Source organism: Grampus griseus (assembly GCF_964374135.1).
Source record: "Grampus griseus genome assembly, chromosome: 19".
Classification (NCBI taxonomy): Eukaryota; Metazoa; Chordata; class Mammalia; order Artiodactyla; family Delphinidae; genus Grampus; species Grampus griseus.
The window spans coordinates 58,479,390-58,682,326 of NC_139013.1; the positions used below are offsets into that span (position 1 = coordinate 58,479,390).

At 56.2% G+C, this 202,937-nt stretch overlaps 10 protein-coding genes across 20 annotated transcripts; 7 read left to right on the plus strand and 3 right to left on the minus strand.

Annotated features, from left to right (window-relative positions):
• Window positions 1–1,528: 1,528 nt before the first annotated feature.
• On the plus strand, window positions 1,529–10,179 carry CDK10 (cyclin dependent kinase 10; the record flags this gene model as incomplete). Of its 3 annotated transcripts, XM_082677116.1 has the most annotated exons (14): window positions 1,556–1,654; window positions 3,591–3,738; window positions 3,868–3,940; window positions 4,558–4,629; window positions 5,531–5,633; window positions 5,771–5,852; window positions 5,953–6,020; window positions 7,359–7,411; window positions 7,569–7,638; window positions 8,219–8,278; window positions 8,665–8,788; window positions 8,870–9,009; window positions 9,236–9,288; window positions 9,489–10,179. In XM_082677116.1, the coding sequence occupies 11 exons, from the start codon at window positions 4,611–4,613 to the stop codon at window positions 9,593–9,595; spliced, it is 879 nt and encodes a 292-aa protein (XP_082533242.1). The 3 variants fall into 3 exon arrangements, with proteins under 3 accessions (XP_082533240.1, XP_082533241.1, XP_082533242.1); XM_082677115.1 differs by lacking the exon at window positions 3,591–3,738 and having other exon boundaries at window positions 1,547–1,654; XM_082677114.1 differs by lacking the exons at window positions 3,591–3,738; window positions 9,489–10,179 and having other exon boundaries at window positions 1,529–1,654; window positions 9,236–9,470.
• A 26-nt stretch (window positions 10,180–10,205) lies between these two features.
• On the minus strand, window positions 10,206–16,553 carry SPATA2L (spermatogenesis associated 2 like). Its single transcript, XM_082677119.1, has 4 exons — window positions 16,121–16,553; window positions 14,386–15,892; window positions 13,860–14,163; window positions 10,206–12,016 (listed from the first exon to the last, which is right to left on the minus strand). The coding sequence occupies exons 2-4, from the start codon at window positions 14,883–14,885 to the stop codon at window positions 11,102–11,104; spliced, it is 1,719 nt and encodes a 572-aa protein (XP_082533245.1). The 5' UTR covers window positions 14,886–15,892; window positions 16,121–16,553; the 3' UTR covers window positions 10,206–11,101.
• Window positions 16,554–17,051: 498 nt separating this feature from the next.
• VPS9D1 (VPS9 domain containing 1) lies at window positions 17,052–28,720 on the minus strand. Of its 2 annotated transcripts, XM_082677117.1 has the most exons (15): window positions 28,611–28,720; window positions 27,255–27,330; window positions 25,769–25,861; window positions 25,153–25,315; window positions 23,732–23,843; window positions 23,595–23,657; window positions 23,163–23,215; window positions 22,972–23,059; window positions 22,777–22,862; window positions 21,856–22,364; window positions 20,651–20,780; window positions 20,254–20,462; window positions 19,899–19,983; window positions 18,538–18,642; window positions 17,052–18,251 (listed from the first exon to the last, which is right to left on the minus strand). In XM_082677117.1, exons 1-15 carry the CDS (start codon window positions 28,707–28,709, stop codon window positions 18,158–18,160), a joined length of 1,965 nt encoding a protein of 654 aa, XP_082533243.1. In that variant the 5' UTR covers window positions 28,710–28,720; the 3' UTR covers window positions 17,052–18,157. The 2 variants fall into 2 exon arrangements, 1 of the variants encoding a protein (XP_082533243.1); XR_014298189.1 differs by lacking the exon at window positions 19,899–19,983.
• Window positions 28,721–29,522: 802 nt separating this feature from the next.
• Window positions 29,523–44,429, plus strand: ZNF276 (zinc finger protein 276; the record flags this gene model as incomplete). Its single annotated transcript, XM_082677118.1, has 11 exons — window positions 29,523–29,739; window positions 34,226–34,529; window positions 34,784–34,830; window positions 34,923–35,369; window positions 36,310–36,388; window positions 37,578–37,661; window positions 42,290–42,400; window positions 42,481–42,556; window positions 42,729–42,846; window positions 44,002–44,101; window positions 44,174–44,429. 11 exons carry the CDS (start codon window positions 29,523–29,525, stop codon window positions 44,412–44,414), a joined length of 1,824 nt encoding a protein of 607 aa, XP_082533244.1. The 3' UTR covers window positions 44,415–44,429.
• A 286-nt stretch (window positions 44,430–44,715) lies between these two features.
• FANCA (FA complementation group A) lies at window positions 44,716–94,240 on the minus strand (the record flags this gene model as incomplete). Its single annotated transcript, XM_082677848.1, has 43 exons — window positions 44,716–44,854; window positions 45,040–45,132; window positions 45,258–45,411; window positions 45,550–45,625; window positions 46,012–46,114; window positions 46,411–46,473; window positions 47,383–47,521; window positions 48,222–48,334; window positions 48,997–49,101; window positions 49,233–49,289; window positions 50,170–50,275; window positions 50,737–50,900; window positions 52,161–52,245; window positions 54,448–54,576; window positions 55,918–55,991; window positions 57,077–57,253; window positions 58,154–58,250; window positions 59,539–59,726; window positions 60,117–60,213; window positions 60,555–60,625; window positions 60,962–61,098; window positions 62,755–62,868; window positions 64,408–64,484; window positions 72,368–72,417; window positions 72,508–72,568; window positions 73,183–73,271; window positions 74,054–74,113; window positions 74,207–74,302; window positions 75,050–75,160; window positions 76,414–76,547; window positions 76,858–76,999; window positions 77,266–77,342; window positions 78,099–78,211; window positions 79,576–79,642; window positions 80,085–80,118; window positions 80,443–80,525; window positions 81,817–81,929; window positions 84,871–84,944; window positions 86,224–86,319; window positions 86,410–86,552; window positions 92,662–92,755; window positions 93,114–93,223; window positions 94,078–94,240. 43 exons carry the CDS (start codon window positions 94,238–94,240, stop codon window positions 44,747–44,749), a joined length of 4,437 nt encoding a protein of 1,478 aa, XP_082533974.1. The 3' UTR covers window positions 44,716–44,746.
• Window positions 94,241–106,582: 12,342 nt separating this feature from the next.
• SPIRE2 (spire type actin nucleation factor 2) lies at window positions 106,583–132,419 on the plus strand (the record flags this gene model as incomplete). Its single annotated transcript, XM_082676596.1, has 15 exons — window positions 106,583–106,862; window positions 114,763–114,794; window positions 119,073–119,432; window positions 122,010–122,090; window positions 122,177–122,341; window positions 123,109–123,195; window positions 123,369–123,492; window positions 123,595–123,764; window positions 124,379–124,556; window positions 125,539–125,633; window positions 126,728–126,862; window positions 126,954–127,021; window positions 130,983–131,010; window positions 131,622–131,737; window positions 131,966–132,419. The coding sequence occupies 15 exons, from the start codon at window positions 106,583–106,585 to the stop codon at window positions 132,186–132,188; spliced, it is 2,142 nt and encodes a 713-aa protein (XP_082532722.1). The 3' UTR covers window positions 132,189–132,419.
• A 3,050-nt stretch (window positions 132,420–135,469) lies between these two features.
• On the plus strand, window positions 135,470–157,575 carry TCF25 (TCF25 ribosome quality control complex subunit). 2 transcript variants are annotated; one of them, XM_082676116.1, is made up of 18 exons: window positions 135,471–135,736; window positions 143,487–143,651; window positions 144,560–144,634; window positions 145,071–145,189; window positions 145,652–145,717; window positions 148,268–148,350; window positions 149,371–149,501; window positions 149,611–149,710; window positions 150,375–150,468; window positions 151,640–151,732; window positions 151,840–151,945; window positions 153,224–153,383; window positions 154,434–154,521; window positions 155,051–155,209; window positions 155,320–155,410; window positions 155,897–155,976; window positions 157,087–157,159; window positions 157,280–157,575. In XM_082676116.1, exons 1-18 carry the CDS (start codon window positions 135,545–135,547, stop codon window positions 157,433–157,435), a joined length of 2,031 nt encoding a protein of 676 aa, XP_082532242.1. In that variant the 5' UTR covers window positions 135,471–135,544; the 3' UTR covers window positions 157,436–157,575. The 2 variants fall into 2 exon arrangements, with proteins under 2 accessions (XP_082532243.1, XP_082532242.1); XM_082676117.1 differs by having other exon boundaries at window positions 135,470–135,736; window positions 157,087–157,575.
• Window positions 157,576–161,374: 3,799 nt separating this feature from the next.
• On the plus strand, window positions 161,375–162,603 carry MC1R (melanocortin 1 receptor; the record flags this gene model as incomplete). The annotated part of the gene is made up of 1 exon (XM_082677534.1): window positions 161,375–162,603. The coding sequence occupies one exon, from the start codon at window positions 161,375–161,377 to the stop codon at window positions 162,326–162,328; it is 954 nt and encodes a 317-aa protein (XP_082533660.1). The 3' UTR covers window positions 162,329–162,603.
• A 2,725-nt stretch (window positions 162,604–165,328) lies between these two features.
• Window positions 165,329–173,556, plus strand: TUBB3 (tubulin beta 3 class III; the record flags this gene model as incomplete). 6 transcript variants are annotated; one of them, XM_082677675.1, is made up of 5 exons in its annotated part: window positions 165,329–165,386; window positions 170,817–170,925; window positions 171,464–171,574; window positions 172,270–172,358; window positions 172,965–173,556. In XM_082677675.1, 5 exons carry the CDS (start codon window positions 165,330–165,332, stop codon window positions 173,343–173,345), a joined length of 747 nt encoding a protein of 248 aa, XP_082533801.1. In that variant the 3' UTR covers window positions 173,346–173,556. The 6 variants fall into 6 exon arrangements, with proteins under 6 accessions (XP_082533801.1, XP_082533796.1, XP_082533797.1 ...); XM_082677670.1 differs by having other exon boundaries at window positions 170,817–171,003; window positions 172,270–173,556; XM_082677671.1 differs by having other exon boundaries at window positions 172,270–173,556.
• A 6,334-nt stretch (window positions 173,557–179,890) lies between these two features.
• On the plus strand, window positions 179,891–197,914 carry DEF8 (differentially expressed in FDCP 8 homolog). Of its 2 annotated transcripts, XR_014298223.1 has the most exons (13): window positions 179,891–179,963; window positions 185,110–185,243; window positions 185,882–185,979; window positions 187,328–187,477; window positions 188,406–188,547; window positions 189,768–189,932; window positions 190,477–190,604; window positions 190,738–190,851; window positions 191,715–191,795; window positions 192,377–192,517; window positions 192,620–192,729; window positions 193,844–194,077; window positions 196,703–197,914. XR_014298223.1 is itself a non-coding variant. In XM_082677596.1 (12 exons), exons 2-12 carry the CDS (start codon window positions 185,120–185,122, stop codon window positions 193,944–193,946), a joined length of 1,356 nt encoding a protein of 451 aa, XP_082533722.1. In that variant the 5' UTR covers window positions 179,891–179,963; window positions 185,110–185,119; the 3' UTR covers window positions 193,947–197,914. The 2 variants fall into 2 exon arrangements, 1 of the variants encoding a protein (XP_082533722.1); XM_082677596.1 differs by having other exon boundaries at window positions 193,844–197,914.
• Window positions 197,915–202,937: the final 5,023 nt, after the last annotated feature.

Sequence of the window (202,937 nt, forward strand, 5' to 3'; positions counted from 1 at the left end):
TCAGAGTCCATTCTCCTCCGAGGTGGCTGGAGAGAGTGCCCTGCCCGTCCGAGCGCAAACGTTTAGTCTGATGACAGTGTATGTCAGCTTCCTTCGTTCCTGGAACGATCAGCAGGCCGTACACATGGTCTGTCTATTGATGAGGGTCATATTCTTTAGTAGTAAACAGTACAAGTGACTTTCAATCCATAAGTTTTGGTATAACCCAAGAAAAAAGAAATCTCATCTTGACATTGTTTACTAACATATTATCAACATCCTTATTTGTATTTATTTAGTATGTTTATTTATGTATCCTGACTGCCATGACTAAATATTTATACAGAAAAATCAAGCCCATACAAAGGTGAATTTGAACCCATTGGGTCAGCATGCCTCGCCTTCTCTATAAAGTTTCTAGTAGCTGTTGCATTTCTATTATATGACCTAGAAACTGCCCTCCTCCTACCCCTGCCCTGAGCATCTCAAACAAATAATCCCCAAACTATACTTACCATGGCATTCATTCTAATCTCATTATTAGCCGTGAGCTTAGCTTATCAGAATTCAAAAACCACCAGAATGAACTGAATGTGGTAATTAGTTTAAATACTTTTGACTCATGATTATTTAATTTCATAATTATCAAACGCCCTGAACTTACATTCGCATCATTTTAGCATTTACAGTATAGTCCCCGTGACAGGAGAAGCTGCACCCCTCCTCCTACACGGGCCACTCACTGCCCTGCCTCGTTTTTCTCCTTAGCACGCCGTCTGCTTTACTTACCTTGTTTACCGCCTCCAGTTAGAATGTAAGGTCCGCCAGGGCAGAGCCTGACAGGGCCGAGCACGTACTGGGTGCTCAACACGGATGTGTTAGGTGACCCTTTGGTCCCACAGTCCCTCCGTCGCCGCGTCCTGTCAGTTCTTTACACAGCTCTCGGACGCGCCCTCTGCTCTCGGTCCCCACTGGCCCTGCCCGAGCCTCCTCCCTCCCTGGCTCCAGGTCAGCGCTCCAGCACAGCTCCCGCGGCCCCGCGGCCGCCACGGCCCCCGCAGCCACCCCCCAGGCCACTGCAGCCCCCCGGACTTCGGCCTCCTCCTCCGGCGGCCGTTACTCAGCGCCCCAGCGCGGTCACGTGCCCGCACTTAAAACTAAAGTAGGGCCTCCCTGGTGGCGCAGTGGTTGAGAGCCCGCCTGCCGATGCAGGGGACGCGGGTTCGTGCCCCGGTCCGGGAAGATCCCACATGCTGCGGAGCGGCTGGGCCCGTGAGCCATGGCCGCTGAGCCTGCGCGTCCGGAGCCTGTGCTCCGCAACGGGAGAGGCCACAACAGTGAGAGGCCCGCGTACCGCAAAACAAACAAACAAACAAAAAACTAAAGTAAAGCTAGAAGCTTGGTAGTTCGAGTGCATCGTAGGAGTTGAGGTCCTCGTGGGTGGGGTCGGGTCTTCGGGAGGTTTCCTTGGTAACCGTTGCTGAGGAGGGGACGCCCCGGAAGTAGGCCATGCGCTTGCTCCGAGGAATACCCGTCTGCGCCTGCGCACATGGGAAGTGGGGGTGGGTGGGGTGGGGCTGAGCTCGGCATGGGGGAGCCGGAGCCGGAGCCGGAACAGATCCGTCTGAAGTGTATCCGTAAGGAAGGCTTCTTCACGGTGCCTCCAGAGCACAGGGTGCGACGACGGGCTGCTCGGGGTAGATGTGTCCTCGCCGGCGGCAGGGCGGAGCCGAAACGCACTGGGGCCCTCAGTGTCGCGCTAAAGCGCCAGGTTTCCGGCGAGAGCGGGAACGACAGTCCCAGAGCTCCTCGCGACAGGCGCGGAAGCTGGCGGCGGCCGCCCGGGACTCCGGTCCCGGCCGGTCCGCAGACCCCGGGGCGTGTGACGCCCGCGCGAGGGAAGGGCCGGCTCTCTGGCCTCCGGCCGCCTAGGCCAGAGCGCGCTGCAGCGCGGGCGTTTCTTAGCTTTGTGCCGGGGACGGGCGCCTTGTGTCTGGAGACAGTAGCCATGGGAAGAGTTGGAGGCGTGTCTCCCACCGGGCTGTGGGTGCACCGTGCGCGGGGCCCCACCTGTGACCCGGCAGCTTCGTTCGTGCCTTGCTCCGTGTGGGGCTTCTGCGTGTGTAACTGTCACTTAGTCTTTTCGGGGACCCTTTGTAGAGGTGAGGAGGGTGAAGCTTAGGGGCGTTGGGTGGTTTCTCCAAGGTAGACGGCTCGTGCAGGGGCAGGTGTGAACCCTGGCGGCGGATTGTTTTAAACACTTGCTGGTGCTCCGAGAGGCCGCCTCAGTGCCCAGTAAGGATCCTAACATACTGCCTGAGTGAGCGCAGGACCCCCCCCCCCCCTTGAGCCGTCCGCCGCCGTCGTTCATCACCGAGACACGCAGCAGCTGCTCTCAGTGGGGAGTTAAGACATACCCGGACGAGGACAGTGCACAATAGTAGGTGCTGTGAGACGAAAGTGTCGGGATTTTTCAGAGAAAGAATGCTTTCAGCTGGGGGCCAGGAAGCAGTTTTGCAGGTAGCATTTCTGCTGGGCGGGTAAGTGTGAGTGCGTTTTGGACACGCAGAGACGAGGAGGGTTCTTGCCAGACCTGGGCAGCAGCAGGAGCAAAGTCCCGCGAAGCACAGAGCGCACAAGAAGCACCAGGGGGTCACGGGAGAGAGAGGACAACTAGGTTGAGCTGAAACCGTGGAAGGGCTTCAGTACAGGCCAGGTGACTCTGACTCCGTTCCCCAGGATGGCGGGCAAGATACATAGAGGCAGGGAGTCCAAAGAAGGGCTCTTAGAACTTGAACCTTGCCGCACGTGCTTCTCCAACCCAAGGGGAGGTGCTCATTGATTCTGCTACAACTGACGGTGTATTAGGGTACAGGCTCTCTGCTAGAATATGGAGACCCCAAAATACAGTGGCGTAAGTACAGGACTTTATTTCTGGCTCCCCTAACGCCTCACAGGTGGGCCAGGCACTCAGGTTGTCTCTTTGCTTCACCTGTGCCCCACCCAAATCCCAGCCTGCCTCAAGGGGCAGGAAAGCGTGAGCAGCAAGCAGCCTCCTTTGATCAAAAAGTTGCACTTGTCCCTTCTGCCCGCATCCCATTGGCCAGGATTTAGTCACATGGTCACACCCAGCTGCAAGGGAGGCTGGGAACTGTGGCCACCAGCTGGGTGGCTATGTGCCCCTGGGCAGTTTCATAACCCAAAGGAAGAAGTAACGTGTGGATGACTGAGACAGTTTTTGCCGCAGAAGTGTTTCCACTGTGCTTGGTAGATGCTTTGAGAAGTTCTTCAAGCTTTTTCCACGTCCAGAGCTTGCTTGTTTCTTTCTTTCTTTCTTTATGGCCTCTCCCTGCAGCTTGTGGGATTTCAGTTCCCCCAGTCAGGGATTGAATCCAGGCCCTCGGCACTGAGAGTGCGCAGTTCTATCCAGTGGACTGCCGGAGAAAACCCCAGAGCATAATTTAGAGCGGTGCTGTTCAGGGGACTTTCTGTGATGGTGGAAATGTTCTGTTTTCTGAATCGTCCAGGATGGTCACCACAGCTGCGTGGGGCCATCGAGCGCTTCACATGGCTTATGCAGCTGAAGAAATGGACTTTTACTTTCATTTTAGTTAATTTTAACCAAATGTGGCTGGCGGTTCCTCCTTTTGGGCAGCACACATCTGGACCATGGAATTGAAAGGGAGTGGTTAGACCGTCTTTGATATCACATTCAAAGAGGCCAGCATCATCACCCCATTTTCTCACCTGCAAACCCAGGTGTGTGGTGACCTTTCTGTTTGGTGAGCAGGACACGAGCTGGCTTTTTGGTACCAATTGCGTGTCCATATCCATCTCTGGTGCCATTAGCTGCCGGATCCCCTCACCGCCAGCACCTCTCTCTTTCAGCTGGGACGGTGCCGGAGCGTGAAGGAGTTTGAGAAGCTGAACCGCATTGGGGAAGGCACCTACGGCATTGTGTGTGAGTGGCCACGGTGGGAGGCCTGGGCGCCCAGGGACTGTCCCAGCAGTAGCTGTGGCAGGGCTGGAAGGAGGGGACAGGTGACCTCTAATCCCTGGTGTAATTGCCATAGATTTCACACCACTCCTGAATAAACACAAGCATCAGGTTGCTAATGTGTACCCGTGAGTAGAGGTAGCTGTTATAGCCAGAGCTGCATCCACAGTAGCTGGGACGTTGGTGTGCGTCAAACTGCTGCGGGTTTGGAAGATGCACAATTTAGCACAGTGCTTTGGGGAGCCAGCTTTGACAAAATAAGAGTTCCTTTTTCAAGATAAGCTACCTTATTTGCTGTTAGAACATAGTAACCGCAGAGCACAAAGCAGTGATCTGCATACCAGCTCTAAGAAGGAAAACCTACAGGGAGCTTCTCACAACCAGGGGCCCTGTACCAGCTCAAGCCAGAGGACTCCCCAGGGAGCACATCTCGCAGGGTCGGGTGCTGCTTGCGAGGAGTGTGGACGGGCTGCCACAGGGTACCCAGCAGTCAAGGGGGAAAAGAAGGGAGCCCCTGTGGGGCAGGAGGCCACACGGTGGGGTCGGGCTTGGAGCCTATCCTGGAGGAGTTTCCATTGCAGACAGGGCCCGGGATACCCAAACGGATGAGATTGTTGCCCTGAAGAAAGTGCGGATGGACAAGGAGAAGGATGGTGAGCACGGAGGGGCCGCCGGACCACTCTGAGCTCACGTGGGAGGGGGAGGAAGGTGTGAGTTGCCTGAGGCCCGCCCCCGAGTCGCGCCTGCTTTCCCAAGGGTGTCTGCATGATGGTCAGAGGAGGCTGATCTCTGGGGGCTGCAGCCTGGCCCCTGCCACACAGTCTAGGCCTCAGCCCCCCTAAGCCCTGTGCGGTTCATCCCCTTCACCCTCCCCTTGGGTGACTGCCTCATCTTCTGTCTCAGCTCAGCGTCACCCCTCCACAGGGCTTTCCCACCCAAGACTGAGCCGGCAGCACCTGTGTGCTCCACGCCGCCCTGCCGACAGCCCCGTGGCTGCCTGTGCAGGCAGGGCTGTGCTGGGCGCACTGGGGGCCACCTGCCATGCACAGGGGTCAGTACAGAGTGCTGCTTGCATTTGATGAAGGAGGGAAGAGTTAAAGGTGCTGGTTAGGATGGCCTTGCTTCTCCCTGAAGTAGCAGGCAGAGCCCTGACAGCGGCGGGCATGGGGGTCCCTGAGAGGGGATGTAGACAGGGGTTGGGGGCTCACTGAGTAGCTGGCTGTCAGGGGTCCCTGTGTGCAGGGGAGCGTCACAGAGGCTGTCAGGGGTCCCTGTCTGCAGGACTGGGCGTCACAGAGGCTGTCAGGGGTCCCTGTCTGCGGGGGGGGGGGTCACAGAGGCTGTCAGGGGTCCCTGTCTGCAGGACTGGGCGTCACAGAGGCTGTCAGGGGTCCCTGTCTGCACGGGGGGGTCACAGAGGCTGTCAGGGGTCCCTGTCTGCAGGGGGCGGTCCCAGAGGCTGTCAGGGGTCCCTGTCTGCAGGGGGCGGTCCCAGAGGCTGTCAGGGGGTCCTGACTGCAGGGGTGGGCTCGCTGAGGCCGCGCTGGGTTGCAGGGGTCCCCATCAGCAGCCTTCGAGAGATCACGCTTCTCCTTCGCCTCCGCCATCCGAACATCGTGGAGCTGAAGGAGGTGGTTGTGGGGAACCACCTGGAGAGGTGAGTGGGCCGCTTGCTGCCCCCGCATTGGGTCCTGCCCGCCCCTCCCTCTTGCCCTTCCTGCTGCCCCAGGAGGGTCCCTTGGCCCACTTGGGAGGAGGTGGGAGGTGGCCTGCGTTTCCCCCTCTTCTTTTCAGCATCTTCCTGGTGATGGGTTACTGTGAGCAGGACCTGGCCAGCCTTCTGGAGAACATGCCAACACCCTTCTCTGAGGCGCAGGTTTGAGGCTGCGGGCTCTGGTGGCGGGCTTCCCACGTCCTTGCTCGGCGCACTGTGGCAGACGCAGGCTGCCCTGACCCTGCATCCTGGCCCTCTACAGGTCAAGTGCATCGTGCTGCAGGTGCTCCGGGGCCTCCAGTACTTGCACCGGAACTTCATCATCCACAGGTGGGCGGGGTCCACGGGCCTGGAAGGGGGCGGGGCCTCAGGAAACATTTTTCCAGAGGAGTGCTGGTTTGTGACATGGGGGAAGTGTGACTGCCAGTACTGACCCAGTGCCAGTTGACGTTGCCCAGTATCCAGGAGAGGAGCAGGCACAGCCTCGATGCAGTAGACGTTCTGTGACTGCTCCTGGCGGATGGTCCAAGAGCAGATAATACCTGTTTTCTCCTCTGGGGGGCCGATGGTGTGAGCGAGTCAGGCTCTGAGAAGTGCTGCCTTGGAGAGAGCCTTACTGGAAGGCAGGCCAGGAAGGGCAGAGACTGGAGGGGCAGAGGGGAGGGTCTTGCAGGCCTGGGCAGGACCTTGCAGGCAGCAGTTCCGTGTGCCCTCGGTGGCTCGCATGGCCTGGGTGGGGATCAGACACAGCCCTGGAAGTCAGACCTGGGCTCAAGGCCGCCTCTGCCAGTTTCTCAGAAAGTTACTGAGAGCTCTCTCTGGTGTTCCCAGCTGCCAAATCGCCTTGCACTGCCTGCCCTCCTTATTTTTAAGAAGTGCAGGGACTTCATGGCGGTCCAGTGGTTTAGACTTTGCCTTCCAATGCAGGGGGTGCGGGTTCGATCGCTGGTCGGGGAGCTAAGATCCCACATGCCTCGCGGCCAGAAAATCCAAAGCATAAAAAAGAAGCAGTAGGGCTTCCCTGGTGGCGCAGTGGTTGGGGGTCCGCCTGCCGATGCAGGGGACGTGGGTTCGTGCCCCGGTGCGGGAAGATCCCACATGCTGCGGAGCGGCTGGGCCCATGAGCCATGGCCGCTGAGCCTGCGCGTCCGGAGCCTGTGCTCCGCAATGGGAGAGGCCACAGCAGTGAAAGGCCCGCGTACCGCAAAAAAAACCCTAAAAAAACCCAGAAGCAATATTGTAACAAATTCAGTGAAGACTTTAAAAATGGTCCACATAAAAAAAATTAAAAAGTGCAAACAGGGGCTTCCTTGGTGGCGCAGTGGTTGAGAGTCCGCCTGCCGATGCAGGGGACACGGGTTCGTGCCCCGGTCCGGGAAGATCCCACATGCAGTGGAGCGGCTGGGCCCCTGAGCCATGGCCGCTGAGCCTGCGCGTCCGGAGCCTGTGCTCCGCAACGGGAGAGGCCACAACAGTGAGAGGCCCGCGTACCGGAAAAAAAAAAAAAAAAGTGCAAACAGGAGGAGACGTATGGGGAAATGTTCTAAGCATCACTGCGACGGACAGGAGGAGACGTATGGGGAAATGTTCTAAGCGTCACTGCGACGGTGACAGCCTCTTTCCCCACGCAGTTTCCCGGGAAGCACTGGTGTTCTCTTTTTGTCACAGGGATCTGAAGGTCTCCAACTTGCTCATGACGGATAAGGGCTGCGTGAAGACAGGTGGGTGCAGGTGCTGGCTCTTTGGTGGGGGCCACCATGAGCGCCACCTCGACGGGGCGGCAGGCCGGTCCCGATAAGCACCCTGCACGCTACAAGCTGGTTGCAAACGTCAGTGGACAGTCTTCACTGGGTGACACTCTCCCTCCCGTCTGTCCAGCGGATTTCGGCCTGGCCCGGGCCTATGGCATCCCGCTGAAGCCAATGACCCCCAAGGTGGTCACCCTCTGGTGAGTCCCTGGGGACCATGGGAAGTGGGGGGTCACGCTGAAGCTGCTCAAGGACCTGGGAGGATTTTAGGCTGTGGGGCTGCACACACTCAGAGGCTGCGTGTGGATGGCTCCTGAGGCCGAGCAGGGCTGCCACCGGGAAGGACCTGCCCCGTCCAGACGGGGTGCTGCTCTGAGCTGCTCGCAAGGGGCGGTGTCTCCACCGACGGGAGGACAGAACAGTGCATGTCCTCTGTAATTATTTCTCACTCGACATTTTGAAGAACGGGGTTGTGCTTTAGGGCAGGATGCTTTCTGCCGTGTGTCACTCAGCCCCGACCTGTGTAGAACGGGCCAGCACAGGACACTGCAGCACGCGGGAGCCATCCAGTGACAGCAGCTGCTGCCTCGTGTGCTGTGTTTGTCGGGTTTAGTGGAAGGGACAGCCGAGCTGGGCTTCATGCTCCATCGTCCAGGCTGACTCTGGCTCTCAGGGCCGGTGGTGGCCGGTGGGTAGGCTGGTGCAGAGCCACGGTGCCTCGTGGAGGCCGGGCCAGAGGAGAGGAACTGCCAGACCCAAGGTGGGGGCTCCTGTTCGCAGGTACCGAGCCCCTGAACTGCTGCTGGGGACCACCACGCAGACCACCAGCATCGACATGTGGTGAGGGGTGGATGCACCCGGGGCCTTGGGCAGGGCGGGGTGGTCTTGTGGGAGCTGGCGGGGCAGGAGTGGGGCTGGGGTCTCGCCAGCCTCCCAACTCCCAGGAAGGTGGGCCTGCGCCTGGGGTCCCGAGAGGCAGTGTAAGACGGCTTCGGCGTTCACGGCCCCCATCACTGAGGACCCGCCCTTGTGGCCACTCAGAGAGGCCTGCTGGTGCCAGCTCACGTGGCCCGGGGGGAGAACCCAGTGGTCACCTGCCTTCCCGTCGTGGCCTCCTCCCAGCTCTGCCCCCGTCCTCTGACCCCAGCGCCCGGGGGCCGGGGCCGGGCGGAGTGGTGCTCTGCGGGGCCGGAGGAGCTGAGGCGAGGCCCCGTGCTCCCCTGCAGGGCCGTGGGCTGCATCCTGGCCGAGCTGCTGGCCCATAAGCCCCTTCTGCCCGGCGCTTCCGAGATCCACCAGGTGGACCTGATCGTACAGCTGCTGGGGACACCCAGTGAGAACATCTGGCCGGTGAGTGCCGGCCCTGCCCTCCCCTCTCCTGCCCCCTGCCGGCCGCCAGCCTGCAGCTGCCACTCCCCCTCCCCCACACAGGGCTTCTCCCAGCTGCCACTGGTGAGCCAGTACAGTCTGAGGAAGCAGCCCTACAACAACCTGAAGCACAAGTTCCCGTGGCTCTCGGAGGCCGGCCTGCGCCTGCTGAACCTTCTCTTCATGTACGACCCCAAGAAAAGGTGCTGACCCGGCCTGCGGGCGGGCAGGGGCGCCGTGACTGAGAGGGCCCCTCCCAGACATGCCTGTGAGGCCTGGGCCTCTGCCCGCCCAGGTCATGAAGCCCTTTCTGAGGCTCCTGTCGGTTTCTGGGCCCCTGGTCCCTACCTGCCACCCAGCTGTCTGCCGTGCGGGGCAGGTGTGAGGGAGATGGGCCAGGCCCCATGAACGGCAAGGCCTTCTCTCCAGGGCGACGGCCGGCGACTGCCTGGAGAGCTCCTACTTCAAGGAGAAGCCCCTGCGTGAGTCTCCCCCACCCCCTGGCCGGCGCTTGGCTGGGGGTCCCTGTCCGGGCCGGGGCCGCTGTTGGGCAGGTGGGCAGTGGGGCCCGAGCAGGCACGGGCTGCTCGTGCCGCAGGAACCGTGTGCAGGGCCAGGAGGGGAGCAGAGGGAGGCGTGGGGGGCCCTTCCCACCCGGCGCTGAGCAGCCCCCTCCCTGCAGCCTGCGAGCCGGAGCTCATGCCCACTTTCCCCCACCACCGCAACAAGCGTGCTGCCCCGGCCACATCCTCAGGCGCTGAGAGCCAGAGCCGGCGCTGCAAGCCCTGAGGGCGGGGGCCCCTGCGGCCCGGCCTGTCCCTCGGCCAGGACCGACCAGCTGCTCCAGCTGACTGCACCGCTTCCTGCACCTCTGCCCACCGCTGCCCCAGAACGGCAGCGTGTGGACATGGGGGATGCCGGTGGGTGCGTCCTGCAGGCCCAGACACCCTGCCGGGCGCCACCTGGTGGCTCTGTCATCTCATGGCTCTGCCATCTGGTGGCTGGGCTGGGGCCACCTGTTGCCAAGCCCTCAGACCCTCACTTCCCAGGAGGAAATTTGGCTGGGCCCATCTCAGGAGGTGTCTCTGGCTTGGGATGAGCAGACCCCACGTGGTCACTTTTGTCCCCACTTGATCCCCAGGGTCGGCCTAGGAAGGGAGAGGCTACAGTGACCCCCCCGCTGGGGCTGCAGGACTCAGAGTGGGAAGGAGGGGTGGGGTGTGGGGTGCCGCCAGCTTGGTGGACTAGAGTCTGGGCAGCTCTGAGCCCACCAGAGGGACAGCCCCTGGGTTGGGGGCTGTGCCCTGTGCCCACTCCCCACTGAGGCTCCTGGGGAGGGACATGGTTGGGCCTCGGAGAGATAAACGCTTTCCTCACAGACACAGCTGGATCCAGCGTCCTTTAATGTACTTTGAGGTTGTGATTCGCGTGACAGACAGGTGTGGGGGGAGGGGCCACACACAAGACTGGCTCCACCCCAGGCCCAGGTGGGCAGACCCACCCCCTCCAGCCCTGTGAGCGGGCTGGCGGCTGGCAGCTGGTGCATCTTTACCACGGGACCCAGGTGGGCTCTGGGGTGGGAGCCTTGGAGATCTCTCACCCTGCCTTCCGAAGCCGGACAGCAGGAAGATGTAGCAGGAAGATTGCTCAGAAGCCCCCACGCTCCGCCCGGAAGTGGGGTGACAGCCTCTCGGGCTCCGTGGCTCCCCGTCTCCCGCCTGCTGTTCTCTGGAACTCTTGGGCACTCACTCTGGCTGGAGACTAGATCATTTCTCTTCTGTCCTTGGGTCCAGCTTCCCCGCCCAGCTCTGACTGGAGCCCATGGGGCTGGTCTCAGGCCAGCACTCAGCTCATTCAGTGCTGGTCTGTGACACCCATGGGGGACCAGGTCCCCTCAGCCGGGTCAGCCATGCACCTGGCAGAGCCCCTAGAATGGTCTTAGCAAAGCTCCGGGGCTCATGAGGTCACCTGAGCCCCCAAGGACACTCCTCTGTGGAGCACCCCTTTGGGCACTTGCAGGGAGCAGGTCAGGAGCTGCGGCGCTGGGGCCAGTGGTGGGGCCGGGGAGGGGTGGGAGAGGAGGGAGAGGGTGCTCCCTGGGGGCGGGCCGGCAGCTTTCCGAGGAAGACGGCCCCCACCTCTCACGTAGCGGGGTCGAGTCTCCATGCCCCCCGACCTGCCGCTGTGCTCAGCACCCCTGGGGGGCAGGAGGGGCAGGGTGGCCAGTGGCCCGGGTCTGAGGAGGGATGAGGCCCAGAAAAGCACCACGGAACATGTCTCCAGAAAGCCCTGGGCCTAGGGCCAGGCGGGCCTAGGGGCATCGTAGAGCAAGGTGTCCACCTGGGCTCGCTGCAGCCACAGGCGCCGCTGGTGGTTTCCGTGCAGGGCGCGCAAAGGGTGGCCCGGGCGGCAGGTGGCCAGGGTGGCACAGTGGGAAGTGTGCAGCTGGCGACACGTGTCACAGCAGAGGGTGGGGAGGGCGCCAGGGCCCAGGCAGCTGTGTGTCTGGTAGCCGGGGGGCTCGGGGACTCGTGGGGGGCTGGCCTGCTCAGGGGCTCCAGGGGCTTGGGGGGCGGCCAGGTCTCCGGGCCGACTGAGCAGCTCTTGGCGCAGTGAGAGGAGGGAGAAGGCCTCGGCCTCGGGCTCCTCCTCCGAGGCCGGGCTGCTGGCCTCAGCCTCCCAGGCCCCGCCCCCCACGCCCCACAGTCTGGCGCTCTGCTCCCAGAACAGAGGCTGGCAGGCTAGCTCCGAGGGGGGTGAGTCGGGGCCTGGCGAGGGTCCCCCGTATAGGCTGGTCTCATCTGAGCCCTCATCCTCCTGCAGGTCCCGGTACAGGTCCAGCCGGGCCTGGCACCGGGCCGGGGAGCCACGGGGGGGAACAGGTGGCGGCTCTTCTTCGCGGGCTAGTCGCTGCTGCAGCCAGGCCACGCAGGAGGCCACATCCGCGCTGGCCCGCCGTGCCTGCAGCAGCTCCTCGGCTGGCAGCATGCTGGTGCCCAGCTGCGCCAGCACCTCGCCCAGGATCTCACACTCCAGCCGCAGGGCAAAGCAGCCCAGGGCCACCTGCACAAGCTGGCGGGCGGGGGGCAGGGCAGCCACCATAAGGCGGTGGTCGTCCCTGCGCACATAGCCCATCTTCTGGAAGCTCTGGATGAGGAGGTCCTCCGAGAGTGCGCCCTTCAGCACGTGCACGTAGCCCCCTGAGAAAGTCTGCAAGGGAGGGGGCCGGTCGGCGGCAGCCCACCCTCCCGCAGACCTGCCCCCGCCTCAGCTGCACTCCCTTGCTTTGGGGGCCACCATCCTCACCCCAGGGGGCGGCATGGCCCCAAGGCGGTCTGGGATGTGCTGACGCTCCCTCCAGAGGAGCTGTTTAAAAACATACATGCTGGGAGTTCCCTGGTGGTCTTGTGGTTAGGATTTGGCACTTTCACTGCTGGGGCCTGGGTTCAGTCCCCGGTCGGGGAACTGAGATCCCGCAGGCTGTGCGGCCAAAAACAAAAAAAACATAGATGCTCAGGGCCACCCCCAGAAACTCTGATCTCACTGGCTGAGGTAGGCCCCAGCATCACAATTGTTTAATCTAACACATTTCATCTGGGTCATAGAACAAACTAAATAAAGAGGCCCTGTTGAGAAATCTCGCTGCCCTCTGGGTCCCCTCCACCTCTTCTCACCTGTGGGGGTTTGCTACTTTAGTTAGTTTCCCGTGTACCTGCTGAGTGGTCATGCAAACAAAGAATACAAGTGCTTATTTGCTCTGAGCAGGTAGCCTCCTAAACGCCTCATTCTGAACTCTGCTTTTCCAGTTTCTGAGAGCTTTCCCTGACACGACAGAGGCCTAGCCATTCACTTCTCCAGCTGTGCAGCTTTCCACCACACGGATGGAACATCTGTAGTTCTTGGAGGCTCCAGGCTGCAAAGGAACTAGAAGCGTCCCTAGGATGGCGATAACGTGTCTCTCATGTGTCTACAGTTCCTTGATCCTGGGACCCTGTGAGTGTACCTTTGCTTACAGCTGATGAGAGTACCTCCACAGATGGGGCACTGCTAGTAAGACTGTTCTCAGGGCTGGGCTTTCACCCCTCACAATGGACCTTGCGCTAGACTGTCCTCGTGTTTGCTTCATGGAGGAAGGAATGGATTCCAAAAGATTAGGTAACTTGCCCCAAGCCACAGAGCCGGCAGAAGCAGACCCCATCCAGGTCTGCCCAGTGCTGAAGCCCGTGAGCGTGTCAAGATCAGGCCTGTCTGTTCTGCTCTTGGCCCCCCATGGGGCTGCATCCTGCCCTCGTCTGAACGGATGAATGAAAGTCCTAGAACCTCAGAACAGCAGGTGTCCCAGTGGAGCAGTGGGCTCCACGGCTCACCTCACTGAGAGAGGCTGCTGCTGCCATGGCAACCAGTGGAGGCGGACGCCCACGTGCCCAGTGACATCATTACCTTCCCACTCTTCTGAATTAGCTCAGAGCAGAAGGCAGCCTGCCCCCTCCTGCCAGCCTGCAGCTCACCTGGAGGGGCCCGGCCGGCCCTGGGCTCAGCTCTACCCAGGCTGTGGGGTGAGCTAGGTACTTGTTTAGCCCGGCTCCACTAGGACATGCAGGGGCACCCCCAGCCCCTGCCTACTTCATAGGGGATAACCATGTCATCTTCCACAAATGGAGCCACAAATCTCTCCTGGAGAGATTAGGGTGACCCTGGAATGCCCAGTCCTTCCTGTGTGTCTGTCCTAGGATTTCTATGGTAACTGGGGCCACAAGGCTACTTTGGGGAGGGCAGTGATGCAAGCTTTAAGGACCAGGATCCCCCTCGGAAGGCAGGTATCCAAATGGGTGACCTCCACGCACCCCATGTTCTCAGCCCCAGGAGTACAAAGGGGAACCTCGGCCAAGAGATGCTCCAACACGCCCAGGACCCTTCAGCACACTGAGCTCTCTGAAACCTATCAGCCTCTGAGGACACCTGAAATCCCTTAGGCCCGACGGTAGCCACCGTCCCGATGGTAGCCAACTCCCAGTAGCCTGGGCAGGGGCCCCCACTCGGCTCGGCGCCCTACCTTGATGGTGGTGAACTCTTTCCTCCAAGGCAGCAGATACAGGTGCACGGCGGCTAACTCCAGCAGCTCGAAGGCGCGGGCCAGGCCGCGTAGCGCAGGGGCCAGGTCGGCGCGGCCCCACAGGCCATCGGTGAGTAGTGCCAGCGCGTCATCCTGCAGCGCCCCATGCAGGTCGAAGTCTTCCACCAGGATGTGCCAGAGCACGGCGCGTAGCGATGGGTCCCCGCACACGCCCGCGCGGCCGTGCCTAAGTTCGCGCTCCAGGCACAGACGGTAGTCCTCGGACAGCGAGCTGCTGCCCATGCTGGCGGGCGGGAATAGGGTATCAGGACGCAGAGGTCCCTCCCTGCCCGCTGCGCGCCTCCAGAGCCCTCGCCTGCATCCACAGGTCCCCCACCAACTGTGCGCCCCTGGTATCTACAGCACCCCCTTCCCTGGAGACGTACGCCACCTGAGTTTCCCTTCCCGAGCAGAGACCCCTTTGCCCAGCAGATCGTGCTGTGGGCCCGGAGGACGACAGCCCTACCTGTCTCTCACCAGCAGTCCCCGAGCGCCCGCTGCTCTGTTCGGGCCTCTCCAGCAGCACCTCGCTTCCGTCGGGCCGGCTCCACCCCTCGGCCGTGACGTTAGGGGCGGGGTCTCTTCGGGCACCGCCCCCTCCGCCAACGCGGACAGGGCGGGGCCTGGTGAGGGCCCGGGAGCACGAACCGCCACGGACTGCGGAGCCAAGGACAGGGGGCACACCGCGGACGCTCCCACCGAGGCGGGCGCCGACCTCCTGAGCTGGACCCTCGGGAGCGCCAGGGTGCCGAGGAAGCAGGTACCGTGGCTCTTCGTGCGCCTGCCGGGAGCGGGGACCGGACGCGGGGCGGGGCAATCTCCTGGGGGCGGGGCTACCCCAACAGGGACAGGACCCTTCTCGTTGCCTAACGGGATTGACCAGATACGGGAGGGAGGGAGGCGTCGAGCCGCCCTCTGGCGGGGCCAGTGCTCCAGGTGGAAGCCGGCCGGGCGTTTCAGCGTCATTTAAAACTGCAACCTCAGGAGACTTTCCTGGCGGTCCAGTCGTTAGGACTCCGCGCTCCCACTGCTGGGGGCGCCGCACCCTCCTCCCCCCACCAAAAAAACCCAACAAATCAGCAACCCGGGCCTCTTTGAGGCGGCGTGAAGGCGCTTTTCTGCCTAGGTCAGAGTCGCTTCCAGGCACCGGATCCGACGTTCTGCTCTGTATCCAGCCCTGCTTCTCCGCTCCTGCTCTTGAGTGCTGTTTGCGTGGCCCCAGGTGTTTGCTGTTAACTGCTGTGTGCTATTCCAGGGAGCATGGCTCTGTCTCAGTGTGCCACTCGAACCTGAGCAGGTCTTTGCATCGTCCTCCCTTAGAGGAGTAGTCCCATAGAAGACCCGTTGAATGGAAGTGACGTTGCATGGCTTTCCAGGTTAAGTCATAAAACTGCCTTGCTGTCTTGAGACGCTCAATCTTGGGACCTAGCCACATACTGGGAGGAAAGCAGCTGCATGAAGGGGCCGAATGATGAAGGCTGAATAATGTCCAAACTCCATGGAACCCGGGAATGTGAACATATTTGGAAATAGGATCTTTGGAGCTATAATCAAGTTAAGACTAAGTCAGACTGGATTAGGGTGGACCCTAAGCCGTCAGAATGACGTCTTTGTAAGGAGCAAGGTTACGTACTTCGGGAGGAGGCACATGATGGATGCAGAGGCTTGCAGCGACAGGCAGAGACTGCAGGAGCCCCCGGAGCTGGACGAGGCAGGAAAGGGTTCTCGTCTAGCACTCTGCTGGGCCACGGCCCTGTGGACGCCTTGACTTCAGACTTCAGGACTTTGGGAGTAAATTTTTGTTGTTTTAAGCTCCCCAGTAGCTAGTTACAGGAAACGAATGCAGGCCTCCCACGCCACGGCTGTTCCCACAGCCGAGACCCTCGCTGATGGCAGACGTGTAGACCAATCTCCAGATGACTCCAACCCCTTGATCTTGGGTCACCCCAACTTGGAAGCTGACTTAGCTGATGCTGCAGGTGGGGCAGAGACAAGATGTCCCCACTGAACCCTGCCGAGGTGGGAGTTTCACAAGCAAAGCAAATGGCTGTCGCATGTTTAAGCCAGTGAGTGGGCTGGCTTGTTACACAGCAGGGGGGCGGATGCCACACTGCCTCAGCGCCAGCTGCGTAGGGGTCCTCCTGTGACCCTGGGCTATAGCCGGGCGGAGCAGATAGGTGGCAGGGTCAGTTAATACCTACCTTGGCCAGGACCGCAGCTCCCTGGACCACCGCCCAGCACACTGCGCGGCTGGGTCCAGTCTCCCAGGCAACACCCCTCTCCTCCTCATCCAGCTTTCTCATCTTCACCAGTTCAGCGCAAGGGAAGGTCTGTCTTGTAAGTGTTTTAATTTGCATTTCTTGATTTTAAAAATGACTTTAAACACCTCTTCTTATGCTGATGAGCTTTTTAAAGTTCTTCTGAAGACAGCCTGTTCACAGCCTTTGCTATTTTCCTGACGGGGGCTCCTGCCTTTTTCGTGTTGATCTGGAGGATTTCTGTGTGAAGAATCCATCACTCACCGTCTTACGAAAGGCTGTAGGCTGGGAGAGGCTGAAGGACTGGCCCAGAGCCAGCAGCAGGAAGGCCGTCTGATCAGCGCCTCCAGAGAGCTCCCCAAAGCCAGCAGGAGCGCCCACGGTCAGGCTTCGCTCCATCGTCCACCTGCTCTATGAAAGGGGGCTTAAAATCCCATCCTTGAGACCGCCAAGGCCTGGAGCAGGGGGTCATCCTCCCCAGGCTTCATGGCTGGCTGGGCCTCGTGTCCAGGACTGGGGGGCTTCCTTTGGAGAGGGCAGGGACTCAGGGACTGAGAGCTTTGAGGGCAGGGCAGGATGAGCAGGCGGGTGCCTGCCTGTCATTCCTGGGGTGCTGGTGGGCAGGGGACCCCTGCCCACAAAGGCTCCCGAAAGAGGCAGCTGCCCCCGGAACTCGGGTTGGCCTTCCCTTGGGGTCACGTCCCCGGCCCCCTCTGGCCTCCGGAGTCAACGTGCTGGGCTCGAAGAGAGCTCTGCCACCGGGAGCTGTGGCCTGGAGAAGGCGTTTCCCCTTCTGTGCCTCACTTTCCTCACGAGGTTCCCGCACAGCCTTGGGACACTGCGTGCACAGAACACACAGTCAGGTCCAGCTGGGCCTTCCCCAGGGACCCACACGCTGCTCCCACACCACTTTCTGCCATGGTGACAGATGCTGGCTGGGGCCGGGCCACCTGCATGTGTTCCCCACCTGGAGAGCAACGTGACTCCTGGGAACCCTTCGGGAGGAGTGGTCCGGGCTCAGATCCTGCCCAGTGATGACCTCTGACCCTGCCAACCTGCTAGGCCCCCCAGAGTGTGTCCAGTGCTAGAAGGAGCAGCCCCACGGATCCCACTCCTGGGCAGAGGTCTGGGAGGTGGGCTGGGCTTGGCGATGGCCCCAGGGGCCTCGGGGACCCTCTGGCTCTGGCTGGTTGGCTGGGAGTGGCTGTGCTGCCCAGGCCTCCGCCCGGCCAGTGGGACGGGGAGCAGGTGAGCCGCGCTGACGGAGACACCAGTGACCTCTTTATTTCCAGCTGGGTCAGTGGTTGCCCAGGGGCCTGTAACAGTCAGGGTGGGCAGGTGGTGGGGCTCCTGGCAGGCGCCGACCCTTGGGTTCACACCGACCCTGAAGTGGCTGAGTGGGGGTGGGGATTCGCCAGCGGTCTCAGGATGTCCGTGCCCATTGCCAAGGGTGGGAGTGTGGCTCAGAGCTCCCACACATGGGCAGGTGCCCTGGGGACACCTGGGTCTTCAGGACAGAGTGATCAGTGACCAATAAACAGCACAGTCTAAACCCACCTGGGCCCCAGGCCTCTTGTGGGGTGACAGGCTCTCTTCTCGACTCAGACAAGAACCTGGCTCAGGGAGCTCCGCGTGTCACGGGGGACGGGAAGGGAGAGAAGCAGACCTGCCCTCGGCCAGGCCCGTGGCCCCTGTCCTTGGGCTTGTGGGGCCTGCAGGGTGTCAGCGGACTGAGCCGTTGGAGTGTGCAGGCCCCAGGGGCGCCCGGTTTCCCTGCACGGGGCCTCTCACAGGTGGGGACAGGAAAGAGAAGGGCCTGGTTCCTGGGAGCTGACTCGGGTCAGCCCCATCCTATCCGGAGCAGAGGGGCCTCCTTGAGCCCTAGGGGCTGATGTCAGGCGGGGGCGAGAGCCCCACCTCGGCCAGCCCACCGCCCCATGCAGGTGCCTCTGGGCCAGTCCTTGGCCAGCCCGTCCTCTGCTACTTGCCCAGGGCCCGCCGGGGCAGCAGCTCCACGTAGCTCAGGGCGCTCTGCAGTGACGTCAGGCAGTAACCCTCCTCTCCGATCAGGTACCTGCACGGCGGTGGCACAAGCATCTGTCACTGGAAGGATGCAAGGAGACCCCGACGTTCTGGAAGGGGCACCTGCCCTTGCGGGGCAGAACCTGGATGCTGAGGGCCCACGGGCTGTCAGGGCGCTGGGCTGGGGGACGGCCCACTCCCCAGGCAGACGCTGCTCAGGGGATGGCCCCCTGGCTCCTCTGGGCAGTGTGCTGGGTGAGGGGCAGGGAGAGGGGCCGTGGGCCCCGTGCATGGGTGGGAGCACGAGCTCAGCCCCCACGCTGGCCCGAGGCTCCCACCTCTCGTGGATGAACTCCTCCAGGGCTGCACACTCCGACACCAGCTGGGGGAGGCCACTCCTCAGCGCCACAAAGGACAGGATGGGCAGCAGGTCGTCGGCGCCACTGTTGGGGAGACGCAGAGCCGGCCAGGAGGCTCCAGGGACCGGGGGCGCTGCTCAGTCCCCACAGCCCTGAAGCCTCCCAGCTAGGTCCCTGGAGCAGCTTTGGGCTTGCTGGATGCTGTCCCCGTGCCTCTCCTGCCCACCGGCCTCAGGGGGCTGGGGGTGGGCTTGGGTCAGCGTGACAAAAGACCACCTGGGATCGCTGAGGCCATCCTGAACAGGGACCCTGTGCCGCAGAGCCCAGGGCTGGACCAGGGAGGCCCCACAGTGAAGCTCTCCCGTGAGCTGGCCCGAGCCCGGGGACGGGAGGACGGAGAGGATAGCCCGTGTCCCAGGCAGCCTGCTCACTCCTGGGATCAGGGTCACTCACGTGCCACTCCAGGTACCCCAGACCCTACGCAAGAGGCACCTAAGTGAGGGAGGGAGGCCCTGAGGGATGCTCAAAACCCTGGCGAAGGGCCCACGGGCCAGTATTTTTGGCGAGGAGCACGGAAGCATACTGGTTTGAACCTGATGACCAACCAGGGACTCCTGCCCCCACCTCCCTGGGTGCCACACACCTGCAGGGACACACAGCGCCACCCCCCCCCCCCAGCTCCTTGGATGTCCTGAGGAGAGAGAGAGCGCTAGCGCGGGGTTGCAGCTGGGACTCGGAAATGCTTTCAGTTCTGGGGCCCTTTCACCTGCTGCAACTTTTTCGGAGACCAGGTGGTACAATAGTGATGGTGGCCGGTGAGAGCCAGGTGGGTCCCCCGGCCTGACCCCGCAGCCCACCCAGCTGGCTGCAAGGACAGGTGCTTTCAGGGCGACCCCGGTCTCTGGCACAGGGTGAGGGTCGCCAGCCCCAGGTGGGCGCCAGGGCCAGGGCAGGCTGCTGGCTACAGGCTGGTGCAGGTGAGATAAGGCAGAACCCAGGTGGGGAAGACCCCTGCCCACCTCAGGAGGCTGGGGCAGGGGCAGTGCAGGAACCCCAGGCTGGGGCTCAGCACAGGGGACGGGCTCTTCCCCAGGACAGGACCGGGGCGGCTTCCCCAAGCATGCACCTGAGGGGGGCACACGCCACCGGGTTAGCGAGGGGCCGGACCGCGTCGTCAGCAGGGCTGGAGCCCGGGGTCTTTGGTGGAAATGGGCCGCACTCTCCTCAAGGAGAAGCAGGGCCAGGCGCCGGGCGGGAACCCGAGGCGCCGGGGCCGGGGCCTCTGAAGGCAGCCCCTCCCGCCCAGTCCCCACCACAGGCCGTGGCCTCCTGGGACTCACATGGCGGCGATGCCCGGCTGGGGCGCAGCCTCGCGAGCCCGGGAGTAGTCCTCCGCGCAGGCACAGGTGACCCGCAGGGCCCGCACTGCGTCGCAGAAGCCAGGCTTCGGGTGAGGGGCTGGGGACCTCGTCCCGGTACGGCCCCGGGCGCCGCCCCACCCCCATCGCGTGCAGGGCTGGGCAGAGCCTGGACCACCACCACTCATGTCCCACGGGACACACACCCCCCGGACTGGAGAAGGGCCTGCCGCTGAGGGCTGAAGGCGCAGACTCCAGTCGCCCTCCGGGACCGGACTCGACTCTGTCTCATCTGACTCCCTTCTCCCTTCCCTCCAACCAAACCGTCCCCACTCACCAATGCACTCCAGCTTCTTCTGGGGGCAGCTCTCCAGGACCAGCAGCCCTAGCTCCTGGGCGGCAGCACAGTAGGGGTAGGCGCCGCCCGCCGTGGCCTCGGGGTCCCGGGGGAGGAGCTTGGTGGGGACGCCGACGGCCGCCGGGGGCGCGTTCCCGTACAGCTCCATGCTCCTGCTCAGGGCGGCCTCCCGCAGGCGGTGAACGCTCCTGGGGCAGAGAGGGGCCAGGCTCAGGGGCCCAGGGCCCCGCCCGGGAGGGGACAGGGGCGGCGCTGGGGAAAGCTGGCCACGCCCCGAGCCGTGGGAGGGTGCGCGTGGCACCGCCTGCACACGCGCAACACCTGAGGGGACCTGGGAGGAAGGCAGCTGAGGGACGCACACGCGGCGGGGCCGTACCTGTACACGGCCAGCAGCAGGGGCCACAGCGGGGAGAAGAAGGGCTCCTCGATGCAGGCCAAGCAGCGGTCTTTGGAGGCGGCCGTGTTCAGGCCTTCAAAAGCCAGGAGGGTCAGCGAGAGCAGCCTGTCTGCCGGGAGCAGAGCCGGTACAGAGGCACTGTGGGGACAGCTGGGACCTCTAGCCCCGCTGGCAGCCCCTGGAGGCCTCTCCCACCCGCAGCCAACCTGGGGTGCCCAGGCAGGGTCCCCACCTGCCTGCCCCTCCCTGCCGCCCCAGAGCCAGCTTGGGATGGGCAGAGCCACAGGTAGCTTCCCGGCTCAGCAGGAGGGGCTCTGCCTGGCCCTGCCTCCCCCCACTTCTGAACGCTACGGCCCAGGTCGGTGCAGGGAGTCAGGGCCCTCATCCCTAGGGGGTCACAGGGTCATATGCAGCTCCGCCAGGGGGCCAAGGAGACAAGCCTAGAAGGGAGGGCCTAAGACAGCTTCTTTCTGAAAAGGGTCTGTACCCCAAACTGGGGCACCCAGAGGAACGTCAGAAGCATATCTGAAGACAAGAAATCTGAGGTCCAGGGAGATGAAGGAACCCGCCCCCCACCAGGGAGGAAGGGGTGCTCACCCAGAGTCTCCCAGACAACACAGGCCCCTGACTGCTGGGCCTCTCGCTGGTTCTCAGGAAACCCTCACAGCCTTCCTCCTTGCAAGGGACGTGAAGTCCCCTGCCACCCTGGGCTCCTTACGGAACACACACTCGCTTCTCAAAATGGAAAAACCTAAGATGAGCCGCCACCAGGCCGCACAGACCTAGAGCCCTGGGTTTGGAAGGGTGGGGGTCGGACCTAATGGGGCAGCTAGGACCACCTGGCAGCCAGAGGCCCTGACGGCAGACCCTCCCCCAAACCCAAGACTGAAATGGACCCGGCTGTCCTCCCTATGTGGCCCCGTGAGGAGACAGCCAGGGATGGAGGGAGACCCTGGCCACTGCCAGCCCCAGCTGCTCTCTGGGGCAGGGTGTGTGCCTCTCTGCTGAACTGGACACGTGGCCCCAGGGGAGGGCTCTGCAGAGCAGGGCCGGCCTGGATGCCACCCACAGGAAGGCTCCGCTGGACCGGGCCCATCCCAGGCCTCTGACAAGCTTTCCGAGGACGTGGGCTTCGGACAGCGCAGTTCCCCCACCACCCACCCGGCCTGTGGCGCGGACCTCACCGATGGCGTCGTGTATGTCCTGCACGGTGCCCTTCAGCTGCTCCAGCAACGGCTCCTTCCTCACCCCTGGGGGCTGGGGCTCAGGCTGCCCCCCAGGGCCCCGGCCCCTCCTCTCAGAAGTAGCCAAGAACTGTTCCAGGTCCCCGAAGGAGCTGTCGTTGCCCGGCAGGTCGGATGAAGTGTCCGCCAGGGGTGAGGGAGGCCCCGTGGGGCTGCCGTCTGCCCCTCTGTCCAGGTTGCCGGGGTGGGGTGGGGGGATGGGGGCGCTGGCGGAGGCCCCGTCTGTGGGCCTTTGGGCTGGGCTGGGCTCGGGGGGGGAGGGCATGCAGTAGAGGCTCTGAGAGGGCCGGAGCCGCCGGCTTCCAGGAGCCAGCAGCCCGTCGGCGTCGGGGGGCAGGGAACGGCAGCCCAGGGCCGAGGCAGCGCCCCTGCTCACGATGGGGTACAGCGCCCGGTACACGGCGCACTGGAGCTTCTTCAGGAGCTGCGAGATGGGGTGGTCGGGGACGCTGTGAGTAGGGGGAGAGGCAGTGTGTGAAGGCAGCCCCGTCGGGCTGGGGCTGCAGTCCCCTCGCTGGGTGACCCGGGGGCTGAGAAGGCCCGCCAGCCCTGCGAGGCCCTTACCCGACCCCCACCCAACGGCCACGTGGCCCTGCCGTGAGGGATTTCAGAGAAGGGACGCATGGACTAGTCCTCGCGGCTGAATGTTGCTGGTAAGGCCTGTCCCGCCCCTCTGAGAAGCCAGGAGGCCCGTGAAAGGCCATCCGCGGACAGGAGACCCCGGGGTCACAGGCGGGGGCCTCCGAGAGAGCCAGCGTGGCCTGCTGCCCGTGCGGTCACCCCAGACTGCCTCGCTCCTCTCTCCTTAATCCTTTCCTCCGCCATCAGCCTGCAGCCGGGGGAAGGGCCGACGTCCGGTACCTGAGCAGGTGGGAGACCAGGCTGGTCACCAGGGACAGGTCCCCTGGGCTCCTCTTGAGCTTGGCCTTCCAGCGCTTTGGCCAGTCCTGCAGGACAGGAGACCTTGGGGGAGAGCCCGCGGGAAGGCCCTCCCCAAGCCAAGGCCGCGCCCAGGGGCCCAGGCCTCCCTGCGGACTCCCCGCCCCGCGCACTCACGTGGTCTTGCTCGTACTCGAGGATGGCGGCGTAGAGGGCCCGCTGCTCCCGGTCCTCGGGGGTCAGGGCAACCTGGCTGCAGAACCTCCTGGGAGAAAGGACAGGTCTGGGGGCCTCAGGGCTGGACAGGCGGGCGCGGGAGTCCCCACCTGGCCCCCCCAGGAGTCCCGGGACCGAAGGCGGAGACGCACCTGTTGGCGGCCTCCTGGAGTCGCAGCCGGCGCTCCTCCATCTTCCTCTGCAGCTGGGGCGGCAGAGTCAAGGCCCTTCTAACGCGGCGTGCACGAACCCCCCGGCGTCCCAGCGCCCTGCCGGACACGGGGCCCGTTGGGATGGGTGGGAGGAGGGGCTGGGCCAGAGGACAGGCCCGCTCAGGGAGGGAAGGCAAGTCCTAGTCGACCTGAGGGGTGGAGAGGAGTCTGTGGGTGCTGGGAGGGGCAGGGTGGCCTGTGCAAAGGCCGGGAGGCGAGAGGAAGCGGGGCTGGGCGGGAACCACCCACTGAGGACAAGTGTCTCTGAAACTGGAGGAACTCTGTTTCCACACCTGAACCCTGGCATCTTTACTTCCCTGTCCCCTCCCTCAGCTGAAGCCTCTGCACACTAAGGATGGACAGAAAGGATACTGTCTTCTCCCGGGCTTTAGCGATCACCAGGTTCTCCATCATCTGCCGCTGCAGGGACAGGGTCTAGGACGGGAAGGATGGAATAAGGCCTACTGCCCCCACCGGCCTCACTCCAGACCCTCCTGGACTCCGCTCACCAGGGATGTCTTCTGCATGGCCTGGCTGGGGTCCAGACGGGCCATCCGGGCCTCATAGGCAGCCTTCAGCTTCTGATTCTGCAGGGAGGCCTCCTCCAGGGGTGTCAGCTCCCTGGAATGGTGACAAGCTGCTGTCCAGGCTCCAGGAAGCCCAGGAACGCTCTGGTCACCTGAGGTCCCTTCCTGGCCCCGCCCTGAGACCGGAAGGTGAGGAGGTGGTGATGGGGGCAGGCAGGAATGTAAAGGAGGGAGGAGGTCTGGGGTGGGCGGGAGACACCTGCCTCCCTGAAACATGGCCCTACTGCCTGGATTCCAGACCTTTATGCACACCAGTCACATGTGTTTATTAACAGCATGAAACTCTGTGAAGGCACCACGTGAGCCAAACAGCTAGATTAGTTTGCAACCCATGAAAGAGGGGTAGGGGTGGGGGGTGTTTCACAGCTACTTGGTAACAGCCACCAACAGCCCCCTCACCATCAAAACTTATGGTCCCACGTCTTCCTGCTTTCATGGGTGGGAGGAGGTGAGCCGTGGGGACACAAGACTATACTGAGATGGAAGTCTGGCGCCTGGCCCTGCCCCAGAGCTGCACTTGGAGAGACAGGGTGTAACTGTGGCTCAAGGCCTGGCAGCAGCGGCAGGAAGAGCCCATCCTCTTGCTTATCCTGCTGGGATTCTGGCATCTGTGTCTCAGTGTCTTTCACCAGTTCTAGAAAATTGCTTTCATCTCCTCAAGTAACGCTCCTCTCGCATTTTCTTTCTCATCTTTCTTTGGAATTCCAATAACCCCTTAGACCTTCCATGTCTTTTTGTGTGTGTGAGCCATGCAGGGTATCTTTTAACCTTTTATCCAATTCTCTAATTCTGTCTTCAGCTGGGTCTACTCTGCTGTTTTAAACTTGTCCCCTTCTTTTTGTGTGCATGTGTGTATGTTTACAGGAGGATATAATTTGTTGTCGTTTCTGATTAGTGTTTAAAAATAATTTCAGTATTTTTGTTTCTACTTGGTTCTTATTTGACCCCTATCATAAATTCTATCTGACCCCTATTATAAGTCAGATTTTATAGCTTCTTGTTCCCTGCAGGTATTTTCAAACTCGCTTTTTATTTCTCTAAATACAGAAAGCGTGTCTGTATTATAATCTGTGTCTCATAGCTCTATCTGAAGACTTTGCAGGTCTGTTTCTGCTGCCTCTCATTTACAGTTTCTTGATTCTTTCTGTGCCTGGTTATCTTTGACTACGTACCACTCATTTTATGAGAGTTGAAGGTGCTTTGCTCCAGAGACAATTTGCATTTGTTTCTGCCACGCACCACGTATTTCCAGTCTGGGATCCCTTCTGACTAAATCCACCATGGTTAGCTCACTTTGCCTCTAAACCCAGGCTTAGCCCACCTTCTGTTCTGACCCATCTTACTTCTTAGAGCTTTGTGACTCTACAGCCTGAAGCTTCTGGAAGATCTCAGGCGGCAGAAATGGAGAGAGCTTCCCTCCCTCATCTGAGTACACTCGGCGGTGTCGGCTGGTAGGAGAGGGGACGGGGGCAACCACAGGCATGGCTGGCCTCAGGCATGTTTTCCCTGTAAGACATACGTAGCCAAGGGTCTGCACGGGGGCCTGACATTCCACAAAGGAGATGCAGACTTGGGACTTCCCTGGCGGCTCAGTGGTTAAGAATCCGCCTGCCAATGCAGGGGACACGGGTTTGAGCCCTGGTCCGGGAAGATCCCATGTGCTGTGGAGCAACTAAACCCATGTGCCACGACTACTGAGCCTGCGCTCTAAGGCCCGCGAGCCACAACTACTGAGCCTGTGTGCCTAGAGTCTGTGCTCCGCAACAAAGAGAAGCCACCGCAATGAGAAGTCCGCGCACTGCAACAAAGAGTAGCCCCCACCCACTGCAACTAGAGAAAGCGTGTGCACAGCAATGAAGACCCAACGTGGCCAAAAAATTAATTAATTAATTAAAAACAAAAGAGATGCAGACTTGGGGGGTGGGGATGTCCTAAGAAAGCTTTCTGCCGGACACCCACCAAGTTTGGCAGCTGTCGACTGGGCCCTCTCCAGACACTGCTCAGCCAGCTTCAGCATCTTCGAGGTGTCGGGGGTCCCAGGCTCCCCAGCTTCTGGGGAGCAAGCGACAAGAGGGGTGGTCACCATCACCTCTATCACTAGTCAGATTCTTGCTGGGACAGAAACAAAGGAGAGCCCACTTCCTCCTCATCTCTGACCATCTGCCCCGGGTTTACCTCCTGGCCCTGTGTGTGGCTGTCCTGTCCTCTCGCCTGGACCATCAGAGCCTTCTCTATAACTAACTGGGCCTTTTCTCCTCGCTGGCGGCTTCACTTTAGTTACAGCCCCTCCTCCAGGTGGGCCCTGCAGTCAGCACGGCTGTTTCACAGAAACAGTTTCAAAACCCATCTCCCGCCCCCTGGCTGTGTCCAAGCTCACCCCTGGTGCAGCTAGAGGACTTCTGTTCTGCACTCCCTCTGGGAAGCGCTCCTATCAGCAAACTCACGGTGTAGGAGCTGCCACCTGACACTCTCCCCTGGACCCCACCAGACCTGATCCACCCCCGCTCCCGTGACGGCCAGACCCTCACCACACCCTCGTTCAGCCACGTTGCTCCCATTGCAGTGGCCCTCACCCACTCAGTCCTGCCCTTCTCTGAGGGCTCCCTGACCTCGCAGGTCTCTCCTCTAGGACGCCCCCTCGCGGCTGCTCCCACCGTGCCCTCCTCCCAGTGCCCAGAGCTCTGCTGAGCTCCCTAGCTCCCCAGGGTGGAGACTCCCACCTCTCCCTGACTACTGTCGGGCTGCTGGACACCTCGAGCAGAATGTGCTCCTGACAGAGACCTCAATTCCTCCCTCATGTCTGCTCCTGCCACCTCCCGCACTGCCTCCTGTGCTCCCTGGCCCTCCCCCCCAACTCCGGGCAGCTCACTGTCCGCTTAGAATGTCTGGTGAGGCCCATCTTTAGAGGACATGCCCCAAGCCCTTCACTCCTTCCACCTCCAGGCAGTCCCACCACTGCTGTCCTCACTGTGGGAGCCTCCTGGAGGATCTGCTCCCATGCCGGCCGCTCCCCACAAAGCCTCCACGAGCTTCACCTCGTGCCAGAACAACCCCAGGCCCATCCCAAGGGCCGGCCGGCCCCAACTGCACCTTCCCCTCTCCAGCCTGCCGACCCTTCTTGTGTCCGGAACCCTCTCCCTCAGGGCCTTTGCAGCGCCCTCTGCTGGGATGCTGCCCCCAGCCCTCAACCATCGTGCAGCTCACTCGTCCCTGGACTGAGGTTCAGCGTCCAGTCTCTGGTCACGTCCCAGCCCATCTCCATCCCCTCAGTCACGGCAGCCGGCCCTTCCTGCTTCCTGCTGCGCTCGTGCTTACTGAGCGCTCAGCCGTCCACCTTCGACTAATGGCCCGGCAGGCAAGACACAGGACACCCCCAGGCCTGGGGCCCTGGGCCCCATCAAAGGCTGAGCTGCCCACGGTCTGCCCGGCCTGGGAGGAGCCGTACCTTTGGAGGCCTCCACTTCTTCTAGCAGCACCTGGGAGATGTAGTGGACGCTCCTCAGGTATTCCGTATATGCCTCCTGTGCCCAGGGAAGAGAAATGGCAGCGGTCAGGTCAGTAGAGGCGCATAGTTCCATCACGCCTGCTCGGTGCCCTTGTGGAAACACAGGAACAGTGGAGCCTGCTTATCTGTGAGATACACCTGCAGTGGCCGAGCCGCTTCACTGGTAACTGCTCTGCTGGGGCATGGAGAGCACCCCTCTTCTCTAGACTTGAAGCTGGCATCACTGCCTTTCTCTCCAGTACAGGAAGGAACGGAGGTTCTCTGTCAGTGGGCCAGGGTAAGGAGCCTTGGCAGGTGCTGCCATTTTCCACTCTATGCAACAAGTTCTCTGCCTGTGTAACTCAGGGGCCATTCACTCAGTGGCTTTAGAAAAATATTTCTTGGAAGGTGAATCAGGGAGTGTGTTGTAAATCTCAGAATGACTTTCTGACTCGGATTCTGGGAAATCCTTTCCCGAACCCCAGAGTAAGTATTCCCTGGGCACGCAGCAGTCTGACACTAGAATGTCAGTATTTTCAAAAGGGTGACCCTGCCATCCTGTTCAGGGCTCCCTGATAGAGCTCAGGGCGTTTGGAACCATAGCATGGTGCTTTGCTTTTTGTTTGTTTTGCTGCATCCCAGTTCTCAAATTACCCACCTTTAAGTCTACACCTCAGATAAGGATAAAATGGGTTCCGGGAAGGATTTCTGACTTGTGGGGGCATTTGCTGCCCTAGGATCCCGACTTGGGGAAGGCAGCGGATGGAAGACCGGAATGCCTTTCGGAGGCACCCGCGGCCTCCTCCCCTCCTTGGGCGGCCCGGTGTGACTCAGCCGGCTTTCCCATGCGGTCGCCACCCTTAGGATTAACACCAGTTCTTGGAGACAAGCCACACCCCTCCCCCGCCGGCATTTCCTTCCAAACAAGCGCTGAAGGCGACTGGAAAGCCGCAGCTAACCTCTTACGGATACCGTCCCCTTCGGAAATCTGACTAAAGCTACAGGGCCCGCCCCCAAACTAGACAAACGCACGGGATTGTCTGCCAGATACACTTTGGAGGGCTGCTTCACGGACCCTCCTGAGTCCCCTTCACAAATGAAAACACCTCTTCTCATATTCCCGACTTAACGAACAGACGGGAAAACTGAGGGCTGGAGCCCGCGGGAGCTGTCCAAGGTCACGGCCGAAGCCCGAGCCCGCGCCCCGGAGCCTTCGGAGAGGCCTGGAGGCGCCCACCCCGCAGCCCCGCCCTCGCCCACGCCCACCGGGCTGGCCGCGGGTCGGCTACCGCCCCCGCCTCGCCCCGCCCGCCTCACCCGGGGCCGGTTGCCGGTGTCCAGCTCGATGGCCCCGTTGGCCAGCTTCATGGCGCATTGAAGCGGTTTCACCGCGCCGTCCCCGACCGCAGCGGCCATGGCGCCGGCGGGGTAGGCCGTGGCGGCCGAGGGGCGGGGCGGGCGGCCCGGATACCGGAACGCGGCGTGCGCGGGCGCAGGTGCCGCCCGAGCCCCGGACCGCCGGAAAAGGCGGTACCGACGTGAGGCCACTTCCGGCAGCCCTGCCTCCCGACGCGCGGCGCGCTCCGCTCCTGGAGCCGAAGGGGCGGAGGTGGGGGGGACGGAACTCTCAAATAACCTCCTCCCGCAGTTGCCACGACAGTGTAAGTGCAACTACCGATGCCATCACTCCTTGTCGGTGACAGGTCAACCGCGTACGCCCCCGCCCCTTGCCCTCGTCGTGCCGTGCTGCCCTGCCCTCCTCACTCCGCCCCTCCCCTCCTCAGTCCGCTCCTCCCCTCATTGCCCCGCCCCTCCTCGCTACGCTTCTCCCATCCCCTCCTCCCTTTCCTCGCCACTCCCCTCCCGCTGTCAATCCGTCCAATCCCTGTTTCCTCACCCTCCTCGCCCCCATCACTCGCCCCGCCCCTCCCTCATCGCCCCGCCCCGCTGCCAGTGAGTCCTGCGGAGCCGAACGGCGGAGTCCAACTGAACGAGCGAGCACAGTCCAACCTAGCGGACGAGAGGCTCCGGGCAGAGCAACACCTAGCCCTGCCTCTTGGCCCGGCTAACCGAGCGGGGCCGAGCGGGGCCGAGCGGGGCCGAGCGAGGAGGAACGGGGCGGAGCGCCGGGCCGAGCAGGGCCGGGCGGGGCCGGGCGGAGCCGAGCGGGGCCGAACGGAATCGGACGGGGCGGAGCTCCGGGGCCGAGCTCAAGCCGCCGCCACAGCGATGAAGCGGGACCGGCTCGGGCGCTTCTTGTCGCCCGGGGTGTCCGGGCAGCGCGGAAGCTCCGGTGGCGGCAGCTGTGGCGGCGGCCGGCCCCGGGGCCGCCCGTCCCGCAGCGGTCCCGACGTGGCCGAGGCGGCGGCTTTGGTGGCTGCGCGGCTGGGCTGGGGCCCGACGCGGGCCTGCGCGGACGCGGGCGAGGACGGCGCCGACGAGGCAGGTGGGTCCTGCCGTCCGGGCTCGAGGGGCGGCGGGCGGGGGCCCCTCGTGACCGCCGAGTGCCCCCGCGACCCCCCCCGGCTCCCGGTGACTACCCAGCCCCCCATGAACACCCGTCTCTCCGCGACCACCCGGCCCCCGGGGAGCACCGGCCCGCCGTGACTCCCCGGCCCCCCGAGACCACCCGCTCGCCCCCGCCCCCCGCGACAACCTGGCCCAGGGTGCCTTGGCTCCTCAGAAAGCGGACTAGGCCTCCCCGCCTGGAGGGAGCGAGGCGGTCTCCGCGGCGGACGCCGCAGCTGCGCTGGGTGATGTTTCGCAAGACAGCTGTCCCTTCGGCGCCGACTCTGAGCTCACTGAGTAATTAGTGCTCAAGTCCTGCCGTCTGTCGGGCAGGCCTGGGTTTCAGTCGTGGTTTTGCCCTGTGCTCTTCGGATAATGGCTTCATCTGGTCTGGGCCTCAGCTTCCTCTTCGTTAAAACAGAACTAAGAGGGTTTAAGAGGGTTAAGTGTGGGAGTGCCGGGGCCCCCTCCTGGCAGGCGGTATGGGCGTTAATATGCACTTTGCCTTCGTGTAATGCCTTTGCCCCCTCGAGAAGGACTTCACGCTTCTCTCATGTAGTCCTCCCCCGGGGCAGAGAGGGAGGTGGCATCATCTGCACTTGCAGACCGGAGACCCCCGGAGAAGCAGAGCATGGACGTGCTCTTTCAGTTCTGGTCGCAGGAGGGTGATGTGAAGAGGAATGAAGTTTCCAGCTTAGTTTATGAAGTGCCATAGCTGTGGAGGCATTTATTTATTTACTCATACTTTCTTTTTTATTATTATTTTTTAGGGGGGGGGGATTTTTTGAGGTATAATTGGCACATAACATGATATTGGTTTCAGGTGTACTAGGTAACATCCATCACCACTTGTACTTAGAAGTTGTTTTCCCTTCTAAGTTCTCTAAGATGAGAACTTTTAGGATCTACTTTTAAGATCTCAGCAATTTTCAAATATACAACGCAGTATTGTGCTGAAGTATCTGTAGTTACCGTACTGTGTAGCACATGCCAGGACTTATAACTGGAAGTCGGTACCTTCTGACCACTTCATGCCTTTCACTCACCACCCCACTCCCCTTCTCTGGCAACCACTAATATGTTTTCTGTAACTGTTAGTTCAGGATTTTTTCTTTCTTTAGATTCTACGTATTAGTAAGATCATATGGTATTCATCTTCCTCCATCTGACTTACTTCACTTGGTGTAATGCCATTAAGGTCCATCCATGTTGTTGGAAATGGCAGAATTTTCTCACCTTTTCGTGGCTGAGTAAATGTTCCTTTGTGTATATGTACCACAGTTTCTTTAAACATTTACCCGTTGGTGGACACTTTGGTTGTTCCCATACCTTGGCAGTTATAAATAATGCTGCAGTGAGTACAGGGGTGCATATATCTTTTCAAGTTAGTGTTTTCGTTTCCTTAGGATAAACACCCAGCACTGGAATTGCTGGACCGTGTAGTAGTTCTGTTTTTAACTTTTTGAGGAACCTCTATACTGTTTCCATAGTGGCTGCACCAATTTACATTCCCATCAACAGTGCGCAAGGGTTCACTTTTCTCCACACCCTCACCGACACTTGTTATTACTTGACTTTTTGGTGATGGCCATTCTGACAGGTGGGAGCGATATCTCATTGTGGTTTTAATTTGCATTTCTCTGATGATTAGTGATGTTGCGCACCTTTCCACGCACCTGTTGGTTATCTATGCCTTCTTTGGGAAGAGGTCTCTTCAGATCCTCTGCTCATTTTTAAAATCAGATTATTTGTGCTCTTATTATAGTGTTGTATGAGTTCTTTACATATTTTGATTATTAACCCCTTATCAGATACATGATTGGCAAACTGTTTTTCCTATTCAGTAGGTTGCCTTTTCATTTTGTTGGTGGTTTCCTTTGCTGTGCAGAAGCTTTTTAGTTTGACGTAGGCCCATTTGTTTATTTTTGCTTTTGTTACCTTTGCTTTTGGTGTCAATCCAAAGAGTCATCTCCAAGACCCATGTCAAGGAGCTTACCTTTATGTTTTCTTCTATGAAGGAGTTTTATGCTTTCAGGTCTTTGAAACCTGTAATACATTTGAGTTTATCTTGAGTATGGTATAAGGTGGTGGTCTAGTTTCATTGTTTTGCATATGGCTGTCCAGTTTTCCGAACACCATTTTTTTTTTGAATTTTATTTTTTTATACAGCAGGTTCTTATTAGTTATCCATTTTATACATATTAGTGTGTATATGTCAATCCCAATCTCCCAGTCCCAGCACCATTTATTGAAGAGACTGTCCTTTCCCCATTGTATGTTCTTGGCTCATTTGTTGTAAACTAACTGGCTCTGTACACATGAATTTATTTCTGGGCTCTCTATTCTGTTTTATTAGCTTACATGTCTATTTTTATGTTAACACTGTACTGTTTTGATTACTGTAGCTTTGTAGTATAGTTTGAAGTCATGCCTCTGTGATCATGCCTCCATATAGTTTGAAATGTTGCCTCCAGCTTTGTTCTTGTTTCTCAGGATTGCTTTGGCTATTCATGGTTTGTTTTTTGTTTTTTTTTTGGTTCCATATAAATTTTAAGATTGTTGTATTTTTGTGAAAAATACCAGTGGGATTTTGATAGGGGTTGCTTTAAATTTGTAGATGGCTTTGGGGAGTGTAAACATTTTAGCAATATTAATTCTTCCAACCCACGAGCATGGACTGTCTTTATTTGTGTTTTCAGTTTCTTTCTTCAGTGTCTTATAGTTGTCAGTGTACAGGTCTTTCACCTCCTTGGTTAAATTTATTCCTAAGGATTTTATTCTTTTTGACACAATTATAAATCTGGTTGTTTTCTTAATTTTTAATAGTTTGTGAGTATTTAAAAGTCAGCCGATTTTTGTATACTGATTTTGTATTCTACAACCTCACTGACTTTGTTTATTCTAACAGTTTTTTTGGTGGGGTCTTACAGAGTTTTCTATATATAATATCATGTGCAAATAGAGGTTGTTTTACTTCTTTCTTTATGATTTGGGTGGTTTTTATTTTTCTCGTCTAATTGCTCTGGCCAGGACTTCCAGTACTATGTTGAATAAAAATGGTGAGAGTGGGCATCCTTGCTTTGTTCCTGGTCTTAGAGGAAAGCTTTTAGCTCTTCACCATTGAGTATGATGTTAGCTCTGGGCTTGTCATATATGGCTTTTATTATGTTGTGGTACTTTCTGTCTGTACACAATTTATTGAGGTTTTTATCGTGAATGGATGTTGAATTTTGTGAAACATTTCTTCTGCATTTATTGAGATGATTGTATGATTTTTATTTTTTACTTTGTTAATGTGTGTCACATGGATTGGTTTGGGGAGGTTGAGCCAGCCTTGCATCCCTGGAATAAATCCCAACTGATCATTGTGCATGATCTTTTATTTACTTATTTATTTATTTATTTTATTTATATATTTTTTGGTTGCATCGGGTCTTGGTTGTGGCACACGGGATCTTTCATTGCGATGTGCGGGCTTCTCTCTAGTTGTGGCATGCAGGCTCCAGAGTGCATGGACTCTGTAGTTGTGGCGCGTGGGCTTCAGAGCGTGTGGACTCTGTAGTTGTGGCGCTGGGCTCAGTAGTTGTGGTGTGCGGGCTTAGTTGCCCCATGGCACGTGGGATCTTAGTTCCCCAACCAGGGATCGAACCCGTGTGCCCTGCATTGGAAGGCGGATTCTTAACCACTGGACCACCAGGGAAGTCTCCACGATCTTTTAAATTAATTGTTGAATTCAGTTTGCTATTATTTTGTTGAAAATTTTTACATCTACGTTCATTAGATATATTGGCCTGTAATTTTCTTTTCTTGTTGTGTCTTTGTCTGATTTTAGTATCAGAGTAATACTGGCCTTGTTGGGCTTCCCTGGTGGCACAGCGGTTAAGAATCTGCCTGCCAAAGCAGGGGACACAGGTTTGAGCCCTGGTCCGGGAAGATCCCACAAGCTGCAGAGCAACTCAGCCCTTGTGCCACAACTACTGAGCCTGTGCTCTAGAGCCTGCAAGCCACAACTACTAAGGCCACGTGTCACAATTTCCGAAGCCCGTGTGCCTAGAGCCCGCGCACCGCAACGGAGAGCCGCCCCCGGCTCGCTGCAACTAGAGAATGCCGCGCACAGCAACGAAGACCCAACAGAGCCAAAAAAAAAACAAACAAAAAACTGGTCTTGTTTTGGAGGCATTTAGAATTCTTTGAAAGGTTTTCTAGCCCAGAAGGCCCTCCACTGGCCATTCTCCCCAAAGGCTGTGTATTCGCCTGGGAGACCGGAGCCAGAGGCCTGCCTTTGGCCCAGACCTGCGCCTGTGTTTAAGGGGCATGTCTGGGTAGGCCCCGCTCCAGGAGCTGGGAGGCTGGCGGAGTGTGGGCCTCACCTCCCCTGGGAGCTGTCTTGCATGCCTGACTTCATGTTTCCTGTGCTTGCCCAGGAACGGCCCGGGCCCTGGCCATGGGGCACTGTCGCCTCTGTCACGGGAAGTTCTCCTCCCGGAGTCTCCGCAGCATCTCTGGCAGGGCGCCTGGGGAGAGCTCAGAAAGACCGGCCCCTGGGGACCGTGTTTTTGTCCGGGACTTCCAGCGCCTCCTGGGGGTGGCCGTCCACCAGGACCCGGCTCTGTCCCAGTTTGTCTGCAAGAACTGCCACACCCAGTTCTACCAGTGCCACGGCCTCCTCACGTCTTTCCTGCAGAGAGTCAACGTCCCCCCCACGGGCCGCCGGAAGCCTTGTGCAAAGTAGGCGCCCTCCCTCGTTCGCTGGGGGCGTGCAGGAGACCCCACAAGCGGGCCGCATGGGCACAGGGTGGCCCGGGTGGGAGCCTCCGCAAGGGGAGCCCATCGTGGCGGGTGAGGCAGACGCTCATGAGCACCAGTGCGACGGGTGTGTGGGCGGGGGGCCCGGCGGGCGGCCTCGGAGGAGAGGGCTCAGACTGCACGCGGAGCGGCCGGGCCCACTCCTGCTCTCAGTGGGCGGCGCTGCTCCTTTGCAGGGTCGGTGTGCAGCCTCGGACGGGGGCGGAGGAGGGAGCGTGTGTGGGTGAGTGCACCCCCGGGGTGGGGCGCGGGGTGGGCGGGGTGGGAGGTGCGCGTGCTCACCGGCCATGGGCTGGCGTCTCTGCCTCTCCTCAGTGGACCTGATCGCTTCGAGCCCCCAGGGCCTGCGTGGCTTGGTGGGGTGGGTGCACAGACACGCGGCCGGCTGCGGGGCCCTGCCCAGCCTCCAGAGGACCCTGTCCTCCGAGTACTGTGGCATCGTCCGGGCCGTGTGGGGCTGTGACCGAGGGCACGACTACACCATGGACGCCGACTCCAGCTGCGGGGCCCTCTTGCTGGACGGCACCTTGGGCGTCAGGCGGACGTGGGACAAGGATTTGGCCCCAGGGCTCCCCCGGCATCGGGGGTCCAGCCCCAGCGGGGCTGCCCCTCAGAGCTCCCAGGGCAGAGCGATCGCCGCCGGGGCCGAGACCGAGACGCTGCCCAGCACGGACACAGCCCGGCCTCCTTCAGATGGCGACCCGGTGGGGCCTGGGCCGGGCCCCCCGCCTCAGCCAAGCCTCCCCCAAAGCGGGGCCCCAGGTAGGAGGCGCCTCTGGGCTGTCTGACCAGGATTCCTAGTCCTGGGCCAGGCAGAGCCCTCGACAGGAAGCGTGTGTTGGGGCGGTGGCTGCGGTGTCGTGCGTGGAGGGGCCAGGGTAATGCCGGGGGCCGCCTCACGGCCATCTGACAGCAGAGAGGCCGAGGACCCTGTTCCAGCGCTTTCTGTGACGGCACACTCGTCTGCCCTCCAGGCTTCCTCTAAGCCTGCATGGGCCCAGGGCACAGAGGGTGGAAGAGGACGGGGCCTCGTGGGGCCCGACGGCGGTTGGTGTCTGAGGCTGTCCTGAGCCAGCTGCAGGTCACTCCCTGGGCCTCAGCCAGCGCCCAGTGGGACCAGTGTGGACAGGCTGCTCTGGGCGGCCCCTCCTTCGGGGCCCGATCCCACGGCACTGTGGGTTGGGCGCAGCTGTTCGCAGAGGTCGTGTTCGGAGGGCCAGGCTGGCTTCCGACCGCGTCGCTCGGCCTCCATGTGGGCGCCTGTTGCCGTGTGGGCACCAGGCTGCCCCGTGTGCTGACCCTCAGCCACCGGACGGCTCAGAGTGAGGGCGACGCTGGTGTTGGAGGGGAGAGACTTGTGCTGCACGGTTCTTAGAACTGCTTGCGTTTCTAAACTGTGTGTCTGCAGTACTTGGATAACAGTGATTTTTTTAAATGTCCCAAAACATCCACAAAGTACAAGGCATCCCATCCCAAAGCGACTGGATCCGAACCCCTGGGGAGGGGCTCGGCTTGCTGGCGTTGCTACTGTTGGCTGGACATGGGGGTGGCCCGGCGCTGGGGCCACCCCCATGTGCGGGATGGGTTGGGAGGTGAGTGACTTGGAGGCAGGGGGACCCCAGGCTCCCCATCGTCCTTGAGGGGAGCACCCCTGGCTGTCTGGGGGTGACGGGTGACTGGAGTCTTGTTCTTTGTTTCTCAGGGCAGTTGGGTGAGAAGCAGGTTCCCTCTCCAACCTCGGATGATCGGGTAAAAGACGAGTTCAGTGACCTTTCTGAGGGGTGAGAGAAGAGCGGGTTTACATAGCCTAAAATTCCTCCTTGGAAACCAAGCGCCGCCATCCCAGGGCCGGCAGCCTGGGTCTCGGCCGGCCTCCCCGCTTTCTCTGTTGGGAGGAGGGGAGCGGCGGGGGGTGCTTCTAGGCTTCCGTTCCTGACTGGGGGCTCCTGGGTCCCCGGGGCACCGCAGACCTGATGGAGCTGCAGGGGGCCTGGCCAGGGTGGTATGGAAGTTACTCTGCTCAGATGGTCCTCTGGCTGGTCCTTTGCTGCTGCCGCTTGTCTGGCCCTCCAAGGCCTGAGTTTTGAGCCAACCCCAGACATTACTAGAACAGAAGCCAGCCTCTGGCCTCTATCATGATGTGTTGGTGACGTGGGGGTGGAGGCTTCCTACAGGAGGACAAACCTTCCTGGAAGGGGCACCTGTTTGCTCCTGGGGCCACCCCCTGGGCTCCAAGACCAAACCTTTCAGGATGGAGGCCGCACGCCAGCCAGCCTTCCCACCCTGCCCTGCGAGCTCTGGCTGGACTGCAGATGCACTCTTGTCCAAACAAGTAGGACAGCATGACTTTGGTGCCAGTGACGGATGACCCAGGTGCTGGAGGAACCCCACCGTGTGTGCCACAAACTCCCCCGGGGTCAGGAGGCCGTGGCTGTTCCGTAGCCACCAGCCAGCCTTGGGCCTTTCTCTGTGGGGAGTGTGGCAGCTGGGCTCTGTCCGCTGCCCAGCAGAGACTGTGTAGTGACTCACACTTCAGGGTAAAGGTTACAGACGTACAGATGTTTTTTTGGCCTTTGTGACCTTTGAGATGACTGACAGCTGATCTCTCATCCTGGCAGGTGCTCACAGTTATGGGGGTGAGGTGACATTCTAAAAGCCCACTTCCTGAGAAGCCCGCCTCTTGTGAGGGTCTTCACCCCCTGCCTCGGGCCCCAGTAGAGAGGCTCTTTGGGAGATCGGGGTCCTGGTGTCATGATGAGAAGTGTGGCTTACACGGGATCGTCAGCTTGTGACCCTGGCTGGCGTGCCCTTGCTGTTAGGAGATGGGATTGGAGACTTGGGAATTTTAGGCCTTTTGAGGAGAGCTAAGACGTGCAGTGTGGGGATCCACAGGGTGCCTTTAGACAGGAAGTTTCACTGGCTCCGTCACCGGCCCCAGAGCTTTGCTAAAGGTTCTCTCTTTTCTCCTAGAGACTTCCTGAGTGAAGACGAAAATGATAAGAAGCAGAATACCCAGTCCTCAGACGAGTCCTTTGAGCCCTACCCAGAAAAGAAGTAAGGGGGACAGTGGTGCTGTAAGCTCGCGGGATGTGGGAGGTGTCCAGTGGGTGACTGGAGACGTGCGTCTGCCCTGGGGGGCAGCGGGGACTGGACGGAAGCTCGCTGCCCCCGTCTGCCTCGCTCAGCACATGCTTTCTGCTTCTCTGATGGCCTGACCTCCCAAGCTCGGCACAGTGTGGCTTCTGGGTGACCCGGGAGGACCTGCCCAGTTCAGCGCAGGGACCTGGCCTGGCGTCACCCTGGGGGGCAGCAGCCAGCTGTGCGAGGAGCCCTGGGGATGTGACCCCGCCACCCACCCGCGTCTGCTGTCGGCCCCACTTTCCCGGCTCATCATCTGCTCTCGGGTCCGCCTCTGGCTCTGATTGCCACGCCACTTCCTCGTTGAGGCAGCCTGCCCCCTGCTCGGCTTTGTGTCCTCTCTCCATTAGAACACGGGGTCGTGGCAGAGAAGGCCGTTTTCACTTGTGTCACCCTGTGCCCAGGAACACCCCAAACACCTCCAGTTAGTAGATGCCCAGCCTGGGCCTCTGACGTGGAACAAAATCTCAGGAGCACCACACCATCAGCCGGGAAAGCACAAAACAAAACAGAGAAGCAAAAGCATGGCTTCCTTTTCTGCTTTAAGCTCCCGTGTGGGCAGTGTGGGTAGAGAGACAGGAGAGGAGGCGGCTCAGGAGATCCCAGTCAGCGTGTGGGGCTGGCTGAGTCACGAGCCCTTGAGCAGGCCTGAGTGGACACACGCTGCCTGGGGCCAAGGGGGGCGTCAGGCGGGCTAGGTTGGGGAGACCACACCTGCTTCCACGGTGCCGCCCGGGGCTGCGGCAGGAGCCCCCGCTCCCCACCCTGAACTCCACGAACCCACCTCTTACGTCCTGCTGCCCAGCAGGCCTGGGGCCACTGGTGTGGGGACGGGGACACCTGCCGTGTCCCTGGGTTTCCAGGAGGCCCCTGGGAGGGCACACAGACACATGCTGTAGGACAGGACACACAAGGTATGTGTTCAGAGGCCTGTGGGAGGTGGGACTGGGCGGCAGTGGGCTGGCGGAAGCTCTGGGCTCAGCCCTGACGGCCTCAGGTGCCTCAGGTGCCATGATGTGAGTGCCAGCTGACGTCCTAGGATGGGGCCTCTGAGCAGCCGTGGTCCATGTGACCTTGCAGCAGCCGTGCCTGTCGGGGTCCGCAGCCAGGCGGCAGGGGCCAGGGCTCCAGCAGGAAGCGGGAGAGAAGGAGCCTGAGCGGCGATGGGAAGGAAGGGCGCCGGCAGCCCCGAGTTGGGCGCTGTGAGCACGGTCCTCCTGCGTCTGCAGGGACCTCAACACCTCGTCCTTCACGGACTCACCTGAGACACCTGTGGGCTCTCTGAAGCCTCCTGCTCTCAAGAAACGTGTAATCCTCTGCAAGCACTGGTTACGGTTCAGCTCTGACTGGGTGCCCAAGCCACACAGCAGAGGAGGAGGGTGGAGGCCAGGACCGTGGCCAGGCCGGAAGAGCAGTTATTAGACAAAAGGAGAAGCAGCCTGTACAGCTGTTGAGAAGGTTCTTGTTAATGCACTGTTTAAAGAGGAGGACAGCTGTTTATGTTTTTTATTTATTTATTTATTTTTGCTGTGTTGGGTCTTCATTTCTGTGAGAGGGCTTTCTCTAGTTGTGGCAAGCGGGGACCACTCTTCGTCGCGGTGCGTGGGCCTCTCACTATTGCGGCCTCCCCTGCTGCGGAGCGCAGGCTCAGTAGTTGTGGCTCACGGGCCCAGCCGCTCCGTGGCACGCGGGATCCTCCCAAACCAGGGCTCGAACCCGTGTCCCCTGCATTAGCAGGCAGACTCTCAACCACTGCGCCTCCAGGGAAGCCCTGTTTATGTTTTCAATTGTGGTAAAATATACGTAAGAACATATACTGTTTCACCATTTTTAAAAGTGTACAACTCGGTGGCATTTAAGTGCTTTCACAGTGTTGTGCGACTGTCACCACTATTTCCAAATTTTTACTATCCCAAGTAGAAACTCTGTCCCCATGAAGCAACGACCTCCCCTCTCCTCCCCACAGGCCCTGGCAACTCCTAATCTAGGTATCCATTCTGGGGACTTCATACAAGTGCAATAACGTGTTATGTGTCCTTTTGCTACGGGCTTCTTCCACTTAGAATGATGTTTTTGAAATTCATCCATGTTGTGATGTGTCAGTTTGATTCCTTTCTATGACTTGAGTAATATTCTATTGTAAAGGGACTTCCCTGGCAGTCTCGTGGTTAAGACTGCACTCTTCCACTGCAGTGGGCATGGGTTTGATCCCTGGTTGGGGAACTAAGATCCTGCATGTGGCATGGTGTGGTCAAAAAAAAAAAAAAATTCTATCGTATGGATGGACCACGTTTTGTTGATCCATTCATCTGTCAATTTTGGTTGTTTATACTTTTTTTTGGCTATTGTGAATCATGGTATAAAGACTGTTGTAACAAGTATCTGAGACCCTGTTTTCAATTCTTTGGGTCATATGGTACTTTGAACTTTTTGGGGAACTGCCATACAGTTTTCTACAGCAGCTGCACATTCTACATTTCCTACTAACAGTGTACAGGGGTTCTGATTTCTACACATCCTCACCAATATCTGTTATTTTCTGGGTGTGTGTGTGTTTTAATAGTCATCCTAATGGGTGTGAAGTGGTATCTCGTCATTTTGATTGGCATTTCCCTAGTGATGAGTGATGTAGAGCATCTTTTCACATGCTTGTATCTTCTTTGGAGAAATGTCTATTCAAGTCCTTTGCCCACTTTTTAACTGAGTTGTTTGCTTTTTTGCCATTGAGTTGTATATATTCTCCCTTTTTTCACTCTCTTCATAGTGCCCTTTGGTGCACAAAAAATTATTTTGAAGTCCAATTTACCTGTTTTTACTTTTGTTGGCTGTGCTTTTGGTGTCATATTTAAGAGAAACCATTCCCAAATCTAAGGTCCTAGAGGATTTACCCCTAAGAATTTTAGTTTTAGATCTTTGATCCATTTGAGTTAATTTCTACGTAGGGTGTGAGGTAGGGATCCAGCTCCATTCTTTTGTATGTGGATATTCGGTTGTCCCAGCACCTTTTGTTGAAAAGACTGTCCTTTCCCCCATAAGTGGTCTTGGCACCTTTGTCAAATCAGTTGATTGTACTTGCAAGGGTTTATTTCTGGTCGCTCAATTATTCAGTTGGTCTGTATGTCTGTCTTTTTGCCAGTACCACACAGTTTTGATTATTGTAGCTTTGTAGTAAATTTTGGAATCAGGAAGTTTGAACTCTCCAGCTTTGTTGTCTTTCAAAATTGTGTGGTTATTCAGTGTACCTTGAAATTCTATGTGAAAATTTGTTTTTTGTTGTTGTTGTTGTTTTTGTAAAAAACACCATTGGGATTTTGATAGGGATTGAATGTATAGATTGCTTTGGGGGATAACTTCCATCTTTACAATCCATGGGTATGAGATATCTACTTATTTAGGTCTTTAACTTCTTTCAGCAGCATTTTGCAGTTTTCAGTGTACAAGTCTTTCACCTTGGTTAAGTTTATTCCTAAGTGTCTTATTCTTTTTGATGCTATTAAAAATGAATTGTTTTCTTAATTTCCTTTTTGGACTGTTCATTGTTAGTGTATAGAGATAGAACTGGTTTTTGTGTGTTGATTTTCTACCCTGCAATGTTGCTGAAATTATTTTTCTGTGTGGGTTCTTTAGGGTTTTCTACATATAAGATCATGACATCGTGAAGAGGTAATTTTCTTTCCTTTCTAATTTAGATGCCTTTTCTTTTTTTTTTTTTTTGCCTACTTGCTGTGGCTAGGACTTCCAGTATTCTGTTGAGAAGTGGTGAAAATGAGCATCTTTGTCTTGTTCTTGCTTGGTCATCACCGCCAACAGCACGTGAGGCCCACCACCCCCTCTCTCTCTGTTCCTGATCTCAGAGGAAAAGCTTCCAGTCTTTGACCACCGAGCATGGTGTCAGCTGTGGGCTTGTTGCTATGGCCCTAGAAGTTTCCTTCTATTCCTGACAGATTTCCTTAAACTCCTGGATCTAGAAAGAAAAGTGTGCATGTATCTTTAAGTCTCTGAAGGACACCACAGGGCGGGGGGAAGTTACTGTGTCTGGCCTGGTCCTCTGGGGCCTGCGAGACTGGCTGAAATGCATGACCCCATGTGTGGAGGACAAGGTCCCCGCTGCCCAGGGGCTGTGGAGTGGGGGACGGCAGTGGGCGCAGAGCTCTCTCCTGGCTGCCCTGAGTCTCCCAGCAGGTTCCAGAAGAGTGGATCCTGATCTTTTCTAGCTTAACGATAGTTTTGTTGAGGGACTGACCCCCGAGTCTCCCCTGCCCCACCTTTTTCCATGCTGTCTCCAAAATTATGGTGTTGATATTTCAGACAGGGAGTGAAAGTTGTCATGAAGGCCCACTCCTGTGTCCCGAGGGGGCAGTGCAGCGCCTCCACCTCCCCGAAGAGCTGTTCTAGCTTTGGCGGCCAAGGGTCAATTTGAGGGCCAGCCAGTCAGCACGGGGACTGAAGCAGGTTAGCCCTGGAGGCCTGAGGAGACCCACCTCCCGCAGTGCATATGCAAACAATCAGAAACATCACTGACTGGTGTCCTCTTTTCCCCCCAGGATCTCTGGTAAGAAGAGTGAAAGCAAAGAAGCCAAGAAGTCAGAAGAACCAAAAATTCGAAAGAAACCTGGGCCCAAGCCGGGCTGGAAGGGCAAGCCGCGCTGTGAGAGGTGAGGGGCCGGGGCCGCGCAGCCCGTCGGGGCCACGCAGCCCGTCGGGGCCGCAGCTCCACGTGTGCTCTGCATTGCAGGGAGGAGCTGCCCACCATCTACAAGTGTCCTCACCAGGGCTGCACGGCCGTGTACCGTGGGGCTGACGGCATGAAGGTGAGGGCCCCGGCCCGTGAGGATGGGGGGGAGGCTGGACAGGCCTGCAGTGCTGGGATCTGTTCCTCTGGGGAGAGGAGGGTGCTGAGCGGGGCCTGTGGGAGGGAGGCACGTGCTGTGACCAGGGGTGTCCGCCAGGCCGAGGCACTCAGGTCCCCAGTCCCTCCCACAGAAGCACGTCAAGGAGCACCACGAGGAGGTCCGGGAGAGGCCCTGCCCGCACCCCGGCTGCAACAAGGTGTTCATGATCGACCGCTACCTGCAGCGCCACGTCAAGCTCATCCACACAGGTGCGTCCCCCCCCCCACCCGCCCCCGTGGACAGGGCTGCCTCCTGGGAAACCGGCGCCGAAGAATCCTGGTGCCTCTCTGTGGGTTTACTGTCGTGTCTTTTTAAATCACTACTTTAAGAAGATGACGTGTGCTTTTTGGATTACAAGTGACCCGCATCCGTTGTAGAAACTGGGGGAGGAAGCACAGTGAAGACAGTGCCCTGCCCTGGTCATCACCACCACCAGCACGTGAGGCCCAGCGCCCCCTTCTCTCTCTGAACATGCGTTCATACCTTGGACTCTAACGTGCCTGGTGCGCGTCGTCGCTGCTTCTGCACAGAAGGCAGCTCTCCCAGACCGCACCCCCTTCTAGATAGATTTGTTCCATCTGTGTCTATGCCTAAGAGAGAGTTTTTCTTGTTCTGAACTTTGTAAAAATGAGTTACTTCACTCAGAGTTGACCGTTTAATTGTTGGCGCACATTTACTTGTTGGTTCCACAGCGAAACAAACAGTTTTCCTTGTGTGTTTTTGCTCCAAGTGTTCTTGTCTGTGTCTCTAACAAACACAGTGATTCTCTTGGGTTGGGTCAAGCTGTTCTCAGTCTGGATGCCAGTGGTCGTGACCACAAGCAGTTTTTGTTTTTAACACAAAAGAGGCTAGATGTGTGCTATGGGGACGGTTGCCCCTAGTGAGGGAGGAGCCTGCCTGGGAGGCTGGTTCAGGTACTGGTAGAGGAGCAGTGGGACGTGCAGTGACGTGGGGCGGGAAGCGTGTGGCAGCTGCCCCACTGGCACGGCCTGCAGTGGAACCACTGGCGTGGGGCGTGACGGTTCAAGTTCTGTTCAAGAGCGTTAAGATTGCCTTTGCAGTGGGTACCCCGCAGAGGGCCCAGCGTGGCGGTGGGTCTTAGAGTAGCAGCAGCTGTCATCAGTCATCTATGCAACCTTGCTGAGTTGGCTTCCTCTAAAAATTTGTGCTCAAGGAAATCGGCCTAAAGGGCAAGAAAACAGGCTCCGGGTGAAATGTACACAGTAGCTGGAGAGGAAGCTGCAGCCAGGTGACAAGTTCAGGCGGCCCGGAGGGCTCTGTGTCAGAGCTGTGGCACCTGTAAGGCACTTGGGCACCGAGGGGAGGGTGTCAGGGCCTGTGGTCACTGCCTCTCTGGTCCCCAGAGGTGCGGAACTATATCTGTGACGAGTGTGGGCAGACCTTCAAGCAGCGGAAGCACCTCCTGGTCCACCAGATGCGCCACTCAGGAGCCAAGCCCCTGCAGTAAGTGGGGTGGGGGGTTGGGGGGGGTTCCCCCACCAGCGGTGCCCTGGCTCACCTGCCCCCGGCCCCCAGGTGCGAAGTCTGCGGGTTCCAGTGCCGGCAGCGGGCATCCCTGAAGTACCACATGACCAAGCACAAGGCCGAGACGGAGCTGGACTTTGCCTGCGACCAGTGTGGCCGGCGGTTCGAGAAGGCTCACAACCTCAACGTGCACATGTCCATGGTGCACCCCCTGACGCAGACCCCGGACAAGGCCCCGGAGCCCCCGCCTGGGCCCGCAGCGGGGCAGGCCGTGAAGGCTGAGCCTACCTGAGGGCACGCCCGCCCCCGAGCTCAGTGGGCAGTGATGGGGGTTCAGGCCTGACGGCACAGCTCTGCACCCCGACGAGCCTCCACCCCGTGTGCTGGGTGGCAGGGGCTCAGCACACAGCTCACGGGGCCTTGTGGCTTCTGCTCTGGGACCGGCAGTTTCTTCTATAAACAGAGTGACTTGGGGCCAGAGGCAGACTTCAAAGAAATGATTCCTCTTCCCCACTAATGCAGTCGAGGTTTGTAACCCACTTTTCAGGGCAACGGAGAGCTCCACGTTAACGCTTGTAATAAATTATTTACCGAGGAGTTGGGCTATGCCCTGCACAGATCCTGTCAGAAGAGTCGGGGCTCCTGGTAGAGGTCAGGGTCCAGCATGGCCTGCTGCCTGCTGAGGAGGGCGGCACGCACTTCCGGGTCACAGTCCGCACTCGCACCCAGCAGCTGCAAGAAAGCCCGTGTGCTGGGCCCGTGCTGCTGCCCATGGCCCCCAAACAAACACCCAGGGCCCGGGGAGATGCCAAGTGCTGGACGCTGCATGTTCGTTTTCCCGAAGGCGTTCAGCACCCTCACAGTGAACAGTGATGGGGACTTAAAGACAGACAGCAAGGCGAGCATCTGGGCATTACCTCTGCCACGTCTGAGAAGCTCCTTTTCGGGCACCGAGGTATCGACTGCAGCAGGAAAAGACGAGCGTTTGTAATCAGGCTTACGGGGTCGCCCTGGAGAGAAGACAGAGCCGCGGTCAGGGTGCCCACAGCTGCACGCTGCGCCAGGAGGGGCTGCACAGGCCCCCAAGAGCTGGCCGCCCGGGTCCGTCTGGAGACAGGCCTGGCCCTGCACCTGCCTGGGCCTGGAGGTCCCCACTGTGGGCCAGAGTCCAAACCGCACCAGTCTCCCCAGCCACGAAGAGGCCCACGAGCTTCAGGTACATGTTAACAGCAACATGCAGGAAGGCGTCTTCCTGGAGGAGGGCGTCCTCGTCAAAGTAGGACAGGAGGCTGAAAGCAGAGACGGATGTCAGGTGACCCGGCCCTCACTGACCTCACTGAGGCCGGTGCAGGCAGCAGAGGAGCAGCCTTTCCCATCTCAAGGGAGCCCCGCCGCCCCTCCCCTGACCAGCAGGCCCCGGGGGTTACCTGTAGAAGGCGACCGGCAGCAGCCTGACCTGGTGGTCGGGGGCCAGGCGGAGGAGGGTGCGCCCCAGGCCGGCATCTGCAACACAGAGGGGCTCCGTCAGCAACGCAGGTGCCTCCCTGCAGGGTCAGGGTCTTCACGGGCGTCGTGTGCCTGGTGACGCAGGGGTGATGTCCTCATGCTGCAGAGTAGAGCTTGGGGGCCGGGGTCCCTGGGATCCTCGATACTCCACTAAATTATTTTGCTTAAATGAGTCTGCATACTTAACCAAGAACAGAAACTTGCAAAAATGAGTTTTCAAAGTGAGCCCCAAGGAGAGGCTCATGTTTAACCATCTGAAAGTTGCTTCTGAAGAGGACTAAAGAACGGGGCCGCAGTCTGACCCTGCCGCCCCCTGTGCTCCCGGCAGAGGGCTGGGAACCAGGACAGACACAGGTCGGCCAGTCGGTCTCCGGATTTCTCACCCGTCTCCGTCAACTGAAAGAGCGGCAGCCAGGAAATCCTCTTCCTCTGCAGACACCCCAGGACCTCGGCACAGACGTCCAGGGGCTTCAGGGAGCCAGCGGCCTGTTACCCACAGGAGGAGGAGGAGAAGGACCCTAAGCTGACAAGTGCGCAAGGAAGAGGTGTCCACCTGGGGCCTCTGGACATAAGACACCAAGAGGCAGGCCAGCGGCCTGGGGTTTTCTCTCCTGAGAAAGCCTTCGACACAAGGGTCCCAGGTGCACCCACCCCCACCACCACCATGAGACCCTAACTCAGGAGGTCTCGGGGGAGACGGGGAGACCCATGGTTTCGAGTGCCCCGGGGGGTCGTACCAGCTGCTCGCTGCCCTGCCCACGGCGGCAGAGGGTCTGACCTACCTGTGGGGTCAGATGTGAAGAGAGCAGGCCCATCAAGGAAAAAAAAAACAGGAAAACCAACAGCTGCAAATACAAACAGGTCCACTGACAACATAGAACTACCTGTGCTCCGTTCCCTTAAAGTAATTCTAAATGGGGAAAGAACACATTCCTCGTTAACGGAACAATTTACAGGCCTAGGTTATAAATCTCTCTTAAGTGGATCTCCAGAGAAAGAAAAGTTTCCAGTCACTCTTAAAGAGAAAATTTAATGGGTTATAAACTATTACTGCTTGGGGACCTGTCTCTGCTGATCCCCCAGGCCAGAGTGTGAGGAGGTGACAGTGGCCTGGAGGCTCTGGAGCCGCTAAAATCCCTCCAGCAAAAACCACCTGAAAACTCTTAAAAATAGACTCTCCCTGGCAGTTTCTTCCTTTAAATTATAATCACCAAAAACTCAGCTCAGCAACTGTTCTCAGGCAGGTGGGTACGGCCTGAGCTACTGCGGGACCCTGGCTTTCACAGAACCAGGGGTTCAGCTGGGGGAGACACGGGAGCACGCCACAGCTCTGGGTAGGGGGCCCTGGGGGGTCCCACAGCTCCCAGTGGGGCCACCAGCCTGCCATCCGAGCAGCCCTCTGTCCACCCTTGGTCTTTGCCAGCAGCTAACTGGGGTGCGGGTGCCTGGAGGCTATGAGAAGGAAGGTCCCGCTGGACAGCTGACAGCCAGCCCTGACCCCCCACCCCGGGGGTTGCGTTGATAAACAGGCCGAATAAAAGCCCTTGAGAATGAGATGTAAAGTACCCTTTTTATCAACAAGCCTGAGAACCTAAGTCTTACTAAACCTACAAACCCAGTAAGTCTTTGCTTCCAAATAAAGTTACCAGCACCCCAAACTCTTGTCTGTCCTTGAAAAGCACAGTGTGGTCGGAACCCTGAGAGCCAGTGAGGCTGCTGGGAAAGGACACGCAGGGAAAGGATCTCACTCTTACCTCCTCTCCTTGGCCGTCCAGCTGCCCCAGCTCCCGCCGGATGCTCTCCTTCCCGGCCCGTCGAATCATAAAGTGCAGGGCAGCCGCGCAGAGCCAGGCCGGGCCAGGTGTGGGGGGTGCCGCAAGGGGGGAGAGGACGCTGCCGCAGACGGAGGTGTGTGTCACCACAAGAGCCCCCCGCCCGTCACAGCGAGAACCCAAAGCGCACCCCCCCCCCCCCGGCCTCCCAACCGGTCTCCACAGGCTGGCCCTTGGCTGTCAACATGCCCCTCTGCCCCGGACACAGGAAGCGGTATGCCTGGAGGGGGCACCCGTTCCCAGCAGCCTCAGCTTTGCAAGGAGTCCTCCCCCCCGAGTCTGCACCCGCCTTCTACTCAGCCCCCACTCCGACTGCACTGTGATGTTCACGGTTCTCCAGAAGGTTAAAACTGGGCCGAAAGTTAAAAATGGAATATAATGCAGTGATTTAAGAAAGTTCTCCGCTCTTTGCAGAATTAGACTCAGTGGGCAGACTTGGTTTCTTCGTCTTCTGAGATTTCGAGCATCCCTGACCCTTTGTGGGGGGGACACAGGTGCCTCGGATAAAAACGGGTCACAAAGGAAGATGCAGGGAGGCTGGATGGGGCCAGCAATCCCTGCTGTGACCTCCGAGGACAGCACCACTCGGATGTGCGAGGAGACGGGCAGGTGGACCCCGGATGCCAGTCTGACGGGACCGTGTCCGCTCGGCTCTGCTTCCCCCTTCCACACGTGGGCCTCACAGAGCCTCCCCAGGGCCCCCTCCAGCTCCCGAGACACCATGCACGTAACCCAGAGTGGGTCCCGCTGCCCGCACTCACCTCCCGGCAAAGTGCCGGGCCTCCTGCAGCCTCCGCAGCTCTGCAGGCAGCGGGCTCTGAGAGCATCTCCTCCAGCGGCGGTGAAGCTCGGGCTCCAGGTGCGGCCACCACAGCTCATGGGAGAGAACGGGCACCGACAGGTCAGTCCCCCCCCCTCACCAAGAAGATCGGGAAGCCTCGGGTGATGCTGGCGATCTGCGTGGGCAACGTCTGCCCGCAGGCCGACACCCCCAGAGCCTGTCTCCCGCTCATCAAGTGCTTCATAACCGCAAGGACAGCGTCTCATTTAAGGTCCAAAGCAGCTCCGTGAGGCGTGCTCATCCTCATCCGCGGAGGATGCAGGATGTGGACAGAGGATGGCCCGGTCCTTGGACGGCCCTGCTGAGCTGCAGAGCCGTGAGCCAGAGGCCACAGCCGCCCAGGGAGCCAGCAAGGAATGCGCTGCGTCCTCCCTCCCGACAAAACTGAGAAGGGGTGAGAAAGCCCGCGTGGGAGCCCCACCCGTGGAACGTCACGAGAAGGCCGGGCCAGCAGGGGCTGGGGCGGCAGCCGGACCAGCAGAGCAGCAGTCCCCGCTCAGCTCCAGTCAGCACAGAGCAAGTAGGAGTGTGAACGGCTCCGGGCACAGAGACTCCCGAGGAGCCCCACCCCAACTCCTGTGGTCTGTCCCAACTGCTCCTGGTGCAGCTTCCCCTGAATCACGCTGCCAGGAAGCCCTGGGCGGACCCCGGCTGCGCCAGGTCCAGGAACGTCCCTGAAAAGATGGGGAGCCTACCAGAGCAGAGGTCAGAAGCAAGGGGCACTGGGTCTGGCAGGCAGTCAGGGTCAGGTCGGCTGCCAGGGAGGGGTCTCTGCTTCGTAAACAGGCGTTGAGGAGCCCCTGCGGGGAGACACGCCCGCACGCAGGGTTTGCACGCGGACCAGGGCCCCGGGAGCTGCCACGCACCAAGGGCCCAGCCCTGGGGTCTGAGTGAGCAGCGACGCTGGAGGGGCAGAGGGAAAGGAAATTACCCTGAAGAAGTGGGCCGTGATGTCGTGGGTCAGGGCGCCGTCGTGGGAGAAGTTTCTCTGCACAACAGTAGAGGCCAGTGAGGAAGCACGCGCAGGACAGGGCGGGCAGCTGCTGGGGGCTCCAGCACGTAAGGACACGCGGCAGGATGGTACCGCCACGGTCCACGGAGGGCTGGCTCCGTGTGGCTTCGCATCCACCCCCGTGCCCGCCAGCCGTGGTGCAAACCCCGTGGGCCCAGGCGGGCGGGCCAGGTGCCGTCCCTGCCGTGTCCTCCCTGGCTGCTTTCACAGGCCGTTCTCAAGGCTCGAAGGGAAACGGCCTTTAGAACGAACTTAAAGAAAATCTCATTTCTGCTGCTTCCCCAGTTACCTTTTAAAGTTCCACACAAATGAACAGAACCTCAGGTCAAGCTCTAGTCACGTGTGCATTTCTAGAAAGTGGGAACCCATCTTTGGTGTAGAAGCCGTTCCCCTGCAGTGGGCAGGGGAGCACTTATGCACGGCACCTCCCTGACCCTGACCACGTGCAGGTCACAGGGATGTCACCCTTTGGAGCCCCTGACAAGAGCTGGGGCACCATCTGGCTTCCGTGCCCCCAAAAGAAACCGACGGAGGGGAGGCAAGGCGGGCAGGATGGTCTGCACATGCAGGGCCCAAGCTGGTCACCCTGCGGAAGGTTCCGTGAAGGAGTCGTGCTCCGGAGGACGAGGCTGCCCGGTCGCTAGCCTCGCAGGCCGGTGCCGAGCCAGGTGAAGGGCTCACCCGCAGCTCCGAGCGCCACGTCCTACCCTCAGAGACCCGGCGTGGGCAGGCAGGACATGCACTGAGGCGTTGGCTCCACGTGACCACGGATGCGCTGGTGAGTTTTCCAGAGCCAGCCTGAGGTGCCCACGTAGCCCCTCAACCCCACAGCCCAGCTCACTTGCCCTGCGCCTACCAGCTCCGAGTTGACCAAGTGGAAGAAGTCATCGCAGTCGGGGGCGGCCAGCTGCTCCAAGCGGGGGCTGCCGACAAGCACGGAGGGGGGCAGGCCGAGGAGGATGCTGCGAGGAGGGAGGCATGGACGGTGACCCCGAGAGCTACGCTCGGAGCGCAGCCAACCCTCCCAGCCCGCTCGGAACTGGCCCTGGTCTGCGGCCTGTTGCCCTGCTGGGCCGACGGACACTCACTGTGTGTCCCCAGACCAGGTGTGATGTTACACGATGACCAAGGGCAGGGAGCAGCGTGTTAACCAACCAGTTCACGAGACCGGGAAGGACATCACGGCTCAGCCGTGATGCAGTGAGGACCCTGAGCGCACATTCCACACGAGGTCTTTGAACTGAGGGGTTTCTGAAGCCCAGGAGGAGAACTTTCACCCCCAGTTGCTTTCACACCTCTAGACCCTGCTCTCCAGGGGACCCGGGGAAGATGCCGTCCCAGGCTGGGGCGGGGGCCAGAGACGAGCAACTAGTGGGAAGAGACCCCAAAGTGAAGACAGACCCTGGGGCACCAGCCGTGTTACCGTTTGCACATGAGCAGCTCCTGCTGTCGCTGCAGGCGGCTGGCCACGTCCCACCCTCGAGCCAGGGCCTGGAGGCGTCTGCAGAAAACTCCAAAGAGGAAGTGGCCCCGGGGAGCAGCATGGCCGAGGCGCGCTGGGCCCTGCTCCAGGCCAGCAGCCATCTCCTGAAGAGAGCACGGCCAGAGGCAGAAACCCTGGGGCCTCTCAGTCCCAGCAGGGCCCCGAGGTGGGGCCAGCGGAGTGAGTGCAACTAGCCTTTTCACTTGGAAATGACTGAACAACTGCAGGATTTTGCAAAAATGAAGAAAGAACAGTGCAAAGAACACCCTTCCCCAGACTCCCCATGGCTGACACTTCACCCGTTTATCACCTGCTCCCCTGTGCAGGTGGGGGGTGTGCACAGCCTGAGGGTGAATCACACAAGTGAGGCGCGCACACAGCCTGCAGGCACACGTGTGTTGTCTCACCCCCCAGATGCAGAGCACCCGTCTCATCATCACCCCGTCATCTGTGACCCCAACCCCACGTCTCCCGCTGTGTCTGCCCTCACAGGTCACCTTCTTCCACGTTCAGTTATGACGGACGTGGAGGACAAAGGTCAAGATGAGGGCTTGGGGGACTCGGGTCCTTTCTCTGTGGGATGCTTTACTCATTTTTAAGTACATTTTCCCAGTGCTCCAGACCACATCCTCCATGATTTCTCTTTCATTCCCCACATGTTCTAAAGTCAGGCACTTTTTTAAGAGTGACAGCGGGAACACCGAATCCTATTATACAGAATTGCATGTACTCTTCCAAAGTTACAGACCCCCAGTGCACACTGTGGACGAGGATGCAGGATGGGGCCTTGCTCTGCACTCTGACCCCAGAGTTCACGCTCAAGAGATCTGGGGAGAGCAGGATGCTGACAGAAACACCCCTTTCACTTCAACGTGAGAAACACGGTTTCTGCACTCTCCTAAAAGTGCTCCTGCCTTGCTGCCAAGTGACCCGGGAGACGGGAGAGTCTCCCAGCCTCCGACATCTGCAAACTCCTGATCCTCGGCCAGGTGGAGGGTTATTTATGTCAATCCTCAGAGCCTGACCTCCCAACGCAGCACCAGGAGTTACAAAGCAGAGAACAGGAGTAGCAGCCACGCTGCTGCCAAAGTCAGTATCTTTACTTCCTGTTCTCAAATTTTAAACGTCCTAAAGCCTGGAGATGCTTCCCATATTACAGTTTTCGTTTCCGTGTTCCTGTGATGTTCACAGTGAGGTGAGTTCACAGAGCACGTGGCCTCTCTGGTCTAAGCCATTGTGTATGTGACTCAAGCTTTCGTTCTGGTCAGGTTCCTTAGGACTCACTGGATATTCATAATAAATATCTTAATAGCACGTGGCTTAAATGCAGTGGACACACTTGAGTTTTACATCTTCTAACTCACCTGCAATCTGGAAAAAATATCACGATTTCCTGTGCAGCCACCAAGAACCAAATCAGAATTCTCTGAGTGATCATAACTCCTTGAACTGAAATGAAAACACAGTGAAAGCCTCCTAAGTGTCTCCTAACTGTGCTGGGCTGCCTGCTTCTCCTCCTGCCTCCAGAGTGGCCTGTGGTCACAGGGCCAGGACGTACCCGGAGACAGCAGGACACTCACGGTGTGCCAACAACAGCAAAAAGCCAGCAACCAACTCAAGCAACACATCAAAACAATTACATGCCACGACCCAGTGGGATTTATCCCAAGAATGCAAGGTTGGCTCAACATGCAAGAATCAATTAATGCAATAAACATATGAGTAGAATAAAAACCAAAAACCACACAGATAAAGCATTAAATTAAATGCTATACCCTTTCATGATTTTAAAAAAAACAAAAAACAAAACAAAAAAAAAACTAGGAGTAAAAGGGACCTTCCTCAACCTGTCAAAGGGCATCTATGAAAAACCCTCAGTTCACACCGTTCTTAATGATGAAAACTGTCCTCCTAAGATCAGGACCAGGACAACTGTCCGCTCATACCACTTCCAGTCAACACTGCCCTGTCAAGTTCTGGCCAGGACAATTCAGCAAATAAATAAATCAGTACATATAAGGCATCCAGATTGGAAAAGAAAAAGTTAAACCATCTCTACTGGCAGATTTCAAGACCTTTCATATAGAAAATCCTAAAGAATTCACAATAAAAAACCATCAGAGCAAATAAGTGAAATTAAAGCAATGAGCCTATGGTACTAAAAAGAATAAAATACTTAATAAATTTAATCAGGGAGATGCAAGAGTTGTGTGCTAAAAACTATAAGATATTGTTGAAAATATTAAAGATGACCTTAATAAATGGAAAGCCACCCCATGTTCATGGATAGGAAGATGGCAATGCTACCCAAACTGATCTACAGATACAATGCCGTCATTATCAGAATCTCATCTCGTTTTGCAGAAAGTGATAAGTTGATCCTAAAATTCAGGTGGAAGTGCAAGGGACCCAGAATAGCCAAAAAAAATCCTGAAAAAGGACAAAGTTGGAGGATTTCACATTTTCCAATTTTTAAAATTTATTTATTTTTGGCCATGGCACATGGCTCGTTGGAACTTGTTACCCGACCAGGGGTTGAACCCAGGCCCTTAGCAGTGAAAGTGCAGAGTCCTAACCACTGGACCACCAAGAAATCCCCACATTTTCCAATTTTAAAACTTACTACAAAGCTATAGTAATCAGAATGGTGTGGTCCTGGCACAAGGATAGACATATAGGTAAGTAGAATACAATCAGGAGTCCAGGAGTGAACTCTCACATGTATGGCTAATGGACTTTCCACAGGAGTTCCAAGACCATTCAACAGGGAAAGGGCAGTCTCTTCAACAAAAGGGGACAACTGGATATCCACATACAGAAGAATGGGGCCAGATCCCTACCTCACACCATATAAAAAATTAATGCAGAATGGATCAAAGGCCTAAAAATAAGAGCTAAATCTAAAAATAGATGAAAAAGGCTTCTTCAAAATTTAAAACTTTTGTGCATCAAAGTACCCCTTCTAGGGAGTGAACCGATGACTCATGGAATGAAAGAAAATATCTGCAACTCATATATCTGGTAAGGACCAAGTATCTAGAGTATATAAAGAACTCTTATGACTCAATAAGCAAATAACCCAATTTTAAGTAGGCAAAGGATCTGATTAGACATTTGTCCAAAAAAGGTAACACAAATGGTCAACCAGCACGTGAAAAGATGCTCAACATCATAAGCCATCAGGGAAAAGCAAATCAAAACCATAATGAGATAACACGACGTACCACCTCGACACAGCAACCACGAGGACGATGAGAAAAACAGGCCACGTCAGAAGGCCACACCTGGCACAGCCCACTTGGTACCAGGAACGCCTGCCTTTCATGGCAGGCAGTCCACGCCAGTGCTGCCTGCACTGTGGGTGACAACACTGGCGCCCACCACTTGCTTGACCTTTTATTCTCATCACATTTGCTAATAACCCTGATACCAGGAGACAAAGCAGAAAGACCAGGTCACTGCCACTGGCAAATCTAGGCACAGAGAGAAAGCTGATTCCGGAAGCTTGCCTTTATCTCGAAAACCCAAACTTGCGATCAGGATATGTTCAACTGTGCTCTGTATAACACAAACTGGACTGAGAGAAATAAAAACGTTCTTAGAGCTACCAAAATCAAAAGACAGACTCTTCGGGGCACTAACATTCCTAACCTTTGGCAGAAGTCCATGAGCACGTCGACAAGCGTGGCACAGGCGACTTCCAGGTCTCCATCGCAGCCCCCGGTGGCAGAGGGCGCGGGGAGGAAGTGCTGGTAGATGGCCCACTGGTGGAAGTCCTGCCTGCAATGCAAATGCCAGGGTCTGTGCTGAGGGAGGCACGGGCCAGGGTCTGCTTCAGCCAGGGGTGACGGGGACTGCATGCAGGTCCACAGCTGCTGAGCTGGGGGTGGAGCGGGTGCCTGCACCGTCCCAGGCCCACCAGCAAAGCATCCACACATGGACCAGGCTCCGTGGTGCTGAAACCACAGCACAGACAGCCACCAACACTGCAGTCTGTTCCTGCAGGAATAACAGGACCCAAGCAGGACCTCCCCATGTGACCACGAGGGGCAGGGAGCGAGCCGCCAAAGCCTGTTTGGAACTGCAATCAGGAGACGGAAGGAGGCCCTGAACAGGACCCACACCATCAACACACAGTGACCTGAGGGTGAGTTAAGAAGGGGTCCTATGGAGCCGCAGGCCAGAAAACTAGTTCCTTCTTTCCCTCCTGGCAAGGAAGGAAGCGCACAGGAGGCAGGCCGCGCACAAACCTGAAAGGTGGAAGCGCCCACTGAGCTGGGAAAGGAAGCGGGTCATCCCTCCCATTGCCCATCACTGTCCTTCCTTATTCTACTTGTTCCGTCAGATTCTGACACCACGACACAGCACCCCCGTGTTCAGGGACGTCTCTGACCACTCCAAGTATGGTGGCTTGAGGACAGCCACCTCTGGCTTCTGCACCCCCTGACCCACCCCCAAACCCACGGCCCCTCAGCACCTGCTCGAGGCCAGGATAGCACACCTGACGTCTTGGCGGTCTCAGTCACCAGCCCCGGGACTCACATGGGTCTCAGACTCTGATTCGCTCACCCCTGGTGCCGCGCCTCAAAGCCAGCACTCGGCAAGGCGCTGCCCACCCTCCCCTCTGCTTCCCTGGCTGGCCGACACCAGCTGAGACCCTCCAGGGCTTCCCCACTGTGGCCCTCCCCAGGCGCAGCCTTCTCTGATCCTTGCCCGCCGGCACCAGCTCCCAAAGCCCCATCTGGTGTCTTCAGTGCCCTCTAATCCACCTTATTTATCACCCTGCCCGCCCCCAGGCTCACACAGGGCCCGGTTCTGCACAGTTCCTGTGAAGAACGGCTTAGGGGCGTTGGGGCAGAGTGCAAGTGGGAAGCCCTGTATGTGCCTCGTGTGCCCCATCTGTCTTGTTCACACTGCATCCCCAGCTTCTAGAACATTCTAGAAGTGTCTGGCAAACTGTCGGTCAATAAATGTTTCTCAAATAAAAGAATGAATAAAATTGTACTCATACACTTATGTTAAACTGAACATTACACTGAGGATACAATGACAAAACTTAGACTTAAGACAGTGTAGAAAACTGTATTAACACTTTAAAGGGTAGATCCTTTAAACACTTACCTTTCTGTATCTGAAAGAGAATCAACTTCAGGCTGAATTTCTAGTTCCAGCTGTAACCAGTCTCTGTAAGTCAACTGAGAGAGAAGGACCAAGTGACCACCACAGCAAGGACAGAGCACAGAAGCCACAGGTTGGGGCTGTGACGCTGCCCTATCTCATATTAGCTGGAGGTCTCCTGTGTGTCTGTCAGAAATATCGTCCTATGCCATCTCCCAGGGTTAGACTGGGAGGCTGGCACCAAGCCCAGATGAAGAATCAGTCATTTAACTCTGAACGTGAAGCTAACCAAAACTGTTCAAACTGGTATTTAAACTCAGTCCTCAACGCCGCTGCCTGGTCCTGGACAGCCCGCAGCATCTGCACAACAATCACTTTCTAGCTCACTGAGCTGTGCAAATGACCAAAAGATAAACTCGATGTGACAACATGCTTCCAACAGTCACAGCTCCACGCGTCAACACAGACTAACCTCAAAACCTCACACCGCTGACACAGAGAAGGAAGGTCTAGTACATGTTGGGAATTAGGAGCAAGAGAAATATAAACTAAATGCACAGAATGTAAAGTGTAGCCATGTCTAGACACCATGCTGTATCGGAATAATTTTTGTGCCAATAAATGACATCAGAATTCAAAAACAAAAAAACCTCCCACTGCGTGTAACAACGTGTCTCAGGGACACGCGTGCACCACACGCAGTGTGTGTAAACGCCGGGGCTGCGCGGCACCGGCAGGGACGTGTGCGTAGACAGTGATCGAGGCACGGCCGCTCCTGCCTCGTTGCTCCTGGCATCAGGCAGATGGTCAGACCTACTCTTGTAGGACTGGTTATTAACAACAAAAGAGGGGAAAAACATATACAAGAAAACGACACAACTTCTTCTCTAAAGACCAGAACAAGCAGGCAAACATCCAAGAAATAAATGAAAAGTTATGAAGCGGTGGCAGAAACAGTCACATGGGCACGTTGTCTGAGCGGCCAAGCTTCCGGTGACTGTGCTTGGAGACACCCGGCCCCAGCTCACGGCCTGGCAGGCATGTGTCAAATCTGACGATCCCAGGAGTGATTTCTGTCGGGTCAGGCCCGCCGCCCATGTCCTGCGCCCACGGAGCCCAGAGCGTGGAGGAGCAAAGCAGCGGAAGGGACAGTGGGACCTACATGGAGTCCCTCCTGCTTCAGCAGTTCCCGCAAGGTCCTCTGCTTCCACAGGCAGAGAGTGGCTCGCTGCCAGTCCACGGAGGGCAGGCACAGGGGCCGCCAGGGAGAGCTGGCCGGGTCTTCCCAAGAGGGAGGGTCTCGGGCCTCTGAGAACCATCTGAACACCATGAACTGGAACTGAAAAAAGACAGTGGCGTGTGTGCTGTGAGACTGAGGAAACACGCAGGGGCCTGGCTGCGCCCGGCTGGTAGCGAGGAGCCCCTGGTCTCAGTGGGCAGCCAGCCCTGACCACACATCTCTGAGCTGCCACGCCGTGCAGCCGCGCACGGCCGTCACGCGCGACCCGCGGGCACCGGCATTCTAAGAAGTGTGCTCCCTGGCTACAGGAGATGCTCCCTCAGTGATGCACTGAGCCGCACATCTTTGCCTTAGGAGGTCGCACCCCCACCCTCAGGCTGACAGAGCCACAGGCTGCTCGAGGGGACCTCGGGGAGCTTGGGACACAGGGCGAGGACTTCCTCTTCTGGGCCGCTCCTCCGGATCTCTATCCCACACTTTAAAATGTCGGCACCTGGACCCCAGGCTGCTCCTGACGCGGTGGAGCTCCCAGCAGCGCCCAGGAGCCCGACGCGGAGCCTGGAACTCTGAACCAGGCTCGAACCTCATGGGAGACGTGCCCTAAAGCTCTGCAGGCGCAGCAACACTGGTTCCCGCTGTGACGGCACCGCCGCCTTTGACGCTGAGGATTCTAACACGCGGCTTCCCAGGCCGTCTTCAGAGGAAGCGCAGGGTGCTTCTTTAAATGCTGACACACTTTCTATGAACGGCAATCTTCTAACTTGCCTACTTCATAAATAAGGAGGGACATCTGTAGCTGTCACCTGCCAGCCCCTCCTCTTAACTCAGATGGAAGGAAAAGGCAGTGTTCAACCCAAGCAGACGGCAGGGTGGCGCCAGGAGACAAGTCTGCTACGAACGAGGCCGGTGCCGGGATGGAGGCGACACAGGCTTCAGGCCAGAAACCCGTACAAGACTGGAACTTACAGGAGAGCAGAAAAAGGAACCCACAAGACTCACCTTTTTTATAAGGCCTGGAGACAAACAGCTGTACGAGATGTCACGTGACTGGGAAGAAAACTTACACAAAGAATAAGAAATTGCCGCTGTACAAAATCTGAAAATAGAAAACAGATTATAACACAGAAATGGGATCCACGCAAAACAACAGGTGGAAGAAGAGCGTGAACTGCACAACGTGAACTGAGGGCCTCCCAGCCCGACGGCCGCTCGGCGCTCAGCCTCAGGCCCAGCCAGGCCGGCTCCTCCGAGCCCTCGGGAAGAGCCCCCAGTCAGGCCGTCTGGCCTGAGCTCTTTCCACGTTGATGAGAGACTCAGAAAACACATGAACACGCAGGCTCTGCACGTAAGGGCTTGCTTTCCCAGCGTGTCCAGAGCCACGGTCAGAACCAAGGGAATGAAGTGAGGAGGTGCGAGGTGGGTGTTCCCCGTGTGATTGCGTAAGGCTCTCGTTCATCTGCATGATGGCAAATTATTCACTGTTCCCGCCTAAAAGAACCTCAGAGCCAGAGTGAAGCATGTCCGGTTTCCAACTCAGCCTCTGCCTGCCCATGGCGGGCTGTGACGTGTGAGAGGGAGAGGCTGCCGAGAACAGAGGTGACCATGAGGCCCAGAGAGTCAGGACTGTGGCGAGGAAGGGGCCCGACTCCCAGTGCGGACTTGTCAGTGGTGCTGCTGTGGATGGCGCGGACAGCTGGCGGGCACTGGTCCCAGGCCGCGTTCCTGTGCTCAGCTCTCCCTGTCTCTCCTAATGCCAGCTCAGTCCGTGAGCCGCGACCCTGGTCCCAACATCTCCCACCGGAGCCTCCGGCTTCCGTCCTGACCTCAGCAGCCACAGGAAGCCCTTCGGGCCTGAGTCACACGTGGACTCCCCAGGGCTCTGCCCATGGGATGGCCACTCTCACCCAACCCCCGCCCATCTCTCACAGCCGCCGACCCCAGGCTACGGGCTCCCTGCGACTCACCAGGTCCCGGGAGGGGGCCTAGCACGCAGTGTGCAGCGAGTGGATGAGCACGTAACTGGACGATGGGTCTCCAAACCCTCTGGATGGGACAGCTGTGTGTGTAGAAACCTCCCCCAGAGAAAGCTGTTCACCACAGGGACCCCGGAACCTAACCTGAGGGACAGGCCCAGCCAGCCGCCGGCCACCTGACCTGGAGAAGGGTACCTGCAGCCCACTGTGAGCATCTTGAAAAGCAGGTGGCAAAGTAGGGTGATCTCACTTTTCTAACTGAAGATACCAACACACACATAAATACACCCAAGACAAGGTTCTGGAAGGGTACAGACCGACACGGTAAAGACTGGTCATCTGTAGAGCACGTGTGTTTGTGCTAATTTTGTCTGATGAACGTGTGTTACTTTTGGCAAGAGGGACACTCACTTCAGACACAGGGCTGAGGACTCCTGGGTCCTACAGGGCAGGAGGATGTCGAAGAGCTCAGGGACGGGCAGGCCCCTGGCAGGGGTGGGAGGGCCCACATGCACCTCCGGGAGGGCAGACCTGGACTCGCCGAGGTGGACGGCCAGGGCAGCCAACCCCACCACATGTGAGGCACTCAGGCTCGGGCCCTAAAATAGGAAAGAAGAGTGGTTCAGGGACTTCCCTGGTAGTCCAGTGGCTAAAGACTCCGCGCTCCCAATGCAGGGGGCCAGGGTTCAATCCCTGGTCAGGGAACGAGATCCCACATGCCGCAAGTAAGAGCCCACATGCCGCAACTAAGAGCCCGCGTGCTTCAACCAAAGATCCCGCATGCCGCAACTAAAGATTCTGTGTGCTACAACTAAGAGCCCATGTGCCGCAACTAAAGAGCCTACATGCCGCAACTAAGAGCCCAGATGCCCCAATGAAGACCGGGCGCAGCCACATGCATACATACGTACATACGTAGATAAATACAGAAATATTTAAAAAGAAAAGAGGTTCAGCGTTGTGGGGGCTGGAGGAGGTGGCAGCCCTACCTGGTGATGGAGCAGTTGGCAGAGCCGGCTGAGCAGAGCCGGCAGGAGCCTGCGTCTGCACAGGGTCCTCACGAAGTGGGCGGCCCAGGGGCCCTGCCTGTGGGGACAGCCACAGAGAACAGTGGCAGCGGCCAGGCCTGGCCCTGCACTGCCCGCCTGGAGCCTGGTGGATGAGCAGTCAGGCACCAGAGACTGAAGAAAGAACCAGGCTGTTCCCCAACCAGGAGGGTCTCCTGTTGCGACGCTGACTGTCGCCACGCCCCTGCTGGATAAGTCAGCCCCCCCCCCAGGCCCTTCCCCAGCGCAGCATGAAGTCGGGGGGCAGGACCAGGGCCCCAGGCTCAGAGCTGGACCAGGAACGACGGCCACTCTCATCACGAGCACCCAGGCCGCCCCAGGACAGCTCCAAACCACCCGGTGAGACCGCCTAGCCTCTACCTGTCTGGTGGGGCAACGCTGGAGGCCGCCATGAGGTTCTGACAGAAAGACGTCAGCAGGAGGTCCACGACCTGAGAGAGGAGAGGTCTCAGGGCCGCAAACCCACATCACAGCGTTTCCACCCTGGACGTACAGGGCCACAGTGGAGCTGACGAGACTGGAAAACGAGCCCCCATCCGGAGAAGAGGCTGCAACGCCTCAGCACAGGAATCCCCAAACCCTGGGAGGGGCCCCCAGGGGTCATCACGGAGCTTCTCAGCAGAGAGCAGGGTCAGCAAACCTGCCCACAAAGGGCCACGAGCAGCCTCTGCCACAACTTCCTCCCAAACACAGAGTCTGTACGCAAACGGCAGCACCGGCCCGAAACCCTCAACTCACATGTGGTCTCCCTGGTGCCCCACACTCACCCTCTGCTCCCACGGCTGCAGCTTGGGGGCCCGGACGCTGAGCTGAACCGGGGCCCCCTCGAAGTCGCTGTCATCCTCGCCGAGGCCCAGGGCGGAGCGGAGCTGTTCAGAGATCACTGCCATCTGAGCCAACAACGCTGCAAGGCAGGGACCGGCGCCATGAGCAGGGGCGCCATCCACCACCTCAGGGGCCACACTCTCAACTGACCCTGGGGCCGCTCTCGTCCCCGCCCGGCCAGCAGCGGAACCACTTTTCTGCAGTGCAGGTGGCCAGGCTTCTCCGAGGGGCTGGCATAGCTCTTCACGTCACCACAGCCCCTGTGTCTATACCCCGCGCCCCTCGCCCCTCGCCCGCCAGCCACCTCTGCACACACTGACGCCCGCTGCGGCCGCCCGGCCCGGCCTCAGCAGCTCTGCCAGCACAGGGACTCACAGGCCTGGCTGGCTGACCATCTTGCGGCAGCGCTGGGGCCCCACACAGGCCTCGACCTCCCCAAGAACCACGTACTGCAGGAGCAGAGTTTGGAAGGGTCACGCTGACCATGAGGGGACATCCTGGGCCCTCAGGACAACCACGGTGGAGGCAGAGCTAACAGTGCAGAGCTGGGGCTGCCGACCCTCCACCACAGGTGAAAATCTGTGCGTAACTTCTGACCCGAAGCTTAACTCCTCACAGCCTTCCGTGTATTTTGCATGTCATGTGAATCTACGTGTATTTTATGCATTCACGACATACCTAATTTTCTCAACATTTCTAGGCAATGTGGTTTATCTGAAATTTTTGCAATTGTCATTTATCTCAAAAAATTTTCCAGTATATTTACCGAAAATAATCTGCATATACTGAGTGGACCCACACAGTTAAAAACTGTGTTGCGGACTTCCCTGGTGGTGCAGTGGTTAAGAATCCGCCTGCCAATGCAGGGGACACGGGTTCCAGCCCTGTCCAGGAAGATCCCACATGCCGCGGAGCAACTAAGCCCCCGTGCGCCACAACTACTGAGCCTGCGCTCTAGAGCCCGTGAGCCACAACTACTGAAGCCCGTGTGCCTAGAGCCCGTGCTCCGCAACAAGCAAAGTCACCGCGATGAGAAGCCCGTGCACCGCAACGAAGAGCAGCCCCCACTCGCCACAACTAGAGAAAGCCCACGGGCAGCAACGAAGACCCAGCGCAGCCAAAAATAAATTTAAAAAAACCGAACTGTGTTGTTCAAGGGTCAACTGTATTTCCTCCGTGAGACTCTCATAGGAATTAAATGAATTCATAATAAATAAACATCTACTGAAGTTACTAGGTGAAAGCATGCCTTATGTATTTTAGTTTCTGCATTTAGCATAGCAAAACTCTAAAAACACCGGAACCTAACATTTTACTTGTGGACCGCTATGGCCACTGAGCGCTTTGAACTGCTCACGCCTGTCCTCCAGGCCCCTCATAGGAAACAGTCCCAGAAGCAGAGGCCCAGTGCTGAAGAGCACAGCCACCCAGGCAGTAAAGGAAGGAGACAACGCAGCTTTCCTCCTCTATGTCTCCTGTCCCACCGAGACGCCAGGTAGCAGAATAACCATATTCTACCCAGACATTGGGACAGCCTGAGTGTCAGAAAGGAGGCACGCTCCACACCCACCAGGCCGTGGTCAGGTTCACTACCAGATGCTGAACTGCAGGGAAAATGCACTGACCACTGCCACTATGGGCAACAGAGCAGCCTCAAGCTCTGAGCATGTCAGGACTGGCCTGTGCACCCACGGGCACCCACTGCGGACGGCCCGACCCACAGCCCTGTCCTCACCGTCACGCTGGGTGGGATCTGTCACTGAGGCCCTGAGCTCTCGCAGGGCAGTTGTGAGCAGACCCAGCGGCTCCTCCTTACAGCTGGGCTCCACCTCCCTCTGCGAGGCTGCATCTGAGAGACAGGAGATAATTTTAACAATTAAACAGGTTAGATCAGATAGGAAGCACACGGAACTGACGCTGTCCCTGGCTTCTCCCTGCAGAGGGCACACAGAGGACTGGGGCCCTATGAGGAGGGAAGTGAAACGCTCTCCCTGGACGGCGGATGTTAATGTCCTATCAAAGTTAAAACATTCATAAGGAAGTTTAAGAAAAACCATGGTTCTATACACACTATCGCCACAAGTGTAAAAGGCAGGTATGTAATGAACAAAGACCAAATGCATGTGGAGGGAGGCTGGGCGGGGAGAGCAGAATTATGTACAGATGATGGTTTAGTCCCTGCTTCTCAAACTTTTAAGTAACATTGTGATATTGTTTTTTACAACAGGATGTTAAAATCAGTGTATTAGAGGTGATTACCAGTCCTCAACACACATTTAGTAGGTTTACTAAAAAATATTAGCCCTATGAGATACAGCATTAGGAAACATTCTAGAAGCCCCAAAAGCAGGACCACGGGGTTAGGAAAGGAGGGCAAGGCCTCACTCAACGGTGGACACAGCCCTACGGCCCCCTTGGCATCCTGTCTGCAAGATGTTTCGATACTGGTCCAAACAGGTGTGGGTCTCCCTGGCTGTCAGAAACTGTGGAAGATTGTGCAAGGAGGGTTCTGGCAGACAGAATTAGAAAACAGAGCTGCAGTTGCTCATGCAGCCTAACTGGCCCTGCAGGCGTCAGAGGGATTGACCAGCAAACAGCTGCACCATTTCAACACCGACAGACCAGGCCCTGTCCGGATGGCGCCTCGTTCCTGGGGCGATAGGGTGCGGACAGCCTGCCCAGCTGCTCCAAGCAATGATGCACGCTTTCACACACTGGCCCAGGTCCACATCACTGTCCCCTAGAAGCAGAAAGATCCCCAACCGTCCAAACGGCCAAAGAGCCATGGCAGACCCCCTACTAGGACACGGTGCAGAACAAGCACCACGGGCCTCGGGCCTGGCTGGTCACCTGACTTTAAAGCTCGAATTCAGGGCTTCCCTGGTGGTGCAGTGGTTGAGAGTCCGCCTGCCGATGCAGGGGACACGGGTTTGTGCCCTGGTCTGGGAAGATCCCACATGCCACGGAGCGGCTGGGCCCGTGAGCCATGGCCGCTGAGCCTGTGCGTCCGGAGCCTGTGCTCCGCAATGGGAGAGGCCACAACAGTGAGAGGCCTGCGTAACGCAAAAAAAAAAAAAAAAAAAAGCTCGAATTCAGACAGGCAAACAGAAGCCACATGACAGCCTCAGCGGGGCACACAAAGATGAGAAATGGTCAAGTGGATTTTGTACTGCATGTGTGTTCAGGGAATGACATCACAGGCAGCCCTCCTGGTGTCACAGCTGTCCCAGGGCTGGTGCTGGGCAGTCTCTGAAGCCACAGCTGTGACCAGACCCAGCATGACAGAAGCAGACCAGATGGACCAAGGTGCCACCGACACGTCTCATGGTCAGGGAAGTGGAGGTGAGATGTGGGCACCTCTGGGGACCAAGCGACCCACTGACCTTACCTTCTGGCTTCTTCTCTCCGACAGTGGAGCAGGCTTGGCGGTAGGTGGAGTATAAGGAGGGGGGAATTTTATCTGCTCTGGATCAGAAGAAAGCATTAAAATAGTCAACTATGACTCAAATTAATTCTCAAGCTTACAATCCCAAAGACTATCATAAAACAGAAATACGCAACAGAGTAAATCTAAACAAATTATACAACACCCCACAGCATGACCCTATGTTTAGGAAAAACATTGTCCATATGGACTTAAACGGTCCTGACTACTTCATATGTCCTATATAAACATCTCCCAACAGTGGGTTTTGTTGTGTAGTGAGATCATAAATGATTTTCACTTCTCTCATTCAAGTTTTGGTAATTCCCAAATTTTAAAGGTGAACTTATATTACTTTTAATGAAAAATGCTAACTAAGGAAAACATCCAATTAATGTCATTAAAAATACAAGTCCTGTGATGAGGACATGGGGCATCTACAGGGCACGGACACAGCTGGCACATTGTCATGGCACAGCAGTAAGTACAAGGACGAGAGCCACAGAGCATCCCCCCCCCGCCATCAGTGCTGCAAACCGTGACAACGAGATTCAAGTAGAAGAACAGAGACGTAGCTGTGGTCCAGAGTGAGAATCCACACCTCCACACCTCCACACCTCCACACCGGGACTGGAGGGAGGCAGGGAATCTGGCTGGAGACTAGGAACTGAGGGCACCACCCACTGCCCTGGGGACTGGAAAGCCTTCAGTTTAAAAAACAGAAACCAAAAAGAAGAAAAGAAAAAACAGAAACCAACGCAAATAAAAAGAAAGAACAAATTCAAGGAAACGGAGAAATTCACAGAAAAGAAACTGTCAGTCATCACTTTTATTAGTATCTTCAGAGAAGTAAGACAAAACACTGCAGCTGTGAAACAAGGATGGACTGCTAGGGGCTTCCCTGGTGGCGCAGTGGTTAAGAATCTGCCTGCCGATGCAGTGGACATGGGTTCGAGCCCTGGTCTGGGAAGGTCCCACGTGCCGTGGAGCAACTAAGCCCGTGCACCACAACTCCTGCGCTCCAGAGCCCACAAGCCACAACTACTGAGCCCAACTGCCATAACTACTGCAGCCCGCACGCCTAGAGCCCATGCTCTGCAACAAGAGAAGCCACCACAGTGAGAAGCCCGCACACCACAATGAAGAGTAGCCCCCGCTCACCAGCAGAGAAAGCCTGCGTGCAACAACAAAGACCCAACACAGCCTAAATAGATAAATTAATTAAATTAAAATTTTAAAAGAAGAATGGACTGCTGTACAAAGGAATATCTGATGACAGAAATGAAACACTCAGTAAAAGAACTTGCAGATAAACTTGAAGAAATCTCTCAGAAAGGAGAGGAAAAACAAAACAAAACAGATACGCAAAATAGGACAAAAGAGAAAAAAATCAGAAGACAATACAGGAGATCTAATATCTAAAACACAGCAGTTCTAAGAAGAAAAAGGACATAAAGAGGACACATCTGCAGAGAAATAAACCAAGTAGAAATAATCAGCGTCTGGGATTTGCTTCAAAATAATCCAGAATGCTGGGTGGGTAAGTGAGTTTGAAGGCTATAGATGAAACAAGATTGCCCATTTATTGATAACAAATCTGAGTGATAAGATTCTATTCTGCTTTTCTGTCTTAAATTTTTCATAAAAAAAAGGTTTTAAGTATCCAAGAAAATCCCTTAGTACTGAAGGATATGAATTTCCAGAGTAAAAAGCCCACCATGTGCCCAGCCCAGAAGTAAAATTAGACCCACAATGAAATACACTGCTATAAAATTTCAGAACACAGGGAACAAAGAAAAGGCACTACAGGCCTCCAGAAAGAAAAACACAGATTCCCATGCAAAGAGTCAGAAACTGTAAGTTCTAACATCTCAGTCGCAACAATGGAAGCTAGAAGTCAATGGAGTGACTCTTAACAATTTGAGGGAAAATAATTTCCAACTTAGATTTCTATACCCAAACTACCTATCAAATGTGAGGGCTAAATAAGGTGTCGAAAAATCTACCTCACACCCATCCTTTTGTAAGAAGCTTCAATAGGGTGTTTTCCACCAAGACAAAGGAGTAAACCAAGAAAGGGGATGATCTCGGGCATAGAAAGGAGAAGCCAGCACAAGCCAGAGCAAAGGACGTCAGTCTCCAGGTGACGCTGAAGGAAGATACAAGGGTGACAGCGGTCTTAGAGGCATAACAAGCTAGTGGGTCAGAGTGAAGCAGGTCAGAAGGCTCTAGAAGAGATTTCCCAAAGATACAACCGTTGGGATACTTGATTCTGAACAAGAGTACATTTAGACAACTGGTAGAGTTTCCAGTGAATCATGATATGTACAAGGAAAACTAAGATAAAACCAAGATAATTATAAACTCCAGAGAAAACAGAAAGTAACGATTCCTAATGATCAACTCTGAATACTGTTTAGATAGCCTTAAAAAACAGGGGTTTTTGTGGTTGTTTTTTTTTTTTTTTGCGGTATGCAGGCCTCTCACTGTTGTGGCCCCTCCTGCCGCGGAGCACAGGCCCTGGACGCAGCCAGGCGCATGGGCCCAGCCGCTCCGCGGCATGTGGGATCCTCCCGGACCGGGGCACGAACCCGTGTCCCTTGCATCGGCAGGCGGACTCTCAACCACCGCGCTACCAGGGAAGCCCTAAAAAGCAATTTTTCAAAACCAACACAGGAAGGGCAGCTATGTGTATTGGTAAAGGAAAGAAAACTAAAACAGAAAAATTAATACCAAAATAATAATGTTATATGAAGATTCGGAGCGAAATATCGAAAAATCAGTTGAGTTGAAAAGGCTTGCTTCCAGAAAGAAAGTGAAGTGGCAGGGATGGGTAGGGAGTGGCTATTTCTCTCTCTCTTTTTTAAAAAAATAAATTTTTTTATTTTATCTTATTTTTGGCTGCATTGGGTCTTTGTTGCTGCACACGGGCTTTCTCTAGTTGTGGTGAGTGGGGGCTACTCTTCGTTGTGGTGAGCAGGCTTCTCATTGCAGTGGCTTCTCTTGTTGGGAGCACGGGCTCTAGGTGCTCAGGCTCAGTAGTTGTGGCACACAGGCTCAGCAGTTGTGGCTCGTGGGCTCTAGAGCGCAGGCTCAGTAGTTGTGGCGCACGGGCTTAGTTGCTCTGCGGCATGTGGGATCGTCCCAGACCAGGGCTAGAACCCATGTCTCCTGCATTGGCAGGCAGATTCTTAACCACTGCTCCACCAGGGAAGCCCCTGGCTATTTCTCTTAATAAACTTCATAGAAGTATCTGACTCTTTAATCTAACTTTAAAAAAAAAATTTATTCAAGTATAGCTGAATTACAATGTGTGTTAATTTCTGCTGTACAGCAAAGTGACCCAGTAATACATATATATATATTCTTTTTCATATTCTTTTCCAATATGGTTTATCACAGGATACTGAATATAGTTCCCTGTGCTATAAGTGGGACCTTGTTGTTTATCAATTCCATATATAATGGTTTGCATCTGCTAATCCCAAACTCCCACTCCATTCCTCCCCGTCCACACCCCTGCACTCCCCAGCAACAAGTCTGTCCTCTATGTCTGTGAGTCTGTCACTGTTTCATTTGTGTCATAGTTTAGATTCCACACATAAGTGATATCATATGGTATTTGTCTTTCTCTGTCTGACTTACTTCGCTTAGTATGATTATCTCCAGGTCCATCCATGTTGCTGCCAGGACTCTTTAATCTATATCTATATTTAACTCTGACAAAACTCGTTTTTAGAGATTAGAAATAAATATGTCAAAAAATTAGGGACTTCCCTGGTGGCGCAGTGGTTGGGAATCCACCTACCAATGCACAGGACATGTGATCCCACATGCCGTGGATCAACTAAGCCCGTGAGCCACAACTACTGAGCCCATGTACCAAAACTACTGAAGCCCGCGCGCCTAGAGCCCATGCTCCTCAACAAGAGAAGCCACCGCAATAAGAAGCCCACGCACCGCAACAAAGAGTAGCCCCTGCTCTCCACAACTACAGATAGCCTGCGTGCAGCAACAAAGATCCAACGCAGCCAATAAAAAAAAAATTAAGAAGGCATACCATACAAATACCAAAAAAAAAAAGCCGGTTTTAATAGCAGACAAAACAGAAACTAAGGTAAAAAGCCTAACAGAGACATTACATAATAACAAAGGGAAAAACACCCAGCAAGAGAAGCCTGTATTTTAACAATTACAAACTTTCTTGCAACAAGACAAATCTGACAGAATTATAAGGAGAAACTGACAAAATCACAACCACCTCCACAATAAACTGATAAACCAAAGACACAGAAAACTATTCAGGATACAGAAAACTTGAGAATAAGCAAAATTTAACAGACAGACCCTACAGTCCCAAACTGAAGGACATGTGTTGTTTTCAAGGATGCGCGGAAGGTCTGCAAATTCCAAGCAAATTCTGAAAGGAAGTCTTGACTAGTAGAAAAAACTCCATATAAAGTGAATCATATTCTTTGTGAAACATGAAATTAACATTGGAATTCAACAATAAAAACTCATGGGCAAACACCTAAATGTTTAAAATTTTTTTAAATTTACTTAAAACTAACTTACAAATTATGAGAAAATCATAGCACAATGGCTGGGTATTTACTTAGAACCGACCGACAGCGCAAGAACTACACATTGAAACTTCTGGAAGGCGGCTAAAGTGATATCTGGAGGTACAATTTATTAAAATATGCCTGTTTTAAAACACAAGTTATAAAACAATAGATTAAACCACCACTTTAAGAAGTTATAAAAGGAACAACATAGTAAACCCAAAGAAAACAAAAGGTAAATAATAAAGTTAAAATCTAAAAACAAATAGAAGATTTTTTTTAAAACAGCAGGGAGGGGCTTCCCTGGTGGCACAGCAGTTGAGAATCCGCCTGCCAATGCAGGGGACATGGGTTCGAGCCCTGGTCCGGGAGGATCCCACATGCCGCAGAGCAGCTAAACCCATGCACCACAACTACTGAGCCTGCGCTCTAGAGCCCGCAAGCCACAATTACTGAGCCCGTATGCCACAACTACTGAAGCCCGCGCACCTAGAGCCCACGCTCCACAACAAGAGAAGCCACCACAATGAGAAGCCTGTGCACCGCAACGAAGAGTAGCCCTGGCTCGCCACAACCAGAGAAAAACCCACGTGCAGCAACGAAGACCCAACGCAGCCAAAAATAAATAAATTTATTTAAAAAAAAAAACAAAACAGCAGAGAGGGGGTTTCTCTGGTGGCGCAGTGGTTAAGAATCCGCCTGCCAATGCAGGGGACATGGGTTCAAGCCCTGGTCTGGGAGGATCCCACATGCCACAGAGCAGCTAAACCCATGCACCACAACTACTGAGCCTGAAGTCTAGAGCCCGCGAGCCACAACTACTGAGCCCACGTGCCACAACTACTGCAGCCCGTGTGCCTAGAGCCCGTGCTCCGCAGCAGGAGAGGCCACCTCAATGAGAAGCCCCAACTCGCCACAACTAGAGAAAAGCCCATGCACGGCAGCAAAGACCCAATGCAGCCAAAGATAAAAATAATAAAATAAATAAATTTATTAAAAAAACCCAAAACAGCAGGAAGGACACAATATTAAAAGCTGGTTATGTGATAAAATTAATAAAACAGACAAGTCTTTAAGTAATGAATGAGTCATAAAAAAAGGCAAAATTAACACTAGCATGAAAAAAATTTTAAGGGATGAAAAGTACAGATGAGGTAGACAAATTTTTAAATCACAGTAGAATATCATGAAAAATGATACATCAATAGATTTGCAAACTTAGATGAAATGGACAATTTTCTAGAAATATATATAAAAGCTAACTCGAGAATAAAAAACCTGACTAAACCAATAACCATTCAAGAAACTGAGTCAGCAGCCAAAAGTTTCGCCTCCACAAAAGACACCAGGAACAGATGATTTTGCAGCCAGATTTTACCAAACCTTAAGGGACACATGATCCCTGTGTGACAAACTATTTCAGGGGACAGGAAAGAGGGAAGGCTACCCGGTTTGTTCCATGAGGAACCAAATACCTTAATGGCAAAGCAGCCAAGGTGAGTGTAACAAAATGAGACACAGATGCCTGAACTCTAAATAAAGTATCAGTAAACCAAATTCAGCAGTTCATAAAACAAAAAACTGTTACCAATTAGGGGGTATTCCAGGAACGCAAAGACAGTGGAAAAACCTATCAATGTAATTATCACATAGCCGATGACAGGAGAACAGCACAATCATCTTAAGGGTTGCCAAAAAAAAAAAAGCATGAATTCCTGCTAAAAGTCCTTAGCGAATTCACAGAGGGAACTCTTTTAATATGGTAAGGAGGATATATATATATATATATATAAATGGGAAAACTCTAGAAGCAGTCCTGTTTCAGCCAGGAACAAGACGCGAGGCCAGCTTTCACTCCTACGATTGCTCATTATACTAAAATCCTACCCAATACAGTGACAAACACCGAGAGGCATAATAATCAGACAGGAGGAGGCAAACTTGATCTTGTGGACAGCGTGACTGCATAGAAAATCTCACCACCCGCTGGGAGTAAGTTCAACAGTTAACGGAAACAAGGGCACCTACACCTCAGCAACAGCTGATGAAGAAGCCAGAAAAGAACATGCAATTCACAACAAAAGCTAGGTACCGAGTAGCAAGGCTGACAACAATTTACAAGAGTTTTATAAAGAAAAAACACTAGTAAAAGACTTGAATAAACAAAGATGTACTGTGTTCCTGGAAGGAAAAACTCAGTACCATAATAAAGCCAAATGCCTCAAGTTAACCTATAGAATCAATGAAACTGCACTCAAAATTTTCAAGCTTTCATGGAGATACAGCCAAGGGTGTTCACTGAAGCACCGCTAACAGAACATAAACGTGAAGTAACCCAAGGGTCCAACTCCAGGGTGGTGAGTGCATCTATTTATTCCGTAGGCATGTGGCCTGCACCCGGGGGGGTGCGACGTGGCAGTCTGCAGACACAACAGAACTCCACACAGCATTAAACAAACCAGAGCACACGACCAGTGGGGGGAGTGAAAATGCAAGTCACAGAACAACACACACTGCTATCAAATCCACTTTGAAAACACACAAGAGCACACTGTGTGGTGTGTTTGTGTGTGGACATGATTTACAGTTATAAACATATAAAACAAAAGGATAAAAAATAGAGGAAAAATTTATGCACCAACTTCAGGATAATGATTTTCTTGGAGGAAAAGGGGAGGGGATCAGAGACCTGGGGTAAGATGTATCTGGACTATTTCAAGGAAAAAAGGAAAGACAGCAAAAATATTAATGCGAATGGGGCATAGGGGTGTTTTTTTTTACTGGTCTCTTTACTTTTGGAATATCTTATGCCAAAAATAAATAGAAGTAAGGATCCCAGAGAATGGCCTAATCATAAGATGAAAAAGCTTATTTTTACTTTCTAGGCCCTTTATCTTTTCAATCTTCTCACAGGACCCATCACTTCCCATAAGACACTGGGAAACAGGGTTGATCGTTTTCTGTTTCTACCACCTCTCTGCTCCTGGAGGTCCTCAGTGTGAGCCGGGGGATGGGACCCCTGTGCTACACGTGGTCTCCACTCTCCCCAAATCATCACAGTGGAAGGCTTTCACCTCTCCCTTTTCCCTCTTTCCTTAAATTCTCCTCCTTTCCCAATGATTATGTAGCAAAAACACTATTTTCTTTAATTCCCAGACTAATCATCCTAAAAGTTCATTGAAAAATGCTAAGTTGTGATATTCAGAATCAAAGAAATTTTCTTTTTAACATTTTAACCGACTAATTTTGAGCCAACTTTTTATAAGTAAAGCATACATGTGACAAAACACATTTCTCTACAGAAGAGCCACAGCTCCTTGCGCTGTTAGCCCCCAGACGAGCCGCGCTGCCACGCATACCTCCTCAGGGACTCTATAAGAGCGGCCCGGGAATCAGGGATCCTCGGGAGCTGAGAGGGAAGACAGGACTTGGGTGAGACGCCAACAGGGACCCCGCTCTCTGCCGACCCAGCCCCACGTTCACGGCGACGTGTACTGACCACTCGCGGTGTGAGCAGGGCGGGGAGAAAGTGGGACAGGTAGTAGGACCTCCGGAATATGCTGCAACAGAAAAGGCCAGGCTCAGGGGTGCCCCACCTCGACCAGAGGACCCTCAGTGAGGGCAATGACCGTCCAGGGCCGTCCCTGCAGGCCAGAGCGTGGGCCACGTGGTGTCACGTTTCAAGGCTATGACATTATATCACGTTTTCAAGTTTTCTTTCCCACTGTTTTGGGACATTTCACACAAAGGGAACTCTGTGCTGGTGACCTGCACCCTGAGAGTCTGGAGGATTCTAGATGCACGGCCCTGGAACCTGGGTTCATCCGCGGCCACGAGGTCGACCGTGGGAGCTGGAAGCTGTGAGCGTTTCTCAGAGGCAAAGCCTTAAGAAAGCTACCCCACAGCTACCCCGTACTGGTAGCAACCAGAATTCAACGTGTTTTGGCGTCACACCAAATTCAACAAAATTTTGCTATTCAACTCCCTGTGCTGGCTTCACACGGTCACCGTTGAAGCATGAACAAGAAAAGTCATCGTGGCCACAGGGAGGGCCTGTCTGGTCCCTCTGAACAGTCTGTGCTGCGGGGCACCTGGGCTTTCCGCAAGGGAGCTCATGTCACAGCAGGGGCTCAGCAGCACCTGCCCACCAGCCCTTCCAGCAGCGTGACCCCACCTGGCCTCCAGGACGGCGGCGGGAATCTTCCCCGTGTGTTCAAACACCATGATGGCCTTCTCAACATCCTGGGCCGCTTGGCAGCGGGGCTGGCTCCAAGTGGGGAGGACGGAAAAAAACAGAAGATTTAAAAGAAAAGGCAGGAGCAGAGCGGGGCCACGGTTCTGTGGTCAGGCGAGAGGCATGACAGAGCAAGCGGACATGCAGACAAATGCCCTGATACCAGCAAAACCACAAGGAGGGGTCAACTGCTGGCCCGGCCCCAGAGAGCTCAGCACCTCTGGGGAGCCACAGCCACCCCCAGGTTCCATGTGTCTGTGCACTCCACCCCGCTTCCTGCTGCCCTTCTGGGAGAGACAAGGATCCCAATGCAAGATTTTCAGGTGGGAAGGTGCCAAGACCTAATTTTTGAGATTTAAAAAAATTATGAAATGGCAACTTGTGAACAGCGATAAATCTTAAATAGAAAACTTAAAGTATTCGCCTAACAGTCCAACAGCAAGGGCTCTCCAGAGACTCGCAACTTTGAAGTCAGAGTGTCTTAGGAAAGCACACACACACCGCATATGGCCATCCGACATCTGGTCTACATAAATATAGTTCACACTTTTTTCTGTAATTCCTAGAAGAACATGACACCGCCCTTCCCCAACTGTTTTACAGACCACTTTGTCCGTGAAACCACGGGAAGGGGGACCTCCTGGAAGAAGCATCCCTGTAAAAGGTGACCCTCGCTGCTGCTCTGAAGAGTGTGGATACGACCGGACAAGCCCTGGAGCACAGCTCACCCTGGCTGCCGCACACGCACCGGGGCCCAGACAGAAAAGGCTCGGACACGCAGAGACGCTCAGCGACAAGCCCGGGACATTACCTCCGTGACGTCCCCAGCTGAAGACAAATCCTCATAGAGCCCCATGTTTTCTACAGAAACCTGCAAAGACACGGGCGCATGTGAGGACCCAGATAGGCACTGGCCTCCGTGGAGACAGAGGAGGGGCAGGCAGCAGGGGAGGCTGGGACTCGCCTTGAGGTCGGCCAGGCGCGTCCTGGCCAGCGCCACGTAGTCGGTGAGGAGGCTGCGGTACTTGCTGGGAACGAGTGGCGGGTGGAGGATGTGCACCTGCGGGCAGAGGGCGGAGCAGGTCCATCAGCCCGTCAGCTGTCCTGACTTTCTGGGGGAGACACTCGCACTGACGGCAACAAAGTTGCAGAATTAGCCAAAGACCCCAGGGCCACAGCTGGAGGTGGGGCAGACGGAGTCCTGGGTGAGGGTCTCGGCACGGGGCCAGGAGGGGCGGCAGGGACTGAGATGCACGGGGAGACCGGACTCCAGGCTGCATGAGTTACGTCACGTGTGTTCTTTGAAATGAAACACGCATTTCTTAACTAAAGAAAGAAGGTGAGATTCATCTTCCAAGTGCCCTACCCCTCAAAGTGGATGCTGGTCATAGTCATCTGATTACAAAAGAAAGCTCACTGCAAGGCGCTTTCTAATCATGAGACTAATGTACATGGTGACAAAGAACGTAAACTGGAGCGTGAAGTCTTCCACTCCCAGAAGGAGCGTCCACAGCCACTGGGGGCAGATTCTTCCAGATACATAAAAATATATCATTTTTAAAAACCAACCACGGGACCCAGGGCACTCGCCGGCTTCGGCGTCCGTGCTATGGGGCCCCTTTCTATGCAGGCACCAGGCCCCCTTTGTCACTCACCAGCTCCTAGGACCACATGCGGCTGGTTTCTGGGCATTTACTATAAGAAACATGCCTCCCCAGGAGTGCACCAACACCCCAGGATGGCGTTTGCATTCTGTGACTGCCACTTGCGGGGCTTCCCTGAGCCGAACGTGCCGCCGGCCTCTCACCTGCAGGTACCGGGGGGCCTCGAAGGGCACGAGGTCAGACAGGAACTTGAAGAGGAAGACCAGCGCCTTCTTGCTGGAGCCGTGGAAGCCCCTTGCGCTCCCGAAGGTGGCCTGTGGAGAGAATGGGCATGAGGTGGGGGCGACGGAAGGACTTGCCGTGTGGTGGCCGTGGCTACATCCCGGCCTCCAAAACGGCAGAAAAAGGGAAGCAGAGCCATTTCAGTTCATTTTTCTTTAGGACGGCATGGCTGTGGCCTAGTTAAACAGATGGACTGAAAATTTATTTTAAAAATTAAAAATATATTGCTGGAGAAAATGGTAAATATGGTGCCTTTCTATGAACATTAGAGACAGGATTTGTTAACCACCCCGCGAGAGTCCCTTCCTCACAGGTGAATTCATTCCACTCCAGCTCCAAGCCCGTCTGAGCGGATGAGATCCCTGCAGGGGTGGGCCCTCGGGCAAAGTGCCCAGGCCACAGCAGGACAGTGGACTCTTATAGAACCCAGGGCACCCAGGGGTGCCTGGGGGTGCCCAGGGCAGGGAGGCTCTGAAGAGGTGTCGGCCCTGAATTATGTCCCCATGAGCCTGCAGAGACCAGCACTCGCCTCATGCCAGCCACAAGAGGCCCACCTGCAACACCACGAGGCCCACGGAAGCTCCTCCTCCAAAGCACACCCTGTGGTTCTTCTTAACAATTGTGCTGTCAGACGACAGGCACAAAGTCATCAGAACGAGCACACAAGGCCGACACCACTGGACCTATGCTTGGAGCACCGAGTGGACTCTGGTAAGTCCCTCAGTGCCAGGACTGTGGACGCAGTCACTGAGTCCACGTGCGTCCAGCAGGAGCCCCTGGCCCGCTGTGTGGAGCTGGGGGAAGCACGGGGCCAGGAGGGAGCTTCATTCCGTGAAAGAAAGAGCCACGCCCACCATCTCTACGGCACACCAGGCACAGAGCCCGGTGGATGCAGAGAGAGGCGGGCTCTCCAAAGAGGCCACAGCTACACCACCCAAAGCTTCTGCAAAGAACAGGGCTCGTAAACCCAAATCCACACACGCCCAGCCGTCAAAGCTGATCCCAAAGATGCCCCCCAGGCCCAGCCAGGTTCAGCAGCCTGGGAAGAGGGGCAAACACGCGCAGGTGGAGGGAAACAGGGAAGAGAGGAGGGCGCTCCCCGACAGACGTGAAACCAATCACAGCGCAGCACACTGTGCAAAAAAAGGCAGCTGTGTTCGCTTTCACCCTTTCCTGCTGGATTTCACTCATTTTCTCGTGAGAGACGGCAGGAGGCTCAATGAGGCAGATGGGAATCTGAGCAGCCTCAGCAGAGCCGACCCCAGCGGGAGCGCAGGCGGCTCACCTGGAACCAGGCGGCATAGGACGGGAAGGCCGCTGGGCCCTCCAGCGCAGCCTGCCGTGCAACCAGGAACGCCAAGACCATGCTGTCCAGGTCACAGCTCTCGAACGCATGAGTCAGCAAACGCGACACCCAACCTAGGTGAGAACAGTGGCACGGCTGTGGACGGGGACTGGGGCGGGGGTGCGGGGGCAGGCAGGACAGTCCCCTCACCCAACACCGACCCCCAGGCCCTGGGTGGCGGCCCACACGCAGCCGAGCAGCGGGTACACGGGCAGGCCGACAGCAGAGGGCGGTCCAGAGGGCGCCGACTGGGTAGGCAGGAAGGGCTTCCATCCTCACTGAGCCAGACACAGCGATTCCGCCCGCAGGCTCGCCCCAACGCCGGTCCACGGATCACACGCACACGCACGCACGGAACACAACGGGGCTCCCATCCCCGCGCACCATCAACGAGCTGCTGTGCGTCTGGCAAGCAGATCACCAGTGTGGACACGCAGGACAGCACGTGCTGCCAGTTCACCTCCTGTGTCTCCAGAGCCTCTTGCAAGTGGCCCACCAGCTCCTCTGGGCTCAGGACCACGAAGAGCTGAAACCGAAGTGTCAAAGCTGGACCCCCACTCCCTCCCACTCCGCGTCGGACCCAGCCTGGACTCGAGACGCCTGCCCTCCTGACCCCCACAGCCAGCAGTGGCTGCAGGGAGTTCTCATCTGGGGACAAGGTGCTTTGCCCAAGTGAAAAGTTCGGTCTCTGCACCCGGACGGCGGTCCAGCCATGGACGGCCGTGGCTGTGGCATCTCCTGGGACCCACAGAGCCCGTGCAGCAGGTCTTGGACCCCACCCTGTGCACTTACCCTACGGTACAGGCCACTGAGCAGAGGCGGGGTCCTTGCAAAGCTCCACTCTCTCTGCATCTGAACGGCGTCGGAAACTTCATTCAGGAGGAAATACACATAATGTCACATCAGTAATCATCAAAAAGTTCAGTATCAATAAAGTACCTTGTTTTAATTTGCACTTTTCCAAATGTATGTGAACTTCACCATTTCCCCATTTTCCAGCCATTTTTTTATGTCATGAACTGTCTGTCTTTGGTAATCCTTGATCATATCTGCTATAAACATCCTCCAACCCATCAGTTACACTTTAATTTTGCTGCTTTTAAACTTTCACTAAGAATAAGCAGTCAGTGAGGACGTGTTGAAAGGACACAGTTGGAAAGCACTCATCAGCCAGGCCAGGCCCTCCGGGAGGGCAGCAGCCTCTGCCGGGGGCTTCCGTGCGCCCCTGGACACAGCACCACAGAGAAGGCACCATGAGGAGCCTCGCGGACCGCCCAGCCCTCACGGGACAGTGCGTCAGGCAGAAGATGACTCGGGTGTCGGACACCCTTCAGAAAGCCATGCACCCACAGAAAATGCTGACGTGAGCCGCAGAAACAGAACCTTGGAATTCACAGTACGAGCACTGTTTTAAAAACCTATCTAGAAAGACAGGAAGGGCTTCATATTAAAGATATTCTACTTTGGCAATAATGGATGACGCTTCTTTAATTCTAAATTTTCTTTACGGGAAAGTGTTGCTTTCAAATGAGAAGATATTTAATGACAAACGGACTGTCCTCCCAGCATTAACATCCGTGGCCCGAGCTTCTGTCAAGGGAGGCACCCAGGGCACCAGGACCCACCTTTCAGCACAGGCTTGTGGGTGAGGATCTGGGTCAGAGTGTGACAGAAGAACCTCTTTGGAGACTCGGTTGAAATTATACTTCCATACATGTGTCCACTGAACACACCGAACCTGCAGAAGCAGCAGAGGAGCTCAGGGGAGGAGACCCCTGCAGGTTTCCGCCACTCAACAGTGCCAGCACCTGACAGCGGCACCTCACGCACCAGGAGCGGCGCGCTGGCAAAGCAGCCAGGGACCTGCAGGCCCCCGACTCCAGACCCCCAGCTCAGGCTCACAGGCTCACAGGCTGGCCCTGCCCACGCCTCCCCAGCCAGGCTGCCGTGCCGCAGATGGAAATGGAATCCAGGGGAGCGTCGCTTCAACAGAACAGAATCAAAGGCAATGGAGCTGCTGTCACATGGAGAAGCTAGAAGGCCAGAGTGAGGTCACAGGAGGCTGGGCCTCGCAGGAGGTGACGGAGGCCACGGTGACGACAGCCAGTGGCTGGACCCAGGCCCAGCACAGTCGCAAAGCCTCAGTCTCCCCATCTGTGAAATGGGAACCAGAGGTGGCAGGGCCATGGTTCCCACTGAGCACCTGATCCTGCCCCGGCACATGGAGGCTCTCAACCCCACCCGGAGCCAAGGACGTCCTTCTCCCGACAGGAGAAGCAAGAAAAGGAGAGGGAGCAGGATGTCACTGACAGGTCAGGAGGGACAAAGGGAGACCGGGGCCGACAGCGGGCTGTCATGATCAGCCCCACCCGACCCCTCAGGGGAGAGAATCCGGGGCCCTAGCAGCCACGTGAACTGCCCATGTCACACGTGCAGTGCGGAGGCTCCAGGCAGGATGGCCACCCAGACTGGGAGGGGACATCTGACTCTAAGTGCTGGCAACTAAATAAAAATCGTGAAAAGTCGTGATCTGACTCTCGGGACAAGTCTGAGCACGGACTCAGCACATCGTGAAAACGAATAAAACATAGAACAGAGCAGTGTTTTATATGCTGATGAGTAAAGTACTCACCCAGCAGGTTTGAGGACGATTAAAGTAATCGTGGAGAAGAGGTAATCAGGAGCAAAATAATGGAAAAATGGAAAGAGTGACAAAGCCTGGAAATGCTGGGAAATCTCCTGGGTTCCCAGGACAGAGCCAAGGTCCAGGTGGCCTCACCCCATGTTACTCTGAAGCAAACCCGACACCCCAACGTTCGGTCCCCAAGTACCTGGATGCGCCTCCACAGAACCAAGGAGAGCAAGCGGAGGGTCCTGTGGGGGCAGGCATGACGGGCAAGGTCTCCCTGGCTGGGACCCCTCAGACCCCGTCCCCTCAGACCCGGAGGTGGCATGGTTCCCACAGGAAGGGCCTCATCTTCAGAGGACTTCTAGTGCTTTCCAGCTCCCGATGTCACCACAATGGCAAAGGATCACTGGGCCTTCGGGGGCGACCAGCATTCCTGGGACCACTCAGCCGGCAGGCCCACCCCCAGAACTTACCAGCAGCTCACTGCCTTGTGTGCTGCGGACCCCTCCTGTATCCCGGCCGCCAAAGCTTCGAGCGCGGCTGAGGCAGAAAAGAGACATCAGCACAGCATCACCGTCCATCATCAACAGCCCCGACCAACTGCTTCTGGGCAAGTCAGGTAACGGACACCTTGCCATCACAGGCCTCCTAGGCCCCCGAACCCCCCGACGCACAAGCCCTGCAAGATCCCAAGTGTCTCAGTGGTACCAGACTTAAGCCTTGAAAATCAAGCACAATATGTAGGCAAGAAAATGCTTCCCTAATGAACCATTCAACTGGTCACCTCTGCTGCTCTGGAGATCAAGTGTGAAGCCACCAAAACTGACAGCAGGAGAGAAACAAGCAAGTTCGTGAGTTTAGACCCAATCACAACCGTGAAAGAGGCCTCCCCGGAGCAGCACTGAGCTGCAAAGGCGGCGAACCACAGGAAGCCCTAAGCAGCAAGGGAGGCCATTTGCCACCCGGCCACAGAGCCACTCACAAGCCAGCATCCTCTCGAGAACAGCGACGGCCACCTGCGGGGACAGAACGCTGCAGTTACACAGGGGCACAAGCGAGCAAGCCGTCACCCCAAAGTAAAGCAAGACTCGACTTTACAAAGAGCTCATCTCCAGATTCCCCCTCAGGCACGGCCCAGGATCTGGGTCGTGGGGAGGGCTTTACCCTCAAGAGCTGTGGGGGAGAGACCACTGTCCAGGCCCGTGCCCGTGCCCTCACATCTGCACTCAGGGAGCGCCCTGTGGTGACAGCAAAGCGGACTTCCCCGTATAGAGCTGACAACTACAGCGTGGGCCCCTCGTGCTGCAGCCACTGCCCCACGAGGCCCGGTGTCCTCCTACCTGGGACATCCACTCCGGGTCCACGGTTCCTCTCACATCCGCGTTCTTCTGGAATCCCCTCGAAACAAGCATTTGCACAAAATCTGAAACCCACAAAACCAAAGCAATTACATACACTGTGGTCTCTGAACAGCTGTGAATCACACAGACCACCAGCTTCAGAGGGGCCGGCAGAGTGAGGACCTGCATGGAGCTGAGGGGACACTGGCTCCTGGCCCCAGGGAGCCCACTGACCACACCACCGAACCCAGCCAAGGACAGCCTCTTCCCCGAGCCACACTCTATGCGAAAAGGAAACACAATCCATCAAGTTTATAGGAAGGATTTTCTCACTGAAAACAAAAAAGTATCTACTAAGGGTTTTACGTGGCCTTCCTCTCAGCCAATCTCCTACACCAACCATACAAGGACGGTTCTAGGGATCGGAAGCATTACACTGTGGGAAATGAGGCAGGAAATGGACTCATAACTTCTGAAAAGGTTACGACCAATGGGACTGAAATTAAAAAGATTTTGTCAAATTTCAATTTAAACTTAATCTGGGACCAGATTACAGGATTCAGGAATTGGAAATAATTCACATCACCAGGAAAGTTTTAGGAAAAAGGAATGCACCTTTTGCAAAGGAAAACAGTCCACAAGCCAACTAACTGTAGGGAACCCCTCCCATCTAGGTTTCCGTTTACTTGTGGACTGCATTCCTTCGGTATGTGTGACGGCGGGCCTGCTGACTCGGAGAGAAAGGGAAGGTGACAGAACAGGGTGTGGCGCTGCCCAGGCGTCCACAGCAGGGCAGCCCTGCTCACCCACAGTCCCCACATTCAAATAAGGATTCCTGCCCAAGCTCCCACGTTGCTTCTCCCGGGCACCTTGTAAAACTACCGCCTAGAATTGAGCCGTGGAAAGCCAGTGGCCACCATACAAGCACTGGTGCCTTCTGCTGTGCTCTCTCCTGCTCCCTTGTGACCTGGACGGAGGACGGCCCATCCCCAGCTCCCTGGGATATGTAAATAACCAATCTGTGACCCTACGTCCTTTGCGCATTGTCTAGGAACTGCGTCTTCAGTCAAATCAGTCCTGGACTCTCGCTTCCCCTAAGTGGGAGCTGGGATGCCGGGGGAGCCACCTGCCTCTGCTAGCAGGTCACAAGGTGCACATCCTTAACACACCAGCTCCGGCCCAACCCACTGGGTCAACAAGCTGACATTTCCACAACTCAAGTTCAATGCAAACCCACAACGACAGGTATGGACTGCAATGCCTTCCTGTTGGAGTGTGTCGGCCGCTCTGCTTCCCACAGATCGTCATAGCAGAAAGCATTCCCACTGGTCTAAAGCAATTGTACCCAGGAACCCACCTCTGCCGTGAACTTACCAGCAAGCATAGCCCTGGCGACGTCGGCGTGCTGACAGGGTGCCTCTGTCTGCTCACACAGCAGGCGCAGGTCCCTGGAGAGCCAGGCCACCACGGCCTGAGAGTCGGCATGGCTGGGGGCACAAGCACACAGTTCACCTGACCCCATTATTCCACTTTCTTTCACACTCACTCCACTGACAGCGAGCTAGCGACTACCTCAGCCTTCCCGTCCCAAGCCACAACAGGGCCAGCAGATGTACAAGGGGCATCAGGAATGGCTGCCACTGATGTTAAAAATCATCCCTTTTGGGCTTCCCTGGTGGCACAATGGTTGAGAGTCCGCCTGCTGATGCGGGGGACGCGGGTTCGTGGCCCGGTCCGGGAAGATCCCACATGCCGCGGAGCGGCTGGGCCCCTGAGCAGCTGGGCCCCTGAGCCATGGCCGCTGAGCCTGCGCGTCCAGAGCCTGTGCTCTACAACGGGAGAGGCCACGGCAGTGAGAGGCCCACGTACCGCAAAAAAAAAAAACAAAAAAACATCACTTTTTTCAAATAGTTTATTTATTTGGAGTAGCTTACTATTCTTGGGAGAAAAAAGAAATTTCAGTAATAATAAATAGCGAGAGTAGCGATAATGGGCTCTAGACGTCAGCAGTGCAGCAGCCCTGCAGGACAGTCCTTGTCTGGGTGCAGAGCGGGGTGGGGGAGCCCTCACCTGTCACATTTGTATTTCCCTGGAGAATAAGGGTGATGAGCATCTTTTCACGTTCTTGGCTATTCGTAAATCTTCTTTAGAGAAATGTCTACTGAAATCCTTTGTCCATTTTTTAATTGGATTATTTTTCTTCTTGTTTTTAACAATTCTTTTATTCTAGATACTAGGTTCTTATCAGATATGTGATTTGCAAACAATTTCTATGCATTGTCTTTTCATTGTTTCGATAGGGCCGACACACTAAAGTTTTAAAACTTGATGAAGGCTAAATGACCTATTTTTTCTTTTGTTGCATGAGTTTTCGGTGTCATATCCAAGAAACCCCTGCCTGACCCAAGGTCATGTAGATTTACCCTCAGATCTTCTTCTAGGAGGTTTATGGTTTTAGCCCTCAGGTTTAGGTCTCTGATGCACTGAGTTAGTTGCCATCTGTAGTGTGAAGTAGAGTCCAACACCACTCTTTTGCATGTAGATGTCCAGTGGTTCCAGCACCATTGTTGAAAAGACCGTTTTTCCCCATTAAATGGTCTTAGCACCGTTGTCAAAAATGAACTGACCATAAATGTGTGAGTTTACATCTGGATCCTCAATCCTACTGTTTATCTATATGTCAATCCTTATGCCAGGACTGCACTTTCTTGATAATTACAGTCTTGTAGTAAGCTCTAAAAACCGGATGTGTGGGGAATTCCCCGGCATCCCAGTGGTTAGGACTCCACACTTCTACTGCAGGGAGCACAGGTTTGATCCCTGGTCGGGGAACTAAGATCCTGCATGCCTCACGGCATGGGCAAAAATAATTAACTAATTAATTAAAATAAAAACAGGATGTGTGGGGCTTCCATGGTGGCGCAGTGGTTGAGAGTCCGCCTGCCGATGCACGGGACACGGGTTCGAGCTCCGGTCCGGGAAGATCCCACATGCCGCGGAGCAACTAAGCCCGTGAGCCACTACTACTGAGCCTGCACTCTAGAGCCCACAGGCCACAACTACTGAGCCCAAGTGCCATAACTACTGCAGCCCGCACACCTAGAGCCCATGCTCTGCAACGAAAAGCCACCACAATGAGAAGCACGCACACAGCAACGAAGAGTAGCCCCGCTCACCACAACTAAAGAAAGGCCTCACGCAGCAACGAAGACCCAATGCAGCCAAAGATGAAAATAAATAAAGAAATTTATTAAAAACAAAAAAAAAGTCTATTGCTTAATTCCCAATATTATGGATTTCCCAAAACTTCTTGTTGATTCTATGCAGTTCTTTTGTGACTTGAGAACACGCCGTGTATGGTTTCAACCCTTGTAAACTTACTCCAGCCTGGCTTATGGCCTGAAGCGGGTGGCCTCCCCTGGCGCTGGGCACCGCCGGGTGGGGCGCTCCGCGGGCGCCAGCTGCGAATGCTGCTCTCTCTCGTCTCCGGTCGTTGCTGGTCTGAGCAGGTGATCCACCCGTTACTGAAAGTGGCGGACTGAAGGCTCCAATGACCACAGTTGAAAGTCCATCTCTCCCTCCAATTGTCAGATTTTGCTTCATGTATCTGGAGCCCTGACATCAGGCATGTAGGCTGGGAGATACGGTTTTCACGTAGTCAAACTGATCAATCTTCCACGACTTCTGGATGTGACCCACGTGTCATGCTGCCACCGGTTTCAATACAACATTTTCAACTGTGCTTGACAGTCCCCCAAACTAGACACTGTCTGTTTTCCCTGACCAGAGAATAAACACGTAAACCTCCAGCCTTCTGTCGACCACGGGAGGACTGACTGCCTGGCTGCCTAGAGCAGAGAAGGCAATCCACCTCCAGCTCCATATGCTCCTCATGTGTGTTCTCAGTCAGCTCATCCTGAGCCCCCCTCCCCTTCACCCCCTCACCCAGAGGCACCCGGCGCCATCGCACCGCCTGCTCACTTGCTAAGTCGTTCACCACCCGTCCCTCCGCCTCCTGCTTCTCCTCCCCTAGACTCTCCCAACCTTATGGGGTTATTGCTTTTATAAAACCCCCTTTCTGACTGTTGGTGGCATTTCAGGAGGTAAGAGTTGCACACATTCTATCAGCCGTATTTACCTGAATGTCTCTTTTTTAGCTTTTAAAAATATTTTATCGCACTGTACATCTTATACAAAGAAAACATTACCAAGTCTGTGCATGATGAAGACTTCAATTATAACAAATGTTCTCTTTAAATAATAAAGCAACTGCTTCTGTAGGTGATTTTTGGTTTTACATATAAATAAATCATACTAGATTAGAAAAAACTAAATCATGTAATATTAATTAAATTTCATGTTACATAAAATTTTAATTTTTAACTTAAATGTTCGATTTACTTTAATGGTAAATAATCACTGGTATACCTTTCCAGCAGCTCTTGGAGGCTTACAATGTTCTGAACATGAAGGCGCCACACAGCTTCAAGCAGCAAAGAATTCTGCAGAAAATGACAGGAACTGTGAGCCAGTCCTTCACGCACACACTTTCCTACAAGACGTTCAGCCTGTGTGCTTCAGCACGTGCTCTCCTGAAAACCAAACCTCTCAACACTCACATCCCCACCTTCACCCCGTCCCCCGCCACTGCAACCAGGTTCAGGCTCAGGCTTGCTCTCTGCCCAGCCTCTAGCTTAGTCCACCTCCAGGCCTTTCTCCACTATGGCCAACACAAGATTCCAAAATGTAACTGGCCAGGCCAATCTCTCCTCTTCTTTAGAACCCTTTCTGTGGCTCCTCCCAGCTTTCAGGACAAAGTTCAGACTCTCGTCTGTCCTCCCAGGGAGGCCCTCCAGGCTATAGCACTGATGTGCCCACCCCCTCGAACAAGGAGCCCCCGTCGGACTCGGCCCCAACACCCACAGTGCCCTCCTCTTCACCCAGGAACTCATGCCTCACACCCCACGCAACTTCCTTCCAGGAAGCCCTTCCTAACCACCCAATCAGCCATGGCCGCCCACTCTTCTCTGCTACCTGCAAACACCAGGGCCATTTAGCTAGTTACCAACGGGCGCAGGGGCCATACCAACGCCTGATAGTCAACTGAGCTCTACACTGTATGCTGGATAAAAGGGGGGAAAAAAACCATGAATGCACCATCATCTTGGTTTTCTTCTTTCCTTCTCCTATATACTTAACTGATCTCATTTAATAACTAAGCAATAGCTTGAAGTGTTCAAAAATCAGTAAATCAACTACACTCCAACATAAAATTCAAATTAAAAAAAATCTATAGGCCTACTGAATTCAAAATGTTTCAAAACAGAACAGATGAGGGAATTCCCTGGCAGTTCAGCAGTTAAGACTCCGCTTGCTCCCGATGCAGGGGGCCCGGGTTCAATCCCTGATAGGGGAAATAAGATCCCCAAAGCCACGCAGCACGGCCAAAAAAAAAAGAAGGATTTTAAATCACTTTAAATCACATTTTTCTAGTTTACTATGCTACCCTGGGAAATCGTTCATCATAATATACCTAAGAAAGCAAAGCATGATGTTTCTGTGCATAGTCTATTCTAATAAATATTACTAATGATGGGTGAATATTGACAAATATGGTGACTGATGGGCCTTCTTTCCCATCCACAGAGGCACCCCAGTCTCTGTAATTCATACGATGCTTGCTGGAATTCCTAACAAAACCCGGGGATTTTACTGGCTCCACCAAAGTCAACAGAACACTGCTTGAAAACCCTGGAGTCAGAGTTACAATCTCAACTTTACCTGTACTTTCCATAATTCCTGACAGAAGGAAAGACGGGAGAACATGCTTTGTGCTAATAAATTCTGTGCGATCTCAAACAAGGAAGACAGTTTCTTCTGAAAAGAGAGATTAAATCTTTTCTAAGAAACAGTATTAAATGTCCAACTTTCCCAAACAGCTGAATAGCAACTCGTGCTGTGTCTTACCCTCTGGTCCGGTGTCAGCAGCACCTTGGGAGGGGGCACCGCATCTGCCTCACAGACCCGCACGAGGCCAGAGGCCACCACCTGGCTGCACAGGACGGCCGCTGGAACACCCAGCTGCGCGGCTTGGTCGCGCAAAGCAGAGCCTTAAAGATGAGACAAAACACAGACACACACAACAAAATGTACAACTGAAGTAGATTGGTTAAATGCCTTCTCCGAAGCTCTAGCACCACAGAAAATTGCCTTTTGAAGGGGAGAAGAGATCTGGGGGGAAACATGAGGTATGAAAGTAAGACAACTTCAGTCTGATTGAAGAAGCTCACGAGAATCAGGGCAGCACCTGAAGCCCATGGTTGCAGACACACATCTGTGCGTTTTGTATGACAAAAACAAGGGAGCTTGGCAGATACATTCTGACCAAGAACTTTAGCAACTCTTTCCAAAGGAGCACAATAAATTGAGAACTTTTAACAAATTTCAGTTTTTTATAGTTACCACTCCCACAACCGTACGATGATGTTTGACTGGACACGGGTCTGGCTTCCTGATGCCAGCCACACACATGGCGGGCATCGCATGCCACAGATGTGCCGGTCCCTGGGCTGCCAGGTGGAAGCTGGGCCCGCAGGCAGCCACCTGCCCCGAGGACCAGCCCCTGGTCTGCACTCAAGGAAGAGAAATGCTGTGCAGCCTGGAAACAGGCGATGCCACCAGAAAACTGCGTCCTGCTTATCTGACCTCCAAAACTAATGTAAAGAAACCAGGCAACGGTACCACATGCCCATCGCCTTCACGGCTTTGCAGCACAGACCACTACGGAAGTGAGAACACGCGCAACAGCTGTAGAGGTTCCAAGTGACAGTACTAGATCTATCCACCACTGTGGTCAAGAAATAACTCACAGCAGAAATGTAGAAAATGCTCATTTCTAGCCATTCGTTTCCAATTTGTGCCCATGGGAAAGTTTATCCCTGTTTTTATTTACAAGTCTTTTATTTTTATACAAATACCAACACATATGGTAGCCACCACCTTCAGCAGGAGAAACTGAAAAATTCACGAGTTGCAAGTCTACTTATATTTCTGTGGTCAAGGTGAAGAGCTTCTTATCTAAGTTCTTATGCTCTGATCCAAAAGTCCACACAAGAGAGTGTGTGGATGAGCTGGCTCCCTGCACCGTGCACAGTCTGTGAAATCCACGTACAATTCCGACCGAGAGAAGCAGCACTGTGGCCTTCAGGGATCAGCTGCCGACGTAAGACTGGGGTGTAGGGTTCTCAGAGTAGCAATTGAAAACAAATGAGTGAATTAGTTAATACAGTCGTCCCTCAGTATTCCAGGGGGACTGCTTCCAGGGCCGCCCGTGGACACCAAAATCCGCAGGTGCTCAAGTTCCTTACACAAGATGGCGTACTGTTTGTATATAACCTACACACATCCTCAAGGACACTTTAAATCATCTCTAGATTACTTATAATACCTAAAGCAATGTAAATGCTGTGGAAGTAGTTGCTGGCACACAGCAAATTCAAGTTTTGCTTTTTGGAACTTTGTGGAATTCTTTTCCCCCCTGACTATTTCCATCCAAGGTTGGTTTAATCCACAGACGTGGGACCCATGGATACAGAGGGCCGACTGCATCTTTCTGAAATGACAGTCATTACATAATAAAAATGTGAAAGACCAGAAAATAACTTATTTTTGTTATTCCCACAGAACTCTCCCTGTCTCGTATTCTCAAAGTGGGGTGGGGGACCTAGAGACAGACAAGCAGACCTCGATTTATCGCACTTTGTAGAGATTGCCTCTTTTTACAAACTGAAGGTCTGTAAGCACCCAGCAAGTCTATCAGCACCATTTTTCCAACAGCACTTGCTCACTTGGTGTCTCTGTGTCACATTTTGGTAATTCTCACAATATCTCAAGCTTTTTCATTAATATCACATTTGTCATGTTATCTGTGATGCGTATCTCCGATGTTACCACTGTAACTGTTTTGGGGCATCACTAACTACACCCACAGATGATGGTGAACTTAACCCACAAACATCCTGTGTGCGCTGACTGCTCCACCTCTCGGCCGCTCCCCTGTCTCGCTCCGTCTCTCGGGCCTCCCTCTTCCCTGAGACACAATACTGAAATTAGGCCAATTAATAACCCTACAGTGGCCTCTAAGTGTTCCAGTGAAACGAAGAGTTGCAAATCTCTCAATTTAACTCAAAAGCTAGAAATGGGGCTCCCCTGGTGGCGCAGTGGTTGAGAGTCCGCCTGCTGATGCAGGGGACACGGGTTCGTGCCCCAGTCCGGGAAGATCCCACATGCCGTGGAGCGGCTGGGCCCGTGAGCCATGGCCGCTGAGCCTGCGCGTCCGGAGCCTGTGCTCTGCAACGGGAGAGGCCCGCATACCAAAAAAAAAAAAAAAAAAAAAAAGCTAGAAATGACTTAGCGAGGAAGGCATGTTGAAAGCTGAGACAGACCTAAAGCCCCTTGCACCAAACAGTTAGCCAAGCTGCGAAGCCAAAGGAGAAGTTCTTAAGGAAATTAAAAGTGCTACTTCAGTGAACACGTGAATGATAAGGAAGCCAAACAGGCTTATTGCTGATATGGAAAAAGTCTGAGTGGTCTGGACAGAAGATCACACCAGCCAGAACATTCCCTTCAGCCAAAGCCTGATCCAGGGCCAGGCCCTAACTCTCTTCAATTCTATGAGGGATGCGAGAGGGGAGGAAGCCACAGAAGCAAAGTCTGAAGCCAGGAGGAGTTGGTTCATGAGGTTGAAGGACAGAAGCCATCTCCACAGCACGGAAGTGCCAGGTGAAGCAGCAGGTGCTGATGGAGAAGCTGCAGCAAGTCCTCCAGAAGCTCTAGCTCAGAGCATCCATGAAGGTGACGACACTGAATCACAGATTTTCAATGGAGAGGAAACAGCCTTCTACTGGAAGAAGACGCCGTCCAGGACTTTCATAGCCAGGGAGGAGAAGTCAGTGCCTGGCTGCAAGGAAGAGGCTGACTCTCCTGTTAGGGGCTAATGCAGCTGGTGACTAAGTTGAAGCCAATTCTCATTTACCATCTGAAAAACCTTGGGCGCTTAAGAATTATGGTAAATCAACTGTGCCTGTGCTCTAAAAAAATGGAAAAACAAACCGGTATGACAGTACATCTGTTGACAACATGGTTTAGTGACTATTTTAAGCCCACCGTTGAGACCTACTTCTCAGAAAAAGAAGAGTCCTTTCAACTGCTCGTTGACAATGCACCTGGTCACCCGAGAGCTCTGTTGGAGATGGGCAATGAGATTCATGCTGTTTTCATGGCTGCTGACATAACACCCATCCTGCAGCCCATGGATCAAGGAAGAATTTCAACTTTCTACTCTTACCATTTAAATAATACACTTCGTAAGGCTATAGCTACCATAGACGGGGACTGCTCTGGTGAATCTGGGCAAAGTGAATTGATGGCCTTCTGGAAAGGATTCACCATTCTAGATATCATTAAGAACTTAAGAACATTTGTGATTCATGGGAAGGATATATCAAAATCAAAATGTTGACATTAACAGGAATTTGGAAGAAGTTGATTCCAGCCATCACGGATGACTTTGAGGGGTTCAAAAATTCAGTGAAGGAAGTAACTACAGATGTAGAGGACATAGTAAGAGAACTAGAATTAAAAGTGGAGGCTGAACACCATTTACAATAACCTAAGCAATGTAAGTGCCCATCAACAGGTGAATGGGTAAAGATGTGCTACATACACTCAATGGAATATGACTCAGTCATAAAAAAGAATGAAATAATGCCATTTGCAGCAACATGGATGCACCTAAAGATTATCAAAGTAAGTGAAGTAAGTCAGACAAATGCGGTATGATATCACTTACGTGTGGAATCTAAAAAATTGATACAAATGAACCATTTACAAAACAGAAACAGACTCACAGACATAGAAAACTTACGGTTACCAAAGGGGAAAGGGGGGCAGGGTGGGATAAATTAGGAGTTTGGGATTAAAATACACACACTACTATATATAAAACAGATAAACAGGGACTTCTCTGGCAGGCCGGTGGTTAAGATTTTGCCTTCCAATGCAGGGGATGCGGGTTCAATCACTGGTTGGGGAGATAAGATTCCACATGCCTTGGGGCCAAAAAACCAAAACATAATACAGAAAAAATACTGTAACAAATTCAAGAAAGACTTTAAAAATCATCCACGTCAGGGACTTCCCTGGTGGCACAATGGTTAAGAATCCACCTGCCAATGCAGGGGACATCGGTTCGAGCCCTGGTCCAGGAAGATCCCACATGCCACGGAGCAACTAAGCCCGTGCACCACAACTACTGAGCCTGCACTGTAGAGCCTGTGAGCCACAACTACTGAGCCTGCGTGCCACAACTACTGAAGCCCATGCGCCTAGAGCCCATGTTCTGCAACAAGAGAAGCCACCGCAATGAAAAGCCCGCACACCGCAACAAAGAGTAGCCCCGGCTCACCGCAACTAGAGCAAGCCCGCGTGCTGCAACGAAGACCCAATGCAGCCAAAAATAAATACATAAAAATAAATTTAATTTAAAAAAATGGTCCACATCAAAAAATCTTAAACAAAAACCAAAAAAACACAGATAAACAACAGGACCTACTGTATAGCACAGGGAACTATACTGGATGTCTTGTAATACCCTATAATGGAAAAGAATCTGAAAAAGTGTATCGAGAGAGAGGGAGAGAGGGCGTGCGCTATCTATATGTGTATAACTGAATCACTTTATTATACACCTGAAGCATTGTTAAGTCAACTATACTTCAATTTAAAAAATTACAAAAATTGAAAAAAAAAGTAGAGCCTGAAGAAGTGACTGAATTGCTGCAACCTCACGATAAAATCTGAAGGATGAGGAGTTGCGTCTCGTGTCTGAGCAAAGGATGTGGTTTCTTGAGATTGAACGTACCCCTTATGAAGATGCCAGGAAGACTGTTGAAATGACAACAAAGGATTTAGACTATTACACAAACTTAATTGATAAAGCAGCAGCAGGGTTTGAAAAGACTGACTCCAGTTTTGAAAGTTCTACTGTGGGTAAAATGCTATCAGCCGGCATTGCAGGCTACAGAGAGAGGATTTGTGAAAGGAAGACACAGCAGACTTCATTGCGGTAATGTTTTAAGAAAAGGCCACAGCCCCCCAGCCTTCAGCAACCTCCACTCTGGTCAGTCAGCAGCCATCAACACTGAGGGAAGACCCTCCACCAGCAAAAAGATTACGAATCTCTGAAGGCTTAGATGATGGTTAGCATTTTTAGCCATAAAGTAGTTTTTTTTGGGAAGGTTTTTTGTTTTTTATTTTATTTATTTATTTTTGGCTGCATTGGGTCTTTGCCGCTGTGCGCAGGCTTCCTCTAGTTGCAGAAAGCAGGGGTTACTCTTCATTGCGGTGCACGGGCCTCTCATTGTGGTGTCCTCTCCCGTTGCGGAGCACGGGCTCTAGAGCGCAGGCTCAGCAGTCATGGCGCACGGGCCTAGATGCTCCACGGCATGTGGGATCTTCCCAGACCAGGGCTCGAACCCATGTCCCCTGCATTGGCAGGCAGATTCCCAACCACTGCGCCACCAGGGAAGCCCCAATAAAGCAGTTTTTCGAATTTTAATAATAGAGCATTTTTTAATTAAGGTATGTACATTTTTTTAGACAATGCTGTTGTACACTTAGTAGACTACAGTATTTATTGTGTAAACATGAAGTTTATATGCATCAGGAAACCGAAACATTCGTGGGACTCGCTTTCCTGCAATATCCACTTTCTAGCAGTGGGATGAACCCAAACCACAGTCTCCCCAGGTTAGCCTGTATCTCTGGCTGCCTGCTGCACTTCCCTACCCAGCAGAGCCTGTTCTCACCACTTCCAGAAACGAGGGGCATGTTTCTGTCCCGTTTTTCCAAGGGTAACTTTGGTTCCTACTGCTTCTGAGTCCGATGCTGAGTCACTGTTTTTAAACAAGAGCCCCATAACAAACCTCCAGCAAGTCACAAAAGCTTGTGGCTGGTGACCACACATATACGCAGAAAACCATTACCTGGGGCAATCTACACATCTGCTTGTTGTAAGCAAATCAAAGTCACTTTACGTACAGCAAAAACTAACACAACATTGTAAAGCAACTATACTGCAATAAAATTGTTTTTAAAAAGCCACTTTACATAAAGCTCTTCCGTAACTCAATCTGTTGAGAAAATGAAGCTCTAACTTACCTATCAATGAACTGGAAAGGTCAATGTGGGCCCCAGGACCATCATAATCAATCAACCGGTTGAGACACAGCTGTTTACCGGGAGGACCTTCTACCTAGAAACCGAACACCAAGCACTCCATTTTAAAATTCAAGCCATGTCCTGAAAACACCCAGAGCGTCCACAGTGCTTGCCTACTGCGCTATTCCCAAATACTCCGAGGGAAAGAAGCATTTTAAAAGGTGAAACTTACTGAAGCCTTTGAGAACTACCAGATTCCTCTCCGGACTGTTTTACCTCCAAATAGATACGTGCTCCCGGTTACTTTTCTCACCTGGACAGCAAACTTAGTGCGTGCTTCTCCCAGATACTCACGAGGCTTGCCAGGTGTCTTTCATGAAGATGATGCTCGGCTGGGCTCAAAATCCCCAAACCCAAATGTGCTGGCAAAGGCGCAACCAACTTCCACTCACCTCCAGCACAAGGTCATCCAGGTTTAGGTGGCCCCTCAGGAGGCGCAGAGCCGACTCCCTGACCTTCTGCTCACCTTCGGGACCCAATTTCTGCCTCTTGACCCTTCCCGCTAGGGGAGAAAATCAGTTTCAAAAAATTACAGCACTCTTTAAAAACTCAAGCAAGGAGACACCGTGACACCCTGTACCCCTGGAGGTGACGCACCCGGGAATGTCACTTCCATGGGATTCCTGTCAAAACCACACAAGCTTAATCTAATCCTGAGACACATCCAACTGAGGGACACTCCTCCAAACATCCAGGTCGGGAAGACCCAGGAACTGTCACCCTCTGGAGGAGACCAAGTTGACGGGAGTAACTGCCACGCGGGAGACTGGTCAGAAAAAGGGCATTATGGGGAAAACTGGTGAAACCCGAGTAAAGTGTAGTATCGCTGGCAGGATGGTACCAACGCTCGTTTCCTGGGATTGATCTTTTCAAAGAGGTTACGCGTCGCTGGGGCTACGCGGAGCTGAACAGTTACTGTCATCCAGGCTACTGGGGGCGGGGCGCAGCGAATCTTAACTCCCTACCTTCTGGAAACACCCCTCTTGGCCACTCGTTGGACAGAGTGGACAGAGGGCTGCCAGGAGGGGACAGCTCGGGGTGGGCGTGGGGGAGGAGGAGGGCGGGGGGGGGTGAGGCGGGACGGGCGGGGATGAGGTGGGGACAGGCCGGGCACCGGGATGAGGGGGGGACGGGCGGGGGTCGGCGTGAGGCGGGGACAGGCCGGGAGTCGGGGGTGAGCGGGGGACGGGCCGGGGGTCAGGGTGGGGGGGGACGGTTGGGGGTCGAGGTCAGCGGGGGACGGGAGGGGGTCGAGGTGAGGGGGGACGGGCCGCGATCGGGCGCAGTGGGGGGGGACGGGGACGGGCCGAAGGAGGCTGGGGCAGGAAGGGGTCTTGGGGCCCCGCGCCCACCTACCCAGCAGCTCGACCCAGGCCCGCCTGCAGCCCCCGTGCCCCGGGTCCGAGGCAGCGCCCCGCGCCTGGGAGGCCGACATGTCGCGAACGAGCCACGGGCGACGTCTCTCGGCTTCTGGCCCGCGTTTCCTTCCCATTGGCCGCGGACAAGCGCGCGCGCCCATTGGCTGCCAGCTGCCCGGCCGCACCCTTCAGGGCGGAGCCTCGGTAGCCATCTTGGTGGCGCCGCACGGCGGCCATCTTGGTGGTGGCGGGAGCGCGGTATGGCTGACGCCTGGGCCAGGTAGGTAGCACTGACGTTGGAGGTTTGCGGTGCTGATTCAAACGGCGTCACGGGCGAGAAAACTGTGCCATCCCTTGTGCGTTAGTCCTGTCGAGATGACCCAGAGCTGGGCATGAAGAAGCAATCCGACAAACCCAAATCCAGGGAGACGCTAAAACCGCGCTGCCAGTTGGAAACCGTGTAGGACGAGTCTGCGCCCTCGTCTCCCGCGGAACCCGGGGCGGCGGTGTTACTGCGGAGCTGAGGCTTGCTCTGCCTTGACTTCAATTAAGTGTAAACGAGAGGCCGCCTGGTGGACAGCGCCGCTCACCCCGGCCGAGCACAGCCAGGGGGTCGCACCCACAGGGGTCACACACAGGAAGTCCTTTCCAGCCCCTCTCCCCTCTCTGGAGGATGAGGGGGAAGGAGGGCTGAAAATCCCAGGCTTGTAAGCATGGTTTGGCCTTTCTGGCCTTCAGCCCCTGTGCCGGAGCCAACCAGGAGCCCACCCAGTGTCCACCTGTTAGAGAAAAAGATGCTCCTAGCATTCTTCCCACTTAGGAATTTACAGGGGTTTCACGGGGTCTGTGCCACGATAGGCACAGAGACCGACATGCATTTCTGTTATCTCACAATCACTGTGCAGCCCCGTGTCTCAGTGTCCGGGTTTTCACACAACATGGTCCCATCGGCCGTGAAGACTTTGCGGGTGCAGGATGCCCTCAAAGAGCACCACTGCCACCTCCTGAACTGCGTGGCTGGAAACTCCAAGTTTTCAAGTTTGCATGCACACCATGACCACCCTGCATAACTGCTGCTGCCCAACCCAGGTTGGGGGCTGCTAAACTTGCGTAAACAAGGGTCCACTGGAGGTGGCCCTGCTAGACAGCACGTGGCCCTTGGGGATTGCAAAAAGCGGCCACGAGTCCTCCGTCCCTTCCGTTTGGGCTGGTAATGACACAGGAGTGACGTGACACAAACAGGAGTTTGAAAAGAGATGGTGCTGAGAGCCAGGTACCTCCAAGGAACACACGTGAGCGAGCCTGCTGAGGACCACCCACGTGGAGGAGAGGTGGCCGCCCAGCCAGCAGTCCAAATGCCCTGGCCAGCAGCCTGCCTGCTGCCAGACCTGGAAATTAGGCCATCACAGGCCGTCCAGCTGCTGACTACCCAGCAGTGAGGTAAACAAGGGGAAGAGGCTGGCTGAGACCAGAGCTGCCAGAGGCCACACGACTGCACACTAAGCAGCAGCTTAGGAGGGGAGGGGAGTACCCACGTGGCCTTGTAAGCGCTGTGAAGCCCTCGGCCTCCGCGCCAAGGGAGCAGGGCCCTGGCGGGTGCACATCACGAGCTATGCAGCTGGTTGAAGAGAGACTGTAGGGAGGCAAAGGCAGGGCACAGAGGCCAGGGGGATGGCCTCAGGCCATTATTGGGCAACGGACAGGGGGCGTGACCAGCGCGGGGGTCATGAGATGGAGAGAAGTGATGAGCTCGGTTCCTACTTCGAAGGTTGATCTGCCAGGTGAGGAAGAAGTGCAGAGTTTTCTAACCCGAGCCATTGGGAGGGCAGAGATACACATCATACAAACATACATCATATACACATACACATGCATCACACACATATATCATACATACACCATACATGCCTCATACATACACACATACAAACATACATCATATACACATGCATCTCACACACATATATACCATACATACACACACCATAATGCATCACACATACAAACATGCATCATACACACATATATACCATACACACATCATACACACACGCATCATACACATGCATCATATACATATGCATCGTACACACGTCATACACACACATATACACACATCATGCATACGTCAGATACACATGCACGTATCATTCACACATGTCATATGCACACATACATTGCACCCACATGCATCATACATACGTCATATGCATACATACACTGTACACACACATCATGTACATACATCCACATATCATATACCCATGCACACATCATATATACACGTGCATCATATACGTACACACACGCCTCACCTGAGAGGTGGAGACACTGGGAGGACGGTTTGAGAGGCAATAACAGGAGGGGCTCAGAGTTCAAACGTGAGTGTGTCAGATTCAAGATGCCAGACCCCTGGATGGGGCTGCCGGGGGAAGTAGGTCGTAGAAGCTTCAACACACACGTACGTACATACACCCACACACGCGTACACACGCCCCAGGCACACCAGAGCTATCCCTCCTGCCCATCATCGCAGTCCTCATCCTTCTGCTTCAAAGAACGATGAAAAGCAGCTATTTGAAGCACATCGAACATGCCATTGTCATGACCTGCGTGCCTCCTGTGCCGGGTGAGACCTTCTATCAGAAATTGGCCATAGCTCAGTGTTTCCAAAACATCGCTCGTGCATGTGCCTTCCCAGCGTCCACTGATAATCAGCATTATTTAGGGACTATTTTCCGTTACATTTAATCACTTCTTAAAAACCAAAATCTAATTTAAAAGAAAACTGTATGTGCCAATATAAATGGAAATCCATTATTCTCCTGTATCATAAACTAAATATGAAACAACTTAAAGAAATCTGTTTAAAATTTGCCTTTGTTTCACCTGAAATCACCTCGCGAATTTAACTTGCATCTAGGATGTGGAAAGCTTCAAAGACCATCGCTGAGGCTGGATTGGGACAACAGAAAACACCGCTCCCATCACCACCAAGCTAACAAGTGCTGAGTGATAGTAACAGCAGCCACCACTCCGGGTGAGGCCAAAGTGTGCAGAGACAAGGAAGGCTGTCAGCGGAGAGTGGGCAGCTGCACTGAGAAAACCCCTCAGCAGCATCCCTCATCCCCACCATAAGCACAGGGCAGGGCTGGAGGAGTCTCGTGTGGAAGGTGGCCACAGCACACTGAAACACAGATCCAGCTCAACTCCAGACCAGACTGACTCACCCCCCAACCCCACTAATGACCGAGCAGAGAAGGAGGCATGAACACTACCTCAGACTCTCCTGGCCCACACACAATGTTGGGCATGCAATCAAAAATTACGAGACAGACAAAAGAAGCAAGAGAAAAAAAATCAACCCATCCCTAAAAGGCAAGGTAGGTAACAGAACCAAACCCAGATGTGGCCCAGATGTTGGAACAGTCACACAGGGAATTTTAAGTAACTATGGTTCATATGCTAAAGTCTCTGGTGGAAAAGGTGGGCAACGTGCATGAAGGAATGAGGAGATTCAGCAGACACGTGAAAAGTATGAGAGAGAAAAACATGGTCACAGAGATAAAGAGTGCCTTCAATGGCTCATCAGTGGGCTCAACACAGGTGAGGAGAAATAAAAATTACTCTAACAGGAAAACAAAGAGGAACTTAAGAAAAAAAAAGAGCACCGGGCTTCCCTGGTGGCGCAGTGGTTGAGAGTCCGCCTGCCGATGCAGGGGACACGGGTTCGTGCCCCGGTCCGGGAGGATCCCACATGCCGCGGAGTGGCTAGGCCCATGAGCCATGGCTGCTGAGCCTGCGCGTCCGGAGCCTGCGCTCCGCAGTGGGAGAGGCCACAACAGTGAGAGGCCCACGTACCGCAAAAAAAAAAAAAAAAAAAAAGCACCTAAGAGCTGTGGGATACTACCAAATGGTATAACATACATGTCATAGGACTCCCGAAAAAAGAAGAAAGAGAAAACAATGCAGAAAAAATATTTGCGAGGTAATGGCCAAGAATGTTCCCAAAATAATGAGACAGCAAACACCAGATCTAAGAAGTTCAGAAGACACAAAACAGGATAAACATGGGATGAAACACACACACACACACACACACACGCACCCCATATTCAAACTGCTGAAACCAAAGAAATAGAGTCCTGAAGGCAGCTAGAAAACAAAGGTGCCTTAAATGCAGAATAACAAAGATAAGAATTACAGCAGATTCCTCTTGAGAAACTATGCAAACAGAAGACAACAAAGTGACATATATAAAGGGTTGGGGGGGGAAATCAACCCACATTTCTATACCTAGCAAAGACATCTTTTTAAAAATAAAAAGCAAAATAAAGACTTTTCAGACGTGAACAAGTTTATCACCAGACCTGCATTAGAATAAATATTCAAGAAAGCTCTCCAGTCAGAAGGAATGTATCAGACGCCTGGATCTACACACAGACGAATACATTGAAGGTAAATATAAATCACTCTAAAAGGTAATTGTCTGTTTCAAGCAAAAACAGTAGCACTGAATTGCAGGTTTATTGCGTATGTAAAAATAAAATGTATGCCAGTGCTAGCCCAGAGGATTGGACACAAGAACTGGAAGTGAACAGTTGTAAGGGTCATGGAACGTATCAATTGTGGCAGTGGTTATATGACTGTGTTTGTCAAAAATCATTAACATATACATTAAAAGGGGTGAATTTTACTGTCTGTACGTTATACTTCAATTAAAAATTTAACTCTCATGGGGGAATCACTGAAGATGGCAGAGCAGGAAGACCCTGAACTCACCTCCTCCCAAAGGCACTCCAAAATTACAACTATTTACAGAGCAGCTATTGATGAAAAAGACTGAGCCACTAGAAAACATCTTCCACGACTAAGACATAAAGAAGGAACTTCAACGAGATGGGTAGTCACGCGGGGTTGTGGGTTAGCCAAGACCCATATCCCCAGGTGGGCAACCCACAAAAGGGAGGATAATTACAACCGCAGAGGTTCTCCCTAAGGAGCGAGGGAGCCCCACATCGGGCTCCCCAGTCCAAGGGTCTATACCGGGAAGACAAAACCCCAGAGCATTTGGCTTTAAAGGCCAGCAGGGCTTATTCTGGGAGAGCCAGAGGGCAGTGGGAAAGAGAGGCTCCACTCTTAAAGAGCTCACACAAAACCTCGCACGCTCCAGGATCCAGGGCAGAAGCTGTAATTTGAAAGGAGCCTGGGTCAGACCCACTGGCTGAGCTTGGAGAGCCTCCCGCAGAGGCGGGAGGCACCTACAGCTCACCCGGAGGACACAGACCGCTGGCTGCGGTCACTGTGGGAGCTCATTCTACCATGTAGGCTCTGGTGCTGGTAGATGCCATTGTGGAATCCTCCTCTAGCTTATTAGCCTCAGGACCCAGCCCCACCTGGGCCCACCAGCCCGTAGGAATCAATACTGGCCAAGCAGCTATCTAGGCAGGGACGCGGCTCCATCCACCAGCAGACAGGCTGCCTTATGACCCCGAACCCACAGCCGCCCCTGGACACATCCCTGCCCACCAGAAAGCCCAGGACCTGGCCCCGCATACCAGTGCACGAGCACTGGACCTTATACCCCAAAGCCCTGCAGCTGGAGAGCCTGGGACCCAGCTCCACCCACCAGTGGGCGGGCACCAGCTCCGGAATCCCCTGGGCCCAGGCCCCGCCCACCAGTGAGCCTGCTCTAGACTCTGGACCAGCCTCACCCATCAGTAGGCAGACAGCGGCCCCAGGACAACTGTGGCCCCACAGTCGGCCTTGGTAGGATCGAGCCCAGCTCTGAGACACCTTAGGCCCCTCAACTAGCCACCTAGGACCCAGCCCCACTCTGCAGCAGGCACAAGCTTCGGGACATCCCCAGACCCCGCAGCCAGCTGTGTCAGGAACTGGCCCCATCTATCAGCAGCCCGACACCACCTCTGGGACCCCTGGGCCCTGCAGCCAGACCTCAGAGCCTGGCTCTGTCCGCCAGTGGGCCTGCACTAGCCCCAGGACCTGGCTTCACCCATCAGTGGGTGAAGCCCCGGGATCTCCTGGACCCTGCCCCCGCCCACCAGTGAGCCGGCACTAGACCCAGGTTCCGCACCCAGCCACCTCGTGACCCAGCCCCGCCAAACACTCATTGGTGAGATTTCCAAACATAAAATGGTCTTTATGAGAATTGATAGTTCTTTTCTAGTAAGCTATTCCATGCGGGTTGTATTTGACAATTTATAACACTGATCAGACAAGAGTAGGGAGATGTTTACGTCACAGAACAAGGTGATTTTAGGCAGTGTTCTCAGTGTGTCCAGACCAGCAGTAGCCTCAGCATCACCCAGGTTTTGTTAGACATGCAAATTTTCGGGCCACACCTCAGACCAAATGAGACAGAAAATAACCCGGGAAGGGTTCCAGACACCTAGGTCTCAACAAGACTTCCTGTGGATTCCGATGCATGCTAAAGTGTCAGAGCCATTGCTCTAGGAATGTAAAATAATTGTGACGATATGCAAACCTCAAGTGCAATGGTTAACATAAAATAAATTTTACCCGAATGGTCAGGGTCATCACTAAAAATGTGCTGTTGCTTTGTGAATGAGGAAAGGTCAGGTTCATTTCATTCACTGCTATACCCTATCAGTTAGAACACCGTCCAGCATTCAGAAATGCATTGATAAATACTAGTTGAGTTAAATAATTTTTTAAAAGAATCTGTTGTTCAACTTCACTCCAATAAGAGAAACGCAAATTAAGCCATTTTTCACGCATCAAAGATGCAAAAGTTTGATCACACCCTGCGTCAAGGGAGCTTAGGGAAATAAAGACCCTCAAACATTACTAGTGGGAGTGTATCGTGTGCAGCCTCTGTGAAGGGCGGTTTGATAATACTTATTAAAATGACAGATTTGTATATCCTTTGCCCCAGCAAGTCCATTTCTTAGAATTTATACTGCACAAGTATCAGCTGTGCTCTTACACTGTCCAAGATACTTGGGGCAGCAGTAATTAAGCCAACAAAATCTATGCCCTCACAAAGCACTGCGTACAAAGTTATCCATTCAAGACTGGAAAAAACCTATTCCCCCTGCCCCCCCCCCTCCCCCGGCGGGGATATGCAGCTGTACAGAGAAGGCAGAAGCTCTTCACATGCCGATACGAACCATTCCCCACCCCCCACCCCCACTGATGAGTAAATACGCAGAGCACAGGACAGGGTGTATGATGTGCTGACCTCGGGACATGTGTGTTTGAAACAAGCATATGACTAGAAGTTCTAGAAGGATAAACAAAAAGCCAGACACAGTGACTACCCCTGGGGCCAGTGTCTGGTGGAAGATTTTGCAGTTTATACCTTTTTGTACTTTTGAACATCGATCCATGTCAAATTAGCCAACAGCAATTTACACAGTTATTTCTACAATCTTACCAAGTTCAGGCCCCAGCAAGCATTTGAGGCTCACCCCCCCATCCAAGATCACATGTCAGCTCTGAGGTAAAGCTTGCTTCACTCCAGTCTGTGCAGCGGAAGACATGGTACGACAGAGAAGTTGATACAGCAGCTAGTGTGTGTGTACATTTGGAAAACGTTTGATTCCTTTTTAACTTCCCTGCATTACCTGTTCAAAACATTGTTGACCTAAAACAATGAAACGGCCAGTTATTTTACCAGCAAAATGGGTTTACTCAGGAATAGCAAAGAATTGCAATTCAGGACATGCAATCTACGGGGAACCCCAGGCAAGTCCAGAGGACAAAGGAGAGGAACTTCTTTTATAGAGGAGAGAAAGGCGTTTGGGGAGAGGATGTTGTAAACAAAGGGTCCATTGGAGGAAACTGGGACTTGGAAGTGTAGTGGCTTTTCATTGGCTGAGCTGTGGTGGTGTCTCATTGGCTGGGCTGTTGCGGGCAGGGAGAAATTCTTCCTTGCCCTGATGGGTAGGAAAGTAGTAAGCTTCTTCCTCTTGGGTCTGTAGTTGAGGTGGGGTCGTAGGGCGTGAATGTTCCCCCTGCTGGCCTCCTGACTCCATTTTAAATGAGGCTTCTGTTAATTTTCACAACATAAATACAACTGCAAATGACCGCCAGTGTCATCAATGGGGAGCAAACAGTGTTCTCGAGTATTTTCTCGGCTCCTGATCGGGAATCCGGGGTAAGCATGTAAGTACTCCTCGTTCCCTCCTTCACAGGACAGCCCTGTCTGCCTCCCCTCCACTTCCCATCATCTTGTGGGATTTCCTCTCATCACCTGGGCTTAGCTGAGCCCTGGGTCCCCGCCTCTTCTCCTGTCTCCACCTCTTCCTAATGCCAGCCTAGAAATCCTGCAGCCATGCCAGTCCTAGAGCCCTTTCCCCAGAGCTGTACTGGGCTCCCTTTTAGAGATCAAGCACAGCCTGGCCCTATCTGGCATCCCTGGGGATTCATGGGCTCTATCATTATCCCAAAATAATCCTAAAGCACAAAACCACAGCCTCTCGAGTTTCAGCTTTTCCTCCCGGACCCCTGAGCCCTGCCTCGCTGCAAGGATCGTGACAAAGACAGCATTCAGGGACCTCTGAGTCGTGGACACAAGGGCCTCGTTGCTCACAGCGTTCAGTGTGCAGGTCCCTCGGGAGAAGCCGACCTGTTTTTCAAGCTGGAGTGGAATTCAGTGCAGGCTGAGAGCCTCTGCCTTCCCCTCACAGCAGGTGAAGTGGTTCTACCTGTGTCTAGGGGAGTCCAAGGGCCTTTCATCTCAAATTGTCTTTGATGTTTAACCCAATCGCTCATACGCCTGACTCACTCTGACCTTTGTCTCAAAACCCTCAGCGTGCTCTCAGTGTGGTACCTTGGACCCTGGAGCCCTACACCCTCCCCTCCTGCAATCAGGTAACTATATTCCACAGGGCACCTGGGCTTCCAGTCCTAAATTATCTTTTTGGCTTCCGGGGGCCAAAAATTAGGATCCTTTAGTTTCTGTGTCCGCAAAGATGCTCAGAGGCATAATTCCTGGAGACCTGAATCTCTGGCCAGTGGCAGTCATGAGCCAACCACCCCTCTGATTGCACTGCCCTGGCATGGACATGATCTCTAATTCCCTCAAAGCATCAAACACAGAGCATGGGAAAACACCAACATAACCAGTGGCGTTATGTAGCCACCTGTAGCCCTTCCCCGACTGCAGAGACTGTGTTTCCTCGTGGCTGTTTCCCCCTGAGAGACTGGTGGATCCTTGGGAGGACCTGGGCAGGTTTTTCACTGGTCTTTCCCAGGCATAAGACATTAACGCCCAGTGCTCAGCAAATACGTGTGAATGAACAGCCTACCCTGTAAGATGAATCTTTGGGGAGTGTGTTTGCTAATGCGATAACTTGAGAGTGATTCTCCAACTGCAAGCACTGGTGGATCAGTCACATCACTAAATGTTTCGATTCTGCTTCCAAGCACAGCCTCCCTTCCCCGGGCCTTCCTCGTGTACTGGAAATGAAGGCTAAAGGATGTGGCTTCCGGAGTGGTCTATTGATGATCCCGTCGTGTAGAAATGACCTGGATCCAATGCTTTCCAGGTTGGGTCCATGACTGACCATCAATTTCTATCATGTTTCTCTGTTGAGACTCTGAACAGCTGGAAATAGCCTGTTTCATTTCTAAACTCCAAGGGGCAACTTCAAGTCATGGAAGAACTAATATCTCTTTGACGCTGATGTTCTGTGTTGCGTACTTGGCAGACAAAGACCTCCACATATTAACCCGAGAGCCACTTCCCACTGGGATAAACCCCATGCCTACTTTTGTGTGTGTGTGTGTGGCCCCGCCCACAGCATGCAGGATTTTAGTTTCCTGACCAGGGATTGAACCCGTGCCCCCTGCATTGGGAGTGCAGAGTCTTAACCACTGGACGGCCAGGGAAGTCCCTCCGTTCCCATTTTAACCAGGCATCGTCTGCTCTCCCTCAGTGTGTGGAGCCCAGACAGCTATCAATTTACCCACACCAGTTCCTCATGGCAGAGCCCTCAGTCTGATTTAAAATATTGGCTCGGCTTTTTAAAGTATGGCTGTGCCTGGGCTGTACTCCACCCCAGGAAGGAAGTGATTACCTTGACTCTGACTTGTGACCAATGGGTGGAACTTGTCACTATACCCAGAGCTTCTAGCAACCAGATCAGAGCCTGCTGCATCTGGTCACTCGAGTCATGGGCCCCTTTGATCAGTTTTGGTTTGGTGAATTCACTTCCTTTCCCTTTATTGACTTAGATGCCACTCTCGGGCTCCCAATCTAAGAGCTTGAAACCCCTCTCACTGCCACCACCACCTGCAGGCTGTTACTTCTCACCTTATGTCCATTTCTAGATCTCATCTAGGACATTTTTGGGAGATGTATGAATAAATGACCTGGCAGGGAAAAACGAAATGGTTTCTAGGCGCATCTAGGGGGCCGACGGATGCTTCTTCATTATTTGCTTGTGGCTAGAGGGGCAAACCTTCAGATACCAAGAGATATGGAAGTAGAACCTACCTAACTTAAATTTTTTTTTAGTAAAACCCCAGTGTTCTAAATCTTGCTGGCTGAAGTGCACAGGGATCCCTGAGAAAACAATTAATGCCAGATCAGAAAGGGTATCATACGTTACACAGGTGACCTCAGGGCCCCTGCATCAGGCAGGTGCGAGTCATCACTATGCCATCTACAAACTGACACTTGCCATCTACCTCTCCAAGGATTAAATCATGAGGTGCTTCAGCTGCTGAACTTCAACACCCCCTGAAAGGAGTTCGGGGTGGAAATCAGGAAAGAGGCCCTCTGGGCACTGGGAAAGACTGGCACAACAGTCCTTCAGATAGCCAGATATTTTCACAAGAAGATTTTATGAGCCCAATTCTTGCATCTCCTTGTATCTAGAAAAGCACTAAAATCATTAATGGTGACATCTGCTCCTCGTGACCTGCAGCAACTCTCTGCAAAAAAATGGGCTTGGGGCTTCCCTGGTGGCGCAGTGGTTGAGAGTCCGCCTGCCGATGCAGGGGACGCGGGTTCGTGCCCCGGTCCGGGAAGATGCCACATGCCGCGGAGCGGCTGGGCCCGTGAGCCATGGCCGCTGAGCCTGCGCGTCCGGAGCCTGTGCTCTGCAACGGGAGAGGCCACAACAGTGAGAGGCCCGCGTACCGCAAAAAAAAAAAAAAAAAAAAGGGGGCTTGACTGTACATACCCCTGTTCACCAAAATCATGCATATACTGACCTCCCCCGCTACCCCTTTGGAGCAGTTGCTCAGAGCTCTCTGAAATGCTGTCTCCCGGGCTATAGTCCTCATTTTGCCCCAAATAAAACTTAACTCACAACTCTCACGTTGTGCATTTCTTTTAGTCAAGAACTAGGTCCTTACCAAGGCCCGTGGTCATCAACTGAGATCCTAAAACCGTCTGGTCAGTAAGGGAAACCTGAGGCCCTTTGAAGAACAAGGAAGGTACTTCTGGCTACAACCCAAGCCGCTTCCAGTTAGAGTATACCACCTTCCGCTCTGGGGCCAGGGTGCCCCTCCTGAGATGCTCCCACCACCAGGAGTCAGAGGGGTAGCTCGGCCTACAGTAGGAGCAGTGACCCTAACTTCGGTGAGCTGGTAATGTTTCAAGTGGGAGTCTTTATCCCCACGGAATCTGAAAGCAAAAAGCACCCCTTGCGTGGGCCCATCAGGAACCGCCACGTGGGGGAGGACAGCCCTGCGTAGCGCACATCCCTGGCACTGTGTTGGAGTTAGGGCCTTTCCTAACCACTGTGTGGGAACTCCCCACTGTGGGTTTCTCGCCGTCGCTGATCTAAGACAGACCCGGAGGTTCTCCCTTCCGTCTACTGACAACCATGGATGGGGGTTTAGAGTGGGTAAACATTAGGCGGGAAGATTGACCTGAGTCCCAGGTGCCTGCGGTTCACTCCGGAGACTGCAAGCCCCAGCCTCCAACTTTCCATCTGCAAAGTGAGAGCGCTGCTGCGATTTTGGGCTGCATAAACGCCGAGGGCCAGGAAGGCCCTGAAAGTGTCCGGCTGCTGAACACCAAAACTTTTGATACAATTCATCTTTACCAAACTCCTTTTTGTTGGAAGATTAAAATTCCAGATGCGGTTATCTGACAGTAAGGAATTCCCAGGGAACTTTCAAGTTCCAAGTTCCACCTCAGACCTGAAAATATCGCCAGCATGGAGAAATTTCCAGGAATCTGCACGACATCAGCTCCCCAGGGGATCCAGGGTCGGACCCTTGCCTTTTTGCCTCTTACTTCCCAGGGCCGTTTGGCCGTGTTATTCTGACCCGGTACAGCCAGGGCTGAATAGGCCTCGCCTGAGGCTGTGAGCCGGTGCCGCCTCCCGCGCACGGCGAGAGGCCAGCCGGGTACGAAGCGCTGCTCCACCGCCGGTGAACTGCGCCTCTGCGCATGTTCCACGGAGACACCGGGGCTCTTAACGCTGCCGCGTGTCCCCGCTGGAATGGCGCGGCTGTTATGGAAACGGGCTGGGCGCGCAGGCGGCGATGATGGGGCGGCCATGGCCCGGGCCGGCAGCTCCAGCGGCAACGCGGCAGCGGGCGAGCGGGCCGGGGGCGCTGGGCGGCCAGAACCGTGGGAGCTGTCCCTGGAGGAGGTGCTGAAGGCGTACGAGCAGCCCATCAACGAGGAGCAGGCGTGGGCCGTGTGCTTCCAGTGCTGCCGCGGGCTGCGGGGCGCGCCGGGCGGCCGGCGGCGCATCCGGGACACAGCGGACATCCTCCTGCGCAGGGACGGCTCGGTCAGCGCGCAGCGGGAGCCCGGCGCGGCTGGTGAGGCCGGTGGCGGGGGGCGGTGTCCGCTCGCGGGGAGGGGCTGAGACCCTCCCTCCCTTTGCTGGACCTGGACCCGGACCCGGCGCCCCGCTTCTGGCGCCTTCCCTCTGTGGACCCGCCGACCTCTCCCATTTCCGCGCCCTCCCTCTGCCGCACTGGGGGCCCCTCCTCCGCCTTCTCTCTCTACGAGACTGGAAGGCCCTCCTTCCTCCTCTCCCCTTTCTGGATTGGGAGCCCCCAGCAACTCTCCGCTGGGACGCGGACCTCCGCCCTTGCCCCTGCTTTTCCTCTTTCCCTCTGCTAGACATGAAAGTCACTCTCTCGACCTGGGAACCTCACCCCCCCCTTTCCTGGATTCCCCCCACCTGAAACCCATCTTAACATCAGGGCCCGCTGCTGGCTGGAGAGGAGGGAGGGGGTTTTGGCTCCTTGCCTGAGGCCCTTCAGCAGGGAGACTGGACTCTGCCCCTCCTACCGCGGTTCTCCCCACCTGGGCTGCTTCCTTTTTCCTCTGGGGGTCTGCAACCCTCAGACCTTCCCACCCAGTGACTGGTGGTGTGGATCCTTGTTGGACTGGTAGGTACAGGACAGGCGCTTAGGCACGAAAGGAAACACGTTTTTCTCGGGCTCGTTTTCCGTGGGTATGAGGATTTAACAGAGAATGTGTGAAATTTGGGGAACAACTTGCTTAGTGTTCTGCTCTGAACCATGAACGGGAACCAACAATGAAGCCCTTGAAAGGTACTTGAAGTCTATGGAGAATGATGAGTTTAAGTGATTTGTAGCCTCTTTAAGAAAAAAGTTTTCTTCCTGGAGAAGCAGAGTGCTGGGACGGAGCATATGACGATATTACCCCCAAAAGTGATACCCTTGGGGAAGCACATAGGCCAGCTGTGTGTGCTGGAGGGGGTGGGCTTGCAGAAATCCATGGGCAAACTCATGGAGGTCTGGGAAGGACCAGGGCAAAGCTAGCCAGAAGCGACAGCTCCTTTGGTAACAGGGAGGGGTCCGCGGAACCTCTCCCACCCACTACGACCGACACTATTTCTCCACAAGCTCCTTCTCATCTCTGAACCCTGCTCCCACCTCCCTTAACACCTCAGCTGTGTGACACTTGAGAGTTGCTCTATTTTCCACAAAAACACTCACTTGACAGGAGAAAATAGTAAGAGCTGGACCCAAACAGTTCTGTTCCCATTTTACAGTCGGGTAAGCCGAGGCTCAGGCTTACCCATAGTCACGCAGGAAGCGGCAGGATTTGGATTCAGCCCTGGTGCTCTCAATGCCTGTGTCCACTGTCTTCAAAGGCTGGGCTGAGAGCACGATACAGGATGGCCTCTCGTCATCGGGGGGGCCCTGGAGTCTGCATACTCACCAAGAGCTTTTCTCGTAAAGCTGTATGTCCTCCTTAAAAGACCTTCCCTGTGGCCCTCCTCATCCCTGAAGGCACACAGTGTAACCCAGGGGGTGGCTTCTGGCACCGCAGAGCAGTACAGGACTATAATGGGCCTGCCTGGTCTGACCCTCTGATTTTAAAGATGGGGAAGCTGAGGCACAGAGTGGTAAGTGGTTTGCCACCAGTCAGGTGCAGAGCTGAGGGGTCCCTGCATCTCTGACTGTGGGGTCAGTACTCTCCACAGTGGACCACAAGGGCCATCCTCGGGTGCAGCGGTCATCTGGTTCTGTCCACTTCTCCAGCCCCGGCGATGTGTCAGCCCCTTCTTCCTGGTCCCTGCAGGCCCAGCGGCGCTTGTGCTGCCTTCATACAGGTCGACTGGAAGTCCAAGGCTGCGCTTCAAAGCTCACGTGTGGCCACTCTCCACTGACCTGTATGGGGACGTCCCAGCCCACGACACAGGGGCCCAATTTCATTTTCCCTTAGACAGGGTCTTTGGTTTCTGTCCATAAACACGTCTTGTAAAGGTGGATGAGGTTTGTGACTTGCTGCCTCTTTAAAGGTTAAGAAAAATAGATTACCCTGAACTTTCTCTTCTGTCCCTGTTGAGCTTTTGTGAATCAGCTGAAACTTTAGACCAGCTGTCTCCCTAAGGTAGCTAACCCAGCGTTTCTCTGGGACTTGAGTGATTACTGGATTCACTGAAAGATGCGTGTTTATCTCGTGCTGTAATCGCAGTTGAGAAGAAGGTTCCCATCCTCCCTCAGGAAGTTCTGGTAAATGTAGGCATTAAGTCAACGTTTAAAATAACTTTAAACAAAGCAACAACCAGGGACTTCCCTGGCGGTCCAGAGGTTGAGACTCTGTGCTTCCACTGCAGGGGGAGCAGGTTTGACCCCTGGTCAGGGAGCTAAGATCACACATTCTGCGTGGCCAAAAAGAAGAAAAAAGGAAAGACATCAACAACCAAACTAAACCTGACTTGCGGGGGGCCGGAGGTGTGGAGGAGTACTATTACTTTAGCATAGGAGTGGGAATACTTCCCACTTCCAGCTAAGCAGGGGAAGCTTACTTGAGTAAACTTCCTAGTCGGCAAGTCTGAAGACTTCTTCATAACTGCTTGGAAGCCCCCTTTTTCAAGTGGGAAAATGGAAAAACATGTTAACAGTGAAGTTATTTTTTTTTAATATTTTTTAAATTAATTAATTTACGGCTGCATTGGGTCTTCGTTGCTGCACGCGGGCTTTCATTGCGGTGGCTTCTTTCTTCGCGGAGCACGGGCTCCAGGTGCGCGGGTTTCAGTAGTTGTGGCTCGCGGGCTCAGTAGCTGTGGCTCGCGGGCTCTAGAGCGCAGGCTCCGTAGTTGTGGCACACGGGCTTAGCCGCTCCGCGGCATGTGGGATCTTCCCAGACCAGGGCTCGAACCCGTGTCCCCTGCCTTGGCAGGCGGATCCTTAACCACTGCGCCACCAGGGAAGCCCTAACAGTGAAGTTATTTTTAAGAGGCCATTATTAAAACCTCCTGATGGGGAAGGGTGTTTTGTTTTGTTTTTAAATTGAGGCAAGAAAGTCCATCAGGCATCTCTGCAGTGCGTGTGCTGACCATCCTCTGAGGCAAAGCCCGTTCATGCAGCGTGGCCAGTGGTCAGTGGTCCTGGGACACTTTCAGTGGCATTTGTCCGCCTGATGCCTCCAGGGCAGGCCCGCCAGGACACTGCCTGCTCCAAAGCAGCTCTCGGCTGTCACCTTGCCTGAGACCTCCCATCCTCCCAGCCGACATTTGCGGGGAAACAGCATACTTTTCTCCAGGCACCAGGCTCTCCACCGTGAAAACCCCCTTGGGCAGGTGGAGGGTGGGCGCAGGGTGTCGATGGGGTTCCTTTCACCTCCGGCCTTCTCCACTCTGCTTACGCTAATTTACACATTGCCCTGCTTTTCTGGGGTTTTTTCTTGTCAGTTTTGATGCTGGAATTTTTCACAGGCCCCTCTCTTCACGCTTGGGTGCTCATGCGACCTGTCCGCCAGGTCACACCTGCCCCTGCACCCCTCTTCCCACTCTGCCCTTTCCTGCCTGTAGTTCTGAGGCCACTGGCCCTTCCAGGCCCCCCCCCCACACCAAGCACCGGGCCCTGTCTCCAGGGTGAAGCTTCCCCCGTGCAGCCCACCGCTGCCTAGAGGCGAGGCCTTCCCAGTTCACCTCGCGTGCAGCCCTGAGTGCCAAACACCGAGACCACTTAGTTTGTCCTGTGTTGGACCTTGGCACCCCTGTGTCATGAGCTTCATGGGGCCCGGTTCTCTATCTACCTCTTTACCTCCAGCCCAGTAGGTGGAGAAGTAGCAGTGCTGGGGCCCCCACTTCTCCTGCATAAACTGGGCTGAGAGTGGCACATGCCCAGGGAGTGGGGAGGACTCATGAGGGAACATCAGTATGGAGCCCACATCACCCTGGGCCCAGGGATCTGTGCACACAGACACAGAGACACATGTGCTGCTGTTTCTGTGCTGCTGTCACTGTGTGTGTACGTGGGGCCGTCTGTGCTCACTGGAGATGCCCCTTCCCACGCCTCCTGGCCCAGCACGTCCCTTCCCAGGAGCTGAAGGGGGACCCCTGGTGTTCCAGGCAACCCTGCGTGTCCTGTGGGCTCCGGGCCCTCAAGGTGGACTTGCTGGGCCTCACTGGGAGATCGCCTCCTGAGTGACCAGGGACTGTCTTTATAGCTTGCCTATATCTTTTTTAAAAATTGTATTTATTTTTGGCTGCGTTGGGTCTTTGTTGCTCTGCGCGGGCTTTCTCTAGTTGCGGCGAGCGGGGGCTACTCTTCGTTGCGGCGCGCGGGCTTCTCATTGCGGTAGCTCCTCTTGTTGCGGAGCACGGGCTGTAGGCACGCAGGCTTCGTTAGTTGTGGCACGTGGGCTCAGTAGATGTGGCTCGTGGGCTTTAGAGTGCAGGCTCAGTAGTTGTAGCACAGGCTCAGTAGTTGTGGCGCACGGGCTTAGCTGCTCTGCAGCATGTGGGATCTTCCCAGACCAGGGCTCAAACCCATGTCCCCTGCATTGGCAGGCGGGTTCTTAACCACGGCACCACCAGGGAAGTCCCACCTGTGTCTTTTTAAGTGGCTCTCCACACAGATGGACATACAGGTGAGGGCTGAGTGTCCAGCAGTGAGAGGAGCGTAGGGGCTGGCTGGAAAGATGAAATCCTGCTTCCGAGGAGAGCATACTTCGCTGAATCTCCTCCTGGCAGCCAGAGTGTTTCTGGTTGAAACATTTTCTTTGAAGCAGGTCCTTCCCGTATGGCTTTCGTCTCCTGCTTCTTGACCCCCCACCAAAGCTGCCACGCACCCTTGCTGTCACGCAGGGGTCCTCCTGGGCCCTTTGCTCCTGTGGGGTCACACAGTCAAGATATGGTCCGGGGATGCAGCGGTTCCACCTTGCCATCCTGGGAGACGGGGAGCGAGGGAAGCACTGCTGTGAGCCCATCCTACAGACGAGAAAACCGAGGTTCAGGAAGCAAAGCAGCCATGCACTCACCCTCGGGGAGAGGTGGGGACGGCGCTGGCGAGTAGACTCAGCCTTAGCTTGCGCCCACCCCTGCCTGACCTTGGGAAGTTACTTAGGCCTCTGGGTGCCTCAGTTTCATTCTCTGTGCAGTGGGGCTTTGATAGCAACTGCCCCAGAGGCCATGTGGATGTTTGGGGAGCCTTGGGGCATACCTGGCCCCGGAGGCGCTGGCTTGTGGGCTGTGATCCCGGTCCCCTGTGCACCTCCCCAGACACAGCTAGGGAAGCAGCTCCTGCAGGTTCACGTGCTGGGCCCAGAGCAGGACTGCGGGAGTCAGGGGCCTGGGCGCTGCTCCACTGCACAGTTCTTGATGGGAAACATCCTCCGCTGCAGAGAACACCAAGCACCCCCTTCAGAAAATGGGGCCGAGGGCTGAAGGCACTGCATGGGGCAGGTGGGCGTGCGTGCGTGCGTGTGTGTGCAGGCGCGGGCAGGGTGTGACTGTGTGAGCTGGTGTGCTTGTAGATAGCATTGAGATTTAGTCTCACCTCTGAGCAAGGATTACCTCACAGGAAGGCAGTCCCTCGACAAGCTGTGTTCCCTGTTGGGACACCTGTGAGATGCCTATGCCTGGGGTCCCATGACAAATGACCCCACGGTACGCTCAGCCCACCCGGCCCTTTGCCAGTTCTGCCCCATGCTTCTAGGAGAGGCTTCAGGTCTTTGGGGTCCCTGGGGGACCCGTGTGCCCTGGAGGCTTCGCTCATGGGGTATGCAGCCCAGCCTCTCTGCCCCTGTAGGGCCCCACTCCTGCTACCCAGGTCTTCACGCAGAAGGAGTCCTTGGTCCCCGGGACAGCATCAACGGTTCAGTGCCAGGGCCACGCTGTGGGGGCCCACAAACGGAGCACTGGGCACTGGTTACTCTGGTCTCAGGACGTGGCCATCTAAGCAGATACGCCAGTGAGTGTCAGATGCTAGGGTTTCGCTGTGATCCTGTTAGACTCCTGGGAGGGAGTTTGGCCTCCGGGTACGGCCCAGTCAAGGAGGAGGTGGCTTGGAGTTGGCACCCCTGTAACTGGGCAGATGGGCCTGTCCTGAGCCCAGGGCGCCTGAGCACAGGGTGCCCACCACTGTGTCAGCTCCGCCCAGAAGCCCCAGCTCCACCTTTTGTTAGCTGTGTGGTCTTGGTAAATCTCTGTATCTCTCTGAGCTCCAGTTTCCTCCTCTGTAAAGAGGGAGGCGTGGCGCCAGCCTCCACGAGGAGTCTGTGCCGGCTGCAGCCACGGTAAGTCATCTGCTAGCTCTGCAGCAAAGCGCTGGGCACGGAACCACCGTGGGGCCCCCCAGTCCTTGCGATTTAAAATACAACTGGGCTGGTGAACACTCACCTTCCAGACCGTGCTGGGTTGTGATGGGCGCTGAGGGTTGGCTGCCCCCTGCCCCCTTGAAATCAGGGAAACTCGGGGCCCTGGCACCTCCGGGAAGCACCTTTGTCAAGTGTGATCCCTCGCACCTTCCATGGCCGCCGTTCACAGCTACAGGCTTTTACTGACCATCCAACACCTGTATACGGCCAGCTGCTCGCTGGGAGTTAATGCTCACTGTTGCATTAACTCCACTGATGCTGGGCTGCAGTGTCTGCCATTATTTAATGGACCAGCCCGACACAAACGCCCTTTGTCTTTGGCGATCTTCCTGCCTTTTGATGGCGTTTTGAAAATATTTGCAGAGTCAGCAGGTTCGCTTAGCAGAGAATTTCACGGTTTGGGTTTTTTTTTTTTTTTTTTTTTTTGCGGTATGCGGGCCTCTCTGTTGTGGCCTCTCCCGTTGCGGAGCACAGGCTCCAGACGCGCAGGCTCAGCGGCCATGGCTCACTGGGCTCACATGGGCCCAGCTGCTCCGCGGCATGTGGGATCTTCCCGGACCGGGGCACGAACCCGTGTCCCCTGCATCGGCAGGCGGACTCTCAACCACTGCGCCACCAGGGAAGCCCAACGGTTTGTGTTTTTTTTCCACCTCAATTTAAGGCAGCTAAACTTCATAGCCTAACACAGTTCTGCGTGCCTTATTCAAGGAAGGTGGTGGAAGGAGGTGGGTTTTCTGTGTCTCGTCCAGCCTGGCCTCTTGGGAGGCCCGTGGGTGGCTCAGGGAGTGACTGGAGCATAGATTCTGGGGTCCCCCAGCCTGGCCACAGCTGGCACCACCACTTACTAGCTGTGACAACTTGGGGCAAACGAGCTCACTCCCTTGGGCCTCTGTTTCCTCATCTGTGAAATGGGTACGAGAACCATCTACCTCCTGGGCTGTATACCGGTTACACAACTGAGTACTTGTAAACATGCCAACTCAGTGCCATGTTTAACGATAAACCTAATAAAATACTTAGAGCCCAGTTCAGCACCTGGGTTTCATCCCAGGGACTCTGAGTCTCTGGCAGAGACAGTCTGCGGAGAAATCCCCAGAGGTGGTGGCCAGACGCCAGCTGACCCAGCGCAGCTGTCGGGAACTCTGGAGCAAGGCCTGCCCTTTCCACTGCGTCTGGGTTTCTCATCTAGCTCTGATTTGGGGGTGTGCGGCTTCCGACCGTGAGGGCTTTCCCTGGGCCTGGCTGACCCGAGCTGGCCCCTGGCTACTTCCTCTCTCCCCTTTCACTTGTGCCCCCAGCCTTGCTTCCCGAGGGGGCAGGATGGACTCCGTGGCCCTGTTGGCTGCCCCCTCTGAGTGGTCGCTGTGCAGGGCGAGTAGGGGCTGTCTTTGCCAGCCGCCCCTCCGCCCCTGGGGCAGGGCTGCACGGCTCGCCTGGTGTCCAGCCGGGAGCTGGGCCTTGTTGGTGTCCGTCCAGTGACCGACGGCTCAGCTTTCTGGTTTCTGATGGAGACCTTGGGCGATGCACTGTGTGCTCCTGGTGGGGGGCCAGTGGGGGGTGGGGGCCGGCCCCGTGTGTCGGGTCCCAGGGCCACTGACGCTGGTCCCGACTGCCTCTTCTCTCCCCTTGCAGAGTCCACAGCGATGGTGTCACCGGCCAGCTCGGAAGCCCAGGTACTTTAAAAACAAACTCTACACGTTACAAGTTAGGTGTCTTGTATAACGCACTTAAAGTTATACAGTTGTTCCCGTGAGGCAGGACGCAGATAAATGCTCAGTGGCTTAGTGGAAGGGCTTGATAGGGAGATTGAGCCCAGAGGGCAGGCGGTGATGGGGGAGCCCGCCAGGGTGGTGTGGACGCGGTGGGCCCGAGGTTCAGGGGGAGTGATGTACCTCCCTCCCTCTCCCCTGCGACCCCCGGGCTCCTGGAGGGGCCTCACACTGACCCGAGGGAGGAGGGGGGGCAAAGGTGATGTGGTCTCCGGGGCCCCCTGGTCACAGAGTGTTGGACAGGAATTGGGTCCGGGGGACAAACAGGAAAAGCAGCCCACAACCAATGTCCCGGAGCCCCCATCCAACCCAGAACGCAAACCTCACCGGCAGGACCTCTTCCTGTGTCTCCCGTCCCATCTGCCCGCCCGCAGGTAATTGAATTTGATGTTTATCATCCTCCTGCCTTATGAAAACCAGTTTTGTGCAAATACATATTTATATATTAAACACAGTGTTAGAGCAAGGGTGTGGGCACAGGCCAAACGAGGCTGTGTGGTTTGCTGTGTAGAATTCAGAAACAATAATAAAACCATCCCCAAGTTTTCTGACATTTTCTCATCGCCCCATGCTGGCCATCCTTAATAATGTCAGTGATAAGATACCCCTCTGGCTGGGGTGGATGCCCTGCTGTTTACACAGCATGGCTTTCCCGTGGGATTGCCGTGAACTCTGTGCTATACAGTTTTCTGGAATTTGAGGGGGAAAAGCCCAGCCACGCGTTTCCAAGAACCGATTTCACTGCTTGCCGGCTCCTGCTGCCGGGGCTGCCCTGCTGCCCGCAGGCCTCGAGTAGACTTGTGTTCACGACCTCCCGCTCCAAAGGAGGCCTCTTGTTAGCAGTTTTGAAACTATTTACAAGGAACTCTGTATGTAGGGGTCCAGTCTGCACCGTTCTGCCTGGAGCCTCATCAATCAGCCTGAGAGCCCCACCCGAGGAAGTGGGGCAGGGCAGTCCCCCGTGCGGTTTGCCTAGATTCTCACACTGGCCCTTCGGTTACTCGGGCCGGTCCCTGGGGCTGGCCCACTGGGCCTGCGGGTGCCTGGTTCCCACGCTGCCCGGGCAGGCGGGGTTCAGGGTTCTGAGGCTCTTGGCTGGCTGCCCAGGTTTTTCCTTATGGGGAAGCCGGTGGTCTTTGCCTCTGAGAAGCTTTTAAGGAGCAGCTATCAGATAAGAGACTGCAGTGGAGTTAACCCTTTCACTGATGTGATGCCCGCACGGGCCTGCGACCAGGACCACCGGGGGAGGCTGGGTGGGCGGCAGGCTGTGCTGCGCTGGAGCAGGGGAGCTTTGCTGCCTGCCCCACCCCATGGGGCACAGTGGCCTCCTTTGGAGAGACTGAGTCAGGGCCACCCCTGTGGTTGGCGGGGGCTGTGAGGTCCCCCCGGGGGGGTGGGAGTGGAGTTCACTCCCCCCTACCATCTCCTTCCTGGCCCCCACCTCTGAGCCAAGAAAGGACCGCTGGAAATTTGTGTAAAGTGGGGCCCTCGTCCACCCAGCGGTCCTGAGGGGCATCCAGGCGCTTTCTGGAGATCCCACTGCCGCAGGGACTGCACCAGCCACGGCCTGGCCCTTCGGTCACCTGTCAGATGTGGCCGGCCTTCGGCCTTTGGGCCTCTGACTCATGGTTCTAGGGTGCGACTTGGAGCTAGGTCTGACCCTCGCCTCCTGAGGCAGAGATAAGACATCTCCAGGCTGGGAGTGTTGTTGACTTTTGCTGGAACTTTTCTCCCACTGGGCCCTTGCTCTTCCCACGCGTCCAGTGTCCTGAGCCAGGCTTACACCCCTAGGCCCCCTCCAGGCTCAGGGTGTCTTCGGAGGCGTTTCTGCAGGACAGGGAAGGCCTGTTCTCGTGCCCTGTCCCCTGCACAGCACTGACACTCGCGCCTGTCCTTCAGCTCTGCTCCAGCCCACTCCCTTGGGGCCCAGGGGGGTAGGATCTCAGGAAAGAAGAGGAGAGGCCAGAAGGGCCCCAGAGGCCAGGTGGCCCGCACGTGCCTGGTGAGGGTGCAGCTCTGTCCGTGGCACAAGGTCTGGGCACCGGCTGCAGGCCAACCCGACCCCCAGGCCAGCGCGGCCATCCTGTGCCATTCTGTGTCTCTGCCCCACCTGTGAAACCAGAGGTTACCTCAAGGCTTGTGGCAAGGTTGAGTGGCAAAGAGCTGTTGTCATCTTGGCATGTGCGTATCTTCTGCATCATTGTCCTCAAGGGAAACCACGAAAGCAGTTTCAAACACAAAAACAAAGTGCGGTGCACACTGGATGCAGCTTCCTTAGTATTTTTTTTTTTAAGGATTTATTTATTTATTTTTGGCTGCGTTGGGTCTTCGTTGCTGCGCGCGGGCTTCCTCTAGTTGCGGCGAGCGGGAGCTACTCTTCGTTGCAGTGCACATGATTCTCACTGTGGTGGCTTCTCGTTGTGGAGCACGGGCTCTAGGCGCACGGACTTCAGTAGTTGTGGCATGCGGGCTCAGTAGTTGTGGCTCGCGGGCTTAGCTGCTCCGCGGCATGTGGGATCTTCCCGGACCAGGGCTCGAACCCGTGTCCCCTGCGTCGGCAGGCGGATTCTGAACCACTGCGCCACCAGGGAAGTCCAGCTTCCTCATTCTTATTTCTTAGGCTCAGCTGCGCCACTGGCTGGCGTGGAACTGCTTTCCCCTTGGTGCCTCCCTGTCGAGCAGACCCGCGTCCCAGGGCCACTGTGGGGTGCACACGGCACTGGGACAGATGACTGTCTTCCACAGAACCTGGCTTCCTAGATGTTAATGGCAGTCTGTGAAAACAGGGTTGCCCACCAAGTAAAATTGAAAGCAGAGTGGAGAGGTCTCTCTACCGCAGGACTCATGTTTCTAATATGCTAATCCACTTTTTAAAAAACTTATTATGGGGCTTCCCTGCTGGCACAGTGGTTAAGAGTCCGCCTGCCAATGCAGGGGACACAGGTTCATGCCCTGGTCTGGGAAGATCCCACATGCCGTGGAGCAGCTAAAGCTCGCGAGCCACAACTACTGAGCCCACGTGCCACAACTACTGAGTCCATGTGCCACAACTACTGAAGCCCACGTGCCTAGAGCCCTTGCTCCGCAACAAGAGAAGCTGGCACAGTGAGAAGCCCGCGCAACATGACTAAGAGTAGCCCCCACTCGCCGCAACTAGAGAAAGCCTGCGCGCAGCAATAAGGACCCAACGCAGCCAAAAATTAATTGATTAATTAATTAAAAAAACTTATTATGGAGAAAGAATTTCAAGCATATACAAAGCCAGCAGAATAGCATGGTGGGCCCCCCGCAGCTAAGGACACACCTGTTCCCTGCGGGCCCCGCCCTTTCCCTCCCCACCTGCCCCCTGGTGACCCCACCCTGCTCCCCGTCCTCAGGTACAATTACTTTTTAGGTTTTTCTTTTTCAGGTTAAATTTACATACACTGAAATTTACATGCAGCTTAAAATACTGAAGGGAGGGGATCTTGCTTTTTGTGAGTTCCAGTGTCAAACTTTATCGAATAAGCTAGTCTTTCTCTTCTGATTTAAAATATACTGTTACAGCATATGAAAAGCTAATGTTTCACTAGGTTGCCTCTCTGTCTTTTTTTAAACAAAGCCGTTGGGGTAACTCACATTTGGTGAGTTCTGACCAACGTGTATACCATGTAAGCGACACTGTACTCAAGAACACAGACCTTTTCCAACGTTCCTATGCTGCTGCAACCTCCACCCCCCATGCCGGCTGGGAGCCGTGGGCCTGCCCTTGGGGACTGTAGATTTGTGTGCGGAGCCCAGCAGCCTGGAGTTCTGGCTCTGGGCTGTGCACGGGGGTCAGGGCTCCACACGGCTGCCCAGCTCACGACTAGCGTGGATACACGTTTTTCCTCTCTCTTGGTTCAATTCCCCAGAGAGGAGCTGCAGTCCCGTGGCAAAAGCGTGTTGGATTACAAGAACTTGCCACACGGTTTTCCACAGTGGCTGTGCTGCACGGGGAGCACCCTGTTCCCCGTTTGGGTGACCCTGGGCGCATCCCCAGGGAGGACAGCTGCTGTTCCATTTCACCATTAGAAGCCGCGCGGTGGTGACTTTCTCCTGCGGCAGCTGGGACCCCGGCCCGCCGCCGGCCCCCTCCCGGCACCCCTCCAGTTCGTGTGTGCCCTCCCTGCCTGTTTGTGACCGCGGGCCCCTGTCCCGCAGGTGGTTCAGTCGCTGGGCTTCGCCATCTACCGCGCGCTGGACTGGGGGCTGGCGGAGCACGTGGAGCGCGAGCTCAGCCCGCAGCTGGAGCGGCTCATCGACCTCATGGCCAACAGCGACTGCGACGACGACGGCGGTGGCGGGGCAGCCGACGAGGGCTACGGGGCCCCCGAGGAGGAGGAGGAGGCCGAGGGCGGCCCCCGCGCCGTGCGCACGTTCACACAGGCCATGCGCCTGTGCGCCGCGCGCCTGACCGAGCCCCGGGGCGCTCAGACCCACTACCAGGCCGTGTGCCGCGCACTCTTCGTGGAGACGCTGGAGCTGCGCGCCTTCCTCGCCAGGGTCCGGGAGGCCAAGGAGGTGAGTGGAGACTGGGCGACGCCCAGGCCGTAGGGACCAAGGACATGGGGGCGCCTGGCAGGGGCTGAGGGCGAGGCAGACGGGGCACGTGGGGGCGGGTGGAGCAAGGGGTGGGGCCGTGAAGGCGCCTCCACCCGCAGAGGCGGGGCCAGGAGGGCGGGGCCCGGCTGTCCCTCCCCAGTCCCTGCCTCCTTCCCTGTGTCCCTCTGTCCGTCCACAGGGGGTGGAAATCCTCGGCTCGCAGCTCGCTCTGTGTGGGAGTGCCCTGAACGCTTTGTAGGTTTTAGCTTAACCCGCACACCTCCTGCGTACCCGGTTTTGCACAGGAGGGAACTGAGGCTCAGAAACTTATATAAGTGGCACCTTTGCCCCGTGACCTCACTCCTGTTGCCTCTAAGTTAGTTATTAACTTCTCGGATCCCCATGTTTGCATCTGCAAAAGGGGCTGTGCCTCCTGCCTCCGGCTCACCTGCCCAGGTGATGGTTCCTTCCGAAAATAGGGTGCAGAGGGCGGCCCAGGACCCATGCAGAGGTGCCAGCGTGCTGGAGCTTTGGGGAGGTGGGCAGTTCAGTGAGAGGACACTCGCCCAGGTGTTTGCCCCGCTGGTGACAGTCTGCTGTTCCCCTCCGCCTCCCTCCGCGGTTATCACCCTTTTTCCGGATGAGCAGTTGGAAAGCCTCTGAGAGGCTGTGTCCTTGCCCCACGCCACAGCTAGTACAGAGCAGAGGGGGCCTGACCCGGCTCCCAGCTGGCCTTCTCCCGGGGCTGCTCTGCTTCTTCGTGGTCTCAAAGTCACAGGAGGTGACAGTCTCCGCCCCAGCTCTCCCAGCCTCTCCCTTGGCAGGAACTGAGGTGTTTCCTTGAAACGGGGGTCACAGCCCACAGGGACCCCTGCCTTCCACCAGCATTTCACAGATGAGAAAAAGCAGAGATTTTTGGAGAGGTCGGGAGGTATTTTTGGAATTAACTGCTGCTGGTCCCTGATTCCACCCTGGCCCTTGTGGGCACGTGTCTCTCGTTTCCTCTGACCAGGAAGCGTTCCTGCGCAGCTCCTCTGGCTCTGAGCTCGAGCAGGCTCTCAGGGTTGTTTTGATCGATGGGCCTGGGACCCAGCGCAGGACAATTCAGATGCTCCTTGAGCCACTTGGCCCTCATCTACAGCCCAATCCTAGCCCAAGGGGGGGTGGCCCCTCTGCACAGCCTGTGCCTCCGAAGCCCCATCCCCCTTCTTCCCTCCCCACGCTTCCCCGGCATCTCAGAGATGTCCTTCCAGTGCTCTCATTGTGGATGGTCCTAATGGTTTTCTGTCACCTGTCCTGTTGCTGAGGTCAATTCCTTACCCAAGCAATAAAAGCTCTTTGTTTTAGGAGCAAACAGCTCTAGACTTCAAGCAGTTGACCCAAGAGAAGTCTGGGAAATTGGAGGAGGTGGTGAGAGGGAGGCTGTTGGTGGGGCGCAGCTGGGCTGGCATTTAGGGCAGAAACAGCCTACTCAGGGGGCAGGTAGAGATACTCCAGGAACGACAGGAGACCCACCTTCCTGCCCTTTGCAGAGACCGCCAGGTCACACGCAGGTCTATTTTTAGAATCACACACCTTGTGCTTCTCAGAGACTTGGCAGAGTTTTCTAGAGCGTCCAAAGCAGTTTGGCAAGTGGCTTGGGGTGAAAGCCAGGGTAACCGGTTCTGTCTGATTTGGGGGATGGGGAGGGCGAGGCTGTGCGCCAGAGGCAGCTGCTTCTCCAGGGAGGAAGATTGGAGGAAGAACGGCAGCTGCTGCGAAGATCAGGGCAGCGAACCTAGCAGCTTCTTCCCAGATTCTCAGCACAGAACAGCTGCCCCACGATCCCCGGCATCCTTCTGGGGCCTCACCGTGACGGCAGCATTTTCCCCAGGCCGTGAAGTCCATCCCTGTGACTGTTTGCCTTGGCCTGCTGAGTAACTCACCCTCTCGGCTGTCCACCCACCCATCCAACTACCCATTTATTGATTCATTTATTCATTCAACCAATGTTTAAGACCTAGCACATGTCTCACACAGTGCTAGGAGCCAGAAACACTAAGATAAAAAAATAAAAGCAAAAACAGAAAACGTGGTTCTGGCCTCATGGAGCCAACCATTCAGACAACAATCAAAGCAGCAGATAGATGTATAACTGCAGATGGGATCCTGTGCAGAGAAGCGGCCGAGGGTGTCCCATGAGGGTGGGTGTGCGTGGGGCCCGGGGGCCCTGTGAGCTGAGGTCTGAAGCCCTCAGTGAGGGGGATCAGTGAGGGAAGGGGGCAGATTCTACTGCAGCCAGGAGGTAGTGTGTGGGTGCTACGTGGAGGTTGTGCTTTCTCCCCCGCCCTTGCCTGGGAGATGCGGCCACAGATAGCCAGTGGGACTCCAGTGTTCCCGTGGGGCTCCAAGGCTGATGGCCTGGTTCCCCCAGATATCTTTCTGAGCCCCAAAGCCTTGTCCAAAATGCCCACTTGTCCCTTTTGTAGCTGGTGGACCAGTAGCCCATGTGGGAGACAGGCCAGCAGGGCCCACATCCCCACAGCTGCTCTTCTCCCCTTTCTCCTGGACTTACAGATGCTGCAGAAGCTTCGGGAGGATGAGCCGCAGTCAGAAAAGCCCCTGATGGAGCTCGACAGCCTGGGGCGCACGGACTGGGTAAGACGTGGCCCCCGCTGGCCCGGGGCACAGCCCGGGAGCCCTGCCCGGGGCTAAGGGCCATTTTCATCTTCTCGGGGCCCCAGGCCCGACTCTGGGTCCAGCTCATGCGGGAGCTGCGCCACGGAGTGAAGCTGAAGAAGGTGCAGGAGCAGGAGTTCAACTCCCTGCCCACAGAGTTCCAGCTCACCCCCTTTGAGATGCTGATGCAGGACATCCGCGCCAGGAACTACAAGCTGCGCAAGGTCATGGTGCGCCCCTCGAGGTCATGGTGGGCCCCTCAAGGTCATGGTGGGCCCCTCAAGGTCATGGTGGGCCTCTCTAGGCCATGGTGTGCCCCTCAAGGTCATGGTGGGCCCCTCAAGGTCATGGTGGGCCTCTCTAGGTCATGGTGGGCCCTTCAAGGTCATGGTGGGCCTCTGAAGGTCATGGTGGGCCCCTCAAGGTCATGGTGGGCCCTTCAAGGTCATGGTGGGCCTCTGAAGGTCATGGTGGGCCTCTCTAGGTCATGGTGGGCCTCTCAAGGTCATGGTAGGCCGTGTTGAAGGGGGTCCACGTTCAGCCCCCCTCTGCTCGCTGGAGCCCCTGCTTGGTGTGCTGGCCACTGAACTGGGGCAGACGTGGCCCGGAGTCACGTGGTGCATGGTCCTTTCAGGGACACAGTGTGACAAGGGCAGGGAGAAGGGGACCAGGGGCAGGAGCTGAGGCTGCAGGATTGTCGCATTTAACGCTCACATAGCCCCTGCTGTGTGCCAGCATCGCTGAGAATCTTAAACGTGCGAGTTAATTTCATCGTCATGACAACCCTTTGAGCTGGTGCCGCTAACCCCCATTTCCACATGAAGAATCTGAGATGCAGGGAAAGCCTGTGGTCAGGCCTTGAAGGCCACGGCCTCACAGCCACTGAGAGGGAGGCTGGAGTGAGGTCCAGGCGCTGCCCATGGCTGCATGAGCCCCTCTCAAGGCCACAGCCCTGGCAGGTGGGCCCTTAGCCTTGCTGCCCTCACCCCACACACAGGTCAACGGGGACATCCCTCCCAGGGTGAAGAAGGATGCCCACGAACTTATCCTGGACTTCATCCGCTCCCGGCCTCCGCTGAAGCAGGTACCGGCTCCCTTGGGGCGTTTGGAAGGTTGGTTCTGGGGCGCTCACTGCCCCAGGAGCACACAGGGCCTCCATGTCCGACCTTGTGATGCCGTGGGCTCCGGATTCCTCATGCAGGGTTCCTCCCCAGCTTGGGAGTCGGCCCCCACCTGGCGCTGCCACACCCCCTGCAGGTCTCAGAGAGAAGGCTTCGCCCCTTACCCCAGAAACAGAGAACGCTGCATGAGAAGATCCTGGAGGAGATCAAGCAGGAACGCAGGCTGCGCCCCGTGGAGGACAGGCACTGGGATGGGCGGGGTGAGCGGGGTGAGCACGGGACACCCCCTCCTCTGCCCCTTGCCTCCCCTCCACCCCCCAACCCGTCCTGTCCTGTCCTGCCTTACCTGCTGCCTGCCCCAGGGTTCGGCTCTCTGCCCTGCATCCTCAACGCCTGCTCTGGGGACGTCAAGTCCACTTCCTGCATCAACCTGTCCATCACGGATGCCGGGAGCAGTGCCCAGCGCCAGCGGCCCCGGGTCCTGCTCAAGGCGCCCACATTGGCTGAGATGGAGGAGATGAACATATCCGAGGTCAGAGCCCACGGGTTCCTGAAGAGAGACTGAGGAGGAGGGGGGGAGGGGGAGGAGGAGGGGAGGAGGGAGGGGGCAAGGACACAGCCAGCGTCCATCCGGTGTCCAGCTCTATGGGGCGCGCCCTGCTTTGAAGCCGGTGTCCTGCTGTGGGGCTGGGTCTGCCCTGGGGGCAAGCATGGCCGGGCTCAGGACCCTTTCCCATCTTGGCGGCTCAGAAGGGTCACTGGGACGGTGGCCTTGAACCACTGTGGCCTCTGCACAGAAAGGTCTAAAGCAGAGTGCTCCGTCCTCCTGGGGCTGGGAAGCTGGGCAGCCCCCCTCAGAGGTGAAAAGCCAGCATGTCCCAGCGGGGCTCTGCATCCTGGCTGCTGCCCTCTGAGCCCAGAGACCAGGGTGGTGGCCACGTCCACGGGCCCCACCTGCCCCCCAGACCTGCCCTCCCAGGACTTTCCAGGAGCCGCAGACCAGGGTGTGGTTTTTGAGGCACCCGCCTCCCCCTGGCCTGGGCAGTGTGTAGCGGAGGCCCCTGTGCCCGACACCTTGGTCCAAGGACCGGCAGGAGGCGCTGGCAGGCAGAGAGGTCAGGGAGGTGCCGGCTGCCGTGTTCGCAGGAGGAAGAGTCGCCGTGTGGGGAGGTGACACTGAGGCGAGACCGCTCTTTCTCGGAGCACGACCTGGCCCAGCTCCGGAGCGAGGTGACCTCTGGCCTACAGCCCCCTGGAGGCCTGGAACGGGCTCGGCCGCGTGCGGACAGCGTGCAGTCCTGGACGCCCAGCGCCCAGGAGCCAGGTGGGTGCTGCCCTCCCTTCCCTGGGCACCCTCCTGCGGGCGCCCTTTGCCCCTGCCCGGTCCCAGCGGCTTCAGAGGGTACAGGGAGCTCACACCTGCAGGAAGGGTATTTATCACCCCAGGCAGCCATCCCCCACCTTTCAAAACTTTATTAAATTAGTAATACACACTCATTGTAAAACTTTAAAAAAAAGTTCCCGTCATTCTATTACCTAGGGATAATTGCCGTTGACATATTGGTGTATAGAAAGAAAGCTGGATGGATGGACGATTGACAGATCCTTCTAGTGTTTCTGTCAATGGAGACGTGCCCACAGAGTAGCACACACCACTCTGGAGCCTGACCAGTGCCCTGGGTTTTGTCACGAGCCCCGCCCTTTCCCCGTCGGTCAGCACGCAGGACGGTACGGTTCTGCTGGCCACGCAGGGTTAGTTGGTCCCCTCCGTGGTGAAGGCTGGGCCCCACCAAGTGCCCCGGGTCACAGGGTTGCCACCCTGCCCAGTGCCTCCCACCAGGCATGGCCAGGCCCCCTTCTCTCCCCTCAGGGTCACCTTGAGCCCCTGTGTTGCTTTCTGGCCCCTCTCGGGATGGTCTCATGTGGTGGCTATGACTCACTCCTGGTGTGAAGAGGTCCAGGCCAGGCATTCCGTACCTCACTGTCCCCCCGTGGTGGAGGTGGACCCCCTCTTCCCCCTCCGACCCTCTCTGCCCCTCTGGGTCTCCAGGCAAAGGGTGGTGAGGGGCGCTGACCAAGGCTGCCACGGCCCCATCATGGGGCTCAGATACGGGCCCCTCTGGCCTGCCGCACTGCATAGGCCCTCGATGTGGGTGATGTGTCCTCTACTAGACCCCTCACCCCCAGGAAACCACCGCACCATCACCTCCTGCTGCCTGGAGGGCCATCTCCCCCTTCCCTGGGCACAGCTGTCCAACGCCAGAACACCTGCAGGTTGTCCTGACAGCCCCCGGCTCTTCTACCAGGTTCTGTCAGCGTCCAGTCCCGGCATGACCCCAGCTCCCCGCCACGCAGTGACCTGGGCTCAGTCGAGGACAGGCCTGGGGCCTCCGAGTGGCTGGTGAGTGACGGAGGCGCGGTGGTCCAAGGTGGCTGTGTTGGGCTGGTGTGCCAGCTGGGCTCAGGAGGGGTGAGGGCTCCCCTCAGTGGTGTGCGGGCTCCGCGCTCCAGCCACCCAACCTGGGCAGGTTGGGCTTTGCTGCCGCCCCCTGGACCTTCTGGGTACTGCGGCCCCCGGGGCCGGAGAGGGGCCTTGCTAAGGGGACAGCCCAGTTCCACCTCTGGGGGCTCAGGACAGGTGAGAAGCCCATCGCCCTGTGCCTGGAAGGCAGCCTGGTGACACTGGAGAGCACTTTCTCAGGTCTTGACTCTGTGCCGCTCCCTCTCGGCGCCTCCGTTTCATTGGCTGTGAATTTTGTCTGACTTTTCATTGTGAAGAGCTAACAGTGGCTGACGTTTTGCGGTCCCCACTTGGACCTGAACCCTGGTGCATGATTTTATCAAATGCGATGAGAACAGTGAGGTGCCTGGGGGGCCACAGGGCACCTTGCTGATGCTTTGAGAGACGGAGTTCTGTGCTAAGAACACAGGACTGTTTCCCTGGGGGCTAGGACAGGGTGTACTCGTCATGGCGGCCCAAAGGGCCGGGCGCTTATGACGAGGTGGACAGGTGCAACCACCTGACTGGCAGACCCGGAGTCGCAGTGGATGGTTGGCGCTGGGAGGGAGGTGGGAGCGGGGGAGGGTTCCAGGAGGAAGGGCAGTGGGCATTGGGACTCTGGCTGGCTCTGACTGGCCTGGTGTTGGCAGGTGGGGAGCAAGGCTGGAGGCAGATGCTTCAGGTCTGGGAGCACTGCGGACGAAGGTGGGATGGGCTGAAGGGTTACATGTGCAACGAGGCCATCGACGGGCTGGGGGCTGGCCGGTGGGGTGGGCGGGGCCAGGTCAGAGAAGCCTTGCCTGTAGCCATGCACAGAGAAGTCCCAGGGAGCGGTACGGCTCCCTGGCGTGGCCGAGCTGAGGAGCGGGACGTATTATGGAGCTGCTGGGCTTGGTGGACCGAGGCCAGGGAGGTGCCAGGGTCCTCCGGGAAGAGGGGAACTTAAGGAGACGCCCTGAGAGCCTGAGACCGGCCCCTCGGGCCTCCTGCCATAGGAGTTCAGCCACCCCGTGGAGAGCCTGGCTCTGACGGTGGAGGAGGTGATGGACGTGCGCCGTGTGCTGGTGAAGGCCGAGATGGAGAAGTTCCTGCAGAATAAGGAGCTCTTCAGCAGTCTGAAGAAGGGGAAGGTGAGGGGCCCGGGGTTGGGGCAGGCGAGGGCAGGACCGGGCCTGGCGAGTTCTGGACAAAACTGGGCTCTAACCAGGCCTTTCCATACAGATTTGCTGCTGCTGCCGGACCAAGTTCCCACTGTTCTCCTGGCCGTCCACCTGTCTCTTTTGCAAGAGGTGAGTGAGCCTTCTGAATGCACCTTGGCTGTGAATTAACATGGGAAGGAGGGGTAAGAAGCCTCTAGGCTTCTGTCCAGTAGAGCTTCCTGCGATTCTGAGGACGATCTGTCAGGCACTGTGAGTTGTGCAAGGAAGGGACAGAATTTTTTATCTAATCGTAACGGCTGAGCAGCCCCCACTTTCAGCCAAGGTGGGGTAACAGGAAGCAGGACAGGCATCTTCCGCATGAAACAGCCAAAAAGAAAGAAAAAAACCCCTCAAAGACATGAAACACTGGTTCTCAAGACATTGGGTATCAAGCAACCAACGGGAAGCAGACAGGGTGAGCTCTATCCTAGGACGGCCTCAACTCTGGACTCGGAGCCTATTCAGCTCCTGGGGTGGAGGAGCTAAAGCTGAGAACGAGGGCACCCGGGCAGCTAGTGTTCTCCCCTCTGGAGAGAGTCCTCCAGGAAGCAGATCTCAAGAGACCTGCAGAAGGTCCCCCTTGAGTGTTCAGAGTTCTGATCAGCACATACACGCAAGGAAATTACTGAGGGTTTGGAAGGAATCATCTTGAAGCACAGATTGGCAAACTCCAGCCCATGAGCTAAATCTGGCCCACTGCCTATTTTATAAATAAAGTTTTATTGGAACACAGCCACACCCATCTGTTTATTATTCATTTAGTCACACCTAAAATGTTGACTATCTGAGCTTTTACAGAAAAAGTTGACTGACCCTGTCCTAAGGGTTTAAAGGAACAGTACCAGGAATAGTGTCTATTCCCACCAGCCATGGTGGAAAGTTGTGATTCATGGCTGCTGAGTGGAATACACAGGAAGGTCTTGCCTCACTAGCGGGAATAAGTGCCCCTAGACTGAGCACTGCTCCAGAACTAACAAATCACAAAAGCAAGACCAGAAAGGACCAAACTATTCCTAAGTATCCTGACAGCTTCCCAGAGCAAAACTCAAGAATAGGAATAAAAATATATCCAGCAGCCAGCAAGATGAAACGCCTGGCGTCCAATCAGACATTCCCAGGCATGTCAAGAAGCAGGGGAACATGACCCATGACCCACATCACCCAGAACTGACACACATTTTAGGGTTAGCAGATAAGGACATTGGAAGGTTTTTTGTTTTTGTTTTCTTGGCCACACCGCACAGCATGCGGGATCTGAGTTCCCCGACCAGAGATTGAACCCCGCGCCCCCTGCAGTGGAAGTGCGGAGTCTTAACCACTGGACCACCAGGGAAGTCCTGTGGACATTAAAAGTTTTGAACTGCATTTCATATGCTGCCAAAGTTAAAGACATGGAAAAGGTAAAGGAGAGACAAATCGAACCTCTAGACATGAAAGCTGGAATGTTTGGGATGAAAATTACACTGGATGATTTATAGCAGGTTAGACATTCAGAGGAATGTGCAGAAGAAAAGATTAGTTAACTTGAAGACCTAGCAATAGAAACTATCCAAAACAAAATTACCCAAAACAAAAACACTGAGAGAAAAAATAATTTGAAAATGAAAAATGTGTTGGCAAGCTGTGGGATAACATTAAGAAGCCTAATATAGGTGTAATTAAAGTTCCCAAAGATGTGGGGGCAGAAAAAGTATTTGAAGAAATAACAGCTAAAAAGGTGTTCCAAATTTGATGAAAAATATAAACCTACAAGAAACTCAGTGAACCCCAAGCACAAGAAATATGAATAAAATCACACCAAGACACATAATAATTAAATTGATCAAAACCGGTGATAAAGAGAAATTCCTAAAGTCAGTCAGCAAATAAAGACATGTTATGTACAGAGAAAGAGAAAGATGACTGCAGGTTCCTCATCAAAACATTGCAGGCAAGATGTCAGTGGAACAACATCTTTAAGGTACTGAAAGAAGAAGAAAAAAAAAACGGTCAATCTAGAATTCTGTACCCAGCAAGAGGCAAAAGTAAAGATTTCCAGAAATACAGAAGCCAAAAAAATTCTTCACCAGCAGACCCACACTGGAACAAATGTTAAATGAGGTCTGCCACGTAGATGGAAAGTGACACCAGATGGAGACCTGAATGTACACAAAGCAATAAGAGCACTAGGAACAGCAACTCCTAACATATAAGATTATCTTCTTGTACCTCTTTAAAAGGTAAACCAATACCCAGCACCCAACAAGGTAAAATTCAGTGTCCATCATCCAATCAAAGATTACCAGGCATGCAAATAATTAATAAAAATGTATTTTGGGGGTTATCACATATCTGTAAGTAAAAAAATATAACAGTAGCATTAAGACCAGAGATGGAGGACTGTAAGTATGCTGGTATAAGTTTTTATATGAGATGGTAAAATATTACTTGAAGGAAGACTGTGATAAGTGAAAGACTATCCTATGAGCCCAAAAGCAACCACTGGAATGGCTTGTATGTCAACAAAGAAGATAAAATGGAATCATAAAAAACACTCAATACAGAAAGCATAAACAGGAAAAGGGAACAAAGAACAAATAGGACAAAAAGAAAACAAATCACAAGATGATAGACTTAAACTCAATTATATCAACAATTACATTAAACGTAAATGGTGTAAACAATCCAATTAAAAGGCAGAGTTTCTCGGATTGAATAAAGAAAGCGAGACAATCTGCTGTCTACAAGACATGTAATTTATTTTTAATTTAATTTTATTTTTTGGCTACGCTGCACAGCTTGCAGGATCTTAGTTCCCCGACCAGGGATCAAACCCAAGCCCCCTGCAAACCCAAGCATGGAGTCCTAACCACTGGACCGCCATGGAATTCCCAAGACATGTACATTAAATAAAAGTCACAAACTGGTTGGAGGGAGGTGGGTGGAGAAAGATACACCACACCAACATTAGTCTAAAGAAAGCTTGACTTGATATATTAATATGATGCAAAGTAGACTATGGAGTAAAGAGTATTATCAGAGTTAAAGGAGTTCATTTCATAACACTAAAAGGAGGAAATAATCCTGAACATTTTCCACACCTAGCAAGAGATTCAATATACATGGAACAAAACATTGACAGACTGCAAGGAAAAATAGCTAAATCCATGCTTATAGTTAGAGATACGAAACCCTAAGGGTCTAGGAGGTTTGCATGACACTACCACCAACTTGATCTAAGCGGCATTTAGAGAAACTAGACCGAACAGTGCGATGTATGTTCTTATCAAGTGCACGGAACGTGCACCAGAATTGACTATTCTGGGTCAAAACAAGTCTCAAAAATGCGGAAGGATTCATATCATACAAAGTATGTTTCCTGACCACAGTAAAATAAAATCAAACTAATACAGAGGTTTGTTGACGGCGAATTAATTATGGGACATCCATGCAAGAGTGCATGGTCCCTTGTTTTAAAAAATGAATTTGGACAATTTGTACTGATGTGGAGAAGAGCCCTGGTGTATCTTTATACGATAGTACACATGATACCCCATTTCATTTACTGTATTTTTACTTTAAATGTATGTTTTTGTTAATTTATGCTTAGATGTGGAGAATGGAAACTGCTGATAGGAGGGATCGTCTCTAGGATGGGCTTTACAGGAGAGGACTCGTGTCTAAACTAAAATTCTCTCTAGTGTTTGAATTTTTACAACAAGAAGGCATTTACTTTTGAAATCACGTATGGGAAATAAACACTGTTAATCACTGCTTAAAGATGGGCATCTCACTTGAGGGCCCTCTGGCTCTGACAGTGCTTGTGGAGAGAGGGGTCAGGTACCCTCCACTCCAGAGCAGATGCTCCCCAGCAAGAGCGAGGAGGGGCAGAAGTATTTTGGGTGCAGAGCTGAGTAAAAAGAAAAGCAAGATTTGGGAGTAAAATGAAAGTAAAGCACTGACGTGGCCAGGGGTCAAGCGGGAGGCAGTGACAGCCTGGCCTCGCCTGTGTGCCGGGCGGGCGCTGGATCCCTCACAGCTGACACTGCAAACCCTCTTCTTTTCTCTCCAGAGCTGTCTGCAGTTCCTGCAGCATAAAGGTGAGGACCACCTGGGGTCAGAGCGAGGGCCCACATCTCAGGTGTCCTGCGGCCCGACCGGGCCTGTCCGGGGGTGGGCAGAGGCTCTGCTGTCTCCTGTCGGGTGATCCCTGCTCACTACTCACCTCTTCAGCTCCTTCCTCCAGAGCGATCCACTTCTACACTTCCCAAAACTGCAGTTTTTAAAGACCCTTGTAAATGGTCCCTTTTTTTAAAAATTAAATATTCTGTGTTAGTAGGCCAGTGCCAGGAGACCCGTCTCTTTCTCTAAAAGTCCTCCTTCTGACACCCCAAATTCCTTGAGTGTTTTTGGAAAGCCTCATTTTATAGCAGCTTGGGGTGTCTGCATACACGCAGGTGTGCACAGAGGTAAAGGATAATATTTGGAAGGATGTCACCCCTTTACACCTCGTCCCAGAAACAATCATCTGTTTGAGGGATTTTTACCACCACTATTTTCAAGCCCTTACTTTTCACGCTGCCACTTGGCTGTAGAGAGACCACCTCGTCAGTGTTAAGTGCTGATTACATACAGGCCGCAATGCTCCATCTTGTGTGTTGGCAGCTGCTCGGGGGGACCAGGGTGCCTGGAGTGTCTCTCTGTGTTGCAGATGAAGATGCCGTCTAAGAAGTTTGCACACATTCCCGTGTACACGCTGGGCTTCGAGAGTCCTCAGAGGGTGTCAACCGCCAAAGTCACGCTGGCACAGAGAAGAGACGCCTTCCAGTGCGTGCCTGCCCTTGGTGACGTCCCTGTGGTGGGCAGGCGTCACAGTCACCTGGAAGCTGGGTGGGGGCCTGTGTGCTGGGGTGGGGTGGGGCTGAGAGGTCAGAGCCCAGGACCCAAATTCCTCCCAAGGAAGAGCTGCTGCGGGATGGACTTTGCTCTGCCTGATGTGGGCGCGGGGGGATGTGGAGACTCGGGAGGACCCCTGACGGCCCCGTCCTGCCCCAGACCCCTGCAGGGGCCCCACTGGCGGAGCGTGGAGGAGGAGTTCCCGCACATCTACACCCACGGCTGCGTCCTGAAGGACGTCTGCAGCGACTGCACCGGCTTCGTGGCAGACGTGGTGCGCTCCAGCCGCAGGAGTGTGGACGCCCTCAACACCACGCCCCGCCGCGCCCGCCAGACCCAGTCCCTCTACGTCCCGAACACCTGGACACTCGACCTCAAGTGATGGTCGTGGGCCCCTGGCTGCGGCCCCCTGGCCGCCCGGTCCGAGGCTTTTCGGGGTGCCCGGGTGGCCGTGCTTCTGGGGAGGAGCCAGGCTAGTCCTGGACCAGGCGGAGAAGCCCCCGTCCTGGGGCACGGCGGCCCCCGGCCCTCGTGATGTGCATGTACATATATACATATACAGATACGTTTATATAATATATACACACAGCATATATATTTATATTCATGCTTCCTGGCCCCAGAGTTCATTTGGGGTCAGACTCACTCCAGGACCCTCCCTGGGGGAGGCTGTTTCCTCTCAGGATTCCTTGAGCAGAGCGGGGGTGGGGTGGGGGTGGGGCGGATGGGAACAGGTCTTCTCACTCAGATGCAGAGGGGGCACGTGGGCATACAGCAGAGGGGCTCTGGGGAAGAAGGTCCTACCCGCACGTTTTCTTTTCCGGCAGCTTCCCCTCCCTGGGTGGACGTCCAGGCCGGGACAGGGGTCCTTGGTCCCCAGGGGGCTTGGAGCACCCCCCTCGCACCTGTGCTCTCCTAGCAGGGCCGTGGGCTGCGGAGGCACCTGGGAAACCTCTGAGTGGGCTAGGATTCCCCTGTTGGGCATCCCAGCCCTCCATGTGGAAGGTCTAAGGCCAAGCTCACTCCCGGCCCCCACCTGACATCCGTACCCTGGCCATCTGCCACGCAGCCAGTATCGCTGGCCTCCCGCACTCAGAGGTGCGGGGATGGTGCTGGCCTGGGGGCCCTGGCGGTGCTGGCGGTCCTGGTACGGGAAGGAGCTCTGTAAATTGTACACAAGGCCACTGCTGGCCGAATAAATGTGGTCTCACAGTCTCCTGGCCGGGGTGTGCACTGAGAGCTCTGCAGTTGCAGGGGTGGGCCTGTGCTCCAAGGGCGGACACTGGGCTCTGAGGGGCCACCTGCCGCCTGGTGCCGTCATGACACGAGCGTGCTCAGGCCCACTCCATGATCTGGCCATCTTGGTCCTACAGCCGACAAGGGCTGTGTGTGTCTGTGTGACAGCCGCACAGCCTGCTGCCTGTCACCTCCCAGCCTGGGGACCCTTTGGCCTCATCCGCCACATCTCTACTCCTGTTCTCCAGGCAAAGGGTTCCCTCAGGGCCGGCAGGTTTGGGGGAAACGTGTGGATGAGCACCCAGGTGCTCTGCCCACAAGGACGGGGGCTTCTGTTGTCACCCCCATCTTACAGATGAGGAAACTGAGGCTCAAAGAGGTGAGGGAATTTGGCCACAGATGCACAGCTTGCCCAGGATCTTCAGCCAGGCCTATCGGATGCCAGGCTCTAAGGCCTGGCACACAGATATGGGCCCAGAGGAGGCCCCAAGGGACAGAACTTGTAACAGACGGGCCTACCGGTGAGATGCTTTCTTCAGCTAGGGTCCAGGACCCTCAATAACAATTAGAGCAGCCAGGAGAAACAGCCCGTTCCCAGCACTTGTTCTGAGTACTTCATGGGCAGGCAGTATTGTTATCCCCATTTTAAAATGAGAAAACTGGCACAGAGAGGGTAAAGAATTGTCCCCGGTCACACAACCAGCAAGGAGAAAGCACTTCCAAGGGCAGATAACCCTGCAGGTGCGGAAACAGGGCAGGTGACACTAGCAGGGCCATGCTCCCAATAGGGGGAGACCCAGGTTCCAATCCTCACAGGAACACCTTGAAATGAAAGCCCATCGGAAAACAGAATAAACCCCATTCTGGGGCAGCTGGGCTAAGCCAGGAGGGCCCGCATGGCCCCAGGGTGAGGTCAGGAGGGAGGGTCCTGCTGTCCCGGCTGCTGGGGCGCACCTCCCGCCGACCCCAGGCGCAGAAAGCTGCAGTGCTGGCCCAGGGAGCCCAGCCCTGCCTCCACTCGCCTAATTTAGATCCTGACGGATGGAGGTCGCCCGCTCTAGAACTGTTTACAACCAAGCTTCTCGCTGAGGAACGGGCCTTCGGGAGCCCAGGGAAAGGCACCCCTCACAACCCCCCGGCTGCCAACTTAACAGACGGCAGGGCAGGAGGCAGCTCCTGGTGACACTCCCCTCGTCTCCACCCACAGGTGAGGCGATAAGCCTGCATAAGCTGGTCACACCTTGGAACAGCAGTGACACAGAATCTATTTAACAACTAGCCTGATCCCTGAACAATCAGAGTTTTTAGGAGGATGGTGCCCTGGAGATCCTGTATGTGCTGAGCGTGAGGCTTAGTGGCTGGATTGTGTGTGTGTGTGTGTGTGTGTGAGGCAGCAGCCACGTGCCAGCCAGCGTGAAGCAGTTCAAGATCCCGGTGACCAGTATGGCTGCCAGGCCAGCAGTGCGAGCACTGGCACACACACCTGCTTCCCTTCTGGGGCTGTGCCAGCAGCCTTCCTCATCTCAGCTCTGGAACCACAGACACAAAGGCAGACCCACATTCTACCTGGGCCATTTCCTTACTCTCTGAGTCCCAGTTTCTTTACCTATAAAGGTGAGGACGTCTACCTTCCACGGCCAGGTAAGAACTCAGGACAGGGCTTGGTGCCACAGTGAGGGTCGTCCGCGACCCTCCTCCGTCTGGGTGGGAGGGCCCCTTCCCCACACCAGACCACCCTGCCCTAGCAGGGGTTCTCAATCTGCCTGTACACTCTAAACTCCTGAAGACCTTTTTTTAAAAATGTCAATGCTAGACCCCACATTGGAATTTCTAGGGATGAGTCCTCGACCTTCACTGTAAAAATCCCCCCAGGAGATGACGACACACGGTAAGGGTGGCGAGCCTCCACCTTAGACCACGGATTCCCACACCTAGATGTACAGGAAAATCACCTGGGACGCACTAATGACGACAAAAAGCAAACGCCCAGGGCGTACCCTAAGGGTCGGTTTCAGCCTGCCGTGGGAGGGGGGTCGAGATCCGCAGCTTTGGGAAGCTCCTCGGCTTGGACGCGCCTACTTTTAATGAGGACAGAACTGCCTCGCCGGCAGCCCCTGGAGGCGGCCTGCAGCGGCTGGGCGCACCCCTCCGCGACCCGCCCCCAGCTGCCGCCCCGCCCCGCCCCCGCCCCGCCCCCGCCCCCGCCCCGCCGGCCCGCACTCGCTACTGGAGGCTCGGAGCCCCGCGCCGTCCAAGCGTGTCTCGCTGGCGCGCCTCCAGAAAACCCGAAGACACCGCCCAAATCGCGCGAGAACTCGCCCGGAAGTGCCTGCGCCTTCTTTGATGCCACCGCAGACAGAGAGGAAGTTCCGGAAGGCCGCAGCGCGCAGACGCGACACGCCAGACTCGCGCCACCGCGCCTTAAGTGCGCAGGCGCGCTGTCCGCTCTCTTTTCCGCTCTTCCTTCTGCCAGTCTCTAGACGTCAGCGGCTGTTGGGTCCTATGTCGCGCCGGGCCCTCCGGAGGCTGAGGGGGGAACAGCGCGGCCAGGAGCCCCTTGGGCCCGGCGCCCTGCAGTTTGTCCTCCACGATGACGATGATGTGGAAGAAGAAGGCCCAAAGCGGGGGCCCGGTGGCCGGCGCCCCCGGGGCCCAGGGAAGGAGGGCGTCCGAGTCAACAACCGGTTCGAGTTGGTGAGGCGTCGGGCTGCCCGGGGTGGGGGCCCGGGGTGAGGGCCCGGGGTGGGGGCGGCATGCGAGGAGGGTCCGTGACGTCACGGGGCGGGGCGACTGGGGTCTGGGCTGCAGTGGGGGGCGGGGCGAAAGGAGTGGGCGGTGGCCTGAGGCCGGGGGCGTGGCTACGTTGGCTTTGGGCTGCGGTGGGGGGCGGGGCCATACGTCCGGGGGCGGGGTAAGTGGGGTCCTGGCTGCAGCTGGGTGGGCGGGGCCTGCCGTCTGTGGGCGGGGCCGCAGCTCAGTGGGCGAGGCTTCGCTCCCAGGGTCTGGGGTCGCCAACCCTCATTTCAGGGTTAAGTGTCTCCCTCGCGGTGCCGTCGCAGGGCCTTCGCAAACGATCTCGGTTGCTCCTCACAACCCAGGACTCGGTGCCTCGCTCTTGCCCATCGCTGCGTCCCCGTAGCAGGTGTCTGGCACAGAGAAATAACGCCAACCCCCCCCCACACCCCCGTCTCCGTAGTGCTGGCCTCAGTCTGTAATTTTGCACGTGCTCGTTCTCGCTCCCTTGACCGCCCCGAGCGGCAGGTAGCGTGTCTGCTTTGCGCACCGTGTGTCCCCAGCACCGTGCGCCCGGCGCACACTAGGGCGCGACCGCGGTTGCCGAGTGATTGGAGGAGTACCAGTAGGTGTGAAGATCGTGGAGAACACCAGCCGCCGTCTGTAAGGTCTGTTAGTCTGGCAACCGCTCCCAACTTCACAGGAAGTTGGCAGGTTAGGGGCCCATCCTAAGACTGGGGCGTGTGGGCTGCCAGTCTGGTAGTTTGGTTTAGAGATTGTCCACGTTCCTCCAAGGTAAGAGGCAGCCTCACCCTGTAGTTTCTGCTGGAAGCGGGACCAAGTCCGTCTTCAAATTCTCCAGACTATCCCGCCACCTCTTCAGAGCCTCCCCGCTCCCTTGTTTCTTGCCATTTCTTTGTTTTTAATTTTTTATTATGGAAAATTTCAAACACATGCAAAAATAGAGCAGTACAAGTAACCTTCACGGGCCCCCACCCAGCTTCCACGGCTCTCCACACATGGGCGGTTTTTCCCCAGTGCTCCTATCACATCATTTATCCCTAGGTTTTCCAGTCTTTTTTTTTTTTTTTTTTCCGGTACGCAGGCCTCTCACTGTTGTGGCCTCTCCCGTTGCGGAGCACAGGCTCCGGACGCGCAGGCTCAGCTGCCATGGCTCACGGGCCCAGCCGCACCGCGGCATGTGGGATCTTCCCAGACGGGGGCACGAACCCGCGTCCCCCACATCGGCAGGCGGACTCTCAACCACTGCGCCACCAGGGAAGCCCTCCAGTCATTTTTTGACTTCTTTCAAAACCCTCAAGGCTTCTTTCCATCCCACTTGTTAACAGGCTGAAATGGGTTTGTGCTGAAGTTGGCTGTTTTCCCTGACCGTCTGTCAAGTGTACTTTCTCCTTATTCTGACATCCTCCAGGTTTAGTCTTCTTTTTTTCTCAGTCTTAAACAATGGTAACTCATTTGGAAAACGTTCACACGTTCCAGGCCCTGCTGCGATGTCATGTGTCTTATGGTCTGGGAAGGTCATGTTGTCCCCATTGTACAAATGAGGTAGTAAGTGACACCCACAGTGAAATCCAGGTTCTGGGCTCTTTTTTTTTTTTTAATAAATTTATTTACATATTTATTTTTGGCTGCGTTGGGTCTTTGTAGCTGTGTGCGGTCTTTCTCTGGTTGCAGCGAGCGGGGGCTACTTTTCATTGCAGTGCATGGGCTTCTCATCGTGGTGGCTTCTCTCATTGCGGAGCATGGGCTCTAGGCACGTGGGCTTCAGTAGTTGTGGCACACAAGCTCAGTAGCTGTGGCTCACGGGCTCTAGAGCACAGGCTCAGTAGTTGTGGTGCACGGGCTTAGTTGCTCTGCGGCACGTGGGATCTTCCCAGACCAGAGCTCAAACCCGTGTCCCCTGCATTGGCAGGCGGGTTCTTAACCACTGCGCCGCTGAGGAAGTCCCTAAAATTGTACTCTTAACCGTGCCCAGGTGTTTGTCTCTGAAGCAAAGTTAGCGTTCCTTCTGAAGAAGAAAGGAGGATAGATGGACAGTGGGCCAGGGTGAGGGGATAGATGAAAAAAAAAAAAAAAGCAGGTGCTTCTGTGTGTGAATAGAGAGAAAAGGTGCTTTTCTGGACTCCCTGTGGTATCGGTCAGGTCAGAGGGACCCAACAGCTGCCCCTGCTGAGTGCTGTGCTGTGCGTATCCTCTTCTGCTCTCTGGCAGGACCCTGGTGTTGCACAGACCTCCATCGTAGTCTGTGGATTCAAACGCCATCTTTACATCATCTCCTTTAGCTGTCTCGCAGACGTCTCAGGCTCAGTGTGTCCAGACTTTAACTGCCCTCTCTGCCTCCTCCAGCCTTCCCTGTCTGTCGAGGGCAGCTCCACTCTTCCTCTTGCCAAGGCCAGCAGCCTGGAATATACCCCTGACCTTTTTCTCTCACACACCACATGCAAACCCTGGTGAAGTCGTGGGCGGCTGCAGGTGTAGCACCTGCGGTGTGGCCGTTGCCTCTGCCTGGATACTTCTGACCCGGTCCCGCTCGTCCTCTTGGCCTCTGCAGCCTGTCTGGGTGCAGCAGCCACAAGGATCCTGTTAGGCCCACATCTACTCTCAGCCCTCCTTTCTCACAGCCCCCCAGGGCCCGGATCGCCCGCCTCATGTCTCCCTGATCTTGCCCGCTCTGCTCCAGCCACAGGCCTGGAACGCAGGTCTCCCCACTGTCCCCTCTACCCGGAACACCCCATGTTCCTGTGTTGCTTCCCCCGCTCAGGCTTCGCTCAGATGTCACCTTCTGAGTCTTGCTTACCCTCCCCACCGATTTAAAGTTACAGCCCCTCTCCCCGTTCTTCTGATCTTTCTCCTTTTTCTCTGGAAGTTATCACAGAACAAACCCTACAAGTTACCGACGTGTTCTTTTTATCTCGTGCTGCTTGGCCCCCACTGCCGGAGAGTATCAGCTGTGTGAGAACAGAGACTTTGTTGTTCCCTCGCGTATCCCCACCCCCGGAACAGTGTCTGTTCTCGTAGGTGTGCGGAGAGGTCGCGGCATGAGTCAGTGTTTCCTCTGAGGACAGAGTGTGAGTGAGCGTCTGCACACGGGCTTTGCATCCCGGCTCCGCCTCTTCTTACCTGTGAGAACTTGGACAGGGTTCCTAGCATACACGTCGGCTCCCCTGTTTCCTGGGGATGATGTTACTTACCTCATGGGGTTGTCACGAAGAGTCAGCGAACTAACGTGTACAACCCTTAGCCCATGCCAGGCGCACAGTACTCAGCAAATGTTGATATTACATCGTGTTGACAGCCAAGAACTTCAATAGAAACGTGTGACCCTAAGTGGATTAGAGGCATTTCTAGGGGCTGGTACACCCCTCTCCCCCTGGGGAGTGGGAAGACACCCTTCTGTGACTTAATGGCTGGGACTGTCCTCTTTGCTGGCTCTTGGGTGAGTTTCCTTGGCCTTAGATTAGAAATCATCTTTCCTACCTCATCCAGACTGGTTTTTGAAAATCGGTTTTATTGAAATATAATTTATATGTAATAAATGCACCTGTTTTAAGGGTATAGTTTGAGTTTTGCAGCATAACGTACTGTGCAACTGTTAAAAATGGTGTTGTAAAATAGAATTTATTAGTGTTTTGGGGTCAGGGACCACTTTGACAATCTGATAGAAAACCACATAAGCTTTTAAAAACTATCAGGATTGGGCTTCCCTGGTGGCGCAGTGGTTGAGAGTCCGCCTGCCGATGCAGGGGACACGGGTTCATGCCCCGGTCCGGGAAGATCCCACATGCCGCGGAGCGGCTGGGCCCGTGAGCCATGGCCGCTGAGTCTGCGCGTTCAGAGCCTGTGCTCTGCAACGGGAGAGGCCATAACAGTGAGAGGCCCGCATACTGCAAAAAAAAAAAAAGAAAAGAAAAGAAAAACTATCAGGATTTATTCTATATCATTGAAAAGTTTTAGCGAGGAAGATTGTTCTTTTCTGAAGATTACATGTTTATGTCTCTCTGTTTTCATGTACAATATAGTGGCCAGTCTCTGAAATAAATCTAGATTGGAAGAAATCTAAATTGTGTAATTAAATAAAAGCAAACTTGTTCCGAAGTAAAAGCGTCATTGATGAGGTTGCTCTTGTTTGACTGGAATAAGAACTGGACGTTGTTTGGTGACCGTCGACTCGCGGACATGGGTCATCTTCATGTTTGATGCCCGGTTCTGCTGGCAGCAGCAGCCAGACCCTGGGTTCACATTCACAAACGCATTTGGTAACAGGTGGTATTGGAACCCCTGTAGATTTTTTCACTGCTCAAGGGCACATTTGGTCGTGGATTACAATAATGTTCTAAGATTCTTCAGGTTAGCTTCACGTCACATCACTTCTTTTGTCCTCAAGTCTGTGAGAAAAGCTTTAGCAGAGGGGGCTTCATCTGTGCCAGTTTCTACCTACTGAAAGGTGGTAGAAAGATGAGGCTTTGTCATCCCCGACTGCACGCCAGAGAAGAACTTCCTCAGTAATGTAAAGTTTTAATGTTTTCCCTCTTTTAATAGGAAAAATAACTTTTTTTTTCCAGTAGCACTCTTAGGGGCCCTAAAACGAAAGATGTTTTTTGTTTTGTTTTGTCTTTTTCGGCCGCACCGTGTGACTTGTGGGATCTTAGTTCCCCGACCAGAGATCAAACCCGGTCCCAGCAGTGAAAGTGCCGCGTCATAACCACTGGGCCGCCAGGGAAGTCCCCGAAAGGCTTATTTTTACAGAGCCAAAAACAATCTCTCAGTAAACCAAGCAGTGGATGAATGGAAACAAAAGTAAGACTTCAGCTTCTAGCCGTGGCAGAATAACTGGTACTCGAGCCGCCTTCTTGCCCTGAATAACTATCAAACTAGCAAAATGCATGAGTGAACTGTTTGCAGACATTAGACCACAAGCACTGCAGGTCCGAGGTCCCCTAGCCCCCTGTGCCGGCTTTCTGACTGGAGACACTCTCCAGAGATGAGCACAGGGAGGCTGGCCCAGCAGATCGTGGAGCTCATGCTGAGCCAGGGAGCAGGTCAGATGTGGGGTCTGTAGAAGTGGCTGGAGTTAAGGGGGAGGGTGCTGGAGAGAAGGAGTTCCGGAAGCCTGCTCGGAGTCTTGGGCTCGATACTAAGGTGTACGGGGCCAAAATGATAAATAAATAAATTTATTTTAAAAAATTATAAAAAAATCGTAATACAGTACCCCTGTGCACCCACCAGTATGGCCAAAATGAGAGCAGCTCAAGGCTGCTGGGGCCAGCAGCCTTGGCGGGGGATGAAATTGTCCGACCGTTGGAAACAGGCCTGGCAATTCAGCATAAACCTGACGCCTCACACCCCAGCAACCACTTGTGAACACTTACCCAGAAGACTTCACAAATCTTCACAGCAGCTTAATCCACAGTAACCCCAAAACGGAAACAAAAGACTCCCAGTGGATAAACTTTATGTGGTAGAATCCATGCAAAGGAATACGGGTCACCAGGAACCAGGAGCTAACGCCTAATACAAGAGCGGGACAAGCCTCAGAAGCCGTGCACTCAGAAGACACTGACCGTGCGGGCACGGCGTCCTGGGACAGGCAAAGTCACAGTGGTGAAAACCCTAGGGTTCGCCAGCATCTGCAGGAGGCTTAGCTGGGGGTGGAATGAGGCCTGTATTTCTGGCATAACAGGAGAGTTTTGTCTCTTGATAAGAGTATAGGTTACACAGCTCTGCCAAAACTTGCCCTGTACATTCATTTCAAGAGATGTCAGTTGTACCACGGTTTGGTTTTGTTTTTTAAAGAAAAAGCTTCCTACCCCCCAACAGAGATCCAGCCCCTCCCCCGTCCTCACCGAAGGGTTCATGGTGCCTTGTCCTGGGGATTCCAGAGAGCACACAGGCAGCAGACACGACCCTCTGGAAATAGGGACCCGTTGGGACCTCAAAACTGATGACCATGGCAGCTCCTGGATTGCAAGTCAGATCGACGTCAGGACGCTGGACAGCTTGGGTAGCAGCGTGGGTGGCAGCGAATCGTGCTTCTTCCCAGAGCTCTTGCCAAAGCTCTGCAGGGTCCTGCGTGCAAGAGTCAGAGTTTTGCTGTCCGTTGAAGTTGACCTTGGCGTGGAGCTCCTTATAAACTGGAATTTCTGGAAACACCTCAAGCTTCCACAGGGGGCTCAAAAATGAGAATTTTTTTTTTTTAAGGATGTGAGCATGACTTAATAAAAGTAAAGCAGTCCCGGGCTTCCCTGGGAGGCGTCACCAGTGCTGAATGCTGGACAAAGCGTGGGGCTGTTCCTCCGGGACCCCTGCTGTGGAGAAGAACCGTCCGCGGGGCCCTCACTGCAGCTCCTCCCTTCGCACCGAGGTCCACGGCGGGGCCTGGCCTCACGGTGCTGTCCCCATCGCGGTCTGCGTGGTGCTGTCGTTACAGAAAAAGATCTGTGAATTTGCTAGACAAGCAGGCGTCACACAGCCCTGAGCTTCATCCTTGCCGCGTGGGAACCTCCGCTGGTGAAGATGCGAAACCAGGGAGCACAGACGTGCATGCGTCCCTTCCCTTGAGACTAAGGTCAGAGCCCCGGGCCCCGCGGGGACAGGCAGTGGCCAGTCGCTGAGGACTTCGCCCCAGTTTTTTGTTTGTTTGTTTGTTTTGCGGTATGCGGGCCTCTCACTGTTGTGGCCTCTCCTGTTGCGGAGCACAGGCTCCGGACGCGCAGGCTCAGCGGCCATGGCTCACGGGCCCAGCCGCTCCGCGGCATGTGGGATCTTCCCGGACCGGGGCACGAACCCGTGTCCCCTGCATTGGCAGGCGGACTCGCAACCACTGCGCCACTAGGGAAGCCCCCCAGTTTTGTTTGGAAATCATCTCAGGGTTCTGGGGTTTAGAGTGGATTTTATTTTTATTTTTTTAGCTTTATATTTTTCGGATGTTCTGAATCTTTTGTGTAGTTTTTAAAATTTATTTTTGGACCTCGGTGAACCAGGTTGCATCCCTCTGATCTGGCCCGTGAAGCGTGGTGTTGGTACTGCGTGTCGCCTCCTTTGTTTGCTGATTCATTTACTAGCAGAAGGGCCAGAACTTGTCCCGTGACTTGTCCCTGCCCCGTCTCCTCCAGAGCGAGGGTGTGAGTCTCCTGGGACCTTCCTTTCTGCATCGTGTTCCTGAGGCCTGCGTGTGCACACGAGCGTGGTTCATCCCTGTTCACCACTGTCTAAGGCTCCCCTGATGGATGCGTTACCATTCTTGTTACTGAGTACCTCCTGGGCCTTGTCTTCCCCCAGGCACTGGTCCTGTCTGCTGGTGTAGAACAGCTGGCCGGAGTCCAGGTGGGAGGAGGGAAGAGTGAGGCATTAGCTGAGCGTGTGTGTTTACTCTGGGGTGGTGCTTGGTAGGGGGAGAAGTTGTCCCGTGTGGGATTCCTCATCATGTCACCCTGAGGACAGATCCCGTAGCCACACAGCGCCCCAGCGTTCTCTGGGACCATGACTGAAGTGGCCCTGGCCCCGCGCTGCTGAGAGGGGAGCGTCGTGGCCACTGGGCTACTGGACATCTGTGGTCCTCCCTCTACAACCTCAGCGACCTGGAAGGTGCCCGCCCACCTTTCCCTGCAACACGCGTGCATCTGAGAGTCACCTTTTCATTTGTGACTAGGACGCACCCGTAATGCCCTTGCTCGCCCGTCTGTGTTTCCAGATAAACATCGAGGACCTCGAGGAGGTGCCCGGGGTGAACGGGGACAGGACCGACTGTCTGCTCATTGACGCCGCAGCATCGGGGAACAAAAGGAGGGCCCAGCGTGGACACTCAGAGTCCAAGAAGGATGGCGACGTGACGGACGCGGCGGTTCCCCCAGAGCAGGTGCAGCTCCCCCTACACACCCCGTTGGCATTCTCTGAGGGCCATTTTGTGAATTGCCCGGCTGCCCCCAGACTTCCTTGGGAGCCCTTATCAGATTGGCTTGGAGTCCTCAAGACTGGTGGCGGCTGGCGAGGGGCCACAGTCCGGGTCCCCTAGACACGTCTCCCTGGCACGAGGCCTGCCCCCTCTGTTTTGGGAGAGTGCCCTTCTGCCCAGGTCGGGTGTGTTCTTTGCGACTGTGTGTCTGCAGCTCGGGCCGGGTGGACCAGGGCCCTTGGTGGGTGCCCTTGAAGAGACACATAGGCCAGGTCAGGGTTGGGTGTGGCACCTGAGCAGCACGGTGAGGAAGGGGGTCCCTGTAGGAGGCTCTTTGTCACTCACCCAGCAAGTGCTCACTGCGAGCCAGTCTGTGCCCCCCAGGGACCTCTGGTGCAGCTGGGCCCTCGACTGGCCTTGGGGTGCCGGGGGGCTTCCTCGAGGACCTTCACACTGATGGAAGGTGGTGGCCGGGGGAAGGCACGAGCGGTCTTGAGGTGGGGGGACTGCAGGTGTGGCGGCCTGCGGTGCGGAGCCCTGGGCTCCAGGCCGGCTGAGTGTGGCAGAGAGTGGTTGACACGGTGACGGGTGAGAGCGGAGGGCAGGTGGGCGGAGGGTCCAGACCCCGTGAGTGGTCAGGGAGACCTCAGAAAGGTGGGGGCCAGCCAGAGTCAGGGAGACCAGTGGGAGGTGTCAGCTGCTGGAGAGAAGTGGATGTGTTCATAGGACATTCAGAAGGTGGACGGCAGGGCGGTGGGCCCGTTGCTCTGTCTTCCTGCAGCTGGCTGTCCCTCTGCAGCTGGCTGCTCTAGTTCTTGGATTTAAGATGTCATTGTGTCTTTCCATTGACCGAAATGAGCTTCTTTTGTCAGTCTAATACAAGTGGCAAACTCCGCAAGAAGAAAAGGAAACAGAAAAATAAGAAAAACGCTGCAGGAGAAAGCTCGGTATGTGTGGCTGGTGGATTTGCTCTCTGTGTTCTTTTCGGAATGTTTCTTGAGGTGGTGTTGAAAACATTTCGTTTTTTCTTGATATTTTATTTGACTAATTCAGAGGTCAGGGGAAATTACCAAATTTGTTCCCTTCGATCCTTGAGGGTTAGAGCCCATCTCCGTGCTTTCCATTTTCTAGCAAACGTCTGAAATGATGCTCTTCCGTTGGCAGAGTCCCTTCCTGGTCTGTGATTCTGACTGTTCCTCTTACGAAGCATCTCTTCTTTTTTCTAAATGTACGTGCAGTACAGGGTGTTCAGATTGGACTGTCTTTCAGGAAGGAAACACAATATAATACTTGTTCTTTGTAAGAGTAACTCTTGCTATTGATGGTTACTTATAAAGTCAGCAAGTCAGTGTGGTAGTGAACATGTCATTTGGGGACTTGCAGGAGAATGGGCTGGAGGACATCGACCGCATCCTGGAGAGGATTGAGGATGCCAGCGGCTCCAGCCGCCCAGGCCCGCCCCCACTGAGTGCCAAGAAGCATGTCCTGTACGTGGAGCACAGGTGTGGCTTCGCCGAGTGAGGAGCGCTCGTCTTCGGGGACAGAGGGGAGGGGACGGGGCAGCCCTGACCTTCCAGGACCTTTCTCTAGCTCTGCGTGTCTGGGAACGTTCTTTCTTGAGCTGCATTAAAGCTGCCATTCGGGGGTGAATTTTCCACCCCCTGTTCCTGTAGGTGCTTAATGAAACCCTGTCCCTACCGCAGACTGTTGCCAGCATTCAAAATCAGCCACCTTCCTTCCTAAGGCAGTGAAGACCCCTCGATCTCGTGCCCGGGCTCACGCTGCTCTGACTCGGCCTGGCGAGTGGTGGCCGGTCTCGGCCACGGGCCGTGTGGTTGCAGAGAAATCAGGCCTGCTGGAGAGCCGCTCTCCATGCTGGGTCCTTATGTGACTTTCTGACATTCTCAGGAGCGTTGTTAACACACTCAATTTCATTTTTCTCTGTAAAATTTTCAATTCTCTAGACACTTGAATCCAGACACGGAACTGAAAAGGTATTTTGGTGCCCGAGCCGTCCTGGGGGAGCAGAGGTAAGACCAACACTGCTGTGTTCTCAGCTGAGGGAAGGGAAGGGAGGGTGTTTACAGCCACAGTGAGAAAGGAAGCCCACGGGACCCGAAGGGGAGTCGAGGAGAAGTCGCGTGGCCTTGTCTGTGGGTGTCGGGCTCCATCACGCACCGCCTGCTCTCCCCCGCGAGTCCTAGTTTTACAAAGATTCTGAAGTTTGAGCTTCTGGCCTTGAAATCTTAGCCAGATTCATTTTTGCTTTTCGGTTGAGAGCAATACCGATGTGGGGTTTGGGTTTTGCGATAAGTTTGACCTTCGTGAACGTGAGTTCTGGTGGCTGGTGCCGTGCAGTCAGCGCCGCGGGAGCATCCGGGGCATGGGGATCCCAGACCTCCCGTGGGAAGGGGGCTCTTCTGCCTGGGCTGCTCCCTCGCAGGGCCCAGCCCCGACTGTGGGAGCTTTCCCTCGGCAGAGGCTTATGAAAAAGAGCTGCTTATTCAAGCAGTTCCGAGCCGTCGCCCTTGCCTCCCACAGATGACCCTTCAAGGCTGTTTGCTGCGCGTCCTGGGCCCCGTGCACATGTCTTGCTTCCTGGGGCCGTAGGGTTCTTCTATCTCTCACACGCCTGGTTTGCAGGCTGGGTCCTGAGCACCATTTACCCTGCACTACTGTGCCAGCAGCAGCAGCGCCAGCAGCATGGGGGGAGCAGGCGCCCCGGGCACAGGTGTCGGGGTGCACTTGGCTGCAGTGCCTGCTGGCACTTGGCGCGAGGGTGCCCGGGAGGGGTGTCACCCGCTGCCCCCCGTCTGCGTGCTGCTTCCTCCTCGGATCCTTGGCAGGTGTAGGAGGCTTTCAAGTCTGTCATGATGTGAAGACGAAGAACAGTCTCCGTGTGTTTGTGTTTTTGGTCTTTTTTGAATTGGGGTGTAGTTGTTTTACACTGTTGTATAGTCTCCACGTTTCTGACTTCTGTTGTTGTTTTGTTTTGGCCGTGCCGGGTGGCATGAGGGATCTTGGTTCCCCAGCCAGGGGTTGAACCCATGCCCCCTGCGGTGGAAGTGCAGTGTCTTAACCGCTGGGCCGCCAGGGAAGCCCCTGACTTCTATTCGTTTGATTTTGAGGGAGGTTGAGGAATTTTTTCATGTCATTCGCTCACACTTTCCTTGTATTTCTCATTGCATTTGCGGTATAATTTGCTTTTATTTTTGGTGTAAAGTTACTCAGGACAGAAGGGTCTCTGACTTTGTCTTCTTTTTTGGAATATTAATGAAAAACACTTGAACTCAAAATGTTCCCCTTTTTTACCTGTATTGCCCTGGGCTGGACCTCCCACCCCAACCCGCCCTCGCTTCCTTTGCGTCTGCCTGGTCTGTCTATACATGTTCGCCTGGTCTTACTTCTGTGCGTATTACACTTATTACTAGTAGTTAGTTCATCGTAACTGCACTTACTGTTTTTCGCAGTGTTACTATAGTTGTTATTTATCACGTTTCCTTCCTTAAACAATGAAGTCCTGTGCATGGGCTACCTTGAGAAGCCGTGGTCCCTCCTCGTCCCCTCGGGATCTCCAGGTGCCGTGTGTGCTGCTCTCTGCCGGGTCCTCCCATCTGGACCTCCTCTGCCGCTGGTGTCTGCTCCCCCGTTGGTGCCCCACCTCCCAGTGGCAGCCTCTTCTGCATGGACGGCTCACTGCAGGGCTGGACCATCCCTGGGATTCCAGACAGGACAGTTCTGAGCATCCAGTTAATTCTCCTTTTTTTCACAATTACCAATTACCCAGAATCATCCCACATTTTAGTTTCCTTCAGATTTTGACCATGGTTTTCTTGAAGAGTTGTTTTTTCTCCTGCAGTTTTTTACTTTTATTTCATGCCATTCCTAACACAATCCAGATTTTTACTCAATTTTTTTCTTAATGAAATAGTTCATACTATCAAAAAAGATATACAGTGTAATATACATGGGTCCACTTGGCCACTACTCAGCTCAAGAAATAAAGCATCAGTGATAGAGCAGAAAGCCCTTGGTGTGACCACGGCTGTGGGGAGGGGCTCGCACCTGCAGCAGAGACCCCCGAATGAGAGAGCCGCGGCACCGAGCCTGGGGGAGGGAGCTGGGCCGGCCCCGCTGCCCGCTCGTGCTCCTGTGTCTGGCTGGCTTTCTTCCACAAGTGTGTGGGTGTTTGCTGCTGATGCCCCATCTCCGTTGCTTGTCGGGGTGGGGCCTCCTGAGAGGGCAGATGAGAAGGGCCCTCTGCCCCGCGCAGCCGCGTTGTCCATGGGAAGGCAGCTCATTTGTGTCCGCGGGTCACCGCCGGCTCGCTCTCACCTTGTCGTCTTCATGTTAGGTTCTCACCTTCTGTTTCTTTTCTCCCTTTCCTAACGTTTTGCTGGACTACGGGTTTCCTGTTTTTCTTCCCTCTTCCGTGGTGGTTTGGTTGATCGGATCGCAGTCTGCCGTCTCGTCCGGCAGGGTGACGGCCGTTGTCAAGGCGGTTTGCGTTCTGTCCTTGTCCTGCCCTTGCCCGCAAGGGTCCGGCAGCACGGAGGTAAAGCCGTACCGTTTCTCCTCAGGCCGCGGCAGAGACAGCGCGTGTACCCCAAGTGTACGTGGCTGACCACCCCTAGGAGCGCCTGGCCCCGGTACACCAAACCAGGTGAGGGCGCGGGGCTGCAGGGCCACGCCTCTGCGTGTGCAGAGCCAGCGTGCGTGTGTGCGGCCGAGGGCCCTGCGTGGGGCTGGGGGGAGCCCCCTGTCTGGGCACAGACCCCACCCGCCGTGTGTTTTTCTGGCCATGTGCAATCCGCGTTGCTCCACCTTCTTCCTTTGTGCTGTGGCTCCTACGCCATAGGAAGCAATCAAGTTCGTTTGTGAACGGTGATATTTTATATGTTGTTGCAAACTGGAGAGTGATTTAATAATTAATAATTTAAAGAAAATTAACATTCGTTTAATAATTTAAGTTAGTAATTTAAAGAAAACCAGCAGCAGTGCAGAAAGGTTTGGGTGCAGGGTCATGCCCTGCCGGGGGGGCTTGGCTGTGTGGCATCCAGGATCAGGGGGCCCCGGGGCCTGGGATGCCCTGCGAGACCCCCTGTGCTCAGCGAGGACACGGGAAGCCATGGCCCTAGTGGGCATCTCACCCTCCTTCTCCTTCACTCCCATGTTCCCAGCAGCGGCCCCTGAGCACAGGCAGAGAGAGGGGCTCATTGCCATGGGGTCCTGTAGGGCTGCCCTCGATTGGGCCTTTAGGAGGGTGTCGCCAGGGGCGTCCGGGACCCTGACCGGTCTCCTGAAGGTGACGAAGGGAGATGAAGTTGTCAGGCTCCTGAGAAGACCCTGGACCTCGTCCACCCAGAGTCAGCGCAAGAAGCAGAGAGAGGACGTCGTGGCTTAGCAGTCCCTGTCGTCTCGAGGCCTGGCAGTGGCCCCTGCGCCCTGTCCCACGCCCGCCTGCATCATGGCTCTAAGCAGACAGTGTCTGGGGCTGACCGGATTGGGGGGGGCGGGCTGTGCGTGTCCCCTCCCTGTTGTCCTGGGGTGCCGCTGCTCCGCCCACGCTCCTGGGGGGAGGCACGTCTCCGCAGGAAGGGTGTGGAGGCGCGTGTTGCTGGTGCGGCCCAAGCTGCGGGCAGCCCGCCCTGGGCATCCTGACGCAGGCACCCCACCACCCCAGGTCTGTCGATGCGGCTGCTAGAGTCTAGGAAAGGCCGCTCAGCCTTCGCCTTTGAGCACAGTGAAGAGTACCAGCAGACGCAGCACAGGTTCCTGGCCGCCGTGGAGTCCATGGAGCCCAACAACATGGTGGTGCGCGGGCACCCTGTGGGGTCGTGGAGGCGCGGCGCGAGCCGAGCTGCCGGAGGTGGGGCCGGGGCCTTCCTGGGCCTCGTCCCATCAGCTTCCTCCTGCCTCACAGGTCCTGCTGCAGACCAGCCCCTATCACGTGGACTCGCTCCTGCAACTCAGCGACGCCTGCCGCTTCCAGGAGGACCAGGAGATGGCGCGGGACCTCGTGGGTAAGGCCTAGCGGGCGGCCCCACCTCAGCTGTTGGGGATGTGGTGGGTTTGCCAGGATGTTCTTTAAGTAACAGCTTTATTGAGATAAAATTCATCTGCCGTGAAATTCGCCCCTTTAGAGCCTACAGTTCCTTGGTTTTTAGTATATGCAGACTCGTACAGCCTCATCCGTGTTGCTTCTGGGTCACTTCCACCATGTGCGAAAGAAACCCGCCTCCCCTAGCCCCTGGCAACCGCCGGTCCGCCCTCTGTCTCCGGACTTTCCTGTAAATGGAATCACGACACACGTCTCCATCTGGCTTCTGTCATTTACCGTGATGTTCTCAGTGTTCACCTGTGTGAGCCGTGTGTCAGGACGTCATTCCTTTTGTGAGGATGTATGGTCCACGTCTCGTGGCCTGTTTCCACCCTCGGCTCCTGAAGATCAGCCCCTGGGGGTGCGTGGGCTTCAGGGGAGGCATGTGGTTCCTCCGGCCGGAGCGGGCGTGGCCAGGTCACACCTCTGTGATTGACGTGATCCCCGTGGGCACGTCCTCGCCCGTCACCTTCCAACTCCTAGTCTCGTGGCCACCTCCCTTCTGGAGCTTTCCTCAGGAGCCACAGAGGACGGGTTTGCAGCCACCGCGCAGAGGCTGACAGCCGCCCCGTGTCTGTCGCCTGCAGAGCGCGCGCTGTACAGCATGGAGTGTGCCTTCCACCCCTTGTTCAGCCTCACCAGCGGGACCTGCCGGCTGGACTACCGCAGGCCCGAGAACAGGTGAGCCGGCCACCCAGCGTTCATAGGCGCACACCATCTTCCCTCGCGAGTGTGTCGTAGGCGTCACAGGTGACGTGGGTGCTAGGGTGGGCGCACGGGGGGCAGGTGCCACGGGACTGTCCACGAGGGGTCCCGCTGGGGTCCCAGGGCTTCGTGCTGTGTTTAAAGCTTAAATGCAGGAGGGCTGGACCTGAGGGTGGACGGATCAGGCTGGCCTGGGGTTTAAATTTGTCCACGTTAGGAGGGAGCCTCGCCAGCCACCTCACCGCCATGGGACCTGTAGTCGTGTTTCCCTGCGTGTTTGGACTCAGTCCGCAGCCCACGCGTTTGGGATCCTCGGGAACGCCTTGCGGGCAGCAGCGTGAACGCAACCCCACCGTGTTCCTGTCACGCACGCCCGTGGGACCCTCTTCCTGCAGACTCTCTTGCCCCGAAGCCCCCGTTCTCAGCAGCGCAGGCCTGAGCGGATGCCGCGGCCTCACTGCTGACCTCAGCCTCTAGCCTCTCACCCACCGCCTGCTCCTCAGGGCCTTGCGGGCCTGGGCACGCTCTCCACTCCGGGCGCCCCCACCCCCCCACCCCCCGTGGTCTCCGGCCGTCCTGGGTCGTGTCCCTTGTAGGATGTGTTCTCCGGCTTGGGGGCTGTCGTGGGCCCCAGGGCACAGTGACCCCCACTGCACAGATTGTCTGCAGGGCGTGTGGGGTCCGAATTCTCTCTCTTGCTTCTAGTTGTGTGAGCTTTGTCTCTCCAATGAAATTCTTAGTTCTTTGCGATGCTATAAAATACTAGCACTCCCAGGCATTAACAGGGCAGGAGCCGCTGATCAAAGCGGCGGCCCACCAGGGTAGATCTAGACGGTCGACACGGCAGCAGATTCTAACTCTCTTCCCTTAAAGGATAGTTTTTTTAAAAAATGCCCAAGAAGATGCAGATCTCCACGAACAAATAGGCTTGGTTTTTTGTCCGTGCACACACATGTGACCGCAAACAACAAGCAGAGTCACCTTCTCTGCAGACAGGACCCTGGCGAACGTTCACGCTGATTAGGCCACACGGGAAATGCCGGCGAAGCCTGCGGGCAGAGGGTGGACGCAGTGCCGGACGAGGCGCCAGGCGACGTGCTCTGCTGCCTGCCGTGCTCTCATTCACGAGGAACTGTCTTGGGTCTAGGAGCTTCTACCTGGCCCTCTACAAGCAGATGAGCTTCCTGGAGAAGCGGGGCTGCCCACGCACGGCGCTGGAGTACTGCAAGCTCATCCTCAGGTAGGGCTGCCGCCCGCTCCCCTCCCTCCCGGGCCACGGCCTGTGGGCGTCCGCGCCGGCCCACTGTGGGTTTTGTCTCCCTCTGCTCGCCGTGCTGCCTCCGGAAGCCTTGAGCCGGACGAGGACCCCCTGTGCATGCTGCTGCTGCTCGACCACCTGGCCTTAAGGGCACGGAGCTACGAGTACCTGATCCGCCTCTTCCAGGAGTGGGAGGTGGGTGTGAGCACACACCAGGCCGGGCAGGGACGCCAGGGGAGGGGCCGGGGCTCCAGGCGGGGCTGGGACTCCACGGGGAGGGTCCAGGGCTCCAGGTGGAGCAGGGACGCCAGGGGAGGGTCCAGGGCTCCAGGCAGAGCAGGGACGCCAGGGGAGGGTCGGGGGCTCCAGGCAGGGCTGGGACTCCACGGGGAGGGTCCGGTGCTCCAGGTGGAGCAGGGACGCCAGGGGAGGGTCCGGGGCTCCAGGCGGGGCTGGGACTCCACGGAGAGGGTCCGGGGCTCCAGGCGGAGCAGGGACGCCAGGGGAGGGTCCGGGGCTCCAGGCAGGGCTGGGACGCCAGGGGAGGGTCCTGGGCAGACCCCAGGGGGCCTGCCTTGCCGCCTGCTTGCACGTGAGCGCAAGCGTGCAGAGGGAGCCGTGAGGTGGGGGAGGCCATCGCGGCTCGACCCCTGGACGCGTTGGTGCGCGTGAGGTCTGAGACGGGCAGGAGGCAGGCCATCGGCTGTCTCGTTCATAACCTGCATTTCGCATCCTGGTGGTGCTGTTTTAGATACGCGGGTTATAGATGATGTAGGAATGTGCATTTCACCGGTTTTCTTCTTAATCTGGCTGCTGTAAGATGAAGGCTGGCGCTGTGCTCCCGTTGGGTGGCACCGTCTCGGGGACACGTCTAGCGGGGGGCGGGGCAAGGAGGTGACAGCCTTTTATTTATTCTGTGCTTGAATTTCTTCACAGCACGTGTTGGTGTGTAGTTGAAAGACAGCTACGTAAATTATTTTGAATTCTGGATCATGTGGCCTGGTTGGGCGAGGATTCCCCAGTGCGGGGTCTAGTTCACACAGGTTCCTGGAGTTCACAGAAATGCAGCTGCTGGGCGCCGCCCACGGTGGGGCTGCAGCAGGACGTCTGGGGGGCGGGTGGGGGGGGTTTGGGCGGAGGTTACAGAAGTCTCCAGAGACCGTGCTGTCACGTGACAGAGCATCGTGTCGTGTGCATCTGCGATGTAGGCGTGGGGAGGGAGGCGAGAGCAGACGTGGAGGTGGGCCGGCGCCACCCCCCAGAGGACCCCGGCCCCTGCCTGACGCTGAGCCGTTGGAAGGTGGGCGTCCACTCTTCCCGCCCACCTGGCCTGGGTCTGACCGCACACCCCCAGGTCCTTTTATTTGCCTTCTGTGCACGGAGAAGGGGCACAGCTCACCCAGGGACATCCAGGCGCCCGTGAGCTCTGCCTTTCTCGTCTGCACCACCTTGAAACGCCCAAACCCCTTGTAGGCTCATCGGAACCTGTCCCAGCTCCCAAATTTCGCCTTCTCTGTGCCGCTGGCGTATTTCCTGCTGAGTCAGCAGGCAGACCTCCCCGACCAGGAGCTGAGCTCTGCGAGGGAGAAGGCCTCTCTCTTGATCCAGCAGGCGCTCATCATGTTCCCTGGAGGTGGGTGTGTCCCCGCAGCCCCCCGCGGGCACGGATGGGTCCCAGCGCTTGTCCCAAGCTCTTGGGAAGATGCATGTTCCAGCGGGGCCTTCAGGCGCTAACTTTGCTGTCAGAGCACCTGGAGGTTTTAGGGTGTCCTTAGATATTAACAGTTCAAGTAAAACTTACCACCTGAAGTAGACGCATTTTCTCTGGTGGTGGGCTGGGTGTGAGAGGAAACGGGGCCAGGAGGGGCCAAGTCAGCAAAGTGGGTGTCTGTCCTCGTCCTCGAGTCCCAGTTCTCACTGGGGTGAGGAGCTCAGAGTTAGGTTCGTCCTGGGTCCTTTCGGGTGACCTGCTGGTTAACATGGGCCCCTAAAGTTGTGGGTGTGTGGACGGGAAGAGGGCTCACGGCCCCTGTGCTGGGCGACATTCTCAAAGGGTCTGTGACCTGAGAGAGGAGCCCACTGCCCTCTCAGGCCCTGGTGGGGCTGGGGTCAGGACCGCGTGCAGCTCCGCAGGGGCTGGGCCGTGCAGCTTGGGCCCTCGGGCTCCATCCCTGGCGGTGAGCCTCCCTGTGGGCAGCCGGGGTGACGCCTGGTCGCTCGGGGCTCCCGGCAGACAGCGTCCTCAGCCAGCCCCTCCCTATCATCTCAGCTGGGCTCCATCCACACAGGGGCTGCGTGGCCGGCTCTGAGCCGTGTTGGCCCTTCCCGACGAGGCCCCTGACGGGGTGTTAAGGCCCTGCACGGGGGGCTGTGGCCGCCAGCAGGGCCTGCTCGCCAACCCAGAGTCTACCTCCATCATCCAGGAAGCTCCCTGTCAGGCCCGTGGCTTTTAGTGGAGCCCATCCCTGGGAGAGCGTTGGGGCAGGGGTTCTCTATGATGAGAGCATCCAGTGCACGTGCTCAGGGCTCCTGCGTGAGTCCCCTCGGGTGCAGGTGGGGCCGCAGGGCAGCGGGACGGACAGCCCTCCGTGGCGGCAGGGGCCCCTGGGCTGGTGTGGGAGAGCGGCCTCCCCTGCCCCTCAGCCCTGGCCTTGCGGGCGTGACGGTCCTGCTTCCCCCGCAGTGCTCATGCCTCTGCTCGAGTACTGCAGCGTGCGCCCCGACGCCACTGTGGCCGCACACCGCTTCTTCGGACCTGACGCCGAGATAAGGTACAGACTGGTGGGCGCCCTGGGCAGGGGGCGGGCCTGGGTGGCGGGACTGTCCTCCCTGCAGGGGCTCTGGGGCCCTGGCCATGTGGGCATCAGCCTGGCCTGTTGGACACAGCGGGGGCACTGGGGCTGTAACGTCCTTGCAGCCGTGAGTGTGGTTCAGACGCCTGTACTGGCACCTGCTGCCTTTTAAAATTTCTCGTAAAACGTGAAGAAACATGTGGGACTTGGGAGCCAGCCACCTCAAGCCCGGTCAGGAGACCGGGGCGGGCTCTCCGGTGTCTGTGCGCACGGGTGTTTGCGTTCTCCTCGTGTTTAGATTTTGATCGAGGAACTTGTTCTTAGTAAGGACGCTGCACAGAAGCAAATGCCTGTGTGCCCTGCCTCGGGGTCCCTTTCCCTTGTCGGCAGCCCCCTCTGGGCAGCCTCTTTCCCCTCCAGGTCGCCAGCACGCCCTGGATGCCCACAGGCACCGGCGGGCGCGTGGAGCCTGGGCCCGTGGGGGTCTCACAGGCCCCACTGCCCACAGCCAGCCCCCTGCCCTGAGCCAGCTGGTAAGCCTGTACCTCGGGAGGTCCCACTTCCTCTGGAAGGAGCCGGCCACCATGAGCTGGCTGGAGGAGAACGTGCACGAGGTTCTGCAGGCGGTGGACGCCGGGGACCCTGCCGTGGAGGCGTGTGAGAACAGGTGAGCCTGGGGCCGGAGTGTGGGCACTGCTCTCAGGACCAGGCCCATCTTGCGGGCGGCGCAGGGCTGTGGCCGCCTCCACCACTGCCCCTCGTCTCCCTGGGCCCTAGGCGCAAGGTGCTGTACCAGCGTGCACCCAGAAACATCCACCGCCACGTGGTCCTGTCGGAGATCAAGGAAGCCATTGCCGCCCTACCTCCGGTAAGGGAGCAGGCTGGACTCGGGCTTCTTCCTGCCGGCAGCTCTGCCCCCGGGTTGGGGTCACGGGCAGAGGCCCTTCCCCTCACAGACACTCGCGTTCTGAGAGGCAGAGCTGAGCCTGCAGCTTTCCGTGACCTTATGGGGCTCAGAGCGGTGACCTGGTGACTCGGAGCCCCGAGGCCGGTAGCTGGCAACCTGGGAGTGAGGCCCTGACATTTTGCAGGGCGGTCACAGCACGTGTGAGCGGAGGTCCTGTGGTTCCCACACCCGCGCCGGTCCCTGGGCTCATCCCAGTCCTCTGAGCGGGCCGGATGAGCGTCCTGCTGGAGGAGGGGCCCTTCTCCCCCTCGCCCAGGCTTTTAGTACGGGGAACGCAGCCTCGCAAACAAGGGCCGTTCCATCAGACCGTCCCCACTCCCAGCAGAAAGGCCTCGTGCAGAGTGGAATCGGCTGAAAGTCGCCCCTCTGCCCTCTGCCTTTCTGAAGGATGTGAGCACGCAGTCTGTGCTGGGCTATGACCCTTTGCCTCCCTTGGACACCATCTACTCCTACGTCAGACCGGAGAGGTACTTCCTGCCCTGCTCCTTTGCCCACACGGCTCCGAGGTCAGTGCTGGGGCTCGGGGGGGTCTTGCTGCCTCAGAGTCCAGCCCTCAGAGAATACGGTGATCTGGGGTCACGGATCAGCTGTTGCAGGCCATGCGTTTTCACTTATTTGTCCAGCTAAGGCCGTTCCTCTGTCAGGTTCGGGAGCAAGTGGTGGAGATAGGGCAGGAAGCAGTTGTGGAATCCGGCCACACATGTAAAATCAGAACGGCAGTAAGAACCTGCGAGGAGACAGCGGGTGAGCCTGACATGCGAAAGGCGGCTGGTGTCCGGCAGGAGCCTCAGCCTGTGCGGAGGCCCCGCCAGGGACGAGTGTCTGGCAGTCAGGCCGGGACGCAGAAGGCCCCGAGGCCCAGCCAGGAGAGCAGGGGCGGGCACCGCGGTGCCGAGTCTGCAGGCTGCCTTCAGAATCGGCTCATACGAATGCTTTCTTCCCCCTTTCCTTCCGGCCTTTAAAGCTTTACGTTAAGTAATTGCTTTACTTCACGTAGAGCCCGTGGTCACAGAGTCACCGACCTGGGAGAGTCACAGACAGACTTTCTCGTTTCCAGGCTTCAGGCGGACGTACTTTGTAGAATGAAGTCCTTTTTATTCTCTGCTGAATTATAAAAGTTAAGAGTGCACATTCACGGGGAAATATAGTCTCCAGTTAAATTCTCAACAGGTTAAGATGAAAATTATTAATGATCAGTGTCTGTGGCTTCAACACCAAGCTGACGTGCTGGGCGTGGTCACACTGAGGATGGCTGGGTGCTGTGCTGGCTCCAGGCGCCCGGAAAGTCCAGGAGGGCCCCCCCCCGACGCATGCCCTAGAATCTTCTCTCCACTCCTCAACTCTGAGCGAAGGACACTTTGAAACAGCTTTTCTCAAGAGCGAGTGGGGCTTGGCTGCAGCGGCCCCACTCTCCACTCAACTGGCCACGTTCCGAAGGCCAGCCCCATGCTGGACCCCCTGCACCTCGGGCCTGAGCCATCCCCCTGCCGCCCCCGCCCCCTCTCTCCCCAGCCGCCGCGGGGGCCGCCCACGTGGCCCCGCCAGGGCCTTTCTGACCGTCCTGACTCCCCTTCCAGGCTCAGCCCCGTCAGCCATGGAAACACCATTGCCCTCTTCTTCCGCTCCTTGTTGCCGAACTACACCGTGGAGGTACGTGGAGCCCAGCACGTGGGGGCCGCCAGCCTGAGACCGGGTGTCGGGTCCCGGGGCGGGGGGCTGGGCGGGGGCTCGTCCTGGCAGGCGCGGCTCAGACGAGTCTCTTTGCCGCAGGGGGAGCGGCCAGAGGACGGAGGGGCCGGGGGTCCACACCTTGACCAGGGCTTGAACAGGCTGATGCTGGCCTTGCGGGACATGATGGCCAACTTCCACTTCCACGACTTGGAGGTGCCGCGCGAGGACCACCTCGAGGGCGACGAGTGGGACTGAGGCACGGGCGGGGCCCCAGCGCTGTGCAGTTATGTTCCTGATTGTGTGCTGGTCGGATCGGCCAGGTCCCCGACCTAGAAGTGCTGCTGTGTTGTCCACCTGCCTCTGCTGTTCTATAAACGCGAACGGGTTGCGCTCTGCCCGGCGTGAGCTCTTCCTTCCCGGCGCTGCGGTCGGCGCCCCCAGATCCTCACACCCCCCAAGGCTCCCCCGGAGCGTGCCCTGCGGCCACTCACGGCAGAGCCCCAACCCTGGGCAGGACCTCCCCGCCGCTGCGCTGCTGGCCCGGGGCATCGCAGAGCCAGAATCCATGCTCGCTTCAGTGAGCGCCGTCGGTGGGGAGGCCGAGAGGTGTGTTTTGGAAAGAACGCTCGTCTTGGCAGCTCTGGGGGGTGTACGTGGCAGAGACTGGGGGGCACTTGATCCACGGGTGAACGGACCGCAGGCTGGGGAGGGTGAAGGGGTGGGACCTGGTGCTCTTGAGTGACAGCTCAGAACCACACGGGCTGCCTGTGACGAAGGATCCTGTTTGGTTCTGGAATGACCCAGGCCACCAAGGTTGTGAGCCCCACGTGCTACCCTGTACACTGGGCACCCTCCCAGCCCTGACCTCCACCCACAGAGGCTGCCAGTGTGCTCCAGGGTGCGTTTGGGGCCCCAGGCCGGTCAGTGTGGCAGGAAGTGTGACCCAGCCATCTCCAACATGCACCCAAGTCCTGGTCCGTCGGCCCATCTTCCAGGAAGTCTGTGGCATCCTGATCGTGATGTGGGGTCACCTACTGCAGAGGCCTGTGAGGTCATCCTTCCAGCTGTTCCCGAGTCGGGGGCGCCTCTGTGCCTTGAACACCCATGGCAAGGACAGGGCCCTGCAGACGTGGTTACCCCTCCCACCATCCACAGCCAGCTCGGAGACCGAGCCTGCCCTAGAACCACATGGTCCCCACCAGGGTGGCCTGTGATGAACTTCAGCAAGTAAGACAGTCTGCTGGGGGTCTTCTGGGAAGGGGATTGATCTCTGAAAATGACAGGCAAGCAAGGAGATCTTGGCGCCCTACCTCTTCCAACCTTAAATACATTTAGGTGAGGCTGTGATGTGTGGTGCTATGGCAGCCATCTTGCAACCAGGAATCCAACTTTAAAATGAAGAGCCAGTGTCCTGGGGATAGTGAAGCAAAGGCTGGGCCCAGGAGGTGATGAAACTGCTCACCCCCCAGGCCTGGTGCCCACCCAGTGCTCTGTCGTGCTGCTCCGTCTAATGGGGGTGAGAAGACAGCCAAGGCCCTCACATCTAGGCACCTGCTGTAAAGGCTCAGCTGACCACTCAGACCTTGTGCTGCTCGTGCATTGCTGATGGGTTGTGCTCTTTCCCATCAAGTCACACCCCACCTCAGGTCTTCAGCATGGGCACCAAAGGGTGGGCACAAAAGCCCCTCCTTTCCCTGCGTTAAAGGAAACTAGACAACCCTGGAACCCAGACCCTGTGACCCAGCTCTGGGCTAGGTCTTCCTGAGATCTCTACGTGGTGAGGGGAGGGGGCAGGGGCGCTGGCTGCACTCCCCATGGCTGCTGTCAGGGGACCCCCATCGGGGGACCCCCATGAAGGCAGGCCTACCCGGTGTGGCTGTGGCTAGACAGGGGCGCCCCTGGGCTCTGCAGGCAGAAGCTCCTCAGGCTCCAGCTCCCACGAGCTCCCTCACATGGTGAGCCTTCGTGTGCTGCGGGCCTGACCCTGTTCTGGTGCTGGGGACCCAGCACTGAGACAGTTCCTGCTCTCACAGCCTCATGAGTGGTCGGCACGTGGTCTCATGTGGTATGTCCTCTGAGGAGGTGGCCGTCCCCCCCCACCTGTCTCTGGCCAGTCCTCGCTTGCTTTCTTCCGGGGGCACTGGAGGTCGAGTGGGTAGGACTGGCTGCAGGGTTAGCTGTGGTTTCACGTGGCCGTTTCCCAGGACTGTGACCAATCGCAGCTCAGCTGTACCTGCTGTCCCCCTCCCTCGGGGTGAGAACCAGACAGGGAGTCTCGAGGCCTCCCCAGGAAGAGGGCTGTGGTCTCATGGCAAAGGCCGCCCAGTTCTCCTGGCCTTTGAAGTCTCAGGCTGGGGGCGCTGGGTCTGGGGAGGCGCAGCAATCTCAAAGGCCTCATTTATGGAGCCGTGATGACATGTAAGCTAGAGGCAGGATACTGCTCGCCCGGCGGCCAGGGAGTCCTGGGACTCACGTGACAGAGACACCAGGGTTCAGGGCAGCGATGCCAGCACTGCCCCCACCGTGGCTCTGCCTCATGGTCCTGCCCTGGGACCCTTTGCTCCCTTTGGGGTTCTCCACCAGGACGTGGGGCGCCCTGGTTCCTGTGGAGCCCAGGCGAGGCCCTTCCACCCTCCTCTATGTGGCGGGTGGGGGACTCGTGCACGGCCAGAAACAGGCAAACGGGTCCACCAGGGTGTAAAACGGTTTGGCGGAATCTACCGAAGCTGAAGGTGTGCCTCTGACCATGCGGTCCCACCCGTGTGTTACCCAGCAGCAGTGTCTGTGACAGACGGGGGCCACCCAAACGCCCACGCGACCTGCGCGTTAACGACCGCTGCGTGCGTCCGCGAGGGTGCCTCAGTGCTGAGTGAGGAAGGGTCCGGAGTCCACGCGTATCAGGTTCCAAAACAGGCAAAGTTAACCGATAGTCGGGGCCGGGAGGACACCCCGGAGGGTCTGGTGCAGTCGGTGTTTGATTGATTGGGTGCTGCATTCCCGGCTGTATTTGGATGCGGTGTGCACCAACCTGCATGTTTATGATTCGTGTACTCTCATGTACGACGCGCTTCAATAAATAGCACCAACAGAGGCAAAGGGGCAAAGGGCCGTGTGAGTCGTCAAGGGCAGGGAAGGGAGCTGACGCTGGTGAGCAGGTGCGCCCTCCCCCGTCTGCTGAGGGGCACAGGACGGACCCAAACAGGAACATCACAGCCCAGCGCCTTCAAAGCACCAGACCCTCGGCCGGCCTCTGACTTCCCCCACCCGTGAGGGGCCGGCCCTGCGGTCCATGCCCACCCCGCCCTCAGAGGAGGCTTTGTCGTCAGCACCGGGCACTCTTTAGTGACAGAGTGCTGGCTCGGCTGCGGTGACCTTTTGCAGAGGCAGTGGGGGCCGTCGGGGGAGGTCTGGCAGCTCTGTCCCCGCCCCTGCCCCGGGAGGAGCTGGAGCGCAGGAAGCGGCTGGGGGTCCTTGGGGCAGGACCGCCTTCAGTCCGCGTTTAACGTGGGGCAGGCTGGTGTGTGTGCATGCGTGTGTGTGTGTGTGTGTGTGTGTGTGTGTGTGCATGTGCGTGTGTGTGTTCCTGAGGCAGGATCCGACGGCTTCAGGGAGGAGGTGGTGGTCTTGCATCGGGCCTGGAAGAGGGCTGGAAGTCTCCGAGGCAGGTCCGGAGCGGGACCCCCGCGCCCGCGACACCTGGAGGGGAGGTGGGCTGAGCACCGCGCGGCTGGCCAGACTGCAGTGGTCTGAGCGCCAAGCTGCCGGGACAGGCCCGGATGGAGCTGCGCCATCTAGCGGCAGACCTCACGCTGCAGCCCGGGCACACGCCCGTCGCGGTGCCGCCCTCAGGGGGAGGGCCTCTGCGGAAGACTTTAAAGGTCCTGAGGAAGGCAGGCGGTCTCGTAGGACCGAAGGTAGCAAGAGGGCTAGAAATGTCCGGATCTGGGCGACCGCGCCTCCAGGGAAGAGGGGAGGTGGACTGAGGACCAGGACAGAGACACTGAGCCCGCAAGGCTGGCAACTGGGAGCTTGGGGTCCTGGCTGGGAAGTGACGACTGGTGGAGAGGCCCGGGGCCGTGCCTGGGCCGACATTTGTCCAGCCCCGGAGGACGGAGTGTGAGGGGCCTCCCGGTGGAGCCATGAGCTGGGCGGGACCCTGAGAGCAAGGACCCCTTCCTGCTCCCTGGCAGGACGATGCCTGTGCTCGGCCCCCAGAGGCAGCTGCTGAGTCCCCTCAACTCCACGTCCCCAGCCACCCCCCGCCTCGGGCTGGCCACCAACCAGACGGGGCCCCAGTGCCTGGAGGTGTCCGTTCCCGAAGGTCTGTTCCTCAGCTTGGGGCTGGTGAGTCTCGTGGAGAACATGCTGGTGGTGGCCGCCATCATGAAGAACCGCAACCTGCACTCGCCCATGTACTACTTCATCTGCTGCCTGGCCGCGTCCGACCTGCTTGTGAGCATCAGCAACGTGCTGGAGACGGCCGTCATGCTGCTGCTGGAGGCCGGCGCCCTGGCCCCTCGGGCCGCCGTGGTGCAGCAGCTGGACGACGTCATTGATGTGCTCATCTGCAGCTCCATGGTGTCCAGCCTCTGCTTCCTGGGCGCCATCGCCGTGGACCGCTACATCTCCATCTTCTACGCCCTGCGGTACCACAGCCTCGTGACATTGCCCAGGGCGTGGCGGGCCATCGCGGCCATCTGGGTGGCCAGCATCCTCGCCAGCACCCTCTTCATCGCCTACTACAACCACGCGGCCGTCCTGCTCTGTCTCGTGAGCTTCTTCGTAGCCATGCTGGTGCTCATGGCGGTGCTGTACGTCCACATGCTGGCCCGGGCGTGCCAGCATGCCCGGGGCATTGCCCGGCTCCACAAGAGGCAGCGCTCCACCCAGCAGGGCTTCGGCCTCAAGGGCGCAGCCACCCTCACCATCCTGCTGGGCACCTTCTTCCTCTGCTGGGGCCCCTTCTTCCTCCACCTCTTGCTCATCGTCCTCTGCCCTCAACACCCCACCTGTGTCTGTATCTTCAAGAACGTCAACCTCTTCCTCACCCTCATCCTCTGCAACGCCATTGTGGACCCTCTCATCTATGCCTTCCGCAGCCAGGAGCTCCGGAAGACGCTCCAAGAGGTGCTGCAGGGCTCCTGGTGAGCTGCTGGGCAGAGGGAGGAGGTGCTGTCGTGTGGCCCAAGCCCTGGGTGGCCGGGGCGGTCCCTTGGCGGAGAGGACGGGCTAGGCCATCGCTGAAGGTGTGGCTGCACAGACCTTCTGGGGCCCGGGAGGGGAATGGCCCGAAGCTCCAGGAGGAGCTGTGGGGGATGGGTGAGGCTGGGAGGCGGCGGGGCACGGCCCCCCCGTCCACTGGGATGTGCAGGGTGGTGGCAGAAGCTGTCGGCAGCGCTGCTCCAAGGACTTTGTGACCAGCAAGGAGGAAGGCGTGGAGCCACCGTGGAGGGTGGGGCTTCTCTCTTCCAAGGCTCAGTGGTGACCGAGAGCCAGGGCTCAGCCCATCTGTCGACACCGCACGCCCCCGGCGGACAGTGCCGGCCAACACCTGCTCTGGGTGAAGCGGGGGCCATCGGCCTGAACTGGGGACCAGTACCCAGGCTCCTGGGCCAGGAAGCAGCCTGGTAATAAATTCTATGCTTGGTGCAGCCTCCTTGCCATCTGTCTTGCCTCCTTCCAGAAGCTGCTTGAAGCTTGAGGTGGAGGAGTGGGGGCGGGGCTGAGGGGGGAAGGAAGGAAGGAAGTCCCAGGAACCAGCCAGCAACCGTGGCTGGGCTGCCCAGGTGAGGAAACCACAGCCCCACCTGGGGGAGAGCGCGGGAACCTGACCACACCCACCCGATCCTGTGCCTTTGCTTTCTCTGGGGTGCAAACCCCCGCCCAGAGCAACTGGAGTAAGGGCAGCAGCTCCCCTGCCCCCAGCCACCACCATGGTGACAAGACCCCAGCACTGTCCAGGCGCCCTCAACTGCAGCAGAAGCAGGACCACAGTGACCCATGTGTGACCCTGGCCAGAACGTGGCCCTCTCTTGGCCCAGTCCTGCAGCCCCTCGTTCGTATCCCTGCCTCATCCAGCGGCAGGGTGGCCTGGAGGCTGGGGTCTGCTCTCTTCCAAGTGCTGCCCTTCTGGGAGGAGGGTCAGGGCTCCACCAGCCCTGGAGGGTGTGAGGCAAGGCCCCCCAGAAGGCCGTGAGGCTGTCCAGGGGCTACAGGGGTGTCCAAGCCCCAGGGGAGTGGGCCTCTGCGGCGGACCGTGCTGACTGATGCTGGGAGCCCTTGGGTCCTCCCTCTGCTGCAGCCCTGGGCTGAGTTCCCACCTGCTTCCTCCACAGACACAGCATACATTCGACCCCCTTCCTGGTACAGGCTCAGTGGAGGAACAGTGATGGTATCAGCCAACTCCAAGGCAGGTCTAGTAATGCCTGCAGCCCCTGCCACCCCCTGGCCAGCCACCCGAGCCCTGTCCCGGCCAGTTCCTGCCCGCCCACCACTGGCAGCTCCAGCCCTGACTGCTGACCTCGGGGCTGGGAGCTGGTTCCCAGCAGGGCCGGCTTTTGCTGGGAGACAGGATGATGAGTCAGCCTCGAGCCGGGCACCAGAGCCCTCTGGGGATGGAGGGGGAGCTGGCCTGGCCCGATGCCACCCTGCAGGGCGGCAGGGCTGGTGATGGGTCCTGGTCAATGGGATGCAAAGCTTCTTCCTTTGCTCAACAGGGAGGCGCAGCCAGCTCCAGGGAAGAGCCAAATGCTCCCCAGGACCCCCTGAACGGGGACAGGGAGGGGCCCCAGGCGGCTGGAAGCCAACCACAGAAAGCCACATCATGGACGTGTTGTGAGGGAGGGCGTCTCTCGAGAACAAAAGGCCCATTTCTAGACTTGCCAAACTGGGGAAGCTGCAAGAGGAGAAAGAGAGGGGCGCGCACACAGCTACACCACACAAGCAGTGTGACCGCACACACAGGAACAGGTCCGCACGCTGTGGCTGAGACCCTTCCTGAGGATTTTGTTACTGAAATATCAGGAGGACTTGATGATAGGCGGTTTCACTCTAACGTCTGACCCCAGCAGACTGCTAGGCCAGTGGGTCGTCCAGCCTCTGAACTGCGTGTCCACTTCACCGCCTCCCTTCTCTCCCTTATGCGCACACCATCTCCCTACGTAGCTCCCCCAGCCCACCGAATTTCCTTAGCCTCACTTGGACCAAGACTCCAGGGGTACAGGTGACATCAGGGAGAGTGAGTCAGACAGAAACCACTGCCCTCCCCCCACCCCACCCCCAGTCAGTTCTGTGCCTGGCTTGTTTGTGTCTTTCTGACAATTCCTGACACCGATGTTCACTGAGCAGCAGCTACATGCCAGGTGCTGTGCCTGGCAGGGGTACAGAGCAGCCCCACCTGCTAGGTCCGTTTGGAATCTCATGGCAGCCCCCTGGGGAAGAAGAGGCAGGTGGCATCCCCCAGTGCAGAGAAGAACAGTGAAACTCAGAGCTGCCATAGCAACCCACCGCCCCCCTCCTGCACTCACAGCCCTTCTGACTCAGACGTTTGGGAGCCCTGCCCCATGATTTCTTTCTTCTGGAGAGAAGTCGGTGCCCGCTGCAGCCTTTTCCTGGCTACCCCACCATTAAGGGACCCGGCAAAGCTCAGAGTACCTGGTCCGCCCCTTCGCGACACAAGACAGGGAGCTGGGAGGCGTCCATGTTGGCCTTTCGGGGTGGGAAATGGGGTTGGTCCCTACACAGGTGTGGACAAGAAAGACCCTCCTCGCAAAGCCGAGGGGGGAGGCTGCCGCTGGGGTGGGATAGAGGCGGCAGCCGGGGCGGAGGCCGAGGGCCAAGGGGGCTTCTATTGTCCTCCCTGGAGCTCGCCAGCCCCTCCTTTCGGGTGCGCGGTCCCCAGACCCCTGGGGCGGCGGGAGGAGGCGCTGCAGCGCGCGGTGGAGCGGGGATGCGCGGTGCTGATGCTGCAGCCCTGCCGCATTCTGCGGCGGCGTCCCCGGATTGGCCGCGCGCGATGACGCCAGGGCGGGCGCGGCGGGCGGGGCCCAGCCTATAAGAGCGGGCGGCGGGGGCGGCAGATCCTCCGCAGCCAGCCCCGGCCCCAGCGCGTCCGCCTGCGTCCCGCAGCCGCCCGCCACACGCACCGAGCATGAGGGAGATCGTGCACATCCAGGCCGGCCAGTGCGGCAACCAGATCGGGGCCAAGGTGAGGCCGTGCGCCGCCCCCCTGCGCCGGGCTCCGCACCCGGCGCGCATCCCGCGTCCCCCGCCCCCTCCTCGAGCCGGTCCCCGGGGGGAGGGAATCAGGGAGGCGGTACGCGCAGAGCCGCACCCCGAGCCTCACTCGCCACTGCGAAGCCTAGAAGAAAAGGATGGGCTTGCCCTCGCTGCGGGCTGCCGGGACGCCGGGTCGTCCCCTCTGCCATTTCCACCCCCGCCTTTCCGCTGCCCCTACCGGGCTTACCTCGGGCCTGCGGGAGCACAGCGCAGGTCAGCCGCTAAACTCCATCCACCCGCCGCTGCAGGTGCGGGGAGGCGGGGGGGCGCTGGCTGGGCGTGGCCCTCTTCTCTGGGGTCACAATGCAGCCTCAGGCGAGATGGGTGGGGTGGGCAGGTTTGGGTGGGGCTCGCCCCGAAGCCATAATGATCCCCCCCCCCGGCACGCCAGTAACTTGGTACCCTCCAAGAGTCCAGAGCCGCCCCATGCCCCCACCTAGCTTTGACCACCCTCAGCTTCCTTTTGGAAGCTGGCCGCACCCTTTTCCTTTGTTGGGGGAAGAATTGGGCCCGGACTCGGGATGACCTTGGTTGAGGACTGGACTCTCCCTCAGCGTAGCCCTGCCTGGGCAACCCCTGGCCCCTCGCCACAGGGTTGGATCAAACCCACGTAGGGACCGCGAGTCTCGGGGTCGGACGTGGGAACAAAGCCGGGGTGGGCGGGTGGGGTCGAGAGCTACTTCACCACTAGGCCCCTCCCCTCCATTGTTAGCCCACCTCACAGATGTTGGAACTGAGGCGGGAAGGGGATGGCGTCATCCCCAGCCGAACCCAGGAGGCAGGTGTCCCATCCCTAAGTCCAGAGAAGCTGTCCCTTGCCCAAGGTCACATAGCAAGTGGAGACAGAGCCTCTCCACCCTCCGGCTCTCAGTCTCTGCAAATGCTCAGCGCAGGGCTCAGGCTGGGTGGGTGCGGCCTGCTGCCCCCTGTGCTTTCCTCAGAACAATATAGGGGGGGGGGGGGGGCGGGTGGCTTTGTCAGCACCAAGGCCAGGGACCCAGAGAGGGCTGGTGTCGAGCTGGTTCCCTAAGGAGGCAGTGGGAGGAGACAGGTCCTGGAGGGGAAGGGGCCAGGAAAGGCTTCCTCTGGAGGCTGTTGCCATGGAAACCGGGCAAGAACAAAAAGCTAATTACAACAGGGCTGGGGCAGCCACGTGGCTGACATGTAAATTGCAACTTGGGCTCTAGGGTGGAGGCGCCTCACATGGGGGGGAGGGCGTAGTGGGGAGACACCCTAATCACCGAGGAGACAGCTGTGCCTGCCTGAGGAAGGGGCTGGGGGAGGGGAGGCCTGGGGGACCAAGGCCTCAAATTAAATCAGGGCTCTGGGGGCTGTCACTGACAGCTGCCCTGGACGGGCAGAAGGGGCCATGGGCTCATTAATGTGGTCACAGGGGCCAGGCCTGCCCTGAGCATCTGCTCCTCCGAGAGTCAGGGGTCACTGAAGGGAAGCAGGGCAGCCTGAGTCCCACCATGAGCCTGGGGGAGTGGTGATCCTGTCACGGGGCTTCCTTCTATGGCTGGACCGGCACTGATCAGGCAAACGCAGGTTCATGCCCAGCTGCAGCCCCCATGGGTGGAGGGCAGGGCAGAGGCAGCGGCCCGAGTGCTGGACAGTGGCCTCCGCAGAGATTTTTTTCCTGCTTCAAGTGCAGTGGCCCTTGGGTTTGCTCATTACTTTTTATTCATTTTGGCTTAATTTCCTTAACTCTTGTTTGTTTTTAAAACTAATATCTGATCCTTTTTAACAATGCAAAAGAGAGAGTGGTGGATTTGGGGGGGAGGGGGATCGTTTCTTCCTTTTCAACCGCTGCCCTTTGCAGTGACCAATGGAAGCAGTCTAGTGGTTTCCTTCCGGCCTCCCAGCCCTGGAAAATCTCCAGAACCAAACTGAACGCGCTCACAGCGTGTGTGGGGATTTGCCTGCCCCGGCACCCAGCACCTGCCCTGTGGACAGGCATGCGTTCCTTGGCCATTTTTGTTTCCAGCTTCCGTACTGGTTGTGACCTCCTGGTGGAGGGAGAGCAAACTTTTCTCGCCCATCACCAGCAAGCAGTAGCTGACTGGGGTGGGCAAGAGGGGCTGCTTCCCCTGCTTGGGGGCGGGCCGCCCGCTCGGGAGAGGGCCTGGCTGCGGGTGGGGATGGGAGTGGAAGTTATGGAGGGAGGTCAGGGCGATCGGGGCCAGGAGAGAGCAGGGCTCTCCTGAGAGGTGACATGACGGCATTTATGACTCGTGACGATGACCAATACGTGTTGGGCGCTGCACTTCTCGAGGCTGCGGTGGGATTGGGTGTCGCCCTTCCCCAAGGATAAAAAAAACGCCTGGGATGGACAGAGCAGGAGTTTGAATCTAGGCCTGTGTGGACACATCAGGATGGGCAGGGAGACCCCAGCTCCCACAGTGGGGCGAAGAGTCTGAGGACCCCACCCTCCGCCCCTAGGGGGCAGGGCCGTCCCGGAGCCTTTGTCTGCGCCCAGCCTCTCGGCCGCTGGGCGGGGTCTCGGAAGGGCGGGGCCTGGCCCTGACAACCAATGGGAAGAGGAATTTCCTGGTTTCCGCACCCCACCCCCACCCCGCCCCTCCCAGTTGGGTCCAGCTTAAACCCACCCCCCCCCCCCAGTCGGCCAGCCCTCCCTCCCGGGAGCCACTGCACCCCTCTTGCCTTGGGCTCCTGCGCGCGCCCCGCCACCTCCCCCGCCCACGAGCGTAGGCGCCGCAAAGGTCAGTACCACGGACAGCGCCGCGGCGCACGCCCCCAGCTCGAGACAAAACCGTGGGGTCTGAAATAGGAGCCCTGGCCTGGACCCTGGGGTCCGCGCGCCACCTGGCAGTTTTCTCATCTGTAGTGATGATCATAATTATTCTTTAATTTATAAAATAGTATTTTGTTATTTATTAAATGTTATATGATCTGTATATATAATATATTCTAAGTTTTATTATTTTAAATCACAATTCGTATTTGTTTTAACTACAAAAGCAATTATTAACGTATTCTCCTTCTAAAAAGTTGAAACATTGCAGATAAGGCTAAAGTGCCCATGTAAGCACCTCGCCCCTCTCCGTCCCTCTCTTCAGGCAGGACAAGTTATTTTCCACTATTCTAGTCCATCTTCTGTGCATAAGCACCTATGTATAAAAAATATAGCATCTGCTGTGAGATTCTTGCTTTTACTCTGTATGTCATTGCAATGTGCCTTTCCCCTAAGGGTGTGCCTTGGAGATCTGCTCATACCAGTGGTGATCTCTTATTGCAACACAATATTCCAAAGTATATTGATTTTTTTTCAAGTATCTTTTATTTTATTTATCAGTGAATATGACTTTACAAATTTAACTAATATCTAAGGCCTTTTAATTTTGTGAGGCCAACATTTGCTGACTGCTTTTATGTGTCAGGCCTTGAGTTGACCACTTGAAGTGGGTATCATATTATGTCCACTTTACAGATGAGAAAACGGAGGTCCTGAGAGGTGGAGTCACTGGCACACACTGGCCAGTGCTGGGGTCTGCACTCACTCTGGTCTGCTGCCTCCTGGAAGCCTATGCATGTCATAGAGCGGTCCAGAGAACTTTCCATAGATGTGTTGGTGGCTCGGTGGCTGAGTCACTCTCTCCCCCTCCCACACTTGCCATCTCAAGCTCATCCCTTCTCTACAGGGGCTGTGGGTATCTCTGAAGCCAGAGGTCTGGGGTGTCCCAGGGCTGTGGGAACCAAGGCCCCCGGCTCACACTGTCCTGAGGAGGGCATGGGGAACCCAGCAGTGGGAGGAAGCTCTGATCAGGCCCCGAATGCCTCAGTGACACCTCTAATTACAGCGGTAATGCACACTTAATGCAGAAAAAAAGAAGAAAACTTACCAATGACAAAAACACACAAAGGAGGAAGAAGTCCAGCTCCCACCCTTGCTGAGAGCTGACCTCTGATAACAGTCTCTCTGGGTGAAATGCTAAGATCCTTCTGTACATTTTATAATAATGACAGTTCATACTTCTCAGGTTTAAAAATGTTTTTATTTTTAACGAATCTTTTTTTTTTTTTGAGAAGTTAACATGTGCACGTGACAAAAATTCCAAAAGAACCAAACGGTGTGCAGTGCCAAAGCCTCTCCCCCAGCCCCGGACCACTCTCAGGCACGGCTGCCTCCCCCAGCCCCGGACCGCTCTCAGGCACGGCTGCCTCCCCCAGCCCCGGACCGCTCTCAGACACGGCTGCCGGCAGCAGATTTTTGAATGTCTGTCAGAGACATCTATATATAGATACGCATGTGAAAACTGATTTCTAACTGCTTTTCTCACTGAGCAGTCTTTTCCCGAGCACATGACCCATGTGTAGAGGCCCTTTGCTTCTTGGGGCCTTCACACCCGTTCTTCTGAGTCACCCCAACCCTGAGGGGCAAAGGGGAGGAGCACTGGTAAGTCACACGGTGTGTGACCACAATCTCCGGCCTGCATGGGCAGCTGTGCTCTGAGACAGCCTGGAAGTGCCCCTGGGGCGAGCACAGAGCACTGCGCAGCCTTCCCTTCACCCAGGGCGGGTGTCTTTGCCTGCTAATAATCCCACGTGGCACTCACCATTCACAGGCCCTGTGCAGAGTAACTTGCTTTATTCTCACAACAACCTGGCTTCATCATCAGGCCCACTGAACAGGTGAGACCACTGAGGCACAGAGAACCTCCAGGACCTGCCCAAGGTCACGCAGCTGGGAAGGGGTGGTCCTGCCCTGCCCCAGTCCTGAGAGAAGCGCGGTAGGTTCCTGAGCAGGGCGAGCAGGGCAGGAGACCGTGGGGAGAGTGAGCCCTTGAAGCTGGGGCTGTGCCGTCTCAGCTTGGACAGGCTGGGTAACCCCAGGCAAGCGACTCCCCACTCAGGCGGCTGGGGCTGCTGGCGTGCTGGGCGCTGCCAGGCCCTGTCACTGGGCATCTTTGCCCCGACAGCGAGGGGCGCGTGTGCCCTGGCCCGTCTCCAGCACTTACCTTCTCTGTGCTTCAGCTTTCTCATCTGCGAGGAGGGAATGAAAAACGAGGCACCCCGAGAGCGTGTCTGTTACTCATGGAGAAGTAGCCTCCCCAAGGCCCCTGGCCACCAAGGGCAGAGCTGGGTCTGGGGACCCGGGTCTGTGTCAGCTGAGCCCTGAACCACGCTGAAGGCTCTGGTCTCCATGGACGTGCATATTTATTACGACAATTTTCTTACAGATGACACAGCTAGGGGTTCTTTTTCAAAGTCACTCAAAGGGACTAGTGCAGGCTTTGGGTCCAAGCCCCTAATTTCGTACCAGGGCTTCAAGGCTACGGGAGGGAAGGGGCCTGGTGGGGGTCACAACCACCTACTGACCCCTCCGTTCCCCCTGCAGTTCTGGGAGGTCATCAGCGACGAGCACGGGATAGACCCCAGTGGCAATTATGTAGGGGACTCGGACCTGCAGCTGGAGCGCATCAGCGTCTACTACAACGAGGCCTCTTGTGAGCCCCCATCCTGGACCAAGGGGTGGGGTGGGGGGACCTTGACTGCTGGGTCCCAGCATCTCTGCCTTCCTTTCAGTTGGCTGGCAGGTGCAACCAGAGACTCACAGAATAAAGACAGGGGATCCTAATAACCCTAGCGAGATTCAAATGTGTTTAATGGCCATGAGACACACGCACAGTCCGGTGGAATGGCCAGGGCTGGGCAGGGTCCCAAAGGCCCCTTCAGGAGGCCCATGGGAGGGTCCAGAGCAGGGGTTACCTGGAGAGGTCGGGCAGGGGCTACTCAGCAACTGGTGCGAAATGGTGTCTTTAGTGAACTGGCAAAATATTAACCTGCCCACGTAGACGTGGGATTTGGTCCTGGCTGTCCGGATGTCAACCATGACTCCCTTTTCACACGTGGCTCCTGCCTCTCTGACCCCAGAGTCTGAGCTCTTAGGGTGAGAGCATGAGGCTGGCAGTCTGGGGCAGGACTTAGAGGGAAGGAGGGGCGCCTAGCTTCTGTGACCCATGTAACCCACCCCTCTGCCCTCAGCTCACAAGTATGTGCCTCGGGCCATCCTGGTGGACCTGGAGCCTGGAACCATGGACAGCGTCCGGTCTGGGGCCTTTGGGCACCTCTTCAGGCCTGACAACTTCATCTTCGGTAAGTTTCCCCTGCCCCAGCCTCTCCTGGTGGACCCCACTGCCGGCAAACCCAGATCAACAGAAACAAGGGCAGAGTCACCCCTGCCTGTGACCCTGCAGAGCAGACCTGATCTCCCCAATCTGCAGCTTGGGACAGAGTCCCAGAGAAAGGGTTCTGTGCAAGGAACAGAAACCACTTGTGATTTCAAGCAGAACGATGTGTGCGACAGAGGCTTGAGCTCACAGGATCCTTAGAGAGATGGGGGCGGGGGCGGGGTAGGGGGCAGCAGCAGTGCCTCCAGAGGATACCGGCTCACGAGCACGCGACGTTGCTGTGGTCAGGTCAGCTGTCCTCACACCCTTGAGTCTGGTGGCAGGGCCCTGGGTGCTCACACGGTGACAGGAGGAAGGCCACAGCCCACTTCCACCCCCTAGCGCTCAGCACCCCAACTCATGGGCATGAGCCTCCTCCCGACCCCGGGCTGTGAGGGGTGCTGGGGCTGCAGTTTACCCTTCCAGCACAGCCGGCCAGAGGGTGGGTGGCCTGGAGGGGAGGGATGATCGACTCCCCACACGGTGTGGCTGGGAGGGCTTGAGAAGGTGCGGGCAGCCCCGCTTCATGGAGGGTAAACAGGCACAGGGCTGCGTCCGCGGCTGCCATCAGGCAGGCACTGGAGGTCTGACCCCGTCCGTGTCCCCCTGCCCCCGTCCCAGGTCAGAGTGGGGCCGGCAACAACTGGGCCAAGGGCCACTACACGGAGGGTGCCGAGCTGGTGGACTCGGTCCTGGACGTGGTGCGGAAGGAGTGTGAGAATTGCGACTGCCTGCAGGGCTTCCAGCTGACCCACTCGCTGGGGGGCGGCACGGGCTCGGGCATGGGCACCCTGCTCATCAGCAAGGTCCGCGAGGAGTACCCCGACCGCATCATGAACACCTTCAGCGTGGTGCCCTCGCCCAAGGTGTCGGACACGGTGGTCGAGCCCTACAACGCCACGCTGTCCATCCACCAGCTGGTGGAGAACACGGACGAGACCTACTGCATCGACAACGAGGCGCTGTACGACATCTGCTTCCGCACTCTCAAGCTGGCCACGCCCACCTACGGGGACCTCAACCACCTGGTGTCGGCCACCATGAGCGGGGTCACCACCTCCCTGCGCTTCCCGGGCCAGCTCAACGCCGACCTGCGCAAGCTGGCCGTGAACATGGTGCCCTTCCCGCGCCTGCACTTCTTCATGCCCGGCTTCGCCCCGCTCACCGCCCGCGGCAGCCAGCAGTACCGCGCGCTGACGGTGCCCGAGCTCACCCAGCAGATGTTTGACGCCAAGAACATGATGGCGGCCTGCGACCCCCGCCACGGGCGCTACCTGACCGTGGCCACTGTCTTCCGGGGCCGCATGTCCATGAAGGAGGTGGACGAGCAGATGCTGGCCATCCAGAGCAAGAACAGCAGCTACTTTGTCGAGTGGATCCCCAACAACGTGAAGGTGGCCGTGTGCGACATCCCGCCCCGCGGGCTCAAGATGTCCTCCACCTTCATCGGCAACAGCACAGCCATACAGGAGCTGTTCAAGCGCATCTCGGAGCAGTTCACGGCCATGTTCCGCCGCAAGGCCTTCCTGCACTGGTACACGGGCGAGGGCATGGACGAGATGGAGTTCACCGAGGCCGAGAGCAACATGAACGACCTGGTGTCCGAGTACCAGCAGTACCAGGACGCCACGGCCGAGGAGGAGGGGGAGATGTATGAAGATGATGACGAGGAATCCGAGGCGCAGGGCCCCAAGTGAAGCGGCTGAGGGGTGGGACGCGGCCGCGGCCAGGACCGACAGGTCTGTCCCCTGAGCCATGTAGCCACTGACACACCCCTGCCCTTTCTCCCACCAGGCCCCGTCATGTCACCCTAGGGCTCCCAAGTGTGTGTCCTTTAGTACTTACAGCATCCCCGCCCCGTGTGAGTCTTCTCCGCTGTCTTCCGCCATAGGTCAAATCCATTTTGCGTGGCCCGTTTGTCTCTCTGCTTTATCATCAGCTCCAGGCCTGATGTTTTATGGTTTGGTTCGTTTTTTTTACTGGTTTGTGTTTATATCTTGGGGGGATACTTAATAAATTTATTGCTGTCGGATACCCGTGTCTGGTGCTGGAGAGTTCTTCTTATTCTGGAAAGTTGGGGCCAGAGGGGTTAGGAGGGGCAGACAGGGAGGCCCGGTGGCGGGGGCAGGACAGAGCATCATCGTCTCCCAGTGGGGGCTGACGTGGGCCTGTGCTTGGAACCTGCAGCTGTCCCAAGGTGCAGCCCCTGGCAGGGGAGCTCCTGGCGGTGGTGCTGGAGAAGGTGGCCATGGCTGCAGGAGGCCCAGGCGTGCTCTCAGGCGACCCGGCACAAGCCCCAGTCCCCTCCAGGGTGACTCGTGCCGCAGAGTTTTCCTCTGGCTTATCCGGGCGCTAGACGTTAGAGGCAGGCAGCCGAGACCCAAAGGGGAGTCAGGAAGGGGGGACCTTGAGGACTCCCCCGGAAAATGTAGTGTGCTGGAGGGTGGGGGCTTGAGCCCTGGGGAAGGGCGGGTCTGGTCAGCGAGTTGTGGGCACAGCACCCCGCGCAGCCGGGTCGGAAGCGAAGTTCTGGCCCACGCGCCCCCTGGCGGTCGTTTCCTGTGGCCGCAGGGCGCCCAGGGTCCCGCTGGAAGGGGAAACCTGGCCGCCCCCTCCTCGTATAGGGAGAGAAGTGGAATCCCAGAGGCGCTGCCTGCCCGGGGCCCAGGTGAGCCCGTGCAGAGCTGGACGGGCCCAGACCCTCTGCCCTCGGCCTCCCCACACCCCACCCCTCGAAGCCAGGGTCTCATCAAGGCCAGCTCCCCCGGGACACCCCTGCATCCCACCCTTCTGTGTGGATACCCGGGCAGAGAGAGGCCGAAGGGGCTGATCTGGACCAGGGAATGGAAGTCCCGAGAGGGCCGGCATCCAGGGCTCTGGCAGGAGCGGATGCTTCCAGGCACCTGCTCCGGGCCAGTCTAGCTCTAAGCCCGTCGTGCGGCTGACCCTGAAGAGCTGTGCTCGCCCACCTCACATGCAAGGCGGCCAGGTTACAGTGAGTGTGACTGTTTGTGTGTGAGGGTCTGAGCCCTGCGCTGGGTCCTCCTCTCTGGGTGGTGGAGGCCCCGACTCCACGTCCACGGCAGCCTCACAGGGCTGCGGCCTCCATGCACTGTGGGGGAGGGGTGTCCACGGTCTTCCCGGGCTCTCTCCTGAGGGGTGGAAAGCTGTGCCTTGTCTAACCCTTACAGTGAGGCCACCAGGTTTCCAGGCAAGAAACAAGGCTCAGAGACGTGAGGTCTGCCCGTTGGCAGGTGGCACAGCGGGGGTCCAGCCCAGGCTGTGTCTCTCTCCACTTTGCTTCAAGCGGCCACAGACCCACCTCCCTCCTGAGCACCTGCACCTGTGAGAACTTCGTCCTGGCTCGGGCCACTTAGATGAAGCTGGCCTCCTTGGGCCGCCCTGCCTTCTCTGCCTAGACTGCAGCCCCGCTCTAGCACTCACGATGGCCTAGGACGCCTCTGTTGCTCCCCGGGGTTCCTCTCCTGAGGGAGGGGCTTGGCGCCTCCTTCCTCCAGCCCTCCCTCCTCTCCTCCTGCCGGGTCCCTCCGCCCCATCCCTTGAGCCTCTGGCTCCCTTTCTTTTTTTTTTTTGCGGTTTGCAGGCCTCTCACTGTCGTGGCCTCTCCCTTTGCAGAGCACGGGCTCCGGATGCGCAGGCTCAGCGGCCATGGCTCACGGGCCCAGCCGCTCTGTGGCATGTGGGATCTTCCCAGACCGGGGCACGAACCCGTGTCCCCTGCATCGGCAGGCGGACTCTCAACCACTGCGCCAACAGGGAAGCCCCGGCTCCCTTTCTTATGAGGGGCCATTTAGTTCTCTCCTGTTTTCCTCAGTCCTAGCCTCACTCCTTGCAGACATTGTGGAGCAGAGGCAAGCCAGCCCTGGGCTCTGCGTGAAGTCCTGACCCACGGCGTCCCTGAGCGAGGTGAATGGCTGTGCTTTATGTCAGCGCATTTCAGAGCGGTTCGCTGTGCACCTGAAAACAGGAACACACATGGAAAGTGGCTGGAACAGCACATGGCCCATAACAAAAGCCCTAAGCGTTAGCTCTTACATGCCTGTTATTATTGGTGAGGCGAGATTATTTGCAGGGATGCCTGCACAGGAGGGGGCAGGAGAAGCCCGCTCAGGGGTTACTCAGTCTCACCTGAACCTCCCCGAAGGGCTCTGATGGGCCCAGTGCCATCCAGTGTTGACACCACTGTTGGATGGCCTTTGGGGCCGCCTACCTCACGGGCTGTTTTGCCTTCAGCCTGGGTGATGGGCCAGGGGCATCCAGACCTGGGCACACTCCCGGCCCTGGCCCTGCACCCTCAGCCTGGCATGCAGGGCTGCTCAGGGGCCAGGAGATGGCCTCACCCCCAGGGACAGGGCTGCCAGAGCAAATACAGGACGCCCAGTTACACTGGAATTTCAGATGAAGAACAAATAACATTCCACTTGGGGACATGTTTATACTAAGCAATTATTCCTCAGTTACAAAATCTGGAAATCTGAGACTGGGGTCCCCGGCAGCCCCACAGCTGGGCCTGTTCTGGGGGCCAGGCAGTCCTGAGCTCTTCATCCACTAGGTCACACGTCCCGGCACACTTGTGAGGCGGATGTTTCAGGGGAAGAGGCCGAGGCCTGGAGACAGGCAAAGCTGCCCAAGACCCCAGCCTCCAGGGACAGGGACACAATTTGCACGGAGGATGCCGGAGCCGAGTCATCATGGATCCCACCACCCCTGGGGGACAACGACAGCTTGAGAAGGGGGGCAGTGAGTGTGGAATGGAGATGACCGTCAACTCTGCCCCTCTCCATGTGGCAGGGCACTTCCCCTCTCTAGGGCACCTTCCCCAGCTGCGAAGAACACGTCCACTCATATTTTAGGAGTCGGAACTCCGTATAGATTCAATTGAAAGAAAAGACTTAGGCTCTTAAAATTCTTTGAAAGCGACTTGCTTAGAGAATAATAAATGAGTGGGTGCACATACGAGTGCAATACGGCTCCGCATGCCGAGGCCACCACGCGCAGGGGCTGCTGCCAGCACAGGCGTGGGGTGTGGGGCCCTCCCCAGGAGAGGATGGGCCAGGGCACCGGGGCTGTGCAGGAAGGGTGGAGCGAGGCAGAACTGGAGGGAATGAAGTCACCGTGGGCTGGTGTGACGACACCCACCGCAGACCAGGACTGCGAAGCTGAGCAGGATCCCGTTTCCTGGGGAACTGCAGAGTTCAAGTATTAATACGCGTGGGACACTGGTGTGGGTGCTTCCGTATGCTTTTCTATCTTCTTCTCTGAGGGTTTCAGAGGAGGACTGTATTCTCATCCAGCAGGAACCATTTATAAGGTCAGCTGAGAGTCTCCCCGGGATTCCTCCACTTTCCAGCACCTGTCATACACCTAACATTCCTTCCAGCAGCCCTGGGGAATACAACGGCATGATTGTCAGAGGAAAACCAGAGAACAAAGATGAACGTGGTGGTGCTAACACTAGAATCGAGCCAGCATGTCCCAGATCAGTGGCTGCCTGGGGACAGAGGTGGGGACAGGGTGGGGGGGTGGCAAGGGGGCAGGAGGAAGCCTTTCAGGAAGAGGAAGGATAGGGTTACCATCTTAGTCAGCGTCATAGTTTCTCAGGTGTATGCAATTGTCAAAACTGATCAGATGGTGCACTTGAACATGAAGCTTGTCGTATGTCAATCACACCTGCATAAAGCTGTTAAGAAAAGAGAAACTTCCAACAGCTGTCATCTCACCGCAAATCAAAGGCAGTGTGTTTACAAGGACCCGCAGCCCCTCGCCTCTCCCGTTCCCCTCCTCGCCCTTCGCCGTTCACCAGACTCTGGCCACAGGAGCCTGCTCTCTGTTGCGCTGGCACACAGCCTCTTGTGGCGCCTGGGGGCCCTCGCAGGTGCAGCTCCTGAGCGCTGTTTCCCAGCTGTCCTGCGGTTCTCTCCTTCTTACCCTGTGGGTCTGGAGCACGACGTCCTCCTCCCAGACCTTGCTTGCCACCTTGTCATCCTGTGTATTTTCTTCCTGTGCTTCACATCTCTTACTGATTTGCATCTTTGCTTATTGTCTGTCCGGCTCCTTGAGTTCTGGGGCCGTGTCTGTCTTCTCCCCGCTCTGTCCCAGGGGGAGTGGGCCCCTTGCCAGGTGGAACATTCTTCCTCTCAGGGCCAGTCTCACTCAGGACTGGCCCTTCCTCAGTCCCTGTAAGTAAGTACCTATGTGTCTAGGTACTGTTCTAGGCCCCAAAGAGTGAAGAAAGCAAAAAAAAAAAAAAAAAAAAACCTTGTCTACAGCCTTTATTTAGTGTCTGGTGCGGGGCAGGGGGTGGAGGTGGGGTGGAGACAAAAATCAAGTGAAAATGTACAAGACAGAGGACATCAGGCAGTGACACGAGTCATGGAGAGAAACCCAGCAGGCGCCCCTGGAGAGCAGCAATTATACTGGTTCCCACAGACACAGACTTCTCCAGCTCCCGCCCCCATCTCCACTGAGCAGCCCCTAGTCTCACTGTGCCTCAGTTTCATCCTCTGTGAAATGGGGTAGAATTGCAGTGCTTCCCTCTCTCACCAGTTGTGAACATGGGTGGAAGGAAGTACAACCATCTGCTGCTTGCAGTGATTCCCTCTTCCTTTTTTCCCCCTCAACCACTGGGGTTTCAAAGAAAATTAGGGGACTTCCCTGGTGGCGCAGTGGTTAAGAATCCACCTGCCAATGCAGGGGACATGGGATCGAGCCCTGGTCTGGGAAGATCCCACATGCCATGGAGCAACTAAGCCCATGTGCCGCAACTACTGAGCCTGCGCTCTAGAGCCCGCGAGCCACAACTACTGAGCCCACGTGCCACAACTACTGAAGCCCGCATGCCTAGAGCCCGTGCTCCACAGAAAGAGAAGCCACCGCAATGAGAAGCCCATGCACTGCAACGAAGAGTAGCCCCCGCTCGCTGCAACTAGAGAAAAGACCGCGCGCAGCAACGAAGACCCAACGCAGCCAAAAATAAATAAATTACCAAAAAAAAAAAAAAAGAAAATTAAATACCAACGTTTAAAAGAGTGTTTGGTTTTGACTTAAACCAGGACTTTTGTGATTACGGAAAATCTAGGCAATGCTGTCCCCTGCCTATACCATTGTCGACGAAAAATCAATCAGTTGATCTAAGGAAGAAATGGAAAATTTTATTCGAGCCAAATTTGAGGATTATAACCCAGGAACACCATCTCAGTAAAGCTTCAAGGACTGTTCTGCCATTAGAAGTCAAGTCACAGTTATACAGGTTTTTTGAGACAGAGGGCTGGACATCAAATGACATATTATTGACAGTTTAAACAATCTAGATCTAAGCTCATCCTGGCCCCTTACAAGATCAGGAAGGAACCTTATCTTTTTTTAAAAATAGATTTTAGGGCTTCCCTGGTGGCGCAGCAGTTGAGAATCTGCCTGCCAATGCAGGGGACACGGGTTTGATCCCTGGTTTGGGAGGATCCCACATGCCGCGGAGCAACTAGGCCAGTGAGCCACAACTACTGAGCCCGCGCGTCTGGAGCCTGTGCTCCGCAACAAGAGAGGCCGCGATAGTGAGAGGCCCACACACTGCGATGAAGAGTGGTCCCCGCTTGCCACAACTAGAGATGAGCCCTTGCACAGAAACGAAGACCCAACACAGCAAAAATTAATTAATTAATTAATAAACTCCTACCCCCAACATCTTTAAAAAAAAAAAAAGATTTTAAAATATTTATTTATTTATTTAGGCTGTGCCGGGTCTTTGTTGTGGCATGAGGACTCTTAGTTGAGGCATGTGGGATCTAGTTCCCTGACCACGGATGGAACGGGAGCCCCCTGCACTGGGAGCACAGAGTCTTACCCACTGGACCACCACGGAAATCCCGGAACCCTATCTTTTAAGCAGCTGTCGTGGATGCCAAGAGAATGCTGCTCTCTGTGGTTGGGCAGGCGTTTCTGCCGATGGGGAGGTTTGATCGATGCATAAATGCAGATACAGATGCACAGCGGGCCGAGAGCAGGCCAAAGGGCAGAGAAATTTTTTATGTTTAAAATTTTCTTGTCTTGCCATAAAACATGAATTTTATTTCACACCACCTTGAAGAGCTGGGATGAAGTGTCGCCCATTTCCTGGAGCGGGAGGTGGAGGCCTCCGGGCCGGGGGCGGGACGCGCAGACTCCGCCTGTGCTGTGAGCCTCCGGGCCGCAGGAGGCAGCAGCGGGCGGGGCGGATACAGTGTATCGAGGGCGGCGGTGGATACGATGTAACGAGGCCGGCCGGCCGCACACAATGTAGCGAGGGCTGCGGCGGTCAGGTGAGCGGCGGAGCGGGCGCGGGCGGGGGTCTGTGTGGAGGAGACGGGGACGCTCGGGCCGCCGCGGCCCGGAGCTCGGAGAGCCCCCTCTCCCGACGCGGACCCCGCGGCGCAGGGGGCGAGGGACCCGCCCGAGGCCCCGGCCCGGGCGCAGAGCAGGATTCAGACCCGCGGGTCCTCACCTGGGGCCAGAGGGGTTTGGAGACCTCAGCCGCGCCACCCACCCGAGCAGGGTTCAGCGGGGAAGGCGTCCCCCGGCAGATGACACTGTCACTGCTTCCGGCTGTCGACACTCTGTAGGATCCGTGAGGCCCGAGGGGTCGCCGTGGCTGTGCCGCCCTGCGCTGGGGCTGGACCACTCTGAGCCTCAGTTTCCTCATCTATGAAACGGGCGGGCGTGGTGGAGGAGACCTGCCCCTGTGCGGAGCCAGTTAGCGAGGGTCCCCAGAGTGTCTGTTGTTGTTGTTGTTGTGGGTGAAGGTGGGGGAGGCCCGTTTGGGGGCGGCGTCTCCCAGACGCCGGGGTGGCTGCCGCTAAGCTTCTGCCGCAGACAGTCCTTCAAGGGACAGTAACTGTGCCCCTGCGGGGTCCTGGCAGGCCTCCTTCCAGGTGTGAGCAGTTAGGACGTACCTTCGGCCCTGCCCCCTCCGGGGAGAAGTCCAGGGGCCTCTGGTGGCAGCCGGGGTGATAACAGGTCCTCTTGGTGGCCGTGCCTCTCCGAGAACAGGAGAGGCTGTTTCGGGCACATCTGAGCTTCAGCCCCATGTTCCTCGGGGCCCTGAGACGTCTTGGGCTTTGTTCTGAGCTTTCCTTTCATTGCAAAGACGTGGAGTCCGCAGCCCCCGTGAGAGGAGGTCTCTGGAAGAGGGTAGACAGTGCAGTAGCGGGTTTCCTGCATGCCTCTCAGTGCCCACCTTCCTGCGTGCTCCTCTCTGAGGCCAAGCCTGAATTCCGGGTGCAGAGCTCTCTGGGGGGTGAACCTGGTGGGGTGGTGAGGGTTGCTGTCACTTTCCTCAAAGTCAGCTGCCGCGCACTACATCTGCTAGGCCCCTGTGTCGGGACATCATCTCTCTGCCCTCAGCAGCTCCCCTCCCACACCCGCAAATACGATTCTCCAGCTTGGCCGGAGAGAAACTGGGGCTGAGAGAAGTCAGGTGACCCCACTCATTCACTCACCTGCAGCCTCTCTGCCAGGCTTGAGACTGGCACTGCCCATAAGGGGGTTAATGAGAGATGCTTTTTCCAGGAGAGCCTGTAGCCCAAGGAGCGCTGCTGGGAAGAGTGGAGGTGTTCCTGCCTTTGAGCTCCTCCGGCCATATTTTATTTGATTTATTTATTTTTCTAGGTAGGGCCTGAGAACCTGTGCTTTTTATTTATTTGTTTTTTAAATTGAAGTACAGTTGATTTACAACGTTCTTTTAGTTTCTGGTGTACAGCAAGGTGATTCAGTTGAATATATAGATACAGATAGATATATTCTTCATATTCTTTTCCATTATGGTTTATTACAGGATGTGGAATCTAGTTCCCTGTGCTATACTGTAGGACCTTGTTGTTTATCCATTCTATATATAATAGTTTGCATCTGCTAACCCCAAACGCCCGATCCAACCCCCTACTCCTTCCCCCTTGGCAACCACAAGTCTGTTCTCTATGTGAGTCTGTTTCTGTTTCATAGATAAGTTCATTTGTGTCATATTTTAGATTCCACATATAAGTGATATCATATGGTATTTGTCTTTCTCTTTCTGACTTATTTCACTTAGTATGATAATCTCTAGGTCCATCCATGTTGCTACAAATGGCATTATTTCATTCTTTTTTTTTTGAGATTTAAAAGTGATTTCTTCATTTCCAGTTCTTACTGATTTCATTTCTCACATACACTCTTTAAGAAATAAAGGACGAAGTAGGAAATTAAAGTACATTAATAAAGACACAGCAGTGTTTACAACACACACCCATGTCATCACATCCTCTTGTTAAGTGCTGTATGTTTCCCATGCTCAGGCCTCACTGGACAAATTCCGTTTGAGTCTAAAACAGTAAACTATCACCCTGTGGTCCAATAGATGGGTGAAAAAAAATACTTTTGCAGTTCCCTGGGAACAGGACAGGGTTATACACTGGTTGAGCCACAGCATCCAGGCTGCACAGGTAAAGAGAGAAAGGGTGGGGTTGGGTGGGATGCCAGAAACCAGAGAGGTGAGGTGAAGGGAGTACAGGAAATACCTCCTGAGGGAGGGAGTCTCCACTTTCAGACTTTTTAATTGGAGTAAAATTGCTTTACAATGTTGTGCTAGTTTCTGCTGTACAATGATGTGAATCGGCTATATGTATACCTATATCCCCTCCCTCTCGGACCTCCGTTCCACCTCCCCCCCGCATCCCACCCATCTGGGTCACCACAGAGCATCGAACTGAGCTCCCTGTGCTGTACTGCAGATTCCCACTAGCTATCTGTTTTACACACGGTAGTGTGTTTATGTCAAACCTAATCTCCCAATTCATCCTACCGTTCCCTTCTCCTCCCCGTGTCCACACATCCATTCTGTATGTCTGCATCTCTATTCCTGCCCTGCAACTAGGTTCATCTGTGCCATTTTTCTAGATTCCACATACATGCGTTAATATACGATATTTGTTTTTCTCTTTCTGGCTTACTTCGCTCTGTATGACAGACTCTAGGTCCATCCACGTCTCTACAAATGACCCAATTTCACTCCTTTTTATGGCTGAGTAATATTCCATTACATATATGTACCACATCTTCTTTATCCATTCGTCTGTCAGTGGGCATTTAGGTTGTTTCCGTGTGTTGGCTACCGTGCATAGTGCCGCTGTGAACATAGGGATGCATGTATCTTTTTTGTGTGTGTGTGTGGTACGCGGGCCTCCCACCGGCGTGACCTCTCCCTTTGCGGAGCACAGGCTCCGGACGCGCAGGCCCAGAGGCCGTGGCTCATGGGCCCAGCCGCTCCGCGGCACGCGCGATCCCCCCAGACCGGGGCATGAACCCGCGCCCCCCGCATCGGCAGGCGGACTCCCAACCACTGCGCCACCAGGGAAGCCCGCCTCTGGCCATCTTTGAAAACGCTGGGAGGTTTCTGGGGCGAGACCCCGGGCGTGGCTCCTGATCCTCCAGTCTCTTGGGGGTGGGCTGATCAGCAAGTGATGTCACAGACAGTTTGCTCTGCAGCGGCTGCGGGTTACAGGCTTAACTGTCACGCACAAGTGCTTAATCCTCACCCCCCTCCCACCCCGCCCCAGGAGGCAGGCATGCTCCCTTATTTATGGGCAAGAAAATGCTCTTCGCTGGGGAAGGCAGCATTACATCAGGCCTGTCTGATTCTTAATAGTAACAGCGATAACGATAAGTTGCAGCTGGTGTTTATTTCTGGCCAAGGTAGTCAGAACTTTGTATTGACTAATTTAATCTTTAACTCTACACAGTGGGTACTGTTATCATCCCCACTTGAAACATGAGAACTCAAAAGCACAGAAAGCCTCAGGCATTTGCCCAAGGTCACACAGCTGGAGCTGACAGCTGGGATTTGAATAGGGCCAATTTGTCTGCTGACCACAGGGCTGTTAGGGTGATCAGTCAGGATCTGTGTTGGCTGCAAGAGACAGAACTCCTCCCAGTAACAGTAGTTTAAACAGAAGTTTCTTTCTGTCTCACGTGAATGAAGCCTGGCGGTGAGCAGCTCAGGGCTTCCTCATCACTCCGGAAGAAGGGGTTAGTGAATGTGGATCTCACTTGTTTGTGACAACTGGGTCTCCCCTGCTCTGGGGGCTTCCTAGGGCACTGTGGCCCAAGCTTGCCATCTTGGGTGGTGACCACCCTGTGTGAGCTGCCCAGAGACATCAGGTCATAAGGGAGACTGTGACTTGGGCCCATGGCGTCTGTGTCCTGCCCTGTTTTGACCTAGGGGCAGCTAGTCAATGGGTGCCACGTTCTACCAGGCTGGAACTTCCCCACATCCCACCACAGAGACCAGAGAGGCAGGCGAGGTCCCGGGGCTGTGTGAGAGTCCCTGCCCAGGTGCAGGGCAGCAGTGGGCAGGGTGGGGTGGCCCTGGGCCATGCACTCTGGCTCAGTTCTCCTTTCATGGGGTGGAGGGCAGATAGGAGTCAGAGGATTGCCTTGTATAATAACAAATTATTTCAGACGGTAACCAGGTATAAGGAAAGCATAACCAACACCCATGCCCTTACTACAAAGTTTTAACAAACATCTGTCCAACCTTCTGTGAACTCATTTGGCCCTGAAGCAGAGAGAGGCTAAGGGATGTGGACCCGCTAGTTAAGTGGGGGGCCCTGGGAGGCAAACCCCACCGAAGTCCCTTCCTCTGTCTCAGGAGCACCAGCCCCGCGTGTTCGCGGCTTGCTGAGCTCTGCGCAGGGGAGAGCAGTGCCAGGCTGTGGACCAGGCACTTCCTGCCTGTTTCCTTGGGTCCTGAGGTGTGGGGCTGGGCGTGGGCTCTGGCCACATGGGGCATCAGTGCAGCGCCAGCCTGGGCCACACGGTGACTACACAGCGTTCGTGGGCCCTCCCCTTGGGGCACCGGGAGGTGGGTCCTGCCAAGGCCACACTGCAGGTGGCAGAGCAGGCCTGAGCCCTGGCATCAGCACTGACCCTTCTGCTGGGTGGGGGGTGGGGGGCGGGGAGGGCGGGTTCTGCGTGCTCTGACTGGAAAGGAGCACCTTGGGCCCAGGGCCAGAAGGGAGGAACTGAGTCCCGGCAGGTGTGATCCTGGGAGCCGCACAGCTTTGGCGCCTCGGTGGACAGGGAGGGCGTGGCTCTACCAGGGCAAGTGCGGCAGGCGGGATCAAAGGGGCCCGTGCTGGAGGTCTGACTGGGCACGCCCTTCTGGCCCTGCCTGCGCCATCAGCGGCTCGGACATCACTGCTCTTTGTGAGGGGGCTCCAGCAGTGGGCGCCGGGGTGAGGGGGCTCGGCTGGTTTGGGGAGGGTCTGAAGGGGGTGGCTGTGGTGTGGGGATGTTTGGCCCGGACCCTGCTGGGGAAGGGAGAGGGGCCAGGCCTCCCCTGCAAAGCTCCAGGCACTCAGAAAGGGGAGGGGACCGCAGCGAGCCCGGGAGCCGGACGCCCACCTCTGCCCCGCCCGGCCTGCCCGCCCACAGGTGGGGTGCTATGGAATATGACGAGAAGCTCGCCCGGTTCCGGCAGGTCCACCTCAATCCTTTCAACAAGCAGCTCGGGCCCTGGCAGCATGAACAGGGGCCTGGCAAGGAGGCCCTGCAGGTCGCTTCTGAAGGTGGGTGCTGGGGGCTGCTGTGCGGGTGGTCTGACCCCGTCACACCGGCCCCCCCTCTACAGGGTTCCTCCCGTGGACACGCGGGGACCCCCCTCTTCTCTGCAGCACAACCCGCTTTCCACCTGTTGCATCCCCTGGGGAATGAACACTCCCCAGGGCAGGGATGTGTGCCTGTCTTGTCACTGCTGTGTCCCAGGGCCCAGCGCACAGCACGTGCTCACTTGGAGAACGCTTGGGGCGTGAACTCAGCGCCAAGATCTGGAGGGTGAGAGGTCAGCAGGATGTGAGCCCCGAGACTGTGGATGGAGCCAACGGGGTGCCGGGGGCCCCGGGGGTGTGTGTGTGCAGAGGTGGCCGGTGTCCACACGGGGTTTCACGTGTTCTGGTGTGTAGTGCTTCGGCGGCCCTTCTCGAGCCCGCAGATGTACTCACGAGGCGTGGGCCTTAGAAATCGGCATGTTTCTGTAGTATTTACTGTTTTTGCACGGCACTCTCCCGTCTGCACAAGGATTCGGTTTCCTTTGCAAGTGCAAACAGGGCCGATGCCAGGGCAGGGCCCTGCTTCCCTCGTCTCCCATGGGCTCCACGGCTTCCTCCTGGGGTGGCAGGCTGACTCGTCTCTCTGCCGCCCTTCCCAGAGGCCCTGCCCGAGCTGCCCCCGGGAGAGCCAGAGTTCCGCTGTCCTGAGCGCGTGATGGACCTAGGCCTGTCCGAGGACCACTTCGCCCGCCCTGTGGTAAGGTTCAGGGTCTGCGGGCGGGGAGGGGGACAAGGTGAGCCCCCAAAGCGCGAGGAGCCGGCCATGTCCACCTCAGCAGGGGCTCCTGGGCCTGGAATCTGAGGCCCACGTGACACCTGGCTCCCACCCCCAAAACGTGTTTGCGGTCCTGTGGGGATGGGCTGGACCTGGGGTTGGGAGCCTGGGCTGCTGTTCTGAGCGCCGTTCCCTCCCCTCCCGGGTCCTGTGAAGCAAATGTGAGAGTTAATTCCACCTGGGGTCCCAGGGAATCCTATAGTCATGCTGTAGGGTGAGGGAGAGGACGGGAGAGGGGAAGCCCCCTGCCCACACCCCCTGCCCACTCAGCTAGGCAGGGCCACTCTTGTCTGTGCTATATTTTGTTCCATGGAAATCTTGCTGTTTCTTTTGTTTGTTTGTTTTCTAATAAAAGGGCTATAATAATTTTTTTTAAAGTTTGAAAATCTTCCCGTTTTATGCAAACTATCTCCAACTTTTGAGAGAAACGTTATAGTAACATTCAAATATGATTCTTAAAAAATTCACCTGGAGACCCCAGTTCTCGTCTGCTGTTCATTTTTGTTGTTCATGTGGCCTTTAAGCTTTGCGCTTTGCTGCTGCAGATACCTATTACATTTATGTGCTTTGCATCTTTATTAGAACATTTCTGAGCCCCTCCTATGGGCCACACACTGGTTTCCAAGAGAGGTGTCCCCTCCTCTTTGCCCGGAGGCTCAGTGTACTGCGGGGAGGAGCACGGCTCCTGAGGGCAGTGACACTGCTTTCCTGGGGCAGGATCAGCCCCAGCTCTGAGCCCCGGCCTGTCTCCCTGCCCCTGAGTCTAGGGGCTTTGTTGGGCCCCGCCCCCGGTCCACCTGTGAGGTGCTGGGGCCAGGGGCGGGTAGGTGCCCGGGGTGTCTGTGAGCTTGGTGACCGAACCAGAGGCCACTTCCTCTCCTTGTCGACAGACGAGTGTCATTTCCCGGCTTTCCTCCAAGAGGAAGTTCTGTAGAAGTAAGCGAAATAGCATAGCCAGAAAAGCGATTGGATTTCTAAAAGAGGGAAGTTGTGTTTCGAAAAACATCCTGAATTAGGTCTCCAGAGGCCCGTGGGTGGACAGGTCCAGAGAGGGGCAGGTGGTGTGGTGCGGCTCCTGCCTCTGCTGCCCGGGTTCCCGGGCCTTGAGCAGGTCCTCGGCCACCTGGGCCACCTGGGTGAGCAGGACCAGGGAGGTCTTCTCTGGGCCCAACTGCCTATGAGGCTGGGCCTGGCCAAAAAGGAGAGCACGCAGGGGGCATCTGACCGTCACTGTCCCCAAACCCGCCACCTCCCGCCTCCACCCGAGCAGGGCCTGTTCCTGGCCTCTGACATCCAGCAGCTGCGGCAGGCCATCCAGGAGTGCAAGCAGGTGATCCTGGAGCTGCCGGAGCACTCGGAGAAGCAGAAGGACGCCGTGGTCAGGCTCATCCACCTCCGGCTGAAGCTCCAGGAGCTGAAGGTGGGTGCCGGCCGCCCCCCTCCAGGCAGCTGGAGCTGGGCTGGGGCACGCACGTCCGGAGGCCGGGCCGCCTCTGGGGCAGCGCGGCTGAGGTTCCACCCTCCGCACCCGACTGGCTGAAGCTACCCAGGCAGGCGGGAGAGAGATGGGCCGTCACCCCAGGTGCAGCCTGTGTCTCTACTAGTCTGATGGTAATCACAGTCCTGGGTCATGTGTCCACCCACTGGAGCAAGTGGGTCAGTTAATCCCACCTTGAACCACGTGACCCAGAGCAGGGGGTGGTTTGCCGAAGGTGACAACAGAAGGGCTCATGGATCCTGGAAGCCAAACACCACAGGGGTCCATCATGTAGTCCTTGAGTCTGTGCCCTGTTTGACTGGGGCCCCACCGCATCCCTGCACTGGTTCCTGAGTCCCTGGGAATATAGAAAGTGGAGTGTTCTTTAGAATATAGGTAAGGCTATGGCACGAGCTAAGACACCCCCAAATACAGTGGCTTAAAGGAATTGGTTGTGTAGTTTTACTCATGTGGAAATGTTGTAGGTGGCCCAGGGCCCATCCGGCAGCTGTTGGTATCGGAGACCTCAGGTCCTCCTTTTTCGGTGCTCTGCCAGTCCCTGGCAAGTCCACGACAGCCCCCCACTGCCTCTGGGTCTGCACCCAGCCAGCAAAAACAGTGTGGGAAGGGCAGCGAAGGCCCTTTCACCCCTGCTCACGTGCCACCTAGGTACAAAGGTAGTCTGTAATCTGGGTGGTCCCGGCCTGACCAATCACTGTGTTCTATTGTAAGGGAAGGGCTGTGGCACTGGGGTAAATTTCACAACCTCTGCTACACGTGGTTACCTGGGAGACGCAGTCAAGGGGCTCGTGTGACGGGAAAAGAGCTGCTGCCTGGCTCACCTGTGACCCCTCCCTGGCCCCCTCCCCAGGACCCCAGTGAGGATGAGCCCAACATCCGAGTCCTTCTCGAGCACCGATTCTACAAGGAGAAGAGCAAGAGTGTGAAGCAAACCTGTGACAAGTGTCACACCGTCATCTGGGGGCTCATTCAGACCTGGTACACCTGCACAGGTGGGCCGAGACCAGACTGCTCCTGCTGGCCTGCCACTCCAGGCCCCAGGGGAGGGGGAATTCTCTGCTGTGTTTTCGGTATTTGCTGAGCCCTGCAGCGTGGGGGGGATGGGAGGTAGAGCAAAGGATGAAAGACCCAAATACCTGCCTTCACCAGGCTCACATCCACTAGCCGTGCGTGGCTATTCGAATTTCAGTTAATTAAGGTAATAACTAGTTGCTCAGTGGTACCATGCACATTCCAAGTACACAATAGCCACATGAGGCTGGTGGCCACCCATTGGACAGTGCAGACAGGACGTTTCCATCGTTGCAGAAAATTCCATTGGAGGTGCTGTTCTGGATGAAAAATCAAATAAATAAATGAAATGGTATGTTAGACATATAGTGAAAAAGAATAAGGGAAGGGACTAGTATGTGTTGGGGAGGGGGATGGGTGCTACGTTAGGGTGAAATGAAAAGGCATCATGTGACATTTAATAGAAAACTTGGAGGTTGGGGGCAAACCCGGAGTATATCTAGGAAGGAACATTTCTTCAGGGGAGCTGTCTGTGCAAAGGCCCTGTGGTCAGTGTGTGTCCAGTGTCTTCGAGGAGGAGCAGAGAGCAGTGTGGCTGAAGCACTGTGTCAGGGAGGAGGCATGGTAGAGGTGGGCTCAGAGGTGGCTAGAGCCTTTTGCATAAGTGCACTGGGGCCACGGGTGAGTGCAGGACATACTTAGGTTTTAACTCCGGCTGCTGAGCTGAGCATGGCCTGAAGGAGGGAAAGTGATGGACTGTGACCAGGGTGGGGCATTCGGATGAGAAGGGGCCAAGTGCAGCCCTAGCTGAAGGACTGGGATGACGTCTCAGTGGGTGGAAAGATGGAGGCACTGAAACCTGAGCTGGGAAGACTGGGGTGGGATTGGTAAGGAAGAGCTGGATTCCACTCAGACAGCTTGGGTTTGAGCCCTTTAGGCACCCAGATGGGAATGGCAGCTAGGCCCCTGGCCCTTTGAGTATGGAGTTGGGGGGAAAGGTCTGCACGTACCTTCAGGGCAAGCCTCGGGTGGGGACTGAAGGGACCTTTGACCTTTGGGAACCTGCAGTGGTGCCTGGAGAGGCTCTTGCGTTGGTCTGGGAATCGGAGTACAGGCCCCTGGGGGTCCCGGCAGCTGAAGGTCAGCCTGGGCCGCAGGGTGACCACCCTTCTAAGAGGCACGTTGTCGGGCCCCCAACCAGGGTGTTATTACCGCTGTCACAGCAAGTGTTTGAACCTCATCTCCAAGCCCTGCGTGCGGTCCAAAGTCAGCCACCAGGCCGAGTATGAGCTGAACATCTGCCCCGAGGCAGGGCTGGACAGCCAGGATTACCGCTGTGCTGAGTGCCGGGCACCCATCTCTCTGCGTGAGTACCCCCGGGAGAGCAGGGCACAGGGCGGAGGGGAGCTGCCTGGGCCAGGAGCCCTGCCGACAGCTGTATGAGAAACTTGGGTGCGTGCGATGGCTAAGGGTAGCGTGACTCCGGGGCACGAGTCCTGCTCCTTTCCTGGGGGAGCGACAAGGGGCTGCTCTGGGTGCCTTTTCACTTCCCACCCGGGCAGAGTGAGGTTGCCACGTGTGTCCCCTAGGAGTCCCTGCGGGGTTGGGCTGCACTCAGCCTCCTATGTGTGGCCCCATTGTCACAGAAAACCCACCTCGATGGGGAAATCCCGCAGCAGTCGCTCACAGGCTGTGTATCGGGCCTTCTTCCCAGAAACATACTGCCTCTGGCAGTCGCCTGGAGGGAGTCCTACTATTGTCCCATTTTACTGGTGAGAAACAGGGAAGCAGGGTGGCCTAGAAGACGATGAGTCGGGTGTGGAAGGTGGAACCCTTGGCCCCGCGTGGGCGCAGCTGGGGGAGGGACCTCGCAGGTCTCCCAGACTTTGTAATGCTTTCCCTCTCCACAGGGGGTGTGCCCAGCGAGGCCCGGCAGTGCGACTACACCGGCCAGTACTACTGCAGCCACTGCCACTGGAACGACCTGGCCGTCATCCCAGCGCGTGTGGTGCACAACTGGGACTTCGAGCCGCGCAAGGTGGGTGGGGAGCGCAGCGAGGTGGAGCGAGGGGCATGGCCCTGGGGTACAGCCCCCGCTGGCTGGGGATTGGGTGGGGAGGGGGCGTGGCCTGGGGGCGTGGCGCCGGAAAGTGTCCCCCCCCCCCCTCCAGGTGTCCCGCGGCAGCATGCGCTACCTGGCGCTGATGGTGTCGAGGCCCGTGCTCCGGCTCCGGGAGATCAACCCTCTGCTGTTCAACTATGTGGAGGAGCTGGTGGAGATCCGGGTGAGGCTGGGGAGGGGGCGGGCGTGGGGCGACCCTGCCCCCCCGGGGTGTGGTGGATCGGAGAGATGCCGCCTGCTTAGCTGGGCCCCGCCCCTGTCCTTTAAGTTAAAGTCGCTAAAGCAACTGTCCAGCCACAATATGAAACACAACACAAGGATCAGAGGCAATCTGAATTTTTCTGGTAGCCACATTAGAAAAATAAGCAGCAGGTGAAGTTCATTTCAGTGATGCGGTTTATCTAACCCAACCTATCGGGGTACATTACGGAGATACGCTGCACTGTTTCTCTTTCTCGCACTAGTCTTTGCGTCCCAGTGTGTATTCTCCACTTAACCACGTCTGTGTGCTCAGGTGCTGGACGCACCTGAGAGTGGTGGGGGCCACTCTCTTTGCCATTCAGCAGGAGGCCGGGGTGGGGCACGGGCAGGTGAGGGTGCCTCAGGCTAGTGCTGAGAGGGGTGGGGCTTGAAGGGGAGCGGGCTGAGGCACGGCAGGCTGAGCTGCCGAGATCCCGGGCTGAGGAGGGGTTAGACTGGTCAGTCTCCATCGATGGAGGCAAGCTCAGATGCGCTCGAGGTGTGTGTGCACGTGTGGAGCTGGGCTCGGGGGAGAGACTGCGGACGAAGGAACCTCAGGGTCCTGCCTGGCCGAGAAGCTGTGGCTTGAACTTGAGCTTGGCTGGAGCGCTCAGATCCGGGGCTGTGCTGGGGAACGGGAAGGTACCTCCCGTCCCCTACTGACCCAGAGCGTAAGGTGACATGACTTCCTACAGAGCCAGAGCAGGGCCAGCCCCTCCCCCACAGACACACCAGGCACAGCCCATGCCCCCACCAGGGATGCCCACCGGCCCCTCTCGTCCACAGAAGCTGCGCCAGGATATCTTGCTCATGAAGCCGTATTTCATCACCTGCAGGGAGGCCATGGCGGCACGCCTGCTCCTGCAGGTCAGCCCGCCTGCCCCGGGGGTGGGGGGAGGGGATCTGTCGGGGAGGGTGGGGGGGAACAGACCAGGGCCGTGGGGGGATGGCTTGATGCCTTGCGTGTGTTGTGCTGTTAGCAGAAGGTCTCCACACTGTCCCCGGGAACACTAGGTCTGCCGTAAACAAACAGGCAGTGTACCCACAAAAACCTGCTGTGATTCCATCCCCGTGAGGGGCGCTGAGAGGAGCGGGTCTCATCCTGCAGCCTTCATGGGAGTCTCCATGGAGTGGACCAGGCACGGGCCAGCCCAGGAAGGGCTGACCGCGAAACACTTTTCAAGGCTCATCTGTTTATTTGTTCTACAAATACTCACTGGGTGCCTGCTGCAGGCAGACAGTGTCTGGGTCCTGGGGGGCAGGGAGCAGAGCAGTGCCCTTCGGGTTGGGCAGAAAAGAAAAGTAGGAAGCAGCGTGGCGGGGGGTGGCGAGGTGTGTGGATGAGATACAGTGGGGAAGGGGGCCCAGCTGCAGGCGAGCCGGCGGGGGGGGGTGGGCAGCGCGAGGGCGCTGGCCCGCCACCGGGGTCACGCTGGCTGGGCCCGCAGCTCCAGCACCGGCAGCACTTCGTGGAGAGCGACGAGATGTACTCCGTGCAGGACCTGCTGGACGCGCGCACGGGCCGCCTGGGCTGCTCGCTGGCGGACACCCACACGCTGTTCGCCAAGCACATCAAGCTGGACTGCGAGGTGGGCCCCCCCGCGGGCCAGGTGGGGAGGGCGGGAGGGGGGCTCTGGTGGACGTGCCCCCCACCCTGGGAGCGGGCACTGACCATCCCGCCTCGCCGCCAGCGGTGCCAGGCCAAGGGCTTTGTGTGTGAGCTCTGCAGAGAGGGTGACGTGCTCTTCCCCTTCGACAGCCACACGTCGGTGTGCGCCGACTGCTCCGCCGTCTTCCACAGGTCGGTGCTTGAGACCCTGACCCCCGACCTCTACGCTGACCCCCACCCCCTCCGATAGACACGGGGAGAGGGAGGGAGGGAGACACTGGGGCTTGATCTTCGCCGCCGGGTTTCAGATCTCTTTGCCTTGATCCTGAGATGTGGACTTAGACCCTGATGGTGAGACTCAGCTGAGTTCCGCTGGGAAGAAGCCCCCGTGGGCTGGGGAGGGGTGCGCAGCCCAGACCCCGCGAGTGCACACGTATCCGGCTGGCTTCCCTCCTCCACCGGGACTGAGGTTTAGCTGAGGCCAGGGCTTCCTAAACTTCTTAGCTCTTGTGATTTTTTTTCAAACGTTCCCTAGGCCACAAGAAATACCTAACATTTTTGTGTATTAAGTACTTAGGTTCAAACAACTTAAGCATTTATGTCCTAAAGACTCGTGGATGTTTGGAAGAATGATACACAGAAATCGGAAGAAAGATGTGTGAATTCGTTAAGCACAGTTACCAATAGGCGCGCGCCTGCTGGGCCCACACAGCTTCTCACACTGGGCTCAGGTGGGACCCCGCCACCCCTGTTTCAGTCCACACTGGTTTTTTCCTGGCACTTGGAGTTCCTCAGAGCCACCGCCGACCTCATAGGTCTGCAGAGCTGGGATTGCGGTTGCAGTGACTATAGCAGGAGCTGTTGTTAAAACCGTGAGCTCCCTCGAGCTAGCAGTTTGCATGGTGTCTGTCCTGTCAAATACCGCTACGCCCCCTTCAAACATTTAAACTGCCGTGGGGACCGTGTGCACCTCCGCAGAGCCCTGAGTGGAGGCTCTGCACGGCAGTGGGGACAGGTCGGGGGTCACTGAGCTCTGAGCAGAACCCTCCCTGTCACAGGGCCACAGGTAGTAGGTGTGGAGCCGTTAGGAAGGGCCCGCACACAGGGACAGGACAGCAGGCCTGGCAGGCACGCCTGGGTGCAGCCCTCTGCACTGACCCTTTGGGAGAAGCTCTGCTTCAGTTTCCCCGTCCATCTGGGGGGATACTGGGACCTGACTTAAGGAGCTTGTGAAGAGTCGGTGGCAGATGTCTACATGCAAGGAGCCATGCCCCCTCCCGGGCTGACCCTGTCTCCCTGCCCCCAGGGACTGCTACTACGACAATTCCACCACGTGCCCTAGGTGTGCCCGCCTTACCCTGCGGAAGCAGTCACTCTTCCAGGAGCCTGGTCCAGACGTGGACGCCTAGAGCAACGGAACCCCTCGTGGGCCTGTCTGGGGCCCGCCCTGCCAGTTGTTGCCGAAGTCAAGGTGTTTCTTGTGCTCTGGAGACCCTAGGCTACAGCCCCTGGACCTCTCCCCAGCACCTCGGGGACGATGGTAAGCTCTGGGGGATGACTGGCCTCGTGGGGCATCACAAGGACCATCACCCCCTAGCGCTTACCGGGACTTGGGGCAGCCATGCCTGGCTGTTTTCCGGCTGCTGTGTGGGCCAGGATGTGCACCCCCTCCCCGAACTGCAGAGCTTTAAGGGGAGGGGAGTGGGGGAGGGACTCTTCTCATCTCCCCTTGGCCAAGAGCCCCCCACGCCCTTGGGACCAAGGCTGCTGGGCCTGGGCCACCCTGGAAATCCTGGAGGGCTTCCGGGGAGTGGCCGACAAGACTGAGGATGCCAGCTGCACACACTCAGCCTTGGCCTGAGTTTTATCTGCGGTGGATGGTTTGGGTTCTACGTGGAGGCTCCCTCCCCCAGCCCCTTGTCTCTCTGGGGACCTCTGGTTGTCCCTGGCTGGGGCTGTTCATAACTATCTCCCAAGGGCCCTGCCCCTGCCTCCCACCAGGGTTCTCTCTCTGGGTCCTCCTCTGGCGGGCCAGTCCAAGGGTTACTGGCTTTTTCTACACAACGTGGAAGGAAGGGGCCACCTAGCTGTCACCGCTGGGTGGACTGGCCGCCGCTCCTGCCTTGGCCCAGCCCAGCTTACCCTGGTGTTCCAAGCTGGGGGGCTGGGGGTCCCACCCAGAGAGGCTGCCCTGCTTCCAGGTGTGGAGCAGGGACTGTGCCCCCGGGGGAGGTCTGGGTTAGGTGAGAGGGCTGGTGACAGTAGGCCTGGGACCCAGTGTGCCGAGGAGCTGCGTCCTGCCACCACGGTGCCTGCCTGCAGAGACCTCGGAGACTCCGACCAGGGGCCTTCTGTTTGGGGGCCTGAGGTCAGGCGCCAGAAATCTTTGCTCCAGCAGAGGAAGCCCGGGATGCAGGACTGACCCCCAGCTATCCAGTGGGGGAGCTGCGTTTGCGGGGACCCTTGGGAGACCCTGCCGTCCAGGGGAAGGCCCGTGGGAGGAGGACGTCTCAGGACACGGCTGCGCGGTTCTGCCCTCCTCCCCGCCCTGGAGTGTGCTGACTATTGACACACAGGTGGGCGGTGGGCAGGGGGTACAGCCACCGGGGCGTCCATCACCTTTGGGAAGCCCGAGCAGAGGCTCGGCCAGCAGAAAGGAAAGGCCAGCCTAGTTAGCTGGTGGGCCGACGTGGGCGGTGGGTAAAGACAGCACCACCCCCTCCTCACCCCTCTGCACCCCAGGGAAGCCCTGTCCGGTGGCTTTAGGCGATCCCCTCCTTCTGTGCTGAGCACAGTGGGAGGCTGGCCCCCATCGGGACCCCTTTCTTCTCGGGGTTGAGCGGGGGTTAAAGGCTAAATGCCCTCTTCCTACACCCCAGATCTGCACACGTCTCACCGCAGCATCGCATTTCTGTCATAAGGATATTGGCTGTCCCCGAATTTACCGTGTCATCAGCACACTATTCCAGTTACTATCACTGTGTCCATAAGAAACGTTAGTAGCTGCCATTTGTTGGGCAAAGTTGGCTCTTTTTTTTTTTTTTTTTTAAACTACCCCCATTACCTCTGCCCCATCTCCCGCTTCTGGATGACAAATTCTTTAAACAGAATCATGTGTGGGTCTTTCTGAGTCCAGCTCGTGGTAGCAAGAACCCACCAAGGAACCAGTTAGCATGGGCAGGCCCTCCCAGGAGAGCTGTGTAATGGGCTGCAGCCCCTGTCTCACTAAATCTGTGTTCTCCAGACCGTGGTGTGTGTGCTGAACTGGGGACAGGGCAGGGTTTGCTTGACATATGAATCAAACACAGGTTTAGCCACAGCCCACAGCCCTCCCCATCCAACGGGGTCATCTGTAATCTGGGCATCGTGCCTAGGCCTCAGTGTGCTGACCCCTCTAAGAGACACTAAAACACATCCCTGGTGGGGCTGTTTGGGTGCCAGGAAGCGCCGGGCACAGCCTGGCACACGGAGAATGCTCAGTGAGTAGAAGCTATGCCTTCTCTGCATAACCCTCCCGGTGGAAAGACTGTCTCGTTAACGCACTGTAAGTAGTGCAGGCCCCAGCTCCTGGGAGCCTCTCGCGTCTTCGCAAGCTGGACCCTCTGACAGGGCCCTTGGACTTCAGGAGAACCCTGCACGCCCTCCCAAATTACATTCAAACCTCTGTGTATGTACATTGCTCTAGAGATATGAGCCCTGGTTTTGACCAGGATCTCAAAGAAAACATCAGGAATGTGCTTGAGAAGGTGCCTTTATCCAGCTACATCCAGACAGGCTGGTAGACAGCAGCCCTACGGCCGAGGAGACCTGAGAGCTCGATGGGGGCACAGGCAGAGGGTGGGGGAAAAGGCGTGTGAGGGGTCCGTGGGCCTGGTGCTGGCACCCCCAGCTTCAAACAGGTAAGGCTGCACGTGGGCATCACAAGACACAGCCTCCACCCACCCCCTTCAGGTATGAAAGAGTACTTCCTTTTAACCTTTTAATTTTGACAAATTTAGGTTTACAGAAGTGTTGCAGAAACACTCCCAGGTACCCATCTCCTGGATTCCATAAATGTTAACATCTTGCCCCATTTGCTTCATCCTTTCTCCACACTCTTGTGAACCATGTGGCAGTTAAGTTGCCCCTTTGCCTCTAAGTAACTCGTGTGTTACTCCCAAACAAGGACGTTGCCTTCCACGGCTGCAGTGCGGTCATAACATCAGGAAGTTGACATTGATTTGGGACCATGAAACCTACAACAAACCGTATTCAGATTTTGCCATTCAGTTGCCATGTCGTTTTAGCTTCTAATCTGGAAGGGTTCATGACACTGACATTGAAAAGCACAGGCTAGGGACGTCCCTGGTGGCGCAGTGGTTAAGGATCTGCCTGCCAATGCAGGGGACATGGGTTTGAGCCCTGGTCCGGGAAGCTCCCACATGCTGCGGAGCAACGAAGCCCACGCGCCACAACTACTGAGCATGTGCTCTAGAGCCCGCGAGCCACAAGTACTGAGCCTGCGAGCCACAACTGCTGCTACTGTGGCAGCACAACAACTGAAGCCTGTGTGCCTAGAGCCCCTGCTCTGCAACAAGAGAAGCCACCGCAATGAGAAGCCCGCGTGCCGCAAGGAAGAGGAGCCCCCGCTCACCACAACTAGAGAAAGCCCACGTGCAGCGACGAAGACCCAACGCGGCCAAATAAATTAATTAAAAAAAAAAAAAAGGAAAAGCACAGGCTAATTATTCTGAAGACTTTCCTTCAGTGTGGGTTTTTCTGATTGAATTTGGGCTTTGCACTTTTGGTGGGATTTTCACAGAAGTGATGCTGTGTCTGTAGTGTGTCATCTGTCCTACTCCTGGAGATGCTTTGGTCCCCCTGTCTCCTGTGTCCTTTTGACATGTTCCTGGCATTCTTTAGGCATTTGCTTCCTTTCCAGCGTAGCAAGGTATTCCAGGCTTATTCTGTAATTTCCCCAGTCCCAGCCCTGGAACCAGTCATGTTTCTGAGGAGCCCCAGAACCTTCTGGTGGAGCATGGCACTCAGGAAACAAGATGTGGTTGTTGGTTACGCTCATGGCTGGGGTAGGAAATAGTACTGCATGTCCATTTCCTTATTGGTCTATAAACATATTAAAAACCATGAGTTTACACTGATACTTCCAATTTCAAAACAACACAAGAGTCATTCTTTCCCTTTTTCATATTTGCAATTCCCTTGCTTGACAGTGAGACACCCGGCTCCATTATCCATAATATACTTACTTGCTCAATCCTAGAGTACACACAAAGCACCTTCGGCATTGCTCACCTATGCTGGTGAAAAACAAGGCTACTAACAAGCGTTTAATATTTGTTTAGATTCTTTTTTGTCTCTAGTCTGAGGGCATATAGTCAAAATAAGGTGTTTAAAATTTACTTGGGTGTTTCTCCCCCTTCGTTGTGGATACGCAATTCATGCGCAACACAGTTCCGTTCATATACTCCACTGTTTTATTTCCCTACCCTTGTTTACTTTTGTTTGTGCAATATGTTAACATGGTTCCCCAATCAGAACTTCCCAAAAGGTACAAAAGTTACATTTCCCCCCCACCCCCATAACCAATCTCTTTAGTCTCCGGTTTCTCCTTCCTGCGTTTCTTTTCGTACAGGAGTAAGATACGTGTGTATTTTATTTTCCCTTCTTTCTTCCACAAAAGGTAGCACACTCTACTCTTGCACGTTGCTTTTTTTCAATTAATAATATATCCTGGAAACCACTCCACATCAGCTGAGTTCTTCCTTATTCTACTATTATGGTAGCTATCATCATTTACAACTGTCTTACATTCCACCGTGTGGAGGTGCCATTTTACATGTGACTATTTCACTCGAGACTCTTCAGGCTGTTCCGTAGCTCTTGCAGTTACAAACAAGGCTGCAACAAATAATCCGTGCACGTACATTTTCTTTTGTTGTCAGTGTATCTTTAGGGTATAATCCTAAAAGTGGGATTGCTAAATCAAAAGAAATATATTTTTCACTAGTGTTCAATGCCCCTCGGTAAGGGATGTGCAGACCTGCACTCTCAGCAGCAATGAATGAGGGGGCCAGTAACGCCACAGCCACACCAAGAGAACTTTTTGATCCTTGCCGATCTGAATGATGAGAAATGGTATCTGTATAGCTTTCATTTGCATTTCTCTTGAGGTCAAGCTTATGTTTCAGGATCTAGTTTACTTATTTATGAATTCTATGTTTTGCCCACTTTTCTATTGGATTTTTGGTATTCTCAATCTTTAACAGTCCTTCACTTATGAGGGATATTAGCCCATTATCTGTAAGAAATTTTCTTCCAGTGTGTCATCTAACTTTGACCTTGTATTTTATCCTCATAGAAAAGTTTTGTTACCTTTTCATATGGTTAAACTGATTAATCTTAAATTTCCTCTAGATTTTGAGTCCTAGAAAATCTTCCCAACACCCAAGTCAAAGACATTCATCCGTGTGTTTTGTAGTACTTCCATGGTTTCAGTTTTTCCATTTAGATCCCTCATCTGTTTGTTTATTCTTGTGTATGCTGTGAGTTATGAATTAACTATCTTTTGCCAAATTTTAACCAGCTGTCCTGCACTATTAAAAAAAAAAGCCTATCTGTATCTATTTCTGGACTTTCTATTGTATTCTACAGGTCTGAATACCTCCCTGATTCAATCAGAGAGGTTTTATAGTGTACTTTAATGTCTACCGGGGATAGTCTCCTTGTAGTTTGTTTTAAATAACTTTTCCTGGATTTTCTTTCATTCAATCTTCTTAAAGCACATATTTAGGTAAAATTTTAATGCCAAAATTGACGCTCTTACGTGTCAAAATGAAAATACCAGAAGCAGGGTTTCCAGGGATGTTAAACACCTGAAAGCAGAGGCTTGGCTGGGCCTCGCCCAGGAGGTCACCCCGTCGCGTCTGGTCACACACCGAGTCGCCTAGGAGAGCTGCTTTGAGCGCCACTCCTTCTCACTGTACAGGTCCCTATAGCAGCTTATTGCATCGTTGATTGCTCTCGAAACTTTCAGGTTCCACGCATCATCAGGGCCGTTACTGGTAAGGACCTGCAAGCCAGCCTCGAAATGTGAGAAGGCTGCTGACAGCTCCCGTGTGGTTAGTTGGCGCAGGGCAGGTGCAGCCTCTTCACCCTCCTCCTCCTCTCCTGCCGGTTCCTGCTCCAGCTGCACCAGCTCCTCATTTGAGAGACCCTCCTCGTGGGACTGCAGCAGCTGGTCCACGTCAGCTTCTCCCACCTCTCCGAGGGCCACACTCTTGGCAAGGGTCACAATATTTTGTTGAACCTGGGCAATGTTGTCTGTTTGGGAAACACTCTGGAACTGAACACACTCGGGCCAAATCTTCTTCCACACACTGTTCATTGTTGCTGGCCTGAGCTCCTCCCAAGCTATTGCAATGTTGTCCACGGCATCCATGATGCTGTACTTTCTCCAAAACTCCCTGATCTCAGCTGTATCGTCCCCATCTGTTGCTTCTAGGATGTGCTCAAAAGTCCTTCTCAGGTAATGAGCTTTGAAGGTAGAGGCCACACCTTGACCCATGGGCTGGATGGAGTCAGCCGTATTGTCATGAAGATATTCCACTCTTACATTATCAGACAGATCGCTCAAATTTACTGGGTGGCATGGTGCATTGTCTAAGATGAGCAGTGCTTTGTTGGTGAGATTATTTTGGGCACAGTATTTTTCAATGGCAGGGCAAAAAAAGTATGTGAACCACTCATGAAAGATGCTCCTGGTTGCCCAGGCCTTTTTACTGGAACGCCAAATCACAGGCAAATTGGGCTTGGAGTACCCCTCCAGAGCCTTGGGGTTTTCTGAGTGGTACACCAATAAGGGCTTCAACTTAAAGTCCCCAGCTGCATTGCCGCCAAGCAGCAGCATCAAGCGATCTTTGGATGATTTAAACCCGGGCTCAGCTTTCTCTTCTACCGAAATAAACGTTCTTTCAGGCATTCTTTTCCAATAAAGCCCTGTCTCATCTACATTAAACACTTGCTGGGGGGTGTACTCACCTTCTTGGATGATGCTTTTCAGGATTTCTGGATATACATCCTCCTTACCAGGAGCCGCGCTGCTCATCTTGAAGTGGGGCAAACAGTGGCGTTCCTTGAATCTCACAAACCACCCTTTACTTGCACTGAACTTTGCTGTTTGAGAGCTCTCCCCTTGTTCACGCTGTAGGTCATCAAACAAACTCTTAGCCTTCTCCTGAATAACGGTAACGCTCAGGGGCACGTTTCGCTGGCTCTGGTCTTCAAGCCACACATGCAACAACCGCTCCATCGTCTCCATGACTGCACTTCGGTGGCGAGTCAAACGGGAGGCTCTCAACGGAGTAGCTATTTGTGAACTCGCTTTGATTTTTTCTTTGTTATCTCGGATTGTCGCCACTGTAGAGACAGCAAGGCCTAAGGCCTTTGCGACCTGGCTGAGCTTTTCACCCACTTCAAACCGTCTTAACACTTCTAATTTCACGTCGAGGGTAATTGCTTTCCGTTCCCTTTTGGCACTCGGGATGGCCGTCGCATTTCGGGGCCTTTTCCCAGGCATCTTTGCCTCCGGAATGTACTAAAAGAACAGCAGTCCCAGGTGCGAGAAAGCCTGTGGTTATTCTATGCCCCCTTGCATAACTTGGGGAAGAGAAAGTGGGGCTTCGAGGAGGCGCAGGCTGCCGTCCCGGGGGACGTGGAAGGGTCAGCACAGGCCGGCCCACGACACTGCCCAGTTTCAGGCCGGTTCATTCTGGGCTCCAGGGCGCCCAGCGTGGCCCTCTGGCGTCGATCAGAGCGTCCACTTCCCTGGACAGCACGCGTGGGTTTCCGTGACGCAGAAACAACTCGGTGAGCGGCAGTAGGCTGCACAGCACACGCAGCCCCAGTGCTGTGCTTCCTCCCGGAACCGGTTCCCAGCGCGGCGCCGGGACCACCAGGAGCCCCCGGGCTGGGCCTTGCGGGCCGGCGATCGCTCTTGTGAGCCGCTTCCCATGGAGGACCCCGGAAATACCTGTCCTTGGAGACGCCGGATTTAAAATAAATCTAAAGGCGCTGGATGTCCCCTCAGCACCTCGCTCGCGTCGGTCACCGCGGGCCAGGGCGGCGCGCAGGTTGAGATCCGCGTCAGGCCGTAGAGTAGACACCTAAGGAGAGGTCCCCGCGCCGTCGTCTTGGCCTCACCGCGCATGCGTCAGGCACCCGGAGGTCGGCTGGGGGTGTGGCGCCCTATGACCTATTCGCCGCTGCACTGGATGTTGCAGTGGCTGGTGGCGGCGGCCGGCAGCAGGGCGGTGGCCGTGCCGCTCGCCGTGCTGTGGCGATGCGGCGGTGGCCCACGAAGCGGCAGGACGGCTGGGGCAGGCGTGAGGGCCCTCGGAACCGCCCAGCAGGTGAGCGGTTCTGGGCGGCAGGGGCGGTGGCTGCGCTCGACGCCGCGATGACGCCATCCAGCTGCGCCGGCCGGCGCGGGGACCGGGTGTGGGAACCGGGACACCGAGTAGCGGGGGTGTGGCGGCGGCTACCACATCCCCCGGCCAGCGCGGGGGAGCGGGGCGCGGGAACCGGGTGCGGGAACCCGGGCACCGAGAGGCGGAGGCGCGGCGGCGGCGACCACACCCCCGGCCGGCTGGCCCCGGGGCTCCAGCCCATCCCCGCGGCTGAGCAGGCTGACGCTCGCCCGAACCGGTCTCCGTCTGTCCTCCGAGCCCCCGCCCTTTTCTTCGAAAGTTCCCGCTGCCTCTCAGCGCCCTGCCCACTGCCCGCGCGTCCTCATTCCGCTCTCCCAAGAGCCGCGTGCAGCGAATTGCCTTCAGGCCTCGCTCCGCTGCGAACCTACCGTGTCTCCTCGGGCGCCCGCTCCGACCGCGAGGTGGTTTCCTCCTGGGCTCAGCGGTGATATGACTTCTGCACTATCTCGCAGGGTTGCTCTCCGTTATGATGACGGACGTGAAAGAGTTTTGTCAAGTGTTATGTGGTTTTTATTCGAACAGCATTCGTCCAGTCCAGTTCTGCCACTCTAATCATAACTAACATTTTTTGAGGGCTTCCGTGCTAAGGGCTTTACGGAGACTGTCTCCTTTAAGTCTTATACCCGTCCTTTAGGTAGGAGCTGTTCTAACTCTATTTTATAGGCGAGGAAACGTAAGGCCACAACTGGTCAGCATCTTCGCTTTTAGATACTCCTGTATTGTACGCCTTCCCGTGGGTTAGATACTCTGAAATACACCATATTTTAAGGTTTGTTTTTGTACATCCCAGGGAGCAGTGATCACATTGAATTCTTTTCTGAGAGACTAATGTGGAGCCTCCGGATTTTGATCGGAGAAAGTTATCTTGGTTTTCAGACAGTATTGAAAGCCAGAGAAGGGTTTCATGGGTTCATT

Excerpts from the sequence above, each read along its gene's own strand:
- TCF25 (XM_082676117.1), top strand. The coding sequence starts at position 135,545 with ATGTCGCGCCGGGCCCTCCGGAGGCTGAGGGGGGAACAGCGCGGCCAG. Across the intron at positions 149,711-150,374 it reads GATGGCGCGGGACCTCGTGG|AGCGCGCGCTGTACAGCATG; the intron begins GTAAGGCCTAGC and ends TGTCGCCTGCAG. Across the intron at positions 154,522-155,050 it reads GGACCTGACGCCGAGATAAG|CCAGCCCCCTGCCCTGAGCC; the intron begins GTACAGACTGGT and ends CACTGCCCACAG.
- SPATA2L (XM_082677119.1), bottom strand. The coding sequence starts at position 14,885 with ATGACGCTGAAACGCCCGGCCGGCTTCCACCTGGAGCACTGGCCCCGC. Across the intron at positions 14,164-14,385 it reads GGACTGCTGGTGAGAGACAG|CATGGGCAGCAGCTCGCTGT; the intron begins GTAGGGCTGTCG and ends CCCGCCCGCCAG. Across the intron at positions 12,017-13,859 it reads AAGAGTTCACCACCATCAAG|ACTTTCTCAGGGGGCTACGT; the intron begins GTAGGGCGCCGA and ends CCTCCCTTGCAG.
- VPS9D1 (XM_082677117.1), bottom strand. The coding sequence starts at position 28,709 with ATGGCCGCTGCGGTCGGGGACGGCGCGGTGAAACCGCTTCAATGCGCC. Across the intron at positions 25,862-27,254 it reads AGAAGTGGAGGCCTCCAAAG|AAGCTGGGGAGCCTGGGACC; the intron begins GTACGGCTCCTC and ends CTTGCTCCCCAG. Across the intron at positions 20,781-21,855 it reads GGACATACACGACGCCATCG|ACAGGCTGCTCTCGCTGACC; the intron begins GTGAGGTCCGCG and ends TGCTCCCGGCAG.
- DEF8 (XM_082677596.1), top strand. The coding sequence starts at position 185,120 with ATGGAATATGACGAGAAGCTCGCCCGGTTCCGGCAGGTCCACCTCAAT. Across the intron at positions 189,933-190,476 it reads CCGGGCACCCATCTCTCTGC|GGGGTGTGCCCAGCGAGGCC; the intron begins GTGAGTACCCCC and ends CCCTCTCCACAG. Across the intron at positions 190,852-191,714 it reads AGGAGCTGGTGGAGATCCGG|AAGCTGCGCCAGGATATCTT; the intron begins GTGAGGCTGGGG and ends TCTCGTCCACAG.